The sequence below is a fragment of the Ammospiza nelsoni genome, chromosome 1 (assembly GCF_027579445.1).
Source record: "Ammospiza nelsoni isolate bAmmNel1 chromosome 1, bAmmNel1.pri, whole genome shotgun sequence".
In the NCBI taxonomy this organism is placed as follows: Eukaryota; Metazoa; Chordata; class Aves; order Passeriformes; family Passerellidae; genus Ammospiza; species Ammospiza nelsoni.
In genome coordinates, this window is record NC_080633.1 from 32,316,728 (window position 1) to 32,600,694 (window position 283,967).

General features: G+C 41.3%; 2 protein-coding genes across 2 annotated transcripts; one reads left to right on the forward strand and one right to left on the reverse strand.

Annotated features, from left to right (window-relative positions):
- Positions 1-33,279: 33,279 nt before the first annotated feature.
- RAPGEF5 (Rap guanine nucleotide exchange factor 5) lies at positions 33,280-189,535 on the reverse strand. Its single transcript, XM_059468781.1, has 26 exons — positions 188,995-189,535; positions 160,987-161,037; positions 159,755-159,861; positions 158,636-158,757; positions 157,140-157,308; positions 151,885-151,951; positions 145,082-145,130; positions 128,847-128,923; positions 123,550-123,675; positions 97,007-97,110; positions 96,583-96,671; positions 69,234-69,312; positions 67,972-68,116; positions 66,029-66,126; positions 65,264-65,294; positions 64,253-64,331; positions 61,148-61,297; positions 58,912-59,009; positions 57,095-57,217; positions 55,721-55,899; positions 52,399-52,489; positions 49,722-49,772; positions 48,562-48,649; positions 45,364-45,428; positions 40,395-40,449; positions 33,280-37,005 (listed from the first exon to the last, which is right to left on the reverse strand). The coding sequence occupies exons 1-26, from the start codon at positions 189,181-189,183 to the stop codon at positions 36,887-36,889; spliced, it is 2,601 nt and encodes an 866-aa protein (XP_059324764.1). The 5' UTR covers positions 189,184-189,535; the 3' UTR covers positions 33,280-36,886.
- Positions 189,536-278,760: 89,225 nt separating this feature from the next.
- Positions 278,761-282,275, forward strand: IL6 (interleukin 6). The gene is made up of 4 exons (XM_059487837.1): positions 278,761-279,015; positions 279,123-279,236; positions 279,457-279,603; positions 281,846-282,275. The coding sequence occupies exons 1-4, from the start codon at positions 278,761-278,763 to the stop codon at positions 282,035-282,037; spliced, it is 708 nt and encodes a 235-aa protein (XP_059343820.1). The 3' UTR covers positions 282,038-282,275.
- Positions 282,276-283,967: the final 1,692 nt, after the last annotated feature.

The following is a 283,967-nucleotide window of genomic DNA, read 5'->3' on the forward strand; positions in this document are numbered from 1 at the left end:
AGCAGTACAGGATGAGGAGGGTCACATCGCAAACATGGCCATGAACAATTCAGAGATGCTTAACACATTCTTGGCCTCTGTCTTCAACATTCTTGGTTTCTTAACTTTATGAGAAGGATGCACCTGGGTGGCTAAACTGTGGAGGACCGTAGGGGCTAAGGACAGCAAGGACCAGGTTGCAGCAGGCAGAAAAGGACAAGAGGTGAAAGCAGCAACTCTATCTTTCTAATGTATTGAAAGGACCTGCATGCTGAAGGTCAGGCCTCAAAAATGTAGGAAAGGCTACGAAGATGAACATTGTTGGAAGGCCTCTTTGGCACAAACATTTGTCTACCACCTATAAACTGCGAGAAGAAAGCTAAATTGCAGCTGAGATCAGTTACAATTACTGATTATAATACAGAGCAAACTATTTCTAGCAACAAAAACCCTAGGCATATTAATTCATTCAGCTCATTGCATTGTGTGTAATTCTTGCTTACACTTGCTGTCATGAAATAGAGTTAAAATTTACAATCTTATTCATGTGAGAAGATATTTTTATATATGCTATTTTGTTAGCCATTTTACTTCCTAATAATTAATCAACTCCCCAAAGAAGTATGATATTGGGGAGTGTGGATTTATTTGTGTTATTAAGCTATTGTAGCCGAGTATTTCTGTGTGGTAGCAGCTCTGTTATAATATGGCCCACTTGTTTTATAACAAGTTACAATTTTCTTGTAATGTTAGCTGCAATTCATCTCAATAATTATGCCAAATTAAGTACTCATGCACATATAGAAATAAACAGTAAATACATTCAGATAAAGTGAGGAACATAATTTAATCTCTCTCAAGCTAGAGTGGGGATTGCTTAGCAATCCTTAACTCAGCCATTTAAACTTGGCTGAAGAATCCCAGGGCTTTCAGCATTCTGGGATGGGGTGGGAGTACATGCTGTGGGTCACTAATTTGTGGTCATTGATTTCTGCCACCTTCTGGCAAACCTGCAGCCCTTCTGGCTTTCAGTGTGTTCAAGCTCTGCCCTTTTCCAGGCCTGCTAGGCCTGGGCCTGCCCTGCAGCATCACTGCTCACATGGCTGAAGGTCTCCTTGATCTTCAAATCCAGAAGCCAGGAGGTGTTATGATCATGCTTCTGCCTGGGGAGGCTGCCTCTCCATTGCTGATGAGGCAGGTCTGGGGAGAGCCTTGTGCTGAAGCCCAGGATTTGCTGCAATTCCTGTCCTGCTCAGCTGAGCACTTGAACTAGAACTTGTGAAAAATAATCAGAAAAATAATGGCATTGCTAGGGACTGACCTCTGCTTGTTGGTAGACCCCACTTTCTCAGCCACAAGTCCATCCTTATCTATTGTTTCCACTTGGTAGTAAGAGCTCCTGAGGAAGGCTGTTGGTACCATGTGGACAGGAGGAGATGTTACAGGGGCTGTATATTTATTTGCCCCACATACAGGCTACATCACTGCTACAAAGAATTGATTGCAGATGGAAGAAAGTGCTCTGCTTACTTTTAGCCAGCAGAGTTTTGGCAGAGTCCCGTTGCCTTCCCTTGGTGACACAGTGATACACAGTGAAAGCTATTTGACTGGGGAAAAGGGTGGTGAGTAACCTGAGAAGGAAGCAGGAGGGAAAAATGTTGTCCTATTGCTTTGCAAAGATGCTTACCCTTCCAAATAGGAACTAATAAAAAAAGTCTGGAGTTAGTTATTGAACCCACTGTAAAATTTTTTGTAAATGGGGTACAGGTGCTATCTGTTTTTCTCTCTATTTCATAATTGTTGAAAAGACTTGTATTGAGGATTATGTTCATGATGGCACCTCTTTAAACATCCATCATGAAGCATGACTCTGTGGGGGTTAGACTCTCAAACCATGCACAGCCTTTGGAAAGGCTTCCTCTTACCCCCAGGTGGAGGAAGTTGGTAAGGGAAATGCACCTCACCTTCTGCAGGTATGCTGTGAACCTTTCTAATGAGCTGCATGTTATTTTTCTCTCCTCTGAACAGATGTTTCCCTAGAAACCATTTTTCTAGTCATTAAAGTCACTGATCATAGGTAGATTTACCTAGTACTGCTGAAAATGCTTTAATGGCCTCAAAACAATGACAGGTTATGTGCCACTGTTAATGGGGAAAAAAAAACAGTGACAGAAAGGAAATAAGATAAAGACCACTGGAAAAGCAAAGTACTTGGAGATAGAGATTTTCAAAGATGTCTTGCTTTATGTAAGAATTAGCTGGCTGGCCAGTGCTGCCCCTGTCCCCAGCACCAGCTGGAGTCACAAAGCCATGTGTACACATGCCCACCAGTCACAGCAAAGATGCTCTGTCCCATAGATACAACTGGGACTACACTATTGTCCCAAGAATTGCAGAACAGAGTGCAGGGCACAATGCTCTTTCCATAATACAACACTTTCTTCTACCTGGAACTACAGACCAAATAAAGTAGAGATTTCAGGATAAAAAAGATTTTATATTCACTTACTTTTCCAGAAAAAAAAAAATCTAGCCAAGTGTCTTTCCACAGTGTCTTTTTGTCATTGCCCACCAAGTTAAACAAGTGTTGGCTTCCTCTATTTCCTTGCATGGAAACAAAACCACTGCTCAGATGCAGAGTAGCCTATGCTGCACCACCAATGATATAAAAATATTTGCTTGATCATGTACTAGGTGTTTTTTTCCCTAATGTGGAAGAGGTGGGGCTATAAAATACATATCCTATTTTACTTTCTAAGCAATCATATAATTTGGATATATTTTGTCATTTAAGAACCAAAACTCTATCCAAGATAAAGCCTTGGTTGACTTCAGTGCCATGAATGAATAGGACATTTGAGATTGCTCCATCTTGTTAGTCCAAATCTGGGCTGCCTCACTTGATTTATTCATTGTCACCTACCAGGAAGAGATTAGCAGGTATGTTTAATGTCTGAATTCTTCTTCACTGCCTGATTTTTTTCTGTAAATCCATTTTCTGTATGATCTGAAAGATTAGTAGTAACATCCTTAAGATGTAAGAAATAGCCAATTGTTTGGAGTGAAACTTGGTCATAAGACACCGAGAGGTCCATGCACTCACACCTTTGCCCACCCTGTTGTCACAAGCTTTACTTAATTAAGCTGAGAGTCAGACTGATTCAACACTATAGCCAGAGCAAACTCCTACTGTTGTTATCTTATTGTATTTTATATTTCTAGAGTCCCATACTGTTGTTATTATATTCCTAAAGTCCATACCTTCTAGCTGGTTTTCTACCATGTCGCTGTTCTCTGTAGTGCAGTTCCTCATGGTTTCACAGGGGCTCCACCAGGGCTCTTGACCCACCCCTTTTTTATCCCAGTTATCTTCACAAGCTACAGCTGCTGCCCAGCTAAGGACTTCACAGCTGTAGCTCATTTAGAATACTAGGACCCACTTATCCAATACATAGATTTTACAGGGCACTCACTACATTTCCCCCTTTTTCTATTACTAACAGATATATTCAAATACAATAGAGATATTCAAGTACAATATATACATTTCCTTTACAATACATGTTTTATCCCAAGACTCAAAGGCCTCATACAACACACACACAGCTTCTTGCTCAAAGGCCATATTTCTCACAGCTCCTGGCTGCCAGAGCTCCTTGATTCAATAGCTATGTTCTTCTGCAGCTCTTGGCTGCCTTTCCCACAGTCCTGGCTCAATAGCCATCCACAGCTCTTGGCTATCTTAACTTCCACAGCTCTCAGGCTGCATACCTCCATCACATTGGGGTCACCACTTGTTGTATTTCATATTTCTAGAGTCCCATACTGTTGTTATTATATGCCTAAAGTCCATACCTTCTAGCTGGTTTTCTACCACGTCACTGTTCTCTGTAGTGCAATTCCTCATTGTTTCACAGGGGCTCCACCAGGACTCTCTACCCACCCCCTTTTTATCCCAGTTATCTTCACGAGCCACAGCTGCTGCCCAATTAAGGACTTCGCAGCTGTAGCTCATTTAGAATAACTAGGACCCACTTATCCAATACATAGATTTTACAGGGCACTCACTACATCCTACTAAATTCAATTTTCTCTCACTGCCATTCAAAAGTTTTAGATGCACAAGGGAGTTTGATACTAGTTGAGGCAATGGCTTAATGTACTCTGTTACGTATTTATTCCACCCACCCTTCTCAACTTTTTTGGCTGTTTACCCAGATAAAGGCATAATTTTAATTAAGACTGAATTAGGGGCGGAATGAATTCCTGCAGGCTATTACACAGTGTGTGATATAAAGCAGCAAATAAACAAGCATGCTGCACACCATGTCTGTAATTACTGTGCTCAGCTGTATAGTGTAGGTGAATTGGCACTGACTTCCCCATGTCTGCTCTGTGCAGCATCCTGGCTTCCTCTGCTGCACTGTGGGATCTGGAAATCCTTCCTGAGATGGAAGTCCCTTCAGGGGACTTTGGTGAACTTCAGTTGAAAGGTCTTTCTCCCTCATGACTGCTGGGTGAGAGCTGGGCAATGGGCTGGAGCCAGCCACCAACCAGCTGGGAGGAGAGCCTGGCCTGGCCAACAGGGGCAGCAGCTGGCAGGAGAACATAAGGCACTGGTACATTTCTGAACCCCACATCAGGGCTCAGCGTGTCTCTTAGGAGCGCAGGTTCACCTACAGATGCTACTGGTGTAACTGGTTTTGTTCCTGACAGATGGCAACTGCTTCACTTTTGCAGTTTGTGCGCTCATGCAGAGATGCTGTGAAACCAATAATACCCCCAGGAGAGAATATTTTTACATTTCACATCACTGTAAGAAGCAATGCAATTGTTCATTTGGTCTTGACTTGTTTTCAGTGCAGCATGTGGAGCACACATTTCAATTGCAGAAGTTTCTGGTATCAAATTTCATATACTGCATAGGTGAAAAGAACTCATGGATATGTTACTATACAAATACTGGAATATGTAGTTATAGCACCTTGTTGTCTTTAAGCAAGTAGTCAAGTGGTTTTGGGCCCTGAATTCTATTTGCAAGATTGACCCCATTAACTGCTGTATCTTCAAATTTAAGAATTCCTAACCAAGTTCACAGATCCCTCATTTTTATTTACTGAATTTGACAATTTTGTTTGCCAAACTGAATTTGACTTAAAATTGAAGATATCTATATCTTGTAGGTGTTCAGTAGAAAGGAGCTCGGAAATTTTTTTAATCAATTATGTTTAGATTTGCAATAAAATAGAGTATTTGCTTTCAAAAATAATTAAATAAATTGCAAAAGCTGAGTTAAAGAATCTACTATATTTTGATTTAATTTTCTTTAATGATAACACTGTCCTGAAAAACTCTGTGATTCTTAAATGAAGTTGGGTATAGAAAAGTACCCAGAAATTCATATTTCCTCAAGAAATTCAGAATCTTTCAAATGCAAACCAAAGTAAACAAAACCATTAGGTCACAAGCCTTTGCCATGAGTCAGTTGTGAATTATTCTGGTCTTTGGAGGTCAAGTGCAAACTCTCCTTCTCCAAAAACTAGATGACAAATTAAGCTGCCCACCAGTAGCTAAATAGCTATGTATTGTTATGCTTCACCAATCAGAATAAATTGATTATTTCCAACATATTTGGAAATTTTGATTGCTCAGTGCACACGAGATATTGAAGTTTACTGGTTTTGTTGCAATTTTCGCATTTCTTCAAGCTTTGGTCAATTATTTTTTATTTTATTTGGTCAATTTTTTTAGCTTTGGTCAATTATACACTGGCTATGTATTGTTATGCTTCACCAATCAGAATAAATTGATTATTTCCAACATATTTGGAAATTTTGATTGCTCAGTGCACATGAGATATTGAAGTTTACTGGTTTTGTTGCAATTTTCGCATTTCTTCAAGCTTTGGTCAATTATTTTCATCCTTGGTGTTTGCTGATGCCCATCATATTGAAATACCAAAAATGGGTGTCCAAATGCTTTTTCGAATACTGTAATTAACCCTACATTCACATCACAAATATAGTTGGCAAGCCATCTGTTACAAGACATATTGTGTTTGATGTAACAATATCAATTTCAAATTGTCACTTGCACTATTACTTCACAGGCATTTTCTCCCTTTGCTGTCCTCAGAAGTTTTAGCATCTTTACTAATTCTTCTTTCAGTCCAGTGCAATTTTCAGGTGTTTCCATCTAGTCAAATGGAGGAAAACTCACTTTCCAGTGATTTAATTCATCAGTCATGTCTCATTCTTTATATTTCTGCTGTATATGTTTTTGTAACCAAAGTCTCTGCATAAGGAGAGAGTTGTTGCACATTGTTTCTTTCCTGTAATTACTGTCAGATTTGTTTTTCCATAGTAAGCCACCCAGGCTGCCTGTTGACAGCAAGCTGAAACAGCACTGATTTTTGCAGAGCTCCACCAGTGAGGTGGTGTAGTGGTAGGTATATAAGTACATGACAGATAGATAGACAGACAGACTCACCAATAGATAAACAATATGGTTATAAGGGATAGATATGTAATTATAGCTATAACTGTATGTAACAAGGAGGTAAGGTAAATCAATTTCATGTAAGAGATTAGTTAATTTGCTTTTCTTCTTCCACTTTGGCATCTGACATGAAAGTTAAAAACAGAGAAAGCCAAAATTTACACTGAGTTTTTCACTAACAAAATTTACATAATCCACGTAATTTCAAATATTTTAGCAACACTGCATAATGTGCTTTCTGAGTCAATATCAGTATTGACACTGCACAAGCCAGCCATATGACAGCAGAATAAAGGCTTTTTTCTCTGATATTTTGTTACGTTAAAATGATCTTAGTGAGGAGGAGGAGGAGGGAGGAACATTTTTTTTCAATAAACTCTTAAAGGTGAGAATTTAGACAGCTACAGAAGCAAGTCTTGTTAAATCAGAATAGTTCTGAATTATGAGTGAGAGTTAAGGAGTTTAATGACTGCTTACCTCCTTGCAAGGCTTGCTTTCCTGCTAGGCTGACTCACAACAGCAATCCACCAGGAAGACTGCTGCCTTGGGGCCAATTACAATGAAACCTTGGGACTCCCACAAACAATTTACTCTGTTGGAAAATCCCCTCTTGGAACTACTATTCTTTCCTGGAGCCTTGCTTGACTTTTCATTGTCACAGCAAAAGCAACTTTTTCCTCTCAATTCCTTCCCTGAAACTGTGCCTGTGAAAATGGAGAGACTGGCTGCAGAGGAGGCTGTGGATGCTCTCACTCTGTAGCACAGAGGGGATTGCCTTCCTTACTTTTCTGCCACTATGCCAATTTAGTTTTCCCCATGGTGGATGTGTAGGGGAAGTCCTGGAGACATTGTAGAGAGAAGAAAGGGAAACTAATTCAGCTGAAAAAATGCAGGATTTGGACTGTTAAAATAGATTACCTTTGCTTGGATCAAACTTTTTATTTTCTTCTCACTTAAACCGAAAATTCACCTGACTGTAAACATTCCTTTCGGCTCTTCACAAAAATTCCTTCTGTGATCCTAAAAGAAAAGAAAGACTGGATTCACAAAATAAATGAGTGAGTGGCTGTGACATCTACACTGATGTGGTCAAAGGAGGAACATCAATGATAAGTGTTTTATCAGATTCAGAGAACTTCCTTCAGGTATCTGAAAGAGTATTCCAGCGTCCCAGACAAATTTGGTATTTCTTCCTGTTTTGGTTCCAGCCATATGGATAGACAACCACACTCTGCTAGACAACCCTTTGTCATCTCCCAGCTTTTTCTTGTTCTTTCTTTAGCTTCCTGAGCTCATAAGAGACACAATTAATGGCCACTATGGCCTTGTCAACAACCTGGGTCCTCTGGATGGTACTGGATGGACATCTGGGCTCCAAGAGCACTCAGTTGCCTCCTAATACCTTGATCACAAACAGCTTGTGCCATGCAAGTTCTCTAGTGAACTGCTTACTGACCAGACTGCACAATTCTTGAGGACTTTCCTATGTTATCACAGAATCATAGAACGGTTTGGGTTGGGAGAGACCTTAAGGATCATTTGTTCCACGCCCCTGACATGGGCAAGGACACCTTCCACCAGACCAGGTTACTCAGAGCCCCATCCAGTCTGGCCTTGAACTCTGACAGGAATGGAGCCTCCACAATTTCTCTGGGCAATCTGATGGAGTTGTGGAGGGAATAGCTTCGGTGATGCTGACATTCATCCAGTGCCTGGTGGACTCCCTGAGTTACCTACAGTAGGATATATCCATGTAGCTATAAAATTTTGCTAGATATAGAAATAATGTCTGTAATGATTTCATATTGTATAGTACTTTCAATGGTCAAGAGGTTTATTAAAATACCTCATTTTTTAAAAAATATTTGAATTGCAAGAGTACAGAATATAGAATAGCTGCAAAATACTCGAATGCTTTTAGCTGAAGGCAAAAGTGGCTTATAAAAAATCAAAATATGGCAGGAAGCACTGACAGCCTTGCAATTTGAGCATTGTACAGGAATGCCAGCAGCAGCAGCATAATTGCTTTTTTCTAGTTTTTGTTTGGTCCCCATGCTGGCTCATAGTGTTAATCTCCATATGACTTTTTTGTTTCTGAAATCGAATAAATAAAAGAAAAACAAGGTTCTGAAGGTACACAGTGGTTTTACTTGTGTATGTGCAAGAGGGGGATGGAATATGGAGTGAAATGTAATATACTTAAAGTTGGTCTGAAGCTATTTTGCTTCTACTTGGTGTTAGGGGAAAATAATGTCATTCGTTGTTCCTTGGTTAGAAAACTAAAAAGAAGTTAAACAGAAATATTTTGAAATTTGTTGAGCATTTAGTACCATTAGACTTGGAAGATGGGGATGGTGTACTGACTTACTCTGAATTAAATTCAGATTTATGTGCAAATAAATTTTGAAACAAAAATATAAAAATAGTTTTCTTTGAACTTTCTTTTTCTCCATGACTTCTTTACACCCCCCCTCCTTTTTTTTTTTTTTTTTTTTTCCCTAGGGGGAGGTTTGAGGTAGCTTTGCTTGATTCTTGCATGAATTTTGGTGACCAGAATAAGTGATGGAGCAAGCCAGACAGTTCTGTCATGAGGATTTTAATGATGCTCTGTAAATTCTCCAATGTTTCTTTTGCTTTACTTTTTTAAATAAACTGTTTAAAAAAAAAAAATAAAGCAAAAGATAGTCTCATTTCAATGAGTAAATAAATCAACTATGAACACATTTCTTAAATATGAGTCATTATCCATAGGCAGCTGTCAATGTGAGGCTGTTGCCATCAATTAGGATGCAGAGACTGCACTTCACCATCTGAATGCATGGAACTCACAAACTCAGTATGAGCCAACATCTATTAAATATTTTATAACTTCCACAATTTTAACATTTGGGTTAAACAACTGTTCAGTTACCCAGACTTCACAGAGTTCACCTTGCAGTACTTATGAATGCTTGTCTCAAAGACAGATTTTCAACACTATTGTAAATTCTTCATTAAATTTGAATAGCTGAACTTTTCTTGTCTCAATCATCGCTGTTCTGGTGAGATGCTGCTCCACTGCCATTTGGAGATCAAACCAATCATAAGCACATGGGCAGAGAGACCTCAACAAATGAGAGGCCTGGGCAATCCCCAACCACATGAAGTTCAACAAGGGAAATGCTGGATTTTGCACCTGGGATGGGGCAACCCTGCATGTGTGTATAGACTGGGGAATGACAAGCTGGAGAGCAGTGCCGTGGAAAGGGACCTGGGGGTCCTGGGCAATGGCAAGCTGAATCTGACTCAGCAGTGCCCTGGCAGCCAGAGGGCCAATGCTGTCCTGGGGTGCATGAGACACAGAATCCCCAGCTGGGCAAGGGAGGGGATTGTCCATTCTGCTCTGAGCTGGGGCAGCCTCACCTCGAGTGCTGGGGGCAGTTTTGGGCCCACAATGTAAGAAAATTCTTAGAGAGTACCCAAGGAGGGCAGTGAGGATGGTGAAAGGCCTTGAGGGGAAGCTGTGTGAGGAGCAGCTGAGGGCACTTGGGCTGATCAGCCTGGAGAAGAGGAGACTGAGGGGAGACCTCACTGCAGTTACAACTTCCTTGTGAGGGGAGAGGGGGGCAGATGCTGATCTCTTCTCTGTGGTGACCAGCAACAAGGAATGGCCCAAAGCTGTGTCAGGGGAGGTTTAGGTTGGATATCAGGAAAAGGTTTTTCACCCAGAAGGAGGTTGGGCAATAGAACGCACTTCCCAGGGAAGTGGTCACAGCACCAACCTGACAGAGTTCGAGAAGTGTTTGGACAACGCTCTCAAGCACACAGTGTGACTCCTGGGGATGGTGCTGTGCAGGGCCAGGAGCTGGTCTTAATGATCCTTGTGGGTCCTTTCCAACTCAGCTAATGCCATGATTCTGTGTTTCTATGAACTAGTGACTGTAGCCATGTTTCACATGAAGTCACTTGGCTTAAGGCTGCAGCACCTTCCCATTGGAGAACACACTGGTGGATTGCCAGAAAACAGAGCAATTCAGAGCATGTAGTGAATTTGAACCAAATAAAACAGAGAAATACTTTAAGTCTTCAAACAAGGGCAATACAATACCCAGCAAAAATTTTTCACTCAAAGTTGATAATGCCATTATCAATTGCTGATGAAATTAACTTCCTCAGATATAAAGGTTTTCACTTTAGGGTGAATAGAGTCCTGCTAGAACAGTTCAGCCTCATCTCCTGCCATGTAGGTGTAACATGGCAAATCCTGCAGCTCTGGTACTCTGGGGTTTGTGAACTCAGAACACTTCTATCCCAGCATCATAAAGAATCCTTCATTTCTGAAAAAACAGAGGATATGCTTAATGAAGTAGAGGATGCAAACCGACAAGAGTGTTGGAAATGGGTGGAGAGGAACCAGAGGATCGCAAGCAGAGTTGGCAGGCAAGGTAGTTGGCCATTAGCCAGAGGGAAATAGAGTGGAGCTGAGTGTTGGCTGTGGCCAGCTGGTGAAAACAAAAATGGAGCACAAGGAAGTACTAAAATCACAATCTCAGGCAAGACAGAATTTGATGTAACTCAAGTTACTCTTGAAGCAATAAACCTTAAAAAAATAATCAACCCTCCAGCACCATACATTATGGTAAGTGGGTGAGACATAGAAAATCCCTTGGCTTCCAAGGCCTGTAAGAAACTCCAGAGAAGTGAAAGCTTTTCCAGGAACAAAGACAAGACATAAAACAGGAGAGAAAAAACAAAATGCTTTTATAGAAGGAGTCAGGGCCTAAATTTTCCCGGTTTGCCTTTCATCATCAATTAGAAAAAGTAAAATTTAAGTTCTTCTGAACAAATAGCAATGTGCATTGGTATAAACAGCCATGCATTTAAGAAATTATTGCATTTTCCTTTTGAATTCCAAGTTACAGTCCCTCCCACCCTTCAATGTTCTCTCTCAGTAGCCTGCTACCAAAATCACTAAAAATGGTGTACATTAAAATTTCAGATTTTCTAGTGTTTTTGTGCAATGTGAAGTTCTGCTAATCCTGGCAGAAGCCTTCCCTAGCTAAGAATGAGGATATTTCACATCCATTAATACTTCCGTACTTCTCCTTTGGGGATCATATTCTCCTGACTTGTAGAAATCCATTATTTAACTTTATAAAAACTTGCCTCTTGTTGATTCCTGATATTTCGCTGAAGGAATCCACATGCTCTAATCATGGCTTTTTACTGGTTTGCAGAGAGGGGATGGCAGGGGATGTGTGTGTGTGCGTGTGTGCGTGTGTGTATGCATGAAACAAAATGGATTATGAATTTTAAAATTGCCAATTATGTTGCATCACACAGCTCAGAGCACTGGCACAATGATGAACCCCAACCCAGATTTTTCAGCTTAAATGGCTTTACATTCAAGCAAGCAAATTAACCATAAAATAAAGGGGGGTTTTACAAAATATCCCAAGAAAGAATAAACTGCAGATAATAAGCACCAATCTGGTGTTGAATGCTGCCCAAGATACCAATTGTTTTAAGTCACGACAAAGACAGCTGAATGCTCATCTTGTGGGTATAGAGCATGGATGATTGCTTGCCATGAGTATCTTCTCTCACAAATAACAGTTTTTTCGCTCTTAATTTTCTGCTAAATTGGAAGCTAACTGCTTCCCACATTGTCGTCGGAGCACCTGCAGCTGTGCTGGATTTCTGCGCACCATTTCTTTTAGGTAAAACAGCACTCCACTTCCTTGAGCTCATCATTATGTTTATGTCTTCCTTTCATTGCGCTGCCGCACTAATGATTCAGGCAGGCTGGTCAGTCATTAAGTGACAAGCAAATGATACCATATGCAACGTGTGACTAATCGGTCTGAACAAATGAAATCACAGACTTGCTTTTCCCATCATTCATTTCACAAACAGTAGCAATGTGGTGCACAGCAGGTAGTTCAGTTAAAACCAGCCTTGTAAAACAAATTTCCCGCAGCCGTTTAAGTGCACTGTGATGGATTCAATGCTTTAGCAACCAGATGATGCCCAGGGGAACGAGGGATGGTTTGGGCGAAGGGAAGTAGGGAGGAGGAGAAATGCTCTGTACATACATTACAGTAATTGAAGGTTTAGTTACCTTATTGGTTTGGGTACTTTGTTTGTATGGATCACAGGAATGACTACTGGATTACCAAACCCAAAACATACATAATATACCCAGTGCTTGTCAAGACAGAATACACAGCTCTTTAACTAAAAGTTCCCCAAAGATGCATATTTGATGCGGATCTAAGCAAAATTATCTCTGATAGCTATAGTGGGAAGACATACATATGCAAAAGTAGAACTTACATATTTTTTTTCTCTGTGCCCAAAATGCTTTTCATTGATTTTAATGAGATACTTTTTTCAGCAACGCCACCATTAAAATATTTAATATTGAATGTATTTAACACTTACATTAAAAAAAAAGATATAAAAATTAACCCCAGTAAGGCCGAATGTACACAAATAATGCCATCTGCTATCACTAAAATTTTTCTAATAATAAATTAAGGCCCTAAGTAGCTAAAACCATTTCCTAAGTGTCGAGATGAGCTGGGTTTCTTTGGTGTGGTTATATGCTAGTTCAGAGTTACAATACCGTCCATATCTCACCAAGAAGGTAACAAAAAAATAATTTTGAGCTTTATATATTAACTTCTTCAGCATGAACATGAAGACCTGTCTGTCCTAAGTATGGTCCTCCCATCCTTTACTCAAAACTACTTTTCAGAGCTGAAGAAACCCCAAGAATAAAAATAACTCAAACCAATCTATTTTTTTAAAGGCAAATAAACCATGAAAACACAAGAGCATGGTAAAAGGTAGAATATAGATACATTTACTTAACCCAAATCAAGTCTTGGAGGGGTAACAATCATAGCTAATGAGAAGACACAAGATGAATTTCTTTAGTTGTTCATGTACCATTGACAGGAGCCTAGATAAGAAAGAACAGGACTCATTCATCTTCCAGCATATATGTCACTCCACAGGTATTTCTGAAACATTGTGGAAATATTTGCATAATTAGAATGCAAAGCAAATTCTTAATGAGGATCGAACAGTCAGAGGGTACCCCCTTTTGACCTTCTTTGTCAAAGCAGCTTTGTGGGTTTCTGAGTCACTGGCAGTTCAGACGCTGAGGAGGAGGAGTGCTCACAGATCCATCCTCCAACAGTGAAAACACACGGGGGGGAGCAGGTGGCAGTTTTTGCACTTCACAGTGGATGACCACCTTCCACAGCATCCTTCTGAGACAAACTAGAGTGCAAAGTTGAGCTCATGGAGACAGAGCACTTGGGTGGTTTGTGGAACAGGGACAAGCAAGGAATATACACATTTGTATTTATAAATCTGGAAATTAAACCTGCAGCATGTCTTTATGAATAGGGATATGGCCCAGCAAAACACTAACTTACAGTAAAACCTTGGAGTCCTGGTGGACAGTGGAAATGTAGATATCTTCACAGCATACTACCATTGGCAAAAGACTAATGTGACCTGTCTAAATTCCAAGAAAAAATTGTCACAGAACTGTAGAGAAGTTAGATTTTCTATTCTTACTGACACCTACAACTCTTTTACAATTTAAGATCCATGTTGATTAAATGATCAAACAAGTGCCCTGCAGTCAAACCTGCCATAGAGCACAATCTAGATATTCACAGAGCAGATAAAAACCTAAGGCGTTACTTAATAAGCTGTGTAAATCTCTATAGGAGAGCTGTAAGAACAGCCAGAACAGATCAAAACAAACATCAGTTCAGACAAATATCACCTCTCCAAAAGTACCAGACATGGACATCTGGAAAAGAGGTTATGAGGACAGAGCAAATTTATACTTCTCTCTATAGTGTCCTGCCCCAAAGCCATTTTCAGTTCAGGGATTTTTTTAGTGCCTCATGTTTTTATGCATTTAACAATCAGACATGGATTTCTCTCTCATGAATATGTTCAATATCCTGTAGCAACAAAGTAGCAAAGAAATAATAAGATCTAAAAGCTGGAAATGCAAGCTCAGCCTATTTAGGGTATGGATTTTGCCATTGGAAAAACTAAAAATTGCAATGCTGTAATGAGATTTGGACCACTAATGAATCTTAAATCAATTTGACAAATATCTGCAAAAACTTACTCTGCTTTAAAGGGCTGTTCAGGCAACCACCCTCTATGACCTCAGAAGACCCCATGTGAGCTAAAGACGGGGGTTCTGCCTTGATTCTATGTATTGATGTCACTCTAGTTGTACAGTTTCCACATGGTATCTAGCTAGTGCTACAGTTTATAAAGATGCCTTTCAGGAGTCAAACATTTCTCTAATGGTTGCTTATGGTTTTTGTTTGTTTGTTTTCCCAGAGTTGCTGTTCATTGTTGAAGTCATTGCAAGAGGGAGGAATAATACCCCTTGCCTGTTTCTAACACATTTTTTCTTTATCAGGCCCAGAAGCTTTTGACACAGGATGTCTCATTCAGATCCTTTTTCTTCAGAGAAAAGTAAGGCATGAATATCCCAATTGCAACAAATATGGGATTTCATGGATGGCCACATACCATTCAATATAATTTAGTGCTTATCTGCATATATGTTTATCTACTTCTTTATTGCTGTCTAGTACAGATTGCAAGTTGTAGGACACAAGGATGTACCTTTTACACATCTCTGAAGAACCTTTTGAATCTTTTATAGAACAGAAAGTGATAAAATAGGACAACACGAAGTAAAAATAACTTTTAAAACCTTTAAAACCAGCATTTCAAACTAAAAATTAATACTCAGATATTTCCTAGTTGACTTTTGTTTCTTTCTCTATTTTCTTTTAAATACCACCATTAAAAAGAAGAATTACAATGGAAGATGCCCCCCATGGCTTTCTGTCAGATGCTATCTTATTTGTAAATACTTTTTGTGGTTTAATTATTCCCTTTGTAGTTATTATTTCCCTTGGTTAAAGAACAAGCCTCAAAATTGTTCTGTGATCTCTGTATCTATGCAGATGAGATTTGAAAATTAAGGAAACTTGCATTAGCTACATAATTAAGTGCATAAAGAGGTCTGCTACACTCTTTTGCATGTTTTTATTACTTCCAAACACATATAATATGAAACATTTGGGGGTTTTAGGATTTAAAGCAATATTTTTGACAAAAGCCCTACTTACATCAAGTTGTGTAAGCAAGTGATAAATTGCTGCTTTAGTAGAAAAACTTTTAGCTTTTCAGTCCCACTGCTCCTGTCCATTTGGCATTACACCTTCAGCCCTTTCATCTACTTTAATGAAACATACAGCTGTCTTCACTTATGGCTGGTTTTGTACAAGCATCCCTGGAGTGTGCTGTACAAAACTGAGGTCATGAGCAAGAAGATTGTAAAAGGAACAAATCAGAGTACACCTGGGACTGGGAATGTCATATTGCTTGTTTCTAACTCTTATGAAACCTTTCAGTCCCCACAGAGGTTTTTAGGAGTCTTTGAATGCAGAGCTGCTATGGTACAGTTTGTCAAAGAGTTATTACAGCACTAATCCGGTAAACAGATAAGAGAAGAAGTAACAGGTTATTTGATTCTCCTCTCAGTGTGTGCTGTCTATATGTGTCTGAAGGTTCAAGGATGAAAATTAGCCCATTAACACAGAGGACATCCTCCTCAGAGTGTGTTCACAGGGAATGTTGAACAGGGCATGTGCTTCCTCCAGACAGCCAAAAAATTGCTGGATGAAAAGGTGTCTTCCCCAAAATCTTTAGAGATGGGACTTGTAAGCACAGCTAAGAAGGATTTTACAAAAATGCCCTCAAATTGTCAGTGGAAACAAAGATGAAAACATAATTTATTTTTACCTGGTTGCCCAATTTGATCAGAGGCTGCATAGGAAACAGCCTGGGTTCCTGCAAAGGAAACTGGTTTCAAGGAAAGTGGCACTTCATGTGTCTGTCAATATCCAACACAGCCCCATCTTCATTTATTTACTTGTCCCACCGTGAATTCTGCTCTGCTCATACCTTGGGGCTCTATCACCAAAAAGATACAGAAATGCTGCACATTTTTATTCCCAGAGCTCAAAAAGCCCAGATTTTTGTTTGAACGCACCTCAGCCAGCCATCATGACCCAAATTCCCAACCAAGGAAGGTCCCCTGAGCTCAAGTACTTCACAGGGGAGAAAACAAAAGAGGAAAGCAGAAATATTTTAGCACAGACATAAATGCCAGGAAGACCCTGTCCCTGTTTGATGTGCAGCTCACATAATCTTTCCACTCTCTTGCTGTGCCAGGTGTCTCACTGTCGAATTTTCAAACTCCAACAAAATGTTCAATGCCATACCCCAGCGAAATGCTTTCATCAGGGCTGCCATTTGAGGAGAAAAATACAGCTCCCCAAATACACATACAGAATCATAGAATTCTAGAATTGTTTGGGCTGGAAGCGACCTTATAACGATTGCCTAGTTCCAAACCCCCAGGCTGCTCAAAGCTCCATCCAGCCTGGCTTTGAACACTGCCAGGGATGGGCCACACACAACTTCTCTGAGCAATCTGTGTCAGTTCTCCACCCTCACAGTGGAGAACTTCTTCCTAATACCTTATCCAAACCTTCCCTGTTTCAGTTTGAAGCCATTACCCCTTGTATGATCACTCCATGCCCTTGTAAAAAATCCCTCTCCACTTTTCATTACCTATGGGTAATGAAAAGCTTCTATAAAGTCTCCCCAGAGCCTTCCCTTCTTCAGACTTACTACCCCGACTTCCCTGAAGGTTATGTGGAGTTTTATCAATTCAGTTTCCTTGCACAGGACTACATGAAATTTAAAAAGCTCCAAAAGATCTAAGAAATGTATAAAAATTAATTTGCAAATACATGTGTATTTATTATCTTGCTTAGAAACTGCCCCCTGGTTTGTACTACTATTGGGAAAGTACTAAAATTTAAAGTGTGTGTGGGGTCATTTCAATCTTAAACACAACTCCAAATGCATGTAAAAAAGATGTGCATTTCTGGACAGATGAATGTAGACTGAGTTCCTCTCCCATTCCTTATGATGCTACTTTACACTCCCATCAGGCTTTTTTCAGGAAACCTGTTTCCCTTAAGTTTTCCTTGTTACCAATGTCTTATATTGGCAACCCCTCCCAGCTTACTCATCTATTTTATTGAGTCATTATGACACCAGCAGATCTCAAAATTCTCTTCTTGTGCCCAGGTATCTGCGGGGCTCAGGTTTCCCAAGCCATTTTAGCCTAGTTTTCTGAAAAAGGAAGACTGATGCAATTGAAACTTTCAGCTACTGCTCAATTCCCCAATTTTATCTCTGGAGTTCTACAGCCAACTGCAATTAAATTTGAAATCTATACATATATATATTTATGAAATAGATTTATCATACATTTTCTGAAAAGTTGCAGCTGGAGAGAAGGAACTGTCCCAGGTTATCATCTTCCCTCTTTCCCTGAAAATCTGTTGAGTGAAATCTGCCCATTTTCCATTGGGCTTTTCCTAGCCAGAGTCAAACCAGACAACCTGTGCCCACCTAGGGATGAGCCATGAAGGGCATAACCTGATGATCTGAGGGTGCTGAGCCCTGGGGAAAGCTGGCATGGGGAGAATCAGGGCCAAGGAAGGAGGAGAGGGAGGTTGAGAGTAAAATGGGATGTGGGGGAAAGATACAGTCTCTGTTGTAGTGGACATGAAAGGATTGAAGATAGAGAAATTAACATGGAAATTGCCAATTTAATTAACTGAAAACCAGCTTTCATTAATTTCACTGTTCACAGAACAGCGTTTAACAAAGAAATTAGTATTCAGCAACTCAGTGGTTCTATAATGGTGGTCTGAGGAGAAATGGAAAGAAGTGAAATTTACTTAAAAAATTGAATTTTGCTAATGTAAAATAACTTTAGCCTTATTGGCATCACTGGCATTTGCAGCCATGTTTATTAAGAAAACTGTGTCCTCGTGCAGAAACTGCAGGCAAAAGGTAGCTCTGCTGCCCAGCTGTAACCCCAGCAGTCAGCACTGCAGGCATTTTGTTAAAATGAAAGTCTTGGAAGCAGGAACAAGAAACTAATCTGAAAAGTTTTTTAAAAAATGCAGAACTGGTTGTGATCCTGCTGCACTCCCACAGAACATCTTGAAATCACTTTGCAAAAACCTGCTACTTCAGGGAGGTGTGAGAGGCATCACCACAAGGATGGGGAAGGAAAAGAATTACCTGTAAGAGGAAAACAAACTTTCACTGCTGCCCTCCTTCCCCAAAGGCAGGGGAAGGGCATCCAGAAGGGCATCCATCTATTTTTCTCCCATTGCTTGGATGAGATAAGCACAGCCCCAATTAAGTAATTTTGTGCAGCAAGCACTTGTATTTGCCACTGTTCAGAGGTGTCATTAATCCCAGTAGTTTTGACTTTCTGATTTACTAGTAGATAATCTAATTTATAGAATTGACAGTAGTCTTTAGCAAACTTGCTGTGCTGTGCAGTTCCTGGCCTTTCACAAAAAGAAAGCACTTGTTTAGTTTGATTATTTTTTTTCTCCTAAAGATGTATATACACACATATATATATATATAGCACATCTATACAGGTTTGGCATTATATTTGGCATTCATCACTTCTACTGAAAACAGACATAATTTTACCTAAATACTGCAGAATTTCCCTACTGCTGGTGTGTGACATTTTTAGAGAGCAGCAGGTTGGATCTGAAAGCACATAGCAGGGTTTGTGCTGTATCAAGTACAGAAAATAAACCAAAAGAAGCAGTTCAAATTCCAGTGCTGTCTGCAAACATCGTCCTGCCAAATTGCATGGAAATGGGCAGAAGGTTTGATATGCAACACCAGAAGGGAAATTCTCTGCAAAATTTAGAGATGACAGCAATATTTCTCCTTATTTTCTGCTCTTTAAAGAAAATATGTTGTCATTGCTTTCCTCCTCCCCACAAAAATACCCTTTCCTTTTCTCCTCTCCTGACACCCTTTAATTAATGCTCTTTTTTGGGTGACACAGTGCTCTGTGGTTGTGTGGCTGAGTGGATGCCCACCCCTGCTGAGGGATGAGGCACCCTGTGGAGCACCAACAAAGGCCCCAGCACCCTCCCAGCTGGGCTGCTCTGAACAGCTCCCCCTCCCTCTGTGAGAGATGTGCGAGTGCCTGTGTGTGTGCCAGACCAGGAGAGGGACATATTCATGCCTAGATGTAAATACAGATGTAAATACAACACATCCCAGCAAAATTCAGAATGTTATAAGTATTGCTAACCCCAAATGGGATGTTATCCTTGCCAGCAAGCTGGCATGCAAACATTGTCAATGCTTCTCAACCAAGGCCACCACTGCACCAAAACAAAATGAACAGAAGGTGCCAAACAGACGTGGGACCTGCTGCCCAGGACCCTGCCTGTCCTTAGGGCTGGCTGGGCATCCACAACCCCCTGTGGGAGACCAGTAACTGTGCATGCAACAGCCAGGTCAGAAAGCAAGAAAACGGGCTTCCTTTTCTCACAGTGGACTTGTGAGACTTTTTAGGGAGTTGTAAAAAAACTGTGGTACTTGTTAGTACAAACACCCTGCAGGTGGTGTTTCCCTACTCTGTTTTTCTATTCTTCTCAAGGACTGTTTGTGAGAAAGATGTTTTTGTTAGTTAGCCAATCAAGTAGAATATGTCAAATCTGTCTGTAAAAGAGAGGATTTTTCATATTAAACACTCTTCTCCTGCAAACCAGCCTTCAAGTGAATTTGTGTCATTTCTGGCTCAAGGGTGGCAAGTAACCTTGGAGGAGTGGATGGACCAACAAGGTGTGGGCTGCTGGGAAGAGTCTTGAGCTTCAAAAACTAAATTTCAGCAGTGAAAGCACGAAATCCAAAAGGCACTGAAACACAAATGTGTCACTGATGCCAACAGAGACTTGATCAACAAACACCTAACCCACCTACACAAATTTATACAGGTTGGTGCTCAAAGCTAACACCATATAAAATTTCAGGCAGTAGCCACAGAAGTAACTTGCTCCTGATACTCCTGACACTGCATCTAATACATTAACATGAAAAATACCATTCAAACAATGCTTTCTTCTCAATTTTCTTTCAGCTGAATTATTATCATACCAGATACACTCAAGGGGGTGCAGATCACTGAAACAGAGGTAAAACCCAGCTAATGTGCAAGGGGACACCTGTTTACCTGGGGCACAATGGTGCAAAGCCTTCAGAATTCCAATACATATGAATAAAATTGTGAAGTAATCTACATTTTAATTGTGCAGTCTGTCATTTGCAGGAGTATTATCTGAAAAAAATTATCTGAACTAGCACTGCTGTAGTCAGTAAAATTACACAGGGAAAAAAATAATTCCTGAGGATATATTATATGGAGCAGAGCCCAGGTTCTTAGTTTTGCTCTCTTAAAAATAAGGAAGCACTTACTGACTTGCAAGAAGTATTAAGGGTTCTAATCTAAATCTTTTGACAAGTTTCACATAGAAGAAATGGTGTTACAGCAGAGCTGTCCCTGACACTCTGATGCCTGTGTGCTGGAAGAGCTGCATGGTACAGGTTGTGTTCACTGAGTTGTACAGGCTATATTCCCATTGCACCCTGTGCTGTATCCTGGTGTGTGTTCAGTCTGTAACATCCTGCGGGTATCTGTTCCAACATTGAAACCTTGGGTTAACAACATGATATCTGATAATTACTGCACCAAATGGGAAGGAATCTGGATGATTTTCCAAGCTTAAACAGAGATTAAACAGAGCTCCATGCCATTTTCAGTAACCCAGCAAAATGGTGGATAAAGATTTTGCATGATGCCTCTAGAGGAAGTAGAAGCACAGAGAATTTAGGATATATGTGGCAACTGGAGGGCTGATCTCTAGTGAAGACCCTGATCTGGGGTTCAGGGGGCAGAAATTCAGCTCCCAACTCTGTCATACCCTAAAAGAGTGATTTCCAGCTAAAATCAGAGCCAGTAAAAGTGCCAGATGCTTTGAAGTTAGAGCTTGTTTCCAAAGTCAGTGCTGGCTGTCAGCTGCAGACACTGGGGAGGGATCTCCCCAGCAGTGTGGGTACTGACCACACGTGCTGACAGGAGGCTGAGGGTCGGGTTCCTGACCCCCGTGTCCCACATTCAAGCTCCCTGCTGGAGAGCAAGTGCCACTGCCCCTCACAGCCCCCAGAGCAGCTGTGCCCCTGTCAGAGAGTGAATAAACCTGCTCCAGCAGTGCCAGGGCTCCTCACCAGCACCTGCAGCATGAGAATGCTGTGGCTGGAGAGATGAAACAGGAGGTTTGTGCTGTGTTTCCTCCTCACTGGAAAGGAGAGGAAAACCATATCTTACACCTCTTCACATCCTCCCTGGCCTGAATGGGATGCTCTTCCACTTCCTTTGATGTCAGAGGGAAAGATTGTCGCAGACATTTCTCCACAGAAATCCTTTTCTTTCATATTTCTGTGTCTTCGGGAGCCAGAGGCCCCGAAGAGAAGGTAAACAATTATTATCAGCTGCTGTGGAATGCAATAGGATTCACCTTGATTGGCTCATTTTCTATGTTTATAATTAAGGGCCAATCATCAGTGCAAGCCAGGGGACTGAGTCCCTGGACACAACTTTGTTGTGGATTCTTTTCTATCTATTCTTAGCTTAGCTAGCAGCTCTGCAAACCTCTCTCTATATTCTATTAGTATAGTAATAATGTATTATATATCATATATTAATAAATAAGCCTTCTGATCAAGATACAAGATTCACCGTCTCTCTCTCACCAACTGCGACCCACACAGGCCACTGTAATAAAAGATATGAGATTTGACTTTGTGGTCCAAGTCCTTGGGCATCTCCTGGGGCTGGGGAGTCCTGGAAGTCTGACCTGGTGTCCACAGGACCTAGTAGGAGAGCCACTGAACAAATATGGACAGAGCTTGGAGCACAGGACCAATTCCCAGGTTCCCCTTACTGCTTCCCACCACACAGCCAAGAGCCTTTAGCAGGATGCAGAGTCTGGCTCCCTCTTGTGCTCTCTCCTTTTAACAAATTCATTTAGGAAATACAATGCAGTGGAATATTTTTAATATGTGGCTTAGAGGTACTAATAACCTTGGGCCGAGCCCCTCATTCATGCTGCCATGATCTTGACGACTTATTCAGGTAAGGAATTCAATTTCTCACTCATTTGGGCAAGCATGCTTTTGGACAGGAAAAAAACCCTAAACAAACAAGGAACAGGATTGCCAAAATGGTTTTCATGGCTTGAGACATGACAGCCTGGGATGCATGTGCACAGCTGGCTAGGGAAAGGACTCCTCTCTAGAGATGCCTATTTCAGCCCTCTGCCAGGTATAGGTTAGGAATTTCCGAGGGAAGAAGCACAAGCAGTAAGACATGACATTTCTAGAGTTTTACAGAAGGTGTCATTGTTGTGCTGTTCCATTTAACAAATTTCTCTCTAGTGTCCAGGACGCTGCAAGTCACTGCAGAACATTAATTCTTTCTCATTTTCTTTCAGCTACAGTCTATCCCATATTAAGCTAAAGGTTAAATATTTCCTGAAAGAGAATTTAACTATACATATAGGCAAATATCACAGGCTAGTCCTCCACTTCATTTCCTTTCAAGGAGGATTAATCAAGTATGTGTATGTGTAATCTCACAGAATGTAACCTTAAATCACTGATAATAAAGGAAAATCTCTGTTTTAACCAAGTGTCAATAAAAAGCAGGTTTGAGAGGGTGTGACAGTGGTTATAGAATGTTACCTGCACTCTTTTGCCATGTCCAACATTCCTGTGCTTGGTAATGTTTGACACAACACTGGGAATACAGAAACTCCCAGGACCAAACATGGTCCCAGCCATGAGGAACCTGCTGGTTGCACCTATTCAGCAGTGTCACACAGGTTATCACAAATGTCCCAAGGATTGTGCCTTTCTGAAGGCTGCCTGACATCTTACCCACAGAATTAAAGCAGAGGAAGTCACTGATGGATAAAAATAAAGAAAGCCTAAAATAGCTTCTGCTGTGGGTGCTGCGGAATGACCCTGGATGCCAAATGCCCGTGCCTTACTGTGATGTTACACTCTTGCAGCTTAACCACCATAACCTGCATCATCCCTGCTGCGAGCACTGCTGTGGCTGTGTCTGGTACTTTTGCTCCAGCACTTTTGCTTCAATTGAGCTGCTATGATGATGCCATTTTCCCAAATCAAATCCTGCCATAGACAGTTACCTCAACCACAAAGGATTTTTCACTCCAAACAGGCTTTCAGCAAAACAAATGTGAAGCCATGCCACAGAAGCAAGAGCAGAGCAAGGTCAAAACCATCTTTGCTGAAGAGAAATGGGTCACTCAAGACTCTGCTACTGAGTGAAGAAAAGTCTCATTCAGTTCCCTGCCAGAACTAAAATTAGTCTTTCCTTGTCTGCAGCCAGATTTTTGAAATAGTGAATACTGATCCATGTGGTTTTCAAATGCAGGATTTACCTGACATCTCCCACAGATTTGGCGTAAGTACCAAAAACTTATGACAGAGTATCTTTATAATACTGTAAGGCTCTCTCCCATGTGAGAGGGGCTGAACAGATATCATCAATGTTTGGAACAGATATCATCAACGTTTGGAACAGACATCATCAATGTCTGGAACTGCTCTTGCCCAGGTCAGAGCAGTTAAAATGCATTGCCAGCTCCCAGCTAGTGTGATTTAAACATAGGTAGTCCTCTCACAAGCAAAGGAGCCCCTAGATGGCATTGTGAAACTCCTCTTTCACTCACCAGCACTGAGCCGAGATGGGATTTCCCTGCCTTTTTGTTCCTTTTTATTAAAAAAAAAATCCCCTAACCACCCCAAAATAAAAACACCCAACCAAACAGAATAAAATAATAAACAACAACAAACAAATTAAAAACCCTAAAACAACCACTACAGAAGCTTCAGTTTATATTACTTAAGATCACTTGCATGTTATATATTTGAAATCAAGAGAGGAAACTTGATCTTTGCTCCATAGAAACACCTCTTTGTAGATTAAAAGACAAACCAATATGTCTTTGTTATAAAGTACACTTGTACTATTATCAGCTTTCTGCCTCAGGTTGGTGCCATTATGACATATTCAAATTGTCTTGCTTGGCCAAACAACATTTAGGATCACCACAGCTCCTTTTTCCTAAAGCACTTTGCTTACACTCCTTAAGTGAGCTTCAGAAAAGATGCTGTAAGATAGTCAAACATAGTCTTTCAACCATAAAATATTTAAGATAGAAATAAGACAGATATTCAGTTTATGTTGCCCTGAACTGCTCTCTTCTCCTTATTGTGGCTGAGGATTTAAAAAACAGAGGAAAGGAAGCAAAAATTACTCCTGCTTCCCATTAAATATATTTTTAAAATATTGCTGTTTTACTGGTAGTGATAGTTGGGAATGGGGTAGCAGGAATATTTGGATATTATTGTCATGTACAGAGCTCACAAATGGTCGCTCTCCTGCCTGAGACACTTCACCCTCTTTGCAGGGGGTACAAAAGGGCAAGAATGAGGAAAAAAGCTGGAGGAAAGGACAATGATGGGAACCAAAAGAACATCAGAAGACTTGCCCAGAGTGGTAAAAGCAGGAACTAGATTATGGCCCTGGATCAGTGCCTTGCTAGACACTAAACCTCCAGGGCTGAAAAGCAAGGTTCACCAATGGTGCCTTGCTCAAATGTGCCCACACATTGATTCCTATGACCAGCAAAATTCCCACTGGGCAAGAACTGACAGGAATCAGGGAAGAGTTGGCTTCCTGCTGGCCACAGAGCACCACAGGGATGAGGAGCTGTGCTGCAACCTCCTGTTTAACTTCCCCTCATCTCTTCCAGCTGCCTTTGGAGTTCCCTCACAGACGTATATTTATTTCTGAACCTTTTCTAACTCTTCAGGTTTGGTCAAATATGTCTCAAGTACCTAGAAATCTATAAGGGATAAGAAAGGGCAAAAAAAAAGGACAAAATTGTCATTTTTCTTTGGAAACTAGGTTAAAACCAGTTTTTTCCCCTCAATTGTATCACTTGTAAGTTCCTTCTCTCACAAGTACTTTCTATGACTCCAGAAGTGACTGCTGGTATGAAAGGAGAACACAGCTCAAAAGAAAAATTTAGTGGCATAGTTCCCTAATCTGTCAATCAACTGATGGTGCTGCCCTGTGCACAAGACAGGACACAATTTTCTAGGTCAAGTTACCTGGTTTTTTGGCCATAGTACTGATTTGTTGGCATTCAGCCTGAGATTCTACAAACTAAGAAAAAAAAGTAGCCCCCCTTCTTTCAATTAAGTGATTAATAGAAGAAACTAAACCAAATAAACGAAATGCTACTAGAGCCCAAATTATTAAGAGCTGGTTGGTATTTTGGCAAAATAAGAAAACCCAGGGAATAAACCACTGTCAGTGGCAAGCCATTGAGGAAGATGCAAAGGATCAGACTGGAAATGTGCCTACCTGTGGCCAGTGAGGAGGCCCCACAATGGGAACAGCCCCAGGAAGAGGAGGGTCTGTGTCTGCTGAAGCAGGTGGCTCCAAGGAGTCTAAGAAAGGTGCAGCACCTTTCCTCAGCTTCCAAAATGCCTCCTCCATGCTTGCAGCTGTGGAGTGCATCCTCTACCTCCATGCAAGTCGCCTTGCCTACCCATAAAACCACCTCATTTCCCGAGAGCAGGGTCATCTAGCCAGTCAGCCAGCACAGCGGGCAGACAAGGCAGAGGAGAAGCAGCTGTAGAAAGTTCACCATCTGGGATGGGCTCCCTGCTAAAGAAGAGGGGGGTTTTCCAAGTCACACTGATTTCCTCAAAACAAAGTAGTAAATGCCTCAAAGTCCACAGAATAGAGAGCGTAAACAACACCAAGCAGAAAACTGAGCATTTCTCTGGAGACAGAGAGGCTGGGGCAGCCACCCAGGAGGAGGCTGTGCCCTGCCACCCTTCATCTTCCAGTTGTCTCCATCAGGCCCTTGCCTCTTTCACCTTCACTGGCTCTGGTTTAGGGAGCAGCTGCAGGGGAAGCACCAATGGTTTGGAAGTGCCCAAGGATGGGTGAGGCTCAATCTGGGTGGTGCTCTAGTGCCATTTGACCTTGGCCACGGCTCTCTGCCTCTCTGAAGTTTCTTCTCCTTAAAACAGCAGCTCCTCTCTGTCTCCTGGTGCCTTAAACTGCTGAGCATTTTCTGTTTGCCTTCAAAGCCCTCTGAGAGGCCCTAAATGAATAAGTCCTATTGACAGTACTGCTTGCTGCTGTCCAGGAGCACTCTTCTTCCCCAGTCCACAAAAGAGCAAGTGTCAGCAGTCCTGTGATGGACCCCAGGCTGTCACTGTGACCACAGCTGCAGTATCACAGCAAGTCTGGGGAAACCCCCAGTGACCTGCATCAATGGTAGGGTAAAGCACAAATACCCATGCTGTGTGTGTAGCTGAAATATGAGGTTTACTATGCAGAGGAGGCTTGCCTTGTGTATGACAACAAAATGCTCCTGTGTTATCTGTTTGCAGCTTCCCTGTGGCACCAAATGGCAGCTGCAGCTGTGCTTCTTGGGGGTAGCACTGAGACAGAGAACAGAGCCACTCTCTAGCCCCAGCCTGCCAGGAGCACTTGTACGACAGCACCTTCAGAAAAAAAAAAACCCTCCTTGAGCTTGCAAAATCCATCCTTTGGCTAAACAGTGGATTCAGCCTCACGCCATTAACCCAGCAGGATTTGCTTGCTTTTGTCAAACACACTCAGACAACTTTGCAGCATGTTTGGAGAAGCTGCCCCAGACCAAATGCTCTTGTGGTAGATGAGTAATGTGATGATTGACTCTCACAATTAACAGACAAATATCATGTATATAGGTTAAGTTTTATAGATTTATAGTTATGTTTTACCCCCTCACGTGGTTATCTAGGGACAGCTGGGGTTGGGATATCTGGGAGAGTCAGCTTGTCACTATGGTGACATCTGACCTCCAATCAGGATTTGAGGAAGAGATCTCCACCACTGGACAGTGAAGAAGGGGTTGATGGACAGAGCTTTGTAAGGGGTTAAAGGGTTAAAAAGGGAAAACCTCCGTTGTGAGGGGGCTGAGCACATGGCAGGGAAAATCTTTTGCTCCCTGCACCCGTAACCTGTTTTTTTTATTCAGTCTTCTGTTGTATTTTTGATAAGGTTTAGTAAACACTCCTAAACTATGAAAAGTGAGTAGCTACTTCTCACATTCTCACTACAGCCAACAGCTTTGGATGAGATGCTGACTCCAGGGACTACTGACAGATGAGAAGGCAGCAGTCCTTACTGCCATTAGCATCTCTCCTAAGTGAATGTGCACTCTCATCATAAAGCCTGAAAGTTAAACCCAGGACAGAACATGAACAAAAAAAGCTGAACAGATAATCCCATCAGTCCACTTAAATGGGAATCTGAGTCAACAAATCTAATAAAATGGGGTCAGTGGACCACGGAGATGACAGAGGAGCCTCTCACTTTGCATTGTCCTGCAGTCCCTCAAGGTCATGCCAGCAGTTTTGATGCAATAAACTGACTCTCTGGGCACAGGATTTCACCACTAGATGTCAATGGTATTCTGAGTTTTTGAAAAGGAAGATACTGTTCAAAGCAGGTTAACTGCAGGAAAAGTTTGTTCTGGCTGACACCAGCCAACCACAAGTCAACCAAATTCTTTGCTTGGTCAGGATGCTGGTGTACTCCTTTCAGAGATGCCCCCAATAAGAACCTTGTCTGCCTTACAGTAACATGTGGCTCCAGTAGTTTCTTGTCTGCTTATTTCTGGGAAATTGTACCAACCTTCATTGTACTACTATTTCTCTATGTCCTCTGAAAACCTTAACATTTAGCTGAAGTTTTTCCTCGTTTGCATGTGTACAAAGCTGGACCAGGTTCCCTGGAGTCATATAAATTGCTCTGAGCAATCAATCAAGTTTGCAAAATGCACAGAATTAAATTTGATTGACTAAACTACTTTACACTCTTCAGCAGAAACTCCAATTTAAAAGGAAAGTGAATTACATCACTTAAAATTAGGTAAACTTCATCAACTAAGCAGCAAACAAGCAGCAAATGAATTTCAGACATGTGCGAGTTTTCTTCAGATTTGCATGTTATTTTCCCTTAACAGTACGCCCCTGTTCTACCTCTGCCGTGCTGGACTTGTTCACCCTGTCTTATGCCCCTCTTCTAGCTCCTACTATCACATCATCACTTATTTGGGTTAAAAAGTGACCTCCAACCAACAATGTGCCCTGAAGCTGGAGCATGTAGCTGTAGCCTTGAGCCAAATTCAGTGCTGGCAGCTGGGGTCAGCCACAACAATTTTCATCCCTGTGAGTGTGATAGGGCACCCAACACCCAGCAGCTCTGCCTGGTCCTCTTCTGGCACTGCACTGTGATAAGAGGGATTGGCCTTGTATGAAGCCCAGCATCAGTAGCAGATAAAGCAGCTCAGGGTTATTTGCTGCTTTAAAGTATTTCTGATTGCATTGAGAGACCATATTCTGTTTTGTAGTGTAGCCAGAGACTCAGTCTGACAGCGGACATTGGGGTATCCTGGGTTTTTAAAACCCAGTGGAAATCAATAGAAGTTCAACTTGATTTCACACAGTCTTTCTGAAAGACAAGGACACAGACTTATGACAGCAGCTGTTTTGATTAAAGTTTTTCCAAGCTGCTTCACATAACTTGAAGACTTCAAACTTTTGAAGGCTTTATGGCCTAAGAATTGTCACCTGGAGCTGCTGAGCTGGCTTTCTCAGCAGACACTGGAGTGTTCCACAGTCACCCCCACCAACAGCCACACTTGATGGGGGCAAGCTCAGTGACCTCAGTAACAACTTCATTGCTCATGAAGCAGCAAAACCTCTGACTAGCATTCCAGAGAGCTCTCACAAATATTTGTCAGGAGCTTCCATAACTTACCAAGGAGGTGCTTGATCTGGGGCTTGATGCTCACATTCCTTTTTCATTTCTAGGTCTGAACACCCCTGTTTATATTTGCTAGTAAATTCCCTTCCAGCAATCCCCAGCTCTTTGCTTTCAAGCCATCTGTCAGGGCTGGCAGTACTTCTCTCAAGGGACACTTCACCACTTAGGTTAAACAGACAAGTTCTGCCAGTGCCATTTTTCCCTGCTAAGTAGCACTCTCATCTCACTCATTTCCTACAAAGGCAGCCCCACACTCAGCTGGGACAGTGGCAAGACTTTCCCTTTCCTTTTTTTTTCTTTATAACCTTATCTCAAGCACTAGCACATTTCTAGTGTTTCGCTGCTGCAGACAGAAAAGGACTTCAACTGGTGTTAGCAACAGCAGGAGAGCAGAACAAAATGCTGCAAGTTTTAGAAGCCCTGACAACTTTCTGCAAGAAAACATATTTGAAAGGCCAAGAAATTTATAGCCCATCTCCTTGCAAAAACCATTTTTAAGACCTATCTACTCAAGGCAGGCTGCCCAGCCCAGTTTCTGTCCTTAAGTGTGGTTTAGCTGATTCTGCTTAAAGGCATCTTCATGTCTTGCTCATGCATTTCTATAAACTTATACAAATGAATCACATTTTCAGTTTGGTTTTCCAATCAAATTTTATTCTCAACTATGTTGATTCACTATTCCTTAGCACCCCCAGGTCTACTCTGACTCCTTACCACGGAGATGAAAGGTGAAACCTTAGCCATAGGAGCTACTGGTACTAGGACAGTAAAAAGCACTAAAGGCAGCCCACAAAACACCTTTTATTAGGAATCAGCTCTGCTTACAAGCAAACCCAGCACTATCCACCTCTCCCTGCAAAGTAACAACTTCACCAGCCAAAAATCCCAGAGCAATCAATCAGACTCATGCAGAGAATAAAAAACGAAGAGCTTCCTTCTCATCTGCTGCATTTGGGTGACCTCCCAAATGGCTCTTCTCTTTCCTAACCCTAAAATGAGTTTTTCCCTTGGTTTTGGCTGCCTGGTTTCTCTAGAATGGTTGTGTTTCTCTTAATGGGGAGGATTGCCTCTATCCTGAGATTTCCCCTGGAGAAATCGAACCTGGAAAAGGTCAGCAGCACTGTTCAGAGCTTTCCAGATCATGCTGATAGGAAAGGTAATGTCTTTACAAACAATTTGAGGGGTGAAGGTGTGGATGTTAATGTCTTTGAAAAGGGTCTTACTAACTAAGTAACTAAGTCGCTACTAACTTTGGGCAGCAGGTTTGTTGCAGAGCCCAGACAGCTTGGTTCCTGAAACAATCAAGGGTCTGCACAAGGCTGAGTTTCTGAGCTTAGGGGTAAAATAATAGATTCAAGGGAGGATACATGGTAGGAGGTTCAAGAAGGCTGTACCTTCCTGGTACCTCAGCCAGTGGGGAAAGGAGCAGGGCAACGTGCAGTGGGGAGTTCGGGATAAAAGGAGACTGTACCCTCCAAAACCCCGAGAGAGAAAACCTCATGGGCGTGTGCCTCACTGGACTCTCTCCCTTTATTTGAATAAAGTTGCAGGACTCCTCTGTCTCCTTTTTGGACATAAATCTCTGGCGTTTGTGGATTTTCCTGCCAATGCCACTTTCTCTCCCTGGCATGAGAAACAGATGAAAAAGCCATGCTGAAGTCCAGACAGTTTCCTGAATGCATGGATTTGCATCTCTGCAAGTAAGTGGTAGTACAAACCTCCTGGGGAGACCACCAGCTGCAACTGCTTACCACACTGCTTACCTACAACTGCTTATCAAAATTAAAATTATGCAGACTGTAGCACTGTCATACTTTTAAAGGTTCTGTGGCAGATGCTGCTCAAGGGTGTTAACAGGGGTCTTATGAAATCACAGAATATTCTGAGTTAGAAGGGACCCAGAAGGATGATCAAAATTTAACTCTTAGATGATTGGCCCCTACTGGGCTCAAACCCGCAGCCTGAGAATTGTTAGCACCATGCTCTAACCAACTGAGTCAATCTCAGGGCCAACAGCAGGCCTCCCTCCAGACAAGAGGGAATGCAGGCGAACACATCCCTTTCAACAACTGTTTGTTTGGCCCATCCTTGCAGGCCTCCTCAGTCCTCCAGACTTTAATGACACTGCTCAATTCTTTGAACTCTGATACAACTGCAAGTACTTCACGGTATTACTGTACCCATGAGTGTAAGGTGCCCTCCCACAAGTCTCCAGTGTGAAATGGTGGCCATTGTAGGGGTGGAAGACTTACCTTCACTGGGTTTTGCTGTTACATCTCAGTTGCCATCCCATAGCAGCAGACAGCAGGACTCCAGGGCAGAGGCTCTGGGTGGCATGAAAATCTGCTGGGATGTGAAACGCTGCAAATATTTGGGGGGTTTGGTTTTGGGAGCATTGTTTTTCTTCCTGAGAAGAGGAAATCATCCCTACCTGGGGTAGAGCAACAGTCCCCATGCAGGTCAGTGCTGCTCTGCACGAAGGGCTGTGCTGGCCCCCAGCAAACTGCCCCCACCTGCTGCCTCTGGGCTCACACAGCTCCTTTAGGAATGGCTCTTCACAGACCCCTCTGATTACTTCAGTTAAAATTCACAGAGTCCCTTGAGCAGCTTAAATTGCAAGCCTTCACCAGTCAAGCTCTTTTTGTTGGAGAGAGATAGAAGAGCCCTTATTTGAACAATTTAGCAAGATGGTCTCAAGAGACATATCTGCAGCCCAGCAGCCTCTTCTCATGGCTCTTCTAGCACAACTGGAGCTGTGAGGCAGCTGCCCTCAGCTCTACACCCTGCCATTTGCAAATCATCTAAAAGATATCACTCTTCTTGTGAAAGTCTCCCAGCAAGGGCAGTGGAGGGAAGGAGAGCCCTTCCTGCAAAGTTAGCTGCTGGCATGCAGCCACGTGTGGCCTAATTACTGCAACAGGTCTGCAGGTTCTCTCCCAGTCTTCTGGGCTACACCACAGAGAGCAGTGATACCAATGGAGGGACAGTGATAAACCACTGAGACCATAAATTCTTCAGATTGTGCAATTGGATCTGGAAAAGTATGTCTGTCTGTAATGTATCTTTAAACCTTTAATCATTATGGATTAGTATCAAAAATTCAGGCTTATTTTAAATATTAAGGTTAGAATTCAACATATCTGTATATTAACAGTGGCACAAACTCTTTCAAGGTCAGGCTTAAGACTGCTTAAGATGCAGACACTCAGAGTCTTAAGTAGTAAGTATTAATTAATTAAGTACTGCCTATTTGTAAAGCACTCTGAACAGCCATCATGTTGTAAGTACCAAGTATTATTTCTGTCTGAAATACCCAGGTTTGGCTTGCTGGTTCCTGGGGTTTGCAAGTGGAAAGGAAAGAAGGACAGGGCAAGCCTCAGTTGCTTTACAATGCCCTTGCAGCCCTTGCTGAGCTCTGCCTTCCTGCTGCAGAGCAGCCCAGAGGAAGGAGAGGGAACAGCAGCATCAGGGATGACTGATGACAGGGGAAAGCATTCGCTGTCCTCAGTAAGAGGATCAAGTGCCAATAAGCAGACTCCAGAGGATATGAAGATGGATTTACTCCTCCCCTCTCCCACAGGGACTTCTCATGGTGGCTCGAGGCCCCTCTTTGGCTGAGCTGTGATGACAGGGCACAGCTGAGGCCCCATTAACATCATTCCTGCTTTTGAAACATTGGTACCAGCAAGTCCCACTGACCAGAGACAGATGAGCAGCTCTGAAAGAGGTCAGGCTCCTGAGCCTCTGTGTGAGCCTGCATCCATCTCACAAATGCAGTGAGGGTCTGTGGAACTGGAGGACTGGAAGTAAAATATTCCACATTGGAACAATAAGCATGTGTGGTAGGCATAAAGGCACAGAGCTCAGACTTCATTAAGGTAGTTTTTATATTTTGAAAAGCAATATTAAAAAACACTGGAAAATGCAAGATAAACATAACAGTTGCTTCTACAAGTTTTAACCTTGTATTGCTTGGCCATTTTAACATATAAATTATTGCTTACTAGCGCTCATAAATACACGACACAATAATATGTACAGAGGCAAACAAGCATGAAATATGCAAAGGAAAACATTGGCAACATTGATTCTGGTAAATCAGATTATTTCATACATACCAGGTCTCATGATGGTGGATAACTACTAGCTGTAGTCCCTGAGAAGTTAGGTAAATACCTTGATTTGGGGGTTTCTGTTTTATTACTTTTAATGCAAGCTGACACCGTTATGGCACTCAAGAGGGAACAGGCAGGTGTTCTTACTCAGCTCATTGACTTCATCCCAGTCTTTAACAGTGTATAAGATGACAATAAATAGGCTATGCAAATAAATATTACTCTGCTTAAATGTTTAGTATTTACATCTTCCTTTGAAATTTTTACAGCAGAACAGGTCTTATTTCTGATAACACCCTTTCTTTTGCCACTGCTATGCAAATGAAATTTATTGCTATTCAAGATGATGTTGGAACCAAAAAGCTGTGTTAGAGAAACATCTAAATTTGTTGCAACAAAATCCCACTGCAAAGAGGTACAAAGTGACACAGCTCTTTCCTTTGTTCTATCTAATTACTCCTCTTAGGTACGAAAGAAAAAAAAAGTGTGCAGAGTATTTAACCCCAGATGTGATTGTGATAAATGGAATTTACAAGATTTATAGATTTTATACCACATAACCTAATTGCACTATTGAAGGATGTTAAAAAATCACACAATATCACCAGTGCTGGACCCTGGGAGAGGCTGTATAGTGCTGCCCTTCCCTAATACAGGGTTTACTTCTAGTTCTCCTCCTAACTTCCACTGCTAATCTTCAAACTGCTTGCCAGTCTGCAGCAAAGCTCTGCAATACTTCACCAGTGGAATGAAGACATAGAAGGGCCTTTTTTTAATTAGACATATTAGCCACAGGTTTGGGCTATTTACTTTTCCTTTATAGTAACAGTCCTAAGGCCCAATTCTCAACACTTAATTGATGCAGCCATGTTGGATCCTCACACCTGAAACTTGAATCTGAGTTATACAGGGCATTACAAAAACTAGTTTGCAAAGCTGTGACAAGTTGTCTAATTAGTCACTGCAGAGATAACAAGGTAAATGCTGGCTGTGTGCCTTCAGACTGATTTTATGCCAGCTGCAAGTGATAGACAACACCTGATTAGTGTGAAATTACAGATGTGCAGAAAGCCAACACCTCAGCTGGCTCAAAGCCTATTGGGATGAGTTAACCCATCCCTTTACTTCATTTTGAGTTGGCAGAGTGAGGAGAGTTCCAGGTAAGTCTATCAGGCTTTCCAATCAAACCCTCAGCACAGAGTCATCTTTTCTTTTTTTTTTTCTTGTCTTTTATTCTTCTCCAACTCAGCTGCTGCTTCACCCACAGTAGCCACCAAAAGTATCACAGAGCCAAATGCAGTGAACTGAGAAACAGCCCCACCTTCTCACCCTGAATACCTCTGAATGCTCCCTCTCCCACAGATTTCCAGAACAACTTTGTGGACTAGTGTTACACCTCACAAGCTGAAGCATGCAGGTTGGTCTACATACAGGTTCCTAAAAATAATGCCACAGTAAAAAAAAATTCACAAGAGGGAGCTCAAAACCCAGGAAAGCATCCAGGTAATGCAGCTATGTTGGGAATTCTAAGTGCTGTAGCCCTAGGAAGAACTGCAGAAACACAAGCAGCAAATTGTATCTGGTTTTTGTTCTTACACTGCAAAAAGGAGCCCACCACAGCTAGTATCTTCATTTGAACAGTTTTGGTCTGTTTGCACAAAAAAGTTATTTACAATATGTGCAGTCACATCTACAGAAGAACATAGGAAATTTTTACTCCATGGCCAGCAAGAGTTTATTTTTTTTTCTTTTTACTGGGTAAAAAGAAATTTCTTTTTTCTTAAAAAAAAATCATATAGTATTTGATAATAACAAAGTACAAGCAAATACATTTCTGAAACATCTGTTTCCTTTACAATAGATCTATACAATATTTCACAGATGGGAAAACTGAATGCATTCTACAGATTCCCCCACAGACTACTTGTTAAAGCTGCTTTTTTTTTTAAATCACTTTAAACCAGAGATAACACAATTAGGAAGAGCATGCTACTTCAGTATTCCCACATTTTAGTAAAGGAGCATTTTCTTGGAAGTCTTCCTCATGTGGAAGACATACAACAGAGATGGGCAAGCAATGCAATGTGTCCTCCCTGCTCTGTAAAGAGACCTTCACTGGCACTGTGAGTCAGTGCACAAAGACATGCCAAGGAGCACCCTCTGCACGTTCCTGTGGGATTCACTGGATCATCTCAGGGCTGCTCCTTAGCACTGGAAACCAGGTGATGGTGGTGCTTGAGATGTAGGTCAGCTGTAGACATTACTTTAGAAATGCTGCCTCAGCAAAGGCCCAGATGCAGTACTTTTACCTACATGAGAATTGTCATGGGGAGGGCTGTGAAAGGGACAAAAGCAGTTAAGGCACTCTGATGCTGAGAGCCTGGTGTGTCTGCAGGTAATTACACTGGTACCCTGTAAGGGGCACCTTTCTGATCTTTACAAACTAAAAGCATGTGCAAGTTAGGTGAAATTTTACTTCCTGAAATGGTATTTCCAATGGGGGGATTTAGAAATGTAGATGGATCTAGGCATTTGCCTGTGAATAGATACAAAAAAAGCTGTAATCCAAGCAGAAAACAAAGTTCCTGCTATAATAATTTATAACACATTAACTGCAGGAGCCAGTGCTAAATCTGAGATAACTGAAAAGGAAGAAAATAATATGTTTTCAGTATACAAACAATTGTGTCCATAAATTGCAACAGAAGTGGATTGGCTCCTACAGTGTGTTTTAGAAAGCATATTTTTACAGGAGCCATAACAGAGTGCACTGTTTACTGCTGACCTCCACATCACAACACATTCTTGAGTTTCATCTGGTTGCACTGCCTTGTTAGATTCCTGCTCCAGGTTGCTCACACATCTCAAATACTATGCTCCAGTGGACTCATGGGAGCTGCACAGATTGCACATTATTTTTGGCAACAATACTTTGGCAGCCTTGAATTAGTGAGGTACATACTGTGGTGAACTGGGAATCAACCCCCTTGCGGCATGTTGCTCGCTGAAATGTTTTGCTGCTGTGACACGATGATTCCTTTCCTTCTAATACTGGCAGAATCTGCATTGAAAGCTACACAGGACCAAACAATATTTTCACAGAAATCAAGCTGCTGAGCTCAAAGGACACTGCTCTGCTGCCTCAGGTCCCAGGGAGCAGCGGGAATGGCACCAAGCTTGCCCTGCAATCCTGCGAGCAGCTCCTTTGCTGGCTCTTGCCTGATTTTCCTGCGCATGTTGTGTGAGCTACTGATAAAACTCAGTAAACCGTTCTCCTATAGGGAAGCAACATGCTTGGCATAAACATTCACTTAATTCAAAGTGCTGCAGTTACAAGGTTACATGAAGCTGTGCACGCTCACGCTCGCGGCTCTATCCTGTGAGACAGCTCAAACAGAGCTTGCTGGTTGTCGATGACATGCAGGTGGTGGACGTATGGCTTCAGCTCGTGATGCTCTTTCGAAGGAACTTCATTGCCTGCAAGACAGGAGAAAGGGGATGGATCAGAAAGCTGCGCCTTGCCTGCTGCTCCTTTGTCCTCTGTCACAAAGTCACTGCTGTGCCACTTGCCGGGTGCTAGACAGCCAAAGGAAAGACAGCCAGTAACCCAAAGGACTTGCTGCTCAAGTGCAATGAATGAGGTAACAGCTAGATAGAGAACAGGAGAGAAGGAAAAAAAAAAAAAAAAAAAAGGCAATTCTGGGCAGCCAGCATGCATAAAGGAGGGGGACATGAGGATAACAAGAAGCTGACTCTTCCCAAGAGGAAGATTTAATTCTACTGGCAGTACAGGCAGTCCATCCCCTGTAAGGGTGCTTCAAGGTTTCCTTTGTGCTGCTCTGGCAGCACAATGGGACCTTGAGCAGGGGTGGGTATCCCAGCCTGCAACTCTTTAAAATTTTTAACCCAGTCCACAAGATAGCAGGCCCTGGATGATTTTGTTCAGAGCCAGTGAAAGGTGACAGCACAGCAGATGGATATGAAACCTCTTCAAAGCTGCTCTGACAGGCCCCTGTGTTTTGATCTGTTAGGCTTTTGATTTCTGATCTTGTAACAGAGACAAAAGTCATGCTGCCATTTCATGGGAATTCATGCAGCAAGAGGAATTAGCTGTGTAACAGACAGTCTGAAGGGTGGCCTGAATAGCAGTTGTTCTCTGGTACAAGCTTTATCCTCAAAATGGGCTTGTGGGACCTCCCTGCCTGTGAAACCATCCAGCATGGCTGGTACCAGCAGAGACAGATAAAATAAAGCCAAGCCCAAGATCCTTCAAGACAGGCAGAGAAAGCAACATTGCTGACTTCTGGCAGATGAGCAAAGCGGGAAAGCTCCATTCATGTCCATGTCCTCAATATTACCATAAAATGAAAAAAAACCACCAACTTCAAAATTCCCTGAACCAATCAGCTTAACTCATACACTTCTTCCCTCTCCTTTGTTTCATTATCATCCTTTTCTCCACACTCTCCAGCTGTATGAGCAAGTTTCCAGGAATCACCAACCCCTTGTTTCCGAAGTCCTCTCTGTGGTGCTGTGTGTGTAACACGGGATGTGAATGCAGCCAGCTCTGCCTGTGGCTGCTGATGGGGCTCCTGGGCAGCTGCCCTGAAGAGCTCTTGCAGAGCAGCCATCTCACTTGAGTAGTGTTGGAGAGAACAGGATAATGTGATAAATTTCTGTCAGGCTACAGAGCTGACCCTTCTGTTCTGAGGGAACAGGATCCCAGCAGCTGTGCTGCTCATAGTGAAAAACATTTGTATTTCTCATTAACACCTCGAATAACAAAAGCTTGAATTATGTTGTTTTTTCAAGCTGTTCTTCCTCACTTTGGAAATGCTATTATTTGTTTTCAGGATTTAGGATATAAATGTTAATTGCTTTAAACAGGCATTTCTGTTTTACTTGGAATCTAACCAGTTTCTAATCCAGAAACACTTTGGCCTGCAAGCTTAATATACATGATACAGTTCATAAACAATAATAATATTCCTTGCTTAGTTTTGTTTGAATTTCTTCCTAGAGTGAGATGCCTGCTGCTCTTAGGCCAATCTGGGAATTGATGCAGTAGAAAGATTCACATTCCTGAGAGCAAAATAAGCCCACTAGAAAAGGAAACTGTCCATAAAGTCTCAGTAAATACTCAGTGAATTCATTTCATGCCTAAACGAATTTTAGGGGAAAAAAAAGTGCCTACAGGGATGTCTGTATAAGCTGCTTTTTAAATGCCAGCTTCACAATAAATCAAGTCTGTGCTAAAATAAAATAACAATTGCCTACTTCAAACTACCAGATCATATGATAAATCTCGGGTATTAACCTTGGATTTATGCTGCAAGACTTACAAAATCACTTGGAAAAATAAAAAAGGCAAAAACAAGATGAAAGATGGGCAGGGAAAATGCAAAAAGCCCTCACATCACTGGAAGGAAACAATGTTACTTTTCATAATGCCAAATAGGAGACCTTTTAATTTACAGAGGCATGGTTTGGATTAATCAATATTTCCTTCTATATCTGAATTAAAAGAAGGCACATCTTGCTCCTTCTCCCCTGCTTTGTCTCTTACATACATTTACATACATTTATATCTATATATTTTATATATCTCTTTTTAGAAAAATTACTGAAGAACCATAATACTGAGCAGTCATTGTATAAAGGTAATACTGTATAGACATGTAGTAATTCTATAGAGCAAATGTTTAACAGAACTCTAAAAAGTACCTATTATTCTCCAAGGTATCTGTATTTATAATTAAAATTATGATTATTGTTCTTTTTGTTGGAGTCAATGCTGACAGCTGCTGAAAAGTCAGTGGAAAAAAGTTATTATTCAACTCTATTTTCCCCAAGGCTGCAGCACAGTTCTGAACTTCTCTTTGAAAAAGAGGTTTTAGTGGCCTCAATAAATGACATATTTAGTGGGTTTGGCTTAAAAACTAACTGCTTCCTAAAGTAGTTCTTCTGTCCCCTTCCTGTATTTAACATCTCTGCAGAGAATAAGAACACTGAGAAGGAGAAAAGCAAGGTTTCTCCTCTAAGCAGCAGAACAAAGAGAGCTGAAGTTTTCTGGCATGGTCCCTCAGGGTTGGATTCTCTAGTGGCTAATAAGGCAGAAAAAACAACAAAAAAAATATTTTTAAAAAAGCAACAAAAAAGTCCTCTGTGCAGCTGAGGCACTCACAGTCCTTGCCTCCAGCATTGATCCTCCAGTGTCTAAAGCAGGCACAGCTATATTTGCAGCTTCCCCTAGAAGAGGAAACAAGCCCCTCATTTCTTCCTACTCAGCCACTTTCACAAAACCCACTGGATCCTCATACCTTCCAGACTTGTAGAGTTTTGTGAAACGTCCTTGAGAAGCCCAGACAAACACACAATTGCTCTTGGTGAAGAGCTGAGTGAGAAGCTGTGGGGATGAGTACCATCCTTTAGCTGCTGGAAGCCAAGGCAGCTGCGAATTCCTTACCAAAACACTCGGACTGGCAGGAGACTGAGCTAACTCCTTGATAGCTGGGAAAGGCAGAAACAGCAGCATACACCAGGGGCCTTCATTGCTGAGTGCAGCTGGCACAGATCTTACACAGGCTTTGGAAGAGATGGCAATGTTTGCAGGAAAGTAATTTACTAAAATTTGGAAGCCATTCCTAGAAACATTTTGTAAACTAAAGCTAAAACTGTGGGTTTTGCTGTGTTGATCTTCCAAAAATGATGCCTTCTCTTGACCATTGGTTAAATAGGTTTTGACCACATTCTGTAGTAAACCTGAGCAACTGGAAAGAAAACGGGGAAAAAACACCAAACCAAAAACTCAACAAACCCTCAAGGATGTACAAAGGTAAAAGAAATAGGAAATTTTGTCTACTCACCAAATTGGTTATTTCTGCAATGTCTCAATGACCGAACAGTATCTGCAATCATGTGCTGCAAAGACAAAACAATAAACATCAGTGCAAAGACCTAGGAGAGATTCTGTCATCAGAAAAGCCTGAAAAATCTCCTTGCCCTACACTGAACAGAAAAAAGCAACTGTGGTAAGGTAGAAAATGAAGACAGCAGGAGAATCTTTGCTCTTTGTATCTTAGTGATACCATTTGATGAAACAGGGTTAATCAGAATGTCTTATTGATATCACACATTAAATGAGAACAACTCCCTAGGAACCTATGGAAAGTGGTAATGAAAAATAACCAAACAATTGCTCATTTTTGTTACAGCAACTTTTATTAAACTGAAAACCTACAGCAAGGAAGGCCTGTGGACTGGGTGAGTGCTTTGGTGTTCAAACACAGCTTTAGTGCATTATCTAAGGTATTGTGAAGTCTGCAGCCTCTCCTCCTGCCTCCACATCTGTATAACTGGACTGTAAGCCTCTCTGCGGCACAGACTGCACCCCTTAGTGTTCACTTGTGTAATGCCACCACACTCAGGCATCACTTTCAGCCAGGCTGTTCTCTCAGCCTAACCAGCACAAAATAAAAGAGCCCACAGCCCAAATGCTGCAGAGCAAACACCCTGACAGCTCCACAGGTATGTACCAAGTAAAACTGTCCTGTAGGTATGCTGTTTTAACAAAAGATAGTGCTTACAGGGATATTGGATGTTCACTTACATTAAGCAGAGGAAACAAAAGGTTTAAATTTGGTTTCTCATTCAGGCTCTGGTCATCAATTTATACAAAAATTGGGATTATTCACTACAAATTGGTAGAGGGATCTTATTTTTACAAGATACTACCCACAAAGTTCTTAAGCCATTACTTTTTAAAAATTTTACTGTTTCTGAGGCAATTCCTCACCAAATCTAGTAAATAAAAGAAGCAAATTGCAGTTAGCAGGAATGATCTGAAAGCTCATGCAAACAGCTGATGCTCATTTTACATGTCCCTCAAAAATTATTAGAGGTGGAAAGCATTAATTGTCTTGAGCAGAGTACGTTTAAGACCAGACTGATGCAGAAAAGCTCATCTCTCAACATCCTGGGAGTGGCTTACAAGGCTCCTCCACAGAAAAGCTTATCATGAGAGCACATTTAATGGAAACTTCATATTTCTTTCATCAGTAAATCAAAATAATTTTTCTTGTTACCCGCTGTGCTTCATTTGCCATGAAATTACACAATCTCTTGTGCTGATGTCCTTGCACTGATTATAATGAAGTTCTAATGAGACGATCTAGATTTCACGATCAATAATGTGAGTACTGGCAGTACTGAAACTTCCACCAGTGCTGCTGCTGTGATGTTTGGATTTTACAAGTCAGAAAAACCCACCCATCACATACACTGTAACTCTTTACTGTCTCTCCTTTGAAGTCAGTCACTGTGAGGGTTCATCCCAGGACTGGCTTCTGTAGGTGATGCTCTGGTGAGGGAAGAACCTCTTAGTGCAACATTTAAAGCAGAATTGCAGATCCTCTGCCCTTAGTATTCTAATTATGAATTTCTCTCTGGTTTCAGTTCTCTGGGACCCAAAAGTAATGCAGAAGCATTACAGCAAATGTATCTGCAAAGCAAATACTATCTCCTGTCTGCTTAAACAGGTGCTTGAATACTTGTTAGTGTGATAAGTAACACACATTTCTGTGGCTTTTCAGCTGCCCGGGATCATTAGCACTTTTTCCACTGAGGACAGCAGAGCCTCGGGCTTGGGGTTGCACAGATATTTGGGGGTGTGGGTTAACCCACAGCTGCACATACACAGTCCTTACAGCTGAAAGCTCTGGGTAAGCAGGTGTTATCGAAAAGGGTAATGGCCATTGACCTGTAATAGAGTTTGCTGGAGTGTGGCTAAGACATGTCATTGCTAAGACAGCTGAAGGCTGGAGAGAAAAACCTGAAGAAGCCACATTTTAGTGAAACAGCTAAGAAAATACCACGGAAATTCCTTGAGATGTGACCATGTAAGGCTATATTTTCATTTATTCCTTCAGATTTAGTTGAAGAAGTAAGTATAATACTAAATATTGATCTAACATTATAATAGACTAGATTTGACACAAAATGCAACTAAATAAACCACTGCAACCCCTTCACCTTTGCTAAAGCTAGGTAACATTCCTGAAACAACAGATCACTTCTTTTCCTTCTCTTGGCAAATTTCCTTCTTTACATTTTGAGTTAACTTTGTATCCACTGCTATAATTTCATGTCAAATAAAATCCAGTCATGGTAGGATTGCTGAGATCTAAGAATATAAAAGAAGCAGGGATTGTAGGGAGAAGGATCTTTAATAAAAGAAACTAATACAGTTGGAAAAAATAATGGTTCAGACTGACAAGTCCTCCTTCAGGTGGGATGTTTAATGTAGAAATGAAATATTTCAAAATAGTAATCCAAACGGAGACACAAGAAACCATCTTTGCTTTGAAATTCATAAGTGGAAATTCTAGTCATTTATGACAGTAAGTTCCTTCCCCAAAGCAGTAATCTGCTATGGTAGAATAATTCCTTTCTTCTTTTTCTGCAACAGCAAATTTGCAGGTGAGGTTCAGTGGCTTGATCCAAATCGAGCAGGAGTCAATGTCAATCCTAATTTTTCTCAGCTAAGGCCAGAAAGTGCTCAGCACTTCAGTACAGAACACCGAGGAGGACATTGTTCTTCAGGACAAAGCCCTTACAATTAGAAAAGAAACACGACTGATGAATAGGTGATCACGCGTACTGCATCCTGTGAGTTCATGGCCACTGACTAAATCCAGCTGAGCCAGGGCAATACCAGTGTGCAGCCCGAGTTTCCACTACACTGAAATTTAAATCTCTCCTAAGCCCCCACTTCCTAAGCTTGCACTATTGCCTGCATTCATATGCACAGGGCTGCATGAGACAGCATGTTTCTGAGAGCATGATCTGAATGATAATTTGGAGGAAGTGTCAATCAGAAAAACTCTCACCCCACAGCCATCACCTCAGCCTCTCCCCCCTTGCCATTTAAAATGCCCATTATCCATTTGAATGGAAAAGGTGAGATCCTGGCTCACTGAAGTCAATTTGCACAGCTCCCACTGCCTCTGGAAACACAATGGAGACAGAAAGGAAAGGGATTCTTACCCCAGGAAGCCCAGCATGTACTAAACATACACAATTACACAACAAACAAACAACAAACACAGCCTGCTAAGACTGGAAAAGAATTAGATTCTACATATTCACTAAATAAATATATGGGCCAGTGGAATGATTTTAATAACAATTATGGTGCATCAAGGGCTAGTTTAATTTACATGTTAATTGGATGTACTTCCAAGAGGCAATGAAGAAGAACATGTTAATGAGTTTTATGAAAACACCTAAAGGTCAAACAGTTAATGGACTTGGAACAAGAAAACCTTTCATTAAATGCAAATTAGTATTCTTGTAAACTCTGCAACAAGAAAAGGTATAGAAATCAAATAGAAACATGAAAAAAAGGAGCTCAGGTTCAAAAGTCAGAGCCTACATCTGCTTACAAGTTGAAAGACAACCTATATTATGATAGAATGTGAAAATATGTTCAACATCTGGTTCATTAATAACTCCATGGTTGTGTGTTCATTCCCAACCAAGTGTAAACACATGGAGAAAATAGTTGGGCACAATTCACCAACCAGAGCCATCTGCAATAAGAGTTCCATGGCACACCTGGACAATTGCAAAGAACATTTTGGTTTCTTGGTCAGATACTATAGGCCAAGAAAAAAAAATTCCAAGCTTCTCTACTCCACCACTGTTCAGATATATAGACTTAGGCTTTTAGTGCCATAGAATCACAGACTAAGCTGAGCTGGAAGGAATCCACAAGGATCATTGAGTCCAGTTCCTGGCCCTGCACAGCACCATGCCCATGAATCCCATCATGTGCCTGAGAGCATTGTCCAAACATTTCTTGAACTCTGTCAGGCTTGTGCCATGACCGCTTCCATGTGGGAGCCTGTTCCAGTGCCCAAACACTCTCTGGGTGAAGAACCTTTTCCTGAAATCCAGCCTAAACCTCCCCTGACACAACTTCAGGACATTCCCTCAAGTTCTGTCCTGGTCACCACAGAGAAGGGATCAGTGCCTGCCCCTCCTCTTCCCCTCAGGAGGAAGCTCTAGACTGTAATGAGCTCTTCTCTAGGTTGAACAGACCAAGTTCATGAAAATGTTAACAGAGAAAACCCCCAAACTGAACAAAACCAACCAACCACAAAGCAACAACAAAAACCAAACAAACCACCAAAAACCAACACAAATTAGGCAACTCAAACCTCTCTCAGTAATTCCATGCCAGAGTAGATGCCATATGATGCGTAGAGTGAATGTGGCCAAAAAGACATCATCAAGTGCCCTTATGCATAAAAAATACACTACTGATATTTACAGTTAGTTTAATTTGTACTTCAAACATTATTTTCTTCCTCATTTAACATAGATCAAAAAGTTTAACTTTCATTTAAGATCCCTAAAATTACAATACCACTTGCAGATGATAAACTAGAGAAAACTGAGGGGAAAAACAAAAAGGAAACATAATTCAGAGAAAGCTGAAGCAGGAGAATTTAACTAATATGAAGCAGCCCACGAGGTGATGCAAAGGAATTGATCTCACTGGGTATAAATGAAGAGTGGACTGTGTAGCAGTGATGATGGCCATTATTGGTTCAGCCATTTTACACAGAAGTAGAGGAGAAAAGAAGGAGAAGAGAGAGAAGCAGAGGAAAAGAGCAGGGGAAAGAGACTTGTCTGTTTCATCCTGCTTGCTCTTTTCTACCCCTGATTATTTCCTCGTGGTTCGGCCAGAAGAAAACCTTACAAGATAAGGAAAGCAAAGGGAAGAAGAGAACATAAATGTTTTGAAAAACAGGAAGGATAAAATTAGCTTACCAGCTTTTCAAAATTAACAAGGTTATCCAAAAACGTTTTATTTCCTTCATGGATGAATGTTACATCTGGGGGAAAAAAAGGAAAAACAATTACTATTCACAACCTCTTTTTTAATGCAAATAAATAAAATTACTAAACAGCAACAAAAAGAAAGAAAAAAAAAAGGTAAGTATCCCATTAAGGATTGAGACAATATCTTGTAACAGTGAAAAAAAAGCCTAATGATGACATGCAGAGATTATTAGATAACAACGATATTTACACATTGTTAAGAAGAAGAGTTTTTTGAAGTGGGGGCAAGGATTTCTTATTAAACCTGATCTGTGCTACTTCTGGGATGTATAATATACAGAAGATGGCTGGGAGCAGGGGAGGGCACCCAGAGGGATGGCCTTGCATGGCCCAGGCTGGGACAGGTCTGTCCCTGAGCCCAGAGCCCCACGGGGGCAGAACCACCAGGTTCTAGAGATGGCTCTGACACCCCTTCATCTCCCTCTGTGGGACAAATGACTGTAAAGTCCTCCCCAAAGACAAGTCCCCAGCAGCGGACAGCCAGAGAGGTTAATCACAAGACACCAAAGTACAAAGCCTTGAAATAAGCATCATGCCTGGGGAAAAACGCTTTTATGTAGTGTTGTTGGAGGGAATTTGCAAAGGCAACAAAAAGGTCAGAGGAAAAGGTCTGTATTTGGCCCCAGGAAGAGAACTGAACACAGTGTAATGAACTGGGGGGAGGGAATATCAAGCAAAATAAACGTTGCCAAGTTAGGATACAATTAAAACAGTAGCTCAAGGCCATTTTTTCTGTTTTTCTAATGCGTATTAGGTCAGAAGTGAGACCTATCTTGGACATAAAGTACCAAGAATATGAATAGATTCCCTAAGGAAGTGGAGGCTCTGACTTCAATAGTGCACCCTCCAGGTTACTGACAGCACAGGCAGGAGCACCATAGCCCTGACCAGCTCTCCTGCATGGGAGGGTACCCAGGAGATCCATGAGCAGAAAACGCTGGAGGAACGAGATGGCACTCCAATAGCATTACTCCTGAACAGTCCCAGCCGTGGATGCCAGCGGGAGAACAGCACACAGTGAATGGGACAAGAGTCCCTCCCAGCAGAGGTGTCAGCCTCCAGCCCAGCGGCCAAACTGTGCCCTCAGCATGTCCTCACCTCTAGGACTCCCTGTGATACCCACACGGACCCCACGGTTATGGGGGACTTCAGGAGAGGAAACCTGCAGAGAAGCTTTGTCACACACGGCCCCCCATCCACCTCTACCTTCACCCTCTCTCAAAGCAGCCAATCTGATTTATTTCCTTGGATTTCAAAGGCTCACTCTGTGCCTGAGGGGCATTTTGTAATTGCTTGGAATTGAAATGCTAAACGGCTTCAAATGCTGCTGGAAACCCGGGGCTGGGACTCTCCTGGGGGGCGATGGAGAGCCCCTGTGCCCCTAGGGTTGAGTTGGGACAGACAGGATGCCAGCCCGGACATGCAGAAAGCACAGCACATGCTGCCAAAACCTCCAGCAGCACCTCCCCTAGCCCCGGGCTGCATCCCAAAAAGCAGAGGGAAAGGAGGGACCCTCTGCACCTCCTCTGCTGGGCTGCTTGGGGCACCCAGGGAAAGGGACACGGAAAGGACACGACTTCAGGACACTGGCAGTGCTTGTGTCTGTACCAGTGCAGTTAAAAACTGTCCATCACTTCTAATGAAAAACCTATACTGGAAGCAGAAATTTTCACACAGCTTTTTAAGTCATTGACAGCAATGTGTGTATCTCTGAGGGCAGAAGGAACAGAAATTTGCTTTGCAGCCAACAACTAAGAGTCTAGATAAATTCAGTGGAGCAGAAAATTGCATCTGAACTAGGTTATAAGGGTATATCACAGTATTTTATTACACATTTGAAAAATCTGCCTGATTCTCAAAAGCTGTGTCTGTGTGCTGTGAGAGCTCTGCATTTAAATTTAATTAACTTTTAAAAGGACACTCTGAAGTTATTTTTCATAATTTAAGATTTTTCTTTTTTTTTTAATTGAAACTACTTTTGTTCCTATTGTGATGAAATACACCAATTTGCCACGTTATTAATGATTTCTATGTTACCCATTCCTATTCTACTGGTCTTGGAAATGACCTTAATACAAATACGCTTGATATGGAATAAATTCCATTGCATTGTGCAATATTCTGGGAATTAACAACCTTGGCAGCATCTCCTTATGGACCACTGTACTGAAGGACATTACTGCATTAATTTCAAAGTCTGCTTGCTATCTCCAATTCAAGTTAAAGATACAAATGCTGTCTAGGTGCACGTTCTTACACACCAAATTGTAATGCTGCGCAAACATCATTGCTACAAGTGACTTGTGTCTGCTGCTTTTGTTTGCAGGCAAGAAGTACTCCAGAACACTTTGAAAATTTTGATTTTGAAGCCTTGATAATTGTATCCATCTGAATTATTGCAAGATCCTTTGATGTGTGCACAGAGGGGAAGTGTCTGGTGGCCCCCAAACTGTCACCAACTGATCTGGAGAACTGCCTTCAAACATTTCACAGCAGCAGGTTGGAATAAACAGCCTAAAGAGAACACTTTCAGAACACAGGAATAAACAAGTGAATTTGCCATGTTCAAAGACTAGGCAATTAATAATTAATGACTCCAAGACAATGGAATATTTTAAATACATGCCACTTAATTAGTTGTCCAGCTCATTGCATTAGCAAGTAGTTGTACTTTATTTTAAGACTTAAAAAAAAAATTATTTTAGATAGTAAGATTTTATTTATCTCTTTCAGACCTATAAGAGACTTGGAAATCCCCTCCTCCAGGAGGGAGGCATCTCCCAGCAGGCACCTCAGAGCAGCAGAATGACCATGGCCACTGGCTCAGGGGCCTGCAGGGTCACACTTCCCAAGGGAAGGGGATGTGGCCAAAGCAAAAGCACGCAGCTCTATCCACACTTGACAGGACACCATGAAGTTTTAAGACCCATGTGAAAATTGGGATCTTCCCACTGTCTTGAAAGGGAGTTTTTTATTATCCAGACCAAGTGCTGCCTTGTCAATACAACTATATCTGTCACATACTCATCTTAAGAGCATCCAAAGAAAAAAATCACCTTACAGAAGGTGGTTAAAATCACTTGTTTTAATTAACAACAGTGAAGAGCAGCCAAGCTTTTACATTACCTTTCAGAAGTAAGGGCATGAAGGGGATTTTCGGAGATTTCATTTTCTTGAATGCATCTCTGTAAGCTTTGTGATTCAGAGAAGGATCCTACAAAACCATTTGAGTAATAGACAGAAAAATCAATAGGCTATAAAAAGAGCAATTCTAAATCCATTACAGGCTTATGATCTGAACATGATTTAGATATAAAAGGTTTCTTTGGGATGCAAGGTAGCTAAAGGTTTTCTAAGCCAGCTGACATGCTAAACTGAACAGGAACGTAAACAGTGAAAGGAACAAAAGCAATTATGTTCCTCTAGATGAAGCAGTGCTAAATTGAGAGGAAACTGCAGAATAGATTCACTTGGACTGCTCTTTAATTTCCCCACAAATTTCTATTAGCAAAATCCCTTACTATATAGCAGAAAATGTATCCCCGAATGTATTGCTGATTAACTTCTTTAAAAAACCAAAACAAACATCACCAAACAGCAACAAAAAATACCAACAAAAACTGCTTTAAGATCCATGGAGCATGCTGGAGACTTTCAAAGAAAATAAGGTAGCATGTTTCTGTGGCATTGTGTAGGCAGTTCAAAAAGTCATCTCAATTTCCAATGTAAACACCAGCTCACACAGAATCTTTAAAACACATTCATTTATAATGAACTCCAAGTACAGAAGCATGACAGCTGGTAAAGGCTGCATCTCCTGTTCCCCGTGCCAGGCAGTGATCTTACCATGCACCCACTTCCGTGACAGCCAGAGGAAACATTTGCTTATTCTGCTTTGATAATGCTGACAAAGACCCTTCAGCCTCAGATTTCGACATTTGTTTTTTTAAAACTTGAGCTGGTCTCTTTTTCTCCTGATCTGCAGCATATTGCTTCAGATAAAGGTTGATTAGGTACCAGGGAAAAGGAACAGCTCCCAAATTGATGCTGGTGAAACTGCATTTGCCTCTCTCTGCCCTTCCTCCCTCTGTCAGGCACAGAGCCTCTCTCCTTTTCATGTTTGCAGACCACCCTGGAGCTATGGAGAGCCACGTGGCCTTCAGCAAATCACAGATCTGACATGACAAGTCCAACTCCAGACAATAACAGGCAGACTCAAAACAAATTAGGAAGAAGGAAGGCAGGTAAATCTAGCAATGTTCTTCTGCTGCCAACATCATACTTACCGTCAAGCTTTCAAGTTCAGTGAAAAGTTTCTTGAACTTCCCAGGAATTTTCTGAAGTGTTGGAAAACAGAGAGGGAAAGAAAAAAAAAAAAGAGAATTTGATTTAGGCAGAAAAATGCTGAGGCATTTTCTTTTCCATGAGACTGCTCTGGGTGAAATGCCTGCTGCTGAAAGCACCAACAGGCACTTAACCCCAGCTCCTCAGCTCCCAGGGCCCTCATTACAGACCATGTTCAGTGCAAGGCCAGCAAGGAACTGGGCCCTGCAGCCTCATCTTGGGGACCTGCATCCTTCTAGCATGGAAACTGCTTGTTAGCAGCTAGTTTTACTTTCTTCTCCAGCTTCCATGACTAAACATCCATATCAAGCTAGATGCAGTAACTGAGAATTCAGAAACTGATCACATTCATGTTAAATAATTTCTTGTAATCAATCTTGCCCCAGAACATGGGTTCTAGAAATTGACAGGTCTCACACTCAGTGCTGCTTTGTACATCATGCCAGTGCTGATCAGGGTTAACACTGGCACATACTGGTGCCAAAGTGAGACATTTCCTTAATGAAACGATTACTCTGTCTCTGGTATCTGCTCCTAATCCCACAGAGAGGTGCATAAAAGACTTTCTAAGGGAGCCCAGGCGCAAACTACTGTCTTGCCCCTCATGTCAATACCTGCTCTACTCCACAAACATCCACTTTCTTTGTCTCTAAAATGCTTTAATGGATTCACATCACTACACTCAAAGCAATTGTTTGCAATTTAAATTTTCATGCTGGCATTTCAAACTTGAAGGCTGGTGTGTGGACCTTAAAGCCTGTCTATTTTTTCCAGCCATAATAGTTAGTCTAGTAAAACAGATCCCCTCTTAGTACAAATCCTGCCTTGTCTTTGTCCTTAGATCCTGACAGCCACAGTGACATTACCAAGAGAAAAGAGATTTAGAACAATTAGATTAAATGGATGTGTACAATTAAAGTGCTAAAATGATTGAACATGGAACTGCAATTGCATTTTTTTTTCTATCTTAAATCGAGGAAAGCGAGGCTCATTAAAACAGTGGATACTGTAGGAAAAAAAGTAGAATATACTTGGGAGCATACTACTTGTTCAAGAAATCAAGTGCAGAGCCAATATGATTTAGTCTAAATGGCTGCTTAAATTTAGGTTGTTTCATTTACATGTGTAAGTAATTATAATTAATTTAAAAACATTGCTCTACTTTCTAGAAGTCACATTACTAATGCAAATAACCTTCTGCTTTTGAAACTTCCAGTGCAATGAAGATTTACAAATAAAAAAAAAGAAAGGATGTGACTTGATAAATATTTTACACACAGAAACGTGACATATTTACAGTGGTACATATGCAGAGGCGCTCTTTGTTCTGACAAGCAACACATTCTGCTCTTCCTGAGAGAAGTCCAGGGGCAGTGCATGATTTCCAGAGGCCTCAGCACAGAGCAGAGTTCTGCATGGCTCTGTACAGGAGAGATCTGTATCACTGCCTTTCAGACCATACTTGGTCTCTTCCACTCTCCTACCAGAGCCCAGAGAAATGGAATGAAGGCAACTTAGCAGGAGGCCAAGGCAAGTGCTCCCCAGAGAGGTGTTTCAGAGATATCAGAGGCAAGGGTCCTGTATCATTGTCCTCATGTATGTAGTTTTTCTAAAACTTTTATTTTATCTCTTATTTAAGTCAGCTCTTCCTTGCATATCTGAGTCCCTGTGAACAGTCACTGTCCTTGTTTCTGTGTGTGTCAAAGCCTCAGACAAACAAGTGATGTTTCCATATGTGTGGTTCTAGCTGGGGGGGCAGACTTTGCTCTGGACAGTGTCAGACAGGTTTGTAAGTCTCTAGTGGCCCTCTGGTCCCAGCTGTTGGTGCTCAAACGTATCTCCAAGGCAGGAGATCACAGTCCTTCTCTGTATTACAGATTGGTATTTTTGGAGTCCTGCCCACCTGTGGTGTTAAGGGCATGAAGGAGGGATAAGGCTTCAACCCACCCGGCTCAATTTCTCCTTCCCCAGTATTTGGGTCATCAGCAGACACAGTAAACTTGCAGATACTGTAACTCAACATGGATGCCATTTGGATGGAATCGAAAAAATCACAACAGAAATACAGATCCCAGGTGGACCCTCCTTTAAACACACTCATACTCTGTAGCAACCAGTAGCTTTTCAAGCAAATAATCTCTGTTCCCCAATATGCTCCTTATTCATGGCTCATTTCCTCACTTTGTTGTTCAATATGAGCAGCTGCAAAAAAAACCTGATGAAAGACAACTAAAGAAGGTTTATTTCTACTTTGTTGTTTTGGCTTTTTAATTAAATTATTCCAGAATAAGGTATGGCTTGTTTGGAGCCACCTTTGTAAGACTTTCTGTTCTGACATCTACTTAAAATCCCAGAATAATTTATTTTGTTTTAAGGGGATAAGATCTCCATGCTTTGTTCTTATTTAAAACTCTGGAAAGACACATTTAAGTGTTTGTTTTTTTAATACCAGCGTATCTAAGGTTTCAGGTCACAAAGAATTTTCTCCACCAACATTTCCTCCATGTTTGATTTCAGCATGAAAAAATATTAATCAGAAAGAAAAGGTAATTCACCAGTATACAGCATTTGTGCAAAATGGTTTTGACAGTGTCTGAAAGATATAAAGATGTGTCTTACCTCCCAGGTCTGAGACAGCCGGCTGACAGATGCAGTGTTGAGACCCATAACAATTGCAAAGAATGAATTCAGATTTCTTTGGGCTTTACAGCTGAGGAATGAAAATATGATTTTTTTGTACTCAGAATCAGCAAGAAATGGAATGCACACGTATCCTAGGTTACTGAGTCTCATTTCAACCCTCAGCACTAACATACAATCATCTTCCACATAATGAACTCATTAAATGTCCTCTCATAACCACCTGCAGTCTAGGTGATGGGGTCTCTGAGAAGTTTTTTAGAAAATGTTCTACTGTCTCATCAACCCTGTTGTTGGCAGGTTAATTTTTTTTCCCTTTGCTGTCAAAAGTAATTTTCCCTTTTCAATGTTCAAGTTACTCCCAGCTGTCCTTTACCATACAGAATAACTCCTTGACCTCTATTCTGTTGTATAATAAATATTTTCATCTTCTTTTTCATCTTTTCTGTAAATTGTACAACATAGGTTCCTCCAATTTCTCTTTGTAGTTGTGGCCTGCAATTTGCTTTTCCATATTGAAATCATCGTTCGTTGAATTCTTTGTAATTTATTTTAACTCATATTTAACTCTTATTTCCTTCACTACTTTCTCATGTAGTGAGACAGTGGGGAGGGAAGAAGAAATATAATTACTGTTCTACGTTCTTATGCAAGCATAAAACAAACAGCAAATTATTTATTTGGAACAGCATCACATTTTGTCCTTTCTTTTAATTTGTCATCTTTTATCACCCAAGGACCTCTGTCACAGTGCTGTTCTTTACAATCATGCATTTATTTCTTCAGCTCAGTATTAGCATTCTGTAGCTGAATTATTTGGCATCTATCTAAATTAAATCTTATCCTACTGTTGTTTGCACATGCCACTAGACTCCTTAGATAATTCTTTTTTTTTCCTATCTATCCTCCAGTGCATTTGCAATCCCTCATCATTTTTATTGTCTGAAAATCTGGTTAGTGTTCAATTTACATATGCCTATAAAGCAGTTGTAGCTAGTACTGGTTCCAGTACAGGTCCCAGTTTGCTCAATTCCTCTATTTTTTGACATTTTACTGTATACAATCAGACCATGCTTATTTCTAGTTCATTAGGAAACTTGAAATCCTGAAATACTGAGTCCTTTTAAAACAAAAATATTGCCCTGTGTCTTGCAGATTTTTGGAGACCATACAAATATATGGGTGCATTTGTGTGTGAGAGTGCAAATACTCTTTTAAGACAATTTAAAGTTCCACTGGCTTCACTGGGATTTATCATCCGTACATGCCAAGGCCTTAGCCTGGAAAATGGCCAGAAGTTGTTAAAAGTTTTATAAAGCCTGCCCTTATCACTGTGTACTATCTTGAGACAGTGTATTTCTCACTTCACTTCAGCTGTCTTCGAGTTAATCCTAACTTTGTTGCTTAGATTCTCTTTATCATGAAAGCCAGGCAGCTCCCAAAGGCAACTCATTTCAAACCAAGGAAGGTGTCCAATGCAGCCTGTATGAACTGTCTGCTGGGTGCACCAACTCCTGACAGCCAGCTGTGCAGAGAAGGGATGTCTCTCACAGCCAGCCGCTGCTTGCTTGGGGAGCAACAAGGCTGCTCTTGTAATCTTTTTGTTCTAACCTTACATTGACTTGTTTCTTTAACTCCCCAGGATATTTTTTTTTCTAAAAACATGCTAATTAATTTTGTTTATTGAACCACTTGTCTTCTCTTTTAGACTACTCATCAAAAGAAGCAAATGGATCTGTTTTCCAAACACTCTGTCTCCCTTTTATGTATTGACACACTTGCGTAAAATGCGTTCCTCAACAGCAAAGCACACAGATGATGAACATGAAATCTTAGCCCTGGTGGTCTCCTGACCAGACAAAGATTCCTGGCTGGACCAGTGAGCAGAGAAGAGGGAGCGGCCAGAGCTGTCCATAGTTCCCTCCCTCTCTGCCTTAGTCATAAACAGAACCTCCAGCAGGAGGGCTGCTTGGCTTGTCTCATGATGTGTTTAGCACACCATCCTTCCACCCTAATTGTTCCTCTCTCATCAACTCTTCCAGAACTGATGAGATACAGTGGGGTGTTCATTTAGAAAGCAGTTTTTATGACAAAAAAATCCTGTGAAAACTACACATTCTCTTATTTTATCACCTACATTCTCCAGTGGTGGGTGCTTCTGCAATACACGGGGAGAGCCTGTCTACTGTTTACTGACAATTGTATTTGGTCTCCATAACTTTGGCTTTTCACTTAACAGAATAGGATCCATAAAAATAGAGCAACACTTTAGTCTGGTAACAAATATATTCTTATTCATGTAGGACTGACACAAAACTTTTCCTGGGATGCAAATTAATGCTACAATGGTGCAAGCAAGCCACATGGAACCAACCATTTTTTGATCATTGGTAGGGCGAGAAATGAACATATTACTGGATACCACACAACTTGCAAACTAAATCGGATCACATTTATGAGTTACGCTAGATTAGATTAGAAGAATTAATTTCTCTAAAGGCACTGCTTCAGCAGAGAACAGTCCTCTGTAAGTGCCTTGCAAATTAAATCAGCCCAGTTGATGAAGGGAACAATTTATACATTTTCCACAACCATGCATATTCAAATATTGCAGAAGACCAACAAGTGGAGAGAGAGGTGAGAAGGATGATTGCATATATTTAAATTTCTCCATTTCTTTTCCTTGGTTACTAAGACAAAGAGTGATTACAGAGAAAAGAAGGCTCTGTGTATAGTATATATTTGTATGCTACTGCAAGACATAGAATAAATGCCAGTACTACCCAGTAACAGTGAAAGAGCAGACTGTCAAATCTAACATATGAAAAAGCCTACCACTCCAATAAATAAAAGAGTACTCCAGAGAGAATTACAGGGGGCAACAGCTTATTGCAGTTAGATTCCTCTCTAGAGGTAGGACTTTCAAGTTTATAACAGAATGTTTTGGTTTCTCTATCTAGTCGTGAGTGACTGTTTTTCTGCCAAAATAGTTCTGTTGTACAGTCCTCAGGTTATCTCAGCTCAGAAGGAGCTATCTCTGCACCAGCAGGGATGTTGCAGCTGGCACTGCAGACACAGCAGCTAAGCTGCCCAAGGGAGATTTGAGCAGCACACACTCCACCATGCCTAGTTTCGAGCAGGCTCTGCTGTTGTTATCTATGGACTGTTTTATTTAGGAATGCTAACTACACTATCAAAACACAGGATGATGAATTAGTTTTCCTTCCTTGCCTCTCTACCTACTTCTTGCCAAACAAACCATGTGAACTCAAGGATTTCTGTTGCAACACCAGCAACTTACTGGGCAGCAATCTTGATGAACTTTTTCACAAGCTGCACACGTTTGCAGAGCTGGCTACAGAGGAGTATCTCGGTGGCGACCCAAAGCTGGACCTCGTTGCATCTTTGAAGCAGAAGACTGAGATTCTCAGTGTTTTCAGCACTGCCCTGTCTGCTGAACGTGAAGTATATCAGCTCTTGCTGGAAGACATTGACAACATCAGTAGGGATATAGAAACAATTTAAATATAAATGAAATTATTTAAAACTATGTTTTTGAAACAAGGTTTGGTCACAAATGGTTATTTTTTCATTATCCATGAGCAAACACAAATGGTTCAGGTTTGGCTTAGCAAAATCTAGAGACTTATTACAGAAGGCAGGTGGACTGGAAATCCTGCAATATATGCTCTTCTTGTTAGAATTCCCAAGGTTCCATTTCTGGCTATAGCCAGGTACAAGACATAAACAACCTATTTCTGTATTTCATCACTTCTGTTCCAGTATGAAAAATCAACCATATCAAACCACTGCAGAATTTGAAAAATTTCTATTCAAACTTGTTTCTGTATTAGCCAATTTTTAATCAATAAAGGTGTGGGTTTGATTTCTGTAAAAAAAAAACAAAAACAAAATCCAGACGTGGCCAGTTTCAAATTTAAAGTGCCTAAACTGAATAAAAAACCCAAAATGAAAGAAAAGGAAAGCATCTGGTGAACAGCAAGGCAATTTCACATTCATTTTCTCAGAAAGCCAACATGCTTGTCAGTAAATGATATTTTCAAGAGAGCTTTTCTACTGTTAACTGTGTGTTTTACTCAGCAACCCAAACCAGAACCCATCAAAGTCATTGAAACAACCCAATGGGCCCTGAAGTGCACCATTATCTCATTTAATAAAGCTTGCCCAGTATTCTTCATCTTACTGCAGCCTAACAAGAACAGGGACAGTGATGTGTCCATCAGAATTGCTGAAGCTGTGAATTCTTTTGCCGCTAAAGTGATATGAAAAACACCTATTTGTGGAGTCCCATATTTACTGAAACATTATCAAGTGCATAGGACATTTTGCATATGTAACACATTCACAGAGAAAGTTTTTAGAACATAATCATGGTCTTCTACTCTTCTGAGGCAAATCTCAATAGAACACATCAGGTATACAGGGAACATCTGAGATGCCCAAACACAGAAAAGTTACAAACCTCTGACCATTCTTTTCAGTCTCAAGGACTGAAAAGTAGCTCTTGGACCTGTGACCACGACTGAGAGCTGCCAAATCATGTTGTCATGACAGTGAAGCAAGCAGCCAGGAGTACCAATGCTCCAAAATCCACCACAGCGATGCAGTGCTGCATGACAGTAACATACCTGGAAGTGGATGTGGTGCTTCTTACCTCATGAATTGCATTAAAGAGGCTCCAATCAAAGTTTGTTAGTTCTAAGGCAAGATCCCAGGTGTTAATTCCCAAAATCCTCACAGATCTTTGCTGCAATTCCTCATTTTCAGAAAATGGGCTCTAAATGAACAGACAAGAGCAAAACAAATTCCTCAAGAAATGCCAAAGGTTCTGCAATGAAACAGTTACTGGACTAAGGTACCAAACAGAGCTGAGCAGGTAATCTTCTCTAAGTGCACTCTGAGGGCTTTTTTCCCCACTAATCAAAATGAAGGAGCTATAACCTCTTTAATAAATAGCTTGAAATGGGAAATGGTCAATAGCATCAATGATTTGCTTTGGAGAGTCAGGCTTTCTCCCTCTCTTCTTCTCTCTCTCAACCTTGAATATAAAACACTGGCCAAGCAGAGAGCATAATGAAAATAAAATCTAAATTAAGACACCAGTAAATTTTCTGATATAAAAGAATAATTCTAAAACCACATTGGATTAAGAATAAATGCACATAACTTCCCCTCTAGTCCACTTTTACAAATAACAAAAGTCCATATATTTTATGATTAATCTACCCCAAATGTAATTAACAAAGAGTAAAATGCTGTGAGTTCTGATTCATAAAAGTTACTTAGTATATTACTGTGGAGTGCTGTGGTATTGCTGGCATTCAGGGTAATTTGACATTTCAATTACTAGCTGGGATTTTCAAGTTTTGCATTTCTCTTGGCTTTTTTAACCTCATCAGTCTGAAACTTGGCACATGAACCATCTGCCAAAATGGAAGATTATTCTTACCAGTTAAGCCATTACTTTGGTGCTATATTTCAGACAGCAACAGCAAGTTTTGCAATCCTTATTATGTAACTAATGAAACTAGATTGGCTATCACCTGTCTACACTGGAAACCTTCCCTTAATATTCACATTTTTAGAGATGACTCAAAAGCCAGAAATAATGGGAATGACAGATTACAATGATAGTGGCATGTCAGCTCTTCAGGGCACATTGATCCCACAAAATGTAAATAGGCATTTCTCATCCCGAGGATGAATGCACAGATCCTAGAGGTACTGACAACATGCACAAGTCAGCTGTGATACAGCCCCTACTCCTTCTGGAAACATCTGCATAATTAGCAGAAAACTACTGGAACACCAAAGTGCCTGACTGTGCCTGCCTCACTGAGGTTTTGGGAAAGCATGGAGGGAGGGAGGTTGCAATCCTGAAGACAGAGGGAAGGAAGGATGAGAGAGATCTGCTGCCACTCCATCTGCTGACCTTCCCAGCGACAGCAAGAGGATGGAGAGACAGACTGACAGAAAGAAAGGAGGACACACCCCCAGTGCTACACACCAGCTGCCACAACACAGGGGTGACACTGATGGGTCTTGTGGAACTCACAAAACATCTATTTCCACATGTAGTAATTCCAGGGAATTTGTTCACCACTTTTTCACCACAGAGGCACAAGGCAGGGTGAGGAGGAAAGAGTCACAAGAGTCCTGAATAATCCTCATCCCATCCATTCTGGTACAAACACAGGTCAGCTTCCCCAGGCTGATGTAGATTGCAAGATTTAAGCTGCACAGAAGCTTTGGTTTATTTAAAATTGATGAACAAATTCCATTACTGTTCAGTCAAATAACTGCTGTTAATGAAAGATTTTTTTTTTTTCAAGAAATAGAGCAGCTCAGTAAGCTTTACTAGGGAAGCAAAAAATAAATTCTGCATTGCAAAAGCCCTCTGAGAGAAATACTAAGGTTTTGATTTAGAGTCAGACAAACAAAAAATGGGAAATATACAATACCAATCCTTACCAAAGAATCAGTCAGATCTTTTCGGTACACAAACATACGACTGGATGATTCCAAAGATTTTGAGATGGCCAAATCATTTGGTTGTAGCGCGTGTTTTTCTGTAAAAACAGCAAAAAAACAGAGGGTTCAGAACAGGAGTAAAAGCTGTATATGAGAAATAAAGGTACAATTGTATTTGTGAAGCCACATCAACCTCTTAGAAGGCAACTAAGCATCAAATTCAGTCTCTGTAGGGACCAATCATCTCCACCCTGCTCAGGCATGATAAAGGCAAGATAGCTCTGATGGACTAGAGCACAGAAGCTTCCTGCTTCTGCTTTCAAACTGCATTTCACATAGAACAGAAAGAAACCCTGAAATCATCTGGTCTAGCCTCCAATGCCTTAAAGAGCATTTAATTTCAGCCCAGTGTATCTAGCATAAATGTAGTGAATTTTGTAAGAGCAGAGTGTCTCAGCCTCCAGAGACTGAGCTGTTCTGTGTCACTGGAGACAAAACCAGGGGTGGAGATTAAATCAGTAGCCACAGCCAGTGAGCAGGAAAAGAAGTTTAAAGGATCCCATCACCATGAAATTCACCCCATGGAGCAGAGCTGCATAGTCCTTTGTAACACAGTATTTATAGTAATTCTTCTAGACTTAGAGCAAATAATTTGGGAAATAGCTGAGTAAAAGAGCAGGACACTGGTAGCAAACAGAAGGGACTTTTTTTTTCTCCAGTCCAGAGTTGAGCTGGTTCAGCTCTGTGGAATCTTAAATGAACTAGAGAAAGGTGGGGGGGAAAATTAAGCAAAACTTCAAATACAGCTTAAAAACTGCCTTGCAAAAACTGTCACTTCCTGAGGGCTCCAAGTAATCCTCTGGAGAGCAGATACATGGTAGACCCAAAACTACACCAAGAACACTGACAGCTACCCTGGACTCTGCATTGCCCATGAGGAGTAGAACCAGGAGAAATCTGAGAGCCAAATATAATTTCAGACAGTTTTCCCTTTTATCCATGCTCACTTATCCACTGATGCACAGATACATTAGCTGAACTATAATTATGTTTTTTCAAGGTAATTTTGAATGAAGAGCTTGCTTATCCATTATTGGACTACAATAAAAACAGGTTCTTCAATGCTCATACTGCTGCCCCTTAAGTCTTTCATCCACTTGAAAGTGATATAGCCTGGATGGCCATGACACTCATGTGTGATGCTCCCAATGGCTGCTCTGTGCCCAGGGTCTCAGCAATGAGAGCAGGGCACCATCTCCCTGACACACACATCAGTGCACTCAAAAATAGGTTTATTTAATTGAGCTTCGCATGGGGGGGGGGGGGGGAAGTGACCTTCCAGTTCTGAATCAAAAATACAAACAGAACAAGCCAGCACTTGCGTGTATTTCATTTAAGTAGACTGACAAAGTAGTAGCAATGAGTGCTGTAACTTAAAAGACCCATACTTTCTCTTAGGGGGTTAACACCAACTAATGTTATCTGAGAATACTGCCAAGATATTCTACACTCTTAGTCCTTTTGTAGATCTAGCTTCACGGTTCTACGCACTTAGTTAAATTGCTTCCAAAAAACACTACAATGATCAAAACAATCTGACCAAGGAGCTTGAGACCTGCCAAAGATCAAAGAAGATCTTGGGACTTTGGCTGGTCTCTAGTAACACTCCACAATCACTATAGTCTTTCTTAAAAAAGACAATAAGACCTTCTATTTAATGACTAACACTAAAACAATAGGCAAAAGATGTCAGTTGCTGCTTACAAAATATTGCTGAGATTGCTTCCAGTGTCTTAATTGTGCAAATACATGTCTTCCTCCTTTCAGCTCAAGAATATTTGTTACCTATGCCATAAATGAGGAAACAGCCATGCATATAGTATTTGCTATTCCCGTCTCCATTTTCAAGGCAAACCATGCCTCATTGCCTTCAAAATTAATTTAAATTCCAAAATAGGAGATTCATATGTGAAAAAGAAATATAACCTTGCAATTCTGCTGAAGACTGATAGTTCTTTACACTCCCTTCCCAGCCAGGAGATGCTACATCCCACAGTACCCAAGAAAGAGCTGTTGCCATGGAAACAAGTCTCTGGGAAGCAGCTCCTCATTGTTCCCCTGGTCACCCAGCTGTGGGCCCACAGAGGAACAGTTGTATCCTTGCATCAGAAAATGCCAGCCCTCCCTTACCTGATGCCATAAAAGGTGAGTAATCAGATGAAGGGAAGTTACTCACCACCAGAGAACGAGACTGTCACCAGCGCCAACTCCTCCTCCGGGTACTGGATCTTTTCTGCCACGATCTTCAGAATCTCCTGAGCTGAAGTTGACACTTGAGCTTTCACACTGACATAGGAGTGCTCTGTTATATACACACGGCAGAAAACTGCACAAAGGAACAAAGACATGCTCAGCTGTAGGCAGAGATACCTGAACAGAGCAAAGAACAAACTTGCAGACTGCACCACAGCAATGCCTCAGCTGGCTGGCTGCTGCTGGAAGGGCAGTCACTGCACCCTGACACAAAGGACATGAAACTAAGCAGAAACATCACCATTTTTCCCCTCCCCACTTCCTCTCCCTGAAAAATGAGAGAGGCAGGCAAATGGAAACATAGACTCCCACAGCAATATCTATTTAAGATCTCCTACCCTGAGGATTTGTCACAGACAACTTCCTTCACTGCCTATCTTCTGTAAAACTCAGCGGTTGCCATTTTTTCTCCCTTCATTTTAGGTTCAGATAAATCAGTATACTTCATGTCTGCTGCAGAAATTATTTTGGACCTCCATTTCTACCTGGAACAGGAAGCTTTGCAAGAACATTGCTCCCAGGTTTTCAACCACTCCTGATAGTTTATCTGTCTAGACATCTAAACAACTTGCCAGAGTATTGCAGCACCAGCAGAGACTGCCCAAACTGCCATACAATCAGTTCTGACAACTCATTTCCTGAATCACAAGCAGCACATATAAATGGGACTGGTTTGGAGAAACTCACTGGGCTCACTACTTCCACGGAGGACCATGAGTTGGTTCAGCTCTGGGAATGCTGTGGTCAGCTCAGCGATTACTTTTTTCTGCTACAAAAAGGGATGTACACTCTTTCTGCCTGCCAGAATTTTAGGTTTACATCTTTTGCAGAGTTTGCCCTAGCTAGTTCTTTGAAATATGGCTGCCACACTTAAGTGGAAGAAACTGAGCTGCAGACTTGCATAAATATTTTGAAAATTACATATGCTAATCAGAATCGTCACAGCTCTTAGTTTCACACTCACTTCAGTGCTCAATTAAACTTTCAATTTCCTTCTCCTCTAGCACTTCTTATTCTAGACAGGCTGCTACCATGCCAACACAGGACAACTTTTCTTCTCAGGAACTGTTATATTTTTTTTTATTATCTTTATTGACAGATGTATGTAGCAATAGCTCTTTGCTTGTCCTACAGATCTTCATGGCTTCAGGGCACTTTCATTAGTGAAGACTATGCCAGAAGCAGTTAAGAACTCTATCCTTGAGAAAAGGGTTTTTTCCTGTTGTAGTAAAGAAAAAATGAATATGAGAATGAAGGAGGAACTTAGCATTGAGTATTGGGGAAAAAAAGCCATTTGATTTTATAATTCCTTTTTAACCTTTCTCTGTTGACAGAGAGTAAATGAGATGCTCATTCTATGGCAGAATATTTTATCAGAATAGATACACATCATGAAGATGGAGACATCCAACTGCACTTGAAATTACAAGGTAGAAAAACAAATTTTAAAAAATCCGATAGGAATATTTGGACTCCATATGCAAACTGACACACCTTGCTTACACTGACTTTGTTTGAAATGTCCTCTTGGTCATTTGCAAAGGGACAATGACATGATGTCATGTTATAAATGGGCTATTGATTCATCCTTCTTTTAACACTGAACTAAATCAACCCACAGGTCAGATGCTCATGCACAACCACCATAGTGATTCTCCCCCTCACACCCTTCCAACATTCTATCTATGGTATCTCTTGGGATGGACCACATCATCTCTTCCAGGAGCCTGTGCTGCTCCTCTGTCAGAAGGAGGGAATGCCAGAGGGAGGAAGTAGCCATGGGCTGCAAGCTGCCCTGGTAATGATTGCAACCGAGGATAAAACACCTCTGGTCAAGCGGCACAGTGCAGCTGGACAGACCCATCCTCCACAAGCACCATCAGCCAGACAGCAATCCACCACACATGTTAGATGTCCATCCTCTGCATCTGTCTCTCCCTTCCCCAACTTCACTCTGGCTATTTCATTCCTTCAATCCCATCATAATCCGTGGGTTCTGCTCTCAAGCAGTGAGACAAAAGCAATTTAACTCAGTCAGGACTGGCCTTGCTGGGTCCTGTCCTGGCGGCTGTCCTACCACAGTCACACAGTCTGTCCCCTCCCTTGCACCAGGACCCTTTCCTTTCCAGTCACCCACAAGCTGGGTCCAGCTTCAAAAACATAATGAGTGTGGGGGTTCACATCCACAAATAACATTTTTAGAAGAAGGCTTGGTATCATAAACCTCAAAACCCCCTACATTTGAAGCACAAAAAGAGGATTATGTATCAGCAGCACACATTGTGCAAGTCTTTTGACTTGGCATAGAACAAGCTCAGTTTTTATTCTGTCACAAATGAGCACTAAAAATACACTGACTTCAAGTGAACTTCTGGAGTTTTGTTCCCAGTGAGAAATGAAGATCTACTGTCAAAGAGCCAGGTAGGAGGTCCTTCTGCCGTTCCCTGCTTGTGTACACAGTGTTCTCCTCTCTGCCTCCTTCCTGGCTCAGGCATTGCAGGAGGGTGGCAGCCTCACTGCCTTACAGTACCAATGGTGAGGGAGGGAATTGCCTTTGGAAATGGCTGGCATTAAAGTGAAGTGGCACCTCACACTCCACACAGAGATGTTTTTGAGCAGAGAAGGAGCTAAGGCATGTTCACAGAGCTGGCAGATCCTGGCCCATTTCATGTGACAGGCTTGTTCATTCACATTTCACAGCCAAGATATAGGTCAAGAGACCAAGAGCATGAACTGGAGCAGAACTAATGGCTGGTGGATGGGCTGCCAGCACACCTGGGACATACACAGGACTGTGACAGGGGTGCTGGAGGAACCGGACAGGGAAAAAACCCCCTTGAAATATCATGGCACTGCTGAGCCCTACCAACCAGGAGGAAGAAGAAAAACTTGTCAAATATTTCTTCTTTTGTGTCCCTAAGGTCTTGTTCAAAAGCTATATGTCAGCTAAAGAATATTTGCATTGAAGTCCTTTTGAAACAATTGTACAGCTTTTGAGCTTTCCCTCCATTCTTTCATTTATACTCACTTTCTTCTGTTTCATTCACAGTTCCTCTGTGCTGCAGCCAGTTCTCCTTTACACTGAACTGGGGGAAAAAAGTCTTATTCTGTGAAGGAGTGGAAAAGAAACAAAGGGGAAAAAAAATCAGTGATTTTTTGCATCCCTGCTGTTTACAAAGCAGTAATTCATGGAATCCAGCATTTAACCCATATGTCTGGCCAAAAGGTTTCTGCATAGGAAGTACACTCAGCCTTTCTTGGAGCAGTAAACTGGGAGTTGCCTTAGTAAATAATGGCCAAGGTGGGGATTTTGGAGGAAGCAGGACATGCCAAGGCTAAGCAGCCTGCACAATTCAAGGTTTTCTGTATTAACGTTCAGAGCCCATTTCTTACACACTTCTTATATACATTTCCCATGTAGCAATCAGCCTATTTAGCAATTTCACTACAATCTCATGTTCTGCCTTCCACATTTTTGCAGGAACATTTTAAGCTTATTACACACTTCACCTTCAGCCCAGTAAAACTGACAAACACAGCAATTCACCTCCGAGCAGTTTGTACACCAACTTTTCTCTGGCTGCAACTTCTCCCTCCAGTCAGACAGACAGATTCATGTTCCTCTCTTTTTGTCTGTCCCTGTCACAACAAATGCACCCTTTGCTCTGTTTACGTGACATCCACGTCAATGTCTGTGTTCAGCCTGGTTTGCCCAGCTTACATCCCTCTAGCTCTGTGGGGACACCCTCCCAGGCCTCTCCTGAATTTTGACATCTCAAAGCATCTTGTTAACATGCTAATACTGTCACAACCACTGCAGCTTAGCTCACACTGCTGATATCCAGGATGCACTCAAAGGAAAAAAAAAATGTTCCTTAAGCAGCTTTGCAGGTCTAACCTCACTGATGTGTCCTGTCATGTTTTTGGTCACCAGCCACATTCAGTTAAGAAGCCAAGAAAAGAGAGAGAAGTGGGCAGAGGGGGAAAAAAGTGAGATGGTAAGTTAACTAGCCATCAACAACAATCAAGTTGGCATTACCTTTCGATGAGGTGAATACTCATCTACAGTGCTGAAACAAAAAGGAAAATCACAATTATTCTTTCCAGCCAAAGCTTAGGAAAAGGAAGTTTTAGCTATAACAAACTTTACAACATCAGCAAGTTTTTAACAGTAAATGATCACTGCAGAAAGGCCTCAGAAGTTCTTCAGGAAAAACTAAAGGCAGTGGGCTCAGCCAGAGAACTTTCCTTTGACTTGCATAATTGATGTAGTGAAAAGCAACGTTGCAAGCTCATGAGCTGCTGGAGTAGTCACAGCAGCCAGAGTCATCCTCAAGTGCACAGCTCCTCCCACTTCTCCAATAGCCAAACCACGGAAACAACCTCCATTTGTTGGAAAAACATGCCACTTAAATATTCTTATAGATGTCATATTTAATAGTAAAATAATAAGTCAGAGATGACTATTCCAAGTGATTTGCTTCTCAGTACTGCAGAGAAAATGAAGGCACCATCTGAAGTCACTGACTGCAATTTCTGAGGGAATTTTTGCTAGCTTCTTCACAAACTCTGCTCTGTCTATAAGTAATCCCAAGTGAAATTGATGGGAGTGAGTGTTGAGTCACAAACACTGCCTAACAAACATCAGAAAAAATTGAATAATCTAGCCTTAGTTTTAAGAAGAGATGATTTGTAAAACTGAATATGCCTCTCACCACTTCACTGAATTACAGAAAGACAGCAACAAAAATAAATTACACTCAGAATAAAAGAAGACTTGATCACTGACACAATCAATACTTACTGACGGCGATGCATCCCAAGTATCTTCTGGAATTCTTTCAGGTCCTTCTCAAGAATGGGATACTCATACACATCATCTAACACATTTCTGTATATTGTCTACAAAACAAAGCAGTGCCTTAACACACCTGACAACTCAAACATTAATCTAAGGCATCACATCAATGGTCTAAGTCAATTCAGGCACTAACCTACTAAAACAAGTTTTACCATTATGTTTATGCAAAACATGTAAGGAGAGAATGTTCCTGTTTAAATTTACAGACTGGTCAATATTCAACATTCTTTGCAAAAACACTCTTACTTAGTACTGTGTACCAAGCAAGAGGGCAAAATTCTTGTACTATTTTGTCTATAAACAGGAAAATTTAAAACACCACTTGTGGCTATTACATAAAACCTGGTTAGGTCAGCATAACACATTCTGAAGCATGACAGCACACTACACCATCATCACTTATTCAAAATAATAACAAATAGGTTCATCAGATTAAGACTTTTAAAATGGCAGATATTCTACTTTACCTTTCCTCACATTTGCATGCATTTTAAACTGAGTTGATGTCTCCCACTAATTCCAACAACTCTTCCTAGCTGTAAACTAACACATAAATAAACCTTAATTTTAATTTTGGGGGAAGACATTGTCATGACTGAAATTCTAGGAAATATTTTCTCTACAGTTTTTCTGCATCTGCACGTAGATCCTTCCCTTTCCCTTCTAAGAAACAAGGACCACATGCATGAGCTGAGTCACCAGGTTTGCTTTGGCCTCCACATTCAAAGATCTCTGCATGAATGATTTTAGCCTGTGACCCTGTATGTTGGTTTTGCACATGTAACTACAACCATCATTAACATTATTGCTGTTTATACTACACACAAGCTTCCAGAAGAGGAATTGTGAGACAGTGCACAGTCACACACCTCCATGGCCAGAAAGCCCTGCATCCAGGTGCAACTCAGTGTGACATAACTGATGCCTGAAATGATGTCCCCTTTCCAGTACAGCAATACACACCTAGTACCAAAAAGCAAAAATCCTAAGGTCTCTCCTTCCATATGCAGTGTGTCCTACTTAAAAAACAAAACAAAAAACAAAAAAAAAAAAAGAAATCTCAACATTTTATCCACATTGCCCTAGTCTTGAGCAAGTGACTGAAGAGACAAAAGACCTTTAAGAAGATCTCCAGTCACAGACAAAGAACCTCATCAGTAAAAGTGTAAGATACTGAAAAGTCTCCTAAAATACCCTCACCTTTCAACCAGCAGGGAAAAAAATACATACTGAAAAAAAAAAAAAAGTAACCAGATTGATTTCAGGTTCTCAACAACAGTGCTATTTTCAACTTAACAAGGGCTTAATTAATTAATTAGTAAGACCTGTTGGAACTCATACAGAGATATGAGAAGAACTTAGCTAACAAGTAAGGAACAAAATTTTATTTCTCAAAAATACATAAAGCTATGCTGCTCTCCATGTCTACCCAGCAAACACCATGGAATAGGATTTCACTCCTCAGTCCAAGCAGCATCTCTTACATCACCTCAAAACTCCCAGTGTCCATGATCCTCTGGATACTGACTGCAGACCCTATTCTGACAGACATGACTGGTGTGTCCAAGGAATGTCCACATCTTTGTAGTTTTATTTCTTACCTTCCCAACTTTTCACATTTTCTAGTGACCACAGGAGTTCCAGAAGTTTCATAAGTTAAAGTAATGCTTTTAATGTTGACTGTATTGACTATACAGGATTTCTGTTCAAACTGGCTATATTTAAGGCATTTAAAGAAGACATATGTAAATCATTTTATATTACAGATTTAATGGAAAAGATCTAAGTATGAAAAAATATGTTTTATAGATTTTCCTGTTGGGGCTTTTTAGACACAGTATGTAATTAAGCAGTAATGAAATGCATCACAGAAATGGTTTCAATACCTTTAAAAATTGTTTTAAATGCTCATCTTCATGTAACCAGTCTTTGTAGAGAGAAGTCCATTGAGACACCAAATGCAAGACTTTTCTTTTCCTACAGGACACATCAGAGTCATCTTCTTTCCCTTGGTGGTTCTTAGCACAATAGGTGCAGTAGGTTAAGGAACATATAATAAGAACTCAAAGAAACTTTAAAATTAACTGCTGGCAAAGAGTTTGCAATTATCTCATTTGCTAAAGAAAGGGTTTTTTTGATTGCATTGCTCAGTTTTAAATATTTTATCCTGTCTGGAGCTTTAGGAGTTTCATAACTTTTGGGAATGAATTCTCAGTAATAGGAATTTCAATTCATCCTCTGAGCCAAGAGGATTTTTTTCCCCTTACAGATTAGAGAGGTGAGTCTATAAAAGTAAAATCAATTCAAAAGGAATTATACAATGTTCAGTCATATATTTTCTGCAGAACTGAGAATGAACTTTTGCCCTGTACACTGATGCCAATGTGAATGTCTGTGGGAAGAAGGGCGAAGCATAACAAGAACACAAAAATCAGGCAAAGGAAGTCAGTTTCTTTTTGTCTGTACAAATTATACTACCTGCAGAAGTGACTCTATCAAAATTTAAAAAAAAGCAAAATATTATTTCTACCATTTCTCTCTATTCATAAGGTAGAAGCATCAAATGTCCAATGATAACCACAGTATACACTGTTCCTGTCTCTTCACGGTTCTTTGTCTTGTAAGGGAAAAATCTGATGGTTTCAGCCCAAAATTTAAAGATGGGGAAAAGATTTTAAAAAAACAATAAACAAACAAATGAACAAAAGGTTCATTTTATAGTCACAAGTTTATTCAAACATTGATCAATAGCTTAGTAGCTTATGCAAGTCATTAGAAATACAGGAAAACAATTCTTCTGTCTCAAAATGAGCTAAGATTTATATCCTGTATTAGACGATAAAAGGAGCAGAGACTGTAAAATTCTTTACTTTTTCTCTTTGCATATTCTGTAATGTATTATGCACATGTAGGTATTCTATGAATTAACATAACCTGGGGAGGTTTTAACCCCTATTTAAATTCTACCGTGTCACCATTATAAAAGTTTATTTATCTTCAAAAAAAGCTGACATAAAATTGCATTGTTGCTCTGAGTTAGGCATTTGTCTCAAAACCAAGCATGTAGCTTTGATATAAGGCTCAACATTAGATACAACTATGAGTAAATGTGTGACCCCCTTGAATACAACCTTCAGTAAAAGGATATTGCCTCAGAAGGGCCTGGCACAAGTCATCAGTCGTCATGAAAACCGTGTATGTGAGAAGGAAATCATCCAGGAGAGTTTCTGCAGAGGAAGACAAAAAAAGCCCAAGGTACAATACATTAGCAAGAGCAGGAAGAAAGCATCTACTCCTGTTACTGTGCATGGCAGGAACAGGACCCCCGCCCTTAAAAAACACTCCAAAAGAATACAGAATACATAAAGATTTAAGTTTCAAAAAGTTAACAATGTGTTGCCACTACAGAGATCAGTTCCTTTACTTAACAAATACATCCTCAGCTCCCAAAGCACCAACAGAAACAATTATGCACAAAATAATTCATCATAGTTCAGGAACCGGTAAGAAAGAGTCCTTATAACAAACACTGCCATCCTGGTTACCTCAGCTGCACACAAAGCAGCCTTCCACACATTAGCTTGTTCTGTAAATTCAGAAGAATAGCTTTTGGTAATAAGAGAAAAAAACTAGGATTGCCATGAACTGTGATTAACATCTATGCACAGTAGTTGAGAACCACAAAATAAATATACTCAAATGTTTAGATGGATGTTTGGTTTGTCTTGTGGGCATCACTGTAAGTGCTGAGAAGTTTTCTCTAAGGTTTGTTCAATTGTATCAATGAAGGTTTTTTCTCCTCCTGGTTTCTATCAGTGTTACAAGACCAGGCTGAAGGTACTTGCTAACAGACCAACGCTACACACTGAAGCTGTTAGCACCTCAGGTTGTCCAGAGAACCAGACAGTTTAGGATTTCAGTGTAACTTTTTCATTCCTTATTCCCATGTCACACTATTTTTAGGATTTTTCCAAACCTTTACAGCACACATCACTGAGGTGAAAGCACTAGGTTTGATCTTGGGTGACAGGGCTCAAGGTAATCTCATAGTGTCTTCAAAACCCCAGCGGCAGAATGGAGATAAGACCTAGCCAGACTTTTCCTGGAGATTTGCTACAAAATTATATGGGACAACCATCAGAGATGGCAACAAAAGAAAACTTGTCTAGATTAAGATACTTATTTTTCCCTCCTGTGGAGAGGCCAGACATGACAGGTTACCTGCAGTGTCCAACACCACTACATTCAGGGCTTGCCTGAGCAAAGCTCTGAGCATCCTGGTTTAACCGAATCTGCTTCCAGCACAGGTTGGATCCAACAGTTTCACAGCTCCCTTCCAAATGAAATTATTACAAAATTTGTAAACAAATTTGATTCTAATTTTAGTAAACTACTCATGCACGATGCATGATCTAGACTATTTGGTTCACACAACGAAATCTTTACTGCAAATAGACAATGTAATTGGTCTTGGTAACCACAAAAAAAAAGTTTCTGTTTCTTCCTCTGGTGTTTTTTTGGTGGTTTTTTGTTTGTTTGTTTGCTTTTTGTTTTTGTTTTTGTTTGTGTTTTTTGTTGGGTTTTTTTCCAAATTGTAAGATTTCCCTCAACTTTTGAGGGATTCCTTTTGACTGTATTTTTTTAAATTTCAGCAAACACATTGTGTTTCCTTTAACAAGAGAACAGCTGTAGTTTTTTCAGATAAGAACAGTAACATGGACAGGCTGAATAAAAAGTGATTTCAGTTATACTGTAGAGCAAAAATATTTTACCAGTATAACCAGCTGGTATTAGTCAGCATTATACTAAGTTGTGATTTAAGTGGTGGATTTACAACTGCAAACACTAAGGACCAACCACCCCTCATATGAGAAAGACAAGGCTGAGCCTTGATTTCCATATCCTGATTTTCTCCCCATTTGTGATCTGTTCCAGTCCAAGCTAGTGCTTTTGTACAAGTGTGCAACTGAGAGCTTCCCAGCAGCTTTCCACAGCAAGACTGCAACTTCAAAATTATTTAGACCAATTTCCTTTACAGCTGCTTTGGACCTTATCAGTAAATTATTGATCCCATAGCTGCGGTGCACAATGGCAATAAGAATTCATCCATGTATCATTCAAAGTCACGTGGATAAACATGGATGGATAGCTAATGACATCCTACCCTGCAAGTCTAGGACCCAAAATACCTCCAGTCTCTTTTAAAAAGAATTAAAATAAGTCTATCTCACTTAATGCACTTAACAGTACTGGTTTAGAAAGAGTCCTGATCTAAGGAGGCACAGGTTAAACCCCTTGCACTCAGAAGCAAAACAATTAAACTCGTTATTCTACCCAACATTGTTAAAAATGGTGGAAAGTATTATCTCTGCAGAAAAAGAGTATTTTGTCCCAGTAAATGAAAAGACATGGTGAGCAGCTTGTTCTCTATCTGAAAGGTCATCTATTCATTCTCTTGCACGTCTTTTGGATGGTACAATGAGGCTATTAAAGTTGGGGGTTTCACAAACATTTATTTGGAAACAGCTGAACTTGGAGTCAACAAACACATTTAAGTTCTTTCTTGAACTATGTGACTGTGCAGTGATCCTCACAAAGTCAAAGAGATGTTTACACCAGATTATTTCCCTAATTTCCAACCCTGTGTAGGTGATATCCGAGTTTCAGCAAAACACAGCCACATGTTTGGAAAATAAATTAACTCCTTGTTGAAGCAAAGCCTCAATATTATCAAAGAACTTCTCCAATTGTTCGAAAGAGTGTGACTTTATCATAATAACTGGTGTTTAGCAAAGACTTTTATGTTTATTGTTATAACCTGATAATCTGCTTTCCAGATGTCAATTCTTCCAGCATCCCAAAGTGTTGGGGTGGAAAGAAAGACTGTTTTTACTATAATGTAAGTTTCTTGCTGTTTTGTCGTCTTTTCTTGCAAGAACTATGTTATAGACATTATTAATGCAATTCTCTCAAAAAAAACCCCAAAACAACACAACAAACCAAAAAGTGATGGAAAATCTGGAACTGTATGTTTGCTCAGATAACTTACAATTAGTTTTAAACCCTCTGTTCATCTCCACGTCCTTCCATTCACAGTCTGGTTTCTAACAACCCCATCAAAAGAAGGTATATCACTCAGCCCATTTAAAGTTGCACATATGTATACATAGTGATTTCTTTTATCCTCTAAAAGCAGAAGAACAGTTAATAAATTATGTTTTCTACAGCTTGTGTATAGGCTAAATTTCTTCAAATTGCCTCTAAATATGTTTAGAAATTTAAACCCTAGAGGAATGTTTCGAACAAAAAAAGTCTGGATTATACATGTGGTCCATTAATAGCACCACTCATCCGTTAAATTACTTTAACAAGTAAGCAATGAAAGTGCTTTTGCAAGATTAAATATCTATTACCAGACATCACCTAAAGACTTAACAATAATATTCATATTTTAAAATACCTGAACTAGCATGTAGGTCTTTCCCTGAAGTCTACTGTTCACTGTAACTATCTTCTCTATATTCTTTCTAAATGCCCTGTAATTTAAACTCATTCCAGAATATTTTTTCATGTCATAGCAGGAACACAAAACCTGAGGGTGTACTGACACTTCAAAAATAATTTGCTCAAAACAAACAACTGCGCATTTGTCAGACACTTTTGGACACTAATATGTGTCCACAAATAATGATTTGTTGGTCTTAATCTACAAATGGAGAGAAAGGGTAACCATGAGAGGATTTATTCACAGCATATTATTCATTCTGTTACTAAAGGCCACTAGAGCAGTAAATTTGAATGAGGAAGAGCTGTGGCTGTACAAGTCGGGCTGACAATTGTGAACAAAAGTCTTTCTGAGATTTTTCTGTTTAGTCACATTTGATTTAAGAGTTACAAAAGGCAATTCCTCAATTCATTAATAATTTAGAGTTCACCATACCCGCACTCAGAATGGCAGTGAAATGCATACCCCTTTTAAAATTTTACTCAGTGTTCCAGGTTCTGCCTAAATTTGTGACAATTTTTCTTATCATTCCTACAGAAAAAGCTTTTCTAATGTTTGTAGCAAATAGGGAGAGTAAAATTCACAGTAATAGTTGGAAGAGAAAAGACTTTGGAAGGGAAATCTTAGTGCAAAAGCCTATGATGCTATATTTTTTTCTCTCCATGAATTTTTTATTTAAACTTTTTCTTCTAGTCATCAACCTTTGTTCCCCACAATTTTCTTTTATTTGGCTAAGCAACTATTAAAAAATCTGGAGTTAAATTGCAGCTATGGAATATTTCATTTCAAAGACAATTTCAAGCATTTTAAAGCTTCATTAAGACATGCAACAGAAACAGCATGAGTCCCAAGGCCTCCTGTTCTTGCAGCTCTTTGGGGGCAGCTTTAGGCAGTAATCTCACCACACCACTTCTGTGTGAGTTCCATAGGCATAAAAATAATAAAAAAGCAGGCACTGTGCTTGTTTGTTATTAAATAATCAATTTGCACCAGCTTCTGCTGAGACAGTTTCTCCCAGGCTATGAGCTCCCTCCTCCTCCCAAGTGAAATAAAGCGTGGACACAGTTCTACCAGGAACAGTTAGCACTGCTCCTCCCATTCCTCTGTGATGGACAAGTTCCTCTGCAAGACACATTCAGGGTGGCTGAGGTTAGAAAAAGCAGTATAGAGACACTCTCACCTGTGTGAAACACCCAGGGAACATCTGCTTTCTCTGGTTCCTGAAGGAGCCAGCAACACATCTACATGAGACTGTATTGTTTGTACAGGGTGATGACAGCCAACAGCAACAATGGCTGTCATGCAGGGGAAAGGGGACCTAGGGTCCCAGAGACAGGAAACAATAAAATATTTAGATGAACACATCACGTATTCCCACCTACTGAAAAACCAGTCAGGATTCTCTGCTGCTTTCTGTGTGCCCACCTACCTCTCTAACAGGAGAAACCCTTTCTCTCTGAGAAGACAGCTCTACAAATACCAGCTCAAGGTGATGGTACAATTACCAATGACAGGAGGAAAGAATGGGTTTGCACACCAAATATGATTTTCCAATCGTTCCTTTTCTCCTTTCTCCACACTGTTCTCTATGCAGGCTATCAGTTACTAAGGCTTAGGACAGAAATTAATACACATCTGTAAAGAAAAATCATCTGTGACACATATTTAACAAATCAGGCAGTACACATCTTGCTGTTGCCACATCCAGCATCTGTACCCTCTTCTCAAACTGGAACATTTTCTTAAACTACTGCAGTTGGTGTGAGGCATCAGTGGAGCAGCCTCATTTTAAATACTTGCAACATAAATATTCAAAGAGACTTAATCTAAAGGAAATGCCTTTTTACACTGAGTAAAAGTTAAATTCATTTGATTAAACTAGATATATTTGGGGACAACTCTAAAAAGCAAATATTAAAAAAGCTGTCTCATAGAATGAGCAAAGAAGGAAAAGTATGAAAACATTCAGGGGTTACAGATAGCTACACATCTCTAACTACACACCTAGCAATCTATATGTTCACATATTATTTACTAGCCTGCACATGCATTAACCAGCATCTTTGGAACACCACAGCTAAACCAACAGTGCATATACATCTACATTACAGACATGTCCAATAGCTCAGACTGCATTTAGAATACACCTATTGCCCTACTGCTAATGTTAGACAAACTGTCCAGCTAAGCCAGATACAATTATTCCTAATGCCTGAGTCATTAATCCCTTTATACCCACAAGAAGAGATAACTTGAAGACAAATTCCAGTTTGTCCTGGTTTTCGGATCACACTACTACATCCTGAATAGATTTTGGTTTCTTACTTCTCAATGGCTACCATAAAAAAAAAGAAAAAACAAACAAAACCAGAAAAATATGCCAAACAAGTCCCCCCACTTTCAGTGACATACAGACTGCTGAGATGACAAGAACCATTCTCTTTTTCATATTAGACTTTACAGAACAACTTTTCAGACTCTGTTCTTTCCACTCTCTGTAACATTCCTTTTCCATGTTCTATCCTTTCCATTATATGCTTATTTAAATACTATGAAAAAAATAGAGCTATGAAAAACAAGGCAATAACAGGATTTAAAACATCCAATGCATTGAGGTTTTTCTTCTTTATAATTGCATGGTTTACAAGAGGCAAATTCCTCTACACAGAGGAGTATAAGCATATAGACTCTGTGCATATAGACTCTATATTGCTTTCTCTGTAGATTGTATATGTCATGTACTGTTAGTTGGGGAGAGGGTACTGACAGTGAAATCTGTTAAACTGCAAAGAAAAACAAGTAATCTGGGGTTTTTTTGGGGGGGGGTTGATTTTTTTTTTAAACTTATCACTATTCTGAACCCAAATCTCTTAGACTGCACTGTACAAATCTATTGTGAATGGTTGTGCAAGAATTACAGAAAGATTTAAGGGCTTTTCAGGCTTGTATTCCACACTAAATCGGATTATAAGAAAATATAGATAAATCACTGGAATGCAAGTCCTTTTCCACTTTATGCAAAGCAGTCATTCAGCTTTCTCCAAGGATTTGCTGGTGGAGGCGAAACCTGTATGGAGATTGAAGGAGAAACCAAACACCAACAACAAAAAAAAAAGGAAAAAAAAAAACCTGAATGAACAAGCCGCTGTAACTCAGTAACTCATAGGTGAAAACTACTCCTGCCACTGTAGTGGCAAGCCTTAGTCATGCTACAGAGCAGCTGTGGTTGTCACTATGCGTATGAGAGAATTAAACTCAGAGAATGAAAACCATGCACTGAATTAAAAATATAACACCCTGAACCTTCTGCTTTCCAAGCAGAGGAAATTGCTAAGTGTCTTCCTTCCTGCTCAACTTATCTTTCAGAAATGTAACAAAAAAAAAGAAGTTATAATATCTTCCTCATCCTCATCATGTAAGAACTTTAGTATAATATATTGGTTGTCAGCATGTAGGAACTCCAGCAGCATGAAATAGAAGTAGGGCTACGCACACATTTTTCAAACATCAATGCAAAATCTGAGGGACTTTTGTGTGATAATGAAACCTCTTTGGTGTTTGAGGAGGGAGATATTTTTGAGAAATACAAAGAAGATGAGGAAAAAAAAGTATTTTAGACACCACAGAACAAATTCTAAAACCCTTTAGCCATGCCATATCTGATTTGTGACTATGGCAAAGATGATAAGATGACCATATGGTCAGCTTCTGACATCCCCTTATGTTAATACACTTACCAGTATTAGCCAGAATTACAAATGAAATAATCATCAACAACTCTGCTCTCATTTACATTCAGTGCATCATCTCTACCTCGCAGGACCAGACACTTTTCTCTAACATTTTGTGAGGCTCATTCCCCAGAATATATTTGGGAATAAAGAGACAACTGCTAGACCAGCTGAATCCTTTGGAATTTTTATCCTGCTATGACTGAAAAGCTGTGATCAATAACACTAATGCACCTTTTGACCTCATAGCTCATATTGGAAATATTTTTTTAGAAAGAAAATATTCACTGATGGAGTTAGCAACACCATACTGATCAGAAACAGTTACAACATGCATCTCTCACAGCCACCAAGAAAAGCAGCCCTATGAGATGAGGTTACAGCTGGGCAAACAGACAGATGAGCCCTGTGCCTGAGTAAAATGGATGCTGATTACTTACTATTCTATAGGGAATAAACAGTTTTTTCTATCTTAAATAATCAGTCACTTAGTTCAAATTAAACAAAATGAGGGCTACAGCAAAGCATTTCCAAGTTTTTCAGCCTCTCAGTGCTGAAAGCTCAACACCTTGATAAACTCCCGTCACACCTCTTCCTCCCTTCTGCAAAACGAGAAAAAATATAACACACCTCAAGGAAGGCAAGGCTACACGTAGATTTTCTGTGCGGTTTAATTCATATAATACTATGCAATGCTCTGAAACCTTTCAGCAATGCAAACACAGGTCCTGCATTTGAGAGCCGAGCTGTAATCACAAAATTGCTTGTTCTGCAGAAACGGAAAAACGATTTGGTGGCAGCAACTCTTTTCAAAGGTAGAAGTTCCTCAGTAATCTGTAATTCCACAGCAATTTACTAAAAATGTCGGGATGTCTCTGAGCACAAACAGTAAATGCAAATTGCTATCTGATCTAGCAAGATACTGCTCAGTCTGAGAGGTCCCAGACCTCCCTTGCATTCAGCAGATGGCAACAGTGCTCAGGACCTTGCAGGATTAGCCCTTAATTCAAAATCGAATCCTCTAATAGTGCTATGCCACCATGGACACAGCATGAGGCAAAAAAAAAAGAAAATGATGTTGAGAAAGAAAGGTCAAGGAAAAAAAAGAACATTGATATATAATTTGCTGCTAATGTATTAAAACAATTATAGTAGTTATGTCACCTAACCACCAAGGCACTGGGAAATCAATGCACAAAGGAATAAAGAGCAAGACATTTATTTCTGACATTAGGTTAGAAAACTAAAATACATAAGGGCAAGATATTTAACTTGTACAACCACATTTTTTTATTAGAGGACAAAAGTCAGAACTAGGAATCATTTCTAAGGTCGTCTCCCAGAAATTTCTGGCAGTATTTTAACATCTGCAGAATGAATCAAACACATTGTGTCTGGTAAGGTCAAAGATGCTCCTAAAGTTGCATTCCAGTTGCTGCTATCACATGTATTAGAGGAGCTTCTTATTTTGTTGGAGAGACAAAAAGCCCTGAAACCACAGGCAGAGAGCAAATGTCAAACTTGTCCAGCTTTAATGAGACACTAATTTTTCCACATAGAAATCTGAAGCTCTCTTTTTTCCCCAGGTGGGAGGGAGCCCTGGTGATTCATGTGCAGCTATAATGGTCAGGGTTACTTGAAATTATTGGACAAATCCTCTATGCCTTACAGATTTTGAAGCATTAGAAATGTTGCCTATAGCAGCCACTCTAAGCTACTGATACTTTTTGTTAAAAAAGTGCCTTTGACTGCTGCAACTAAAACACTGAAGCTTTCCATGCAGTGAAACTTGACAGTAAAGGGAGGTATTCTAATGCACATGTGAAATGTGAAATCCTCACACAAGCAGAAGGCAGACACTCCTTGTTCACATCAGGCATCTCCCAAAGTACTTGAGGAGAAAAACTCATCCTCTCTTTCCATCGATTGATTATAATAAGCCACCCAGGCCAGGATTGCCTGGAGCAGCAGGACAGAGGATGAAAGATTTAATAGTTCCCTTTCATATTTCTGCCTGCAGACCAGCTGCTGAGCACAGCCTGCTGTGATGAGCCCTCCTGGGTGTGCACCTCCAGCTTGCACATTGCCAGGCACCCCAGGCACTGGTGTGGCTCACTGAAAATTGTATGAGCAAGTACAAGGCAGGGTTCTACTTTTCTGCTTCTGTCTTGCACAGGAACTTCTTTGCACCAGTGCCATCACCATCCTCCTCAGGCAGCCAAGGAGTTGCAATGTCTCCAGCTCAGACCCCTCAATGACACAAGTTCCAGGTGCCACTGAGAGCTGTCACTGCCTCAGTGGTGCCAGCAGGACAGGACTTTTTGTTGCCTGGGTGCACAGTGCACCCTCTCTCCCATCTGCCCCTGGAAGCCTGGCCCTACCAACTGGATGCTCTAAGGTACCTAAAGGCTGCTTGAGCCTTTTGTCTGGTCCATGAGTCCAGCACACATTCCAGTCTAAAGGGAACTTGAAAATCAGACATTCAGCTTTCAGAAAGAAAATACAAAGGAAGATGCACCTAATCTTTATTCTTTTTATCTTTGCTGTCCAGCACTTATATGATATTGAAGAATAACAAAGTTTCAAGTTCAGCATGTCTTTGTCATTGCTGAATTGGAAAATCTACTCCTAAGAAATGGTAATCTTCAAATCTATTATTGTATATAAGCATTAAAATCTTCACATCTTAAAAAAATGCTTCCAAGTTCCTAATTTCTAGATCATTGAGATGCTTTAAAACAGCCTGCTTCTCAGTGACATTTCTGAGAACATGAGCCCAAATTCTCTGTTTACAACCCAAAATTACATATATATTTGGATACATATATTAAAAAACACTTAATTGGCATTATTTTCAAGTTGTGACTATTAGCCCCAAAAGGCTTTACTTCCAAATCCACTTGACCAACATCCAGTCCAGCAGATTATGACAACTCCAGTATAGTGGCCAGAATACATTCCATGCTGGTCATGGCATGGATAAAGGACAGGTCACATTACTCACAGCAGTGCCCCACTAAAGCTCTGCAGGTCAGGTACAATGCCTAGACTTCAGCATGCAGCATTTTCCCATCACCTGCTGCTAGCTGCCTTCCCTGGGTCCCTTGGGGGAACAGAAATGTACAGATCCACACTGTGTATTTTTAAAAGTGTTTAGCAAGAAGCTTTGATCTGTTATTTCCCCCCCTACAAAGCAGCAAGGGGAAATTTCTTTGTGCTTCAGCCCAAGGAAGGAGGTATAAGGAGTATCTTGTTCGCCCCTGGGAGCCAAATTATCATAAATATGCTAAGCAGTGCAAACTCCCCAACATGTGGCACTGGAGCATGTGCAGCAAACATCACAGCATCTCTTCAGGGAAGCCTAGCACCACAAAGCCTCCACTGGCAAATCGCTCCTGGCTCCTGCAGATTTGACAGAATTGCCTACAAAGGGAACTATGGCATTTTCATCTGTTTAATTTAGTCCAAATCACTATACAAGATGAGTAGAGCATGCAGTAGACTAATGAGCAGACCACACATTTCTTCCAGCACAGGAAAGGTCAAGTGGTGGGATATTTTTGGTGTATCAGGTCATGCACACTATGCTGGGGTCTTGCATACACAGCTGTGGCCCACTGTCACGTATCCTCAAAAGCAGAGACTCACTTAACATCTTCTGACATATGGAGGCAAAAGGCCCAGCAAAGGTGCCTGACAGAGACGTGTTACAGGCTCTGCTGGGGAGAGGGCAGAGAGAAGGGAGGAAAACATCTTGCAAACCCCCCAGGAGACCCAGACAGACACTGGCATACTGCAGCGTCACTGCTGTGGTGAAGGATGCCACCTCCAGCATTTTGCCCAGGGTGTACAATGCTTCAGGCTGATGGGTAAACAATTCTCAGATAGCTGAGAAATAGCTTATTCAATATTTAACAACACACCTATGATGCACAGTGGACAGGGGTGGCACAAGGGACGTGACATCCAAGAGAACCCAAAAAACCAAACAGGACCATCCTTGCATCTTGCATTTCCACACCTGTCTTCCTCTCCATTCCCCAGGGCAGTGAAGCACAGCTTCACAGTAGAAAACCAGAACAATGGGCACCAGAACACTCATAAGGCAGCTGCACTTTGCTTCCCCAGGTGGTGAATGGGTGCCAAGAAAATCTGATGGGTTTCACGATGGTGGTGTTAAAATACATTGCTAAACTAAGTGTAGACTTATTTATAAGATATAGGTCCTTAAATTATGCCCTGAAATTGTGCTTGCTACACTGAGACACCCAAATCATTCCAGTGACAGGTTAACATGTAATTAAAGACAGCTTTTATGCTCATTATTATTACAACTTAATGGAAGACAGCAATAAAAAAGTGCCTTGCACATAGTCTGCATATGTATTAAGAACATCTGAAAACTTCAAACAATTGTGTTTGTCAGTACAAACCCGTGCTGACAGCTGAATGAAAGCAACCACAAAGGTGATTTCAGAGCTGCTTGCACTGCTTAAAGATCATACAAGGGTAAGACACGAGGAACAGATATTATCCAGAGTTCAGCTGCTTGTAAGTATTAAAACACTTGCATGGGTGTATTTTCCTGTGGCAGCTGAACTGTGTTTGTGTGCAATCTGGCTGCTTGCAACACAGAGCATCTCAGTGCTACATTTTTAAGATACAAGACCCTTATTTTGAGAATTTCTAAAGTATTTACATTCATTGAGGAGTTCAGCATTAGATCCTTGGTTCAATTGTACCATAATTACTCAGGGTATTTTATTTGATGTCCTTGCTTATTTCAGTTAAATACAGGGAAAATACAAAGCAATTATAGATGAAAGCACAGTGGGGTAATTTTCTAAAGGTTTCTACTTGCTTTTGCCATTATTTCAGATTTTTAGTGCTATTTATTGATTCAGTCACACACACAAAAAAAAGAAACAGATGCAAAACACAGTTCTCAGATAGGCATAACTTTGGACTGGTATAGTCTAGCTTTCTTCCTTTGTCCCTTTCTTTTCCAAGTCTTATGACATACTGTGTTTTTCATGCACACACTGGAAAGCATCTAATGCAGGAGATGCATTCTGTATTTTACTGAAAATGTTCCATTTTTGGCCCTTCATCAAGACACCCAGCTATCTCCTGGACTTCACAGTGCACAGAGAATCTCCTTGGCTGCCAGGTAAACCCCATCTTTCTGCACAAGCATACACAAATCTGATGCAATGTTAAGGACAAAGGTGAAAATCACAAACTGCAATAACAGATAAGCCACTGTATTAAACGGTGCCTCTTGGATCATCTGCTCTGTGACCATGTTTCACCACTACAGCACCTGGCTGTGACTAATGCTTGCTGCCATCTTTCATTTCTATGGCTCTCTTAGGCTGTAAGTGCCAGCACAGGCTTCATAAAACGTGCTTTATTGTGCCAGTGTGTAGAGAAAAGGAGGCAGATATGGGCTCAGGAGAGGGGGCAGGTACTGGCCAAGGCTGAGTACACAAACCCACTGTCCCATGCAGACACCACCAATGCTGCTGGCCAACACCATCAAATGTGAGTCAGATGGTGATCCCACTGCAAAATGCCTTTGCCTATCAGTTTTTCAGACCCTCTTCAAATTAAATAAGCTAATAGCATAATTTCTTGCGTTTTTTTTTATTAAACTGATTTGCTTATTCAATTAGTCATTCAAGGCAATTATAAAAAATTAGTTTTTCTTACCAAGAAGCAGTATGCTTTCTACATCACCACTGCTTAGCCCATGGGAAATCATCAGTTATATGATGACAGCCTGAGACTGCAATCGCTTTGCCATGGCTGCAGCCTGGTAAACACTTCTGCTAGGTGTAACACTTCCTACAGACTCTTTCAGGTTACAAAATAGTGAGCATTTATTTATTGTTCCTAAAGAGCCTGTCAGAGAAGGTAGCAAAGCATCTTAAAGGAAGACTCTGAGGATTACATACCACCCTTCAGCTAGACGAATACTTCATATATAAGAACATATATTTAAAAGTGATTTTCCATATCAGTTTTTAGAAACACATCACCGATTACAGTAAACAGACAGGAGCTGGAATTAATTCCATTAGGAGCTGCTGTTCTGAAGAAACAGTAGCCCACATCCCAGAAGGACAATGAACTATAATATGCAAGCTCGTTTAATGACTGTATCCAATTACAAGGAGGAATAAATCAGCACACACATGCCTATGTCTGAATTTTAAAAGGTAAATAGATCATGAATAGTCAAGCCAAATGCTGTGAACCTCTGGATGCACAGATTAGCAGAGGAAGTGGTGCATTCGCTTCCCATTTGAATTTTTTTTGTTCCATTAGGAGCTTGATTGTACAGAGCTGACATTCCCTGCAGTAAGGGGACACAAAACTCTGACATTCACCTCAGTGGAGTTTGTGTATGGCCAATGACAGACTTTCCTGGTCTCTCTGCTGATGCATACCCAGGACTCTCCTAAGTCACAGAGGAGCAGAAGAGGAGCTTTCTTCCAAACACTACAAATAGCAGCACTTTGGGCACCTGCTCCTACCCTTTGCTGTAAACTTCTCCATCCCAGACACACATAACCATAAGATCCAGGAACATCTGAATCCTCTCCATTTGTCAAGAAAACCCAGTACAGCAGTGTCTTGTAAAGCTGATGGTATTTTCTTGTTTTCCAAATGCTTTTAGAAAACTGTTATCAAATATTTATTGTTCTTTGTAATCAAGAACATGGCTGTAACTTCCCAAATTACATCTTACTATCCTTAGCTCCCTGAACAAATTTCCTATCCATTAAACTATGATGTAACAACAAATGTCCTGTGGCCCATTTGCATGTCAAAACCCTCACCACAGAAGGGAGGTTAGAGCCTCATTAATAATAACATGATCTGTACTCACACATCAAAGAAAAAAACCTGTTCAAAGTATTTACATAAGCTGCACAAGCAGGCCATGATATATTTGCCTGGAGAGATGGGCCATCATGCTGGAGACTGTAACAAAATTTCCCTCAAGCCACTGATATAACACACACCTCAGGAAAATGTCTTCTTGGCAATGGGAGAAGCCCAGTTTCAGCTGGCAGAGACCTCCCCCTGCCTTACAGCTTTAGACTTCACTTGTCCAACACACCCAGCTTTCCCAGCTGATCACATCCCAAAATGTCCTTGTGTGCTTTGCCCGCAGCAAACCTCAGAGGTCCCACGATGGCAGTGGCTCTCCAGGGTGCCACACTGCCCTGGGGAAGGGCTCTGTGCCATCAGCAGTCCCAGCACTGATGGAGCCTCCAAGGCATTCACAAGCTGCTGTGGCCTAGGAGCCCTACAGTGCACAAGGAGAGCCAGGAGGGAATAGACAGTGTCCCTTTGCTTCCCTGCCCTGCTCCAGGGACATCCAGGGGAGAGGACAGCAAGGAGCCTGCAGCATGTCCAGGGCTGCCTCCTCACAGCAGGCCACAGGTCTGCACCTGTCTGTCCATCCTGAGAACCACCTGGCTGCCCCCATGCAGCCTCTTTGTTCAGTGCCTGCCTAGCTGAAGTGGAGGTGAGGAGGCATTGTGGCTGCCAGAAGGTGGGATGCATGTGTGTGCTGAATTGCTAAATCATCCTGCTGTAGCCTCCCTGCCACTGCTTGATGGCAGGTACCAGGATGGAAATTTTCCACCTGCCTGTTACAGGGTTAAACTCTACAGACACAGAGACAGTTAACATCTACAGACAATAAGAGGAGATGTAGCTTATAAGCAAAATGTTTGCATTTGCCTATTCATGGTGGTTTTCACACTTTGGGGCAATGGTACATGGCCACTGCTGCTTTAAGACTTTGAATGAAAACCCTTTGACAACAGGGATCTGACAAATGCTATTTGTTTGTGGTTGTTTTTCACTGTCGTTTGTTTGCTTCCAGCTTGAGGCTGTGCATCCCCCATGATGTTACCAACAGTATCAACAAACAAAATCTCATGGATAAGGCTCCTATGGGGCAGGGAATGAAATCCAACAAGGGTTTCTTTATTGCACTGATGCTGGGCTCTGAATTCACGGCTGGGAAAGAACAAAACCGAGACTGGCCTTCTGGTTTTAACTGCAGTGGTTCCTAGAGAGGGGTCAACTAGCCCTAAATTCCAAGAAATGGATGTGAAGAGGGTTAAAGAAAGGCTGCTTGTGGAATTGGCAGAGCATTGTGGGCAGTGAGAGGAGGAGGGATAATGGCAGGAGGAGGATGTAGAGTGTAGAAAAAGGAAAGAAAAGGAACGAAACTGAAAAGCAATAAAATGTGAGGTATAAAAGCTTCCAGCCGTCCCAAGTCAGACAGCATGATTTCTCCATGATTACATCTCTCATTCTGGCAATTTGTATCTCCATCAAAACTCAAGTTCAAGCAAAGGAATAAAATCACAATTCATGCCAACTGCCATCACAAGAAAACCAAAGTATTTTATGATTAGCTTCCATCAAAATTAGACTCATCAATGCAGCCACTTTTTTTACATTCATCTATTTTCCCCAAACTCTCACCCCAAAATGTTTTGCACTCAGTGTCCTTGTAGCCATCACATTTTCACATCAGAGAGGGAGTATGATCTTGGTTTTAGAAGGATTTCACAAGCTTTTCTGAACTAAGACAAGGTCATCTCATGATCTCAGCCTGGCTTGGGAGATAGTGGTGTAAGCTGCTGCCACAGCTACAGCTCACATCAATATTTTTCACCTTGTCTAGAAGATGGGACAAGTAATGTATTTTATTGCAGTAACTGATGCTATTCTGAAAAGCTCTTTCTGTCAGTGCCAGCTATACTCCATGAGGGTAACTGACATCTCATGAAAAACCTTTGGCTGTCAAAGTGCTGTAATTCTACTCCTATTTCAATCTTTGAAAGCATCAAAATTCAGTCTAAAAAAACAAGCAGAACTGTCTCCAGTGCCTACATAGACTCTCATGAAAGATGTTATACACCCCAAGTAATACCAAACTGGATCAAACCTTTCCCTCTAAAAATAGCAACAGCAATTTAAAGCCTGCATTATGAGCTTACCAACTGCAGTTAAAGCACAGATCTTCTGAATTTATGCTCAATGCATTCTGCTCCATTATCTCCTTTTTAGACATGCCCCTCCTCTCTCACAAAAGTATTCCTACTACAACCATCTATTTCTACATCCAACAGCCAATATTCTCCCTTGCCCACTAAAATCAAACCCTAGCAAAACATCACAAACCACCACAGAACACCCTGCCAACCTCTCCCAGCACACAGCAAATTTGGGCTTCAGCAGCTGCTGTCTCATCTGCTCTTTTTCCTGCCTTCCCCTTGAACATTCTAGAGAGGGCAGCAGCCCCTGTCAGGGCAGGGCAGAGCCTGGCTCTGCTGCACCTGCTAATACAGAGTGTGCTGGCACCAGCTTGCCAAGGCCCCACACTCTCTCAAGCAATTGTGTTTATTCAGCTACACAGCAAGCAGAGGCACTCCATGCAGTAATGCAGCCCAGGGTTCCCAGCTATTAAGGGAGTTCTTAAGAGCCCACAAAAAGCCCATTGGGAAATAGGCAGAAATCTATACCAATTAATGGTTCACAAATAGGTCTTGGGTTGTGCCTTTTTGTTCTTAATCTCCCTGGGTGACCTCTGAGCCCAGGGATTTACAGAAAGCAGTAAAGTGGGAAAGAAAAGGACTGCATCAGTACACTGCACAACCAAGCATCACCTAACAGCAGTAACAGGGAGCGTGACAGGGAGCCTAGTAAAGTAACAATCATTGCAGTTTGGCTATAGGCAAAACCAGTCCCACTCTTGCTCACAAAAAGACCAAGGCTTCTACTTCCATAGTACTGTGAAACTGTTTGAACTCAGGGCATGTTAAGAAGGATTGCGGGTGAAGGAGGAATTAACAGCATGAGAGTAAATTTAGTTCACAAGAGGGAAAAAAGCCGCTTTGAAGAACAGATTTCTTTCAGATTCTTAATACACAACCTCAAAGCACAGGTCTGCAGTGAATCCATCCTTCCACCCTGTGGGCGGGGAATGAAGGAGCTCTTTATATTCCTCAGAAAACATTCATCTCACAAGAAAATCATTGTATTATAGCAACTTGGAGCACTGGAAACTCAAACTCCAAAGCACTGGAATTCAAACTCCAAAGACAGCATGGGAACTGTATTCTTGGACTCAGAGATACAGCAAGCACATCAATATACAGTTTTATCTTTTCAGCATTCTTACATAAAAATTCCCCCATTCCATAAAAGCCTTTTTCAATAAAAGAAAAATAAATTTAAAAATCTGAATTTCAGAGCACCATCTCTGAGCTTTATGTTGTTACAGATCTTGTTTTCAGGAAAGGATGCTTTGCTGTATCCTGAGAACAAGGTTCCAGCTCCACAACCATCACAGTAGGTGCTAATAGCAACACGGGAGTCATTAGTGTAGGTCAGCAGCTGGGGGATCTTGGTGTGACCAAAGAGGAGTACCTGGATGACAGTGCCCAGTTTTTCAACAGCTTGCAGATCAGGGTTTGATAGTAAAAAGCCTTAAGAAGGAACAAAAGGAGTACTACACTAAGCAGTGAGAACAATAAATGGGGGACCTGTGGTGAATGGCCCCATGTTTGGGGTTCCAGAAGGACAAGGTGCTCTGTGGCTCCCGCTGAAGGAACAGGATGTGTAGAAACTTTACAAGAAACAGCAACATTGATATTTCAGTTTTACAGCTCCAGTTCCTGCTCTCACAGCTAACTGACCTGCCAGCCCACACACCATCTGTTGCTATTCCTCTTACGCTACTCTCTTAAGAATCAGGTCCCACTTTTCATCTACTAGAAACAGCACTTTTTAGATAGTTGTATATGTTTTATAGTCAGCTTCAGTGAGCCATGTTCTGGGAAACTATGAAGCAGGGCTGTATCTGGGGGCTGAGAAGACCTAGAAAGCTGTGTCACCTCTGCAGCAGAGGTTATCCTCTCCCTTCACATTCTTGGTGGTTTGATGAAACTTCTGCAGAGGAATGGATCTCCAGTAGACAGAGGTGAGCAAGAGCTACCACAGTTTAGGTTCATTTCAGAATTTGGCTATGATTTTTCGCTCAGCGGCTGTTGACTTGTTTTGGTGTTCATATGGCTCACTAGAGGCAGTATGATATTATTTGCTACAGAAAGTACCTGGTCTGCTTCATCTCCAGACCTGCAGCTGTGGAACTGACCTAACCTCCTGTGGAGCATTTGAGCCAGACAGGGAATCAACCTAAGTGCTTGGCATATATCTAAGATGAAAGGTCTCTTGATGAGAGACATTTCTTTGGCATGAACCCTGTGCAGAGACTCAGTTTGCCCCTTCAACTTCGTGGCCCTCAGTCCAAACTTTCTGACCTGGGAACACAAGTTATTTCTGCTACATTTGACACTGACCAGCCACACTCAAGTGATTAGAAAAGGATTCAGACTAAGACAGAACCTAAGAAGCAACATCTGCTATTCTTTTTACCACTAAAATACAAGAATTTTTATAAAATTCTCCAATAATTTTTTATGCCTTCCATGCACTTCTTGGCTTAGCACCACCAGACAATTAGGAATTATCAAAAGCATCATTCTAGAAAAAATTCTACAGAAATGCTTTTGAAATATACAAACATGTATCTTTATGATCTCAGCTACTTAATGCATCTGGTTATTCATACATATATATATGACAATATATAATTTCATGTGTCTGGAATACTTTCTCCATTGATTTGATAGTTACAGTACTTAGACTTCCAATGTTATGAGAGCAAAAGGGATGTTACAAATAACTGATTAAATGTCTTCAGGGTTACATTTCCAACAACCTTACCAAATTCCCAGTGTCATAACATCTTATCTTCCAGGTACCTCATCAAAATGCTTCTATCCCCCAAGCTTATTTTGCAGTACAACAAATGAACATTTTCTGCCTTTTCTGACTTAGAAGCCTTTCCCACGGTCAAAAGAAAATTACTTTTACCCCTAAAAAATATTCTCCTGATAGACCTACACTTCCCAATTCCTTTCTGCTTAAACAACTAAGTTCATCAAAAACCCTGATATTGTCTACAATGCACATCTTCATAATAAATGGTTTCACACTAGGCTTTCATGACAGCTCCTTATCACTTTCTCACATAGCAAAAGGCAACAACTGGCAATAATGAATCACTGAATTACAGGGAAAAAACTGAGAAACTGACAATACTATGGTCCAATTGGCTGTCATATAGAATGGTAGGTTTTTCTTCTGCAAATTTGACTCAAACACAGAACATTAAACACTTGGGGCTCTACCAGGTATTCTTGCATTGAGTACAAAAATAATGTATTTAGGTGCCTGCAGTGCACAAAGTGCTTTGGTGCTCCTGGGCAGACCGAAATTCCTACACACATGAAAAATGTGGATTTTTGATGGCTACCTCAGTTACTTTCTCTCCCTCAAAGGGTCCAACTTGCTAAATGTACTCACAGCATAAATGTATTTGCAATGATGAACTGAAAAAATACCATTTGTATCTACAAAGAGAGTCCTGATCATGCATAAGAGTGTTTATCATTCCCCATGCTGATTCTAGTTTCCCAATCATTGGATACAACGGTGGGACAATTCAGGAGCAGCGTTCCCAGACTTGGCCTTTCCAAAGTTTGCCCAAACAAGTTTTAGTGCCCAAGTGCAAATAAACCCTTTTCAGGCTCTGTTTTTTCTCAGAAAAAACTGTCTGAGCTCCTGACACTAGAGAGCATCTTAGACATATTCCCCTCATTGGCATTTCCGATTATCTCCGGCACTGCAGCATGTGACACAGTCTGTCTGTGGTGAATCCCAGACATGGTGCTCCCTCTGCAAGCTGATTCAGCTCACTACTGTGACAGAAAATAATCCTATCAAAGGGGGAAAAAAATATTTCCTATTAAGTTACCTAAATCTACTTGGCACAAGGTCAAGCCAAGTGTAGAAGCAAGGTGGGCTAGCATGGCAAAGTACAGTTAGAGAATGTCAGACCTTCCCTTTGAGAAGCCAGTGTCACTGCTGGCAGCCTTGGTCCCAATTTCATGCTACCTGGAGCTCCAGCTTCTCTTGTCCCAGCTTCAGGTTCCACCATGCCATTTAGCAGAAAATGCTGCTGCCACTGTGCTGCCATCTGAAACAACAACTCACTCAGTTGTCCCACCTATCTTACTATAATCTTAGATTCTGATTAATTCTTTCCAAACTGCAACATGCTGCAAGCAGTACTCTGGGTCAGAGCAAGGATCCCCATAAAAAGAACCAGGTCTTTGACAGAGAATGCCCAACAGAACAAAAAAGAACTCAAAAAAAGATTAATACAGAGTTATTTTCCTCAGACACAACCTCCCATCTTCCAGCAACAGGCAGTGTAGACTTTCCAAATGGGAAGTCGTATTGGTATCACTGCAGTGATAGAGTTTTTGCCAGGGTTTTGCCTAGTTTGTGTTTAAACCTTCCCAAATTTTGGCTTCCACAGAATACTCACAACAACAAATTCCACCGTTTAGCTGTGCATTATACCAGAAAAACACTTCTCTTTATTAGTTATAAACCAAATTCACTGTGTTACAAAACACTTGCCTCATTATGAGAAACAATGAACGATCTTTACATCTCACCTTCCCCACACAACAGCCAGTCTTGTAGATCACCATAAATCTCTTTTACCAAAAGTTGCCTTCCTACAATGTCGTGACCTAGACTATTTTTTCTTAGATGTATGTAATCTGTAATTCTAATCACCCTTGCTGCCCTTTACTTCATTTTCAACTTGAGCTGGGGGAGAAGGAATCATATTATACATTCCATATTTCACAGTTACACAGTGGTATAACTACAGCTCTTGCTTGGCTTTTTTTCCTAATTAGCCTAAATACTACTTGCCTTTTTGACCAGAGCTGATCAAAAATTGCCAAGAACTATCCACACTACCTCCACAGACCTATTTTCTACATGATAATAGTCAAGTCAGCACCCTGCTGAATATGTATAATGAGAATTTCCTCTTCTTCATGGTAGAAAAACACATTACTTTGCATTTTTCAAACTTGGATTCCATCTGCAATTTTATCCTGCAGTCACAGATTTTATTCCTTTCATCTTTCAGCAGCCATAGGGCTGGTTCAAGGGGCCTGCTCCCGACTTATTTTCCCAGTTCTACACTGCCCCATTCTTACTACTTTCATGAGACTAATTTTGAGTTGGATTAGCTTCCTGATATAGCACAAGAACTCAAACAGGCAGCCAGATGAGAGGATAAAAGGGTGTACAAGAACATCTTGCATGGCCACCAAAGGTAAAACGATGGCTTTATTTATCAACCATTTAATAATAGGAGCACATACTGTTACCTCAGATTTTATCCCACACTCAGCACACCCAGTCTTCAATGGAGAATTCACTCCATTTTAAACACAGACAATTTACTCCTACCTTTCATCTTCTCTCTCAAGTAATTATCAGTCCTGAAAAGCATCTCCTTCCTGATCAAAATGATCTTTAAATTTCTTTCAGGATTTTTGGCAAGGGACTTTATCAAAAACATTTTGAAAATATGAACACGATACAGGCACACCAGTTCATATATATCCTGATGCTCTTTCAAACATTTAACAGCCCTACAGGATACACAAGATCTGAGAGGTCTGCAAAAAATAATCGCCACATTTCCTGCTTCTCAGTAACTTTCTGTATGCATTTCTTTCTTCTGCATCTACTGTACTGACACCCCATTTCCCAACACAAATTCATAACTTCATGCTGAAATTTTGCATCTAATCACACTCCTGCAATCAAGTCCAGCTGCTAAAGACACCAGTCCTTCTCTCCTGCTGTCCTCATCTGCACACCTCTCACTCCCTGCCACCCTCTCCCTGTGTCAGGGGAGCAAATTTTGTGTCACTGACAGATCAAGTGGATCTTAAAACTTATTAATAATTTAGTATTTCCTACGTTAGGATCAATTAGGACCAGCTTTGGGTCTGCTACAGAATCACATTGCACACTGCAGAAGCACAGAGGAACCAGTGGCAAGACTGGCTGGAAAAGGCTGAACTGCTTCCTTCAACTCCAGCACCAGTTTATGCTAGAATAATGTATTGATAAAATGACAACCTTATTACTTAGATGTTCCCCAAATAGAACCATTTCTTTTAATTGGTATCACATTTTCCACCTTCCTCTGCCACTCAAGCTGCTTTATATGATAGATTACACACCACTGTTAGGAGTTCAGCAATTTCATATCAGAGATCCTTTAGAAGTCTGCAGGGAGTAACATCTGATCCTGGTGATTTGTTACTATTCATTTTATTGATTTATTCTAAACCTACTTCTACTGACAGTCTAATTTAGAGATAGCTTAGACTCACACAGCATAAAGCAATGGTCCTCGGCAAGAGCCTCCCCAGGTTCTCTCATATTGAACACTGACATATATTAGTATTTTTTATCTTTTCTGTTATTCTTACATTGATTTGCTCAGCTAAAATCTTATTCCCCTCCTATGAGCATGGCAGTAATATGCATTGAGCCCACTTATTTTACCAAATCTTCCTAAAACTTCAGGGAAGAGTTTACAGAATCCCTTAAAATTATGAGTGACAACATTTCATTATGAAGGACTGTTAAGAGGAAGGGTTAGCAGGCATTTACTCTCTCCATCCTAAAACCTGGAAGGTAAGATCACAAAGTGTCAGGCAACTGTTTATTCTTGTTGACATCAGTCCACATGCATCAGATACACTTGCACTGACTGAGTGGCAGTCACAGGAGTACATTTTTCAACACCTTTTAATCATCAGTGAAAAGCACACTGAGCAAAAAAACCCTAATAAATCCTTCATAACTAAGAAAAAATTATCAAAAAGCAACCAGACCTTTTTTTCTTGGAATACTAAGCAAAAGACAATGTAGAAAAGGCAGAGCTGTGTCCCTTTTTCACAACTTCATTTAGCAGCTGACTACAGTCAGTTCATGCAAGACAGATTCTCCTCCAAGGTCACATACACCACAGAGGGTGCCACTGCCCAACAGCACAGCAGTGCCATTGGCGCAGTGCAGAAACAGAATGTGTTAAACAAAAGTAACTCTTACTACACAGGACTTCTAGGACAAATAGACATAATCTGAAGGCCCCTCCAAGGTGGTATGTTAAAATCCTAAAGGTAAAATTGCTTCTGTATGACAGGGGAGAGTTCCCACTAATCCAAGGATCCTGCACAGTCCCAGATAAGGTGATATAGCAAGATACAAAGGTCATTACTCCTTTCTTTTCCTACTCCAAAGAAATCCAGACCATACTTACACTTTTCTGCCTCTCCTTTAGCTATATCATGAGGATTTGTCCTCTTTTTCTGTCCTTTTAATCTTTCTCCAGGCCCTGCATAATTTGCCATCCCAACATCTGCAAGAGCCTAACAAAACTGTCAAGCCTCCCCCTTGTCACAATCCCCCTCAGCCAGTCCACTACAAATACACATCAGTTAATACCAACACCACCATGTTGTGCCAGTCATACCATCCCACGTTTATTTCCTTTCTCCAGATCACACTTTTCCTCTGCCTCTTGCTCTCAAAGACCTCCACAAACTAATTTCTTCTCTGTTCATTCCCTGAAACGAATCCTGTAGTAGGGAGGTAAAAGACATGGTGGTGTCAGCAGATGCAGTGGGCGAGATTATGTTCTACTTCAGCAATGTTATGCTTAAGCTGCCCGAGAGACGTGACCCAATGGACTGAAGGAAATGGTCTGAGAGATCCAGGCAGGCCTGGAGCAGCAGCACTGGATGTGATGATCATTACATCATTCCAGAGGCTGCCAGATGTTGAACATAACCACCACAAAGCAAGACAGTATGTTTGAAGAGAGACCAGCTACAGGAAACTCCACAAATGACATCAGGATAATATCTAGAGAAGGAAATACTGCTAACATCCAAGAAATAAAGATTTTACATAAAAGAACAATGATTCTAAATAAATGGTGTAGTCAATGGGGAGGGATTAGGGATTCTGAGATGGTAAGATTTGGCCTCTTGAAGATTACTTGTTCTAATCCCCACCCTTGATGAGGATTAGCCCAGGAGTTTTGCATCTTCTACCTAGATACTGACATATTTGGAGTGTATCTCTCTATGCAGTTCTTAAAACCTCAAATTGCACTCTAAAATGCACACTCAGCAGACATTCTCCAGTGATTCCAACCACCTTAGAGATGACTCAGAAAATTTGTTTTTTACAGAAATTTAAAATTTCCATCCATCCCATGGCAGGAAAGAACAGTCATCTTGGGGGTTGGTACTTTACAGGTTTTAGTACCTCAGCAAGATGAAAACTTCCTCTCTTTGAGAAGGAAGGCTGGCAAGCACAAATTAAAGATATTCCAAGAACTTGCATACACTCCTGGACACAGTCACCTCAAAAATCCCTCAGTCATGAAACAATTACTAAGTAAGCTAAGCCTAAAGAGTCTTGCAAAGCCCAGGCTTTCCAGACATCCTGCCTATGGAAGTCACCAGAGCAATAGACTAGTCTAGCTTTGCAGACCGCAGTGTCCTCTTCAGGTGTCCTCAGCTGCTATAACAGTGCTCTGTTATGGCACAGACACTGGGATAACTCTTCAGGTTGGGTCCCCACCTGTTTATTAAGCTGAGTGCTTAAGGTGTCTTGCTGCAGGTTGAGCAGCAGCTGAAGGAAGCCCTGGAGAGTGGGCTGGACACCAGTAATATTTTTTCCAGACGAGCCCCAAAACTTGCTTTAGGCTCTCAGGTGCAAGCAGTGTCTGCCGACTTGTGCTAGGAAATGGAGGCTGGCTGGGAGCAATCCATGGCACACCGTTCAGCCATGTCAGTCTTTGGAAAAGGCAGTGTTTGGAAAAGGCAGTGTTCCATGACCACACCAGCCCCAGGACAGTGGATCTTTCTGTTAACAACCACAGAGGGCTGCAGTTATGATTTGGTATCCGAAGGGTGGGAATGAAAACATGCAGAGCATCCCTCCTTGGGAAGCAGTGCAAGAGGTCGAACAGAACAACAGCCCCCTGTGCACCTTCGGATGTAAGAACAGCCCTTTCTCTTGTTCTTTACAGACACAAATAAGGAAACTGCATTGGGGGCTGCAGGGAAAGCAAAAGGCCACAGAAGTCATCCTGGAGCTGGCAGACAGACAGCAGGAGTAGCAGCTGGGTACAACATTGTCCTTTTATGTTCTGTGAAGCTATGCCTGCTAAAACACAAGCCTGCAGGGCTCTGAGATGGGCCAGATTGGCACTAGAAAAAAATACAAAACCCAGCAAATCCAAGTACCCAAAGGGCAGAAGGATGCCTTCAGGTACACACACAAAGCTGTACATATGCACAAACAACACCCCATACTTCCTCATGCCAAAGGCAACTGAGTCTGCAAAAAAAGCTGCTGAAACCATTACGGGGCATCCCCCTCATAAACCACTGGGAAACAAAACTCCTAAAGTCTTACATTTTGATGAAGTTCTGTATTATCACATTGATAAAGTCAGAAGAAAATGGTATCTGAGGAACTATCCTCGAGAGAGTGTAGGGCTGCTGGGCAAGTTTAGCACACATCTTTGTGATGGCAAAAAACCAAAGGCACAGCTACTTTGTTCTGCCCCTGGGATCCAGTTAACCCCAGCTACAGGGCAGAGCTTAATTGTTTCTTTCCAAAGGAGCTAGGATAAGGCAGAGGTGAGGGGAAGCTAATCAACCTTTAAATACTTTACCATCTGCTAACAACCAAGCAAGTAATGGTTTAACATTTGCTTTGAGGACAGTTTACCAGCCTCTCTGTACAACAAAAAGACCAGGCTTAGGAACAGCCTCTCAGGGATGTGAGGGAGAGTAAAGAGATAAAAAAAAGGTAGTACATGGGAGGATGTATACAGCATCTAATGCTTTACATAAGGAGTGTTTTGCTTTTACAAACACCAAAATATAATGCATATCACTACTGAAAATATAATTGTTTTCCAGCAAGATTTTGAGCTTATAAAATAAGGTGAAGCAGACTATAAAGACTGGCAGCTGTTTGTGTGATAAACATTAATGAGAAAACTTATTCTATTCCAATATTTGACCTTAAAAGGCCAAGGAAGGATCCTCACTACACTGCCAATGAGCTGGTTCAAGTAAATTATACCCATAACTAGCCTGTGCATCTGTGGAAGGAAAACAATCACAGCCTCTCTCTGCACTAAATATTAATGTCTAGGCAGACAAAAGCAGCACTCGAAACATTGTAATAATATCACTGGCAGACACTATGTGTTTCTTTGGGGCACTGACACATCAGCACTAGGAATATGCCTATTGTCCCACATTAATGTTCTGAAACATTCCTTTGGGAATCACGGATGTTATTTATATTTTCAGACATTTAAAAGGATTAACGTGTGTTTATTCTCAGTAATCTCATTTGTAGAGAAAGATATATACAGGCATCAGGAGTATGCATTTTAACCCTTTTGGGGATGACTAAATACATAGTGCCATTGGCAGCCTCCTACCCTCTTCTTCAGTATTCAGGACCTCCAAAAGTCTCACCGCCCTGGCTGCTTCCATTAAAAGCATCTATGAATGGCAGGTTACAGTCACTTCTGATAAACTACTCCATGAGCTCTTGGTGACAGCAAGCTGTGCATATATCCAAGAGATCCAGCTGGAAATTAAACTGCATGCATGTCAAGTAGCCCGACTCAGATAAAATTGCTCTAGGCTGGAATGAAATATCTCTGGTTGAAGACAAACAAGCAAAGCACTGGGCGATACGGTGTGCCCCGGGCTATGAGGAAATTTATAAGCCGTTATAATGAAACAGACGTGCCAAAGTACCGGGGTGGTGGCAAAACAGATAGCTGGCAGGGAGGTGAGGTGCACTGCAAGCATCCGGATGGATACAGGAGCAGCTGCGGGCTACGAGGGATGGCAGCCCTGCCGGCAGGGACACGGTGCTGTACAAAGCCCGCCGCAGCCTGCGCTGCCCCGGCGGCAGCCGCAGCCGAAGGTAAACCGGTCCAAGTTGCTGCCGAGCGGCTCCGCTGCCGCCGGCGCTCCTGCCCCGGGGCCGGCGCCGCTCCGCCACCGCCCGGGGATTCCTCCCGCATCGCCCGGCTGCACGCCCGGCTGCCAGCGGCTTTCGGCCAGGGGTGCCCGGGAGCGATCCCCGCGCCGCTCTGCCGGCCCCGGCACCTCTCCCCCATCCCCGGCCGCCGCCGCCCCTCCGCCAGGCTCCCTCCTTACCCGTCTCTTTGTCCTGTGCGGCTTCCAGGTGCAGGTCGCTGAGGAGATGCTCCAAAATCTTCTCCGGCGTCCCCGACACCACCACGTATCTGTCGGAAAGCAGAGAGTCCCCGGAGTCATCCTCGGTGGAGGACTGCGAGCGGCTGCTCCACTCATCCTCCTCGTCCTCCTCGTCGATGTACTTGAAGTAAGGCACGTCGAAGGTGGGCAGCGGCCGCTCCCCGCCGCGGCCCGCCAGCGCCTCGGGCACCCGCACCTTGCCGCTGCCCATGGCGCCCCGCTCCCTGCGCGCCGCCGCCGGGCCCTAAGCTCCCCCCGCGGGGGCCATCGCCCTGCCGGGGCCGCGGGCCGCCGCCCCGCCCGCCGCCGCCGAGCCCGGCCCGGCCGGCCCAGCCCCGCACGCCCGGAGCCGCGGAAGCCTTACCTCCCGCGCCGCTCGGGGGCCGGGCTGCGTGACCACACCTTCCGCAGCACTAGCGCCGCGCCGGCCGCCTCCCGCGCCCGCTCGCCGCCGCCTCCATCGTCCACCTTCAGAGGCAGGGAGAGAGAGAGGGACAGAGAGAGCGCGGTCAGTGCCCGCCGGGGTCGGGGCTGGGGCTGCCATCCCGCCGCCCGGGGGCTTAGACTGGGGAGGGGGCTCTTTGCACCCCGGGGTCCCTTTGTGAGAGGCACTGGGCTCCGTGTGATGGATTTTAATTCGCAGAAGCCGGTGGGAGTGCGCTTTGAATATGCGGGTTTCCGTGTCCCCAAGGTGATGGTTTGTTTAATTCCCAGACAGTCGAACAAAGCAGGGGACAGGTAACAATAGTCTGAAAGCGGCAGGTGCTCCCGAGCGTGCCAGTAATAGAGAGGCAGAATACACCTTCTGTAAACCTTCTCTGCTGTACTTCAGTAAAGGCAATACAAACAGTGGGGCAGGCATGTCATGCGTACCTCTGAGCAGCTCCTAAAATACTCGGCGTACGGCTCTCCCTTCTTTTCAACAACTTTTTAACTTGGGAAACAAACACCCCCACAGAAGTTCAGCCCAGTGACGGCCGTGTGCGTGAATTTTGGCTAAGCTGCGGTTTGTACAGCGGCTTTCCCCCTGAAACGGACAGGAGGTGAGCCATGATCCATTAGCGCGCACGCAGCCCTCATGCCCGGCGCAGCCCAAGGCAGCTGACGGAGCAGAGCGGGAGCTGAGCGCTGGCTGCTGACTGAGCAGGGCGCTTTGAAACGCGGCGGCTGCCGGAGAGCGGCGCGCAGCCCCCTGCCACATCCTCCTGGCACGCTCAGTCACCGCAGAGTGAGCGACACAAAAGAGGCAGCTGTTTCAATGCAAGTACATCCCAGTAGGTGCTGTTCCGCTAATTCTGACCTGGTTTAGTTATATTGTTCAGTATGTCAAACACACGTATGAAGGCTATACATGTTGGTAATCAAAGAAGAGAAAACAGCATTTGTGCATGAAGTGTACAGTATCCAGCAGTTAACAGACTTCAAATGGGTTAAAAAATGTTAAGGAACAGAGCTACCCTGGCAAAACAAGGGAGAGAAACCACTTTATGATTCCTCTTTCTATTATTTAATTTTTTATTCTGAGACCCAGTGAATTGGACTGATATTTCTTGTTGTCATTGTGGTACAGGCGTGCCCAAAGATGCAGCCCCTGCCCTGAAGAAGTTTTCTTTATCAGTAAAGAACATGTAGAATTGATCTATTAAATTTCTGCAAGGTCTGACATACAGGTACTGAGCCAATTAATGTCAGATATTCATTGTAACACTCCCAGGAGACATTATTGAGCAGCCACGTTACAGGAATACTGATGCATAATAGTAATCTTCCATTTCACTGGCCGTGGTTTTTTGTTGCCTACATATTTGAAAAACTGCAATGAAAGAAGCAGCAAAAGAGAAGGAGAGGAAGATCAGGCACAGCATTAAAGCAATTCAGCAAAAGGGAGATTTATCCAAACAAACAAATCGCTCCATTTCTCTGTCCCTTCTCTGGCATTTCCATCCTCTAAAATAGCCTGGATCCTCATTTCCCTGTGCTCACTGACATTCCAAACTGCAGCACATATGGAGAATGTATGTGATGTATGGTGCTGTATTTGTACAAGCCATCTATTTCCTCATAGATGGGAATGGATTTTAAGCACACCCATATACATTACATACATGAGCAGCTGGCAGCAAATCAACAGGGAGCACTGGGAGGGTGAAAGCTCTTTCATAATGAAAGGACATTAACAATGGTTGGTGTGGAAGACACCACATCTGACTAGGCAGAGATATTTTCAAAAACCTGTGGTGTAGGTGTTTCCAAATTTACAGCATAAAGTGCCCCAATGGTAAGATTTTCATAAGGCTCTTCCTCTTGTTCTTGACAATTTCAGCAATTTCTAGGAAGAGAAAAATCAATCTATTTTATCAAAAACTGGGCAAAACTAAGGCCAATTGGGTTCAAGTTGAATTTTCATTACCTATAATAAATATTTCCCCCCAAAAAAGAGAAGAATAGAGAATTTCTTTATTTTGCTATCTCATATCAAACACAATCTCACTTTAGGGAAGAATTACTATTTCATTAAACCTCCACTTATACATGACATATTTTTGTGTCCAGTCAGGCCCTTTAATCATACAGCAAGCCACAACAATTAACCTGAACAAAGCAAAGCACATAGGCAAGTCCTACGTATTTTCACAAGTTCCAATTTCAATACAGATATTACTCTGAAATGACATCAAGGCACGCTTCATTTACCAGAACCTGGAATGGTCCGTGAAATAATTCTTGCTGGAAGAAAACCGAGCTGCTCTCAGCATGCTCCGTCTACAGCCAGTGACAGATGAGGAGGATGCAAGGGGCCCCCAAGTGACAGCAGCGTGTACTGAAGGGCAAGGCAGCGCCCTGGCCGAGTCCCTGAGAGCCAGCAGACTGACTCAAGAGACGTTCTCATCACGCCTCCAATTAACAAGGAAGCCTTCCAGCAGTTTGCCAGACCTTCACACAGCCCTTGCAGCCTGTGCCGGCCATGCAGGGCAACAGAGGCACAGCATCACCAGCTCTCGTTTTATGGATCAGGGCAGAGAGGCCACCACAGCATCCAAGTTCACTTGGGTGATGCTGCACTGGCAGCTGGATTTGAGCCCCCCACACTGCCTATCTGATATTTACTTTGCTCCAGGGCAGTGGGTAGGAAATTACTCCCAGCAGCCTCGATCAGAATGCATTTGGATTTGAGGTGGGACAGAAAGGGGTAGAGCACCCAAATGCCACAGAGGTACACTCCCATCTCACTTTACATGTGGCCTTATGTGCACTCTCCCTGTCTCATCTGTACCTTCAAAAGCACCATTCACATCCTGTTAGCATGTTATAATCAATCCATGGTGCACATTACCCATCACAAGGAAATTTAGCTGGCTCTGCATCTGTCAGCCACTATATTTCACATTTATTACAGCTTTTAATTAATCATCTCCTGATAGCTAAACACAGCACAATCAACCTCGATGTCAGTTCCCAGCAGGAGTTTCAAGTAAACAGCAAGGTTCTCTGGACTCAGTGGATCTTCCAACCAATATTATAGCCAATTTTCCACTCCTCTCATCCATCTTCCTAATACTGAGGTAAGCCATTTATCTCCTGGGTAATATATTTTAACAGCAGACAAGTGCTACCTTTATTTTCAGCATGAAAGGAACCCTGGGGTGGTATAAATATTTATATGCTTACAGGAATGAAACAGCTGGAAGTCATTGCTTAGCGGGCCTCAACTTGTGAGTTTCACTTTGCATGAGCAGGAATATGACCCCCTGAATTAGCACAGAGGAAGAAGGGAGCAGAAGGAACCTATGGATGACATTGTTGAAAACAGCCACAGTGGGCTGGCTTCCTTATGGAAGCCATTAGGTTTCTGGATTGTTTGCAATTGGCAGGGAAAAACTCAATCTCTGGCCAAAGCAACTGGTAACTTTGGTATCAGGGATATTTCTGTGTTCTTTGCATTCCTGAGTTTGGCCTTTTAATTAATTAAAAAAGAATCCAACACCCAGAATGCACTGACTCCTCTCTTCCTGTGAGAAACCTCCACTGCTAGAAATAGCATTTAAAAACTGCTCTGCTTTCCACCAGCTTTCTAAGAGAAAAAAAAAAAAACCATTATGCTCTGCAACAGTATATTCAGAAGCCTGCTTCACTGAAAAGAAAATCCATGTTCACATAATTTCTCCAGGACAGGACAACTGTGCAAAGATTAATTTCTGTATCTATGTTACCCATTACTGAAGTGCCTGTTATGCTGGCACATCCCTAACCAGCAATGCAAACTATGCATTTCCCAATGACAAAACTTTTGCCCAACATCTCTTCACCTGCTTTTGTTAAAAAGGAGTCAGACCCAGAGCTACCCCAGCCAATACCAGAGCCAGACAGATCCACACACTGCCGGTTTCAGTGGGTAAAAAAGTCATGAAGGAACTAAGAGATAACCTATAAGGCATCTATAAACTTAATGGAGCATGGAAAATCCACTGCACAGGCAGATTTTCCTGCTGCCAAACAACTAAGCAAAGGCAAGGAGAATCTTCCTTGCAACACAGCAAACTTTACACAGATTATCTGCACAAGAATCACATTAAATGACAAAGAAATTGCCTCTTCTAGAAGTTATGGAGGGCAGGAACATTTTGTTTTCCTAGCATAATTTGGTAAAACTGACTCAACACAATCAGATAATGCCAATCACATCTGCCTCTATGTCTTTTGATGCTGGTGCCAGGTCATGCCCTTGAGAGGTACGGGAAAAGGCGAACGCAGAGGATTCCCAGGGCTGTTTGTGTTCTGAAGAGGAGACTGCTGCCCTCAATGAAATTAAGGAACTTCCCTGTGCACACAGGAACATATCCAAGCAGTGTGAAACACAAAAGCAGAGCCAGGAAGTGGGGTCAGAAGAACAAGTGCAGAGAAGCTTTGACTGCCCATGCAGGGAAAGTTCTCAAACTGGTGACAGAGCCTGACAAAAGCCACAAAGTAACAAGATCCTCATTTCCAAAGACTGATTGTTTTGCTGGGAAGATGTCTTTTTGCTTGGGTGTTATAATATCTCTGGTATATACTATCCATGCAAAAGAAGAATTACAAGAACATGAAAAATACAGAAAAGTCAAATCAAAAAACTGAGAAACATTGACAGGTAATCTTTGCATTATCTAATGTAGTTCCTTTGAATAAAATACTGGGTTTTTTCACTCTGTCCTGCTCCATCCCTACAACTCTTCCTTGTTCAGCATATGTTGAGACTTGGAGACTGGGTCCAAGCTAAGACAAAAGGCCTTTGCAGAGTGGCACTGAGGTCCCCAAACCTGCCCCCTGAGGTTGGACACACCAAAAGTGACAGAGCTAAATCTCCATCCTGGCTCATTACATCCTACAGGCACATTCTGGTTGTAACAGCCAGGAGCTGCAGCTGTACAGAAAACCCTTCACAGTTCAGGCTGAAGCATGCTTGGAGCTTTCAGAGCCTTCAAATATTAACCTCCAGAGCTCTAGAAACTCTTCACAGAGCTTGTACAAACTGCATTTTTTGGCCTCTAACTCAGGTCATATTTGGGCAAATATTTATGAAGATGGCAAAAAAACCACAAAGGAATTTCAGATCCCACCTCAGAATAATAAGGGCATAAGAGCTTTTCAGAGAACTGCTGCCAAATTTTTTTTAATATAGCAAAACAGGATTTACCCCTAACTTCACTCTTAGCTGCTTCTGAACAATGTTGACTGCATTTTTCGTATAGAATTACATAGGCTGAGGCAGACACCTTTCAGAATAAACAGAAAATATGCAAAAACTCCTAGAAGCAATGGAAAATGAAGTCTTACAGCGTGAGACATTTGCTAGTGCTAATAATAGACAATGAGGTGAGTCCTGGCTATACAATATAGGCACATTTATATTGCAAGCATAAAAGAATGGGAAAGGGGAAAAAAAAGAAAGACAACAAAACATAGTCTATTTACAGATCTAAGATACACTGTCATACAACTTCTATCAAGACTAAGGATGATCACCTTCTTACACTTCCCTGTGTTTCTCCCTGGGACCTGTTATTGTGGCAACTGAAAAATTAGGTCTAAAGTCACGAAAGTACAAACATGTACAAAAATTACTCTATTCTTCACAGGCTATTCCCCTTCATTTGAGAAAAAAATGGAAGTGGACAGATCACAATTAATGTGAGGGCAGATGACAATATCTCTGATCTCTGTGGATAATCCATCTCAGAATATGTTACTGCATTTCACAGAGTTTCAAGAGAGATCAAAATCTGCATTGAGATGTTTGATTCACTTTCAACTACCACGGGAGAAAAGCTTTCAAAGTCACCAGTACAGCTCAACCCCTATGTAAGGAGGAGACCAGTATTTTTTCTGCAGTGGTTACCCTCTCTTTATTTCAGAAAGATGAAAATAAAAAAATAGTTACTACTCTACCTCAACTTAAAATACCAAAACGTGAAACGTTTTCAATGGGACTGCTTGTTTTGAAGTTGCAAGATCCCTGCTTTTTCCAAATATCAAGGGAAAAATTACCTTAAAGGGCTGCAGGACCATCAACAGAAGTTTGTCATATGGCAATTCTTAAGCATAAAAAAAAAGTTACCTAAGGCTGTGCTATTTCATTTCACTACAAAATACAGCTTATAGGATATACATATTGCATTTTATTATTTTTGTGATGCTATGATCTTTTCCTCAGTTCTCTGTACTCTAATATTTTTGTTTTCCCCTGCAGTTGTTAAATCCTTTAATAAATGTGGGCTAATCACAGTATACTGGTAGAAATTGACTAATGACATTAAAATGCCTCACACAGGGATTTTGTTTTGGCTCTCAGTGACTTCTGACCAATCTGTAAAACACTCTGAATTTTCAATCACAACCTTCCTTCAGTAAAAAACACCCAGGCATTGTACCAAAACTTCCTAGTGGTCTGACACTGAGCTATGAGCCTGACAGATGCACAACAACAACATTCGACTTAGCACAACCTCCTCTGAATTTATCAGCTACACAAATGGTGATAAAATGGGCACAAGCCACAACACAGGGGAAAAAAAATAATAAAAATCCTTTGTTGCTGAAGCCAGTTGTGAATACTGTGTGTGATAATGCACAGAACAAGCCCTTTTAGAAAAACTGTTGTGCTGTCATCTGCATACTGAGCATCGGCAGCAAAGGCAACGTTAATAACAAGTTATCCTTGTAGAGGGGTCAAAAGGACAGTGCTGGTAAGACAAGAGATGACAGACAACAGGCATCAGGGAAAAGATTAATATCCCTACACAGTCATACATCAAGGAACACAATTTTTGCCTGTAATCCCAAAACTGCTGAGAGTAGGATTATTTCTGCTTTCTCTATTACTAAGAAGAAAGCAACCGCTCAGGGGAATAGGGCAGTGCTAAATACAAGTCCTTATGTGAGCTGAAGGGCTGCAGCCAGGTCCTAGGGGAAAAAAAACCCCAAAAACTCGCTTGTATGGTGTTCTCAAGCAGTGGTCCAACTACAAGGAGGGTGAGGGGGTTCCTTGTGCAGGCCACTTGAAAATATGAAATAAGTTTGTGTAGTTAAAGAAAAGCAAAAGAAGTGAAAAAAGAGGAACCTCATTAAGCTTTTCATAGAATCATAGAAATGTTTTTGTTGGAAAAGAGCTTTAAGATGAAGTTCAACTGCAAGAGGGTACACAGTTAAAAAGAAAAAAACCCTTAATATTCTTTGGAAAATAACAGAAGCATAAAATCCATGACTGAAAACAGGAATCCTGGTGTACATTTCTCTGGGGCACACTTCAGTGGTGCTTAGCTGCAGTACAGTTGCAGATACACTGTTTGGATATGCAAGAAGTGTCCTAAACAGAGACCAAATGGTTTGTACTCCTGACTAGACCCCAATTTCCTCTAAATATATTTAAGGTGAGAACACTTTAAGTATTGGGCTTTAATGAAAGGAAGGAACCTCTAACACAGGAAAAAGGGCACACTTTCTAACATAATATGAAGAAAATCATTACTGGTGTCACAACTACCGAAGTAATGCTATCATAACCTCAACACTCCACAACTCTTTGTTGGTTAATGAGAAATGTCTTCTCACAGCAACTGAAGGCTATGCATTTCAGTTTTCCTTTCCTTGGAGCAGACTCTTCATAGCTATTAGTGGGTAAATCTGACAGCCTGACAGAGAGCTACCACCTTGGCAAGGACAACTGAGAAGACCTTTTCTCTGCAACTGTACAAAAACAGAGGGGAAAAAAGAAAGGGGAAGGGAATGTAGCAAGACAGAAGATGGGATGATGGTATTAATATTATCTCATTCTCTCACAGCTGGCAGGACAGCATGTACTTGAAAAAATGTCAGTATACAGAAGAACTGGAGGCTTAGAGCTTCTGTATCTGTAGAAGAACCTGCACCACACCAGGGCAAATTAACATGACTAGAACAAAAAGGGCAGATGCCAACAATACCCTCCAGTGGCCTTGCAATTAATGTGGTGGGGTATGCAGCTGGTTGCAAATTTCCCAATGAAACTTTTTCTTTTCACTGAAAAAATATGAATTCAGTACAACTGAAACTGTGCCAGAGCATGTCAGTTTGAAGAGAAAGTAGCCAGCCAGGCTTCCCCCACTGCCTGCACATACTGCCCACCCCAGGCTGGCAGGGCTTCTGCATCCCCTGCCACACAGGAGCTCAACAGGCCTGGAGGTCCAGGTCCCAAGGCAAGTGTCAGGAAAATTCAATTTGTATTTCTGCCTCAAGAGAGTTTTGCAGCTCTCTTATTTTCACTCGCATCATAACTGTTTACTTCCCCAAAATGTAAAGTTTCCTTCAGGACAAAAACTCAAGGACCAGATGCAAGTACCTCCTTTTGAGAATAGAATAGAATAGAATAGAATAGAATAGAATAGAATAGAATAGAATAGAATAGAATAGAATAGAATAGAATAGAATAGAATAGAATAGAAGTATGTAGATGAAACAGTTCAATCCCCCAGCTCTCTGGAAGACACTGGAACAGTATCTTCAGTGATGTTAGTGGCAGTGGTTCAAGCCTTAGCTGCAGTGAAGAGCATGAAGGAAATGATATAAAAACTGCAGGACTTATGTTTCAGCCAGGAAGGGAGGAGGAGTGCCAAGGCTTCAAGGAGGACTGCAGATTTAACCTGGATACCTTAGGACTGATGACACATACTATTATTACCATATGGTTTAAGGAAAGAAAAATGTGGATATATGTATATAAATGTGTAGATGTACAGAAATTATACTTGACAGAATAATCCTAACATCAGATGGGTGAAGTTCTAGAAATTACTGGCATATGAGAGGAAATACATAACAATTTCATTAACACTAACAGGGCTGGAATTTGACTTCCCTGGCAGCCCCCATTCAGCTTTCACTCAAGAATGAGAACCACAGAACACAGCTGACTAATGTTAGTAGATTTAATTTATTAATGTAGAATAATATTCACCTTGGTAAGGACATGTGTACAAAGGCCTTACAACCCTTATAATGGAAGCAGTGATAAATAAGGTCTTCTGAAGGAATGGAAGAGAGATGGCAGCAAATATATGACACTGTCGGCCTTATATTGTTTTAATTACCAGTTCTGAACACATACAACTTCTAAGTCAAGCAGACAAGACTGATGATGCCTTTCTTTGTCTTTCACTCTAATTCATACTAGGTATGTAGCAAAATATTATTTTTAAAAATTCGCTTACCCCCTTACTGTCTCTGAGAGGAAACTTTGTCTCTTGACTTATATCTATGATACTTCTCAAGGCTGCCAATGCCATCATTCCAATAAAAATAAAATAAAATAAAATTTGTATACTATTCCCATTATAAGCCACAATTGCAAACTAGGAAGGTTAAAACTTGCCTATTGCTGCTTATTACATTTATCACTGTAAGGCATATATCTCCTTGTTGAAGTGTTGTTCTCAAGGAAGGATGCAGATAATTTTTCTAAAAGAGTACTCAGCAAAGGTCAGGAGCTGGATCTGACCTCATAAAAGGCTTAAGAAAAAGGTTCTCTAAAACTGACAATACTATATAAAGCTGAAACTCATTCTCAACTCCCGAATCAAACTCTCTCAAATGCACTGACATTTAAATGCAAGTGTGAAAAAGCACTGAGTAAAGGAGTAGGGGAAAAAAAACCCAATCCAAAGCTAATGTTTAAAATCAAAATTTATTTAACTGCTAGACCAATAACAGTCATCATAAAATAGAATTTATATCCTGTGGTTTGGTGGTTGTTTTCAACTAAGTTAGACATAATACAGTGATTTCTTTTGAGGAAAGCATGAATCACAATGGCTACAATTTCCTTGGGTTTGGATGACAGTTCTAATTCTCTCCAAAATAGCCTGAAATCACCAGCCTTTTCACTAATGCTTTCTAATGGTTCTTTTCTTGTTAATTAATTCATGAATCTAAATCATTCAAACATAGATAAGCCACTAGTCGCTCACAGACTTGATAACATCCTAAGTAGACAGAAATCTGAAGAGCATGCAATAAAGCTGCCAAAAAAAAAAAAAAAGGAAAAGGAGTTAGAATGAAAAATAAAACTCACTCCTTCCACCTAATAGCAGGAGATGTGATTCTGCATTTATTATGCAGGATAAAATATTCACTGATGCCAATAGTAACTATAGAAATGAGAAAAATCAGGCTGCTTCTATCTAGAATGCTTTTTTCTAATGTTACATGTATGGGAGCAAATTAAAGGACCCATTTGTTTTGGTATAATATCTGTTGTCCACAATTAACAAAAGGAAAACATGAAAGAATAAGGGAGGTGGGAAAGAGCAGGTTAACAATCAACTCTTGACAGCAATAATTAATTCAGAACTGGAGGTTATAGCACCCAAGAAATAAAGGAATTTTATTGCAGGATTACAACAAAGAAAAAGAAGAAAAGTGATTTTTTGCATACCTATATAAAGAAATAGCCATAAAATTATTAAATAAGTTTTCATGTATCGAAGAAAACCAAAGTGTCACAAACAATACAAATTACAGAAAAATGTATGACACCACATTATGAAGCAACGTTTTATATTTCTTTATATTTTATAATTTTAGATAATCATATATTAATTTATTCCTTATTTTGTGCCTGATGGAATCATGTACCTGCTTGTTGCATGCCTACATGCTCTAAATTTATTTCAGTAGGGAGTCTCCTCTCTGCTTTCCTTAGATAATACAATCGTGCCCAGATTTAGAAGGGAGCTAAGTTAGTTATACCAAGGGCAACCTCAACATTTATTCAAGTTATGGAATGAAAAAAGCACTGTTACCATGGCAACTAGTAAATCACATTGTATCTGCAATGAGATGCAAGGCATCTCGAGTAAACACTCATCTGCCTCCTTGTGTGACCTCCTCCGCAGGGAATGGTTCCTCTGAGGAGGAACACATGCAGAACTGTGGCACAGTCCAGATTTCACTGTCTCTTCTGCAAAAAGTTGGCAGAAGTAATCCAATGTTATTTTTGTGTGGGGGGATTTAACCAGCTCTGTCATTAGAATAGGAAGAAATACTGGAAAAAGAGGATCAAATATTGAATGTTTTGCTGGGATTTACCTCAGTCAAGACCACGAAACCTTACAATGACAGGGTATGTCAAATGGTGTTGTAGCCCCTGCACCAGAAGACCATTCACAGCAGCCCTGGAAGGAAAAGCCTTGCTGCCAGCATGGAGGCTGCCAGACGTGCAGGAGCACATCAAGCTGGAGCTGGAGCTGTTGCTGCCTCCAGCCATCTGCTCCACCCTTCTGAGGGATGTTGCTGCCTCCAAAACAAGGACATCTGATCTACCCTTAGCCAGGCTGCTGCATGTTTTGCTGGGCTCTGATATTATCAGCAGCTAACATACCAGCTCTGTCTGACATAGCCTTCCTTTCTCCACGTGGTAAGGGACAGCTCTCTTCAGAACAACCCCTCAAACCATGCTGCTCTACTGACAGACCATCCATAAAGTCTCAGTCCATCCATCAGCCACTGGGCTTTCACTGTACTTCCCTGCTGCCCTTCTCTAGCTCTTCTTCAGCCACTATCATGCCTACATAAGGCTCCTTCTCTCTTCAGCTAAATTCACCATGAGGAGCAGCATTGACACCAGGTTCCCAAACAATCTCCCTTGGGTCACTCCCTTCTCCTTCTTTGAAGTATCTCCTCCTGAGCAAGCTGGTGTTACCATTAGGGAGAGAAGGACACTCCATGATGCCATTTATCAGCTTCTGATATCATACAGTGATTTCTTCAGCCAACAAAGGCTTCACCACAGGCTGCAATTTTCTGCTGACAATGGGATCTTCTGATCTTCTCCCATTCTTCTTCTCTCATCACATCCCATTACTCTCAGACTGCATACTACAGACTACTTAGACACTGCCAACACCTTTTATGCCACACAAGGAATACTGAAACTCTCACATATCTCTGATCCTGTCTTCCCTTCCCCCATTTCCAGCTTTGATTCCTTCCTGACCATCATAGCTTCAAACAGTTTATATAGCTTTCTACAGCTACATCCTTTTCATGTATAACGTGAGATCTCATTTCACCAACTTCTTTATGCCTGCTCAGGAAATTATTTTTATGTCATAAATCTCATAAATCCACCTTCTCTCCTAAGTCCTTCCAGAAACTACTTCTTAAACCTGTTTACTTTGTCATTGTTGGGTTCTTCCTTCCCACGTGGTTGGTCATTTACTATTTGACCTGAACTTTGATAGATAAGGAGATGCTGAGGGTGAAGAAGACACAGAGTCTGGAATTCACCATCTATCACAGAGCATTTGAGTAACAGAAACATAAAATGAGATGTATGGACAGATGACCGGGTCTTAACTCCCTAATGGAACCCTGTGGAGAGGGTTACAATATCCAAGTACTCCAGGGAAATAACTAATGATCCTTTCTTCAGTGCAGTCATGTTTCAAGGAGCAATTGCATGAGTTACTAAGTGCTTGAGACTGCCTCCATAATTGCAATGATTTATTTTATGCATCATCATAACTACAGCACTAGGTCAGGAGGACATGTGCCTTATAGATGCCTTGAATTTTAACACATGCATTGGAGGAAATCAGAAACATGGAGACCACAGTGAGGGGCAGGGCAGGGTAGGGGAAAGACAAAGTCTAAAATCCCAACTAAAACACTAGGTTTCTGTTAAATTTTTAATAAAATTAATTATATTTTCAGATGACCCTAAGCAGAAGTTGCTTACACTTTCTTCTGCTCCCTTAAAATGCAAGTGATCACTATCTAATGCTCCTGAAATATGTCAGAATTTTTTTCCAGTGCAAGTAATGAATGTGCAGTTTACAGTGTAACTATTCATTCAGTAAAGAAAAAAATGAAAACACAAGCCTGTTGTTTCTGTCTTATGCCTCTGTTTATTCCAGACAAAACCCTCCCTATGCAAAACATCTTTCTTCACCTACCCTTCATCTGTACTGGTGCATTGGCTGCCTGCTAACAACCAGCAAAGAGGGGGATGAGACTTGGGCTCATGAGCATTTACTTGACATGGCAAGTATGATCTCTACCCATAGCTATTCACCTGACCTACAAAACAAGGCTGCACCAAGGATATTTTGTGAGGTCTCACATCCCCAGTGCAGGAGGCTATATTTCTGCAGCTTCAGAAAAGATTTGTCAGCAGCTTCCTGGGCATACTTAAACCCCTTTCTGCAGTTACTTTTTCTTTTAGGTATGTAAGGCTTCACTAGCTCAGAAGGACACTTTTAGGATAACGATAAGTTAAAGTGCTGTCATCACCAAAACTTTAAGGCTATTTGAAGGTCTTGAAGAAAATTTCTCTCCACCCCCATAAACTTCAAACCATTCCCCTATGATAACTCAAGTAAAAGCACTGCTAACCTTCAGCACTGTTTTTCCAATTACTGTGTTTCAAGGTTAGCAGTGTAAAAACACTAAACCAACTCAGTTCTCAAGGTCAAAGTAAAAAATGTAGCAATGATATTCCACAGCAACTTTCACTCATTTGGTATTCAGGACACATTCTTTCTGAATATCAAATCACAAAATCATTGCCAATTCATCAGATTTTAAGCTTTAGCTTATTAAATATTATACTGTGCTAAAAATGAAATGCAGGTTTTCATTTATCTTATTAGAGTGCTTCAGTACAGAATGATCTAAGTTTCTAATTATCTATATCTCCAAATTATATCAACTGTTATTTCAATATAAGAAAATTCATAACAACACATTTTAATGGAAAATATTCATATGCTAAAAAGTGGTAAAGCATAAGAAGTCAAAAAGTTGAATGTCAAGATGCTAAAAATGAAAATGTTTCTCTACATTGTGTCTGCCAGGAGAGCAAGAGCTCACACGACATTTGGCAGTGATTTCCCATGATGAAGCAACTCTTTGGTGCTTTCATTTCCATAAAAGCTCTAGTCTATTTAGAGGTAGTTCCTAGCTCCTTGCCCTTAACAGGGCAATGCAGATAAAGTTCATTAAATATATTGTCTAAGGTAGGAAAGTGAAGAAGTTTTGCTGTAACAAGCACTTAAACTGTGCATGGAAAAAAAAAAAGTAAAAAATTGGAACAAATTATTTCTTACAAAAGCAAAGGTGGTGAAGGACATATTGGTATTGCATGTTCTGCTGCATTCACAAAATTGCCCAAATGAAGAATCTCTGGATGGGATGTATTATTAGACCTTAATCAATAGGATTTTTTTCAAGCAGGCTAGGCATCCAACTATTTGACGCAGATCCTTTCCACACACGAGAGCACTGGAACACCGGAAACTGCAGCATTAATGAATTACAAGGAAGATTGCAAATGCCTATGATTTTAGAGCTAATTTTGACAAGAAAATGGTCAAGCAATTTTTACAGTTTTTTGATACTTCTGCTGGAATACTGAATTTTTGTTTCTTCTTACAGCAGGTAAGACATGAATTTCTACCATACTTAAATGAGTAAATTGCTATTTGTTTTACTTCTTTTATTCTTAGGGCATGCTTAATACATATTGAACATCACACAGATTAAAAACTAATAGCATTTTAAAACAACAGTTATTGCATGATTTACTGTATAGCTTTTGCCTAATGCAAATATTTACTATTTACATGTCACTGCAATGAAAACAGTATGTGTCAATTGATTAACCAATAAAAATATTAGACAGAACTGGAGAGCATTGCTACAGCAGCTGCAAAGGACAGTGGTGTGGTAAAACTGTAGCCATTTTGCCTACTGAGTACAAAACTAAGTTTTGCTCCAGGGAAGAGACAGTCATAGCTGCACATACACATATGTGTGTGTCTGTGTGACAGCTGGGGGTGGGAGAGTGAGAACAGACGAGTTACAGGGAGCATACGGGCACCCAGTGCAAGAGCAGAGCAGCTCTGCAGATCCCACACAAACCAGCACACGTACCCACAGCTCTGCTGGAAAATTGGAACATGCTCCCCCAGTTCCTGCATACATTCCTACAAGGAAGAGTCTAAAACGAAGTAAGAGAGGCACATTTTTAGGCACATCCTTAGAAATTGAAACTATAGCTCATGCACTGAAAAGAAAAGAATTTATAGGGACCATTTTTAAGAAAGTACCTGATTTGATGTCCCACATTAAAAATCTGCCACCACAAGCAAGTCTCAGGTGGTTTAGGGGATCTGCTTCAACCTATCTATAGTATCACTCAGCCACCTAGTGTGCCCTAACTACTCAAACACCCCTACTGATGACCAAGACTAGGTTTTAATCTAAAGAACTGAAAAAGAGGTTGAAACTTTTCAGAATCTGCTAGACAAAAACCCGATGTAATCTGAAAAAAGGAAGAGAAGGAAAGGACTGTCAGAACAAATGGGTCACCAGGAGAAAGCATCTTCTTTATGTTAACAACTGAAACTGTGTGTTTAAATGACTGGTTCATTCTACAGTGTGAAAAGGGGTTCCATAAATAGTCTTTGTTAGAGATTGTCTTTGCTTTTAGCAAGGTATGTAATTTGCTTAATGAATAAATATATACAGCACATGCACACATAGGCAGGTGTCTCTACAGGAGGAGAATTGGGGGACCATAAACACTGCAAATTTCATGGTGGAGAAGAATTCTGCCACGTCCTTGGTGAAATCCTGAGAAAGACTCCATGCTTCATGCTTGTTTTTCATAAGTTCATCAAAATCCAAGAATCCAAAAAGAAATCAATATGGTCCAATGATTAGCTCAATACAGGTACTGTGTAGAGACTGAGAGATTATTTACACAGACTGAATTACTGTGTGGATTACACTGAAAAGATTCAGGTTTCTCACCTGAGGAGACAAAGCCAGAGTGTCAGTACATTCCCAGCTATTTGCCATTCACACAAGGAAGCCCAGGCCTGAATGTATGTGGTTTTTAGCTGAAGACTGAACAACCAGGCTTTATGCATAAGAACTGAAATTGTGGCCGCTTCAGTCAGCTCTGATTAGTGTCTTCTCTGACCCTGACCACATCCAGTCTCTATTAATTTGCTAAATATGGCCAAACAGCATATATTACGAAGAGTAAATCGATTTAACAGTTCTATTTGTACCCACAGATGTGTTTTAAACATTCCTGTGGTGGTGATGAATCCCCCATTTGCAATATGAAAGTATTTTGTAAAAGAGCTTCAACTGATGCTGTATTCATTGAACAAATATTATCATCTCCCAAAACAGGAGAAACACTGTGATATTGCAACCAAGCCAAAAAGGTGATGCACATTTTCATTCTGTGCTCGTCTTCTATTCTGCCAAAAAGAGCAAAGCTTGTCTTTGTTCCTCCCAGCACCAGACTAAGCAGGAATGCTGCTCCTGATACAACACACAGGTGTACTCCCCTCACCTTCCAGGGAAAATGAGATGAAATGAGGGATGGTGCTCTCAGTCCAGCAGAGTCAGCCAGGCTGGCAGGGGACAGAGCTGATGCACAGCAGCCAACAAAGGCATGTGAGCTGCAGGCCCTTCCCTTGATCAAACAGGGCTGTGTAGCTCAGCGTCACCCCCTGTTCAGGGCTTACCCTTGTTCCGAGCCTGGAAATCCATCTCAGATTTGATCTTCAGCAAGCTGTTAAAGGAATTACCAGCCACTATTCAAGCTCTTCCTGAGTTAGGTCATCCTATTATTTTCCCAGTCATCAAAAGAGGCTAAAGTACTTTTTCCTGCAACCAGCAAGTGCTGCTGCTCCCACACGTCAGAGCCTTCGCTGCTCGGATGCTCGCGTTGCAGGCAGTGACAAAAAGAGCTGGGAACTGCCTGCCACACGGGATCCGAAAATGTATTCGAGGAAGGCTGCAAGGTCACTGCTAATTTCAAACCCTGTTTCATGTTTCCACATGAAACACCTAATTAAAACTTTTCACTGGGTAGTTAAAATGAAATCCGTGCATATGCACTTGAGACCTCGTTTTCATGAGCTGTGAATTAGAATAGAGGAGGTGCTGCACACAGCGGTAGGAACACTAATCGAGGAAGGAGAGGGGAATATCTGCTTTGATTTAGAGGAAGATAGTCAGCAAAAATACTACTAATCACCCGGGTTTTCATTCCTTTGCTCTTTGAGCTGCCACACAGAACCAAGAAAAATGGATGCAAGTAGTGTATTAACTGCTACCAAATCAGTGTTCTCTACAGGTGGCCGTGTGTCAAGCACATCTTGCAAAATGCCACCACCTTCCATGGCTACGGTGTGACAAAAGCTTTAGACTCTACAGGCTATATACTGCTCTCACAAAAAAATATCTATTAACATCAGCAGGGGCTGAATTAAACTTTAAAATGGAGGCACAGTGAGTGATGGAATGGCCAGAGCAAAAGGACAGGTTTGAGGGGAGATTTTAGGAAGGTTTCATGATTAAAATAAATAAATATTGGGGGGAAGAAAAGAGGAGCCTGCAAAAAATACAAGGTCAAAGTGTCCTTACATTCCTGCTGTGTATGTGGTTTCAACAAAGAAGGCAGAGACAGCCATTTTATAGCTGCCATTTTTTTTCCAAAAAGTCAGAGCAGATAGCCTGACTGTGGCACAGGAGAGGCAGCTGAACAGAGGGAAAAGGCTGTTTCCACACTGCCATTGTCCAGGTGGTCTCCAGAGCACGCCTGCAGGAACAGATGCCTACAAATGCTGTCAGCATTTATTCCAGTGAAGTCCTGACACAGGTCTCATTGACTCCAGAGCATCCTGCCACTGGAATCACACTGACCTTAGCACAGACTCCAGATCTCAGTACAGAATTTGCTCCAATGTTGTTTCTATTTGAAGCAAAGCAAAGTTTGACATGCAGAAATGTGTTCACTTGTTTAATGACACTGGACAGGTATCTTACTGGCCCAAATCTTCACTACAATGAAATGGAATGTTCTTCCTGAACTTATTCAGGAGGATAGGAGGAAAAAGAAAGAGAAAAAAATGGATACCTAAAGCACTGAATCCTTTTTACATGACTCTGATCTCTGGGCAGACTACTGAATCTCATACAGAGATTCCAAAGAGGAAGCTGTGGTAGACAGCCATTGGTTTCTAGCTTATCAAAAAGTTTTCCAGTTATCTTGGGTAGCTCTTTTCAGCCAGGTCTAGACTATGAGCCAAAACGAGATGGCCTTGATTGGTTTAAATTCCAACAGAAAAGTCTGGTAAAACCATAAATTACTTAAAAGTTCTGCACCACTGAAATGTGAAAGACAAAACTACTATTCCTGAAATTCGGAAACTGCTTAAAATATCTGACATAAATTTGCATGGTACATATTCAAAGCATTATCAACTTTTCTTTTTTATCTTCTTGAATTTAGGTAACAAATTCCCTAACTTAACAGAGACAACCAGACATCTTTGTTATTCAGAGTTCCCAGAAAAAGGGTAGTAGTAACTGTACAGAAGTAGATGGCAGGATGTATCATCAGCATAACTGGGAATTTTTGATGTCATAAATCAGGAAAATGGAGAAAAGAACATTCAGAATGTCATCAAATGTATTTATCACATGAAGAGAGGGACAATTTAATGTCAGAAAAAAAAAGAGCAGATGCTTTGAACTAATAAACTGGTAATTTCTACTTCTCCAGAGGAAGAATATGATAAGATTAATTCTGTGTAAGCCTTTGGACAGTCTAGAAGCAGGTTAGTGATTCAAAATCCAGAGAGAAACACAGAAGCAGGGGACAGTGACAACCTGCAGATTGGAGGTCTCACAGACTTTCTCTACTTCTTCATGTGATTAATGGAGAAAAGGCAGGACCAAGGAGCCATGCTTTCAGTCTTGATACCACCAGAACTGTGCAGTCCTGCTGCCCATGAGAAACAAGTGTGTCCTCTCCCTGCTCCTGGATGTTGACCCCCATTCATCACTCACCCCCTTCTGTGTGCGTGTGTGCCTTCATGAAGCCACTTGGTGAAGCACGGGATCTAGATTGAAATACTGCCAAGCAAAAAAATGCAAGGACATTTCATTTGACCCAGTCCGGTTTCTGGATTGGGTAAGTCACAAGGCTTTGGGGAATTAAGGAGGATGGCTGTGTTTCACCAGGAGCAGCAGAGTGGCTCTCACCAGCACAGGTCATCCCTGACACCATCTTATTCTCACCTCCTATCCGTGTCCCCATAACGTGAGGGGAACCAATCTGGCTGGAAAACAACCCCATAAGGAAGGTATATTAATTGTATTTTTCTGCTTCATCATTCCCTGTGTCACTTCAAAAAGCAGCACTACCTGGGCCAGCCCAGGGCTGGGGACAAGCCTCTGGGGCAGCACAGCCCCTGAAGCGATGCCCGAGGACCCCGAGGCTGTGTAGGGACTGCAAATGTTTGGCCTCACCTCAGCTATGCTCAGGAGTTTTAAAAAAGTTCCCTCTGGCCATCAACATTTCAACCCACTTCCAGCTTCCTTGGGATTTCTGAACCAAGTCTCAAGGATCCCAAAGCAATTCCTCAACATTCATTAACCACTGCAAGTTTTATGGTGTCCTTCAAGGTCCCACATGTTTAACACTTCATTTTATACCTGGGTAAACAAAGGTGCAGAAAAGTGATGAGATTTGAAGAAGGTTATTAAATAACCAACAGAGTCAAAAATAAAAATTTAAAGTTCTGTCTCCCAGGTTTTAGTCTGCTAAGTACCATGTGGCCCTTTTACCCCTTTCAGCTCAGGACCTAAGTCATTGTCCCACACAAGAATGAGTCACCATTCCACTCTAAAGAAAGCCCAGCGTGCAAAATGTGTATGTGGAATTTCCTCCTATACAAAGTAGTATAATGTTACAGAATAAATCAAAGAAGAGAAAATTAGGCTTTCTTTTCTTTTAAACACTAGGATGAGCATCTGGAGGAAAGAAAGTATTGTGGGAATATGTGACTTGACTTAAAGGAAAATATTGAGGTTTCTACTCAATGTGTTCCCATACTATGCTCACAATATATCATGGGAGCACAAGCATGACTCAAGTGCTTTATTTTTATAAGGGGAAGGATCACATAATGGCACCACTCTTTTGCGCTCCTGGCATGAGGATGTTCTCCTCCAGAACTTTGGAGGAGATTAAATAGACTCTAGGGATTAAATAGACACTAAAAAGGAATGGGAAGTCCTCTTAAAAGTATGTAGTAAATAAAAATAATTCTATCATTTTTTTTTAAAGTGCTGCAAAAGACTGAAACAAGCATGTAGATGATCCCAGTCCTACATCTGAACAGGAGGATCCTTATCTCTGGCAAACTTTCTCCATTTCAAAAAGATACCTTTTCAAAGAGGTGCCCATTCCATAATGGAAAAAAAAAAAAAAAAAGAAAGAAAGAAAGAAAAAAAAAATAGGGAAAAAAAGGGAAAAAAAAGGAAAAAAAAAGAATAAAAAAAAGCATAGGACCTGTAGAAACCTTTTCTTCTCAGAAGATAAAGAGGTTGGCTTATGAAAAACAGGTGATCACCTGGAGCTATGCATTCATTCCAGCAGATGAAAAATTGAGCATCTGGAATAGGACATTCTCTCCAGAACATGATAGAACTAGATTCCACTCCCTGTTTCCCCTGATTCAGACCAGAGACTTGAACTTCAAGTTACCTCCACAGCAAACATGTACCTAACTCTTAATTACTTATTCTTGCTCAACAAGGAAGTATATACTGACAATCTTATTGATAGATTCATTTTTCTTGGCTTGTAATTGAAGACGAAATCAAAATTGCAAACTATCATCTTACCCTGGTACAGCTCTCTCTGCTAGTGCTGGCAGGTCCAAGAGATATAAAGAGAAACAGCAAACTCCTGTGCTGACATGCCAAGTCCATTCTGTTTACATGACTTTAGATATCTATACCACCTCATAGCTATTCAAGTCATGAAAGTTTTTGCAAAGCTGCGTTGTAGTTGTTATGACCACTTGACCCACAGATCTGCAAAAAGATGCAGAGCAGCTGCCAAGAGTCAAAAACAGTAAACCTACAAGCTACCCCATAGATTTGTCCCAAACAGAGCAGACATAACAAAATGATGTTTTTAGAAAGTAATGCACAGATTTCGGTCACTGGCTGTATTCAGACATGACTTGATGTCAATGTTTTAAAGAATATTTTTCCATCCCCGATTACTGACTGTCAGTCCAGCAGTACAGCAGCCCAATGCCACAGCTTTGTCAAGATAACCAAAAGTGCAGCTCTGGACAAGCCCTGGCATTCTTTTTGTCTCCTTGCAGGTGTCCAGCTGGGCACCCTAAAAATACCCCTGGTGTGTCACGGCTGGAATTTCCTTATGAAATTCCTCAGTCATGAGTAATCTATACAACCCAAGGCTCTAAATCATTAATCTTCTGTTGTGAGCCTTTTAACAGCTTCAGCTCAACCACTAACCTGCTTCAATGAGCAAATAATCTGTCTTCCAAATGAGACCACTGATTACAAAAGTTAGTACCCAGCAAATTAACAGAACTGCTCCTCAGTATCTGCTGTCCTTCTGAAAACATACCTGCCTCAAATAATATATCCCTTTCATCTTGAATTAAGTCACAGAATCAATACCCCCAAGCTGTAGTACTTATATTCTTTTAAACAGCAGGTAATTCTAACTAATATATAGATTAATCTGTAAAGGGATTATAGGGTGGATTTAGGAAATGTTCCCCTTCCTCCTGACACAGCAAAGTACCGTAAGAACCTCCTTGGAACATTACAGTCGGTTTGTGAACATCTTATTCAGTTGATCTGACTATGAAATTGATACTACAATCTAAAGAATATTCTCTCCATTTGCTGAGGTGAAAAGGCCTTTTACAATTTTACTTAAAAAATGACACTATAAACAGACATGATTTTCTTAATGAGTGCAACACTTCATTGAAATAATAACTGGAAATACTGTACAACACATTTTCACATCTATTACAAAGGCATTATCCGAGTTATAGTTGACTAAAAGGAATTTCAAAAACTATGGTTTAGTGCAAATATGTCTTGAATGCATCCCAAATATATGCTGGAGGGGAAAAAAAGCCATGATAAATGACTTCAAATGGCTTTACACACACAGCTTGCTTTCTATATTATAATTAATGGTAATAATAAGCAAACCTCTCCAAAAAGCAGGCTTGCTCTATAGCTGAATATTTCACTACAGAATTTTCATCTATTTTCTGTCAAAGCAATTTTTTAAGGAAATTAAATATTTAAATTACATAAAAATACAAATATCCAGTTTCACATTTCCCTAGTCTTATAGGTATGATTTGCATGTAATGATAAAATTAGAACTGCAAGCTTGCATAGCTTTTTTATGCTACCCCACATTTGATATTAAAATAATTTCTGTGTGTTTTAGACAATAATTTAATTTTATTTATTTATCAATACATTGTAGGAATGCAAAAGCACAGAGAAGAAGCTTATCTGCCTATTTAGAAGCTTTTTTAGTTCTATTTACTTTCTACTCATTAACAAAGCTGAAGTTATAGGGAGCCTAACACATACGGTATGATCAGTGCCTTCATTAAGCACCTTATTCTAACACATTAGGAAGAGGGAGTGGGGAAAAAAAAATCACTGTTAGTTTTTGTTTTTCCCTACAAGTCTGTGAGCACTGTTATGGTTAGAGCACTTTTCAAACACTGTATTTACCAGAGAAGAAGTTGGCACTGTGCGCTACCATGGAACACCACTTCCAATATACCAATCTAGCCCAGTCACTGTCAGCTTCCAATGTCAAAATCAATTCAGCAGCTCACATATAACAGAAACTGAAAACAGAACTTTTTAAATTATGAGTTATTCAAAGCTCTTTTTTCATTCAGACCATAAATGCGAAATGATAGCATAGCAGAAAGCTAAAAAAAAAAAAAAACCAGTGTGGACTTTCTGATTTTGTGCAAATCATCTTACAGATATAGATATATATACACGCCAATTTTACACTCTCCAGAACTCAGCCAGACTAAAGGAATCCCTTCTCCCACCCACTAGTTCCAAACCAAGCTTTCTTCCAGTGAGCCAGCCAGCTGTCACTTACATTCCTTTTTCCCAACCATCTGCTTTTTCTGAGAAAAAATAATTATATTTCATCTCCTGAACTAGCACCCCAAACTAGTCCATGCTTCACCTGTTCCTTCTGGACCACAAACTCCCAACACCACACCTCAAAGAACACATTTAGGTACTTTATCTGCCAAAAACCTCTAGTGCATCCAAGTGTCATCTATCTTCTTTAAGTGAGTCATTAACTTCTGTACTCAAACTCAGATGAAGAAGGTGACTATTTATTTGGGTGACAGGAGAGCTTAGGGATATCTCCTAGCCAACCAGTCTCACTCCCCATCACGCTCCACACCCCAGTCACTGTACAGGAAAGAGCTATCGGGCTACCACATAAGTACCAAATTCTTCAATTAGGCTGAGAACCCTTTCTTCTTTACAGGAAAGCACAGGAATCATCAGAGCTCCATTATATCACATTTATATTTGCTGCTAATGCAAAATGTGCATGTGAGGCTGTACTAATCTGAAGAGACCTGCTTTAGAAACACCGTGGGTATAGCACCGGAGGAGCCATAACTTCGTTTCCATCATGTGCTTGGGACACAATACATGTAGAGAGGAATTATGCATATGCACAATTCTAACTCCATCTTCAAGTTGGGATTTTGGGTTTTTTTTCATATTCCTAAAGGAGAACAAACTAGAGAACTCTCCTTCAGGCAAAATTTTCCATTGGCCATTTTGGAAAGAGCAGCTTAACTTCCAGGCAGGTTATGAAGCCCCTAGCTTTTAACAGTGACACTGGCCCAAGCTGATAAACACATAGCCCTGCAAGCCAGCAGCATTTCTGCTTTGAGCTGGACTGCCAGGAGGCCAGCCTGCATAGCAGGCTCTCCAAGGGCAGGGAGAACAGCCTGGCAGGGTGTTCAGGCCTCTCATTTACAGACTGCATGCCATTCTTTTGAAGAAGGCAGATCATCCAAGAAAGCCCAGTTTGGGCTCCCCAGGAGGGAAAGATGGTGAAAGCTTTATTGCAGGAATACTTGCTGAGAAATGAGGGTCCTGTGTAAAATGCACAGAGCATCTCCATTTTATCCTGCACTGAGTGCCCATCATCCTGTGTTACAAAGAAAGCAGTGCAAAATAAGCTATGCTTTTAAATATTAAAAAAATGGGCATGTTACACATCATAAGGATACCACGCCCTGAACATGCTGTTCCTCTAACATTTGCAGTGAGCCCAAGGGACTGGAGAGCAAGCCAATGCCAATGAATCTGCCATCACTTTTGTAGCAGCAGGATGAGATGGGAAGGGCTGAAATCCTGGATCCAAGCAGTATTCACTACACTTTACTCACTACAATTCAGCCTGCTGCTTTTCTCCTTGGAGAAGAGGGGGGATATCTGCCTGGAGCAGTGAGCCCTGCCCAGCCAGTCAAATCCTGCCACCTGCACGTGCACCGGATCAGCTCTCAGAGCACACGGGAGGAAGGGAGGGAGAGGAAGGGATGGAAGCTCACGGCTTCCTGAACATATGCAGCCCACTGCCCTGCCATGGCAATGTGTGCTTTTTTCCCAGTGAAAGTTACCTGAGTCAGCTAAACTGAGAAGCTACGACAAACCTTGCCCATGTTCAGGGTGTCCTCTTGGTGACTGTTCCTGATGAAGTCAGTAGTCTAGCTGACTTCTGGGGCTTACCAGACACACCCACAAGAAGGACTTTAGGTCTCTCTTATATCTGGGCATGGGCTGCCTGGACCCACCCTACAACAACCAGCAGAGTGCACAACAGAGGGAAGAAGCACACCATGATTTATTGTTGCCAGCACTAGCTGTAGGACATTCCCCACCCAAAAAAAAAAGGGCACATGAGTAATGACCTGGGCTTCTGCAGTGTTTCAGGCGACCTTCCTTTCTCCTTGCTGTCACCTCCAAAATCATGTCCTAAAGATCTAAAGGCATATCCTTGTCTGAGAGTAATCGCTATGTTATGCTGCTCAGGACGGGTATGAGCAAATTGCTTGAGCTCCTGCTAAACTGAAGTCACTCATCTCCTAAATAGCAGCAACTATTAAGTACCATACTTTTCAAAAGGAGAAGAGAAGCTGAGTGCAGCTTTCCTTTCCATTTTTGGAACTGTACTGTAATCTGCAGCTACAGAGCTGCAGCTGACTCCACAGCGCCCTTTGCAATGACCAGAGTAGCAGCAAAAATATCCACTAAATTTTTTGAGTAACAGTCCCAACATCCCCCTCTCATCTATGCTCACATATCTGTAATCTTGTTTCCAAATCCTGAAACACGGTAGAAATCTATCCTGTTTAAAATCTTCTTTGCTTGAGCACCTCAACTTTTAATTGTGCTTTGTGGATACAGTTTGAAGATATATAGAAATTCTCCTAGACATCCATTGCTAGAGGGTCAGCTGAGAAACCATTTAATCTTGGGTAATTAGCCTTTGCTAGTTGCCCTCCTCCCTTCTGCACATTTACTGATACAATTACACATCTAACTACACCAGACCAGACCCTCGATGCAGCCAAACAGAACAGCATGAAGCTCTGAACAAACACTTCATCCTTCTCTTTTCCTTATTTCAGTAGGAATGAACTTGCAGATGAGCTGAAAAGTATTTCTTTTCTAAAGCACAAGTCTTTTTTCTACTGTCCAGTGAGCAGAAAATGGAATAAATTGCATATACATGATGGCAAGAGACATGAAGACAAGGTGGGTTTTTTGTTGTTTCTTGTAGTTATTATCCTCTGCACCTTTAGATGAATATGCAATCATAATAGAAGTCTTTACTAGGAGAACAAAATTAGGAGACACTGTGCTATAAGCAAAGCAGTCAAGTTTCTGTGAATTTTCAGTCCAGTTATTAACATCTGAATAAGTGCTTTCAGAAGCATTAAACAGAATGCTGCTTTCTTCAGTGTAACTTTTGATTGAAAACACAATTTAAAAGAAAAAAACACACATCGCTGAACTCCCTATCCAGATCATTCTTTTTAATTTGTGCTGAAAAGTTTCAGCCAATACTTGCATCCAAATATGCCCGCAGTAATTTTAAGATAATTTAGAGTAGTTGAAGCATTCATATGCCTTATACATTATTTAAATACACCGTAAAACCCAACAATTTGGTAAAAAGCATCTTGAAATCATCTGCTATATCCTAATATAAGATATTAACAACAGCATCTGACAGTTAATGACAACATAATAATTTAAGTGTGTTGACAATTATTGACCTGAACGCACTTTAGAGAAATGTAAATGCCAGAGGAGAGCAGCTACAGCTCCATGACTAATGTGTGCCCTGGATTCTGACCATCAGCTTTGCTATTTCAGTTTTGTGACCTACATCTCCCTCCCCTACCCGAAAGAAACAAAAAACCCAAATAAGAAATGTCTTACTTGTTCTGCCTTCTCCAGTGCTTTTCTATCCGCCTGCAAAAACTGGCAGTTCTCTCTCGCCAGCTTTTGGACCAGCTCAATCCGTCCGATGTCATCTCTTCCCTGAAGCTTGCATAAAACTCCTGCCTTAAGGGTGGGAGAAAGAGCAAACAGATACTTAAATCCACAGTCCCAGGACATGACACCACCATAAATTTCAACCTTAAAAGAAATGCATTTGTTTTCTCATATTTGTGGTGCTTCGGTGCCACTTGCTGAGCACAAACAAGTCACTGCTTCCCGGGGAACAACTGGAGAGGAACAGAAGCACATCTGAATCTCCAAATGCATCTGCTCTGGAGGAAAGAAGGCAGGGCTAACTAAATCAACCTCTCCTCTGAGTGCAACTATCAGATATGCTGTGTTTTATTTGTTCCTGTCAGCCTGTTTCCTGTTACATAAGAGAACAGAGCAAGAGGTTAAAAACTCATGGGAAAGTTAGCCAGGAACAGCCCTGGAAAAAGAATGAAGTGCAACACAAGGCACTCCTAAAAATAACAGTCTACAACTCCCTCTGCTCCCACTCCAAACATTTTTCACATATGCAAGACTTGGGAGTTAAAAGACAGTTGTGCCACAGTTATTTATTTGGTAAATATCAAATCTGTATCTCTAGATTTTGTTTAGGGAAGGGAATTATATTTGCTTTAAAAGCTATGTTAGAACTGGGTTTTTTGCTAATACTGTTATTCAAGCTATGCTGATAGTGTTTTGTCAAAGTGGTTGTTTTCTAAAAATGCCAGATAGATACATATAAAAAGATGGATTCATGCTTGCACACAGGCACAGTAGAGACTCATTGCAAAGTTAGCTGAAACGGGCTAAACTGCTCCTTGCAAAGTCAGTGGCTGATATCACTGTCTATGATTTGGTTATGGATATAGCCTCTGCATAACTGAGACCTGGGGCTATGATACCCCACAGCTTTTATTAGCCCAGATGTTTCCTGATGGGAGCAGCAGATGCCTTGGAAGGGCCCATCATGTGGCATACCTATGATATGGCTCTATGACTTCAAAGGCAATCTGCAAATAAACATTTTTCTGCTGAACTTCCTTCACAGTTTTCTTTCTACTGTTCATCTTGAGTTTAAATAAATCACTACCTACTCCAGAAATCACGACACATCTTGTAAGTCAGGCCCAAAAACTAGGGATGCCCTGACTTGCTAACCCTGCAGGGTCCAATCCCTTGGCCTTGAGCAATTCCTGTCCATGACAGATGAAGGTGTGAGAGTGCCCACCCAAAGCATCCTACAGCCTGCCAGTTTCTCCAACAAACAAGTGGGGTTTAAGATTTCTTAAGCTGAAGAAAACAAATCCACTTTATGAATAAGTTCTTGAAGGCTTATGGAAAAAATGGGCTCCACGAGCAAATCCAGAGTCAACCTTACCCAACTCATCTAAAGAAATTTGTACATGCCTACATTCTTTCAGTCGGGATGAAGACATCTCCTCCCAAGTCTGCATCAGACACTTCTGCTCTGATGAATAAAGGATTTCAGATACAGCCTGTCCCTTGAATGTCCTGTGCTCCTCCTGAGCCCAGCTTCCTGAGGAACCAGCTTCCCTACATAAAGAGCCTACTCCCTGGTTTGAAGGTCAGAAATCCACTGAGAATTTAAGGAATTACATTGCCCAATCTCAAATTCCTTACATAGTCCATGAGTTCAGTGTCCGTTATCTTCTAAATCGAAGACATTGGTTTATAAACACACTCTTATCCCCTGCAGATCAGCAGCAAGACTGATTTTATCAAATGTAGAAGAATATAGTGAACTAGTTGTCCAGACTTGTTTAATCAATAGAGAAAAGGCACATTTAGGAAGAGATTATTTTTTCACTCTACAATAGACATTTAAAAATGGTCAGATCAATTGTTTCCTAATATTCTCCTTTTTCTCCAGTAATTTGCACGGGGATCCTAAGACTTGAGAGGCCTGATGTCTGCACTTCCAACATTTTGAGTGCTTGGGGACATCAACTAAATCAAGCCTGCTTATTTCATGGCCGCAGGATGCTTCTAGCAGAGTATTACATCAGTGTAATGTAGGCTAACGACAACTCCAAAGTGGTATCACCTGCTAGGACTTCAGGATGATAAAGATTTTGACTCTCTCTGGATCTGGGCTCTTAGTGCTGTGGAGGCACTTTTTGTACCTTCCTGTTATGCTGCTCTGGTTCAGGAATGGCACTCCCCTGTTTAGTGCTCCCACTGTGACTAAATGAGGCACCTTTGCTCCCTCACCCTTCTCCTTTGGGTAGCTGAAGAGAATTGGAGGCACAAAAGGCAAAGATCACAGGTTGAGACAAGAACAATTTACTGAAAAGAGCAATGAGATAAGAAAACAAACAGTAACAGCAACAATAATAATGATATATAGAGTACAAATAAGGAATGATTCACATGGAAACCCCTCAACAACAGACAGTACCCAACCAATCCCTCCTCCACAATATCCCAGCCTGGAAGAGAATCCTTTCCCCTGCCCCCACCAATGATAGGAGGTGGTATAGAGTAACCTCTGAGTCCTGGCTATTGCAAAGACTAACCTTGTCCTGGCTGGAACTAGGACATGTGTTCAGAGAAGGGAGTCCATGACCTACAACAACCACCTAGTAGAAATATACAGTTTAAAATGTCCCCTCCTCCTGTCACAGCTCTTTCATTTAAAGAGTTGCAGACAACATGAAAAATAATTCTTACTTAACTGAGTCTCCAGAGGATAAAAAATTTCTGGGAGGGTTAAGGTATTATTAAATTAATTGCATATGTTTAGCTCTGGGAGTAAAGAATGCACTTGAAACACAAAAGGCTAAACCTGTTTTTTCATAATTAAGAAAAAAATATTAATCCTTTACTTTTAGTTCTGATTTCCTCACTTATACTGACTTTTCAGTACAAATACCTGTAAGAAAACATCCAGGTCAATTAAATAATTAATTGATGAGATCTTCTAAAACCTGGTTAGGAAAATGTTTACAGTCTCCAATTACTGGTCATTTTCACTTCTCAATACGAATTTAATTTTCAAGCAATACTTTGGAAGCTGTTAGACAAAAGGGTAAAGGCAAGTCACCCTACTCGCAAAGCACAATTTTGATTTTCATTTTGTGCAGGCACACATTCTCCAAAACCCTTGTTGGTGCTTAGACCTCTAATTTGTGTAGACCAAAACAGATACAATTACTAACATATGTGAAGGTGAAAATCAAAAATGTTCATCGTTTAACTGGCTTTACCTTAATGAATGATAAAAGAATGTAACTTATAGTAAAGCTTTACTCCCATTCATGGCTCAGAATTACTATAATTGTGTTTATGTAACATTTGAAATGAAATTTTAAGAAGTTTCACAGAAATGAAAGCAAATTTGTCTCTACTGAGGGTGGAAAGAGGAAGATGCTGATACTTTCTGTTTCAGCATATCCATTGGAAAATACTCCTTTTGCATAGGTCATAAATGAACATCTAGCAACGACACAAAGGTGAATTAACACATCCCTAGGAAGACAAGATGGGATCTTTTATTTACATAATTTATATAGTTTACAGCATGTTTGCTTTTGAAAATCCCCTTGCTAGTTTTTTTTCACACTTCTACCAGTTTTGTCAACTAACTCAAGAGTAAATCAGGCCTCTCTCCCACAGAGCAGTGTTTAGAGCAGGCACCACATCCTTCAATTCTATTAATAGAAGGTTTGTGGTGGTTTGGTTTTCTTTCACCATACCTCTCTCTCTTTCTGTAGCTGGTGAAAAAATATAATTATTACTGGCTTTACCTTTAATCAACCTGAAAATTTAAAACCATGTGCCACTGCCTCCAAAGACAAGATGTCTTGCTTTGCTCCAGTCATGTGCGCAGTTCCACTAAAATGAAAAATGTCATTCACTCCTTTAAAAGAAACTCAAACAAATTTGGCCTTCACTGGATGTCATTTTTATGGTACTAACGAACTGGAGCAAACACTGATTTGATAACACTCCTGGCTCTCCTCCTAGCAGAGCCCATGAATGCTTTTGTTAACTGCTCATTTAATAATTGTACAATTTTAAATGTGCTTCATATTCTTTCAAATTTTAGAAGCTGGTTTCCAGTCAATTAAAATCTGGGTGAATCAATACCCCAATAATACATTTTTATGGGCTTTTATAATTATTCCAGGGTAATCTTATTAGCTGGCTACACAGGAGCTTTGCATATGCATTGTCTATGTCATAAATGGGAACAAACATTTTCAAAAAACTATAACTACAGCAACTAAGTAGAACTAAGAATACATTAAATCCTTCCCCTCCCCAAAAAAAAAATCCAATGAAGAAACAGAAATCCAAATTTTTGTGCAGTGAGGTCAGTGTTTCCCTCTGGGTCCTTCCTATATCTCTGTAATGCACTCTTGACTCCATGGCTTGTACCCTTTCAGCTAGGCTTGCTCACAGACATCAGCATAAATCCTGTCTTTCTTGCACACAACTTGTTAGTTTGGCAAGATGTTAGGGAGATAAATCAGAGGCAGGAACTGCAAGCTGCATACAGGGGAAGGAGAAAAGGTGGCAACTGGTGGGGAACACAACATTTGGAAGAGAAACAGAAGGAGAAAAAAACAGTTAAGACTGGGAAAAATCAATTTTAAATTAAAAGCAATAATCAGTACCAGTACAATACAGTTGCACTTGCACAGCTTGAACGCATGAATGGAATGATTGAATGAATTGCAGATTATTCTAAAAAGATTCACAGAATTAAAAAGGGTAAGCAATCCCACAATAAAATACTCTAAAAGGCAGTTTAGTTTCTTCCGAGCAATATCCAGAAGTGTGCTTTGGTTGCAAATGAGGGCAGTTAGGGAAAAAAAGAAGGTTGCTGCTTGCACTTGAGTGACTAATAAGTATCCCTATTTCATTGCATGTCTACTTACAGTGATTAAAATTCAATCAAAATGTCATATGCCCTTGCCTCCTAAACCACATCTCATTTTACTTTCACATCTGGTATATGCTATGTGTATTATCTATAAAGAGCAGAAAGATAGCTGAAGAATGCTGTCCAATTGCAACATCATGGGATTAATTCCCAGAATAATCATCAATCTTATTCTAAATAGTCACATAAGATAAGATCTAGCAGACTTGCTCCCTCCTACATGCTCCCTGCACAGAACATCGAGGAAAATCCATTTCCCAGAGCTATTGAAAGCAGTTCTTCAACTTGTAGATCTGGAAACATTCCCAAGACTCCATCAATCTTACATATGTACCTGTGCATCAGAGGTATCCTTGAGATCTTCTAGTCCTCTTATTTCTTGACTGCTGCTTTCTTCATTTTGATGAATTGCTAAAAATAAGAAAGAGCAATATATTGGAAACAGGCAGGTTTAAATGACAAAAAGCAGCAAAGTGGCATGGCCCAGTTTAGATCAAATAGGATGACCATTCAAGGAATATTTAAACTTTAGCATTCTAGTAAACTCCTGGAATGGTTTTGGACAGATCCTATAAGGTACACCTTATTGGGTTTGGAAAAATGCTAAACACAGCATACTTAATTTTTCCCCATGCAGTAAAATCCAGTACTAAATAGTTATAGTCATGCTACTGTTAGTCCTGACAAAACAATGACATTTAAAGGAACTTCACTTTTCCATACATTGTAACAAGACATCATGACTCCTAAGCAATAAAAAAATAAGGTCTCCCTCTTCTTCCATTATATTGCAGAAGGTCAGGTCAGACTAAACAAAATAAGCAGATTTATCCCTCACCTCAGACTTGGAAAATTCTTTGTAAGCAAAGTGATGTCAATTTTAACAGACATCACCACTAGCCATGAAAATCACCTCCAGAAATAAATGGTAGCAGGACATGTTTTATCAAAAGTTCTTTGCTGCTGGCACAATAGAAGAAATGAGCAACCCCATGCAATTAACATGACTTAAATCACTTAAAACAAGCAAGTTTTGCTAGACTTTAAAGTTTTGTATCAAACTTATAATCCCCTGAATGGTCAAAACCAGAGCTAGGAGTATCCAGCTAAATAAACAAGGAACCTCTTGTGAAAGAACACCACAGATTTCTGTATTGCAAACAGCTTCATCTATAGGCAGTTTTACTCTCTATACCCCAAGGTACCCTTTCAGTCAGCACAGCCACCTGCTGCATTTTGGTGGGACATTGATCCCTCAGATGTTCTGAAATGTGACAAGTTGGGAGAGTCAGACCCAACAAAACACATGCAAAGTGACTTTACCTTATACTGTACACATCGCCTTAGAAGAACCACACTCAAGTATCTTTGATCTTGAGTACATATTGAGTGATTTCCAGGTTTAAGCACAGCATTTGTGACACCAGAAGTGTCCTTGAAGCAGCAGAGCTGTCGCATCTATTTCCTGAAAAACACCTCATGGCTCATGGCTTCGGTGGATGGGTGGGAGGGCTGAGCTGATGCACTTCCTCCTGCCCACCTCCTCTCTCCCTTGCCCCTGTGTTCCTGAGCTGCTCATCAGGCTGCATCTGAGCAGCCACAGCCCAGAGCACAGTGTGTTCAGACACGGATCACCTGTCCTGTGCTGCCTTAAAACTATGTCTGCAAGCTGAGGCAGCCCAGGACTTGATTGATGAGCAGAAGGAGCAGAAGGGCTGGCAGGCAGGAGAATCACCTTCCCCAGGCATCCTCACCTATGCAATCTTCAGCCTGAATCTCCAGACATAACCAGGTTACCATGGCCATGCTCATACACCTAATGTGAGCCATGAGGTCCAGCTGGGTGTGTCTGCATGGGTGCTCTGGGTCTGCTGCAGACAAAAAGCAGCCTAGCATTTAGGCAGCATCTAGCAACTGAAACGAAAAGTAACTTTGGACTGTTCTTGACCTCTAAAAAAAATTGTACAGATTTATTTTTTCTTATGGCAGGATTGCTGCTGATATTGCTATGCCATATAGGATATAATTTTGTTTCTTCCCCCACAGTTATTCTATCAAAAAAAAAAAGGTAATAAAAATGTAACTGTAACTATAAAAGGGGAAATAAGTCATTCTGTCAATACAGTTTATTCCATTACAGGATCTTTTTAAATCCATTATCAAATTTCTGACATAAATCTTCACCATTGGGTTTGCAGGCATCACTTTACCAGCAAACCTCTGAAAATGCAAGGTGAATACTGAGAACACGGGGTCAGACTGTAGCTGCAACAGACAGCATGTATAATGGGCACTAGATTCCAGCATATTTAAAGCTAGGCAAAACCAAAACTCTCTTGGGATTTTGTGGCATATCTCTGCCCCAGTCTGGAAAAGGAACAACATAATGACCCAGTAATGAGAGGGATGGCCTGAGCAGCCGTGTGTGACCCCTGCTTTTCTGGTGCAGGGTTTCTAAAGGCAACCTGCTTTATCCAGCCAGGCTGGGGGGTCTGTGCAGTTCCTTCCTGTGTAACCCATCTCCCAGCCTTCCTCCCCAAGAGCTACCCCATCCTCTTGCACAGTCCCACATGTGCATGACCCTGTTCTACCCCCTGCCACTGAGGGAGACATGGAGCACTCAGGACATTGATTTGTTGACCCCTATAGAACAACCTGCCTGAGAGAGGAATGCTGCAATGCCACAAGGCATTAACAGATGCTAAAAATCGGTTATTTGAGCAATTTCTCAAATTGTTAAGTCTGCGTTAGCAGAACATTCCCTCAATTCTCCTTTCAATTTTCTGATTTCTTCTGTAATCAGTTTGCTGTAGGGACTCATGGGCAAAATATCCCCCCAGACTCTGGCTATTAATCATGGCATTTAGAGGAGTGGCACCTTGCTGGTAACAGGGCCATGAGTCGAGGTTTAAGTGATTTACATTGATCCGGCCAGCTTTTCCACAGTCCTGAGCAGATGGGAGCTGCACAAACAGCTGTGCCAGGGGAAAAGGTTAGTGCCTGCCAACTGCAGGCTTCTTGTCACAGGCCTCAATTACAAGTGTCCCCTTCCCTTCCCAGTGCCAGGGCAAACACCCCAGAGCATCTTCAACCAAAATGAACAGGCAGACATTCAGGGAGCAGCACCTCTGGCTGACCTGGCATGGTGGGCAGGTGAGAGGATGGTGTCTGGCCAGGGAGACAGTGACAAGCAGCAAACACCCAGAACTGAGGGCAGCAAGATCTCTTACCTGGCACACAGGGGAAGAGAAAGAGTGTGCATGTCCACAGCCCCCAATGAATATAGCTATCCTTGAGTGTTGAATGATTTTAACATGAGCAGTTTTAAAGATGATGAGAAAATTGCCTCAGTTTAAGTGCACTCTAAGTGAATGGCTTAAAAAAATTAAAATGAAGAAAAAGTTTTTATATCAGCAATTTCACAACTCAACTCCAAAAAGCCTGAATAAGTTTATCATCCAGACCCAGCTCTCCTTGGCTTCAATGTTGTTTAGACTGTGTAAGGAATGTAGAAAAGAAGCAGTAAATATTTTCTTAAAGGAAAAAGAAAAACAACAGACCTCACACTGACGTTCTTGCAGCTCTCTTGGGAGAGAAGGAGCATTTGACCTCTTTTTCACGAAATTTCCATCACAAACTTGATTTTTTTGTCCTCCTTGCCTCTTATCCAAATCCATAAGGACCAGCCACAAGTAAACCATTTAACTTCACCCAGGGAACAACACTCAAGGAATCACACCATCTCATACCTTTTCCCCATCACAAGAACACAGTCCCTTGAAGGCTGAAGTGGCCATATAGACAAGCAACAACCCCTAATTATATTTTCTTGGTTTCTGTAGGAAAACGTTATTATGTGTTTTGTCTATAAAACAGAGAAAACCCACATATTTCTTAAAATATTCTTGTATCTTTAGAAATTTATGGTACTGGGAGCCATCACATACATGTAAGAAGTTGATTGCAGTATTTTTGGACACAGTGTGCCTCCTAACCCTATAACAACTCATAGACATTCCTTAATTGGCCCAGGCACTGCTCTCATGGGTTACTGTGCAAGCTACATAAGTTCTGTCACAAAATACAAGAATTCAAGGATAATTTCCTACTTACTGTTAGCTAGCCATTTACTTTTTGATAAAAAAAAAATTGACATTGCAAATTCAACCATAGGAAAAGCAAGCGGAAGCTTAGGGTGGGATGGGAAAGTATTTCCCAGGCAAAAGCTGATTCTGGAATTGTACATACAAAAAAAAGTTGTGAACTTTGGAGCTGAGCCAAATATTTCTTTCTCCACCACCATAAATCCAGCTTTGCTCCCTGATACAAATATCCCAGCATGTTTTACAAAGCAGCAATAAAAGGGAAAGGCAAAGGTAGTTTACCCTGCTCTATATGTATGCATTTAATGTTGTGTTTGGGTTCTGGCTTGAGACCTGAGACAGGGAAAAAAATACAAACAAATGTAGAGTGATCAGTTCCCTTTTCTACCTGCAGCATTTTTCCTTTGGAGGAAAGGTCACCGTGAGTGGAAAAAAAATAGTCAAATGAGCATTAGATTGCTAATGTGCAGTTCAAATATATCCATTTGCAAATTAGTCTGGGGAATTCAGGATTTTGATGTTTTATGGTCACTCAAGGCCACACAAAGGCCATCATCTGATCTGAGTTCCTTGTGGCCCCACAGAGCAGAGCTGAGATTTTGCTAGTAGATTCTTCTGTAAACTTATGTTAGGTCAGAAAACTCTTGTGAGGGAGAGGTTTGTCCTTTAGTAATTCCATTTCAGATCATTAAATCAGCAGGGAAAAATAATCAAGAAATAAGAAACCAAAAGAAATCATTTTGTTCCTGCTACTACAGCAGAATCAGCCATCAAACCGGGGTGTGAAAGGAAAGGGACCATAACCATTGCTCACACTGGAACTGACCAACCCAGCTCCCCCTGCTTTCACAGCCGTGCTACCAAGTTTAGTGTAGATTCAAAGCATTGGAAGGGATTTGTCTTTCCAGCAGCAAGGAACACAACACACAGGCTAAAGAGGTCACCTTAGCTGCACAGGCTGGCACCCACTGGGGTAACAACAGACACCAGCAGCACTACAGACCTTCCCCTGCCCAAGGAGGAATCTGCCAAGGGTACCCACAGAGCAGTGCCTCCATTACACACTCTGCTTTATGCCACAAACTTGAAGGTAATTAATTACATTAATTACATTTGATGAGTAAAATTTTTTAAAGTCACATAATATTACAAGCACATTATTTCATTTTAATGCTTTGTCTTGTTCAATATAGCAGAATCATTTGCCCAACTGCAAGTGGGAAGGACAGTTAAAAAAAATCCACACATAAAGCAACTCCTGGAACCCACAGCGTTGTAATCTTCCCAAAGGCTTTGCTTTATTGTGCTTTCTTCCTTTTCTATAAATGAAATTACTTCTTTCTACCCCTTCTGGCTGCAAAGATAACCTTCTCAACACAAACCAAGGCACCAGCGTCATTCCGCTGCTGCAGCCAGCCAGACTGGAACAATAACACCAGGAGAGGTGTGAACTTCCTCCTTTGGCTTAATAGGGTGTTAACTGTGAAAGCTAATTATTTAAATGCTTAGGAAAGGACTGCCATCACAGTTTATCATTTTGCTGCTGAACAACAGGCAAGGACATCTGCCCATCTGCAAGCAGCTGGCTCTGGGTGGCACCCACATGGCCATTCCAGTTTAGCTTCCCATCACTGCCGGCTGTCCCACACCCCTGTACTGACTGCTCCCACTCTGTGCTGCCATAAGGCATTCGGGATTTGTGGATTGGCAAAGGATTACTACCAACCCGGCTGAGAACAGAGCACCCAGGCAGCAGGCAGGGGGACAGGACACTCGTGAAGGCAACGCTGCTGCCAGACCCCTTATGCCGCACAACTCCAGCTGCAGCCTTGAGCTAGCTGTGAAATCCATCTATGGAGCTTGTGAAATCTATCAATCTAATCCATTTATCCACCTGATTTTGGGGGACAAGAGCCCACAAACCACGTTCAGCAGACATGCTTCTGCACTGCCCTAGGCTGCTGCTAAGACCAAACTCGCTTAGCCCGCTGCAAACCCTCTGGCACAGCCTCAGTAGCAGCTGAGCATGGGGGATTCCAGCTGCACAAACACTGCCCGGCTCACCTGGGACTGCTCTGGCTGCATGGGGACTTCACTGCCCCCACAGCCACTCCAAAGGTAGCTCTGCTTGTCATACAGAGCTCGGTCACCCCTAAGGCTATATTGCTAATGAACTCAGAGATGCTCCTGCATTTCAAATGCAGACATTAATTTATTATTTAGTATTGTTCTTTACCCTGCTAACATCCTAGAACATCAAACTAGTCTGCCCTTTGTATGATTTCAGCCTTTTCAGTACTCTGTGATCACAATTCATGTATGAATCTCTTTCATCTAGCCAGTAAGTAAAAGGCACCTACGTGCTGTCTACACATAGGAGACATATTCCCGCCTCGGCGGAGTTAAAGAGACTTCTGAACACAGGGACTTAGTTTATTTGACAAGCCAGCAGACTTTCACTGCCTCATCCCTGCTGGATGGTTACAGCCTGTTGTGGGAGTTGTTTTGTCCCTGTCAAACCAACAAGACCTCAGGAATCTGCAAGAATATTCCCCAGGGAGAAGGCTCCAGAGCTGCCAGCAGCCTGCACCAGTTGATTTATTGTCAGCTTCTGAGAAGTTCACAACTTCTAGATTCTTTTTATATTCCAAATTTTTAAGAGAAATGTTTATCTTCTGAAATTTTTGGGGTTTTTTTGTTTTATTTTGTTTTGGTTTTTTTGTTTGTTTGTTTGTTTGTTTTGTTTTGGGTTTTTTTACAAATGGAAGTTGCTGGCGTGAAGCTTTTAAGAAAAAACACAACCCCCCATTTTGTTTTTTTTTAATCACACAACTAAGCTAATTTCATTATTTTTGAAAACTTACTGTTATTTTGAACAATGGAACTTGTGATATCCCTTGTTGTTCTTTGTGGAGGGTGTACAGCGAGCTCTAGGGAGGTTGGTTACTATGGCAGCTCTGATCTGTTTGACAGTGTTATAATGTTTGCTGATGCTTATTAATTTATCAGAGTGGAAAAAAATGAATAGCTCATACTGACACCACTGGGGAAACTAAAAGCCTCTAGGCTATGTAGAGCACTAGTGCTGAGCAATGGAAAAGCAGATGAGCAGCTTTGCAAACCTCAGATTTTAGACCAGACCACATCCTCATGCATGTTCCTGCATTTTCCAAGTTCTGTTTCCAAACCAAAGGGGAAAACTTACAAGCACTGAGTATCTCTGAAATCCCCAAAAGCTGCTTGTAAGAGAGCAATAATCCCAGGAACAAAACCTTCCAACTGAGAATTGGTTCCTTATTTACCATGAAAGAGTAATCTTTTCTCAGAAATTACTGAAAAGAGAAAGCTTTTTAAGCTCATCCTTAACATGTTTCCTTTTATTAGCCATACAAAAATTGCCTTTGAGCTTTCTTATTCCTTCCTGCTACTTCTGCATATATACATGCAAATTACCATACAGATTTCCCTTCACTGAGTACATTACATATCTCTGAAACAGTTGGCAGACCCCTGGGGGGGTGTTGCCCAGACAGCTGTGCAATCAGCTGAGTAAATCAGCTAATTAAAGAAACAAAGAAAATGCAAAAATTATTAGAGACAGGCTCCCACTTACAGTATTGTTCAGCACCTCTGTATGCAAAAAGCTCAGCAAGCACAAGATGGAAAAACGGTACTTGGAAATCAGTGAATGAGCTATTGCACAAGTGACAAAGATGCCATTTTCTCTCAAACCCTAATCTGGGATGCTATGATATTTATGCTTTGTAGTTTAAATCAATTTAACATAAATTACTCCAGCATTTTATTTTACAATTACAAAAGTGTGAAATGTAATGTTGGTCTCATAACTGACTTCTGTACTTAAAAAATTGTCATTAACTTCTGCTTGACCTTAGGGTAGAACTAATATTGAATTTGCACAGAGGGTACTCATTATTCTGATTAGTTTCCATGCAGAAAAAGAAGTTCCCAAAGGTCCTAGTGCTACAAGCCGTTTCTCAAATCTCAAATAGGAAACAGGACTCCAGAAAATGATGTAAGAGCATTTCCTCTCATTTCAGAGTTTATCAAAAGGAACAGATAACAGCAAGGGTAGGTATCTCCAATCTAAACAGAGCAAAGCCACTGTGGTAAAAAAGGAGGCTGGCAGATGTGGATTTGGTCTTGCTGATCACCATTAAGGCGCCATTCCTTCCCACTGCTTCTAAACGACCCCAGGAAGGACAAACTTTACTTTATATGAGGCTCAGGTCTGCCTACATTATATAGCCATTATAAATTAAAAAATGAGTGTACCAAGAAAACCACCAATATTTCCCAGCTCAGTCAGATAATGGTCATTTCACATTATTGTACAACTGGTTTTGTTAGGAATTTCTGTTTATTTTATTTATAAGAACTAAAGCCTCAGGCTCTTATATCTGGCTTTGAAGGTCCACATTTCATGCAAGGTAATGGTGCATTTGAGCAACAAAATTTGTAAAATACCTCTGGCTAAACGAGACAGGCATTTTTTAATAGATAAACAACTACTGTTGATTCATGTGGCCAGAGGAGATCTGGTTTTCAATGCCTGGCCCTTTGTGATGCGTGCAAAGATAAAGCCATATTTCATACTCACCTTGTGAACATATGAGGTCATATTTTTTATCAAGAAGAAAAAAAAGTGAAAATTATATGAAAGTGCTGTAGGATTTATACAGGAACAGATAAAATCAAGGGGTTTTGTACCAACTGCAGCTCAAGGGGAACCATTTGATGCTTGAATGCAGAAAGTTTTAAATTTTATCTAGTAATTGTAGATATTTGTTCTCATGTGCATGATATTTAATTTTTTTTTTAAATCACGTGGTAGTAAATGTACCTATAAGAGTTTTGTCTGAAATTAGATGATAGAAGGATGGAGAAGAAAGACCCCATCAGAGAATGGTTGCTGGGAACAGATCAAACAAGGAGGTATGGGCTGTTGCTGAGCAGGCTGGTGCAAAGAGAAACAGGGCTCTATTCCATGGAAACATCCCCCAGGCATGGCCAGGAAAGGAGCAGGAAACAAAGAAGACTCTGAATAAATAAATTCTGTGAATTCATTGTAAATGCCTCTCCCAAAGCCCCAGTAAACAAAACATTCACCTGGGGGTTGTTTTTTTGCTCAACTGCTGTCTTTGTGACCTTACTGTGCTGCCTCTGTTTGCATATGTGCAAAATATCTTTCCCCTACACAGCTACTCTGCATTGCTGATTTCTTCTATGTGAGTACCTTAGATCACTCAGAAAGAACTATGCCCAAGGTTCTACAACAATTGCAAAAACAAACCCACAAACTGCCAAAATCCTTCTCACCACAATTCCCAGCAGAGAGCTCTTTTCCTTCTTTTTCCAGGTCTGAGTCCATTCTGCCTTATATCAGCTGTTGAATACACAGCAGCTGGTAAGTGTTACTCTGTAGTCCTTTCACTGATGTTGTCCAGAGCATTTCCCACCCCCAGCATCACTCAGGCTGGGCACAAATGAGCATCATTCCCCAGGTCTAGAAGGGGTCTGATCCTGCCCTTTTCATTTCTGTGCTTTATCTTAGCAATAATGGAAGGATCCCCTGTGATGCAATACATCATTGTAACCTCCACTGGCCCCTAGGGGTAGGGATTCCCTACAGTAGGGCACAAAATGTTTTAAAATCATTGCTTAAAGAAGCTAACACGATTAAAATCATAGAGTCACATATAAATTATGCTGAGTTGGAAGGACCCATCAGGATCATCCCTGACAGGACACCCCAAGAATCACACCATGTGCCTGAGAGTGTTGCCCCAAAGATTCTTTAACTCAGAAACAGCTCGTGCTGTGACCATCTTCCTGGGGAGCCTGTTCTGGTGCCCAAGCACCCTCTGAGTGAAGAACCTTTTCCTGATATCCAAACTAAACCTCCTCTGACTCAGCTTAGTTTGAGGGGCCATTTCCTTGAGTCCTGTCACCAGTCACGAGAGTGAAGAGATCAGTGCTGCACCTCTGCTCCCCCTCATGATGGACCACCATGAACTCTCCCTCAGCCTCCTCTTTTCTAGGCTGAACAAACCAAGATCATCTCCCTTACTTCAAGACCTGAAATCACAGACCTTAAAGAAAGACCCTAAAGTAGAGTGTAACTTTTAAAATATTGCTAGCTATGTTTTCAGGGGAAGTTTTACTTTGGATAACATTTCAGTAGGCAGGGGAAAATAAAGATACAGTCCACCATGGCCTAACAGAAGCACAACAGAAGTTGAGTTCTTCTGCAACTTCACTATAAGTGGCCATTTCATCAGGGTGAATCCTCTAAGAATTATTTGCAGAAGAATTTGCAGAAGAACTCTCATTCCACACAGTTTACTAATTTCAGCCCTTGTTTTAAACAACTGGGTGCTTGGAGGAACTGGAGGTTGTAATGGAATGAGGCACTACTTAAGTAAGCAAGCCTATTGAAAAGGGACATGAAAAGAACAGAAAAGCAGTAAAATCCTGCTGATTCATCCTTTCCCCACCCTTCAAATTTTCTCATTTTTTTCACAAGGGAAAATGCACACCTCTCTTGCACATGACTGTCACTTTATTCTGTAAATAGGACCTAGTATTTTCATACTTCATTATACCCTTTTTAGTAGCATAAGTGGTAACAAACAGTGCATGTTTACTCCAAAGATATTGAATACCTGGTTGTTTATGAAACATGTAAATTCAATAGTCCTTAATATGTTTGAAACTTACACAAAATGCTGAACTGGTCCATTCTTGGATGACCTTTGATCATGTATTTGTTATGTAATTTTTCAAGTGTGTATACAAACCTAAGTAAAATTTGTAATGATTTTCATTTTCTATATAAAAACACTTCTACAAGTGAATAAAAAGAATAACATAGCATAGGACATTCAGATAGCACCATATGACAAAACTTCTGCTAATTATAGTAGAATAAATTTACTGAGAAGTCTCAGAAGGATCTGTACTACTTGAGGAAATGGGCTGAAAGATAAAGATGCAGTTTTCTGAATTAACTAAGCTGATAAAACAGCTTAATGGTGCCAAGAGTGTCTTACTGGGCTCCTTCCCACATACCTCCACCTCTCCACCCTGATAAGAAGCTGCCACTCTCACTTTGCGTCAACTCCAGCACATGTTGCTGCTATACTGTATGCTGTTATGCCTGCCCCATCTCAAAATATATATAATAGATGTAGCAAAGATAATCAGATTTAATGGAAGACATTTGGTATGAGGAGTGACTGGTGAAACAGCCAGGAAAGGAGACAACTCACAGGGGTATGACAGATGTGCACAAAATCCTGAATAGTATAAAGACAAATAGGGAATAGATTATTCACCACTCTCTGTCAGGAAAGAGCTATATCACAACAGAGTGAGGGTCCTAGAAATGTGTTTTAAAAAAAACCCAAGAAAAAATATGTTTTAAAACACTACATGTGAATTGTGAGACTTGCTACCATAAGAGATGATGAAGGTCAGGGGTATAAGCAGGCTTAAAAAGCAGTTTGATAAATTAATGGAGAAAAGGTCCAGCAAGGGTTACCTACCACAGCACTGTGGGTACAGCAAAATCCCTCTATCACAGGCTGGTAGATGCTGAGTATGTACACAGAAGAACTGTACTCGCTCTGTTCCTCTACTCCAAGCATCCCCTACTCATCACTCACGGTAGGAGTGAGGCTGAATGGACTTTTAACCTGACCCAGCCTGACTGTTCTCATGTGTTTAACCGGGCTGACATTGCCTGCAGTGTGTTGGAGTCCAGTCACGCAATCAGCCCTGACAGCAGTGCTGTGGAGGTGCTGCAGTGCCTGGGAAAAGGAATAGCTCTTCACAGCTTGCTTTTCATTCATGCTGGCAGAGCTCAAGCCCCAGTGACTGCTTCATATTGAATCGCCTGCACTAAAATAAAAACACGAAGCAAATCACATAGGCAGTTAGGTTCTGACAGAAGCAATACAAAAGAAAAGGGGAAGGCTGGCTATGCATACATATATGTAAGAATAGGGTGGAGGCAATCCAGAAGATCTCAAATATGGAGTTAATACATTGTTATACATTATTATAAATAAAATGTAAAGGACATATTAAAAAATCAATAGAGCTTGCCAATTCAAGAATGGCATGACTTAAATGTATCTAATTATATAGTGGAAACCTGAATATCATTCATAAGGGGGAGAAAAACCACACACAAGTTCTAGGGTATTTGTGGCTGCCCTGCCTTTCTCAGTGGGAGGGAGAAGCACCCACAGACCTGCTGCTGCTCCTGCAGTGCCTGGGGAGAAGCTGAGTCACCACCTTCCTACCTCACCCATACCCTGTCAGCTATTATCTTAATTAGCCCCTGTATTCATAAACACAAAGACAAGCTCCATGCTCTTATCAATTGATCCTTTGCACAAATAAAGTTATAGAAATTCCTTTTTCTATGAAGGGATTTGCTGGGTGATGCCATGGGTTTGTGCACAGAAATGCAAGGCATCTTGTTTGTGGATGGGATTAACAGCAGTACAAAGCATCTACGTGACAGGTTTTGATCAGTTCACATGCACCCGTGTAGCTTTGCCACCAGCTAAAGCCTCCCGCCTTAGGCTATTTGCTGCTTTTTATCCTTGTTTTAGCTACCATCTCTAACACATAAGAAACATGTCATGAGCCATGACAAGCAATTGAGATAAATGCCAACCCTTGTAAACCTTCAGAGGGGAGGCTGCATTTGTGTTAGGTTTCAGCACATTTGCAGAAGCTATCAGAAGCCAGCAAGGTATAAATAAACAAAACAATTTAATGCTGAGTGCCTGCAATTAAAGGAAAAGTTCCTTTCTGCTCCCGTTATTTGCTTCCCCAAGACCTTTCACCAAACTACAGAAGACAGCATTTAATCTATTTATTTCTAAGGTTAGGAAAAAATTATTTCAATGCATTTTTATAAGCCACAGAGAAGTACACAAGCTCATTTCCCCCTCCTAGGTCACCTTTATCATGAGAGCTTTATTCTAGTGAAATACAAATGTGATTTCAAGTCAACAGTGTTACCGAGGTCCATCAACACTTCAGAATTACAGACACTTATTTTACCCTGGTTTAGTTTTATTTGCAAAGAAACTAAAAGTGCTGAGCTTCCTCTGCATGAAGGCTCTCAAGCATGTCTCTGTCAGCATATGCCTTGTTATCAGAGTGGTATACTTGCAGTACACATCTGGAATATGAAAACAGAGCTTTTTTCCCACAGCACAGAAGTCTTTAATTTTTCAGGTTCTTCATTTTTCTTTCAGCATCTGCCAGTTTTACGAATTTTTCCTATTCTTCTACACCACAGCAAAAACAGAAGAACAGCTCTTGGGGAAAGGCATTTTACCCCACACCCTGCTGGTGTTTTATTTTCTGGTAGCAGACATTCTCCATCAAGTCAGATCCTGTACTAGCAAGAATTTGATACTGTGCCCTAACCCGCAGCAGGCTCAGGTCTCTACCTCGGTATTTGTCAGCAGATACAGTGTGGAAATCTCTGCCACAACCAGAACTGCAATAGTTGCAATTACTACCTGCCACATACATATACTAGGTAGCAAACCCTAGCTTCATTTAAACAAAACCAAACTGTTTCATTCAGGTAACCAAAGGCAATACTTGCCCCCTGCCCTCCAAACCTTCCTACTTGGAACCTCTTCACCTCTTGCACAGGGAGCTGTGTGTTATATGCTTGTGTAGTGCTTTCCATGCAACTTAACATAGTGATTACTACAGCAGTTCTAGACAAATAATGCAAAAACTTAAATCAGCCAGTTTTTCTAGTACAATTAAATCACTGTGAAGGGTCTCTCTAAGAGCAGAGGTACATTCAGAAATTAAACAATTCAGGAACACATTATATAGTCCTTGCATTAGGCAAAAATGCCTTTTTTTTTTTTTTTTTTAAGGGGGAGGAGGGCTACTGATCTCTAGGAAAGCTTTTAATTAATAAACCAATTACCCTCTGCAGCCAGGTTCCAGACAGCAGGTTTTGGACCATGCCCATTGCCTGCCCTCCCCGCTCACGAGTCCCAGGGTGGATGAGCCAGGCTCCCACGCCATTCACACCAGCCTGGAAGCTACCCAGGGCAGCTGGCCCAAAAAGCCATGTTCCACTCTTTTCAAGCCAAAATAAACTCTTTGTCTGACTTTTGGTGGCTTATTTCCTGGAATTATATGGAATCTTGGAGAGGATTAGAGGAACAATATCTTTGAAAGATACTGTGGCTTACAGCTCCAGAAGTACTTTCTCTGAAACGTGCTTCACTTCACCAGGCACAGCAGACCAGAGCTTGATCACTCACAGTAACTGCTACACTGTGAATTTAACCACCAGCAATAAAATAAAGGAGCATAACCAACCACCCTAATTTACTCTGCACCTACTTTACTGAAGGCATTAACTTAAATTAGACCTTACAGTTATGCCTGATCATACTCCCATTTTTTACAGGCATCCAAGATGGGGCATAAAGAAATGCAAATTTCAACAACAATCACACACTAGTTAAACTGACTAAAGAGTTATCTTTTGTTCAGATCTGAACAGATATTTAAGTGTTTACATTAATGTATTAGGAAAGGCTGGACAGCACTGCAAAGCTGTATAAGGAGCTTTATTTTTTTAAGGCTGTAATTTTTAAGTGAAATATTTCTACCTGTTCATTAAGGATTGCAATTACAGTAAAAAGGAGACTCCAAGAGATATTCTCCTTTTGGATTTTCATCTCTTGCATCTCATTCCTAATGTAATGCCCACCCCATATTCTACTCTAACAACCATCCACCAAAAGGAAATAAGAGACTACTTCCAGCTAAAAATAACTCTTTTAGGGGAAAGACTTCTATTTATAGCTCATAGCCATAGAAATATTTGCTGACAAAACTGCTTAAAAACAGAGAGATTTATTATACCTCCATGAACAGGGAGTAAACATACATGGCACCATACTTAGCCCATTTAGCAGCAAAATAAGAGATTACCTTGAGCACTTCTTTAAAATAGCCTGTTTTCCTCTGCACTGAGCCAGAGCAGAAGCATTTCCATGTTCAGCCATTACAAGTCAGGTGGGACTGGGGTGACACCAGGTAAGGGCAAGCAGCTGAGGGGTGTTGACATCATAAACTACTACAGCACTTCCAGAAGTAAAGCTTGCCCATAGAAGAAATTCAGGTCTGAATTCACACTCACATTTGTGCTCGCTTTCCACAGATTTACATTTATAGATGGGTGTGGGTATAACTTATGGGTACTTCTATTTCCAGAAAAAAACAGCATCAAACTATGTCTAGAATGGTTTTTTATAATACTTACATTTTCACAAGAAAATATTTGCAGCTACACCAGCCACATCATCTTGGTGCCTCCAGTTTACAATAACATGATGCGTGTTGTGCGTGTGTGTAGTAAATTTTGTGCTGTACTTGTAAGTCACAGACAGACCAATAGAGGTGCAGTACAATGAACAAGCCAGAAAATAGTTCAAGCACAAGATTTGTGACTTTGATTTCTAGAAAAATCACTGATAATCACAAGAGATGCTCCGTGAAAATGCACTCAAATTGCACTCAATGGCTTTGGGAACACGCTAATAATTAAAGGTCACTCCACCTCTGTTTTGCTTTAGAAATACATTCAGCCTGGTGCAGAAGACACTGCACAAAGACACCAGAGAGTTAACCTGTAAAGAGTCAGGTCTGGCCAAGTAGGTTCTGTTGGTTGCTGTGCAGTGCCTAGAAAACACAACTTGGCTTCTTTGCCTCCTTCCTTGCCTCAGCAGTGCAGACTCTACCTGCTGAAGTGCCTGTGCTACCACACCCTGACAGAGCTGAGATGGCCACATATTTCAGTGCCTTTGCACTGTGGCACCGGCATTTCTTGGGAGTGCTTTTACTGGCAGAGACTTCCAGTTATCCAATTGCCTTTTCCCTTCTCCTGCCCTGATCAGAGACTTGCCTCTCCAGCCACACAGATGAAAAGGCAGGAAAGAACACCTTCATGCATGAAGCTGTCCTTTTGCTTTAGCAGTAAGAAAAACACCTGTCTGGGCTGGTAAAAAGCAGAAAAGATGATGGCATGAAATACTGGATGATAAAAAAAAGGAAAATGACCAACGTATTTGTCCTAAATTTAAGTCAAATAAAGACATCAGCTTTTTTTATAAAGAGCAAGCCTAGAGGAAATAGTGATTTTGGCCAGAAAGAGACCCAAGTTGAACCATAACACTGATTTTATTTGCTAGGTTGTTAGACATAATGAGCTAGATGGAGAGAAGCTTAGCTGTAATTGCATTGTGCTGTATACACAGATTCTCCATCAGTATCTTTTCTTCCCCATATTAAAAAGACAGCAGTGACAATTCAGATACTTCAAGAAATGACAAAAGGGAACAGCATTACAAAAAGCCCTCTGAAGTTCAGCCTGACTCACCTGACTTCCTTGCTTTCAAGGCAATGACAGCAGCCAGTTCTCTCTGTACCTAAAATATCAGGAAAAGAAAAGGATGGTTATAGTTCCTGGCACAGTCAAATAGAACAAAATGCAATACTGGTAAGATAAGAGCTATCAATGCTTTGCAGCAATCAACTGCATGTGGAATTATGCCTGGTTTTGTAACTACAGTCAGTTTTCCTAGCAAATCTATCTCCTTTTCAGCTGGGAATTCTGTGACTTTAATTTCATGTAAATACCCCACATTCCTTAGGGAGTGGGCAATTCGGTAGCCTGACCTGTAATTTATTTGCACAGCATATCTCTTTCACAAGTACACACTTAAATCTTCTCCCTTCCCTTGTTACATATTTGTTTTGCCTCTGATGAGCACACTGTAATGCTGGATTTATTGTGTGACTCTGGAATAAGAGAGTTCTTCATGCTGAGCTTTGACAGAGGTTTCTCCTGCATATAATTGACCTTCACTTTTTGGATCTCCCAGGAGGAAACAACCTCTCCTAGTAGCATGGCTGAGAATTGCTGGACAAAAATTTCACTTGAGAAGAAAATGCAGAAGTCAGGGCTATTTTCAGTTTTACAGGGTCCCTCACTAGCCTGTGGTAAAACAGCCCTGCCATTCTTCATATTTTCTGTATAGACCAGCTATTTTCTCTTTAGCCAGCTCAACTCAACAACCACTTCTCTCCATAGGTCTATTTCTTTTTATATAATTTCTTTTTCTATAATTTCTCTATATATTATTCTTATGCTTTCTACTTCTTCACTGCCATCATCTGTCCCACTGCAGCTGCTTGCTCTTGGCCTAGAGCACCAAATGCTCTCTCATGCACCTTACAATTTCCCCAATTTTCCCAAGATAGGCTGTCTTCAGTATTCAAAAATATATATGGCACATTACAACTTTTTCTAGGGATTGCCCCACCTCTCTGTACAAAGTCTCCAGCAGTGCATGCTAGCCATCTTGTCTGACAGACCTAGGCAAGGCTCAAGGCTGTTCTACAGTGGGAGGTTTGACATGCAGTTTCTGAGAGACATGAAATTTCAGACATCATTCTCAAGATATGTAGCTCAGTCATAAGGCACAAAGCCCATAAAGGATTCCCAAAGTAATACAATTGCTAACAACTCTCTCATGACTCTGAAGAGAAGTTTGAAAATGTGAAAGAAGAATAGTTAGCATTATATTGGTCTGAGCAGAAAGACAAAATCACTCAGGGCATCTCAGTACAATGGTAACTGCAGATCCTCAGGAGCCACGCAGCAGTACACTCTGCATGTGGAAGAAGCCGGTCACACCAGAGGCCACGTCCTTCCTCTGCTTGCATCCTTCTTTCCTTTGTGGCAAAGGACCAAAAAGATTTTTTTGCTGTCCTTGCAAGGGAAAAGGATCTTTTCTATTCCTTGATGCTGCCCTGCTGAGAGGGACAGAGTTCTCTGCCACTCCAAGCAGGAAAATATGAAGGCAGTGCCATGGTTTTCTTAAATGTCATCCTGTTTCCAGCATAATTGTGCAAGCTGGCAGTATTACCTTCCCTTCCTTCCTTCCTGTACACTGATTCCCATGTCTGGAGAAATATTAATCATAGGTAATGTAAGCATAAACTTCAAGTAAAATGGGAAAGAACAGAAAAACAACTCATGTGCTTCCTTGCAGCAATTGCTATACACAAGTATTATAATAATACATACAAGCTATCTAATAAAGAACAGGATTTTCAATAAAAGTCCAATTTGTTTGAACAACACCATGACTTTTCATGGCTACACTTCTCAGACCCTCTCCCTTCATTAAACTCAGAAGGTACCCATGTCAATGGCTCAATTCTGGTCTATTGGCAGAGGTTACTGACAGTAAGAAGCACTTCACTGATGTCTCATCTGTATCTCCTAGCATTTAATAAATGCACTATCCTAAGCTTATGCTTAAGAGACACTACAACCTGAAACAACTGCAAATGTATCTCTTAACCCAATCAAATATTCCAGAAAGGCAAACCTCTCCATGGTGCAAAGAAAAACCCATTTTGTCAGAACAAAAAGGCAGCATTGTGGCATCCTGCAGTTGTATTTCCAATATTACTTTTGTTTATAAGGTGGCACCTTTTAGGTTTGAAAGATAGTGCTAAAATCACACATAATTAAAAGGCTGGGCTTCTATATTTTGTCTACATCAAGCTAAATATCTCATCGTTTGCTGCTGGCCAGGAATGCAGCTGCTCTTTTACTTAACCTGAGCAAAACCCTTTAGATAAAGCAGGAGGAAAATATGTTTCTCTGGTGTTAACAGTAGGAAAAATTTCCTTCATCAAAGGGTTCCATCAGGACAATCTGAGCTCCCTCTCATAGGATTCATTCCAGTCACAAGGAACTGGTACTGCTGAGCAGTACTGGATCTGAGTGGTGCCCCTAGATTTCATAATCTATATGCTTTTGTCTATTTTAGCATAAATACACTTGACATCCCTGCTGGACATGCAATTCCTCTGCATCATTACCCCAATGGAAATCCATGTATAACACTCACTCCTCACTGCACACATGCCACCCATTATCATGCTTCTTCCTAACAGGATTTCAGTCACTGCCTGTTTGACAAAATCGATAGTCGCACATCACATTGAAGATAATAATGTAGACACAAAATAAAATATATAAACAAGGACTATGCCTACCATATTGACATATTAAATTTTAAAATATGTTTTATACATACAGCTTGTTGCTACAAAGCTAACACTATCTAAACAGTATCCCATTTGAGTAACATTGCAGATGTCAAAACTGATTCAGTTTAAAGGCCAGTTCACCACACAATATTTACAGAATTATTATGAAAGTCTTAAAGAGAACATTTTGAGTGAGGAGTTGGCATGTTACCACATCTCAATCAAGTTTTCTTTCTGCAATATAGAAGAGTATGCATAGAAAGTGATACTTGGGTATACTTCTGCTTGATTAAGTAAAAATGGCTCATTTATATGGTGAATCTTGTCTTGAAATAATAGAGAATTTTAATAAGTAAATGACAACTACTGCTCTTATTGCAAATCTTGTCATTTTGTCATAGTGGACATGACTGTGCATCTAGCAGACAGTGCATACCATCTTTTTTCCTTTCCCTTTTTTCTGCCCATAGTAGTTTTGTGTGAGACAGTAGTCTAGATACTATTGTGCCAAGCAGGACTTCAAATCTAGAGGCAAGGCGCCAATCCTTACAGAAACTCAAAATTAAAATCCTGCAACAGAAGGCTCTAAACAGCAGGGTTTTGAAAAACAGTAAACTGGTTCACATTTTTGCATCTCAAGTTATGATAGTTTGATGGGCTCTAAATAAAAGTAATATTGGCTGATGCCATAAAGTACCAGAAAACTATTTTCCAGACACACTTCATTAACATCCTGATATAATCTGTTCCATTACAAGGTAAAATAAAAGGCTTTGCAGTGGAAACACTCATAGCTATCTCACCATGTTCTGCTTGTAGCACGCAAAACACTGAATATGAGGCTGCTCTTTGGGACATGACATGGGATGCATGACAGCTCTGGAATGCCTTTTTTAAACCCATGAGTAATCATTGCATTCTTTTAAAAATTCATGACCAAAAAAGATTATATGATGCAAATGTATTTCTAGCAGCATTTTGCACTGCTTGCAAATTTTGCACTGCTTGCCTTTAGAATTGAAGTTTGACGGTTTTGTTGGTGCCTCATGTAATGGAGCATATGATATAAGCACATAATTTGATAGATTAAAAGAGGGATTTATATTTTAGGCACACAGATTCCTCCAATTTTGCTTGGGTTGCATCATCACAATCGGTGTACGTTTGAAAATTTGGAATGGAATCCCCTGAAAAAAAGCTGACTCAGAAATTTTATTCTGACCTCATAAAAATGTTTTGTTCCATGAAAAGCAAAAACAAAAGTAGAAGAGACAGCAGTGGGATTTTCATCTCCAATTAAAAAGTCAACTCTAATCTTTGACTGCTTGACTGCTGGGCTAGTAGTAGGGATGATTTTGTGGGTTTTTCCACACTTCTGAAATTCTGGTGTGAAGAGTATCATGAGCAGGATTTTCAATTATGAATTCTTCAAAGAAGAATGGTTTAATTTTGTACAAAATACATAAACATTCAGTGAGCCGAAAAGCCAAAAGTGTGAACATATTTCCAGTAATAGTTAATAACTTCACTTACAGTTTCCAGCTCCTGCTTACAAAAAAAAAGAACCAAGACACTGGACAGTCTGTTGAATAGTGTGAGCTGAGGTTTCACATTCTTCTGGGACTTAAAAAGACTTCCCAGACAGTTGCAGAGAGTCTTTTATGTCCCAATCTACTGTATGGAGGAAAAGCAATATTCTGGAGGGATAAACAGGAAAAGTTCATTTACAGATGCCAAAATTTGGAGGATGCTGCTCTGGTCTTGTGCCTTTTTCCCAGGGGAAGACTAGAAAATCATTACAGAGGGACTAAAATGTTCTGCAGAAAATCAGAAAATGCAGGAGAAAAGATCAGATTCTTGACATCACCATGGCAATAGATGGGTCTCAGGCCATCTGGAGATGGAACTGCCTAATTTTTCTTTAGCTAGTTAGCTACAGTAATAAAATGGTTCATTTAAGAAAACCCTGTCCAGGTGCCCTACTGCTGGAGTGACTCAGGATGTAGTTCACAGGTTTGACCTCACAGATGTGAAACACTCTGAGCTCACTGTCAATGAGGTGTTTAAGGACATGCATGTTACCCAAGTGCAGCCAGCTAGATCCAGTTCTCAAACTCAAAAGCACTTTGTTTTGTTGAGCGTGTCCCTTTTTTTTTAACTGACAAAACTCCCATTATTCTATTTTTGATAGGCAAAGCTTTTGAAGAATACTGACAATGTTTTATAGAGTTGGTGTTTTACAAGTGTTTTAAAAAAATATAACTTTGCAGAAAGTCTTTCACAATTTCCTATTTTTGCTCTGCATGGTAAGAAAAATGGAGGACATTGAGGTTCTGAGTTCACCTTTCATTTTCAGTTAAGAAAATAGTAGAGAAAACAAGGAATTTGAATATTGAGACCATAAAAAAAGATATTTAAAACAGAGCATTTGCTTATGTCATACATTTTAAAATATTCTTGAATAAAGTTGAACATACAGAATCACTAGCTTTCCAAACACATTATTAAATATCTTTTGTAAAGACATTTGTCTTTACAAAAGACAGCAAAAATTCTCCTTTCCTTCCATTTTCCAACAACTTCACAATAGCACTTTCCTTATTTTTCTTAAAATACCTCTTATCCTTGTGCTTTTTTCATAAAAGGTTTATCTTGCTTGCTTCATTTTTGTCTCTTTACTTTCTCACATGCCAAAAACAGAACTAACACCAATTCCATGTTTTGATGATACCATGACTTAGGTGCAGTGTTCACAGAATTGCACAATCCTAGAGTGGTGGAGGTAGGAAAGCACCTCTGGAGATCATCTGATCCAAACCTCTGCTGAAAATCATGGCCAGCTAGAGCCTGTCCATCAGGTATTTGTACACATAAATAAGGTCCTCCCATAGCCTTCTGTTCTCCAAGCCCCACTCCCACTTCTGTCAGACTCTCCTTGTAAGTCAAGTTCTCTATTCCCCAACCATCTCCATGGTCTTTCACATACACTCCAGGACATCCATATCTCTTGTAGTGAGAGCTCAGAACTGGACCCAAGACTCCACACCTTGTCACCTGCCTTAGCCTAAGGACAATGCTCTTTCTAATGCAGCTCAGGAAGCACTTGTTTTCTCTACCACAAGGGCATGTTTCTGGTTCAACCTGATGTCTACCAGAACCCCCAGGTCCTTTCCTGCAAAGCTGCTTTTCAGTCAACCCCCAGTCCACATAGAATCATGAGGTTATTTCTCCCAGATAGAGGATATTGCATGGCCCTTTGCTGACTTTGCTGAGATTCTGTTGGCCCATCTCTCCAGACTGTCAAAGTCCCTCTAAGTAGCTGCACAACCATAGAATCATAGAATTATTTTGGTTGTAAAAGACCTGTAAGATCATCAAGTACATCAAGTTAACCCAGCACTGCCAAGTCCACACTAAACCATGTCCCCAAGTGCCACACCCACTCATCTTTGAAATACCTCCAGGGATGGTGACCAACCATTCCTCACAGTGTTGCATTGTTAATTTTCTGAGGGTGCACTCTGTGCTATCACACAGATTACATTAAATTGAGTCAGTCTAGCTTAACTTTCTGAAGTCCTGTCTATCTTCTTCTACTTAGAACAGTGATCTCACAATATAAACAAGATACACCACACTCTAGCAGAGACAGAACAAGCTATGGTTTATTATGATGAAGTTTACTGAGGCTAAACATAGCTGGGAAGCTCAGGTTTCTCAGGTGAGTCTCCTCAGAAGTTTATGATAATCTACACAAGGGCTGCTGAAAACTTTTACCTCCCTTTGTCTCCCATTGATGTAGACTTGTCCAAGAGGGTCTGAGAGTAAAGCACATCACACAAAAGTCACCTTGGTCCTTCAAGTTGGTATCTTCTGGGCCACAAATAGCATATATTACAAGAGCAGGCTGCTGCAATCCTTGCTTGGGTTGATTTTAATAGCTTTGGAATTGCACACTAAGACCTCAGTAAAGCTCTCCCCTTCCAGAGACTAAAAAAACAGTCTTCATGTACAAACATCTGTTCACTTAGACTAAGTCTTTAATTTGAAAGGATCCAAAACATGACAATATTTCAAACATGATCAGTTCAAACTTTGATGCAATGACCTTACCGCAGAAGTGAGACGAGCAAGAATTTCAGCATTGGTTTCTGCTGTATCTTCTATTTTTTGATCAGGCCTTAAAAAATAAAAATAAGATTTTATTATTTCTTTCTTTCATTCTGTTTCAACATCTTTTGATTCCTGGAAAGTAAGGAACTGTGTAGCCACAGGCAGTAATGTAAAAGGGCCTTTGAGATTCCACATCAAAATGAGGACTGCAGCATGACAATAATTAATCATGTCAGTAATGACAGAGTACACCCTTTGTCCCTTGCTGTCAAGAACTCTTTTGATCCGACCAACGTGAAGCAGTGAGAGAATTCCTCAGCTATAAAAATATGATGAAGAATGCAGAATGCAGGACCCTTTAGAACAGAGTTGCTTTATTTGATGGCATCTTTTGCTTGGCTAAAAACTTACTCTATGAATGGAGCAATGAGTTTTATATCTGCCCACCACCCAGCTTTGCTAAGGTGTGGAGCAGCACCTATGGAATACAACTTCATGTAGATGAAAACAGACAACATCAAAATAATTTTGTGACAAGTGAAATTCAATATTCAGAAAAAATAAGTGAAAGTGAAAATAATACATTTAAGAAGCCATTAATAACCAAACCAAAGCGACAGCTGAGAACAATATTAGGTTGTCTTGACAGTGACTTGCAAGAAAGAGACTTAATGTGTCTTTTCAAAAGTGAGGCAGTAAAGGTACAACCCTCCTAGAAACCATCTGACCCACGTGGAAATAGCCACACAAAAGTGGGCAGTACAGGATAAGACTGTGTTTTTCTTTAAAACAGTCTAATTCCCATCACTAAAGCATCTGTAAGCCTTTCAGAAGATTTTGGAGAGTCAGAAGCATTACACCAATTTTATAGGGATATAACTACAGGAAGAAATAAAAGAAAATGCCTTGAGATCTTTAGTTTTCATGGTATTCAAGAAGCATGACAGCAAGCAGAACAGATACACAAAACTGCAGCTGCTGAAATAAACATAAATCCCAGGTATTAGCAGAAGCTTCTGTCTTTGACTAAATTATTTAATTGCTTATATGCCTTGATGTCCTCGGGGAGAGAGCTGGCAAGACAGCTGGAATATGCAGCTGGTATATTGAAGTTTTTACATCCCATGTCCAAAAATTTCATTCCCTGATTAAAAAATTAAGGTCAGAAAGCACAGAATGACACATGCATTCATTTTGGGGCAAGCAAATTCAAATCAAAATGGTAATTCAGATTAAAATCACAGTTATTTTCACAACTGCCTTTTCTATTCAAAGGAAATGTGATTTAACATTTTAAGTGTTATAAAGAGCCCAAAAGAAATAAATGAATGCATTTTCATTTACCAAGACTGATTTATTCAGATTTTCTCTTTATACTTTGGAATGAGATTAAAATAACTGAACTTTTTAGATATTTCTCTACGCATCTGTTCTCTTCTGATCTCTCAGAACCAGGCCAGGACCTGCTTCTTCTAAATTGGAGGCAGAAGAGTGCTCAGCAGACACAGGCACAGATGCAATCTATAAACCTAGAACAGCACATAACATAGCTAGTTCCTTCTTGGGCCTTATCACTTCATTTTCTATTTGAAAATACTCCCAGTATTTATCTGCATATGATCATCAAATACTTCTGAAACAATGAATACACTAAAATTAGAGTCAGCTCTTCAGAATCAGAGAGGAAGGGTATATTATGACACCCAGGCCGATGGACAACAGCAACAGTTACAGCCTAATTTTTTCAAAAGTGGACAGCTGGGACCTAGAGATTCGGTACCAAACAGGAGCTACAAAGCCCAGGCAAATTAGTGCTTATATAGTTGAGAGATCTGTGGGCTCAGTCTGCTAAGCAGAGTGAGATGCAGGGATGCTTGTTCTAGATCTGCAAGCAGGCAAGTCAGTTTCCATGTAATACCTGAGAGCTGTTTGTGTTCAGCAAAAGCTTTCCAGGAACTCCATAAGGCACTAACTAAATCAATATGCCATCCTGGCTGTTTGCATGAAAACCAAATTATTTCTAAGAACGGTTACTTTTCTGATATCAATAGAAACAAATTGTTTCAGGACAGGAGACAGAGAACATAGTCCAACACTCCTGAAAATAAAAAGCAATGTAAAGACTAAGAAAACAAACTCTGCTAACATACCTTCCAATAATTTTTAAAAGTATTGTGTGATAAATTTCAACAGTCTCAGCTACCAAGTGCATTCTTGAAACGTTCCCTTAGTCTACCAGTGGTTCTGGAAATTATTATTAACACTCCCTTTTACAAAGAAGGAAATAGAAGCACCCAAGGATTAAACACCTGATGCAACACCATTGCAGTAACTGGAAAATAATTCAGGAGGCATTAAATAAGAGCCTAAGTGATTACTCAGGGTTGTAAGGGAGCCCATGGCACAGCTTTCAACTCAGATTTTTTGTTCTCAGGGTACTGCAATGTTCACTTGTTTTCTGCTCAAGTAGAATGACTGTGATTAACACTGGGTGTTTAACGACCCCAAGAAGCCTCTTCATTTGTCCCATCTAATTTGACAGCATTTACAGGGTCTGAATCCCGTGGAATACACACAACATTAGCCTTCAGATTAGCATGAGCTGCTGAAAATCTGTTGTGCCCTGACTTGTTTTCCATGGTGAATCCCACCAATTTTATGTTGAATGTAAGGAATTTCCACCAAGGCCAACACGGAGCTTTTTTTCAGGAATCATAAGCACATCTCAGACTTCAAAACAGTATTTCCATTGTTCCACAGTTTTCTACTGTATTTGGTAACACTGCTAAAACTGCCCAGAAACAAACACGCATCTATCAAAAATGTGTACAGCAAGTCAAATCTGAGCTGTGTTTATTTAACAGGGTTTCCAGAATAGCTGCTGAAGGAAGTCCCCAGAGCTGCCACTGCCTACTCAGGTCTACAGGCTCCTTCTGTTCTGAGAGCAGAACCATGGTACTCCAGAGACCCACTGATGCAGCCCACAGCTGCAGAGGAGGCAGAGGTCATCTGGCCTCTGGGACCACCAGGAGACATCCAATGTTGCCTTCTGGTGCACAAGCAGGCAGCTGCTTCTGATCTCATCAAAAGCAGGGAACTTCATTAATGAAGTAAGAATTTCTCTATCCCTATGTACATATAGAGTTAATGCAATCAATATAGATTGTGGGAAAAGCTAAGACAGAAAAATGAGTACAAAAATATTAAACTATTAAAAAATCCTGTGCTTCTAATGGTAGGCAAAACAGCTTATATATTCAAGAAAAGGGAAACACTGCAGGGAAAGGTTTTTAGAATTGCTCTCTTTCCTCATGAAAAGGAGAATATGGCTTTATTTAACCAGGTCAGACAACTTTAACAAACATCTCATCACACCTATTCCCTTTCTGACTGTGGTTTAGTAGTTTATTATTTGCATCAAGCATGAAGAATTTTGAACCTGGAAAAGTCTCCTTCTGCTTTAATATCACATTCCCTTGAGGGTGTACCATTATTTAAAATTCAATTCCTACAATATATACTTTTTCAAAAAGCACCCTCACAATCTGACAGGTAAAAGCTCCAGAAAACAATTTTTCAGTGACAATATTCCCAAAAGGAATCCAGCTTCAACTCAAATTTGAATAATGTGAGCAGGAAGGAGCTGGAAATGTACATTAATGAATAATTGTTCAATTCATGTGACAGGGATCATCTTGCACTGGAAATGACAGTTGTAGTGAAACGATAAAACTGCAAAGCAGACTGTAAACTTTAACCTAAAAAGCCTTCAATCCATTTTCCTACCCAGCATCCTTCACGTAACACATCAATATGACCTATCTGTTCTGTCCTTTTGATTCAAATCCTTTGAACGAGGAGACACAAACCATGAAAAGTGGTTTGCGTTACAGTGATGAGAAAAATCCCAATTCCCACTAAAATCAAGATCAAAATGCCCTGATATTTAAGGGACAGACAAGCTGTTTAGCACCAGAGTTGGCTGGAAGACAAGAATTTGTATTTGCAAAAACAGTCAAAGGTTTTGTCCCATGTGAGTCATCTGCTTAGAAGATCATATTCAGTCCTGCTGCTCTAGCCAGCCTGGGGTTCTTGTCACTTGCCTACACTCACTGCAGCTGATCAAATAAATGCATTTTGAAGGGAAGCTCCACTCCAGAACTGCCAATATTTGATTGGTGAGGGCAGTCAGCAGTAGGGAAGGGAATCAAGTTTCTGCCCTGAACTATGTAGAGGAATTACTGAATTTTTTCCCTACCAGCTCAACATGTCTGAATTTAAGAATCTGAGCTTGAGACAGCTTACAGGGTCTTTGGACTTTATGCTTCTTTGAAATATTTCTACTGGATATTCATCTTCGAAAATGAGCATTTTTAAAAGCTAATATGTAGAGAAGGAAAGTATTCATCGAAGAAAGTTTTGTCTTTGGTGTCAAAGAGAATAAATTCTAGTACTGCCAGAGTAATAGTTCCCCAAAGTATTGGGTTTGGGAACCATCATGGTAGGAACAATGAAAGGATTTAACTCAACTTGTCTGTTCAGGCCTACTCCTGCATATTTACTAAATTACACAAATGGCCATGAGCCTCCAGAGATTTCACTAGCACCTTTTTCTTTTATTTTGTCCTCTCACTGCAGAACAAATAACTATGTTTTCCTTCTAGCCACTCTAAACAGGCAACCTTAGAGTGCGGACACATGAGCACAGAGAGTATGATAACATTCAATAGTCAGGTGAAGACATATAGGAAGCAAAACTCTTTAGAGGCATATTCTGCAAAAAGGGATAATAAACACAGAGCTCTGGCAAATATACAGTAGAAAATTAAAATCAAATGACTGAAGATACCACGCTTCCATCTTGTCAATCCATCTGAAAGCTGATCCTGACACATCACAAGGACATCTGATCTGCTAGTCAATCACCACTAGAGCATCCCTGCTGCCAAATTCATGCCAAACCTCCAAATGTAAGAGCAGACAAAAAAAAATCACATGCCCAGGTAATATAGCAAGCTAGAGACAGCAAGCTAGTCCCTCAAAACGTAATATGCCCAAACCCCCTAGTCAGGTGCCTCCATTTTCCTACCCATAGTGACCTTCTCAGATGAAAAGCACATCTCTACAAGATTTTTCCATCCCCAAGAGAAAGCTGTCTCATTTGCAAGGTGATCTGGGGGCAAACTGACATTATAAGGCCAGACACCTCTAAAACAGTCAGTAGAAGTTGCAAACAGCTGTATATGCACACTTACAGATTGCACATGTCAATCCTGGGAGGAGACAGTGGCAGTAGTTGAAGTAGGAGCTTGACTCCATTCTTCCATGCTTCCTCTTTCTCAAATTCACAGAAAAGGTAGGTGCATTCATCTGCTGAGAACTGGTAGAAAGCATGACTGTCTTGAAAATAGAGTTGTCTGTCCACTGTAAGAAAAAATAAATTAGATACTCTTTAAACTTTCAACATGTAAAGATTCCCACCACATTCTGTATTACTTGATCTTAATGCTGAGTTGTACCATCACACAGGACAAAAGGACTGAATACTCAGCACAGAAACAATCCTGCCCTCTCAGTTTAATTCAGTGCATCCAAACAGGAAAACCTCAAAACCTCAATTTAAAGATCTCCAGGATCTTGAAATTCAAGCATTAAGACTGCTGAGTGTTTAATCAATTTTGGAATCAGTTCAGGTTTATGGAATAAAAACTTTCTTCTTTTTTGTTAGATTTCTGAGTCTCAGTTTCCGTTGGTTTCTAAGCTGTTTTCACTAATGGTCAGGCACTAGTAAACAAAGTTCAGTAATGGGGATGCAGCCCATCATTATTCCATCTTCTCCTCAAATTCAGGGCTACATTTGTAGACTAGACCTAGATAAAAATATGCATCAGTTGTCTTTCCTGAAAAAAATGGGATTTAATGAGGAAAAAAGAAGAGTCCAAAGCCAAAATCACAACCTTCTGCAACAAGTAATTTGGCCCTGATGCTGCATGACCAGACATGCTGTCAGTTTAGCTGAAGAAAACCTTAAAGTACACTTTCAGTGTACATACGCAGAAATCTTCCATAAGTTCTCACCTTTTCATAAGAAAGAGGTTAAGTGTCTAGTACAGACCCCAGGAATATGATCTGAGATGAGCTACCTAAATTCCAGCCTCCAAGTAAAATCCATCAGCTATCCAGAGGCTAGGTATCAGTGTAATTATCAGCAATCACATTAGCTGGACCAAATCCCTCAGTTTGGTGGGGGAGTTGGAGACAGCAGGGTAGCACCTGGCCTCACCACTGTCTCAAGGAACTGGATCCTCTCTCATCCCGTTGTAATTAAAAATTATGGAAAACAGAGAGGAAAAGAAAATCATTAATAGCTTAATAGCAACAGAAGTCATCTAGTAAAGCCATGATCTGCAGCAACTAAATAGCTGCTGTCTTGTGAGAAACCAAAAATAGCTTGAGGGGAAAATAAAAACCTGGAAAAGACACGCACTCTGTCTGCAGCTTGATAATGGGCAATTACAGGAATGAAAAAGGAATGAAATTGCCAAAAACAAGGGATTGATCTTTGGTATTTATGAAATGAAAGGTCACAGAAGTGAGCCTCCCAAAAAGATAGTAGAAAAAAGAGCTGGTAAGAAAATTGGATCAATCTGTGCTTTATTTTCTTCCCCTCCTCTGATCAAAACCACGGCTCTTGTCCTGTGCAGGAGAAAGGGATAGCCTTCCTCACATTGCAAGTACTGGCAGGACTGACCTGACAAGATAATGCCCATATCCAGGAGGAGCTGCCACACTCCAACTGCTGTAGATCTGCACTTGACAAAAGGGCACTGCTCCAAAAGCCAGTCCACGAGTTCTGATCCAACACAACTTCTCCTGCAAATAAGCAAAACATCACTTCTTAAACTAGAGTAATGTTAAAACATCCTTTTATAATAAAGAGGTCCTTTTAAAGCTATCAAAAGTCAGCCTTTTTGTTCAGCAGAGAAAATTCTTTGTCTCAATTCCTAATTTTTGTAAACCTATTCATTTCAAGGGAAGAAATATTGTTGGCAAGCCTCAGGGGGTACCTCCAGCTACAATGAGGGAACTTATGTTAGATGAGCAAGTTTCCTTACATACCTGATTCATGTAGCGTACTTCGCAATAGAATTTTTATCAATTTGTGTTGCATACACGTCATCCCAAGATGCATAAGAGATAATTAAAATCCAGCTTCTAGCCTCAGCCTTTTATCTCCGTTCCAAGCATGCCATAATCAGTACAGCTAAACAATATGTGTAAAACCTTTAAGTGCTAATCTAGCATGGACTTAATCTTTCAGATTATTGGTAGATGTATATATTTAAACAATATTAATAAAGTCATGGATTTTTCTTAAACAGGTGTGAAGTAATGGTTTTATAATAGAGAGCTGCACATTTTGGTGTAATTGAAAACAGGAGGAAGCATTCATGCTACAATGCAACACAAATGGAAAACCACTTCATTAGAGAAATATTCCATAAATTACATACAGAAATCATTGTGTCACTAAATCTTGGAATCCAATTAAGCTCTTTTATAACTCCAAACCACGGCTGAAATTAATACACTTTCTTTTCAACAAAATAACTGACAAACACTATTGTATATGAAAACCATAAGCAATTGAATTAATGTACATACAATCAGGCCACTGCTGCTTTCCGACAACTGACATTGTAATGTAAGAAAAACTATTAAGGCACATGAGACTTTAAAGAATTTTTTAAAGAAAATATTTTAATTCTTAGTGACATACACAGAATCACTCAGAATTTACTCTCTTGTCAAACCAGAGCATAATAAATAAAACTCTTAAAGTTAATTAAAACAAATTATTTTGATTTACCTGCAAATGCCAGTCAGGTACACCCTGTCTTTAATCAGGTCAGAAGCTTGTAGAGTAAAAATATTCCTGAGAGCTCTCCCAGCACAGGAAGAACTTTCTCCATAAATCTGAATGAAAAGAGAAATTGAAAACTGTGACAAACAGGGATTTATTCCTGCTGTAGTAAATTGCCTTGCCACTGTCCACTCCCTCCCTTTGAGCAATGCCTTCTTCACAGGTAAATGACAAGCAAGCACCCAGTCTCAAAGGAAATGCACCCCAGCTTCTGCCAGTTGTATCATGGGTTGCAGGTGCCCCACGAGCTGGGCTGATTTTAGATTTGCTGCCCTAGAAAAGGAGAGGTTTAACCATCCATCAGCTTTACCTTTGAACAACAGACAAATTATGAAAACACTTGTTATTCTAGCAAAGCAGAGGCATAGGAACCATTCCAAAATCAGACAGATACAGTTTAAAATGAATATATTTTCCTATATTTTTCAGTTAAATAATTTATTTCAAACCTAATACACACTGAAAGACTATTTCATAGTGTTTTATTTTTGTTCAGAACCTTTAGAGGTTTCCTATGATAGCTGTAGATCAGTTCATCTGTGCATTGGCAGGAAGATATGGTCTTTCAGAATAGACACACCTCTGATCTCCCCACACCTGATTTCTGCCCTGCACCTCAAGGCTGAAGATGTGTCTGTCAAAACAGAACCCAACTCAGTCTTCCATAAAACCATGTTCCACCCAGTCTCTGTGTACCACTCCTTACTGAAGAATTTACCTTGGGCTTCTTTTTTGGTGTTTCCTCATTGTCTCAGCAGAACACACCAAGTGACACAAAGAAATAACTTGATGCTATTTGGTTTCATCTTTTTGTTTGTTTGCTTCCTATGTATAGGAGCTTTTTAAGACACATAGAAGAGACCTGAGAGAGTAAAATCTTGTGACATACAAACCGGAGTTCTCAAAATACTGTAAAAGTAAGCTAAACAGTGGCTATCACTTAAGTGACTGGGAAGCAAGTGCACATTGGAATTAACAACAATTCAGTTTGCAAACTCACTAATAGTAAGATGTGATTTGTAACACACACACAAAAAATGATAACTTCTTAACTGGATTTAACTTCAGGTCACATTCACAAGTATCTTCAAAGCTGTGAATAAGAAGTTGAACTGAAGCAGAAGCATTCCTTGCCTGTTGTTTGATGAAACAGAATTATAAAGAAGGTTCACAAGTACCTTATTTGAAGGAGTTTCCAAATAGGGATTTGAAATTCTTCTGGACAGGGTCTGTAAGGTAATTTGGTAGATTGTTAGTTTTGTTATGGTTTTTGTATGGAAAAAAATAAAGTAAATGCAATCTAGTCTTTTATCTATTGAAATCTAAATAAAAAGAAATTATCAAGTCATCTGAATAGTGCAACATATGTCTTCAAATAATAATTCTTTCACATCAGGAGAAAGGTTTGGTAAACTCAGTTCTGTGTTTTCTATTACATTTATTCTTGATCAAGAAAAGAATATGAACAATGAGATGGCAAAGCCTATAGATAACACAAAATTATTGGGTCAGGAAACATCAAAAATGACAGTGAAGAATCTCAAGATAAACCTAAAAAATACTGGGTGAAAAGACAATTTAATGATGAGCTCAACATTGAAATCAACATATACTAGGGGGAGAAAATGTAATTACACATACTTTTAAAGCAAACTTTATCAATTCAGGAAAGACACCTCAGGGTCACAGAACCCTTGTCAAAGAAGACCACTCTTCTAAATGAAATTCTTAACTGTAGTTAAAGGAAATTAGGATAAATGGTGAATAAAATTGTGACCAGCAGGGAGGTAACTAATGTAGATCAGTGTTATCTCTGCAGTGCCACATGTTGCAGTGGTACCAGCATCTCAAGAAATTAATGCTCCAATGTTAGAGGGGATTCAGACAGCAACAGTAGTAGGAGTAACAAAGATTTTGATAAATTTTAATATGAGAAAGGACAAAAAAGACTGCGACTCTTTACCTTACAAAGGAGAGATTACAAGTGACATAATGCAATTATGCAGTATGGCACAAAGAAAATATTAATTTTCTGTGCTCTACTTTATGTTACATGAAAATAACTGATCACTCAATGAAATTAGAGAGGATTTATATTTGAGGAGACAGAAAGGAAAATCAACAAATAAGTCTTCACAGCAGGGAAATGCAAATGCCAAAATCTTACCACTGATCAATAAAGACTGGGATTTAAAATTATAAAATTCACAGTGAACAAGAACTCTGAAAGGCAGAGACAGGATAAACATCTCCACAAGAACCAGGTTAACCCACTCTTACTCACCCTGATCCTTTCATATCTTGTCACTATTAGAAGACAAGATATTGTCTATACTGATGCTTACTTGCAACTTCTATCTTACTACAAGCCATACAAGACACAAATAAACACTGCCTAAAATAAGCCTGGAAGTGGAAAAGAAGACATTGTAGAGGTGCACTGGCACTACAACAGGAAGATCATGTGGTGCTCCCTCACATTATTCCAACTTCTAAGCAGCATAATTAATTCCTTGCTTTGAGAAGGATCCAATTCTCACCTGGTATATTTCAATCATAAAAAATCCCCATCATTCACACCCTGTAAGAATTACAGAATCCATATTTCAGTAACACCACCTGCTTTTTCCTCCCTTGTTCCTGTATTTTTAGAAAGGGAAGGGACAAGGAACCACAGAAGCATCTATTACTGTTTACCCTTCCACGGTCATCACAAACCTTTGTGTAGTTCCATGCATTACAGCAGCTCCATATGGAAATACTGCAACATATAAGCCTAATTTCCCTCTCCTGTGCCCAACAGAGATGTTGGAAGAGCGCAACACTGCCTCGGATCCCACTCACTCTTCCTAGCTGGCATGTCATTTACACCTCGTCTCTGCAGCAGCCCTACATACCACCACTTCTCTTGGTTCCTGTCCAAGTCTTTCATTCCACAAGCCTCTCTCACTGCAGCACAGTCAAAGTTTATACACTGATTTCCCTGCTCCTTTCCCAGGCTGGCGCTGACAGAGGACAGGGAGGGTCACCCAGGGAGAGCACTGGTACTGCAGTGTGAACTTACATGACAGCATAAGATGAAGCTCAGCAAAAAGTACAAATTTGGTTGCCTTCTACAACAGGGTGATGGATAAGAAGAGAGAGACTGACATTTTCTACATGCACTTGTGCAAAACATTTCATACTATCCCATGCATATCCTTGTCACTAAAATGGAGAGACATGGATTTGACAGATGGACTACTCAGTGGATAAGGAAATGGATGCAGTCAAAGAGTTGTGGTCAATGGTTTAATGGCTGTGCCTGATCACCAGTGATAAGTGGCATCCCTCAGGGACCATATTATTTAACATTCTCATTTTAACATAGGAACCTGGACAGTGGGATTGAGTGCACCTTCAGCAAGTCTGGGGATGACAAGTTCAGTGGCATGACTGATACTCTAGAGGGAAGGGATTCCATCCAGAGAGACCTGGACAGGCTTGAGAGCTGGGCCTGTGCAGTCCTCATGTATTTCAAAAAGGCCAAGTGTAAGTCTTGTGTCTGGGTTGGGGTAATCCCAAACATGGACACAGGCTGGGTGATGAGTGGATTGAAACCAGCCCTGTAGAGAAGAACTTGGGGGTGTTGGTGGATGAAAAACTGGACATGACCCAACTGTATCCTGGGCTGCATCAAAAGGAGGAGGAGCAGCAGGATGAGTTCAGTGATTCTGCACCTCTACTGCATTTTTGTGAGACCCTCACCTGGAGTATTGCATCCATTTGTCAGCTTCCCAGCATAATAAAGATGGGGATCTGTTGGACAAAGTCTAAAGGAGGGCCACTAAGTTGATAATGAGAATGGAGCATCTCTCCCATGGACACAAGCTGAGAGAGTTGGGGTTGCTCAGCCTGGAGAAAAGAAGGTTCCAGAGAGATCTTGTAGTATCTTCCAGTATCTAAAGGGGGCCAACAGGAAGGACATAGATGGACTTTTTGTCAGGGAGTGTAGTGAAAGGACAGCTAATCATTTACAGGACAGGTAATAATTTTAAACTGAAATAGGGTAAATTTAGATTAAATATTAGGAAAAAATTCTGAGGAGTCTGCAAAAGGTGTCTGATGCTGAAAGCAAGTAGAGAAAAAAATCCTCAAACTTCTAGTTTATCCTTCAGACCAGGAGGAATTCACAGCCCTGAAAAGGGACAAGGGAGGACAGGACAATGGCTTTTCAGTGGCAGCCTGGGCCTATATCAATGTGGAGCAAAGATGAAACATTGGAGAGACCATGACAGTACATTTAGCCTGCCATGCAGGAGCCCAACAACCCAAAATTTCTAAAAGCATAAGAAAATAGAAACTGAAAAGGAGAAAGTAGAACAAAACAGGAAGTGACTTTCTGGAACAGAAAAATGATCTTACTTGTGGATGCTAGTGCAGCCTGCATAATGTTGAAACACTCACAGCAGTTAGGCTGAAATTAACACAGAAATTTAGGATTTTTATGTCCTAGCTACCATGATAGATCCCATTTTCTTTTATTTATTTTTTTTTAAACTTGCCTCAATGAATATTAGGTACTGAGCACACCTCTATTCAGCAGACTGCTTTGGCTGTTGGAGACAAACTGGGCAGTTGCCTACAGGAGAGGAAGAGGAAGGATAAGTGGTCCAGCCCATCTTCAAAGACCCCAACTTTTGGGTGGTTCTGTTGGAGAAGCACCACTCCTCCCTGAAGATACCTGATAAATATAGCCTGCTCTCCCAAAATTATTCTGACACACACACCGATTGAAAACACATTTGCAAATCACTCTAAGAATGAGCCAAAATGTGCTTTTAAAGCAAATTAATTAGTCATCAGGCAAACAGCTCATCTCTCACAAAAACTACCTTGGAACAGTTAATGGTGCCCACGCCAAGTTCTGCTTTCTAGCTGCTGCCACCCTGGCATCCCCACGTGCCTCCTCACCAGCTTGAGGAGAAGCTTTGCCAAGCCCCATGTCAGGGACAGGACAGGGCTATGGCAGCACGTGTGGTCCTGGGACAGAAAACCATATGTGCAGGAGATCCAGAGCACTGTGTGTCCTCCAGAAGGGCTGTCCCATCACACACGAGTAGGTGTGCACAGGCAGTTTCATCTTCCCTGCTGGGGATGCAGGAAGAAAGAGGCAGGGACAGGTCCTGTGGGCTGGATGATCCAGAGTCTGAACTATCAACATGGCACAGCGATGGCATCGTCCTAGCTTGGGAACACAACCTGCATGTGACAGAGGAGGACAGCTGGGACAGGAAGCCAGAGAAAGTTTTGGAATAGGACTGCTAGTATCAAATCTGAATACGCCACAGAAAATTTAGTCTGAAATTGGGAAACATTATAAAGGAGTTTACTGTGGTATTTAAAATCACTAAAATTGCCAGGAGTAGAGTAATGACATGAGAAGAATGGGAGGATTAAAATAAAGTGAACAGCAAGTAATTGAAACAATCAGAAGGAAATATTTACCTATAATCTATATAATCAGCTTATAGAACTATAAGCCAAAGAATTAAATATGCCAGGTTGAGTTTTAGAAGCAGAGGCTAATTTAATGACTAATCCTACTATGCAAAGTCTATACCTAAGTTTAAATTGGTATTGCTTCAACTGTACAGTTATTTTTAAAACAAGCTAAGAACTTCTGACATTATTTAAAGTTAAGCGTGTGAAGATATTGATGATACTACTTTAATATATCGGCACAAACTGATTTTTTATAGGTTTGGAAAGAAATTACCCCCACAACATACTACACAACAAAGTATACTAATGGCTCCATTGGAAAAAACAAGCTGTATCTTACTGTAAAATGCTGACTTAGTTCCTTCATTGGGAGAGCACTGAACGGGGTCCACTACAGCAACTCCCTGTGCATTTACTACAACCTGGTTAATGTTTTGCTCAAGGGCTAATGGTACTGTAGAGCATGGATTTAGTCATATCTTTTGGAGATAGATTTTAATTTTCTCCTTATTTTTAGAGCTGAGATTTTGCTTTGGCCACATCTCAGCTTGGGAGAACGACTTGCCTACAAGTTGCTTGTGCTTCGCCTCCTGCCCAAGCTGTTCCAACAACTGCTGGTATTTCTGCCATTGCCAGCACTACAGTCACAGTAGCATCAGCAATGCTCTGTACATCTGCTAGCAATTTAATCACCAGCATGCTCAGAAAGAAACAGAGTAAAAGTGCTTTGAGCTCCAGTTCAAGTGCTTTCCTCAGCTGGGATTTAGTGCAGTGGTAGCAGCCAGCAATCTGTCTACACTAGAACTCATAGTGCAACACCTCAAAAGAGGCTATGGAAATTGTAGGGAAATAATAATTTCAAATATGGAACAGAAATGTTTTGCCTTTCTTCTAAGAGCATCTGATACTCATGAGCAGTTAGCGAGAAAAAAAGACGAAAATGGGAAGGAAGAATTTCTATTTTCGTCAGGATTATTCCTTTTGCTAAATCTTCTAAAGTGGGATTTATTTTGAAACTAACAGAAATGAGGAAAGGCAGAATCATGGCTTTTCTTCCGCAGTAAATTGTTCAAGCTTCCACTCCAGATTTTTCAAATATCTAGGTTTTTGACTGTGTTTCCAAAATATAAGCATAATATTCTGTGCTTTGGAATTTGCAATGCGCAATCAAACCTTACCTGCTTTCAGTTTACAACACACTCATCAATATTTGTCTGTTTGATCAGAGCTTAATTTGCAAACATGCCCATCATCAACTCCATGGTGCAGGGCAGTTCTAGAAACATTTTTGTTATGCACAAAGACAACAAAACAATTGTTCATAGTTTCAGGGCACTGTCACTATGTCCCTAAAGAATTTAGTATAACACTCGTGCATATCAAACTGGGTTACTCAATATACTTAAAATTAAGCAAATGTATCAGTATTGTTATTTCCTAAATATAAATAGCCTGAACAAAAAATCACCTCATTTTGAAATGCACATGGCGTAGCACAGACTACCTGGTAATGAGATCATTTCTATTCCCTGACAGGGGGATTTCTGCAACGACTCAACACCTGAATCCTAAATTGGGTAATGTGATCACAAAGGAAATTATCTATTCAGACATACATCCAAAAAGAATTTAAGCATCCAAACCTAAAATACACTTTCACAAGTACTCATGCTGGAAACTTCCCACATTCCAACCATGAGAGCGTATGGAAGAGGATCACAAATAAAGCTGAATACAAATTCACTCTCAAAAACAATCATCTGCTTGTACTTTTCTCTCCAAATCATTCAGGTCTAAGAATACAGTGGCTGAGGAAAAATTTTAAAAATCCACCAGAGGTATTTACTTAATTTCCCTCAGGCTTCTCTCCCGCTCCACGCACAAATCAAAAAGTAATTATTTGTGTCCCAACCAGATTTTGTTCTCTTGTTATGAACCATGACAATGATGATGCCATAAGAGCGACAGAAACCACTTCAACTGTTACAACTGATAAAAACCTATGGGGGTTTTTTATCAAAAAGATTTGCTGGAGTTGCTAAAAGCAAGCAGCTACAATAATGAGAGAGTTTTCCCTCTAGCCCTGATCCAAACACAAATCCTGAAACAAAGCTGGGCTGTACCTGTCTGGCACACCCTCCTCAACCTGCAACACAAGAAGGCAGTCGTTTCTGCAGGAGTAAATGCCCATTTATTCCCAGTGTTTCTCGTGCCAGGCAGGGAGTGGGGGAAGGGAGCAAAAAATCACTGAACAATATGATTTAACAGTTTGCCACCTTTGAATATTTTGCACGTGATATCACCTGCTACTGTCTAAATGATAGTTGTTTTAAGCAGAAGTAAGGCATGGGTGTTGTGTTCAGTAGAGGAAACGCTACCGTTGTTTGAAGGTGGCTGGATATAGGGAGTGTCGTCATGAATCCCAATCCGTTTCCATGTGGCAACAGATTTTTTCTTGTTGCTAAGGCACAGCAAGCAGAGTTGGTTGGGAAGCTAGCTGACTTTCAGTGGATATCATTCATATGAAATCATAGAATATGCCTGACTTTCTGCCAATAATATTTGTAACAAACAACCTTCCCCCACTGCTCCACTTGAAGCCCACTGTCAGAATTCATGGGTAATGAAGAATAACCAACGTGACAGTTCTCTGCATCAATATTTATTTAAGATTAAATAGAAAATCCTTTTTAAAGGATCTTTTTTATAAAGGAAAGATCTTCTCCTGGTCATTTTAAACTTCATACACTTAGGTGTAACAAAAAAAGGTCAAAAAGCTGTAAAAAGAAAAATCTGTATTCAGCAGAGCTTGCAATTTAGGGTTCCCAGAGGAGCCTGAAGAGCTCTCTGGAGAAACCCAAATGAGTCACTAATGAAAGAAAACCAAGGAGGTATTGTCATCTGTTTTCTGTATAAAAAGAACTTACAAAATAAGTTATATCATGAAGGGGAAACCCACAACCCATAGTTCGTTCTCACTTCCTCCAAAACAGAAAGAGATGTGAGAAGAAAATGGATGCTCTTTATAAAGACAAGCCATGCTCTTTATGATTAAAGACTTATTTCTGAGTCAGTAACAGCTAGGAAAGCTATGCATTTAGAAGTATTTCTTTATTTTCCAGTACCTAGCAAACTAAATATGACTGAATGAGTTTGTGCTTCAAACAAAACTAATTTTTACTTTATCTGGCATAAACCATCCACTTTCAAAGCCTCTGGAGCCTAGCAAGGAGTGTAATTTAGTGTCCAAGAGCAAAATTTATTTTCAGTGTCCTTTTCTATGCCTAAAAGAAGTTAATTAAAGAAAAGAATATCATAGAAGACAATATGGCAGGGCAGGCTGGTTTCTCTCCTCCCTTTTCCTCAGTGCTACCACAGCGAAAAGCCCAGGACAAATCCAGCCACAGGAAGGCACCAGCACAGGCTCCTCCATCTGTATCCTGTGCCTCAAACAAAGCTGCAGCATCCTGACACCCATCTGGATTGAGGGAAAGGGAGGAGTGTTGAGCCAGCAGAAGAGGATACCTTGGTTAGGAACTTTATGTGACTAAAGAAAGGAGACAGCCACCCTCCTGCTAATGATGAGCTCCACGATCCGATTCAGTGCCCTGAAATGAGGCTGCTGACAAGCAGGTCATGTCCTCTCTACACCTCCTGCTTCAGCCTCCCATTCCTGCCGCTCTTCTCCTTTGTGCTTCCACACCTGTCCATGAAGCCACGTCCTGAACCAAGCCAAAGGCCAGTGGCTTTGAATGGGCTCATTAAACCGAGATTCGCTTCAACAGAGATGGTTTCCCTTGCGGGGGTCACTGGGGAGCCACACAAACACGATCCCCAGCAAGGCAGCAGCAGGGGCACGGGCCAGGCTGTGGGACAAGGAGGGAGGCAGGCAGGGACAGCTGTGCTCAGAGGAAGCATTTGTTTATGCTACATTAAAACTATCCAAGGAATGATGGCATAAAGCACATCTAATAAATCCTTTTTATGTTGACAGAGCAGAGACATTGCTCTGTCAACATAAAAAGGAAGTTAACTATGCTTGCAAAAAATGACAATACAAAATTCAAGGGTGTCAGCAATGGGGAACTTCACTTCCAACTCCATGTTCACATAAATGCATCAGCTGAAGAAAACACAATACCCATGTCATCTACAACTGTAGACTGCATGGACATAGTTTGTAATACAGAAACAGAGTTTAAACAAGATTTCTCTTTCTTATAAAGAGAAAATGGACATTTTCAACTCATATGCTAATACAATGTTTGCAGTGAGATTTCATTAAATATTAAAAGAAAGAATTAGAATTTTGCTGCTTTTCATTGCGCTTTATATAACATTAAAATATGCAGAGTACACTTAATTGTCTATTCATCTTCCTTCCTTAACTAAACTTTATTGCAGCATTTGTGCTCTCATTTGCCAGTTAGGCCATACATTTCCTAATGCTACCTTACAAAATTCCCAGTGCATTTCACTCTTCCTGGCTGTCAGCAACATTTCACAGGAAAGCAGTATCCTCCCTTTCTTGCAGTAAAAAATAGGCACTTTACAGACTGCCACCATAAACATTTAACAATATTGCTGTACTTCATATTTTTTAAAACTTAGCACCTAATAAATACAGTAGATGGTCTTTGTCATCTACCCTTGTGTCCCTGGCCACCAGCATCTGGTCTGGTTTTGATCTGGAGGGCAACACATAAGAGTAGGTGGGTTGGGGGGTTCAGAGATTGCTAAAAATTTTTGTAGCAGCTAATATTTCTAATGATGTAAGTTATAATTTGATAGCACACTATTTGGAGCATTCAAAAGAATGTGCGCTGGATATTTCACACTACAATTAAAACAATGTTTCCAGTGGCAGGTCACTGTTTATTTTCAGATAAATCTAAATGAAGACACCAACAAAACAGTTAAAAAAGAGATCAGGAGCATGAAAATGCAGATTGTCTGCATACTTAAAAGCTTTTCAAAGTACCTCTGCTGACATGTTTCTTGTGTTGCCAGCAAAATACCTTCTCATGACACATTTCCAAATGAAAAAAAAAAGAAAGCAGCACAGTACGTCTACTTAGCAAAGGCATTCTGAAAGCCAAGAAGCCTGACTTACAAGCATGCATTAGTAAAAAGAAATTTATGAGGAAACTGTGTGTCAAACACAAGAATAAATGCTCAGATTATAAAATCTTCTTCCTAGAGTTTTTGTAACTTTACCAGACAGCGTCCTGCACAATTTCTCTGGCTTTGAATTTTGTCCTGCACAGAGCACGTGTTGGATCAAACAATCTCCTGGAGTTCCCTTAGCACCCAAATAATTCTGTAATTGTCTCCAGCTCCATCACTCCCAGACAATTCAATTCTGCTAGTCGAACTGGCTGTACCAGGCAAGGGAGAAAAAGTCTGTGGAGCTTCAGGGCAACCAGAAGTACATTTCTAGGTACATTCTGCGTTTAAAAAGAGGCTCCTAAAATCACACATTTTCGTGTTAGCCCTCCACCAAAACTTTTCCCTGTGATATCACTCACTGTGCCAGGTCTCAATTGCTGAGGTACCCCAGCTGTCAACATTACAGCAGATAATAGTGGTGCCAGAACCTGACCTTCAGCAAGCCACATTTCTCAGAAATTAAATATAATAAAAATTTTAAAGCAGACTATCAGTTAAGTGATTCATCTTGCCTGTCACTACCAACCACCCACCACGTAGGTGTAAGTTCAAACGTTCCCTCTCTGGTGTCAGGCAAAACCAGCATGGTTAGGTACTTGATTTTTGCCAGCATAGGGTCAGGAGCCTTCAGATTAACTGCCCCCATAACCCAGCTGCAAGAATGCTCACCTCTGCCACAAGAACTCTAGCAAACAGCAGAAGGGCAAAAATACCCAAGATCGCTGCAGCTATTTCAGTGAACACAGATGCAGGAACAAAACCTCAAATATTAGCAAATAGTCAGCAAATCAGCTGTGAATGATGATGACAAATGGCTAAAAATGTCAATATAGAGTGCATATATTATTGAATAAGAAAATCCATTAAAATCTTAATTCATTCAGAAGCAATTTGTAATTAAAGACACACTTTTATAGTTTTCAATAACTAAAGGATCTTTAATGTTTCAAGTACAAAAAGACAAAATTAAAATTCTGTGCTCTGATTATGATGTATGAAAATACCTCCCAGTAAATTGCATTAGCTTACTGTTTGAAAAATGCCTGTCTTTCTGACAACTTTTTAAAATTTTCTTTTAATAGGTTGCACACAGATTGTCCATGATTGGGTGTACAAGTGCACAAAGGTATGTTTTTAATGTCCCTATAATTTTATGTCCCTGCTCCCAGAGAGCCCTGCTTTTCCCACTTCCTGCACAAGAAGGGAGGTCATCCAGTAATTTCCCAACCCTTTTTCCTTCTAGGAGAGCAGTTACTCCTTTCTGGTACAAGACATTCAAACTATTTCCTCTTTTTTTCTTGAAACTGATTTTCTGATTTCACAAGTGGCCCACTGGGAAAAGCACCAGACTGTTCAGTGTACCTCGGTTTTATTCCTGAACACGGTGTGGTCACCACCTTCAGTGAGGCATTTCCCTTTCCCATGCAATGGGAATGACCATGAGCAGGCTCTGGAAGCACTTTGGTACCCACAGGTAAAAATCTGCTACCAGCTAAGGGCTAGAAGCTCACAAGCTCTCCTCCACGTACCCAGGCCAGCCCCACTCCAAGTTCAAATACCTACAGGACGTTTAAAACACAACAAATCTAGAGTAAAACTGCCAACTTCTGCTTTTCTTGCTTCTGAGGTTTTCTGAGAGCAGGAGCAGCCTTGAGGGTGGGTGAACAAGCTCTGCTTAAAGAATTTTGCATTACAGCCTTAACAGTTTGAGGATCTGCAGCGCTGTGGTTTGTGTTGGCAGCGCTCCGTTACGTGACCTCTTGGGAACAATAACAATTTCACTGACAGTAGCTCTTGGCACAAACCAGTGCCAACCTACTATGAACCAGAGAGTGGGAGTTCTTAACCACTTCCAGAAGAACAGCTGTAATTTACTTTTTTGTAGGTGAAAACTATTAAAGCATAACTACTTTAGTTTCATGAGGCAGCCAAGGCCTCGCTGTACAGAGAGCCGAAAAGCACTCAATACACAAAGAAAGAATAAAGCTTTCCCTTAGATCACACAAGCAATTTTTTGGCAAAATAGATCAGGAACTCCTCAACTGCTCTTGGCAAAGCCTCAGAAATACTTGGAACTCGACTACTAGCACCTTAAAACAGTCTGCAGAGTGAGATCTTCTAACTCTGATCACCTTGCAAATCTTTATTCTGGCCATTGAAGCAGGAAAAAATGAAAACTCAAGTGCAAACCACTCCAAAGGGAGGTTTGTCACATCTGAGATGGGAAGGGACCTGAGAAACACAGCAGTTCAAAAATATCTGAATTTTTCAATGTAGCAGAAACCACTGCCTGCCTATCATTCAATCCCAACTGCTTGGCACATAAAGCAATGTGGAAAGCAGTGTGCAATAACCACTAGATATGGAACATGATTCGAACATGAAGAGTCTAGAATATACGAGCAACCACTAAAAGCTGCTAAGGTAAATGTAGCTTTCTCCAGACTGAGAGGTTACAGAATCAGAAAATATATATGCAAGACAGATGAGTTTTGCGTATTTCTTTTTGCCTCAGTAAAATTGCTCAAGTGTCAAGTAGCTAAGAGATGTAAAATTTTCTTAATATTATAAAATCAAAACCAAATAATACAAATTACATATGTCGTAAAAATTAATCTCATAAGAAAGTAAAAGATGTGCTCAGCACCCCAACAAGGTCACAGATACAGTTCGGACATCTTTAGACAAGAACCTCCTTTGTGAAAATAGGTTCAAGAAAGGAACACAGCCTTTCAAGTGAGGCAAGACTTTCACCCTAATGAGGCATATTTCCTTAATTATATTCTTTATCCTTAAATTTAATTATCTTTCTTCTGATATATATCTTTATTTTCATTCTTTATTCATACAAACAATTGTTTGCACACATTTGATATTATTAGCACATGGATATGTCAAATCAGGTTTATGCTGCATTATTTTAAATTTTCTTGCTGCAGATTTAGTCACTCTAAATATAATTTAGTCTACAAGTCCTTCTTCCTACTGCTGTAGGAAGTTTGATCCCTATGGGGAAGGGTTTTCTTTATCTCTTAAGATTTTCCAGCTGGTACCAGGGAATTTTCTCTTTTTGACCTCCAGTTTTGAAAGGTAGGGCCTTGGTCCAACAAAAGACATCTGAAAATATCACAAATGAAATATGTCCTATTAGGGCTCTCTGCATTTGTTACTTATTTCCAGGACAGCATGGGCCTTCAGAAGTGATCCCTGCACCTCTCCTCAGGCTTAGACTACATTCAGATGTACAGCCAAAGTCAGTTTAAACAAAAAGCCACAAAATTTGAGAAGATACTACGGCAAGATTAACACCCTCTGAAATGACAACCCCACTCAAATTCACAGAAAAAGAATGTATCGAACTGTGTTGCACTAAATCTTTTGTGGAGAAAGTACCTGTGAAAAAACTATTCTAGGCAGCCTAACTAAACAAACAAACAAAAAAATCTTGCTTCAATCTGTCCCACATCAGTCTGTTGTTCCCCATGATGTCAATAATTTCCCTCCAGCAAAACTAGACCTGGCATTTAAAGCAGAAAGTTCCTATCCTTTCTTCCATTTTTAAAAACGCATTATAAAGCCTTTAAATGACTTTTAAGGCACATTTTCCCCTACAAAAGAAAGATGCTACTCCATAAATAGAAAAAAATCCTCACAATTTGAGAGTCAAAGGATTAGAAGATTTTTCTGCATCTGATTAAATTATCTGAATTCATTAACCTTTAATTACATTTGCAACTATTATCTAGTTTTCCATCCCAACAGAAGTCCCACCATATGATATCTATATCCTAGTCAATCTTATACTCAAAAGTATATGCAAAAGAAGAAAACTGCTTGAGTCTAATTAGCATGAAAAACATGTGTGCTGTGGAAAAAAGTCCACAGTATTACAGCAGAGCAGGGATCTGAGGTGAATTGCATGTTATGAAACTGAACACACATGTCTGTGTAAGATGTGTCTCTTGCCAAAGAGGCTGAACTCTCTAAGGTTTCAAAAGACCCCTGTATATCAGGTGCTGAAAGGAAAATTACTCCTCCAGAGAACTGTTGTTTTAAACCAGTAGTTTTTTGGCTTGAAAGTTGTGGATGACTTTTTCAAGGCTGCTTCAAAATATACAGGAGGCAGCCTGCACCTGCAGAATCTGAGATAACCACCCAGGAGAGCACCTCATCCCTCACTGGAGACAGCAGCAGTAGCACTGTAACTATTTTTAAAGAAATGCTCATTAGAACACGTAACAGTGAAGCAGAGGGACACAATGTGAACAGGAGCTTGCTTATCAGTTGTGTGACCAGGGCATACAAAAGAAAAGCAGAATAGCCTCTGCATTACTCACAGCCAAAGTGCAGCTGTGTGTATCCTGAACAGAGCAACCTCCAAGAGCCAGCAGAACTGTCTGCTGGTGCCATAGTACAATCAGAGGAAAGGACTCACACATCACTGCCTTTCTACAGGGTCACATTTCCACCACCTGAGGACAGCCAGGCCTGGCAGCCAGCGATAGGAACAGCACACTTGGAGGAGCTTCTGGTTACCAGACTAAGGGGCAGCTCGTGCATTTTGTGTGCTGCTTGAAGCTGCACCCTTCTTGTCCTTGGACCAGTGTCCAGGGCTCTTCAGGGTCCTCCTTTATCTACCCATGGAAAGCAACAACATAGAACTGAGCAACCTTCTTCTGCCTCACCATGTTAAATCTCTATCCTAAGATCCTTGAGGGCATGCATTGTCCCATGAGAATAAAAGCAAGTAAAGACTGACCACATTTTTTCAGACCTAGGGGCAAAGAGACTTCACTCTCTTATTCTTCAATATTCTGCATCACAGCCAATGCTTGTAACGATGATCACTTCAAAATGCTGCTACCCTCCTTTCACTTACCCACTGTATCCTAGTTACCAGCCTACTCAGTTCTCAAAGTCACTAATAAACATAATTTTAAGTCAGCAAATGTTTCGTGACCTACGCAAAGCAGGAGGTGGGAGAGATGGGGAACTGCTGTCTTGAAAACTTGGTTCAAGCAATATGCACATGGAAAATTATAATTTAGATTGAAATCAGGAAAGAAAAATTATCCAAAGTGTATGGCATTGCTCCCTCCAGAGTGACTGATCTGTCAGAGAGCAACAGAGATGTTCTATCTGTGTTCTCAGAAACACTAACAAAAAGCAAGATGTCAGTGACATCATAACAGACTGCTAGGACATTCAGTTTACTCTCATGAATTCAGCAAAGCAGCCTGGGCAAAGTAGGCAATTTCTGTTCAAACTCTTCACCATGACAATCTCCAAAGCCCATCCAGCTCCATCACATATTCTGCAGCAAGGACAAACAACCCAGGGGTTAAAATCTGGCTCTAGAGCAGACTGATGGCAAATCACCGCTTAGTGCAAGAGACCTTCATTTTGAGATACTCTGTCTTCAAAAAACAGTTGATGCTCACTCCCATCACCTTGCTCACTGCTCCATCTTTTCCCACACTGTTTTTTAGAGGTGACTTCAAACCATCCTTATCTCAGTGGAACAACCATCACAAACCACCAGGGCTTCGTCCATTTTATCCAAACCAGCCTAAGCCTGTGGGTTAACTACCTATTTGGTAGCTTGTCCAGCACCAGAAATAACTGCACCAAAATTAAAAGGAGCTTACAAAACTGTTTGGTACATAGATATACACCCACAGGGACTTCTTCAAAATGCAAAGCTTTCAAAAAAAATCAACATAAATTTTTCAGCTCTATCTAATCTATTTTCTGCTTTTTCTTTATGCAATGCCATAATGTCCTTTTTGGAAACTGGACACACCAGCAGAAGTTAACTGAAGAGGGCCTCTAGGACATTATTCCTGGTCAGTAAACCTTGGAATTCACCTCCCTGCTCCCTCCATCAGGATATGATCAAAAGATCAGATGGGTTCATGAACAACAAAGTAATGGGAATGGAAACACTCTGGGGTTTGAAAGATTACTTGGGAGGTTTGTTTGCATGTTTTTAGCATGCCTCATGCTTGTTGATGTTTTTAACCTCTTCACTTGTGCCAAGAGATAACAATGACTAACTTAGGAGGGAAAAAGTCATGGTATAAAGAAACAAGCATACACATACTGAAGCTGGAGTTGGCTCAGGCTGAAAAGAAGATGAGTCACAGACCCTCAGCATTTAGCTTTGTTTCTAAAAGTCAGATAACACCAAGAACTGCTAAAGCAAGGGATAAAGACGCAGTCTGTTTTCTTGCTTAACTCAAATTAAAAAATGTGAAATCAGGTTTCCAGTTTCAGAACTTTCACAAAATTTACCATTAGCTTTTCAGTGACCAGGGACAGTTTTTAACAAGAAGTTGTCTCTGGATAGTTTCTTGGAATTATTTTTATTTACATAAGGGGCAAATGTGATGTTTCCTTATCAACTCCCACCATCCTGCCATAAATTTTCCTGTAGCATGTTTTGCTATTAATAAACAACTGAAGTAGGTACTTTTCTACAGCCAAAATAAATGTATTCTCAAAGATCCTAAGTTCGTATTGTTTTTAATCAGACCACAACTCGGATTTAATAGCAGTGTTGCTCTGTTAGCTACACTTTTCTGCTTAAATGCTAAAGACTACTCACTACAAGGACATTTTGTATCTTTGTTTTTAATGAAGTGCTTTACAAGAATAGAGAACAAATGTCTGTAATGTGACATCCTTCAAAATTCTTTGTTGGTTTACCTGTTAGATAGGTTTGTTCCTAGTAGCAATTCTGCCATAAAATTGCCTAAGCAGAAAAACAAAAAGAAATTATTTTTAAAAGAACAAAAAACTACGCCTTTCCTTACTGGTCTTTCTTCTTTGATGCATTGGAGCAGTAGCTACTTCTTAACAACTTGTTTTCCACTCCATCACTAGAGTTTTTAAAGAAAATAGTGATAGGAACAGAGTCAAGAAATACCCTTGCAGAGAGCTCTGCTCAGAGATTACTTGACAATGTTGATGGTTGCCAGTCTGTGGAAAGCCTCCCAAACACTTGTCCACCCACCAAACAGGAGCTTCACTGGTCATGAATATTCTTACATTCCTCAGAAGAACAGCAAAGCCTTTGACAGAGCATGCTGCAACTAACTCAAGACTGGCATGCTATCAGCTGCTTTTCTCTGCTTTTCTCCTATGTTCAGAGAAACACAGAAACACTCCATAGCTGTACCTCCAGCTTCAACAAGGACTCTATGGACTCACCCTAACACAGAAAGCTCCTCAAAGGGAGCTAAAGCAACCTTCCAGGTGTAGACAAAACAGTGTGGTTGATCAAAAACACAGAAATAATCAAGGACAAGAACAGGATTAAATGGACTGTTTTCATTGTGAAAAAGAAAACATAAAGATGCCCCAATATTGTATCCTAGGCTGGATGCTGTTTCATGAAACATATTTATGATGTCAGCATCAAGATAAGCAAATTTTGTTCACACAAATTTGGTTAGTCACAATCAGAAGCTTATAAACAACTTCAAACAGACCTAGTCAAGGTAGGCAAGTAAACAGTGCTAAATTATGTTTATCCACATCAAAAGCAAGGAAAAGTATGCTGACAATTTATGCTGCTTTATATTATTTATATCAGCTAAAAGAAAGCAATCTGAATGGCTGGAAAGACATTTTGTGTGAAGAACTAATCAGTGGCCCCAGGAGCTCTGCAGAGATAGCAGATTGTCAGGATGAAAATCCTACATGATGGGGAGAGGGAGGAAATTGCATGATTTATATAAAACAGTGGTGCAGCCTCATCTAGGATATTACGTTCAGCACAAGCCATCACTAGTTCAAAGGGACACTGCAGAAGCAGACAGAGTTCAAAACAAGGTAACAAAAATGATTACAGCATGGAAGGAGTCATCTAGAGAGATTGGAATTGCTTGCTTGAAAAACAGCTGTAAAAAAGAATAAAAAAGTTACATGTACAGAAGTTGGAAGTTCCCTGCCTCATAGGAACAGAGGAAGAGTCCCTGAAATTAAAGGCAGAATATTCAAAACTGATCAAAACTAAATGTTTTCAGCAACAACAGAATAGAACAAAACTAAGTTTTCCTTCTCTTGTAAAGTTATTGTCACCAGACCCCACAGAGAAGCTTTGTGAATTTATGTTCCAAGCTGAGTCTGAAAACAAAACACTATCCAGATTCATTAAAAGACTGGCTTTGCAGATGCACAACATGAAAAGCTGTAACTAAAATGGTTAATGTTAACAAGCCCCCAGCACCAGAGTATAAACCATCTGACTATTTGAAACTAGGGGGAAAACAAACAAACAACAAAAAACCAAAAAGAAAATACAAAACAAAACAAAACCAAAAAAAGTGTGGGAGACAGGCAATACAACATTTGTCCACATACTCTTTTGAAATCACAAGAAACATTATGTTTATGGCTAAAACTGTTACTTGTTAGATTAACCTTATAACTTATGGGTACAGGACTAGATGAACCATCATCTTGACCCACTACAGTATGTTTTTATCTACTCTAGGTTCCTCTGAAAAATTGCTTTGGGTTTTCTCAAATAAAACCTTCACCAGTATAGTGTAAATATTTTTTGCCACACTGAATTGCAAATGATCAGTTTATAAATGGAACTCTTTAAGCAGGCCTTCAGGTGAACTCTCAGTTTATGCATCCACTGTATTAACTGAGGACAGATATCTGAAAGGAAAAATAACAAAGAGACATCACTCCTGCTATTCAGCTTGGAGACTCACCAATATGAATGCATGTCCTGGCAACCTAAGGGACCTATTGATTTGCAACCATTCGTTCAAGTGCAGTGAAAGCCATAATTAGATAAATAGCTTTGGTAAAACTAATCTGAAACTCATTTGTTTTGTTTAATAGGATAAAACAAGAAATTAAATATCTGCTCAATGTTCCTTAGTATTATTCAGTACAATAGTAAAAATATAAATAAAGACATTAATTTGACTGCCATTATTATTTTTTGCATTTTATGTATTTTGTTGCAGCAATTGCCATCAAAAGCCATAAACACAGACACTATTTATGAATTACTGTGCTCCAACAGGCTGAGTGTTTTTATCAATCTCTTTTATACCTGTGGAAGAAAGAGAACAGGTCTTTTAATTATTTGCAGACACTCTTTGAGCTGACAGAGTATAATTTTAAGATGATCTGCATGGTATAAGTTTTTCAAGTATAAAAATTACAACTTTTACATAATTATGCCATTCTTGGCCAATGGGAATTTAACTCTGTTTAAGTTTTTGAAAGTGTTTATAACAGTTAAATCTCACAGGACTATTAATTTTTGTTTCTTAAATAACTTTTTCCCAACAAAATGCAAGGAAGGCTACTTTAGAATATTCCCACACACAAATCAGTGCTAGCACTGACAGATGTTACAATTTATCCTGCTTAAGTCAAAACACACTTAAGCTTGGGATAGGTTGTGTCCTCTTTCTTCTTTGGCAGCTAACTACTCAATTCTGCCTCTGTTCCTTTTAGGGCTTGGGTCTCCCACAGCCCTCCTTAGCAAACACCACACAACACAGTTTGTCCTGCAACACAGACCCAGCATCAGACTCACAGCCCACACCCCCAGATTTATTTTTACTGTCAGGAGGCTTCAGGCACTGCAGAAACGACAGACCACAACAAAGCACTGGATTGTACATGGGCTGGGATCAAGAGCAGGTCTAAGTGATACTTTTGTCACATTCCTTCAGCCACCCAATAAACAACAGCTTTTCAACTTTCAGAGCTGTGTGTGTGGGCATTGGTTCCCTGCCCCCCCCCCCTTCTTTCCATATTTTAAAAATCAATTGATGTATCACCAAACTGGATTCACCTATGGGATGAAGTGGAGTATCTGCTCAGCAGTGTGCTGTAGCAGTCTATTGCAGCAAATGATTACCACATCCATCTGAAATTACAAAGTGTTTTAGGTCCAGTGGGTCCAGCTCTCTTGGTGAGAACTTGGCCAGAAAACTACAATTAAATGCCTATCATCTTTAAAAATGTATAAACAAGGCCCAAACACCTGCTCTCTCTCTCTCTCCCCCAAGCCACATCATAAATCCTTGATATTCACAAGTGGCCTGGACCTCAATTTTCTGTTGGGGTTTTTCTGTGGGAATTGAGGTTTGGGGTACTTATTTGTTTGTTTGTTTCAGTTTTTAACCCAAAATACTCCTTTCTCCTCCTCAATATTGACCTACAAACTGCACACCATGTACCTCATGATGGAGGGCATGGTTTGACACACATTTCTTCCACCAGTGGTATCAATTCAAGCAGACACTGCTCCTTGCTTGGTGCCACTCATTCCACAGTCAGAGTGATGATACTGACACAAGCACGACCTGCAGAGAGGCTCAGAAGGGGCAGCTGCTGGAGAAGCTGCCACAATAAAACACACACACACACATACAGATAAAGCACACCCCATAATTAAACTAAAGACTCTCAACTATTCCTTTATTGCTCTAACTCGTGTATCCTATGTCTGTCTCAGTTACATAAAGGCTTGAGTATGAGGTTTAGGAAGCAGGGAAAGAAAGGCAGTCTCCTCAACAACAAGGAAAAAAAAAAGTTGCATTCCTCACAATCAGTATTTCAAAAAAGGAAATAATCTGGCATTTTAAGATTTAATGGGTTAATTCAGTTCTATAACTGAAGGCAGAAGATCCTTACTGATGCTATGAATACACATCTACTACTATTTATAGAGACTGAAGGACATTTTTCTCTTCCAATCAGCAGAATATTTTCTTTTAGCACTAAAAGTAAAAAAATATTGACTTTTAATCAGTTAGACCACTGAGTCTCTCTGTAAGAAGATATCTTTCAAAAAATGAATTAATCAGAAAAAAATTGTATACCACAGGATTTAAATTATTAAATTAATAATTCACCCTAGCTTAATACAATGTCTAGAAAAGGATCATTTTACAAGGTCAGAGTAACCCAAACCAAACAATAAGTTAACTGAGTTAAAAGACAATTATGAATAGCTACTGCATTTTATGCCTAGAATTTGCAAATACTCACATCCTGCTTCCATGGCTTTTAACTTTAGAGCCCAAATGACTTCTTTTTTATCCTTAAACTCATGCCAAAAACACAGGTGTAACAAAAAATGTTTAAATAAAAAGGTGTCATGGATAAAGTTTATACCCCAGAAACTCAACATATTCTGCTTTTTTTTTTCCTCTTCTTTCCCCCTTTTGAAAAGCTATCACTGTCTTTTCAGCATTTTCATCAGTATAAAAATGCACAGCTTATTTTGCAATTTCCTCACGGCGCAAATGGAATTCAAGCCACTGGGGACATACAAGTAACAACAGCTGAATACAAATCTTAACAGAGTTTGTCATAATTGTACAGTATGGTGCTGTTCATTCATCCTGGCAGCTGGGAAATCTACTGTGAATTAACCAATAGTACAGGTTTGTAACCAAGCAAATCAAAGTATAAAATTCCACTAAGTTAATTTTGTTTGTTTTCCTGTAAGTATGCAATCAGCTCACTTTAAATCAAGAATTTCAACAGGATGTAACACTAGCAGAAATTTTGCAAAGACACTAATTTTACTTCCAGTGGAGTTGATCTAATTTCCTTCATAGACTTCCTTGATAGGTTTCCAAGCCATACACAGCAGTACCACGTCTGAGGATTTGCAAACTACATCCCTTAGGAAGGGAAGCAAAACCAAAAGCGAAACCACTGAGATCCAACCAGAAAAAACCTTCAAGGATGATCAAACTTGCTTCTGCAGTCCTTAACTGAAGGCTTTATTTTCAACACAAGACAATAGGCACTTAAAGTCTGAGCACAAGCAAAATGAGCTCAAGGTATTTTCAGCTGGAGCCCAATTTGCAGCCTGGGAAAGGGGTTACAGTCAAGTCTGGTTTATGGTAGGCAGGTCAAAAAGAGGCTTATCAGGATGTGCTCTGGACCAAAGCAGAGAAAGGAAACAGAGCCTCTCCCATAGTTTAAAGCATTTTTGGTGTGTCAAGGAATCTGTGTCAATTTTATGCAGCTCCCATGAACACAAACCACATGATGGCACCTATTCCCCATACGTTGGTAGCAACACCAGCTAGTGCTGCATCTGGACTTTCCCAGGGATGTTTAAAAGCAGCTGACTGTCTGTTAGTTTAGGAATTGCGAGCCTCACTCCGAGCACCAGTGTAAGACCACAGGCAGTGGGCACCATCCTGTCAATCAGGCTAATCCCCAACCTCAGGGAGAAAAATAGCTTTGCATTCTGCAAAACTTACTAGGTTATTTCCTAGGGCAGAAGTATGGGTTTACTTTCCATTTCATTCAGCTGTAGTTAATCAAATCCAGGCATAATTTCTCAGATGTCATAACACGTGGGTTAATTAAGAAGTATTCTCAATTTAATAATTTACTGAAGACTGACTATGAAACAAATTATTATGCAAATAAACACATGAGGCACTGAAATTTCCCACTAGCTACCATGGTCACTGTTGCTAAAGCTATTTTATCCATTGCTCAATGTGTCACCAATCACAGAGCTGACAAGTTTAAGGATACTATATGTGATATGTGAAGGATAATTATCTTAATCGAATACATCTAACAGGAATACATAATAATCCTGGTTACAATAGGAAAAATTCAAGACTACTTACCACAACTATTTTTAGTCACTTAATAGCTGCAAAAGTGATGGGGGTATTAAGTTACTGAGTAGAACCTCTGTGGCAGACTTGAAAGTAAAATGTCACCAATATCAATCAATCAACTTCAATAATACTTCTGACAATAAAACTTCCAACCCACAGAGTCAATCCAGCACTTTTGTGTGCTGCTTTCAGCCAGTACAGCATCTACACAAAACATTGCTGCATCTTTTTAATGCAGAAGAAATGTCAAAATTAAAGTCTCTATAGTATATAAAAACATAGATACCAGGGAAATAATTATGATTTTTTTTTCTTCTCATTAGCAAGACTGGTAAAAAGAGCATAAAGTTGCTAATGAAATGTGTTGATGGCACAAAATTGGAGGTATTGTCAAAACCCATGTAAACAGAATGGTACTGGAAGATTAGGAGCCTTCATGAAGTGCAATACTAGGAAAAGAGTGTAATTCAGCAGCATGAAGTACAAGGTCACTCAGGCACCACGAAGATGAGAAGCTGCCTACAAGGATATGGACTGCCATAAATGACTACAAGTCATTTGCAGGAGGATTATCTGAGTACAGAGCAGATCTATATGCTCAGCTCAATCAAAACACGAATATCAACCACCACCATGATGTAGCCATGGAGGGAAGGACAGTAAATTCTGAGTGTTTCCAGCTGCCAGTTTCTAATGTCCTGGCAAAACCTCATCAACAACACTATAGTCTCCCCAGCTGCCAAAAGAATTGATTAGAGAATAGCTACTCGAATGACATAAGCAACTGAAAGCCCCTAACAGGAGATGAAGAAAAGTTTAGCAGAATGTAGGTTGAGAGGATCTGATGCTTCATTTAATTAAAACAGATTGCATACAGTTTGATTTTTCTTCTCTGCCAAAGAGGAGTTGTCTCCAACAGCATGACAACTGCTAGTGCCAGAATACATGATAGATATCCCTAATGCGCTCCAACCCTCCAGCTATTTTCAGCTTGGGAACCTTCTGTGTCTGATGAGGTTTATGTATCCTCAGTACATTTCTCTTCCATGAACTTCTCCAGATTCACCCTGAACTCATGTAGACTTTTAGCAGCTGTACCACAGCTTCTGTAGTTTATGTTCAACCTGTAACCCTACAGCTAGCTACATCCTGACAAACATACAGCAAAGTAGCTGCTCAAAAGAAAGCTAAGGTGAAGACAGTCTGAGAACATCTGCCTGGCCAAAGTCCTCTAGGAACCTCACAAAAGTAACTTTAAGGTCTCAAAAGAGAAAATAGTCTCTTCAATATCTCTTCAACTTTGATCAAGACAAAAGGGACATCCCATGATGAAGGCTTCTACAGACCAGCAGGATCTTTCACAAAATCAGGGTAATGGGGTTTGACACCATGACATACAAAAGGTTTTCCAGATCCACTATTGTGACAAAGAGCAACATTGCTGCTCATGTATAACAGTATTTATCTGTGTGTAAATGTGAACCTAGAAAGCAAAAGAGGTGATTAAAAGGTGTGTGCCTCTGTGTGTGCAAGATGATTCCTCCTCCTTCTGAGCACATCCAGGTCCATAAAGAATAAAACTGAGTGTGGTGAAAATAAGTTTTACCATGATGGAGTAGCCTGCAAGAGCTCCCTGCTGGTGCTTCCAGAGGCACGAGAACTGTATTTCATCACTAGTCACAAGAGAAAAGGAGAGAGAAGAAGATATCTTTAGCAGGCAGCAGGAGGAGCAGCAATGACAGTTCATAAGCAAAGTACTCATGCCTCCTACACATAACACATAACTCTAGGAGGCAAACTGGGAAACAGAAGGATCTTTCCAGAGAATTTGGGAAAGGACATGGTGGAGGGGAACAGTTCCACAGGGCACAATGAGCCACTGCAACAGATCCCTCCTCTGCCTCTGCACAAGCTCTGGCACACACCCTGCTACCACAGCAAAGGTTGCATTTTCTGCTATTTTATCCAGCAGAGGATGATGAGTAAAACCTTCACCTCACAGCTCACTGTGCAAATGCAATGTAATCATCCATGCCATCTTGGATTACTGTGCTACACCTGTCCTAAGACTGAATTTAAGAAAAAAAGCACCATCAAGGACAAAGTCAATGCAGAGTTCAAAGTTCAAAAGCTTTAAAAGAAACATTGGGCTCCCCTAGACAAGGAACTGGATGTTTGTTTTATCTAAATGACTGAAGCAGTGGAGTGTATTCATGTTTACTGTTCACAGCACAGAATCATCCAAGCAGGATGGTTACTGCAGCTTTTTCTACAAGGTGCTTTTCCATCTCCAGGTTCTTTATATGTATTCGTACTGGACGTATCCCAAAACAGAAAGCAAAAAATACCTATTTGCTCTCCAGGTTTGGAGGTCGCTGAACTGAGAGGGAAATCTAATTTTGTTACACTGTATTTTCAATTATCTCCATCTCTGGTCACAACTTTCAGGTAGTTTAGTGTGAAGGGCTAAGGACTGAGATGTCCAAACAGATTGAAAAAATTTATTTCACCCCATACTGATTTTCAAAATGTAATCAATTCTTTCTATGTATATTACCCTCTACTACACAATGTTTTCCTTTCCCCTGAAGCCCAGGAAGTATTTGAACAGCATGAAGTGAAGTACATACTTAAAACAATTATAATACCCTTAACACTTCCATTATATTTTATTATCCATAGTCCCCAGGCATGCACACATGTAGGTTATCTGTGCTTTGTAGATGTGGAGGCGAACTGCACTGCAGGCAGCCCCTGAGCAAGTCAGCATCAGAAGCAGAACCCCTGTTCAGGGGTCACAATATTTTTCTAGGAAATTAAACAAGCCAGAATTTCAGCTGGTCAGCATTTACTTGAAAACAGCTCACCTAAGTGAGCAACACTCCTGATGGAACCAGCTGGACAAATAAGGCTCTCAGCTTGGTGTTTGAACAAGGAAAAAAGGCACAAAGAAAAGTCACTGGAGAGGAAGAACAGACTAAGTTTTTTTCATAAGCAAACAAAACCTTCTGAAAATTAACTTTGGATTAACTTGAAATATTTTGTTGAGGTGGGGGGGAAAAGGAATCTTTATTTCATATGTTATTGTTACTGCTTTGTCCAACCTTATTTTAAGACTTAAAACTTTAGGGTCATGTTTAAAAGGGAAAGTATAAAAATGCTGCATTTTATTGTTCTACCATGTTTTTCTCTCCCAAATACACTCCTTCTCCAGGTTTAAATTATTAATCAGATTAAATAGAAGTACATGAAGTGTCATGCCTTTACAAGTCCATTTCTGGGGGGAAAAGACACATGCACAGAGAAGACAGGAATCAACACAGGATACTACCAACAAAAACAAACTGCTCCCTGGGTGATCACACATACAGGGAGACACTCCATGCACTTCAGGTGCCCAGTTTGTCTCCAAAGGGAGCAAGTGAATTAACAACCCTACTGGAATTTGTATAACCTGCTCCTTGGAACGCCCCACTAGGCACTTATGCTGCTGAGTAATTCCATCTGCAGGATAGTCCCTGCAAATCCAGAGATGCCGGAGCACAGCATTCCCACTCTCCACATGGGACCAAGACACTGCTGCAGCTACACAGCATCTCCACACAGCATCTCCCACTGATCCAAGGTCACAGAATCACAGAATGGGTTAGGTTGGAAGGGACCTTAGAGACAATCTAATTCCAACCCCTCTGCCATGGGCAGGGACACCTTCTGCTAGACCAGGTTGCTCAAAGCCCTATCCAACCTGCCCTTGAACATTTCCAGGGATGGGGCGTCCACAGCTTTTTCTGGGCAATCTGTTGCAGTGTCTCACCACCCTCACAGTAAAGAATTTCTTCCTAGCAGAGGATCACTGGGTTGACTCCAGACTGCCTTACAGATTCACCATCCTCCCTCTAGTCTTCTTACCAAGACAGATGGTACAGGAAAATTTTACAAGATGACCCACAGGGCACTGGGAGGTGAAGACATAGGTGACACCACCACTAAATCTGTCACACTGTGTTTGCTGGTCCATGACACAGAACATCAGCAAAGGCAGGCAGAGTCTCGCTGGAACTCTGTGAAACAAGAGAGGACCAAGGGTTCATCAAGCACAAGTGAGGAGCTGCATGACCCAGGAGCTACCCAGGCTTCTCACCAGGATGTTAACTCACCCACAGCAAATATTTACAGAGTAACTGTTGTACCGCTCACTTGTCAAATGCTTTCAGTAGTGGTGAGGAATAACCACCAGAGTAAACCTGAGGCTGCTCTGCATGGTGTCTCCCTGAGGTGCCATGAATTTGTTTTGTTAAAACAGTGTTTCAGACCTGCCTGCAAACTAAAGCTGCCACCAGCAGCAGTTCTGCACTGCTTCTCTCCTCCTCACTGCACACTTACTCCATTTCTTTGGCAGTATGCTTCTAATGAGTAACAAACCACACAATTCAGAAAAGGACGTTCTTCATTGGAAGAAGGGTATCTGTCACAAATATCCTCCTAGGGCAAAGCAAGACTTGGCTGTTTAACTTAGCTCTGTGTTCATATGGACAACTTGCATTGTAATCAGGTGGATTACTAATTCACCAGAACAATAAAAATAATTAGGCATCTCCTAATTATACATACAGGCCAGTCTTTATTTTGTGTGTTGAATGTACTGGAGGAAAAAAATTACTGTAAAACTGGAATCTGAATCCACATTACTTAAAAATAGTTATTCTACTGTGAATTTATATCCTACCTTAATCCTAATTATCTTCCTTGCCTATATATCCTCTTATAACAAAGAATTCACCCAGGAAGTTTGGTTTGAAATTCACACCCTGGTATATTTCACAACTTCCCCATGCAGATCAATCATTTTTTTTTCATGGGCAAAGTACTGCAAAGTTGATGAGGTACAAACACACACCATGCTGACTTCCCCCCAGCTCTCTGCGCAGGTGTTTATCAGTGCACTGAAACAAAACAGCAGCTCGCCTGATTCCCAACACGGACAGACCCAACCCCATGTGGATTAACCCACTCCTTCATTTCGACTGCTCAGGAGATGGGTTACAATCCAGTGCTGGCCTGCAAGTGAGGTCTGACCAGACTGAGTGCCACTGATCTGATGGCAATGCCACCCCCCGATAAGGCTCCAGTCACAACTGGAGAGAGCTCGGAGCCACGGGCAGCCGCCTGCCACTGCAGTTCCCAGACACGGCAGTGTCACGCTGGACTTCACCAGAGCACTGACTGCCCTGCGGAGACACACCCCCAGCTTTTTAAAAAATGGGTGAAAATGAGAGAAATTTGGACGGGGATCTCGGTCATGCCCACCTGACCCCACGGCCTCACTGTCAGGAGGAGACATGCGAGGTTGAGGGCCAGGCGTGTGCATCCCAACTTCACTCCATCCCAGCTCCACACGCTGCAGGGCACGCTAGAGTTCGCCGCTGGAACACGCGTGTGCACCGCTGTCGGAGCACAGGCGCGCTGTGCCTGCTGTCCGCGGAGAGCATCAGCCCGCACGAGGGGAAAGGGACAGAGGGGGACAGCCACTCGAGGAACCCGGAGATGGGGCAGGGACGCTTTCTCACCCCGGTATCTCGTGTTACACCAGAGCTGGCAGCAGTGGCCGGAGCCCGGGGCTCCCACGGGCACCTCTCCCGGTGGGTGCCGAGGTGCTCCCGGGCATCCTTCCTCGCTCCCTCCCTCATTCCTCCCGTGCCGCCGCCCGGCCCCGCGCCGAGATCCCGCGGCCTCCCGCGCACAGCGGCCCGGCCGAGGGCGCTGCGGGCGGGCCCCGCCTGCCCCGGGCACCGCAGCCCGGCGGGCAGGGCACGGCAGGGCAGGGCGGGGGCGCTGCCCCGGGCCGCCGGCGGCTTCCTCGCTCTCTCCTCACTCCCTCCCTCCCTCACTCACCCGGCCGGCGGCGGCCGCGCTTTTCCTCCGCAGCGTCAGCCCGCTCCGCAGCAGCGCCGGCAGCTCCCGCAGCTTCTGCCGCAGCTGCACCGGCGGCGGCGGCTCCTGGGCTCCGCCGCCGGGGCTCCAGCTTCGGGCCAGCTCCGCGCCCTCACACGGCGACGGCATCTTCACGGAGCCCACGGCCATGCCGCATCCCTGCCGGGCTGCGGCGCGCAGACAGCCCCGCTCTCTCTCTCGCCCGGCCGCAGCCCCAGCCCCAGCCCCAGCCGCGCTCCCACCCACAGGCAGCACTCGGCGGGCGGGCGGGCAGGCGGGCGCTCCCCCGCACGCAGCGCGCAGCACTCGCGCACCTTCCCCCGCACGGCGCGGCCCCAGCGGCGCAGGAAGCCCCGCCGGCCCTGCACCGCTCCCGCCCCGCGGCTCCGGCGGTGATAAAGTGCAGGTAATGAGCAGGGTGGAGGAGGCGCGGGCGGGAAAGGCAGAAAGTCCTGTTAACTCCTTTGCGCTCGGGGATCCGCCGCCCGGGCTGTCCCCACCGGCCCTGGCGCCCCGCACCGACCCGCACCCGCGGCGAGAACACGTGGGAGAGCGGCCAGCACGCTCAGAGACGGCGGCTCCGAACAGAGGAGAGAGGGGTTCGGGCTCCTCCAGGGGGTGGCTGGCCTCGGCTTCATCCTGGAGGCTGTCAGGACGGGGCTGGAGGAAGCCCCAAGCAGCCTGGTGTGACCCCCAAGCACCGAGCCTGTCTGGGCTGGAGGCCTCTGCACGTTCCCACTTGCCCGAGTTACCCTCTGGTCCAGTGATTATTTATGGCTGCAAGGGCTGAAGACCTTCTCTGTTCCCTTCCCAGTGTTTTTTTTTTTGACTCAAAGAGGCGTTTCATCTTCCAATGCCAGCCAGCATTGGTACGGGAGAAACCAAGCAGCTCATCCCAGGTGAATGACTTGCTTCCAGTCATCAGGTAATCCCTGCAAAAGAACTCTCAATGAGAGGAACCAATTCCCTTACTATTTGTAAAAGACTAGTCTAGAATTCAGTTCCATGAGTTATGGGGACTTTATTTAGTCTCTGGAGCCTGCCTTTTCTAACTCATGGTACAGAAATTGCTTCCTCTCTGCCAGGCTCTATTTGCTCTTATTTAGATCACAGAATTGATGGGTCTCCCTTGCATATATCTTCTGCCTCAAAGCTACAAATATGGCTGACCTGCTCATCCAGGAGGAGTTTACCAGTGCCTAAATATCTGAGTAAATGACATTAATAGTCAAGCCAATTTCACAGCCTTGTTAGAGAGAGCTGTTGCCTTGTCCCAGCCAAGAGGTCCCACTGGTTTTAGGACTCACCCTAGTACTAGTACTCCTCCAGCCCCACAGGAGGAACTGGGGGCTTCAGCCACAGGGAACTGGCTTAACCAAGACACTAACCTTGGGGGGAAAAAGTAAAAAAGGAATAGGTTGTTTTCCTCACTGATGCACTCCCTAAACCAGCTCCTCTGGGATCACAGGCTCATCCACAGTAGAAAGATGGCAGATGTGCCCAACCTGTGTCAGGGTGCTGAGACAGAGAACAGCCTCTTCCAGCACCAGTGTGACATTGAATTATCTGTCATCTGAGTGCAGCAGCAGCCTGGCTTTCCAGCAGCACTGGCCTGACTGCAGGTTCCTGTGAAACAGTGATCCTGCCTGCAACCCATGGACATGTTCCTCCCTTTGCCACCCTTCCGTGGGATCTGGTAACCATCAGACTCTATTCAGCTGATTGATCTGGTGGAAAAATAACACTTAGAAAATAATGGATTTTCCACTGGCCAGACAGCTGAATTGATACACCCTGTGACCCCACAGCTGCAGGATCATGGAAGGCAGAAACCTGGAAGTGAGGTAAAGCAGAACTGCTCCTTTCAGAAGCAGTTAAATCAACTGCATCCTTTGTGCATGATTTGATGAGCTGTGTGAATCAGGCCAGCTTGGGTACTCTTGAAAGGGACAGGGTTTGCTCCAGCCACATTCTGGCATCACCTCCTTTTTGCTGCTATTGCCCTTTACAGTAGCCAGATCTGAAAGGTTAAGTGTAAAAAAATAATCACCTATTTTAGCAGAGTGATACAGCCCATTGCAATGATGCCTATTGCTGACACAAAAGAGAGAAAAGAGACAGCATAGTGGCAGCCTTTAGACAAAAAGTGTGCTGCAGTCCTCAAAATGCCAGAAAGATCTGGGAGTCCCAACTGGCTACATCAGCACCAACACTTGCAAGGACAAGGGTGATTATGACAATCCCAAACATTGTCATGTCCCAAATATTCCTATTATTGTACTTGATTTGAGCTTTGCAACTGCCCTGCAATGTAGTTTTGACAGCTGTGTTGCCTGGCAGCCACTTTGTCACAGCTCAGGATGTAATTATGAAGAGAAGTGTATCTACACCCAAAAGAATAATGGATCTTTAGTCTGTGGGCTTCACAAAAGGACCATGTTCTTTGTCTGAGTCTTTAGGCACTGCTGCAATACCAGCCACAGTAAGACAACTCAATAAAGTGGGACTTAGTGTGACAGACTGGAGTATAACCAGAAGTAATTTGATTATGTTAAGAAAGGGTAAAATGATGCCAGTGCTCAAAATTTTTGTATTTTAACTAAGCAAGATAACCAAGCAAGTATAACATGTAAACAGTGTCAAAAGAGAAATTAATATGCCCTATGGTGTGTTTAAAGATTATCAGCTGCCAGACAGCATAATATGGACTATCAGTTGTCAAAAAAATTTAGATAGGCCTCTCTAGTTTTTGTTTGGATCATTCCAGGTTTTGGGAGGATTGTGGTAGGAACTGTATAAAATAAAATTTTGTGTTGCTTTTTTTTATTAAGCCACTGAAAGTTTAGCATGGTGAATGAGTCTGGGTTTTTTCTGCAGAGGAAAGGGATGGGGATCAGAGAGCAAAACTAGATCTTGTGAGAAGGTGTTTGGCAAAACAGTTTCATTTAGAAAACCCAGAGCAGTGTGTTGCAGCCAAAACATTGTGCTCAGGGCACCTTCTTTTCAGTGAACTGTCACTGAAGGCACAGCAGGGATCTGAGAGACTGGGGTCCCTGTTCTCAGCAGGTTTGGCCTGCAGGTGACTGGATTTTCTGTCCCTCATAGACACCATCAATAACACTAAAGGAATATCAGGTCCACTGACCATGTGGCAGACGTTGGAGATTTCCAATTCTCCAGATTCAACAATTATCATTTGGTCCAATATAAAACAGAACTAAGGACACATGTGATGCTTTCTAGCAAAAAATCCAAACTTGAATGTACCTTCCAGAGTGGAGTCTGGACTAGGCTTTGTTTCCTTACTTGCAAGAGCCTTCATATAAATATAGAAACATCTATGTTTAAATAGATACAGGATGGAGTCTGGAGACCTAAACAACTCTACTGCACTTTGCAGATGTGGAGCCTGGGAGTGTCTGCTTTTTGAATGTGTTTGTTTTTCTTTCATGGTGTAGCACAATCAAAAGAAATGCAGTAAAAACAATGCAAGCTGTTTCGTGCCTTATGTGTTTCACATCAGTTTTTAAGTAGATCATTGCAAAAAAAAAAAAAAAAAAAGCATTGCTTGGTATCAGACATTTCCTGACAAAGCATAATAAACTCTTATTTTGGACTTAAAGTATTAGGAGTTCTTGACTCAGTTGGAATAATTGATAGATGCCACTTCAGTTTTCCCTGCATGAAGGCAGTGCAGAAATAGAATTGCAGAGTACTGGTGTGCAGGAGCCATATATCACTGACAGGCAGCAGTCCTTTTTGAATATTTCCTCTCCCTGACCTGGCAGGAGGCATTTAGAAGAAAGCAATTATTTTTCCAAAACAACACCACCCGCTACACAACCAGCCAAACACTACTTCCCCTTCCCCAGGCAGTCCTGCTGGAGTGGGGATGGGGGTGGATGCTTTCCTACCCTTTCAGAAACTGAGTTGATTTCCTTCTCCCCATCTCTTCAAAAAGCAGGCAAGCACATGTTCCTTCATAATGCCTCTTTTCCCATTCAGGAGGAGGTGAGCTGTGTACTGCCCACCTCCTGCACAACATCCAGATGAAAATCAGAGGAGGTCCCTGTCTGTGGGATGCACTCCTGACAATTGTATCCTACAATTTTTAGTTTGCCAAGGGTTACTCCAGGCCCAATGCACATGAACTGCAGACTGCCCTGTCATGCTCTGAGATCCTGGCAGCTCTCAGGCTCCTGACATGGAGAAGGCTGGCCTGGCACATTTTTGTTTCTAGCTTTAAACACAACATGTGCAATGGCCCTGGAAAAGAGAAGGGCCGGGGAAGACTTTGCTCCATTTTGCCACTTCAGTGCCTCACAGCAGGCTCAGGACACATTTCCCAGTCCCAAGAAGGGGTGTGTGCCCCTTATCACTTCACCCACAGCACAAGGGCAGCAGGTGACCATTCAGCCACTGTGCTGTAAGCTGGAGATAACACTGCAGAAGTCTGGGCACCTCCCACCTTTTTCTGCTTTGTCAATTCTCCATTGGTTCAATCAGGTTCAGAACAAAACCAACTTAGCCACATCTCAGAGCTCCTAGGGATCTGCTTTCTGACCAAATAACTTGCTTGAGACTTCTGAGTTCTTTATCTCCCTTCCACCTGATCAAAGAGTGGGACCTCAGTTGCATTCTAAATGTTGAATATCACCAATTTACTATGGATATAAATAGCACAAATTCGTTATCAGATTGAGGGCATGTATGTGGGTAGTGCATACTTAAAAATAAATCATTTATTCAGTTTCTCAAGTAATTTTTTTGAAAAAGAGTTTAGTACTGTGTCATCATATAGACCAAATATTCAGTGACCAAAGCTCAGAAGTACTGCTTGTAGTTTTTCCAAAATGTGAGAGATCTGCAAAATGTAATGAATGTTCAGCAGCAGAAAGATACCAAAATAGGAGCAGGGGATGAGGAATCAGGAAAACAGTGGGGGGTGTGACTTGAAAGAAAGCAGAACAGGAGAATAACTACAAAAGAGAGAGAAGAGGTTAAAGATAAAGGAGATGTATGAGTAGGTGAAATACTTCAAGTAGTTTCATGATTAGTGTGACTCATAGCTGGAAGATCTGAAGCTGCCTCTCCTAATTCAACCCCCAGTTTTCACTTGACAGCCTGTGAACCTCTTCAAGTTCAGCATCTGACCATTTCTCCCTGCTCCTCACTAAGAGCCGCCTGCCCCTCTGCCCCCAGCACCTCTTCCAGCCTTCAAAACACTCAGAGCATCTTCAAATGGCTGCTCAGCCTGTGTCCTGCCTGTGAATCATCCATGGAACTGGGACATGATCCCTGCTACTGACTCTTAGGCACTCAGAGGGAAGAGAGCCCAGGAGCATCCTGAGCCACCGGGTTTGTTGCTGCTGTGCTTTGAACCCAAATTGTGAGAGGACAGGTGTGCAGGAGGGTGTCTGGAACCTTAAATGGATCTCTTTGCATTTCCTTTAGCAATTAAGAATCACTGAGCCATGATGACAAGGGCAAAACTAATGTAAATACAGCATTGTATTTACATTGTTTGGTGTGTAACAAACTTGTGCTTTCACACAAACCCAAGGAAGAATGCACTTGCTGTGGTAACTGTGATTTGCCAGAGCTAATGAACCTGATTCAACTCTTCAGTTTGATTTGTCTTTTTAACATTCTTGGTATCAGGGGACCTTATGACCCCTCAGGGAAATTAAAACTCTTAAAGCTCATCTATCTGGCCTTTTCTGTCAAAACAGTGTTGTCATTGAGCTATTGCTCCTTCTCTTACAGGCCAAAATTCGACTTCAAAGCCAATAAGATCCTCATTGGAGTTTGTTCAGTTTATTTGGTTGGTTTGTTTTTTAAATAAACATAGAAATCTCAAAATGGCAAATCAATGTCTTTTAATTAAAAATTTTAAAAGAAAACACAGAAATGAACTCATGGAATAGGGGAGTTTTTCCGACACCTACAACTGAAATTCAAGTTCCTTTACCCCCCAGACACATAGGCATGTACATGATTTTTTTTAAATGTGCAATGTAAGAAGCTTTACATATATTTACAGAAGAGATTGTGTAGGAAATTTTAAAAGAGACAAATTGCAATTAGGTGCTAAATTCTCACAGGCAATGGAAGATTTCCCCTGTGTGATAAATGGTTAATCTGCAAATATATCTTTTCTTCCTTAGCTGTTAAATTCTCTGTTTATGTTTAAATTCATGTTTTCTGTTTTAATTTGTATGCTTCTTCTCCATATGTGGGTGAGGACACTTTAGCTTCATTTTGCAGGAGCTGTATTTAGGATACTGTGCTGCCTCTTTGAGCATCTAGATCTCTCTGTGAGTCTTCAAATGCTTAAGCTCATCAAGCACATTTGAGAGGCATTGAAATCCAAAAACTATTAAGTCCTTAAAGGTATTCTGAAACTAGGCAGCCAGTTAAGACCTGTGGTTAATGCTTCACTGAGGTAAAAAGTGCAGCACTTCATATGAGACCTCAAAGTCCAGATAAGGTCTCAACCTCAAGACACAAATCCATACAAAATCTGGCTTCATTGATCCCCCTGCTCAGAGAGCCACTGCAAAAATGAGAGAGAGAGAGAGAGAGAGGGGTTTCTGTAGAATACACATGCCCAGAGTGTCTACTCAGCTTTCGTATGAGAGAGCTACTGTAATGTAATGACTTTCTCATATGATTATATTATCATTTGCAAAAAGAGATATTTGCATATATGTGCACACAGATAGGAAATGTCACCTTTTGTTTTAATTACAGTGTCAGTATCTCTTCCTGCCTCCGTGTGAACAGGCTTTAGCCCCACATAATGTCTTTGATGAAGGAAAAATACAAAACCACATGCTAAACATTTTGAGTTTTCAGCATAAACCTAGATCTATGTTGACAAGCTTTTCCCAGGGATAGTAACATCAGTAAAATATTTTCATTCCAAGTTCCTGAGAGGTTGGAAAAATCAATAAAAGAATAGCATGAGATAGATTGCCAGAAATAATATTACCATTTTAGACATGAAACCATCTCACAACATCATGTGAGTATTGAAATGCTCTAAAACATTTTCTTTAATTTGATTTGTTTGTATTTGTTCTGGGTTTTGTTTTGTTTTACATATGGCTGGCTTTTCCCCCGAATAAGAGGACTGCAGCTGTTGACCAGAAACAGGGAGACAGATGACTGGAAAAGACAGTCAGAAGACAGAAGACAGTCTACACTGTACAAGGGATGGTGTAGAACCAGAGAGGTTCCTCTGGTATTGTTAAGAATAACATTAAAGGCAGTGAAGTACAGCTGTACCAGCACTAGTAATGAGGCCGTGGATAAATCCAGGCGGCAGTAAAGGAGGACAGGCTCACTCCAGCAGGTCGGCTAACATGAGCAAAGGTCCAGGGAGAGATACTGCTTTCCACATCTGCCAGTGCAGGAAGGCAGTGCCCATGTGCCTAGGGTATAGTAAATGGATTTGAATAGATCCACACAAGGGCATTTTCAGCTCTGTGTCCAGAGCTGTGGATTGATGAGCCCTCTAATCTCACTCCAACAGCACTCCTGGGATCCCTGACTATTCACTTCTCCTGTGGGATATCTGTTCAAAGGGACTGTGGGAAAACATAATGAAAAGAATCTTGTCATTCAAGGAAGTAGCAGACAGCAAGGGCAGGGTTGGGAAGGAGAGGTGGCTGGCAAAACAGCTCTCCCCATGCTGAGATATCCAGCACACCTGGAGAAAAGGAAAAATTGTCTTTGTCCTGCCCATCATAATCTCCTCCCCTTTCAGTCTCCTCTAAGTGTTTACAAACACCTCTGGAGACTTCTGAAAGGCAACAGGCGTGAGGGAATTAAAGAAATTAGTGTAGCAAACCAGTTTGTCCTAAGTTTGTCAACATAGATCCAGTTGAGACTATGCATGCAAGATAATGGATGTTGGCTTGTGGAGAGGTGGGTTTTACTGGAACCTCAGGTACAGAGGTGGATTTCTGCATGCAAGCAGTACTAGCTCTGGGGTCTGCATGCATTTATCTGTCTGTTTAGATTACCTGGAGCTGCCAGAATGGTAAAACAAAACTCTTACAGTCCAGTCTCCCAACAGGCTGCATCAGCAGCCATGTAAAACCTGCTGGAACAGAGTCACAGCAAGTACATGGCACTGTGCATGCAAAAGACATGAGATGGATCTTTCTTTCCCACAAGAAAAAACTATTCCCTCTCACTGAAGCCTTAGAAAAATGCTTTTTTTGTACTTGGCCTGCAAGACATTTGCAGTATTTTCTGAAAATTGGATACACTTCCATTAGTAAACAGTGTTATATCTGTAACTGTAATGAAATAAAATTATACATTTATATAAAGATAAACTATTTCTAGCAAAATACCAAACCAAATTAATCCAATTAATAAGCTGCTACTGAACATAGTAATTTACAGACAAGCAATTCGTAAACTATCTAACGATGTATTAAGCAAACAACAGCATTTATCAAAGGAAATTTGAGACATTTTGCCAACTAGAGGACTTGGCTAAACAAATACATTTGTAGCTGGATCTAATTATTGAATTAGAGCTTTTAAAATGCTGTTATGGCAGCCTGCCTGGACTGTTGTGGTTAGACAATAACAATTCTTCCCTTTTCTTCCAGTGTTTTCATTCATTTATGGCACAGTTTTTGAAGAATAGAGCTTGGAAGGCAGTCCAGTATCCCACATCACAATTAACAGTCAAACCTATAGGATAGTAATTAGGACATACATAATTGTCCCAACCTTATATATTACTACCTCAATAAAGTCAGGTGTTTACAGCCAGATACTTATTTCTAAACATTGTCCTCAGCAACAATTATAAAACAAAATCCTAACAGACACTACAGAGAAAAATATTGAATTACATATTTGAGTTTATCTTTCCCAATTCTTGCCAAACTGTATTTATCTCAGGGAAACAAATCCGCAGTTTTATTAAGACCTAGGTAGCTTTCTGGTAATAATAAACTAATGGAGTGGTAAACCACTTTTTCTGGTGTGTGGTGACTCAATCTCTAATACTGTTTGGTTCTTCGGACTTGTTAGAAGAGGAAAGGGTAAGTAACTGTTGTGTATCTTTCAAAGGTTAAATTGTTTCACTTCCCACAGATTTTCAACAAGCTAATAAAAGGCACCTGGGAAAAGAGAAATATAGGTGGCTGGAGAAGGCTGATAAAAATAGGATGAAACTTTGTGACCCCCACTGAAGCTTGTATGAGGCTTGTATTACAAGCCAAGAACATCTTCCTATCAGCTTTTGCTAAGTTAAAAGTGAGTAAGAACTGATTATTTATTTAGTAATTCATGAAAAATTCTATTTTGGCAAGTAAGAATGTGGTCTGAATGGGAAGTTATTAAAACTAATTGGGTCGTGTATCACCAGACAGTTTGTCTGTGAGCCCCACTAACAAAGCTGAGCCAGCTTGGGGAATGGCTGAGAACTTACTCTGTTTTAGAACTTTGAAGCGCATTGGATCTCATTAATAACCAAGTAAATGCATTTCAAAATGGAGAATAATGTAAAGGAATCAGTTCCTCACTCTGATTCTTCACTTTTTGGTTTTGGCCATCTGTAGTCTGTCTACATAAGAACCACTAATTTGGGTCCCATTTCATGTCAATGGAGAGAAAGAAGCCTTTGTATTCAAGGGTTTGGATTCAGCCACTGTATTTTGAAAAAGGCAAGTCTTAAAAATGATGGTTTTACCTTCACTGACTATAAAGTGAATTAAGGCAAGCAGCTCAAACCTAGGCAGCTGCACTGCAGACACCAAATTTTGCACTGGGTTTTCATTCACATTTCTGTAAAATGGGAAAAAAGTATAACTAAGCAATGGGAGAACATTTACATTATCCTTCATCCAAAGGTAAGGAAGATCTCAGGTAAATGTCTACATTCATGCCCTACATATTCATTGTCTTGGATATCAGCTACATGCCTAATTAAATAAACAGGGTTTATCTTTGGTTACATCACAAGAAAACTATAAATTTATTTAAAACTCTTTGTTAGGATCTCCAAGACAGACTCCATGTCTGAAACCTTTGTCCTACCTGAGGTATAGAGAAAACAGTACCTGTAAGGTAAGGCATATACAAACAGACCATTTGTTGTTTAACCTGTTCTCTGGAGGCTGTGTTGCTATGGATGAATACACAGCACTTAGTCTGAGGACACCATTCAGCCTCACTGTGTTTTCCAGTTAGTAGGCACAACAGAAGAGAGAGGAGCAGTAAAGGAATGGGGAGCAAAATCACATTTGCATTCTGCCAAGACTCCATCATTCACAGAAAAACTCACTGGTATATTGAAGGTAGTGAAATAAATCAGTGTTCACCTAGTTTCAACAACACTGTGGTGAGACTGCCAGACTAAAACTGCCAAATTCTTCCCTTTTTCTGCTTTAGAACTGTCACAGTTAATCTCTGGTCAAGTAGCTAGCCAGGTGCTTCTTGCCAGCCCTGCTATCAAGATTATGAACAGCACAATCATTGTTTCATTAGGACACCAGCCATAAGTCCAGAGCCTCTGGCTTGGCCACAAAGATGGCAACAACTACCAAGGTCTGCTAAAATGCAAATGTCTTCTTCCCCAGAGGAAAACATGAGGGGTTTATGGGGCATTAGCACTGACAGCCCTGACAATCAGCACACTGACTACCATATGGCTCTGTCTTCCTGCCATTTGCATTTACCTCCCTGGCTTTCTGCCCCTGCTGAAGTTCCCCTGCCAGAGGCATGAAACCAAAGTACCAAGTGGCAGAAAAATAAAAGCTGAGGTTGTCCCTGTACTCCTATAAAACCTTCCTGCCCACATCCCTTCACTGATACTGCCAAATCTCGCCCCAAGCCTTCCCATGATTCACAGATTATTTAATCAGTTCTGAACAGATAGATCTTGTGATCAAAAGAGTGTCAGAAATGCAAAGTAGTACAAAAGGACACCACTATATCCAGCATTCCACCAAGGCTTCCAGTGCCCATTACCTTCAACCTGCACAAAGTTTCACATACTGAGGAGAGGGCATGAACCAAGAACTTGACTACAACAGTTACTTTTCCTCCATCAGGGTAAGCTGGTGCCACTGGACAGAAATAGCTGATATGAAACCCACGAAAAAGGCTCTTTTCAAAGACAATTTGGCATGCAAAGTGTCCTGGGTGCACGGGTAACAATCTGCTATTGACTGTGGTTTACTCTTCTCCATTCTTCCTAAAAAATAACCCAGGATTAAGTGTAGCCTTATATAAATAAAGCTGAATGGGTATTTTCAGATCCAGGACTTGGATGAGAAACAATCTCACTGGAAGCAAAATCTCCTCTAGTCAGTGGCTACACAGTAAACATCCTTTCTCACACTCCTGGAACTACATAAAGCATTTGATGCCATCTCAGAGGCACAGTTCCTTTTCCTGAGATAAAAAAGCACAGGTCCAGGGCAACAATCTGAAATGGTCTGAGCTTTTTCTCCAGCAAGGCACTCAAAAAATAATGAGAGAAAACTGCAGCTTTATCAGAAACTATCACACAGCTCTTTTTTAGTGTCTACAAGAAATCACTACGCATAGCAGATGGAAAACCAAGACTTATGTTCCAAGTTGTTACTTGGAAAGCCATTTGTATCACCTTTCCAGACATTGCATAGCATCATCTAGCAGTCATCCCTGGCTGGCTAGGAAACTTGTCTCTGGTAGATTATAATCTGTTTTTAGTAAATCATGCTTTGATCATCCATCAACTGACTATAGCATGCAGTGTATGTTCACAGGAAACTGCAATTACTGTAAAACACTGCCAGGCACCTTCTTGGAAAAGCAGGCTCTCACACGCATGCCACGTTTTGCTACCAAAGGAAACCATCCTGGTGTACACAGTTCTTCCCTCAGGAGGACTACACAGTAAAGCACACCATGGACCTGAGTCAATTTATGCAGCACAGTGCCAGGATGTGCCCTATAAGAATCCCACGTAAGTGGGGGAAATGTATGTTTATGTACACTCATGCTCTGCTGAAAGACTGCAAGTGATGGCAAATTGAAATTACTTTTGAAATTGATTTCAACAGTTGATTATGCTCATGGTTAAAACTTTGCTTTTTAGAAAGATATTTATAACGGGCATTTTAGTCATCTAATTAAAATATGATTCAGAACTCTTGAGCCTGAAAGCCCCACTATATGTCCAAATGCAAAGACATGGATACTAGTACATGTCTCAGGGCGCATAAATAGTTGTGTAGAATCAGACAGTGTAAATATCTACCTTTGCATTCATTAGTTTAAGATAACCTAAAGACATGTTCCAGTTCAGGCTGGTCACCTTAACATAATTACTTTTGATATAGCAAGGAAGTTGGAGCAGAGCAAAGCCTTTGTGGACATAATGAGAATCACTGCCACAGGCAATCAGTAGCACAACTGGAGCTTCAGCCCACACTTCTACTCCTTGCTGCCTTGGGATAGGCTTAAGTATGTACTTATGCCCTGCTCAATGGGGCCTGAAGAAACAGATTTCAGCTTTTACAACAATGCTTTTGTCTCTGGCACACATCCATGCAAGGGACTCCAGCTTCCCCAACTTCCTGAGCAGTGCTAGTTTCCTGGAAAATCTGGAAGCATCAAAACATCCTTCCCCATTTCTCTGCCAACCTGTGCTGCAGGGCAAAGGGTTCAAGTGGTTTCATTCACTTTTATTGGAGTTTCTCTTTTATTTCTGAAAAAGTGTAAAGAAATATCTAGGAATTCTAGATAACAACATTTCATTTCTTGTCTGCTGTCCCATGGCAAAACTCAGCATTGCAAAAGATTTGCCTCACATTCACACTGACTTCAGGGGCTATTTCTTCAGTCATTAAACTCATTTTGTGTTCTTCTTAATAGCTGTTTTACAGCTTGTCCAGTGGAGTATGACTTTGGGGCAATTCTAGGGGCTGCTCTTCAGAACACAATGCTGCCCTCATAGCAGTGCAACACTGGCTTGTGCTGGTGTAGCCAGGGGGCCTGGAGGTGTTCAAAAGACACTGAGATTTCCACACTGCTGGCAGTGGCTGTGTCCTCTTATTTCCCAGCCTCATCTTCTCCTGTTTTATCCCAGCATAAGGCTCAGGAGAGGAAACAACTGACTAAACAGAATTATCTCAGCCTTCAAGGTCAGCGCAGGTAGACAACTTGCTTTTTCTCTGATTCAAGCACACAACTGTTTCAGTTTCACATCTCACTGGCAAAAGTTCCTTTTCCTGTTCAGGAGCAGAACAGCTTGAGGCTGCTTCAGCTTTCTGAATGCGTGAGCATGTGTTCTCCCTCTGCTCCCAGGTGGCTTAAAAGCACAATCACTGTCTTTTGTGGACGATGTTTTGCTTTCTGAAAGATTGAATTCTACATCCTGGCTTTCAAAAACCCAGTTCACAGTGTTCTGTCTTTGCCTGCTCTAGTGCATATAGAGGCAGCAGCAAAATGCCAGCTGGGAGTCAGAGTGGTGTGACTGCTGCAGTTTTGACACTCAGCCATGCAGAAGGCTTTGGTCCATATAGGAAATAGTTTTCTAACTCCTCCACATACACTTTTCTGTTGGAAATTCTTTGCAGGTTTTTTCCCCTCACCTGAAGCTTTACAAATGAATCACCAACACAAATTGAACTCTCCTTATGAATCTTTTAAAACAGCCCAGCTAAATACCATTTCATATTCAAGAGAAGATGAGGGGAGAAGAGTTAAAACCTAAACTCCCATTGATAGGCTTTTAGAAAAGTATGTCATGCTACAATGTCACCTTACCTTTGCTCTTGAGGCTGACACTTCTGAGAAAAATGTGTAACGAACACAATGATAATGCACAGATATATTCACACAACGTATGCACCCTGAGGGTGTGCAAAATTTTTACTGACCCTTACTTCCTTTTTTTTTTTTTTTTTTTGCATGCCCCTCTAACTCCTTATGCTTAAAATCTGCACCACATCTTAGGACAAACTGACCTTGGTGTAGTTTGGGAGCTCCCACTATTACCTGCTAGGCAAGAAAGAGCCAGAACAACTGTTCATTACTATCAGATATTAGTACTGTTCACTACTGTCAGATTACAGTAGAGAAAAAAAACAGGGACCAAGAAGTGCCCACCAAATGCTGCTTTGAGCAATGAGGCATAAGGTGTTTCCACCACCTTGGGCTGGTCAAAAAAGTGAAATCTAACCACATAATGAATTGTGCATCTTGGAAGTATATGGTCCACCGCAACTCTCAGCAGTTTCAGAAAATAATGAAGTTACCCTAAGCAGAGAAGTGACATCTCAAAAGATCCCATGAGACACTTTTGTAAATTTGGGGATCAGTATGAAATTATTCCATTTTGACTACACAACCTGATTATCAAGCAGATATGTAACATAAAATGATATAATAAGGCTGCTACTGTTCCTCATATCCTTTAATAAAATCAAAAACAAAGAGTGCTTTCTAATATTGTGAAGCAGGTTATTTGATACTGCTGAAAAATCTATAAACCAAGCACAGTCAGGTATTTCTTTTCAACCTGCTAAGGTTCTATCAAAATTCAAAGGCTGCTGTGAAAATTTTGTATTTGACAAAAGGATGCTCTGCTGCAGGGGAAATATCACCTTCCTTAGTCAAACAGTGAAACTACACAGAGTAGCAGAAGTGCTTAGAGTCTCTGCTAGCTACAAATATTCTTGTGTATATACAGGTCTTATTCCTGTACAAATCCATAACTTGATGGTCTTGGCTTCAGTCCCTTCACTTTCAACCTTAGTCTTTCCTACACTCTCCTTTCTCAAAGATTCCTGGAAACCCAAAGGAGATTTAAACAAGAAAAATAAACTCCTATTAATCTTTGAGAACAGCTACTTTCTCAAAAAAAATCTCAAAATGAAAAGCAGGCTGAATAATCAGATTCAGATTTTATTTTTTATTTCAGCTTGTTACATTCTGCCAGTCCTGAATATTCTGCTCCTTCACAGGAGAGAGAAGCAGTAGCAGAATTTAAGCATGGTTCAAAAATGACCAATACTAGATGGAGGAAAAGCTGGACCATTGGGTTCCAAAGACAACATAGCAGTCAGTACAATTAGCAGCCGCTCTGAATGATAATGCCAGTGCTGCCACTGTTAAACACCTTCCTCAGCCACCTGGACAGAGGGATGGAGTGAAACCTCAGTAAACACACAGGTCTAACCAATAGAGCCAGCATGGGAAAGGCCAGAGCTTTCCTCTGTGGTGCTAGTGACACCATTGTGTCCAGTTTCACATCTTCCAGAAGAGAAGTGAGGTCCAAGAAATGGTGTGAGCTCAGCAGAGGGCTGCAAAGATGAGTGGGGCTGGAGCCCCTGCCAGCTAAGTGAGGCTGTGAGAACTGAGCCTGGAAGAGAGGTGGCTTCACAGTGAACCTCACAGCAACCTCGCAGGGCCTTTGGAGAACTACAGCAGAGATGGGCCCTTCCAGAGGTGTACAGTAAAGGGATGACAGGCAACAGACACAAGTTTCAGCAAGGGAATTTCTGCTTGGCTGGATGGATGGAAAACAATTCCACTGTGGACACAGTTAAGCAATGAAAAAAATCTAGTTTCTATAGAGATGCTCAAGTTTAACTAAAGGCCCTGAGCAACTTGTTGACTTTGAATCTGGCCATGTTTGGAGCAGAGGCTAGGACCAGAAGTCCTTTTCAACCTAATTTGATTTGTGATTATGTGGCTGTCCTGGCCTGTAAAATAAAATTAATTTGTACTTTTGAATGCTTTATATGAACTTGTAAAGAAAAGAAAAGTAATGCCTTAAAAGGTAACCTTTTAATTAATACACTTAGGTAAAATGAAATTATTTATGATTTAATGTAGAAGTACTACACAAGACTTTAATCATGCAAATGACAACTATTGCTTCCCTTCTCTACAGGTTCATAAGCTGCACTCATCAACATAATAGCTGATCAACTTCTCCTAGTGCTCTAAGCAGCGTGACTAACATCTGGCATGTAGTTTGTCTCATGGTTACTGGCATTCTCTTCTATCTGTTTAGATCTTGGCTTCTTTTGTTAGGGACATTCACATAAACAGGATGTTTCTCTCTCTGCCTGTGCTGATATCACATTGATGGGAGTTCTCCTGCAATAGCCATTTTTGGCAAGGTAACATTAAAGGCTGTGATTACCAGCAAACAAAATCAAACCTGCATTCAAAATGACAAAATAAAATGGAAACTTGTCCAGATCCTGTTAGAAAAACTGCTCTGTCTCCACTTTATCTGATAGCAGCAAATGTAATTTGCACAGCTGTTCTTCAGGGAGTTACACAAAGGCTTCAGGCTCTGGGAAGACCTAACCTTTGTTTCTTTCTGGGCTGATTCTATCTTATTTTTATAAGGTCATAAATCAAGGGAAGAGAAAGAGAAAATATATTTGGTCTTTTGAATGCAAAATGAATAGGAAAAAAAAAAGAAGCTGTAATTTAAAGCAAAGTCCTCCCCCTCCCCTTTTTCTTCCCAAGTACAAGCTCCCTGCTGTACAAATCAAAAGTATACACCGAGACAGAGCCTAAATCTTTTATGAAATGGGCCCTTCACTTGCACTTCAATGGAGCTTGCTGTGCATTAAAATTTCTTTTAATCGCAGAAGGAAATAATTCTGCAACTAAGGCACAGTGCTTCCTGCTGCACCTGGCATTTGGGCTGGATATGGGTTGGAGGAGCTACAAAAAGTAAAGAGCATTGATTTTGGTGCCTTTTTGCTGTCTTGTCATGGACCACTAGACCTGAGGGTCACTGCAGCCCTGTAAGGGTAGGAAACATGTTGGTTTTGAGGCCCATAATGCTCCTACACATAATCCCTACCTGCCCCCACGCTGCTGCCTCACCTGCAATGTCCCCTATCCTGCAGCAGGCATGTGGTGGCATGGGGATAGTTAAGCAATGCAAACCTCAAGCCAAGGTGGGAGGTAAGCCAGCAAGGGTGGCCAAGATCAACATCTCTGGGTTGCCCAGGGACAGAGCTGCTTGCCAGTATTCTCCCACAGTCAGCATATGAAATTCCCCATGGGAAGGTATGATTTTCTCAGATCAATGCCTCCTGGTGGTCCCTTAGCTATCCTGTGTACTCATCTCATGGATTAAGGACACACAGGGATTTTGACATGGGATGGGCATGCACTAATGTGCCCGGCTGTGGAGAATTGGATTCTCTGATGCCAGGCATATTCTTGTCTTACTCAGCTCTCTTGCTCCTCTTCAGTCACTTTGCTGTCTGCACAAAAGCTCCCCCCACTAATCACAAGGGGATGTATGAATCGTACCTGGTTTTCTCCAAACCCTCCCTATTGCACAATATCCTCTATAGCCTGGGAGGCATCTCTGCAGTTCCTTCACTCTTGTGAAGGCATCTGAGGGTTGAAATAATTTCTTCATTCTTATATTTTTTGACATTCATAGAGCCCAGGCAAGACTGACTCAGATCAATGCAGCCTACAAGGATGTGCAGTCACAGATGTATTAGCACCAGCCTTCAAAGAAACCCCCTCAAGCCCAAAAACAACAAAAAAAAGGGGTCTTCAAAGGATGACACTAGGTCCCACGCTTGCTGCAAAAAATAGTAACAGAAAAATCTGCCCAAACAAGATTCAAGGAAGACGCTGAAGTAGACTCAGCCGAATTCCCCAGGAAGAACAGATTCCTCCAACATGGATATTTTTTTCTAAATGGTAGGTATGTTCAATAATACAAAAGCTGCACTATCACCATCCAAATACTTGTTTTTATCTCTGTACAGGCAAGTCTGGCTCTGTTCAGTCACATCCTACTTTACTATACACTTCCAGTGTGGAATCCTTCCCTACATGTTTTTGAGTTACCCATGTTACCTCTAATGCACCCTTCCTTGTATTGTTTAGGTATAAACTTCATTTATAGACCAATAGGTAGGGCAGGGAAAAGCCCTAATTTCCTTATACTTTAACCAAGGAGTATGTTTTAGTGTCTGTTGTAGTTCTATTTTTACCTGGCATCAGATAACTTGTGCTTAGGATAATTTTTCATCATTGAAGCTGCCAGTGAGTTTATTAAAACTGAAAAGGTAGTACCCTGTATTCTTTTATGTATGCTGTTTTCACCGGTTCCTTTGTCTGAACCAGAAATAGTTGAATCTAAACAGCTTTTTAAAGACAAATTTAAGGAAAATATGCACTTAAAGTTGGGGGTGGTGGAGTTTTTTGTTGTTGGGCGTTTTTTGTTGTTGTTTTTTTGATTTTTTTGTTTGCGAACTTGATGCTCACTATGATAAAAACATGTCCAACATAATGTTGCACTATGTGGGCACATTTCCTTCTGGGCTGTTTTTGTAATTCTGCATCATATTTTATTGCAGCTTGTTTCCCTGTGTTCACAAGCAATGGGTAGCATGTATCCACACTGAATTTTTTGTGAAGACTTGTACTGAAGCACAGAGTTAGGATCAAGGTTCATTCACACTTCTGAGGTGCCACTGATAGTTTTAGGAGAAGTTTGTAATGTGAGAAAAGTTGTTTTATCTCTTTTTCTCAGCCCATATTTATATGGAATATTAGAATAAGACATAAGAAAGCTTCAAGAAATGGCACTGAACATCTTGAATAGCAATTTGATACTGTCTACACAGTTTGTGCCCAGCCACTGGACTCTGAGAATTAACAACAAATATCTGCCACACAAGGCTAAGATGTTACATGCCATAGCTGCTCCCTCTAGTCATTCCTCCATTCTCATCTTCTAATGCTAATTAACCCCAAACTCTGACTGCACAGCTGATTAATGACCACCATATATACAGGCAGATAGAATGGGTAACCTCCCAGTATGTCTTTTGATTTCCATATCTACCAGAGTAAGGACTCACTATCTGGAATGGCCTTTCCTATAGTCTTTTTCAATAAAACATCTTTAATTCTGTTCCAGCTTCAAAAGACAGCAAAAAGATATATTTTCATTCAATGACTAGCAGACAGCCATTACCTAGAATTTTTTTTAGAGTAGTTTATCAATTCTGCACCAATAACACTGTCTCTTTAACACTAGCAGACTTCAGTTTGCACAGTGGGCTATTTTTTTTCTTTTTTCAAAAATCATATTCCATTGTCTCTGCAATCATCATCTGTTTTCATTTTCACACAATTGCTGCTTTATTAAGCAAAGTATTTAGAAAGTTCCTCCCAAAACCTTTACACTGAGTGCTTTTCAAGAATTAAATGGTAACAGAACAATCTCTCACATCACTAGAATGTTAATTAGCAGGCAGTTTTTCTCTCTTTTTTTTTTCCAATCTTCTCTCCTGAAATCTGTATGTGTTAGTTAAGACACCATACTGATGTGGGCGGCAGAAGAACCAGAATAGAATAAAGAAATATGAAACCAGCACATTGCCTGTCCTAGCGAAGGGACGCACGAGAAAATGTTACGGTGGGAAAGTCCTGTGAAAGAGGAAGCCAAGAAATGAAAGACAATTTTTATAGTTTACTTTGGACTGTCTTACAAATATCTGCTCCTGTGTTTATACTCTGCAGACCCAACTGCATAATTTCACATAGCACAGCATCACATTAGAAGGCAACAACAGCAGAATGAAGCCAATACTGATGCTGTGTCAAGTCAACCATGGGACAAGGTTCACACATTCAAAATTATTGCTTCATTACCCATAGGCAGATAAATACTGCAGCATTGGCATTCACAGATTATGCTGATGCTCTGATTGGTTGCTCAGCTTTAATTATAAGCAGATGTGGCAGGAACATGCATGAAAATGAAGTCTTTGTTGCAGAGGTGCTTGGAGAGTGAATGTTCCAGCAGCAATCACCAGCAAGTGGCAGCCACTACCAGAAAGACCCCAGCTTTCCAAAGACACTGAAGCCAAGAAGCCAGTAGGATACCTGGCAGTGAGAAAATGGGCACAGAGAAACACTGGCTTCTCCTCCACACAACTCCTTCCTAGTGAACAGCCAAGCATCACTCTGGCAGGAAGGTGTTGGAGAGGGAGATGAGGTAGCTTTAACCTGAAGCTCCAGAGCGAAACCACAGCCTTGGTGTCACCCCTCGGTACGTGCTGCCATGCACTGTCTTGCACAGCAGCCTCCTCACTTTGCATGCATGCTTCTACCATCTCTCTCCTCAGACTAAAGAGCCACATGGCATTTGGTTTTTACTACAGCTTTTGAAAAACTGAATCCTGGCAAAACTGAGAACAAGTCCTCTGAAAAAGCAGACTTTACCCAGTATGAAAATTTTCTGGCCACCTCTGTGGCATCCTGCAGACTCTGTTAGAGGGATAGGGAGATCCACAGCATCACAGCTGGTCACAGCAGTGTGAGTTCAGGTAATGCCTAAAGGAATTTTATTAAGAGTATAATCAGGGAATATATTTTGTAGAGGTATACTGCAATTGTATGTGTATTTGTATGCAATTGTATGTATAATTGTAGGTGTATTACATGCAATTTTATGTTCACCACGCACAGTAAACCATGTGATGGGATTTCTTGGACAGATGTACAGCACTTGCATAAAAACCAGCTCCTTCCACCACAGGGTGAAGGTTTCAGATAAAAATCCTATCTCACCTCAGGCATGTGACTTACTGTCAATCTTGAGCAGGGATTGTTATCCCCAGTGCTGTGTTTCTAGAACAATTTTTGAAGAACACACAGTCATCACACTGCCAAGGCCCACATTCATACAATCACAGAACCACTGAGGCTGGAAGGGCTCTTGGGAGCCACCCAAGCAGCCTCCTCTAAGGTTACTTATTGCCTCTTCAAGTTATATAGTTTTCAGTTTTTCTTTTCTTTTAACTACTTAAACAGACTTTCATTCTAGGCAAGAGGAAATACTTTTTTACCCCCTGATTTGTTGAGATGGTTTTAACAGATCTGACAGGTGTCAACCAGTCGGGAGGAAATTCCAGCAGCAGTTTCATAAATCCCTGAAAACAGGCATGTTTAGAGAGGGATTTCTGATGCTGAGCCATGGCTGTGTCAGTACAGGTATTGGTAGACTTTTTAAAAGAGACAGCACTACATTAGCAACCCTCATCTTAATGACCCTAGGTCAGTTCTAGTTGGATGAGGTGTGCATTTAAATATCTTCACATCAAAGAAAAGGGAGAAATTATTACACCTACATCCTCCACTTTAATTTTTAAGCCAATTCATCCATTGGGGTTGTCTCTAATCAAAATGCTGCTTCCAAAAAAGTCTGCACTAGATATATTATGGCAGGCAGAGCAATCCCTTCCTCCTGTTGTGCAGTAACAGATCATTCAAGACAGGAGCCTGGGCTGTGCTGAAAGCAGATAAAATTACAGTCAGTTCCCAAAATAAATGTCAAGAGTAGGCTCCTCTTCTCTCCACATCATGAGAACCAATCCATGATTGTTGCACTTTTTAGACAGGTCTTTCCCCACCTGCCCAGACCCAAGAAGGAGACCTTCAGAACCCTTTCTTAGTCCTATCCACACATTTCCTGGTCCCCCCAAACAAGTTGCTTTTGTCTCAAGAATTTAGCCCTTGGAGGGGTCTGCAACATGGTATCATTAGTTTACATAGAAGTATAGGACAAAATTGGTGTACGATTGCTTCTTTTCTTCCAGACACACGTGCTGAGGAGAAACTCAGCTCTACATGAGCAAGCAGATTTTACACCATCAGCATGTGAGCACAGAGCTGTTGCAATAGAGATTCCCACCTTCAGCAGATGGCAGAAAAGCCCCATGCACTGACCCACAGTGGCAATAAACAGAAAAGCTCTGATCCTTCATCGCTCACAGCTTGTGTTGCGCTGTCCTCCGACCCCACAAGACCATCCCCTCTGCCACCAGAGCACTGCAGCAGGGCTCCAGCCATGCCTCCCACACAGCCTGAAGCCTTTGCCTGGGAAATGGGCACACTGAGGCTTCCAGAGGGGTTTGGCAGCACCCAGAGGCTCAGCATGCTGAGCACCTGCAGGGTGAAGCACCACGGGGGCGATTGAAACCTGGACCTTCCACTGCGGTCTCCTGAGTTAGAATGCCATGCCCACAGTCATCCAGATGGCAAAAAGGTATGGATATGGTTGGCCTGGGAGCAGAACTTGTGAGGGATATTTCTGCTTTGCATGACCCCTAAGCCTTTCTCTAGCACCATTTGGTCTGAGGACAGAGCTGAGAGCACGTTTTGGACTCCTGGTTTCAAGGACACAGACCCTTCAGATAATGCAAACTCGACTTCAGCTGCAGTTTGTTGCCAGGGGAACTGCCCATTTCCTAATGTGCTGCAAAAAAAAAGTCTCTCCCCCTCTTTTTCAGTGTGTTTAGAGAGTGTTAATCCTGAGGCTAGCAGTCCCCGGGCTTCCTCTCCCAGCTCTCTCCAAAGTGCCAGTAACGAAGCAATCAGGACAGTTCAGCAATCAGTGCCTTGATATAATCCTTCCTCTTTGTCAGTCAGTAGGAAATAAATTACTCACTGGAGCCTGTTACAAAGATACCACCCAGACACAAATAACATCCCTAAAAAGGGATGTGAAAGACAAAGACTAATCAAGGATTCTGCAGCTGTTGGAGGAAGGTATTTTCTATGGGGAAGAAAATACCTCATTTTCTTGAGTATTTCCCATGTGATTTTACCTTCATGCAAATTGTAAGCATAGAGACTGGAGCCCAAGAGATCTCTAGAGGTTCTGTGAATTTTCAACATCATTAAGTCTAAGATTAAATGAAATTGGAAGCAAAATACAAGCTTTCTGATGTCCAATATATCTATTCTTACCTAACAGTTACATGAGGTGAAAAAGAGGTATAAGTGGTGAGGAGAAAGGCCATGAAAGATTTCATCTTTTGATACAATCTAAATGGCAAAGCTGCAACGAAAATCAAAAGACTGAAACAGCAGTCACAGAAGCCCTTCTTAATAGGTAAAGCTTGGAAAAGGATTCTTATGCTTCAAATATTTTTATGAGTACTTGGCTGAAGAAGGAACACATTGCAATACTACTTTTAACTTCACCAACTCTTAGGAGAGGATGAAGCCCCAGCAGATGCTGGACCTAACCACTCAGAGTCCAGATCAGTGTTTGGGAAAATACCGATTTTTTTTGTTGCGATGTTTGAGGACAAACTTGTCCAATTTCGTTCTTTAGAGATACCTATTTGACATGTGCATAATTCTCAAATTAATTCAGGTTTGGTAGTTTAAGAAATCTATCAGCAAACAGCTCTGTTCAAAGCAAGTTGCCTATTGCTGAGCATTTCAGTAATATGCATTGATTTCCAAAAGTAATAAATGTATTTTTACTCCAACATTTAGCTGCTTAACTCTGCAATTTATCTCATCACTCCTAAAAATGTTGATGAGACTGACAGCTCATTTTTTCATCTTCTTCATGATAGAATTAGAATTCATCACCTTAAGAAGACATGGGGATATTCAAGTTGTGGGAACTGTATGTTTAAGGTTATAATTTTCCTTTGAAGCACCATGTCCAAAGACTTCAAAAAGAATTTTCCTCTGCAGTAAGGAAGGGATGAAGGAAGACTGGGAAAAAAAAATAGCTGTAACCTTGCAAGACATATTGGTTGATCTCACAGTATAAAGAATACCTTGGAAGTTGTACTTGAATTTATTTTAGTGTTTACCAGAGCCAAACTCTGTTGCAACCAAAGATTTAGTAACTGCACTTGCAAATGACTGCTGAGTCTTGCCATACAGACCATATTTCTTCATCATACTTTTGTTGTCACATCTTTTTTCATGCTGTGTGTTAAAGGAAAACCAATTGAGATAATACAAACATAGTTGATAAATCTTTATGCTCCCTGGGGCTCTGCTCTTATTCCCATCACAGGACTAATGCACAAGCAGGACAGACCAAAACAAGTCTCTAATTAGCTAAGCTAATTAGCTCAAACATAGGACCCAAACCTTTTTCACTATTGTAGGAGAGAAAACAAGGTAGTTTCAGTTCCTACGCTTGGTTTCCCCAGTTAAACTGAACTCTTCTCCAGGTATTTACACACCTGAGAGCCTGCCATGCCCTGGGAGGTTAACACAATCAAGGAACCAGGGATTTCCATGGGTATGAAAGAGTCAGCAAACATCCAAAGGTATGTACTCCTTCACAACTAAAGCACATACGCTTCTCTGTAGCTCACCTATTAGTTAATTCATTTAGAAGTAGAAAACATAATTCTGATACCTTTTTTGTCCAAAAAAAGCTCTATTTTTACTCTACATCTAAGGAAATTGGAATTTCTTAAAAGCTGAAATTTATAAAGCTATCTTTCATTCATTACTTAGTTAAAAAAAAAAAAAGGCACAGAGCATCTGGATACTTTGGGAGTTGTCTTATCTCCAGTAATGTCGGTGTGATACAAACTTTTTTATACCAGCCCTTCGCCAAGGCAGTGTTCACCTTCCAGTGAAATACAGCAGGACAGACTTGACAAAACTCAGTCACCTGAACACACACCAAAGGGACTCCCAGGAAGGGCAAAAGCTTGGAGGATGATTCACCAGTGAAAGAAAATTAGGATCTGCTTGCCCAGAACATATATGGAGGCAGCCTGGAAAAAGAGGCAGGACCCATGGCAATTTAATTTTTTTGTTGTTTTAATGCATGGCTATGATAGAGAGGTGATGGATTTCATGATCAACAAAGGCCACAAAAATTGGGAAGGGTCTAAAGCACAGATCTCATGAGGAACAGCTGATGGAGCGGATTGTTTAGCTTGGAGCAAAGGTGGCTCAGGAAGACCTCAGGGAGGTTCTCTACCGTAAAGGAGGTTATGCTGGGGTGGGGGTTGGACTCTTCTCCCAGGCAACAAGTAACAGGACAAGAGGAAATCGCCTCAAGTTTTCAAACCATGGGAAAACCAATACCAGGAAAACCTTTCGTGGAAATGGTTGTCAAGCATCGGAACAGCCTGCCCAGGGGAAGTGGTGGAGGTCCCACTCCTGGGAGGTATTTAAGAGATGTGTAGATGTGGAACTTCGTGACATGAGTTAATGGTTGGAGCCAATGATCTTAGAGTTTTTTCCAACCTAAACTATTATTTTATTCTATATCCAAAATTGCTACCAAAGGAGAGACTCTGAGCTGTACTGGGGCAGAACACCAGCAGGTGCAAATTCTGTCACATTCAGGAACAGGCAGCAAAGGTGGCCAGTGTCAGCTATGAAAGAGTGGGGCCAGAGCCTGGGAGGGATATTGCACAGGTCCAGGTGTCCCACTGCCAAGGGAAGGCTGCACTGAGAGACTGGGGACTGGGCCAGATGGCGGGGGGTGAACATGGACAGGAAGCATCAGACAGAAGATTGCTTGGTTGGTTGGAAATACTGATGATGCCTTCAGAAAGGCCGGAGAAGGGAATTTCCTAGAACAGCTGGGCTGTCCCCAATGGTTTCACCCCTTTGTGCTCTCTGCTGTAGTTGAGTGAGGTCATTCCTCCTTCCTCTTTGCTTTTGTGGTGAAGTGACATCTTTGGCTCCAAACCGGACAAGGCAGAGCAGGCTGGGATTATTTCCTTCCCAGGGCAGGTCAGGTCTCCATCACTGAGTGTAACATCAGGGTCTGATTAAGGCTTTTCAACACTGAGCTGATGAAGGACCCACAGCCTCCTGTGGATGAGGGGCTGCTGTGTTTCTGCACAGGCCAGTACATACAAGAAGCTAGCTTAGTGTTTCTTCCTGTTCCTGGGGTTTCTTTTTAAATATTCATTTGGAAATCCCATATTCCTTAACAGATGAACTCCACACTCAATAAATATGCCTTCACAAGAAGGTCAGTGGCAGCCTGGCTAGCTGGGAGATGTGACTGTCAGTCCAACAGAAAAGGGGTTGGTGATTCCAGGCCAGGTTTGTCCTCAGCCTGACAAAACCTGCTCCTTGTATCTAGCATAAACCCAGTATTATTTTGGCTCCCTTGGCAGGATCTGCGCATCTTTTCTTCAAGCTGTGCTCATACTACAGAGCAGCTACACAGCCCCATGCTCATCTTTGCATTTTGGTGGTGCTTGCAAGGCAATTTAGTGGTCATGGACTAGGTTGTTTTCCGAGGAAAACAGGTGCTGTGATTCAGGTGTTCAAAGAGAAAAATCCACTCTAAACTTTGCTGAGAAAGCAAAAGCCCAAATGAATGACTGGGGGCATTCACCTGAAGAATCAAACTAACCCTGCTTTGGAGTAAAGGGGCAAATTGCTTACAGTGGAGGTGCAGGGGCTCCAGCACGGGCATCTTTAGTCCCTGGATTCACTCCTGTCACACACAACCCTTCTGGATATTCAGACAAGAGGGAGATGGACAGAAATTCCTTTTTCTACTTGTTTCTGCTTTGAGTTATAGCCTTGAGAACATAGAAAGGACTGGAGAACCTGATAGTGGTGGAAGAATTAAGGAACAGTACATATGATGCAGATAAGCAGAAATTTCTGATATACGTGACTGTTAACCAGCCACTTTTATTCAGTACAAATTCAGCATAAAGGAAGAAAAAGGAAGTGAGATTAGGGAGAGAAAGCAGAAAAAAAGTAGTGTTAAGGCACTTGTAACAAACACTAAAAACCACCACGTAAAAATATAACAGTTGAAGCTAAAACAAAATTGTGTGCCTAACAGTACATCTGATATACCAGGAAGATATCTGCTAGAGAATTCATGAGAGTTTAGGAGAAATAAGGACAAACTATTATTAGAAAATATGCAGAGTATGCAACGCCATTTATACCCAGAAATGTATTTTAATCAATCTTCCCCATATTGCACATTTATAAAGCTTTTAAAAAGCTTAGCAGCTCAGTGGTCTTTAGTAACTGTGAATCAGGAGATGTGTCAGTGGCATTGCAGCCACATAAACCAAACCTCAGCTGCTCAATGAACAGAATCCTGACTGACCTGATGCACAATTTCACTCGTCTGGTGGAAGCCTCTAATCTGTCTTGTTCCCAGGTTATTTGGAGGCAACAGCTGATAATCACAGCCCTGCATGCACAGATAAAAACGTGGCTCTGAGCAATCTGCAGGAACGGATGAACCGCTCTTCCTGCTGTGCGCGGCGCGACTGACCCTCGACCGGCTGTGAAACCAGCGCCTGGAGCAGGATGTGAAGCTGGCCCAGAGGTCAGACAGATGCCAGCAGGCACCCAACATGGGCTGCAGCCTTCCCCCACACCCACCCAGCTGCATTGTGCTAGCCAGGGCCAAGGGTTGTTCAGACACTGGCAATCAGCAGGACAATAAGGTTGCTGAGCCCCAAAACACAGCAGGCAGCCTCGGGGAGCTGTTGTCAGTGACAGACAAGGGCTCTTTGGTGGAGAGAGGAACGAGCCTCACAGGCCTAGGCAGGGTCCAGGAAGGACAAATGATTAACAGGGAGCCAAAGCTCATTTAAATCCAGCTGTATTTCAAATCTCCAAACCACTATGCTAAAATGCACAACACACTGCAGCAAAGTGAGCCTAAGACATGAGACATGACATCTTTGCCTAAGACTGATGGTTTTCTTGGTTACTTCTTTCTCCCATTTTTGTGAGAATTGATGGACTTTTAAACACCATTTAAAGGAAATTTCAAGCACTAGGAAACTGCATCATGGCACCTAACACAATGCAAGGTTCTCCAGCCCATTGCTACACAAAATCCCTATGGCAATGTAGGAGAAAAACAGAGTAATCAATAAAATACTATTGTGTGTGGCACTTAAACCAAGAGGTGTGCTCTTCAGAGAGCAGTGCTCAGAGAATAGACTTCTGCGAGCATGTGGTACTCAGACCTCATTAAATAAAAGCACTATCAGGTTAATTAGTTAATATCTTGTAAGCACTTTGAAGAAATATTATATTGGGTATACCAGTGTGAGCTGTCATTTATTTCAGGGGTAGTGGGGTATGTTCTGTACTTGACTGTGCCAGTACAACCCCCTTCAGCTTCAGTTGTGGGGTCTGAATAAAGACAGGATATCAGATCAGTACAGGCTCTGGCCTTTAAAAATGTTGCTTTTAGCATCAGCCATCTCCTCCTGACTTTAAATTCTACCTTAAAACGGAAAAAAACTTACTCTTATACAAAAAAGAGGTATATTACACCTGCAGAAAGCAGCTCTCCCTTGCCTGCAATTCCACTCAAGCCACAGAGCAGTACCATCTACTCAGAGGTAAGCAAGCTCAGGCAACTCTGGGACACACAAAACATGGGAAGTACTACAGAACAGTGGTATGGACAGCAGGGGAGTTATTACACTGTGACAGATGCATACCCAGACTACACTGGCTCCCAGGAGCTATGCAGAAAAAACCAGAGCGAGACACATCTGTGCCAATATCAAAAGGTAAGATAGATAAACACCCTAAAATGTAACTCATGCAGTCCTGTAAGTGTGCTTGAGAGGATTGTGTTGAGGCAGGAAAATACTGGCTAGAAAGCTATCAATAAAACAACCCTCCTAGGAAAATATCACCTCTAGTCCTCCTTAGTATTTATACCCTCCTTTAAGTTGGCCTTCACATGTCCCTTAGACTAAAAGCTGAGTGCAAAGTCCTCCAGTACACCTATAAAGCAAGATGTCTAGAGCCCAGAACAAGTGAGGTATCCCTAAAAGGAGGATGGGGTTTGGGTTTGCCCTGCAGAGAGATGATGTGAGGGAGGGAACAGACACACACCACCTGCCAGAAAAACACTGTATCACCAGCAGTGGCCCCCGGCCACACCAGCAATTCAGCCACAAAGGACACCACCTAGGCCATCCATTTAACACAGACAGCATGTGGAAAGCCCAGCTCCCTAATGTTCAGACAATGCATGGCAAGTGTCTTTCTGTGCATGAAGCCAGTAGAGACCTCAGTTCTCTGGAGACAACACAAACAATTATATATACCTATCATTATATATGTATTATCATAATTATAGAAAATACCTTCATATGCTGCAGTCAACTGTTTACTGCTTAGAGCTTAACTGTATTTACATTTCATAATTAATATTAAATTAATGTATGTTGCTAATTTTTAATTTTATTCTTCAATAAGTCTAAGAAAAGGCAATATGTTATTAAAGAAAGAACAACTTATTTCAAGGTAGACCAGTATTATTACTACAGAATAAAAGATGGTCTATATATAGAACTAAATAGGAATATCCCACAATTAATAATCTTGAAGGATATGCCTGCATGTAAATACACCTTTCTGCCCATTCAACTGCACAATCACTCTGCAAAACCTCAGAGAAAGCAATTTAAAATTTTTTAACAAATGCAAAGAGTGAAACAAATCAGGTAGCTCCAAAAGGCCAAACTATGAAAAATAGATTTCATTACTGAAGCAAAAGGCAAGACCATTTGGGAAATTGGAAGCATGGATTATTACCCCCAAAGACTCAAAGTCTCTTTTAGTACTTTTGCCATCCATTATTCATCAGAGATGCCAAATTAGACAATCTTCATATCAAATCACTCCTCAGCAATCTACAGCTGTGCCAGTCAGGGGCTGCACCAGCCCCACTTCCACCCTTCTTGGACAGGAGCAGTTATCCCATGTGAGCCGCTCTGGGACACATTAGGTCTCCTTCCTGCAGGAGCAGGGAAAAGTTTTGCTTCTCCCTGAAACATGAGCTGCACAGTTTCAGGCCCCAATATTTCCCTACCATCACTCCTTGTAGGATTTCATCCTGGCCTTCTTTATATTCTCGCACCACTAAGAATTTTGCATAAAGTCAAGGGGGATAGGAGCAAACAAAGGTAAAAGACAGATTAGATGGCACCAAGAATACTCTTCTGTCAGATAAAAGTACATCCTCTCCCAGCACCTTCTACGTGTCCCTTTATCTTTACTCTGCCACTATGGCATTTGGTGTTGCTTGCCCCATATTTCTGTTGGTTCCTGCTCCCCTCTCTCCCATCTATCACTCTTTTCCCTCCCTGCAAAGGACTTGCAATTTCACCTCTTTGTTATCAGTCTCTCCTTTTCTTCCAGAGTAATTTTTAACCACTATCCTGGGAGGCTGGGAAGAATTAAGAGTACTTCTGTGTGTGCAACACTTCTTCACCCTCAGGACAAGAAAGAGCATATTGACTTTCTCTGCAGCCAGAGGGTAAAGAGTGGAAGGGAGCACAGCCTTGGGACCATGCAAGGTCTCAGTTCTGAGGGAAATAGGATCGGGACTGAAGCCCCTGGTGAATCCACCCCAGCACCCCAACAAATCTCATGTTCTGCAGCATCACTTCACATCCAAGTGCCCTGGATGGTGCCAGCCTGGGAAATGAATATGAGCAGGATGCACATAAACCAGCCCATTTCTTTGCCAGTGCTATTTCAGAACCAGCCTTTCCCAGATAATTTTAGCTTGCTTTACCGGTTGATCCCTAGAGCAAGGGGAAATTCTGTTTTTGCTCTTAATGTTGTTATACAATGTTGTGATGAGCTGAATACATACAGCCAGAGGGAAAATGAGGCTTAGCAAGTACTACTTCTTGGCAACCAGTTTTTAAACAGATGTTCAGCTGTCGTAAGAGGCATTGTGGTGGTGGGCTGGGCCCTAGTACAATGTGCAGCCAAGGATGTAGTGACAATTGTACAGGATTAATTAAACTTCCTGAATGACCTCACTTCAAGGCTCTGCAGAGCCCAGATAAGAATCACACAGCTTTTCCAGGAGCCTTAAAAGGGAAAGGAAAGGGAGGGAAAAGGACTTCCCATAAACGTGGGCTTCTTCTCCGGGTTGTGGAGCAGCACCTGTGGGTCTGGCAGGGAGGGGGTGGCAGGGCTGCTCTCACTCAGTTTGAGCCTGGAGAGATGAATGGGTCAGGTGTGCAAAGCAGACAGCCACAGGCAGCCCTGGAGCCTCTCAGCAGTGTGCAGAGCAAGTTCCTGTTCAGATTCCTCGCAGTCCTGCTGCCCTCATCCCTTTTACTTGTTCCATTTACACACCACTTCCATTCCAAGATCCCAGGGCATGGAAAGACCCACCAACACAAAGCTGGGGGCACCTATGTTGCAAATAATTTAATTTTCTGACTTACTCCCTTGATCACCCACACCTCAAATGCACCAAAAGCTGGCGCAGTCCAGTTGATTTCCTGCAGAAAAAGCATGAAAGGAGCCATCACAAATTTGGCTCCTCCTTCCTATGTCAATCTTCCAACACTACTCCAGCAGGTTTTGGAACATGAAAATACCCTGTGTACATCTGCTTGCCACTTTCCTGGATGTACAGCCAGTACTTTGTGCTGTAGTATTGCTACAGCACCTGTCAGGCTGTGGTCAGCACTCACACTGAACTGCAAAGGTTCATTTGGAGAATGAACCACTGGCAAATAATGACATCCTTGGTCATGAATGAAACAGACACTACAGAACTCAACAGGGCCAGGACACGAACTTGGGCACAGCCCCTACTGTCAAACTTCCAACAGGGTTCCTGGCCCAATTGTGTCTTGCAAGACAATATCCAGGCTTATTTCAGGGACCACCACCATGTAGTAATTAAGATGACCAAGGCTACCTTTCTCTAGAAAAGAGCTCACCCACCAGCAGTGCAGCATCCCCTTGGAATGCCTAGGACATGGCCCATTCTCCTTGCTCACCAGGGTGATCATGCAAAGCCCAGATGTTCCCTCTTGCTGGTGTCTGGTCAAGGGCCAGTTTACACACCTTCACCTGGGAATGAGGGATTTTTCATCAGGGCTGCATGGATATAGTCAAACGCATTCAAGTGTTTATCTTCCTTTGATTTCAGGTTTAGAATGCAGAGTCCGTTTCACCACAATGCTTCGAACAGGATTTCATGTCACAATAAACATCATGCTCCCCTGGGATAATCTTGCTCTCCACCAGCCATCTCCACATCAGTTTTGGCTTTCTTTTCCACATCAGCAGTCAATTTACCAAGCAAAGGCACTGGGTACCTGACCACAGAAGCAGTGTGGCCTGCAGCCAAAGCTAGTGTGAAGGAGGAGGGATGCTCCTTTCCACAGCAAGCAAATGGATTGTCTTAGACACAAGAAGTGCAACTAGAGAAATGAGATTTGCAGTTCTTAGGGAATAATACGGCTGTGATTCTCTGTACAAGTGATGCTTGCTGTGTCCTACAATAACTGCAAAACACATGGTGCTATGGAGCTTAGCTTGCACACCTGCCCCATCAGCATCCTGGGACTTGCCTGGGACATCCAGGCACCAGACTATGTTCTTAAGTTCTAGTCACTCAGCCCTGCTGCTGACCTAAAAAGAGGGTTGGCTCACAGAACATGTGGAATTCTGTCCAGAAAGTTACCTACAGAATGAAAAATGCGCTCATACAAAAATTGTATTTCTCAAAGTAGGAAATTTCTTTGGTGTTTCCTACCCACAATCCTGAACAGGAAATCATTGTAAAAAGAAAACATCAGAGGAGTTGATCATCTCAAGGTTTTTAACATTACACTTATATCTGATGTATTTATATGTTGATCTTACAGTGTTACACGCAATACACAGGGTTTTGAAAACTGCTGGAAAAGGTAAAAGAGCAGACAAGTTAAAAAACTTGCTCAAGTCCCACAGCAAATCACTGATAAGAATCAAGAAGAGAACTCATGTGAAACAGCAAAACAGAGCAGAATCCACAGTGATTGGCAAGATGCCTATCAATTTCAAAGGGACCACAACTTAATCCCTGGAGTCTTGACTTCTAACCTGACCTCCTTGTGGCACAGCAGATTATCAGCTGAGAAACTGCTCTTTTTCAGGCTGATCAGCATGATGGTGTATGTGACATGCATCTTAATAAGCAACTTATAATAAATGTGTTTTTAAGTACTGTTTAACAAAATGGGTCTAGTAGATATTAAAACCATCAAAAATGTGATTTTTTTCCCCCCTAAATTTATCTGATTTATGTGATCCAGGCTCCAAGTCCCTGCTATTCATACACATCCCAAAAGTCTAGACAATTTATCATTTGCTTCAGCCAAACACAGTAAGTTTCCTTCCCAAATACAGAATCTAGCCCATGAAATTCAGAATAGCACAGTCAAATAGGGTTAAACACGTTCATTTAATCTTTGACATGGTTTTAATTACCGCACAGCTTGATCTCCTGGTGCCTTCTCTTCACAATTAGGCTCCAAAAGGAGAAAATCAAGGACAAGAAGAAAGGAAGAGCTGTAGATGTCACCATGTTCATTATAGTGACATCTATGAAAGAAAGAAAATAGCCAAAACATTGTGCTGCTTCTGTGGCAAAATGAGACAAAGACAAGGGGCATCTGTATCTGATAACACACATTCTGTAGGGAAGGCAGTGGGCAGCCTGACTAACCAAACACCCCAAACCTTGAGCACCCCAAAACATGGGAATAAAACCCAGATGTTCTCTCCCAGACTGAGCCTGCCAGGAGCAAGAGGCAAACACAGAATTGTCCCTGGCAGTAGCCAAGAGCAACTTGCTTCTCTGTGCCCTGGGCTAGCTCTGCCCTGCATCAGAAACACATGACCTGAGCTCCCAGCAGGAGACAAGCATGGCTGGGGGTGCCAGCAAACACTGAGCCTGTACCAGAGGGTCTGATGAGCAGCACTCATTGTTTTCTCTGCACAGAGATCAAACAGCATTATTACATCTTCTGCACACTCTCAGAGTAACCACATCTGTGCCTTTGGCTGTTTAAAAGACACTGTTATTGGAAAAGTACACTGCAGAGCACACATTTTTACATTGTCTTCTGTACTTGGGGCTCAATTTCATTTTAATCCCTTTAAAAGCACACTCTCAAACACACTTAGTGACCTTGTGCAGATTCCCAGCTGAATTCTTTCTGCACAACACACAGACTTTACCTGTTATAGCGTTGCAACTGGAAAAGTAACATTATGAAACAGAAATTATTAATATATAAACTATAAATCAGTTGTAAAAATTAGTATGATAGCCTGCTTACAGTGGAAGAATGGAGCATGATCTTTCCTGAAAGCTCAGTCCACCTCCTGATCAGACATGTCAGCAGCAGAGCCAATGCCACTATAAATTAATTGCCTGCAGACCCAAGGTTAAAAGGCTGATTTATGTCTAGCAGCAGAGCAATGGTCACAAAAGCCCTTCTCAGCCTGGAGATTCAAATGGAAACAGCCCCCAGGTTCAGAAATTGTTAATTCCAGCTCAGGCCTGTGATTAAAAATAAAAGGCATCCACAGTTTAAACAAATGTTGTTTGACCCAGAGGACTACAAGGGTACAAACATGATCCTTGAGTATTTATTCCCACAAGCTCAACAAATGTTATTACTCAGTGATTAAGCAATTGTTCAGTATGGTTTAAAAATTATTTTGATAACAAAACAACAATAAAATTTATCTAAATCCTTCCTAAGGTTTTGATGTAAGTCAACATCATTTGCACTCAAATTGTTTTAGATGAGATGAAAATCAGAAACCCAAAAATGGCCCAGAATTCAGCACTCTCAGATTTAGGAGAAAAACCGAAAGATCAACAAGTTTCTTCCCTGCTTTTTAATCTCACAAGCTTTATTTGCATCAAAAAAAAGGAAGATTAATTTGATTTGCACAGCAAAAAAAAAAAACCCAAAAAACCAAAACCAGTTTTACTAAGAGGATTGCATCCTCAATTTGACAAAATAATTTTGATGCTATTTCAGAAAAGCGCTTATGTAAAATGAGTGCTTTTCTGACTTCCACCTTTAGGGGTTTCCATCCACTTTCTGTTACTGATGTTGCTGCCACTTCACCTGGCTCCAGCCTTCCCTGTGCTGCAGAGCCCCAGTGCCAGCGCCATGAACAGGGGATTCCCAGGCACCACCAGCAATCCCTGGCAGCTGCCTATCTGCCGACTCAATGCTCCTCTAGGCTGATGCTCCCCCAAGCATTCCCAAAGACCTATGTGCTCACTCAGGACAGCAGCTGCATGCCCTTATCATCAACACTGGCACCTGCTGAGCAGCAGCTTTTCCATGGTGCCCTGTGGATTTAAGCTTTCATTAAATAATATTGGGCCCATTCCAGTTAAGAAGTAACACATTCACAGCATCAGCAGGAGCCAAATGAATTATTTCCAAGTTTTCTCGTGACTGAAGTAACTAGCTTTGCGTTATGCCAATGCTACAGTTGTAACCCAGAAAGCAATTATTTTAGTATCAAAGCCCAACATCATATATATAATCTTTAATGGAGAAAGCAAGTCACTACAAATCGGTAGGATGCTGATGGAAGACAGACTCTGCAGGCAGGAGGGAATGTTGCTCCAAGCAGATATATCCTGCCTCCTCCCAGTAAGTATTAACTGCTCCAACACCTCTTCATGACAGATAATAACCACGCTAACAAGCACCTGACTCAGCCTGAGTACCTGCTAAAAGTGTCACTGTCACTCGAGTGGGAGCTCTGCTTAATGCTCCTCTCCGATGAGGTGAAGTAGCTCAGCACAAACTGACAGCTCTCTCCTCTGCTGCAGCCTTCTTACCTCCTACTATTCCATGCCCCACAGCAGGCTTGGGGTTTCTGCCACTCTCCCTAGAGGTGCTGGAAGGATACAGTCCCATTCCTGGGGGGACTGGAAAGCCCTTTCTTATTTGCCAATGGAAAAGGGCATCAAAGCTTTTAAACTGACTAAAACTGGACTAAAATTCTCAAATGCATTCAATATGTCAGTCAAAGACAGGAGAGGAATAGCAAGATATTTCAGATACACCTCTCAAGAAGAGGCAGAGAGAACATTCAGCTGCACCTTTCCCATGGTCATCTTTCCCTGGAAGAGCAGATGCTGCCCTGAGGGCTTTGGTTAGCAGCAGTGCCCAGCTCAGGAACCGTGAGTGCAGTGGACCTGGGAAAGGCTGTGATAAACAGTACTGGGTGGGCAAAAGAAGGTAGGAACCCAACTGGATTTTTGATCTATAGATGTTAGTTCTGGCAGCTAACATAAATTTAAAGAAGAAATAAAACAGCAGGCAAAGGGAAACACCTGCAGCTCTTCAAGAGCCCCTCAGCTTTGAACTTTTAACTTCTTTGTTTCACCAGTTTAAATTAAGCAATTAGTAATGTGCTGCCTTTTTTTTTTTTTTTTATGTGCTTCCCAAGAGTTACCCATGAGCCTGTGATAAGACAACAGCACAGAAAGGGCACTTACAGGATGACTCTGAAATTTGTTGGTGTCACACTTAAGAGATAAAAAGCCTTTTCCCTGCCACAGGGATGGGGAAAAGCAAAGTATTTGAATCAAGTTAGCCCGCTGGGTACCTAAGAAAGATAAGTGCATGCAGAGTGTATCGATCACAAACTGTTCTTGCAGGGGGTTGATAGGAAACATAAGAGAAGACTTGATGGTGCTGGAAGGATCTGAAGACCCTGCCAGCAAGGTTTCTTTTGGCTACACAGTTTGAACCTGGTTCAGTCCCTCTGCTCCTGTGATCTCCACCATTACACGTCTGCAACCAGTGCTAGGTTTCCCTCATGAAAGCAAAAGTTATGCATAATCTGCCTCCTGGAAATGTTCCTCTCAGCAGTCCTTCCTTCCCTTGGGTCTTCCCTGAACCCTGCTGCTCCTTCTTCATGTTGGTTAATCCCCCAGATAATTCTGCATGTGCTTAAGAGATGCCTGGGAATAGGAAACTTTCTCTGGCAGGAAAAGGAAGAGAAAAACAGAAGTTATAGCTCGCTTTAAAATGTTGAGTTGGCTATTTTTTGTGTCTGGGTGGTAAGTCCATTGAGACAACATCAAACTGCATATTTCTTAAGCAGTAGCTAGCACCAAAGCCTCAGCTCTATTCCCCTTAGGCCTGGGAGCTTTGTGGAACAGAAGACTTCTCCCATGAGACTCCACTTCCCAGGGAGGTTTATTTCCCCATAGCTGAGATCTGAGACCCCATGCCTGGAAGCAGAGAAGGGATCCTTCCCCTTCATCTTAACCCTTCGTACCACACAAGCCACTAACCTACCAACATCCCTGACCTGCTGTGTTTGCTCCAGCTGCACATTGCACTTTCCAGGACAGTAGCAAGGCCCTGGGAACATTTCATGAACATGTCTAGGGCAATGTGCTGTGCTGAGTGTTTACAGATTTGAACATCCTCACTATCTCACACAAAGCAAAAGCTAAAACAGGTCCCAGTTGCAGCAAGTGCTGTATCTTGTCATATCACAAACTTCACAGGGGCCAGGCAGCCAAGATCAGACCCATCCACTGACACCTCCCCACCTTGGATACCTATGCATGAACAAAAGTCACTCAACCTTCTGCCTGCATTGAATCTACTGGTTTATTTTAAATTCTCTTTGAATTAACATGACATATGAGCTAATGCAAAACCTCAAGCTACTCTGTTGAAGATTTAAAGAGGGCAAATAGGGCACAGCTATAATGGGAATGACAATTCCTAGCAGAAAGGACTTTTTAAATCCACAGATTGATGTCCTTTTTATAGCTTCTATTTTTGAAAAGCATGCGAGCATTGACGACAAAGCCAGCACCACATGCAATCACAAACTAAAACTGGTCCAAAGCCACAAAAAAACATGGATGCAGAGAAATGCAGTTACATTACTGCATGGTTGTTTTTCCTCCCCAGCTTGAAGGAGCCATCATTGCCTCTGCCACCTCTACCCATCAGTGAGAGACAATGAGTGAATGGCTTGCACCTTCTCTGGACCTTCAGATCTAGGAAAGCTCTGTGTGGCCTTGAGCAACAGTGGCAGACACTTCTCTGCCCATGCCTCCACCATTTCCTAGACACTGCATTTCATGTTCCTGCCTTTGGGTTTATGCCTTCCCACCTTATGGTTATGCCTTAAAAATGCCCTGGAAAGTTTGTGTTGAATCATGCCTGCAGGCCCTGGGCCAGGGAAAATTTCATGGGGGGAAGCAGAAGATTTTCCAGAGGAAAATCCCTACAAGCAGCTTTTTGGGAAGAAAGCCAGGCTCAGATTTACATTTGTGGTCCTAAGTCAAAAATCAAGGGAAACTCCAATTGCTGTAAGAGCAGCGTTTGCAGGATGAGCATGCTATACCTCATCCTGTAAGTGGGAAAAGACTTCACTGCATGAAAACTTGTCTTCCTTTTTTCCCCTGGCAAAACTCTATTACCTACAGTCAGAAAACTGTCTTCTCCTACAGGTCTAGACCATATGGCTGTGTTGGTATGCCTGGGATCAAGGACTTCCAGCCATGGAATCCAGTACTGCAGGCAGCTCTGAGAGGAGAGTTTTCCCCAGGAGAGGAGAGATTTCTCTACTCAGCCTCAGAGCTGTGAACAAGATGGGCTGGCAACGCCACAGATTATTGATTCAGAGTGAGCCAAGGTTCTTGGGAAGTTGAGAAAACTCCTCTTTCTGTATACAAGAGGAGCCTGACACCAGAAATGCAAAAAGAATTTGGCCTGCTTAGAGAAGATGGCATTTGTCTCTCACTCCTTTGATGCCAGCATCCCAAGTTTTAGGCTAATCACAAAAAAACTGCACTTTTTTGCAAAGCCTCTTTTCCTGTATTGGAATGAATTCTCACGAACACACCTTGAAATCCCCCAGAAATATAAACTTCTGGCAAGCAGAAAAATCAAGCCACACAGCCAGAATACAGTCCAGTCAGCATTAAGGAAAAGAATTGCTAATTAGGTGAAACAGAAGTACCTCAGTCTGGCAGTGCAGAGAGCCACAACTAATGAAGCACCAATGCTGCATCTCGGGTGATCAATCTCTGTGACTTTTCAAACTCTTTGTTCTACATTTAAATATTTTAGTATTAATTTATTCTAATGCCATCTCAAGTGAATAATGAGTTATATCAGAATTGTGGTTTATAAAAAAAAAACCTCCAATAATAAAAAAACTAGATTCTTGTAGATCAGTCTGTCCTGGTTATTAAAACCCAGAACACCTATTTTAAGCAGGAAATCTGCCTATAATGGACTCCCAAGAGGGTATTCAGCCAGCTAAAAGAATTTTATGTTTACCTTGAAAGCAGCCATCAGTATAGGCTTAATGAAGTCTAAAAACATCCCTAAAAATCTGGTTATAGGCTCAATAACTTCTATAGTCTAAAATAAATTCAGTCACAAATGCTCTACTAAGAGCAAGAGTGCAATAAATAACAATTAACATGCAGGCAAAGTGCAGCTAAGGTATAAATGGAGTAGGATATTCCTGAAGGTCCCTGTACCATTTTTTCTTACTGCAGCAGTTCTTCCAAATTCTGTCCTTGCAAAATAAAGTAATAAGTCTTTCCCAGAGTTTCCATAGCAGTCAGTTCCAAAAGTGAAAAAAAAATAAAGTAAACAAATCCTGAATTGCTTCTTTGCATTTTCTGAGGCAGTCAGAAAACACCAACCAGGTCACATTTGACCCCCAAATGTTCGAAATGATGAATTTTAATTAGTTCATCAAAGCATAAGGAAAAAAAATAGTACTTTCCTTTTCCAGCCCTTATCTTTTAAACCTGTAAAAAACCAATCCCATATTTAAGCAATTTCCCCTTCTACATAAGAGAGGGGAAATAAAACCTATTTGTGTGCCTGCTTGAAATCATCTCTCAACTCCACCCACCAGTTTAAGAAAATTATTAACTCTCCTTTTAAAGTCTTCATCTTTGCCAATGTCAGCAATGTCTCCAGTCTTCACATTTACTTACTCTTTATTCAGCATTTTGTATGTTACAATTATTTTTCTATTTGTATTCCCAACAGCAAATAATGAGAAGCAATTTTAAGAAGGAGGGAGTGAGAGGAGGTAAGATGTTCAGAAAAGGGGAAATCCACCTGAATTTGCTTGTCCTATGAGGTAGCAAGCTCTGTGGGCTGGCTCCTTGTACAAGAGCTTAAGGAACATGCGTTTAGGGATGTTTCTTAAAATGTCAATTCAGTGCATGAAGTTCCCATTAACTCTTTTTTTTTAAGTTTATGAGTTCCAATCATCCTGGCATAAGTATTTCCAGCCCTGTGGCCAGACTGTTTATGCTGAGTCTACTAATCTCATCCATTAATCCGTCACAGCTCCTTCCAACAAGTGTGGCATTTGGCAGAAAGAAGGAAATGCAGTCCAGGAAATCATCTTCATTTATGAACTGCTGCCTCCTTAAGGGAAGAGTTGTTTCTGTTTTCTCCTTCCATCGTGGCTGGGATGGAAGCCTGCACGTAGTCCTGCTATACCAGCCTGCTTGCATGTCTGCAGTATTACACAAATCCCAAATTTTGGATGAGGCCACAGGAAATGCTGAATTGCCTTGTGGCTGTTGCTGCTGACTGTAGTGTGAGGCTGGCAGGTTTCAACACAGCAACTGCTCAGCTTCTCTAACACCAAAACAATAGAGGCAGGTTTCAAACATGAGTAATTCAGTCAAAGCACCATCCACGCATTACTGTTCTGGAAAGTGAGGTGAGGGAATCCAGGAAATTGAACCAAGGTGCAAAGGGTTGAAGTCAGTCCCTCTTTTCCTGGATGCAGCTGAAGCAGCAACACCCCTAAGAAATCAGTATTCAGTAGTGCAACCAGAACAAGTGAACAGAACAGAATATCACAAAATACAAGTACATAGATGGCTGGGGTCTTACTAGTGCAACTCTGCTTCTGCAAGGATCAAAGCATTGTGAAATGGACCAAATGAATAATTAATAACCATTGCCTGTACCTCACCAGCATGAAATTGCTCATTTAATTCTAATCAAAGTTAAACCTGGGTTTTCTAAAACCAGATTTTTTATTAACTTTACTGCAAAGTACTAATGTTCCAAAGATCCAATGCTATTTACAGTTTGGTTTTCATGCCATCCTGAAAAGGTTGGTTCTCTTCATTCCTTGCCTCACAGAGGTACATTACAGCAGTAGCAACCTGCAGGATGCCCAGCCATGCATGTGGCAGTCAGAAATCCAACAGCTGCTGAGCAGCTTGGCCCAGCAGTACATCCATCTAGGGCTGCAGGGATGGTGTGTCAGCAGAAGCTATAGGGGACATACATGAGACCAGAAAGCAAGATGGGGATGTAGAGCTCAGACATGGATTCCCTTTCACAAACCATGATAGTTTCCACCTGTTCAGACACTGTCTTTCCTTTTCCTTTATGTCCCCTCCTTCTGTAGAGGCAGAATTGACAACTATCACTCACAGCTGGACCCTTCTCACCTCCCTGGCTCTCCCCCAGGGTCCCTGGCTGTAACACTCTCCACCACCAGCCAAACAAGATCAGGTGCAACTCTCCAGAACCCACCAAAGAAATAAAAAGTCAGCCAGAAGAAAGCAAAACAAGCCACAAACCAGGAGGCTATTCCAGAAGAAGTCTCTATGGACATGCCTGGATTATTTTAATAGCTTTGTTGGCTTAAACAGAGTTCACAGTTTGGCAGTTCTGAGTTCTGCCTTCCCAGAAGAAGCCCATAGAGACCTTGTTCTCATGTTTTCATTGTTTTTTTTCCTTTGATCCAAGGACAGAGGCATCTAGCTGATAAGAAAACTTAAATTCTAATAAATCTGTAAACTTAGTATTTCCTAGCATGGTCCTTGAAGTCTCCATCCTGGGAATATGGCAACTTCTATTATATCACAGTGACCATCAGTAACACAGCTGACCTAAAAATTAATCTACTCTTAATATTATCTCAACATAAAAATGAGTTCTAGCACTAATCACACATCCTCAGAGCTTGTGACCTTTAAGAATTAAATTATCTGAAAGAATATAGAAAAAATGGAGGAAGCAGAAATATCTGCTTTCCCAGTTGAAACAATCTCCAAGTAATTTGTTATGTGGGGGTAATTCACAACTGAAATAAGAAAAAAATTTAGAAGAATTGAGCACTTTGTTGAAATAGCCCAACATCTAACCTTAAGGGTCTGTTACAGTAAGGAAATTATGACAGTGGCAAACACAGGGAGTGAACACGTTCCCAGGATCTCACCAAGGGCCTCATCCCTGCCACAAAGCACTGAGGCAGCCTTTCTGAGGGCTGCAACATTCCACCTGCATTACCTCCAGCAATCTGACCTCCCAGCAGAGGACTGCAGGTGGGAAACTGCACTGACTAAGAACTTAAGGCAACAGTAGTGAAGTTCTAATGACTTGACCAACACTGCTGAAGAGAAGGAGGACTGTCTCTATGTGTTTGCATTCCACCAAAGGCACACAGTACATTATGTGGCACATTAGACTTAAAAGCTCCCAGTGTATACAATGAATTATGCAGTAGTGTTTATTGTAGAATTTTACTAATAAGCCATCCTAGATTTAAATAATAATAATTTTGCATACAAGGCATACAGTAAAAATGAATCATGCATTCCAAGAGCCTGGAGCAAAGCATACCTTCCCTGAGAGGAAGCTCACTAGGAACAGCTGGCTGAAGGCTTCCAGCTATGCAGAAGAATGGGGATGGGGAAACAACATGCCCCTAGTTCCTCCTGCCATTTCAGCCATCCCAGAGCCAGCTTTGTGCTGGGAGCTCAGGACTGTAAATATTACAGGAGAGTTATTATGTGAGTAACTAGGGGCTGTAGCTGGCAGCTGCTGATCATTCTTTCTTGTACATCTACTGCTAAATGTAGCCAGAGATGAGCAGAAGCTGACAAAACAAGTGAGCACTGTGAGACTGTGAAGTGACAATATATTGATTTTGATTCCATTAATTGGGGGATCACTCAAATATTCCATCAAACCCATCAGGAAGGAAAACCAGAATTTTGCAGCACTACTCCATGTGCTTTAGGGTCTTAATGACTTCTGTATTAGTATAATGTAACATTATAATTTGCTACAATTATGTAATTACACCAATATTACAAAATATTATAATGCATAAAATTAGTATAATAATGTTGCATAATTATAATTTGCAATCTAATACATGAACTGATTTGTATACTATTCAAAACTAGATTATAATGTTACATTCTGGCTTTTCCCATGCTCCAATTGCAAATTGCCACTTAAAGCATTTACTTAAGTCCTTATCCACAGCTCCCTTGTGCTTTCCAGCCTACCTTCATTTCTTTTCTATCTTCATCACATAGTTTCTGCCTAATCTGGCTTGCTCCCTGGCTTGTGTTCCACCACAATGTTTTTGCCTTGGCACATGCAGTATTCAAATCTGGTCCTGGTGGATTATAACCCATTTTGAATGAATGCAGAATTGTTCAAGAACATAATCACAAAGCTCCATTAAAATAAAGCTTCTCCAACACTCAGGGCCAGGCTTTGTCTTTTTCACTAACTAGAAAATAATTATCTTTTGGAACTATTAGTGGAGCATAGAAACATCCTTTAGTTTGAGTGATACACTGTAAATTAGCATATCTGCATACTGATTGTTGAGCATATCTGGAACCAATGGATCTGCCACAGTCTGTAGCAGTTGCCTTATAGCTCTATTAATCATGATAGCAATGGAGCCCTGCCCTGGATCACCCAGGGACCTGCAGCCTCCTTTCCAGCAGCCAATCTTTCAGAGGGAAAAAGCTTTTCTTTTTTTAATATTAATTTAGCAGTAATAATTAAGCACATTGTTGATTTGTGCTTTGAAAATTTAAGTCCAAATACATCATCTGTATTACTAATGAACATATATTTTATTCCATTTTTAGTTACCTTTTAAAATATGGTTATTTCATGTTCTCCTCTGAATTTGCATAGGATTATCTATGTAAATAAGGAAGCAAATCCCAGAGGTACCCAGAAGTTTTGTAAGAACTTTTTTCATTAATAGTTGAAGGACTTTACTTTTTCATAAGATATTTCACTATTTCTGCAAAATTATAATAAACCTCAAAGCTTTAGAATAAAAAAATCAGAAATTGGAATTTCCTGCCACATGAGACTGGTTTTGTGGCTTGGGTCACTCAATCTTCTCTTGATTAGAAGCTGTCACCAGAATACATCTGTCATCAAGCATGACCAAGGGCACCTCTGGTGCTTAAGCCAAAGAACTGGACAGAAGTTTTACCATCCAGCCACAAAAAGAAAAAGCCAGGTACATTTCCAATAACATTCTCAATGTTTTGGAAGTTTTCCATTTTAATTTTAACACAGAAATATTATTTTACACAGAATTTTTAATTCTGCATATCTCAAATATCTTTCTTTCCCCTACCTGCTCCAGTGGTGAAGATAAAGCTTCTCCAAGCTGAAGATAAAGCAGGGAGCTCAGCAGCTCAGAGAACCAAATAAAGCACCAACTCTGATCATAAATGATTCAGCATTTGACAAACAGGCATAGTTGAAAATACTAACTTTCAACTTATCTCTGTTTAATTATTTTATTTTCAATGGCTTTCTATTGGTCTCAGTTAATACAGTCCACTTGGCATTTTTGTGAAGTAAATGTTTCCAGGTTTTCCCCCTCCTCTATCCATTATAGTCTACTCACTGGAAGAGAAAAGGACCAAAAAAACCCTTTTTAATTAATCCAGAAGGTATCTTTCATCGCCCATTAACTCCTCTTCCCTCTATTTATTCACCTAATGTTCTATACATCTCAGTCTAGTTTTTTGTGACTGGATCACATCTTTCAAGGGAAGCCTTTCCAAAAGCTGTCTGTGTTTCAGTAGAGGAGTTGAGCTGCCTTGCCCGCTGTTCCCTCGGGGAAGGACCGTGCTTGGCTCATCACTTTGGACAGCCAGCGCTGATAAGATGCACCATTCTGCTTTCTGACCTTACATACTTTAAAGAAGCCGAATTATTAAACACCACCGAGCATCCCCCCTGTGACGAATGAACATCCCTGAGGATACCACTGGCCGAGTAACTTAATTAACCAAACACTTGGGGGAAAATTTGGTATGAGTATGGTAACACTGTGGTAGGGTGTTAGTAGTGATCAGTAGGTAAATGACGCTGGTATTATACCAGCGTCATTTAGATATATGTATATAAAAATATATATATGTAATATATATATAAATATATAAAAATATAAATATATATATAATACCAATATTATAAATATTGGTATTATTTATAAATATTTGCTATTTCGATTCCTATCTCTCTACCATAGCCTCACTACATGTGCTCTCCGGTGATTGCCGGTTTCCTCGGGGAGCGGGCGGAGCGGCCGGGCAGGCGCGGCCCGCGGGCTCCCCCTGCTGCCCGGTACCGGCACCGGCCCGGTGCCGCCCACGGAGCCCTAAAAAGCCCTTTTTGACCCGGCTTCAGCTCGCCCGCGCACCGGCGTGAACCACACAGAGGAGCACAAAGGTACGGCTTCACAAACGCGGAGACACGCTCCATAACTAGAGAAACAAGTTCGCAAACTTGGAGCGAGAACTAAACTGACTTCAAGGTATTTCAAATGAAATAAAACAAAACCAAAACCCAAACCCTTTCTAGATTAGAAGTCCTCAAACTGCGAACTGAAGAACAGGCCTTCTGTCAAATGCTGGGGGGCTTTGGCTACAGCAACACAGAGCAAAAATGCCCAAGTCAGGCAACCTTCAAAGCACAATTAAACAAACATTCAGAAATCCACAAAACAAACAAGTCTTTTAATAAACCCCACAGTTTTGACTACAGAAAATGAGAAAATGGGATTTTCTCCATACCACGTTGGCTGGTGTCTGAACCTCCCCTCTGAATCGAGAGCTTCCAGAATACACCTGTCACCAAGGGCTTTTCTGGGGTTTGAGTCAAACAACCAGACATGGGTGATGCCTTCCAGCCATAAAAGTGTTCTAGATTGAGGCATGAGAAATGTGCTTCAGGAAACAGCTTCCCAAACAAATTATTGAAAGACTTCTCTTCTGACAGCTGCTGGGGTTTTTGGCTATGGCATACTGCATCAGGGCTGGGAAAAGGCAGAAAAATGCTTGAATTCCAGGTACGGTGGGACTGGGAAGCAGCTGCCACAGAAAACCAATGCTGGCATGGCTGCATTCGCCTCCTGCAGGGGGCTGATGGATGACATCTCTTACCTGCATGGCCAGGGTTAAAGGAGAGCCCAGGGCCCCATGAGGAGTGGGGCTGGAAGGGCCCTGTCAGAAGATACATGAAGAATTTAATGTAAAACTTGCTCTTCTCCATCTCCCTAAGGGTGCCTTACTGACTACCATTTTAGGGAAGCTGCAAATCAGCTTTGGGAATATTTTTCCTGCCATAATTACATGCAGCTGCATTTTTAGCCCCTCCATTAAGTACATATTACCTCCTTAAATCCCCTGAGAGCCTTTAAAAGAGATTCTTATAAGAGCTTTTTTCCATCCTTTATTTTTTCTTTAATTAGCTGTTATTCACACAAATTGGGCTAATACCAAATGAAAAAATATTTTCATGGAATTCACCACAGGCAATCTAAAGCTTCTTTTCAACATTATTTCTGTGCAGCTGGGGCTGTGTTGTCCTTATTCCCAATTGTTTTGTGGGCACAAATTCAGCCTGATGAAGCTATGCAGTATTACCACCTCTACTTTACTGACACCTGAGACACTGCCCAGCTGTCCTTGATAACAGCACTGTGTGGCCATGAGAGTCTGCACCATGCCCATAAACTGCTGCAAAGCAAAGGTGTGGAATCAGCCATTTTCCCAGTCCCCTTCCCTAAACACAGTGAAGTATGCTTTTGTGTGCTGCTGTCACTCTCAAACCATGAAAGATTTGGGTTTTCTGGAGCCAGTAGTTTTCTTTGATGCCAAAATCCTTCTTGTTGAAAAGATGCAGTGGTGTATATATATGTATATGCTCCAGTACAATATGGGTTGTCTGTGGGCAGTTTTCCATAAAACAAGGACCAGGTCATGCTCAGTGTGTTCAGAACTGAGAGATCTCCACTGCAACAGGAGATAGGCAGGAGATCAGTGTAATTTCATACCATTCTAACAATTAAGGACACTCCCATAAAGGCTCATATTAAATCTTGACTATGGATTAGGATTTGTATAAAGCTGCCCTAAGGATCAGCAAGCCAGTTGCCTCAAAAGTGAGCAAATTTTAACAAACTTTTGACCAAGCTCTTCCTAAGAGCACCCTGTCAGGCACAGTTCAAAGGCAGGGCCAGCAGCTGGGGCTGTAACACCAAAGGGGAGCCAGAGCAGCTGCAGAAGCTCTGGACCTGGGAGAATTCCCTTGTACACTCCCAGCAGGGACTCAGCATGCACTGGAGCCACTGCACAGCTGCATCCTGATCATCCTGACTGGCCACCGCTGCATGCAGCAGGGACCTGTGCAACATTGCTAAAGCTCCTGCCACACTCAGCTGTATTCCAGAGAGCTATCCCAGCCCACAGTGTGTGATGGGAACTGGATCCATGGTTAGCAGATATTTGGCTTTGTGTTAGACAATGAGAGGGGACTGAAACTACTGAAAACTTGCGATAATCCCAGTGCATAACAATATACTTTGCAGCTCTGATTGCAGACCAAAAGAGACAGAATTGGACAAGGCTAGCATTTGTAATTATGCAACAATACATTCTATGGTTTTGCTCTCATATTTCTGTCTACCTCTAGTTCCTTTACCACCACAGAATATCTTTTTTGGTTATCTCAATTGTTCCAATTTCTGCTCAGAAAAGATCATTAACTTTACAGGAAAGCCTAGAAATAAACTTGATTTACACTGAAGTGACTCAAAATCTCCCAATTAACCTTAAAGGGAGTTGAGGAGAGTTCTGAAGTAAAGCCTATTCTGATTATCTGGGAACCAAACATGGGAGAAGTGGGCTGTGAAAGAGTCAGACAGCTCCTGACTAAGCTCAAATAAAAAAGGAAAGCACATAGAAAGTAGAAGCAGACACAGGCTGCCCAGGGCAAATATAGAAACTTGGCTTGCATTCACAAGAGCGAAGCTATGAAGGCCAAAGCTCAAGGAGGTTAGAATATGTAACAGGTTACATTGGTCAGCAAGAGGGGTTTCTGTAAGCACACTGGCAGCAGCAAGGAACTTAAAGGAAGATGCAGCCCTGCTCTGTAGGGGCCAGGGAACCTAGTGACAAATACAGAGTAGGCTAGAGTACCCAATACTTTTCTTTCTGGCCTTAGATTGCACCAGAGAAGGCTGCCAGCTGGTCTCCCCTTTCCTTGATCCCACCAAGCTACTCTGTGAGAACATGTCAGCAGGGAGCAAGGGAAGGACTCCCCACTGGGGAGGGTGAGACATAGGTAAAAACAGCACACACAGTGAACTTACCATTAGGGCATGGCCCCACAGCCCCTGAGCAGGAAGAGCAACAGGTCCCATCCCATGAATCAGGCAAAGGCAAGGTAACAACCCAGATCCAAGATCAAGCCAGGAAATCCAAGAAACAACTCATAACAAAACAGGACTGGAAAAAATGTCCTACAGTTGCACCATAGCTCAGGAAAGGGCTCCTGCCCTTGAGCCTGCACTTAAGAAACATCTTGGTCCCATGGTCATTGGTGTGTGGGTAAAGGCCCCATGTGAGAGTGGTCAAAGCAATTGAAGCCCATTAGTGCACTCAGGGCCCTGTTAGGAAGTTGTTTTCACAGGTGAGGACTGGAGCATTGGAGCCAATTGAATAGACACAAGTTCACAGGATCAGATAGGATGCATCTGAAAGTCATGAGGTTTTGACTGTGTGACCCCTCTCTATCATCTTTGAAAGGTCAGTGATACTGAGGGAGATGCCTGATGTTCAGAAAAACACACATCACAGCTATCTCCATCCCAGGGAAATGCAGGCCAAACAGTTTTGTCTTGGGCGCAGAGAAAGTTATGGAGAAGATCCTCCTGGAAATCATTCCAGCCACAGCCAGCATAGATTGTTCAAAGGCAAACCGTGTCAAAAACCTTTATAAGGCACAATGTTTCCTTTACACAACATAAACTATTTGAAAGACGTCATCTATGTTTTATCTACTCTGGTTTCCATAGACCATCCCAGACAATTTTGGTAGCTATAAACACTAATAATCTGGATTAGATTATAACATCCAGTAGCTGCATCAGTGTGTCCCTTTTAAAGTCTTTTGATGTTTTATTCCTTGTATAATATAGTAAATTACTCCTGCCAGTTTCCTTTTTATTGACTTTACCTGAGCAGCAGAGTCAGGAGGGAGGCGTTGTTGGCTGGGGTCAAGTGGAAAGTTTGTGAGAAAAGTCACTGTTGAGATCTTGGGTTGCACACAGTGTATGTGGCATCAGGATGATCTTTCATTCTAATACAGCCAGGCTCAAGGAGACTCTCTTTCAATGAAACATACAAATCAACCTTTTTTGTTAACTGAAAAGATAGATTGTCACAGGAGTGCATTCAGTGGGACTGCCTTTGGTGTTACAGAGGGGATAGTTCCTTCAGGATCCACTGCCAAGCAAAGGGAATGAGCTCAGCTGGAACACTCTGCAATGCAGAATGCCTCTTTGTAGTGCACAGCTTTGCATGAGGTCCTGATACTTTTCCCTAAACTTCACTAATACACTCCAGACCATAACTGAGGGAGATAAACAAAGCATTGAGTCAGTTAACTTGTTCTTCTAGAGCAAATGCAGTTTCACATTAGACTTGCAGCAGCTTTAGTGGAGCCACTTGTTAAAGGAGGAGGAAAGAAATATCTTTGTATAGTGCATATATGGGCATTGAAATTGGATGCCCTCTTTGATAAGGGAATATTTCATTCATTAAATGAAATATGATAAATTATGTGAATGTCTATACACTATTTTTCTTATTCATGTACTAGTATTTAATCACTTAAGTGCAATTATATAAATCCCCTCACAAGTCACATTGTTTTTCAAAATGTAAAGACTATCACTTCTTATGTAAACCTCTAATGTCCTCTAACCCACAGCAGTCAGGTTCCTCCGTGTTAATCTTTTATGTTCAGGTGATACTTTTGTTCTATTCAGGTCATAAATGTGAAAGACAAACTATACTAAAGTGACAAATTATTTAAATATCAAAAGGATCAAATACAATGGATTGATTACATAGGTTTTAAAATTAGGATCTTATCAAAGATAAGTGTTTCCCATATCTAGTACTCTGCAGAACAAAACTAATCAGGCTATATCTAAAACTGAATACACACACACGCCATTTTATGCAAAGTTCAAACGTGACTCAAGTGTGACTTGAGTGTTCAAATGTGACTCAAGTGTTCAAGTGTGACTGGAGGCTCAGTGCTGTGACTGGACACCTGATTCCTAGATAGACTCTTGTGACTACTCACGTGAGCAGTTTTAGCACCAAAATATTCTCCCTCAGAAGCTTATGGCCTCACACCCTTCTGAAAACTATGCATGTCCCTAACATCATGGAATCACAGCTAAGGGACATTCCCTTTGGTTTCTGCTGTGATGTGGGGACAGCCTCTGTGCTGGCACCAGCACCAATAAAATCTGCAGGTCTCCTTGTTGGCTCTGGCTGGACGTCACTACTCCTGGGGACAGTGACAGTAAGGAGGCATGATCCACCTGTGCCTCCCACAAGGGCCAGAACACACCTTACACTTAAGCCTTTCTCTTGCCACCCTCTGGAGCAACCATCTGCTTCAGCTTCATGAAAGTTTAAGGCTAGTGTGGTTTAAAAGAGGCCCTCAGGGATTTTTTAATGAGTCGTGGAAAAAATTAAATTGTGATGATGGATGTGCCACTGGAGTCATCCTTATTGCACTGTACCGTTCTTTCCTCTACAACTGTATACTAATTCTTCAGTGGGTTTTACTGGGATCTGATGTAGGCTGTTGTTCTCTGACGTTTAGGGAAATTCCCAAATTAAAATTATTCCAGTACCAGTTTCATAATTCCATGAAAAGTTTCATAAAATGCTGTCCCTGAAATCATCCTCATAATTGCAGAATATGTGGTTACAGTAGAAAGAGGAAATGGTTTGTTAAAATACATACTTTTAAAATATATATTAATTATTGTTACAGCTAATTTGCAATAGTGCAAATATTGTAAATATTCTTGTTACATTGCATGTTTTATGTATTGGCATACATGTAATTAATAAATATGGTATATGTATAATGTATTGGGTACTCATCTCTTGGCCTGACCAGCTTTTGAGGGAAGTGTATTGCCTTCTGGGAGTCTGGGTCAAGAATGCTACTGAGAAGTTGCCAAGCCTGATGAAGCCCACAGGTTGTTACCCACTATTAATGCTTCATGTGGAAGCTGATACAGCTGGCAGTGCCTCCCCTTCCAAGACAGGCTGGGAGAGTTGGGGCTGTTCAGCCTGGAGAAAAGAAGTTTGCATGGAGAACCCATAGCAGCTTTCCAGCATCTGAAGGGGGATTAGAGGGAAGCTGGAGAGGGGACTCTTGATCGGGAGCTGTAGTGATAGAACAAGGAATAACAGGTGTAAATTAAGAGGGGACAAATTCAGGTTAAATATTAGGATGAATTTTTCTCATGTGAGGCACTGGAACACGTTGTCCAGAGAAGCTGTGGCTGCCCCAACTCTGGCATTGTTCAAAGTCAGGCTGGATAAAGCCTTGAAAAACCTGGTCTGGTGAGAGGTGTCCCTGCCCATGGAGGTGGGGGTTAGGACTAGATGATCTTTAAGGTCATTTTAACCAATTAACATTCTTTGACTTTATGATATAATAAGATCTCTGATTAGAAAATACCTGGAGTGTTTGAAGTGGTAGTGGCCATTCTGCTTCTCTGCTGGTGTTGTGGTGTTATAGCAGCAGAACTCAGCCAGGATTAGGGCACCAGAAAAAGGTCCTGCAATAAGCTCTGTGCAGACAGTGCAGACAAAGCACACACACAATGCAGGTCAGGCACTGGAAACAGCAGAGGAACAGGGTCACAACATCATGACTTTGGCGCCCAGGGAAATGTCCTTAGTACTAGCACACACCAAACCCAGTATGTGCACACACTTCATATCCACACCGTGGGCGCCATTTTTGCACTGATGCAGGCAGACACTCTTCCTCTAACAAAGGCTGATCTGTCCTTTTTTCTATATTCTAAAAGTCCTATATTCACCAGACTAGAAAACATCTTAGTGTATTATGCCACTGTTCAAAATAGAGCATAAAGCCCTTGAACAAATTTTTTTGAACAAATGTACTCAGACAATTAAAAAGGCATAAAATTTAGGACAGAAAAAGTTCTTAGAAAGAAATCCAATTATGAGTAGGAGAGTCTTAGAGATGGAGTAGTCTGTGAAGTCAGTGTGTAACTGCAGCAATTAGATATGTAACAAGATATTGAGCATTTTTTAAAGTCCTTATAGAATAAGAGATTTTAACAAAAACAAAACACCAGGCAGTAATTGGGGGTTCTTTTCCTCAGGTTAACTTGTGGTTTTATTTCACTATTGCTTTCTTCGACCAACTGCAGAATTCATCACCACATAACTTGCTTTCATTTTCTTTTATGAGCATGTTTTTTCCTTGTCCCAAGTGAAACAGGATATCCATCTTTCAGAATTTCTGCCCTACCTTTTGCAATACCATCATTTGTGTGTGGTAAGAGCAAAAGCATTTAGCAAATCCCATTGTGGTTAAAGGAAATGTGCACTTTACTATTATTGCAATAGAATAAAGCTTTGTTGAGATACAAGATTGACTAATGTGGGACAGTTCCTACTTCCCCCTACTTTGATGTCATCTGTTTAAAAGATGAGCAGCAAAAATAATAACTGTATTTTGTAGTTTATTTTTCTACCTTGCCATGACACTGACTTGTAATGGGAAGAGATTTAAAGAGCACAGAAACCTGCTGAAGGTGCCCCTTTGAATCCCCTGCCATCAGGCAAACTACCCCAGTGCCCATAATGAAAAGGATTTGTCTTCACCCTCTTATGGTGAATAGTGATCTTCCTTTTAAAACAAATTTATGACAATTAAGTGTCTATGCTGCATTGTCATTGGTAACACAAAACAGCTAAAAATCATGATGAGAAATTGAAAAATAAACTGATTTTGTTAATATTTTTAATTACATGTAACATGCTACGACAAGAAGAGTATACATGATAATTTCTTAATAATTTGCTCTCCAAAACTTTAGTTTTACTTTGAAATGAAAGGAGTCACCAAAAGAGAACTATAGGGCCTATTTCTTCTAGGAAAATACATGATGGTGAGATGGTAATTGAGGAAGTAAAGACTGACCCTGCAAAGCGAAATTTGAATAACAATGACTTTTTGAGCTAGATTGTTCTTGTTTTTGCAGTTTTCTGTTTCCCAGCTTTTCAGCTTCACTAGCTGGTAAACTTTTGGGCTCAAAGAAAAGATGAAAGATCTTGGCCAATGAATCAACATCTCTGTCCCTTCAGCATGAGACCTTGCAAAGCCTGGTCTCAGAGTCACCCAAGAGATCTTACACTAAAGGGGGAAAATCTTGGCTAACCTGTTCTATAGGGTTAAAGTAGGAAATGAAAAATAGAGGATGAATTTGAATGGAAATACCAGTTTTTTCATATACATTAAAAAGGAAAGAAAAACCAGTATTACTGCTGTTATATCATCAGTATTACTGCTGTTTTTAAAAAAGAGCTACCAACTGTTTTGAAAGAATTGTCTTTACTTGCAAAGGCATTTTGATTCAAGTGAAATCATGTGTATGTGCTCTTTAAAAAGTATTTCAAAGAGATGCTACCAAGGTTCATCCACACCAGGACCATATCTACCCTCAGTGGTGAGTATTACATACCCCTTCAAGAAAGGTGGGTTAGAAGTGTGTCAGCAGGCCTGTGTGATGCTGGCTCCTCCTGGGTTTATACATCATGAGGTTGCCATTATTTGCAGGATATGAGCTGTTTTCTCTAGTGGATTCTCACCTCCTTCACAGTCCAGGATGACTGCTGCTTAGGGAAGGGAATATCTCCTCAGCCCTCTCCCTCTTTGTCCAACAGCTGGTCCCTCTCTCACCTACTGCCATCTGTGTCTTTCCTGAAATTTTCTACACCTGAAATGGTGGAGAGATGCCACAACAGGATTTCTACTACAGCCTTCTAAAACCTCAGAATTGTTAACTTAAATGAAGGAAATTAGGGCATTAATATAATTCCCATGAAAAATCGCAGACGAGGAGGTTTTCCTGGGGCTTTACATAGACTGAACCAAAAAATATGAACATTTTTCATAAAATGTTTCATTCTTTTAATTCAGCAAAGTTGCCTTATTTGTGAAGTCAAATGTTTTATAGACACCTTCAGCTATACAAATAAATTAATGGTAGAGAAATCAGGTCTTTCTCCCTTCTGATACTGCCTCCATTCCTTCAGATATCACAGTTTCTTCATAAAGATACTGAATACTGCGATGACTTCAGCTCTATTTGCAGGTATTCAGCTCTATATTTGCAGGTATCTGCAAATAAAAACCACCACTGCTGTTTAAGCTTCTAAAGCCTGGCTATTATCAGTGGCCAACAGGGGCTCCACAGGTAAGACACTGCCAGTGGTTCACCTTCTTTATTACAGAAGGTAACAAAAGGACCGTGCCTAACTCCTTTCTTACTAACTTTGAGGAGAATCTTCCAAGGGAAAAACGTCTTTGAGAAAAAATGGGAAATAATGTCTCTGCAAGTTCAATAAACAAATGTCTTTAATTTATTTTTGATTTTGAATTAAACATGTCTCTCAGTATTAGGTTTAGGGTTCAGTAAAGAGGAGGGTCATTTTGAATATCCTCCTTTAAGCCTTAAATCTTGAATTGCAGCTGCTGTACCCTTAATATGCAGTGTATAAATGATTATAAAATACTTCAGGGAAAATGATGTTTTGAAATGTTCAAAGGACTAAACCTAAACAAGAAAGAAAAAAGTTTTTTTAAAAAAATTAAAAGAGATTTTTTGAAGAGTGCTTCATTGTTTTTAAAAGGGCCAAGACCATTTCACAGAAGCAAATCAACCTTTGGGGATATCTCTTCCTGTAAAGGTGGTTACAGCACCACAAAACTTTCCAAAAAAGTCCCCCCGGAGTTAATTCCAAAACTGCTTCTTTCTTTTGCATGTAATTTCCAGCAGTGAACAAAGCCCTGAGGATATATAAACTTAATTGTTTTCACATCCCCCCCTCATAGCCCCTGACTTGTGTAAAGTGAGAGTCACCCTGCTGACGCACCTCTCACCAGCCAGCTCTACAGTACAGTGGTGGCTCCCCTGCCCTCATTCTGCTTTCCCTTTCCACTTGGCAGAGGTACGCGTGTGGGATTTCACAGGCTTGTCTGCCAACTTTGTAATGAGAGATGTGTCCAACTGCTATTGGTTACTTCCAATTTTGAAGGACTAAAATAATATTATTTGAAGCTTCAGACAAATAACAGGAAGGAAAAAACCCCTCCGCTGTTGATTTACTGGAACACACTATCATCAAGACTTGAAGGGAGGGAATTTGAAAGGAACAAATTGCATGGATTGCACAAGCTATTAATTTTACACTTTGGTGAACAAGCCAAATAACGTATGCCCTAATGTGAGAACGTAGGTAGTAAGCACCACAATTCACAGCCGTCACGTCTGTCTTGGACTGATCTTTGCATAACTTCCCAGACTAACTAGCTACTACATTTTCTCAAAAAGCAGCTGAATCCACTCCTTCTTCTCTGTCTGTTGCTTCCTAAGTCATTTCCTTAACAGAGTCAGCACACAGCTAGTCTAGTAAGAATTTTAGAGATTGAGCTGAAGATCATTGCAGTATATCTTGACTGTTATATTAATATAACACAAACTCTAAGAAACACAGAAAACTTATTTTCAATATGTGAACTGCAAGTTGTGTTTCTTATATACAGTATCATACTTCCTTAACGTAGTATATCAGCCAGGGTGTCTTATTCAAGACTCCTCATAGGATTTTTGTGATTGTTGGAGCAGTAAGAAGAATAACAGGTTTATTAAACAGTGAATCTAATGTTAAACTACAAAGCAAGACTTTGCACAAAGACTAAGTGTCAGATGTGTACTTCTTGCTCATCAAAATCAGCAGCCAGAGAATTCCCAAGATGTTAAAGCAAATTTATAGAATAAAGACTCTTTCTAAAATCATGCATGGCAGGTTTTGTAGCAATATTGTGGAAGATACAAAGTAGAAATAACTCATAAATATGTTAACATAAGGAAAGTGTTTCAAATATTTTGGTCAACCATGACTTCTTCTATTTAAATAGGACTCTGAAAAATTTCTCTATTCTTAGTATTTCCTAGGCAGTTATCAATCAGCAGTCAGAGAGGATCCCATGTAAGTTTGATAAAAAGAATTCTTCCTGGCATGAGACTACTGATTAAGTGTTAGAAAAGTAATAGGAGTTCATGTTGCTATTTTTAAAAGCTTCCTCTGTTGATCCAAAACCCCCACGCCATTCCTAAGAAATGCAAAGTGTTCTGAAAAACTGAAAAAAAAAAAATTAAGGTTTTCTCCAAGCAGTTTTCCTCTGCCAAAAAAATGAGTAATTTTTTAAATGGAGTAACTAATTTGTTATATAGTTTGTTTTTGCATTGTATCAGAGACCATTGTTCCTTGTACTCCAGATGGTCCTAAAAGGCTACCCAGTATAACCATGGTACAGCTAAAACACTCAGCACCTTGCAGGTGCTTTAGTGTTTCCCCAGACCGGGGCTGTAACCCCAAGTATTTCATCCACTGCTGCCTTTTACAGCCTCCCCTCCCGCCCCAGCCCTGCTCCCCCACCTCCCCCAGCTTCTCGTGCCCTTCTCTCAGGCCCGAAGCGTTGCAGAGCCCAGTCATGGGAGTATCTCGTGGCTGTCCTCCAGAAAACTCGCCTGCCTTCCCAGGAGATGGAGCACCAGCAAGACATTCTGGAGAAAATACACATTTGGTGGGGAAAGGAAACTGAGCTGCTAAAAAAAGAACCATTTGCCCAGCTCTGCAGGAGAGGAGTAAGTAAAATCTGTAGGATGAAGACATGAAGATGGCTGCTCGTCTGGACAGCCTCTCTGCATCGCAGTCTTCCACAGACAGTTTAGTCTTCAGGGCATTTCCTACCCCTTTATTTTGTTCATGAAAGTCAATACAAAACACTGCTGGTACCAAAGAGTGACTGCAAATCCCAGTAAAAGGGGAAGTTGTCATGTGCTCCTCCATTCCCTGCCTGATGGAAAGACCACGTACAGTGCTGACGTTCTGTTTTAGCAGCACTTTTTTAAACATAAGATGTAGGGCAAGAATCAGACCTTAACTGCAACAAGTTTGATATTTTAGATATCTGTATCCTGCTATACCTAAGCTTTTGAACTAATCATTGCAAAACTGAGTTTAGGATAGGTGCTCAATTAACTCCACAGATCTCTAAGGAAGTTTTGCACTTTCTATTGAATCTGATTCTATCATGAACATATTGCCAGAAGATGCTCAAGAGAGCTACTTCATGCAATCACCTCACTCATTACATTTACTGCCAAAATTCTGGTGAAACCCTTTTGCTACCACCTTCAATTTCCAGTAATTTCCATTCCCAGAGCCTCCAAGACAAAGACTGGCAGGTTTTTACCCTTACTAAGCAGAGGTCAAAGAGAGTCAGTCTGCTCCTTTCCAGGCCAGCCCACAGATTAAGGATGTGAACATGTAGGTTCTCAACCCCCTCATTTCCCTGTAAAAAGTGCTGAACTCCCCTTTCAGAACAGGCACCATGCTCAAAGCTGACTAATATTGTATTCCATATTGAAAATGTCCTTAATTATAATGTCATTCTTTTTTCCACAGTCAGCCTAAGAGTGATCCTTGTACTATTTTATCTCATAGTAATGGAATAGTTTGGGAACAATATAATTCACCAGCTATCAATGGGGTTTGGTTTTCTCCTTCTAAAGAGAGGAGACATTTTTCAACTGTCCATTTTCTAAAAGCTGTGGAGTTTGTTGGGTTTTTGCCAAAGAAATGGATGAGTCATGGTTCCAACAGATAGTACATGCAGATCTGCTAGAAGGGAATGAAACTGTTCCTGGGAAATTGCTGTGATTTCAGAGCCTGACATAGGCAGTGTGGCCTGAGCAGAACAGGCGTTAGCACATGAATCATGGTGGAACAACAGGTAGCTCCACACACAACAGGATATCACTGTTACATCAGTGTTTGGGACAGTATAAGAAAAAATAAAGGTAAAGTCAGAGTTCAACTGGATTATTCAGCCCAGTTACAAATTAAATCCAGAGTTCAGAGAGCAGCAACAAAGCTGGTGAAGGGTCTGGATGACAAATCTTATGAGAACTAACTGAGGGAGCTGGGGTTGTTTAGCCTGGAGAAAAGGAAGTTCAGGGGAGATCTTATTGCTCTCTACAAGTGCCTTAAAGGAGGCTATAGCCTGGTGAGGTCAGTCTTTTCTCCCAGGTAACCAGTGACAGAAGGAGACGATACAGTCTTAAACTGCACTAGGGGAAGTTTGGGTTGGAAATTAGGAAGAATTCTTCCCAGAAAGAGTGATTGAGCATTGGAATTGGCTGCTCAGGGAGGTGGAGTCACCATCCCTGGAAGTATTTAAGGAAAGACTGGAGGTGTCACTCCATGCCACAGTCTAGCTGGCACAGTAGTGTTTGGTCATCATCAAGGCTGAACTTCATGACCTCAGAAGTCTTTTCCAATCTAAGTTATTCTGTGATTCATGCACACATATTGCCCTGCTGTCTGTATTGCCCTTTAGGGCACAACCCAGAGAAATGCAGGAAGTCAGAGACAAAGCTCAGAGCATCCATTGCCCCTGTAAACCTTTGCAAACAAAGAGACACTATTTGCTGCCATTTGATTCTGGCATACAAGAAAAAGAAGGCTGGAAAAGAGACAGTGCACAAAGAAAGTGAATAAGGTAGTCTCTGAACATTATTATGGAGCATTTTCTTGTCTCTGTAGCTGGGATGAGGACACCAGGAAGGCTTGGCAGCCTTTCCAGGCCCTGTGCTACCTTGGTCCATGACTTGTTCCACTAAAACTCTGATGGAGAAACTTATTCACTTCCTAACTGCTCACTAGCCATCTGTCTCCTGTGTGCCAAACTAGCCACCTACCCTCAATGTCTGCTGCAGTAAGTAGAAATAACTGATTTTAATCTATTCCAGAGAAACACCATAACACATTCAGAAGTAGAAAAACTTGCTTGTTCAGGGATCTAGTGACCCAGTAATATAATGCTTCTGCTCCACCATCATTTCCAGAAAAGCATTCAAAGGCACCTTTTCTAGAGGAAAATGTCTTTTCTACAAGGGTAACTCCACAATAATTCAGGAGGTTATTGAAAATATGGTTTCTGAGGAGTAGGATTCACTGAATGAGGTGCCAAAATTTTCAAAACTGAAATCCAGATTGTCAGCATTGGTTCTTTGACATAATTAATCTAATATGAAAGCTTGATTCATTAAGGTTGGTTACCATTTAGTTAGCATCTTAAGGGCACTGAGGCACAGCCTCCATCACACCAAGAAAAAAAAGTGGTCAAAGAGGGAGCTATGGCAAGGGCACACAGATTTCGGACCAGTGCAGCAAAAGTGCATCCTAATTCAGAAGGGGTGTTGGTGCATGCAATTTGTTTTTCTGTTTAACTGATATTAAGTTAAATATTTATAAAAGATTTAGTGACTGGGTCACTTTATTCCAGATGGGAAGATGCAGTGGTTAGAGGCTGTGATCTCACTGATTCCAAGGAAATACAGTAACAAGCATTAACTGCCAAAGAGAAGGCAGTGAGCCAGGCCAGTTTCACTCAGAAATTTCTCCTGCTGATGTATGCAGAGCTGTCAAAACCCTTGGTGTGTTTCATTGAGAACTGCAGAAGTTTTACACCACTTTCCAGTGACAGGGGACAAGCATCTTCCCTTATCTCCTTAGAATATGCTTCAGTAAATTAATTTTTCAACTAACCCTTGAAGAAGGTTTTGTCAGTAAGAATTATCCATTAAGGACAGAAATGTTTATGTTTCAGCAGCAAAGACCAGCAGTGTGACAAAAAGCCAGTTTTAGCTGGGTTTTCTTCTTGTGAAGATGGTATGGGGCTGTGTTTTGGATGTGTGCAGAACACAGGGTTGTTGATAATATAGAGAAGTTTTGTTATTGCTGGTCAGGGCTCACACAGTCAAGGCCTTTTCTGCCTTTTGTACTGCCGTGCTGGTGAGGCTGGGGCTGCATGGGAGGTTGGGTGGAGACACTGCCAGGACAGGTGATCCCAGGTGACCAAAGGGATATCCCAGACCATGGGATATGCTCTGTAATAAAGTGGGGGGAAGAAGGAGGAAGGGGAGACATTTGGGGTGATGGTGTTTGTCTTCCCAAGTAACTGTTAGATGTGATGGGGCCCTGCTCTCCTGGGGATGGCTGAACTCCTGCCTGCCCACGGGCAACAATGAATTAATTCTGTGTTTTGCTTTGCTTTGCTTTGCTTTGCTTTGCTTTGCTTTGCTTTGCTTTGCTTTGCTTTGTGTGCACAGCTTTTGCTTTCCCTATTAAATTTTCTTTATCTCAACCCATGAGTTCTCTGGGCTCTGATTCTCTCCTTGAGCCAAATGGTAGGGGAATGAAAGAGCAGCTGTGTGGGGCTTGGCTGCTGGCTGGGGTAAAACCACAACAGTCAGCCAGTGCTAAAACTCGGCACTCCTGCATGTATCAGGAAATTAGGAAAGATGAGAGCTTTGGGTAAAATATGAAGAAATAAAACTTTCCTAGCTGAAAGGCCCAAAGCCCCAAAACCAATCTAAAAAGCTGTGGTTACATTGTGTGGTACATGGTATTTAGATAAGAGGGAAGCTGGAAGTGATTCTGGGATGAAGCAATCACCAACACTCATGGGAAACAGACATGTTCTGTGTTCTTCTAGACAAACCCAAAGCACTTGTAGGGTCTTGTCCAGTTTTGCATGGTGTCTGTAACCCTGTTACATCGCAGCAAAAATCACCATTATTAAAAACAAAGTAGAAGAAAGATTAGACTTGCCATGATAGACTTCTGAACTCACAATTATAGAGAGGAATGGGATGGTGCTTGTGAACTGCAATATAGGCTAAATATCTTCCAATTGTAATTCATATAACTTCTTTCAGAGAGTGCCATTTACACTTCTGTTCTAGCCTGCAATACCTGGAAGCTTATTACAATCCCACAAGTTTGAGATACAGCCTATGTTACCAGAGAAAATTCACAAAGCTCAGGACCTTTTAAAAACTGTAGGGAACAATTGTGGCTTGTAGCAAAGCTGGGGGAATGGAGCACAGCATTTAGTGCTATGACAAAATATCTATCATGTGTTTAAACTCCAAACACCTGATGGTCAATTATAACAGAGTCAATATTAAGTGTTTTTGTAAAGAGTCCAATTTTAATGAGTCCTGCTCTGGGTGATGCTGAGAAAAGCCTGCTATGTAATTGCTCTGCTGCTTTTCTGGTTAGAGCTGCCTGGGCTCTTTTTTAGTCTATGCTACCACAGCAAAATCTGCATATCTGCATTCAGCAGATTCATCAAGATTATTTCTTTAAGAAACTCTGGTCATTGTAATGCCATCTCTAGAAAATAGGCAGTGAATTGCCCTTGGGTTCAGGGCCATTGGTCATTGCCCTAATTTTATGATTAGGCATAAGGTTTTCTCTACCTTCAATTCTAACATCCTACATAGGAATTTAAATTGTCACATGGTTTGAATTATCAGTAAAGACATGTGCCTACAAAACATCAGTAAAATTTGATGATGCATCTAACTGATAATGTGGGTATTTGAAATTTGCATTTGGCCTCAAGAATTTTCATGTGGGCTTTGATACTAATTCATTTTGTGTCTTTGGACAAAAGAGATTGCATTTTCAATTCCCTGCCTGTACAATGAAGGGACCAGCTGTAGATAACCCACTGGAGACTGCCAGTTTGATTAATGATTGTAATATCCCTACAGCTAGCAGCCATACAGTCAGCCAGTCACTGTTTCTTCACATAGGGGAAGTTCATCATGGTCTCCATGGAAGTTCATAATCTTTTCTTCACAGAAAAAGGAAGTGGGAGAGGACCCTGCACAATCCTGGAAAGCTGTGAGCAATGGCTCTTGCCCTTGGTCTGTGAACAGTCACTGTTGTATTCTCTTGGCATTTTCCCTTTAGAGGCCCAATGTTACATTGTCTAGCCACAGCTCTCAAGAGGCACCAAGCACCTTTGGGTGAGTTATTTGGTGAGTCATCCTCAGCCTGTGGAAAATCAGATCATAGAGTTTAGGAAATTATAGATTTAAGGAGATAACATTCCCTTTTTTCTCTTCACTGGCTTCCCAGGAAATGCAGTGAGAGCCTCCAGCATTTTAGCCAGCTGCAAGGTTTTTTATCTTTACAGTTTCACTCTCAGCAGGTACTTCTGGTTTCTGGTCAAGGCACAGACATTCCTATTGCCTTTTTCCTCTGAAACAGAACAAAGTATCGGCAAAGTAATGAGACTGAAACCACGTCAATCACTTTCAGGGAGATTGAGCAAAGTTTCCTGAAATCTAACAGGATGTGAAAGCAGCAGCAGCACTTCCAGCAGAACTGTGCAAGCCTCTGCAGCAGCTGCAGCACTTCTTGCTGAAATACCAGGCTGCCTGGGGAACTTCTGTTCATGTAACACACCTCTTTCTGGTGATACCTTACACTAACTTGTTCATTGCTTTGAAGTTGTGGCTTCTTAAGGTTTATTGGATGGCCTATCACAAGTGGTTCCCCAGGGAACAGTGTTGGGACAAGCCTTGTTCCAGATCTTTATCAGTGATCTAGATGAGGGAATTGAGTGCCTCCTCAGCAAGCTCACAGACACCAAGCTGGGCAGGAGTTTTGACCTGGAGGAGGCTAGGAAGGCTCTGCAGCGGTATCAGAATAAGCTGGATCAATGGGCCAAGGCCAAGGCTGCACTTGGGTCACAGCAGCCCCAGACAGTGCTGCAGGCTGGGGGCAGAGTGGCTGGAAAGCTGCCTGGCAGAAGAGGACCTGGTAGTGCTGGTTGACAGTGGCTGAACATGCGCTGTCAGTGTGCCCATGTGGCCAGGACCAGTGGCATCCTGGCCTGGATCAGCAAAGGTGTGGCCAGCAGGACCAGGGCAGTGATTTTATTTCCCCCCTGTACCCAGCACTGCTGAGATCACACCTCAAATCCTCTGCTCAGTTTTGGACTCCTTTCTACAAGAGAGACGTTGAGGTGCTGGAGAGTGTCCAGAGAAGGGCAGCTGAGCTGGGGAAGGGTCTGGAGCAGAAGTCTTACAAGGAGTGATTGAAGGAGCTGGGACTGTTTAGCCTGAACACTCAGAGACTCAAGGAGACCTTATTGCTCTCTACTGCCTGAAAGGAGGCTGAAGTGAGGTAGGTGTTGGTCTCTTCCCCCAAGTAACAAGTGACAAGAAAAAAGGAAATAGCATAAAGCTGCACCAGGGGAAGTTTAGATTGGACATTAGGAAATATTTCTTCACCAAAAAGGCTGTGAGGCATTGGAACAGGTTGTGCAGGGAAGTGATTGAATCACCACACCTGAAGGTATTTAAAAGACATGTAGATGTGGCACTTGAGGACATGGTTTAGTGGTGGACTTGGCAGCTGGGTTAACCCTTAGACTTGATATCTTACAGGTCTTTTCCAACCTAAATGATTCTACATTTCTCTGATACTCTGACATCCAATGTTTGGCAAGGTAGTCTAAAGTGGCAAAAAAAATCCCTTTTTGTTTCTTCTTCTTTTCATATTTAGGATAATTGGAAATTTCATGACAATTGCCAAATTTCATTCACATTTCCCCCACCTTCCTGTCCTGCTAACCTTACTGCAGACCTCAGATACAGTAAATTCAGCTCACATCCAGATATCCATCCATCTTAACTTTCTGTTGGTAGCAGTGTTGTGACAGCTGTTCCTTTGTCAGGACTGACCATCTGGAGAGAGCATGGGAATATGACAGAAGGGCCATTGTGACACCAGGTTTGTACAAAAGAAATTAAGGAATATGTTTCAAAGACAGTTAAATTTTGACAGCTCTCCAACTTGCATACAAACATTTTTCCTTATTATTTCCTACTTGTACTGCTCTGCATTTTTAAAATTTTTAATCAAGCCCTGGCTACAAGACTCTAACTGAAAACAACTTTGCCTTATCTCCCCAGGGACAGAAATTTCACCTTCCACGAACACGGAAATGTTTGAGCCTCTCATCTGAAATGTTTAGCCAAGCTGTGGTGCCTTTTTGTGCCTCATAAATACTGATTTTCTATGGCTTTAGCTATCTTATTTTATTACAGGAGAGTTCACAGATTTATCTTATTACAGGAGAGCTCACAGATTCACTGGATGAGCTTTCCACAGAGTCTTATCCAAAAAAGATAAAACCCCGATATTTTGCTTTCTGAAACACATGATAAATAGAACAATAAATCACTGACCCATATCAGCATCTGCTTTACTAAAAGCAGGATTTGAACCTCACAGTTTACTTTTGGACCCAACCTGCTTCAGCACACACTGTTTGCTAGTGCTGAAAACAGGTGCCTCCCGCTCCCTGACTTGGGAGGTCGGTGTGCTCCTCAGTGGCCCAAGTGAGGTCAGCCCAGAGATGTCAAATCCAAATGTTTCAGAACACTTGAGTGAGAAAACACAGCCCAGGACCCAGATTCCTGCCCTGGCTTAGTCAGGACTGGGTTGCAGGTTCTGGAAAGCTTATCCACTGCTGCCAGGAATGATTTAGCCAGTGACAGAGTGTGGAAAGCAGCTATGCAAGCTGTTGCAACATACAGTAAGAACTGCAAAGGAGTATTACAAGTCCTGTGCTACCACAGCAGTTTGTGCCAAAGAAAATCCCCATAAAGAGCATTTACAGACATTCTCTGGCAGAGGTTGGTTAATAAGATGGATAGTAAGTGGGATAAGTGGCAATTCCCTAAGAGAGCTGTGGTTATTCCCATACTCCAGAAATTAAGCAAGGTGTGAGCAATAGCCAGGAAAAAGGGAGAAGTGACATAAAAAGGAGAAAGATCTGCTTTTGCCATGCCCCGGCACTTTCTTCAGGGCAGAAGACAGCACAAATAAGAAGCAGATTTGCTCTTAGAGAAGGGATTAATCACGAGGGGAAAATGCCTTGTCATGCTGTGACTCAGCAGAAAATGTTACTTGTGTGGAAGCAGCTAGAGGACACAGCTGGGACATGGCAGTGAGTCAGGAAAATCTGGGCTTTGGGCTGCTGCCTTTACCCTTCCTTCCTGCCTTCATTTAGCAATCTGAGCATCTAGGTATGCAGTGATTGCTTATAAAGAGATACCTCATATTTCCTTGTGTAGTTGGGCTGGATTTAGATTGCACAGGAGAAATGGAAGCACAGATGACATTGTTGCCCTTTTTGGGAAGTGCTTTTTGGCACTGATCTTTTTACAGCAGCTCTTATTTTATGGTGCTAAGTGAAACAGGATTGTGAAACATAGATGAGCCCTCTAACATGTACCATAGTTTGAATTCATGGTAACACAGACCTGGATCACCAGCTTTTCCACAGGAAGAAAAGAAACTACCACCACAGCCTTATATTATGTGGTGGTTTTAGGGGAAGATGCCTCCAAAAAGAGGATATATCCTTTAATAATCATATATTATCTTTTCAGAGAAATAGAGCAAGGGCACCAGAACAATGGAGTGTGTTTCCAAGGTGGCTAATTTGACTTTCCATCTCATGGAGTTAAAAAAAAGATAGGAATAAGATTCATCCCCAAGAAAGACATTGTGAGGATAGGATGCGATCCAAATGCTCTTTCCCATGCGATTCCCTTAAGTGGTGCTGCAAAGCAATGAATGGTACCTGAGTACAAACTCATAACATGAGTTAAAGGAGTTTTTCAGAATTTTAGCCTGTCCTGCTCACATTTTAGGAAATGTTAATTTTGCCAAACCCTTCAGATGAACGTGCAGTGGTTTTGTTTTCACTGTTTGATGTTACACAACAGTTCTGAAGACCCCAAGCAGAAGCAAATCTCTACCTCACTGTGAAGTTACATAACTCACCAGAACTTCCATCCCCACTACTTCCTATCCTGATTTTATAACCCAAGATGCAGACAATAGGCAGTAGGTAAATAGGAAAGGGAACGTAAGTAAAATAAAGAGCCTAAATAAAACCTAAATATAATCAAATAGCAGAAAAGGGAAAGTTGGCACACAGTGACATTGAGGCAGCTGACTAGGTGATTACATGACCTAAGTCACAGCAGAGACCTGGCTAATTGCAAGTTGTTTCTAGATCCTTTGTGTGACAGACAACATGAAAAGGTAGGATTTGGTGAAGACAAAATGATGTTGTCATGAATTTGAAATAGTGTAATATGCAAAAGCTATGAGGTCTCTTGTTTACTGGATGCATTCATGGATTTACTGCAAGTCCATGAAACTCAAGCTGAGATCTGCAATGTCATTTTCATCAGTCATTGTGAAAAATCACTTTCCTTTGTTGCTGTATTTCCCTTTCAAGCCTCATTGCTCAGCACTCTGGTATTTTCTGAAATTCAAATGGGCAATGCAGGTGGGTTTTTCTCCTGAAAATTCTGCTGACAAACCCTGGTGACATCTTAGAACACCTTAGTGGTGTTGGGCCACTGATAAACCATGAGCCGAGAAACCGTCTGTGGGAAGTGTCAGCATTCCCTACAGATGAAATTAGAGGCATGAGTTAAACTCAGCTTCACAAGCACTGGGCATGCACACTCACAGATGCAGCTAAGTCAGGCGCCTGACTCAGGCCCTGGTTTCTAATCCGCCTGAGCAACACAGCTTCCAACTGAGGCTGCCAGAGGTCATCCCAGGACCACCATGACTTCACTGCTGCCTCTCCTGGGGACGGCTGTGCACGCAAGCTCAAAGCTGCACGTAGCTTCTCCTATGAGTCCTCTCTGAAAAGCAGCCCCCTCTTCTGTGTGGTTACAACACAGATCATAGCTTACCACGTGTTAAGGGAAGATCTTTGCCAAAACAGAAAAGTATGGCAGGAATCCTTCCTGTACCGCATTGCTTTTTCCCTATTCATCTTCCCCCGCTCTTTTGCCTCCTCTGCAGCAGCAGCACAGGCATGAACCAGATCTGGAAACTGTTTTATGTGAAATCCATACCTCACTATGTGTTTCTTTTTATTGGGGGGTTACTGTTGGTTGAACACACATCAAAATTCAGTCTAACAAAAATTTAATAGGCTATTCACCAGTCTACTGACTTACTTGCACTGCTGTTCCTTTGCTTTGATCCAAAGGTACAACATTGCTCCCCAAAACTTCAAAACAAATGGCAAGAAAATAACAAATAACAAACAAAAAAAAAAATCCCTGAAAAACTCTTTACAGAATTTTGTCTGATAGGTAGCTTGAAATCCATATCCCTGTGAGGTTCCTCTCTGTCAGATAAGGCTGCTGTATGTCATATATCCCACAGGCTTGCTGATGGAAGTGGCTATTCATAAACTCAGAAAAACATGCCAGACGGGAAGAGAAGACTGACAAGCCAACTCAGAGGCTTCTGGAGGGCGACATGGAGGTGGGTGTATATGAGTTGTCCTGAGTAGCTCTAGTCTTTTATTTCACAATTTGATGTGAGGGTCAGATCTGTGGGGTCTTTCCTAAGCATGACAGCAATACCTGTAGAATGAGTTTGTGGTCCAGTTGGGGAAGGACACTGGCAAAAGGGCACAACAGCAAAGCAGCAGGTCATAAGGCTCAGATGTAAAAAGGGCAGTGGTGAGTTCAGGCTCACAGTCAGCTCCTGGTCTTGCTCTGAGGGCAGATCACCCACACTCCTGGGCAAGAGTGTCACCTTCTCATCTGAGGTTTGTGAGACAGTGCCAAGGAGAGTGCTCTAAGGAGACCATGGTTCTTACTACCAGAGCCACCACATCACCCTGAGCATCAGCATGGAGAAGAGCAAAGGAAGCACCTTGTCTTCAGAAATACAGTCCAGATGAGCTGTAAAAACCATGGCAGATGGTCACATGGCTGTAATTTGTGCTTTTGAAAATCTCTCCCTACTAGTTTATTAATTCTCAAACACACCAGGAACATTAGGGAATGGAGAATCCCAGACTTCCTCAGACAACCAAAGCCTCTGAGTGCAGCTAAGAAGAATTATATTTTCTTGAGGTATTTTCAGTTCTTGAATGTTATGTAACTTTCATTCATCTTTACCATGTATTAGTACTGTGAATGGCAAAAAGAGAAGAGAAACATTTGACATTTTACAGAGCAAAACCCAGCTATACTAGACTAATGACAGTAAAGATGTTTCCTCAGTTGAAATGAGACCTGAGGTCCTTACACAAGCTTGACAGGATGTTTAACTTTGCTTTGACAGTAATGGTCCCTGTAATTTTATTCTGAAATAAACCAGCAGTGTTAACTGCCTTATGTTTTCCTCTTTAGGCAATTTATCTTCAGGGAAAATGACTAAAACACACTGAGGGCAAGCATTTATTTTCAGTCTCACTCATTTTAGAGCCTCATGACATCCCACAACTTTATTGAGGGTTCCAACACGTGTTATTAAAGCTGTCTTGGAGCTATCTTTAAGGACTCCAACATCTTTGGAGTCCTTAAAGCGGACTGGACTTTCACTAATAGTAATACTACTGATAATTGTAATAAATAAGCAATTGTAAGCCTTGTGTTCATAAAAGCAAATATAGGAAATGAAAACCATATTATACATTTAGTGTCCTTGCTCCTAGGGATGTTTGTTTAATGCATGGTGTGAAAGTGGCAATAGTGCTATTGCATCCTCCTGATAAGGCTCATGCTGTGAAACTACCTGCAAGACACAACAGAAGTAGGCAAATGGGATGAGCTGATTGAGTTCCCTTCTTCCAGAGGCTGGGAAATAAAGCAGAAAGGTGGTGAGTTTGCCATTAGGAGGCTCCAGTGGAAAGGGAAGAACAGAGGTGAGGATCCTCTAGCTTTTCCCACCTCTAGCAGACTCACCCCCAACAGCCCCTCTGGTAGCTCCGCACAGCCCGGCACCCAGGCTGGTGCCGCAGCCGGCACTTCCACTGCCCTTCTCTCCTAAGGCAGGGCTGGGAATTTTCTTCCCATCTTGGAGCAGTAGTAAAAAGAACATTTCATTATCTAACTGGCAAGGTAGCTCCTGAATGTTATTTGCATCTTCAAGTCCAAAGGAGAAGGCAATGAAATTCTTTTTCAAGGTAAGACCAATTCAGTGCAGGGCCTGAAGTGGGTTCTTTGTGCAGAGTGAGGGTCAGAGGGATGTGTTTTCGCAACTCAAAGAAATCCCAGGAAATGGTTCCAATAAACTTGCCTGAAATGACTGAAAATGGATGAAAGATAAAGCAGGGAAAGCTTTTTTTTCCCCATTTTAAAATGGGAAGGCTTTAGCTTCTCCACATGCCAAGATCTTTTCTAAAATTATGTAAACAGCCGGGACAAAATGAGAATAGAGTTTGACTGAATTGTTCAACAGAGTTTTATCTTTTCTTTAAATTTCATTTAAAAAAATATGTACTAACTTATATTTAATGTTTATATATGTGTATATATCTATCTATATATATATAGATATATATAAAATAAGCAAAACTTGTTCTCTAAAACCATTCATTAAAAAAAATAATAAATCTGTTTCAGTTTTCTGCTTTTTAGCATTTAGGTCTGGAAACTGTTTTCTTTTGTCAGAAGACTTAGAAAGCAATTCACATTGCAAAAGTAGTTACAACTTACAGCTTGTCCTGTTTTGTTTTTCTTTAAACAAAATATGAAGAATACATTTTTAAATGGTAAAAATAAGCCACCCGCACAAATCATTAATTGCCAGACAAGAGCCATAGGCTGGTAACATTATTGTGGAGTCTGTATAAAGGACACCATTAAAAATGCAGTATTATGTGGCTCATTTAGTTTACAGCTGTTTTGCATTCTTATCAAGCAGTATCCTGTGTCAAAGAATGGCAGTTTTAATTTCCTTTGCTCTGTTTAGATCACTTTGACGCAGATTATCACTTTTACAAGAATATAGTCCAGCTGGAGGGCAAACATATCTCCTCATAATTTTTCTTTCTTTTTTATTTCCTCCTGCTCCTTCACTGTGTGCAGCAGCAGTGCAAAGCCGAGAAGTTTAACTTGGGTTTATAATAGCTAATTTGATATTTTTAGACATTCAGGTGTGAAGTTTGGACCTTAAATTACAGGGCTGTGATTCCAGCTCAATCCAGAGAAAAGGATTTCATGAGGTAATAAATGAAATTGCGACTGGATTAAGCAGTATCAAAGAATCATTTAAAGCATAAATACAATTTCAATGCATTTTAGGCATATATTTCACCTACTGTGTGTATTTAATTGCTGTCTTGAAGTGGAAGTTTCCCTGACCTTAGGCCTATGCTTCCAACACAGGTAACTACATTGAAGTGACTGCTGCTACTACTATAACACCTGTCAAGCAGAAATCAAGGCAGCAAAGCTGACCAAGCAGCTTGAACACTCATTTAAACTTCCTCATCTGGCAATGGCATGCTCAACTGGCCTCATTTTACAAGGGCATTTTGGTAAAGAACTCCATTGCTCTGTGCCATCTCAGATCTGACAGTCCTGAAAAGGCCCCGTGCAGCCAAGCTCCAAGATCTACACTGTCCCCTGCCTTCCTGTGCAGGAAGAGTGTCCTGCATCCTTCCTGGATGACAGTGCTTCCCCTGAGATGTGTTTCTCTTTCCAAGGCAAAAGAAAGGACCAACATGCCAGACACCACTGGTGTTTTTCCAACAGTGCTAATAAAGACTTTAATTTCTCCAATGTAAGCATGAGGCAAAACATCAGAAGCACGAAGTGACACAATGGAGGATTCATCTGGCACTTGGGGTGATGTAACCGTGTCTCTGCTGGGGTGCATAAGAAGGGCAGGTCACAGCACTGTGCTCCAAACACAGGCTGTGTATTCCAGTGGTGTGCCTGGGCTACTGTGACCTTGGAAAGCTGTGAGTACCAGCTGTATTTGGCACAACTGGTCAGAAAAACATAGGCAGGCTGTGGCAGTGCATGGCAAAGGAGGTAAACAGAGATCTGGCTCTGGGTAATTACAGGGTAGGATCCAGAGAAGTCATCACTCAGTGGAGTAAATTGGCTCAATAGAATTAGAGAATTATGGAATTAATTAAGTTGGAAAAGACCTTGACATCATCAAGTTCAGCCTACGACCAAACACTACTGTGTCAACTAGACCATGACACTAAATGCCACATCCAGTCTTTCCTTAAACACCTCCAGGGATGGTAACTCCACCACTTCCCTGAGCAACCCACTCCAATGCCCAATCACTCTTTCTGGGAAGAAATTCTTCCTAATTTCCAAACCTCCCCTAGAGCAGTTTAAGACTGTATCCTCTCCTCCTGTCACTGGTTGCCTGGGAGAAGAGGCCAATCCCTATCTGGCTACAATCACCTTTCAGGCACTTGTAGAGAGTGATGAGATCTCCCCTGAGTTTCCTTTTCTCCATGCTAAACAATCCCAGCTCCCTCAGTTGCTCCTCACAGAACTTTTGTTCCAGACCCCTCACCAGCTTCGTTGCCTTTTTCTGTACAAGCTGGAGCCCCACAATGTCCTTCTTGAGTTGAAGGGCTCAGAACTGAACACAGGACTCGAGGTGTGGCCTCACCAATGCTGAGTACAGAGTGACAATCACTGTCCTGGTCCTGCTGGCTACTCTGTTGCTGACACATGCCAGGATGCCATTGGCCTTCCTGGCCACCTGTTCAGCTTCTATCAACCAGCACCCCAAGGTCCTTTTCTGCTGGGACACTTTCCAACCACTCTGTCCCCAGCCTGTAAGAACTTCATGCCCAGGATTTCCTATTTCTGAGGCAGTTTGGCCAGGATTTTCTTGCTCTGATTTATGTGTCAGAAACTTTACTAAATGACTAATGCCTCAGCATTGCTAGTGAATTGTGACTAAAATCATTCTCAGGCACTGAAGCTCATATTCACATTATTAAAGCCTCTCCCCTTCCAAACTAGATTGGGTGCTCACAAACTACCTCTTAGGAGTGGCCATGGATTGATCTTGACCCCCAAACCATGCCCAAAAACTGTTTTGGAAAGTGATATTTGTCTTCACCTGAAGTGGGGACACGTATATTCTGGTAACACAGAGTTCTGAGTGTCCTTGTCCAGGGACACCCCAGCACCTTCACCAGTAGAGATACAGCCCACCATTGATTCATTCCATTCATTTTCTTTCCCTCAGTATTTAAATCTCTCCTTCTCCTGAGCAATATTGGCCTCTCGCTATAGTGAGTGAACATCAGAAATACAACTGCCATCTGTGGAAATTATCCTTTCTTGTCAGATGTGCCTGAGGTTCCTGAGATCCATCCACCATGCAGTCCACAATAGGCTGGTGGTGCTGCCAGTGACTGATTCTTCATATAGTTCTTGAACAAAATCTCTCCCTGTTCCTGTGACCTCTCTTTCAAACAGCTCCACAGTCACTTCCCATCCTTTGCTGCCTCCATACACACTAAGTTCAAACACCTCCCTCTCTCTTCCTCTCCATAGTGCACCAGACATGACCCTTACCTCCTGAGGTGGCACTGGCCTTTGCAGGCACTGGGTGTCAGGTCCAGCACTGGATTCAAGTTCCTGCAGAGGAGTCCTTGATGTCCTGGAAATAGCACAGCTTTCTTTTCACTGTTTTTTGGATGTGCTGCAGTAGCACTGCCTTCAAGTGACATGGCATCCTCCACCAAGACAGACAAGCCACAGCAAGATTGTCCACCAAAAAAGGTGGATCAGATAAGGGAAAGTCTTTGGGATCCAAAGCAGGAGATAGGCACAGAAACCACACTGCAGAAGATAGAGCCAAACAACTGAGTGACTGAGTGCTCCTAAAGCTGAAAGGTGATATTAGAAGGCATAGTAGCAAGAATGTATTCAAGAGGTGATTTTCACAGACCAGAAAGTTTAGAAGAGGCTGCAAATCAAATTTTCAGCCATTCAGAGTATCAATCCTACTCACTATAGCTGTGGTGAGAAAGACAGTGAGTCCTGACAGGAAACATGCAATATAAAGACATTGTCAGAGGCACAAATCTGCAGCTGATTGAGGTAATTGCTTTTGAGACAGTTACTCCTCTATGACTATAATGGAAAAGGGAAACCTGAGCATAAGAGAAGTGAAAGAAAATATCTGAGAATCCCTCTTTCATACAAGCACAGACACATTTCAGTTTTCACTTGGGCCTCTCTTGCCAAGCCACCACATTTCTCTGTCGTCACATCCTTGGGTGCCAGGCAATACATTCAAAAGTGGGTAATGTTTTTGCCAGAATGAAGTGATGCTTTCCCCAGCATGACACATCTTCCTTCTGCAAATGAGCCACGAAATCCTTGAGTCACTGGGGAAAAACCTGTCCATCCACTCTTGTCTGCCTCTGGGCAATGAATACAGAGCACTTCCAAACAATCCGAAACGTTCTTTTTTTCCCTGGGGAGGTTTCTGTTTCAGTTCTCAGAACTGTGTCCCTGCCCATGCTGTGCTGGGAAAGCAGGGCATCTGCCACCTCAGCAAGCAGCCCCTGTACATGCTCACACAGAGCAGGAGATGTGAGCAGAGCTCCCAGGGGAGGCTGAGAGCAGCAGTACTGGTGTGTGTGCTGCCAGCAACCTGCTGAGCCACCGGGCCCCCAGGATGGGCACTGAGAGGCAGCACACTGCAGGGCACCCCCAGATAGAGAGCTGTGCCCTGGCTCTCGGTGCAAGGCTGAAACAATGCAAAATCAGAGAAAAGCTGGGGAGAGGATGTAGAACCATATATATCTTGCATGTACAGCTGTCCTGCACCTCATAGAGGCCAAGACTTGCTTGCCCGTACAAGGAGAATTGCATCATGAATTAATGAAGGTTTATACTTATATTTTGGGTCCAGAGTTTAGATTAAGCTGAGCCTTAGTACCTCTTTACAGTAGCTCAATCCAATTACCAAAAGCATATTAAATTTTTCCTTTCAGATTCAAAAAAATGCAGTGAATAAGATAGCCTTTCACATTAAAATATATTTTAAATTACTCATGTTTCTCCTTGTATGTTTATTTTTTCCTGATACTTCAATGTTAAAAAAAGGAAAGTCATTAAAAAAATTTTCCTGGGCCTCAAATTATAACATTTTCATTTAGTTCAGAAAAGTATCAGCCCAGTCCCTGCACATGTGTTTCTGTGGTAGTGGCATGTCTAATGGACTAAAAGCCAAATTGCCTGCATTTATTTCAGTGGAATGACATTGGTAGAAAACTGAGTTACAAACAAGAAATAGATTTTTCCTGCTGGTCTCAGGGATGGATGGGCCTGAAGAAACAATTGCCTCTTTCTTCTACAGATGGTCCTACCAGCTCATACAGCCTTACTGGGGAAGATGAGGAGTCAGGGAGAGAGGGCTGAGTAAAAATGTTGTTGCTATCTCTGTCTAGGCTACAGCCCCATCTTTTACAAGCTCTGTAATTCCACGACACAAAATAAAGACCAGGCCAATCTCCTTCCCCACTTCATTTCACTTTCTAAATTATTTAGGAGAGGCTAAACTATTGAACTTGCCAAGAAAATTCAATTGTGCAGACCTTTTCAGCTCTCATCACCTCTTTTTTTTTCATTACTTGGCCATTCTCTGCTCTCTGGTAAAATATTATGAATTTTGTGGAACCTATATTGGGGCCTTTTGCTTCTTCCTCATGTGCTGTGGAAGGTATCTGGGAACTTTTTTGTTCTAATGGAGCATGGGATCATTCAGGCAAGAGGCACCCCTGGAGGCCAGCTAGGCCATTCCATTACTGAAATATCTGTTTTGAAGTAGGATCAAGATGCTAAATGCCTTATCCAGTCAAGTTTCACACACCAAGGATGGAGGTTCAGCAGCCTCTGGGCACCTTTGCCAGTGCTTGAGCAGTCCCACTGTATAACATTTTCTGGTTAGAAAATTTGTTCCATGGCTAGGAAGCACTTTCCTACTTGAAAAAGACACATTTCTGTTCAAGGCAAGATTAGTCCCCTCAGTTTGTTGGCATCCCCTCTGGTACTTACACTGCTAATAAGAAGCAGTCTTGGTCCTCTCTGAGGCCTTCTTTTACTAGACTAAACACAGTATCCATTTCCCACTTCCTTTCCAGCACAAAGCCCTCCATCCCTCTGACCACTATTGGCATCCTTCAGTTACAGTTCATGTTTCAAAGTTCATTGCTCTATGTTTGACATAGAGCAATCAGAAGCATATGCAAAATTGAAGTGAATTCTCACAAATGTCTTTGAATTAGAGCAGTAAGATTCTCCCTTTTCTGCAGGGTATACCTCAGCAGACTACTCTAAGATCACCTTAGCAGCACACCTGCCATAGACACCACCATCCTTCCCTTCCACAGTTATTTCCATAAAGCATACTTGCTGCCATCAGAACACCCAGCTCATTATTCCTTCCTCACTATCTGCTTATTAACACTCAGCGCTGTCTCCCTTTCAGCCAGCTCCATCCTCCATGTTTCCTTTGTGTAGGAAATAGTTTCTCAGTGAGTGTATTGGGTTGACACAATCCAACATTGCAAAGCCATGTTTAATCTTATCTACCTCCCAACCTCTATTTGCCTTTCATTCAAAATTTTCCTGAGAGCTTTGCATACTATTGCAGCCAACCACTTAAGGCTGCCTCGGTCACCTCCTCTCCCCACATTTTTGACTAAAGGGCCCAGATTTCCTTTTCTTCATATGTGTGTTACTGCCCTTATATAAGAGGTCTGAAACTAGGAATACTTGCCACCAGAGCTGTGCTTTCATGTCAAGGTCCCTGCCAAATTCAGATCACACTTTGTCTCACAATAATCCAGGAGTTTTCTGGGGAAAAAATTATACATTTGCTGCATCTTGAACAGTAGTGCCAGAAAGATAACCATAGAATCTCAGAATCAGCTGAGTTGGAAGGGACCCACAGACCTCAGTGAGTTTAAATCCTGGCCCTGCACAGCACCATCCTCAAGAATCACACCAGGTGCCCATGAGTATTGTTCAAATACTTCTTGAACTCTGTCACGTTGTTGCTGTGAACACTTCCCTGGAGAGCCCATTCCAGTGGCCAAACACTCTCTGGGTAAAGAACCTTTTCCTAATATTCCTCCTAAACCTCCCCTGAGTCAGCTTCAGGCCATTTCTTGTTGCTGGTCACTACAGAGAAGAGATCAGCATCTGCCCCCCTCTCCCCTCACAAGGAAGTTGTGACTGCAGTGAGGTCTCCCCTCAGTCTCCTCTTCTCCAGGCTGATCAGCCCAAGTGTCCTCAGCTGCTCCTCACACAGCTTCCCCTCAAGGCCCTTCACAACTTTGCTGCCCTCCTTTGCCTCCCTAACAGTTCAATGTCTTTCTTACATTGTGGGCCCAAAACTGCCCCCAGCACTCGAGGTGAGGCTGCCCCAGCTCAGAGCAGAATGGACAATCCCCTCCCTTGCCCAGCTGGGGATTCTGTGTCTCATGCACCCCAGGACAGGGTTGGCCCTCTGGCTGCCAGGGCACTGCTGAGTCTCGTTTAACTTGCCATCTACCAGGAGCCCCAGGTCCCTTTCCATGACACTGCTCTCCAGCTTCTCATTCCCCAGCCCGTACTTACATCCAGGACTGCCCCATCCCAGGGGCAGAATCCAGCAATCCAGCACTTCCCTTGCTGCACTTAATGTGCTTGGTGACTGCCCAGGCCTCTCATTTGTTGAGGTCTCTCTGCAGGGCCTCCCTGCCTTTGAAGCTCCTCCCAGTTTTGTATCAACTGTGAACTTCCAGTCCTGCATCCAGGTGATGAATGAAGATGTTGAAGAGCACAGGGCTGAGGATGGGGCCCAGTGAAACACCACTAGTGACAGGTCCCTGGTCTGATGTCACCCCATTCCCCACAACCCTCTGTGCCCAACCCATGAGCCAGTTGCTCACCCATCGCATGACATATTTATCCAGCTGTGTGCTGGACATTCTGTCCAGAAGGATCCTGTGAGAAACAGTTTGGAAAGATTTACTGAATTCCGAAAGAATTGCATCAACTGGCTCCCTTTGATCAACCAGGTGGGTTACCTTGTCATAAAGGAAATTAGGTTTGATAAGAAGGACTTTCCTCCCGTGAAGCTGTGCTGGCTTCAACTGATAATGAAATGATTGAGATCCAAATTTACTTATGATTAATCCAAAAACATGCTACAAGACACAAATTGTGCAATAGCTGGCACTATGTCCATAGCTGTGAAGGCAGGAATTTCTTCAACTTAGAGCTTATCTGTTAGGTTATGGAGATGCAAAATGTTGAGATAACTCTGCAGTTTCATTTTGAGTTACTAGCTGGAAAAATAATGAGAAGAGGCAAAAAATAATGGGAAGAGGCAAAATCATGAATGAGGAGTTAAGCACCTCAGTAGGAGAGATTTCAATTTCCTTCTAATCCCTTTCTTTGCTGGAACATGATTATCCCTGTTGTATTATCCTTTTCAGTCATAATTCCCAGCAATATAATTACCAGCACTGCTTTTACAATACCCGTAACTAAAATAGTTTTGCAATATGGAGAATGTCAACAATATGCATTTTGTTGGCATCCCTTCAGTTTTATTGAGCACTTCTTGAAGTGGCAAAACTCTATCCTGTAATATTTAAAGAATCTCCATGTAGAAATACATTTTTAAAGAAGATATAATGTGATATTCTACATATAAATAGTTTCACTTACTAAGTTCAAATTGAGTTGTGAATTAAATCCCTGATCCTCTGCTCAAAACACACTAAGAGCATCCTAATTCTGAAATTTCATCCTAGTAATTTAAACCAGACCCAACTCTTTCATCTGTTTAGTCCTTTACAAAACCTTTATTAAAAATGCCTAAAACATCACATGAGAAAAAACTGCCAACAACAACAACCTCAACTTCTGTTGCAGCTCAATGGTAACAACACTTAGCTTAAAAGCTAAATTTTGTGCGTACTGCTATTTGTTTAGGAAAAAAACTGTATCTATATCGCATGAATTGTCAAAAATTAAATCTATCAGTACTGTAAACTAACAGTAATAAATAAAATGCAAAATCTGGAAAGTCTTACGTCAGCAGAGAGAAATTACACAAACCATTCATATGTGAGTGGTTCTTTGAAATGGGAATTAATTACATCATTTATGTAAAACAGATTATTTGCTATGCCTAAACGTTGTTATGCGCCAAAATATTGCATGGTTTTTTCTACTGGTGCTCTATTGCTTAGTCTTCTGAAGTTTTCATTTGTTTTCAGGAAACATTTAACATATTCCTGCCATGTTGCACGAAATTGGTAAGGAAGGCAATTAGATCCGCCAGCTCCTTGTGTGCTGAAGTTAAAGGCCCCAAACACCATTCTTTAAAAAAGCTTTGTTGGAGGACAGAGGCCCAGCAGCCATCCTCACCTCTCCCACTGCTGTGCGAATTCATAGCCACCAGTGCACAGGCTGGCTCAGAGACATGGCCTAAACACCTCTTTGGGCTGGCTCAGAGACATGGCCTAAGCACCTCTTTGGGCTGGCTCAGAGACATGGGCCTAAACACCTCTGACTGGCTCAGAGACCTGGCCTAAGCACCTCTTTGGGCTGGCTCAGAGACACAGGCCTAAGAACCTCTTTGGGCTGGCTCAGAGACATGGGCCTAAGCACCTCTTTAGGCTGGCTCAGAGACACAGGCGTAAGCACCTCTTTAGGCTGGCTCAGAGACACAGGCCTAAGAACCTCTTTAGGCTGGCTCAGAGACATGGGCCTGAGCACGTCTTTGGGCTGGCTCAGAGACATGGGCCTAAGCACCTCTTTAGGCTGGCTCAGAGACATGGCCTAAGCACCTCTTTAGGCTGGCTCAGAGACATGGGCCTAAGCACTTGTTTGCAGTTGTTCCTCCACACCTAGGATTACCCTGTGAAAGGAGCTGGGGAAATCGATCTGCAAACAGGGACACTTCAACCGTCAGGAACAATTCCAGGCCACGTAAGGAGCATGTGGCTGCTCTGGCTCCTTTCAGAACCAACACTAAAACTCACCTTGGATACTCCATCCCTCTGCCAGAGCTTCCCCACTGCAGAGAGGAGTGTGATCGCTGTGCTCTCAGTCCCATAGCAGGGAGAGGAGCGGCTTCCTCTCGGTTTGAGTCTGTAAAACACCACATGGTGTTTATAGCAACTTCACTGTAAATCAGTGAAGGAAGCTGGAACCCAAGGAGTGGGAAGGCTCTCCCCTCCCAGAGGGGGAAACACCTATGTTACTCATTATAGCTGACATACAGTACATCTCACTATACCACAGTGCAGCACAACGCTGCCCACAGAGGGGGGACCGGACAGAGCTGAAGAAATCATGTTCCTTTTTCACATCAGGAAGAGGACAGCTCTGTCACTGAGGACGACATTGCACACGTCAGGAGCTGTGTTTCAGAAAGTCTGTTCCTGTGGCTTCTGAATCATCTGCTTTGTGGCAGCACTTGGTGCCAACCAGGCCCTGTGGTAATGCTGGCAGTCCCTTCCACAGACATTTGTGTTTGAGGTGTAACATCATCACTGAGCTCCAGAGCAAGGGACATCATGAGCCATGACCATTTCAGTGGTCCCCTGTAGTGATCACTTACACGTCACTGAATATCCATTCAATTTGTAATTAGCCACCTCATTAAATATTTCCCATTTTAGCACTAAAAAACCCCATTCTAGATTCTCATTCCTAATTCACTTTGTGGTCAAGATAAAAAATCTGAACAGCTATCACAGCTTTCCCACAATTTGGACATGCCAGGAGCCATTCCTGATTTTTTAGGTCATCCACAGATAAAAAGAAATATTTTCTGTTTCATGTAAATAACACATGATTTATTAGAAGTGTTCCAGATTACTGAGAGGAAAAAGATGAAGGCGATGAAAACTCTTGCTGATATTTCCTTTGCAAGGCTGTAGAGTAGCCTTGGCTTGCAGTAGTGTAAAGATGCTTTTCATGTGACCTTGTTCTTCAGGATAAATTCTTAGTGAGAATGACAGGCTGCAAATGCTGAAGCAAGAAGCAAAAGTGAAAAACACAACAGGAAAGAGCAGAAAGTAGACTAAATATGTGCACGAGTTGCTCCAAAGGACTTCACTGGTGTTTTATCAGGAAAATGAATATTGTCTGAGGTATCTGAGGAAATTATATTCCATGGCTTTTTCAGTCCAGGTCAAAGCCTAAAATTGTCTATACTTTGTAGTGTGATGCTGTTTTAAGACTGAAAGGAAGTCTATCATATGCAATACCACAAAAAGGAACATCCTAGGCAAATGGAGATTTTGGGGAAAACACATTTGGTGAAGCTTAACCTAGGTGCAGGAAAGGGGGTTGAGGATACAAAAAATGTACATATCAGTAGGGAACTAAGAGCAAACTTCAGAAGTATCAAAGGACTGTGGGATTACAGATTCCTACAGATGTCAGGGGGAGCTATTCAGGGAAAGGCCTTTGCTGAACAAATTAGAAGTGTTACAACCTCTTTTTCAAATTAAAAAAAAAAGTAATCTATTTCAAAATTTTTAACAATAAGTATCACTTCTGGCAAGTGGTCACAGAAAATCTATTTCAAAATAAAGCTTGTTACTACAGAAAACCCGTGACTTCATTTTGGAATTATGATATGTCATGATCCCATCATGTATTTTGAAACATTTAATCTTCACACTCTAAGAAGGAGTTACTCCAGGCTACATCAAGATTACTAGTGCTTAAGGGACCAACTTGAAGGGACAAGTGGTAGAACAGGCAGAGTGACTTTGTCATCTGGCAAAGAAGTGTCCTGCGTCAATGACAAGCAAGGGATTTCAAACAGATGTTATCTAATATTTGCAACTAGTAATTCCTCCTTTTCTGATATCATCTGACTTATTTTCCTCCTTGTGGTATCTCAAAAAAATTAGTATATTTTTTACTATGCTAGCCTTGGGTTTGATGGTGCTGCTTTTAGAAGACTTTCCTCAATACTTGCTGAGAAGGAGCTCAGGCTCAGAAGAGAGTGAACAAATTATATAGATTTTAGGAGGGAAGGTAGGAGCAATTTCCCACTTTGTTTTTCCTTTTACATATAAGAGTGCCAGTTTCATGATGAATTCAATAGAAATGTTGCCATTGAGTTCACCCTCTTGCAGTAATTTTACATTGTCTTTGAGAAAGTTTTAAAACAACTTTTCCTCTCTGTGACACTGATCTTACTCTTCTGAGAAACAGATATTTTCATTACCCCCGTGACCAACTCCCTGAAATTATTTACAAAAAATTTCTCAATAGGGACGCAATAGGGAAGATACAAAATGTGGAACAAAAAGTAATGGAATTCTAGAAATGCTAAAGAAGCCTTCCAACCATTTTTTTCATCTTCATCATAAGCCAGGAAAGTCGGCTTTGTTTTCCTGACTGTTTGCAGGCTTTTTACTCTGCAGATGTTCTCTGTAGACCCAACAGCATGGAGAGCTCTGGTTAAACCATATGTCCACACATCAATGCTCCTTTCAAAAGCTGCGTTTCCAGGGGTTATCAGCTCTCGAAATTTGCTGTCTGAAGGGTCTTGCAACCACATCACATTGCTTAGCAGCAAAAGTTGACAGCTGTGGACTTACACATCCAGATGGCAAAGCATGCACTGACAATGGTCATGTGGCTACATGACTCTCTTTGCTCTTTCATCAGGCAATTGAGGTTCTATCAAAATCAATGTTGTTATAACAGCTTAAAACATGTGCAATAGCTTTCTGTGGACAAGAGCATAGAGCTGACCAAAAAGACCAGTTAGGGACTAATAATAATAATAATAATAATAATAATAATAATCACAACAACAATTTGTCCTAAGTATTGTCTGGAGTTGAAAGCAAGTGAGGAGACAAAAGTCCTCATAAATTTAAATTGACTTTAGCTACTAGCTTTGTTTATTAATAAAAAATGATGCTCACATCAATATCTGAAAACTTGTCTCCTTTTTTAATCTGTTGCACTGAGCATGCACTGCTTTGGAGGTATGAGAGGTGACATTTATTTTGCGATAAGGCATAACATTTTTCAGGCTCAAAAAAGAACACAGTGATTTTAATTAATTTGTTGTTGATACTCTCCCAGGAGTCAGGCATTGCAGCTTGCTCCATCATACTGACACAAGTGTTCCAGCAGACAGGCAGAGTCACAGATCACAGACTGAAACCTAATGAAAACTAATAAAATTCCTTTGGTGTCTTATTTTCCAGCTAGATCCTCCCTCCCAGTCTGACATAATGGCTCAAACACCAGTGCTGACACGCATGGGAAGTGGTGAGAAAAGGTGACTCGTGGCAGAAGTCAGACTACAGACTGGCAGCAGTACTCCTTTTTGGTAGCATCCTCCCCTCATGTGTACCCATTTCATAGCATGTCCCCACTTCCCAGAAGTTAGCAGAGCTCATTGAAAGAGCGTTAAACTAAATAATAATAAAAAATAAGCCCGGGGGCAGCACATTAATGTATTATTCTATGTTTCTATATTAGCTTATAACAGTTGTGGAACTACATGCTAAATGTTATGCAGAAAGCAACAGATTTCATTTCATTTCATAGTTGTGTGCTGCCCAGGCTAAATGGAAGATTTAACATGCAGTTGGTAACAGCATAGGAGTCTCCATGGAGTCTTCTATATCTTCTAAATAACTAAAAAAAAAAAAAAAAAAAAAAAAAAAGAGAATATCACATTTTAGAATGTAGTTATTTTGCAAAATGTATAAAGTATGCAATTTCCCACAAGAAAAATTGCATAGACTATTGCAAATGGATAATGAAAATAGTATGAAATGAAATACAAAAGTTTAATTTAACCTTCCTTAAAAATGCCTGTAATTCTGACCAAGGCCTTTGCTCTCTGTTCATGTTTGCCAATTGTTCCTGTATTCGTAGGGAATAAAGACAATACTCCTTGATGCCTTCACATCAGCATCTTTTGAAAGTCTAGGCACCTTCAAAATACTGACAAGTCCAGACAAGGAGTATGAGAAAAAAGTACATGATAGAAATTTCAATATTTGAGCATTTGTGAGTAACAATGAAAATCTAAGTAAGAGCAGCAGGGAGTGATGGTTGATGATGCTGAGCTAAAGTACAAAGGGAGATTTTTAACAAGTTCCCTCTCCACACCAAAACTGCCATTGTCACAGTAGCTGCAGCTGTAGGGAAGGGCTGGGGGGAAGGGGATGGTTTCCTATCAGAGCAGTTCAGCTTGACTGCTTCTGGTTTTTATTTTTAACTTCTGGTCTACATGTCATTTTAACATCAGCAGGGGAAACTGAATACTTTCTGCATTTTTGACAGGCAATACCAGGGGACTTCACAGCAAGGAGCACCTGACCCAAGAGAGCAGGCAGAGCTGTGGTGTTCCCCTGCCAGGCATGTACAGAGCCCCTGCCAAGGAAGGGGTATGTGAGAGCTGGTGTGTTGCTCTTGAGAAGCTCTTGCACCAGTACAAAAGAAACTCCAGGGAGAAGAGCTTTTTCCCCTCAGGAAGCAAGTGTGAGTCCCAGATAGCCAGGACCCTTTACCAGGGAGGACCTGCCACCCAATCCTCCTCAATTTCACCACAGGAACCAGCTCTTCCTTCCAAAAAGCAGCCCATGGAGGAAGTGAGGCCTTCACTTCTGCCCAGGCTTACTCAACAGCTCTGGGGTCAGAGTGTCCCTGGAAATCACTTTCTATTTCTGCCCAAGGTCTGAATTTTTTGTCCTACATATTTGAGCAAACTTCCCTTGGAATCCACTAAGGTGGCACACAGGCTCCTGATCTTCTCTTTCTGACAAAAATAAAAAAGTTCACTTTAAGAGGAGCAATAGAAAAACACCTTGGCCAATATTCTTCTTGGGAGTTGGGAGACTTTCCTGTAAAGGAGTAAAACTGGGTTCATAATCCATTTAAATAAGGAAGGGATATGATTCAACATCTCCCACATCCTGGTTGAGTAATCTAAACAAAAAAGCACCAGACCATCTAACTGGCCATCTGAAGGAAAAAATTAGTTGGATCTAGACCACTCAGATCCTCTGGTGATGGGACCAAAGTCTTTATAGCTAACCTGGCCCCCAGGACACTTTTGCTTCAGGAACAGCAGTGTGGGAAGAGTGACTATTACAGATTCAGCACAATCTATTAACCCTCTTATAGTGTGCTAGCATGCAACTAGAAAGGGCTCCTGCTGAGGTAAGTAGGCTCCCTTTCACAAATTCAGTTTAGAAAAATTAAGAAGTTTGCTAGAAGTCACCCAGAAAGGAAGAAAGACTCAAGTACCCCAACGTGCAAGGCACCACTTTCTGAGTAGGGACACTTAGTTTTCTCAACAAAATGGTATGACCAAAGTGGAAAACTCCACAGCAACTTCACTGTGTCACTACAAGATCCTTGAGCTAGAAAACCTTTATGAAAGCACATAACACTACTTGAAGGTGCACTCTGCATTTTGGTTTTCCAGTAATCCATCTGCTAAGAGAAATTTCCAACACATGTAAAGTGCTATTGAAAAGTTATCTCCCAAAAGGAATGTACTGAAGCCTTGCATCTCATTCTGACAATGAAGTTACAATACTTTTACCACTGATACTATCCGGTTTCTGTTCTCACTACAGGGAGAAACCACTGCTTTCCAGGAAAAAAACATAAAATTTTCATTAAGTGACTTGGCTTCTGTGTAGATAATTTACAAACTCACAAATGCAATCACCAGGAAAGGCAGAATGAGAACACAAGAGAATGCACAACTAAATGTCAACCCACGTGAGACAATAATCTGATAATGAGATTATGGGCACAAAATCATTGAGCATGGACAAGGGTAAACACAGTTAGATTTACAGATGTCTCATGGAACAATGCATAAGAGTGAAATAGATACTCTTTACTGAGGTGAGCTAGAGTTGGTATGCATTCTTGAGTGGGATTATAAACATTGACACCCTTGAGTTTCCCTTGGCATTGAGCAAGTTCCTTGGAGGGAAAACCCCACTTTTGAATGCTTTGTAAAACACAATCTACATCTAATGTGCCATGTTAAAAATGGTAAACAATAAAGATAAATACTTACACCATTCAGTACCTCCCATACACAGGCTCCTCAGTGTTCTCTTTTCAGCTCTGTCATCTTCTCTGATGACTGAAATATCTCGCTCTTCTTCATCATATAACTTCCTTGAATTTTCATCTTTCATGCTTAGAAAGCAAGCTCAATGGGAACTAAGAAGTTCCTTAAACACAAGTGGAACTTACAGTCAATTAATTTTTAAAAACAGAGAGAGATTTCTTTCAGAAGTACAACCCTACAATACACAGTGCTGACAAAATGGGATCCCTGTCAAAACAGTGTGTTGTCCTCGTGAGTGATGCTCACAAAACAAGCCAGATAACAACATGCTGCTTGTGAAAGACCCAAGGCCATCAGTATTTCTAACTTGACCAGCTCTCTGCTCTGGTGTCTCAAGCAGCCCTAAAAGGGACACCATCCACCCCACCAGGCACACTGTGCTATGACAGAGAGAAAGCAACAGCTGCCTTCCTTCCATGAGAAAAGTTTATCAAATTGCTTCCTGATGCCATTTAACAGTGCAGTCACAGAAGCAAAGTGCTCCTAGTGAAAATCAAGTTTCACGGTCAGGTGCCACAACATTCCCATTCCAGCATTAAAATCCCTGCAATCATTTTGACTTGAAGGACTTGTACCATTAGATATGTCTTGCAGCATTCAGATATTCCCCAAGAACCATTCTATCTAGGACCTCTTTCATCTAGGACTGCATGGCTGGACGCTGTTGTCTGCTGGAAGTTGGCTAGAGAAGACCATAGCATTATTTATCTTCTTGAAATTAAGCAGATAAGCTGAAAACCAGAACATAATTTAAAGGTAAGTTAAAATTTTCCCTCTAAACCTCCGATCTAGCTTGAGGCAAGGAAATTCATGGTACTTGTATATGATGCACTCAAAAAAAAAATTCAAGTCTTACCACACATCTTAGCCTTTTTAAAGAATGATGCAAGTCTTCCTTTAAGAAAGAAAAACGAGTAATCCCCAAAGCTTTTCACCAAAAAATCCCCAAAAAACTTTGAAGTTACTTGGCAAAAAACCAACAGAGAAGGAAAGAACTTGCCAAGCCACAAAAGCCAACAGGCCGTTAGGCAAGTGCACCAGCGCTCTTTGGTGACATGCAGCTTGTCAAAGCAATGTTTGCTTATGAGAAACAAGAACACGGTATTACTGACCTGTTCAACCTGTTCACTTCAAATACAGCACAGGGCAGCTTGGTTTGACATTACAAAGAACTCTGACACTCTTTACAAGATCTGTAAGACTTCAAGTTCTCTTGTTAACAAGCTTTGAGGAATTCAACCAAAAATATGTCAGGGGAATCAGACATCAGCTTTCCTCCTCATTCAAAATATTTGGAAGTTATTTGCTTAGTGATTGTTATGATTGCAGTTCTGACAATTGGCGTTTTTTTCCACACACAATCTAATACTTCTATAGAAGAACACCACATTTTCAGTTGTATTTCTTCTCTTACTACCAACAGTACTATTTTAAGTCATAATCCCCAAATAGACATTACTGGTTTTCTTACTACTGTAAAATAGTGGAGACTATTAGAAAGAAAAAGACAGTCAAATCAAACACACAGATTGGAGTGGAACTTACTGCACCCTAGTAATTCTAATTCATTGAAAGACCTTATTTTTCCATGTAGGAATGCCATTTATGTTTGACTCAACACTCAGCAAGCAAGGTCTCCTGCTGCTGCCAATGGCACTGGGTTTTGCTGCTGCACATGGTAGGGCTCCTTGTAGACATGTGCCCGATGGCTGACAAGAGGGAAGACAAGCTTTGACCATGACAGCTCTGGCAGTTTGTTGAATTCTTCAGTGGTAATAGCGTTTCCATGTTGGTGTCATCCACCTCTCCTGAAAACAGGCTCCTTTCTCCAAATTTCCCAATTTATCAAGAACAAAAGTGGCACAGGCTTGCTCCCAGGCAGACCAATTCTAGATGAAAAAGAACCTTTTCCAGAATGGGTCAGTGAGTTGCACACTGATCCTAACACATGGGATGATCCTGGATTGGCAATAACTTGACTGGAACCTGGAACAATTTTCATGTGCGACAATCAGAGAGGGAGATTTTTTTACAACGTTCAGAAATGGTCTCTCCGCTCCTACAGAAATGTGCAGTAGTAGTGCTCATTTGTCAGACAGAAGAAAAAGTTGGGTAAACACTGAGAATTTCTGAAATCCCACCTTAGGAAGTTTTTAGATACCAGGATGCAGCCATCTTGTTGACAGTATAAATGAAAAGAAAAAGAAAAAATTTGTACAGTGAAATATAGTGCAATAGAAATAAAAGGATGCAAGAACAGTAATCTACAGTATTACAAAGATGCTATGCAGGAAAGAAATTCCTTGGCATCTAGAAACTATGCCTCAGTGTCTCAGCTATAATACTCCTACATTTTAAGTACCAGGATCTCCTGATCTGTAGGTAACTCATGAGCATGTGCTGTTTGTTCAGGGCTTATTAAATTTGGAACAACGTGACTACTGATGAATCAGTGTAATTCAGTGCAGTACAGTGCCAACTAATTAATAATACAGTGCAGATCTCCTGTAAACCCTTCCCAAAATTTAACCATTATTACAGATAGATCAGTGCAAAAGTATTTCTTCTATGTACAGAACCAATTAAATAAGTGATTTTCCATAAGAAACTGTCCAAAGCAATAAAAGTATTCTAATGCTATTGTGTAAATTCCAGTTCCTTCCTCCTTTGAATGCTATGCTTTGTCCTAGATTATCAAATGGAGTTCCTAAGCCATTAATGAGTACCTTTCACTGGAGCATGTAAGTATACTTTGTACTTCTGAAAAGTCACATGGACATTCATATTAAAAAAAAGTAAACAAAACCCCAAAATGAGAAAACAGTAACTGAAGGCTTAGAGACTTTTAGATGAGGAACAGTGGAAACTTGCTTTTATTTGACTCTGCAGATGCAACTACATACATCAGCAAGACTGTATCACAGTGATCAGCACAAAAATGTTCTCTGAAAATTTCTAAGGAATAGAGACTTTCACAATACAATGAGGTATGCATAAAATAAGTTTACAAAATTAAGAATTACAGAGCTACAGAGAGGACTAAATTACAGAATGCTTGCTGAAAAGATATTAAGGAAACACAGCCTTCTACCAAGTTTTCCTCATTTTAAGAATAGTACTTTCACTTAGGTTAGGTAAAGGAAATGTTTGACAGTCTGCAGGGAACAGCCTATGAGTCGTCTTGCAGCGGAAGGAAATCCCTGAGACGTACATCCATGTGCTATTGCAAGTGGAAAAAGAGGTAGGCAGGAGTTCCCTCCCTGATGTATCTGCCTCTGATGGTTATGCAAAAGCAAATACCAAGCTTTGAGCTCATCTGGCCTGGCTGTTTTAATCCTTTAGCACATTTCAGTTGGATCTTTTCATTGATAATAGTCAAACGTACTGCTAGTGGCATGCTTTCTTCTATGCCTAATGCCACAGATCTGACATTACAGCAAATACTGTTCTGGCAACATCCCCCTGCTGCACTCAGGGACCTGGGCAGAGATGGATTGCTGCTCTTGAAAACTGCTCTCTCGCACTTGTGTTCCAGTTCTAATATCTCTCCACTGGGCAAAATCACCACAGCTGCTTTTCTGCTACTGACAGAAAGAGACATTAAATAAAAACCAGTAGTACTCTGCCTCTTTCCCAAGGCTCTCTTTTCAGGCTGTGCTTAGAAAATTAAGTATCTGGGATATTTTTCAGTTTCTGTGTTGTCTCTAACACCTCTCTTATGCCCCATGTTCTGTTCTCCCAACTCTGTACTCTCCTGTTAGGAATTCCCAATGCAGCCTCTGATCTTTTTTAAGTGAGAAAACATAACCAACTTCATACTAAAGAAAGAAAAAGAAAAAAGAAAAAAAGGGAGTTTGGCCAAAATCAGTTCAAGACATTCCACAAGTTCAATGTCAGCATGCCTTAAACAGTTTGACTCAGCCTGCATGCTACAAGATTGATCCCAACAGGAACTCTTGCCCTGGGTGAAGAGTCCCCCTGAAAGATTAAAATTCCTGCAACAGCTACAGGTAGGCAGAAAGAGATAAGGCAGCAGATAACAGGGAACTTCGTGGCATTTCCTGCAGCCAGCCTCCCGCAGGAGCTGGCTTTGGTCCATTCAAAGCATTTGATGTATTTAATCCTACCCACATGTAGTTCACTCAGAGAGGCAACTTGCAACTTGTACTACCCAGCGCCTAAACAGGGGCGTTTAGTTTCACATATACAAATAATAAAAATAGCTAAAATATAGGGATGTTTTAGCTATTTTTTTTCGTATGATGTATATAGATATAAATAATACGAAATCCGTAAAACATTAAACCACGTTAAAATATTAAACCATACGGAAGTGTATCGCATATATAAAGTATGTGTGTATATAGGCAGGTATGCATGTATAATTTCCAGGAGGTTTTGTGCGGCTGGAGCTGGCAGGGTCCGAGGAAAGCCGGACCGGGGGGCTCCAGCCCCGGCCGGGACCCTGCGGGGCAGGTGAGCCGGCGGCGGATGCGGGGAGCAGCCCGGGCCTCAAGGAGTTACAGGGACGATTACTTCATGTTCCCACCGGCTGCTTTCGGCCGCCCCCCCGGCCCGTTTCACAATCCCGGCTCTCGAGCAGCCCTGTCAAGCCCGGCGCGCTGCGAGAGCACACACCCCTCGTGTATCTGCTTCATTGCCGGATTTTCCCAAGGCCATGAATAATCTCGAAGCCCCCTCAATAAATACACGTTCAGAGATGCCCGGAGCTCATTCAACCCGCCAGCCTCGCCGACGACAAGGGGCCAGGGCCGGAGCCGAGAAGAAGCCGCACCATGAAGTTTCCCCGGGACTGTGGCTGCGACCGTGCCCGCGCCGGCCGCCGCCGGCTGCCCACCCTCCGCGCCGCGCTGCTGCTGCCGCCGCTGCTGCTGCTGCTGGTGCCGCGGGCCGCCGCCGCCCCGATGCCCAACGCCGACTCCTCGGGGGAGGCAGAGCTGGAGGAGGCGGCGGATCGGCGGGCGGCGCTGCCCAACAGCCTGAAGCTGGCGCGGCTGCTGCACGACCGGGCGACACAGCTGCAGAACGAGGTGGGTACGGCCGCACCGCGGGCAAGCGCTCGCTCGCTCATACGGCCGGCCCGGCCGCGGCTGCCTCCTGACAAGGTGCGACCAAACCTCTCCGTGTCTCTCCCCAGATGTGCGAGAAGTTTACCGTCTGCCAGAACAGCATGGAAATGCTCCTCCACAACAACCTCAACCTCCCCAAGGTGACGGAGGAAGATGGGTGTCTGCTCGCCGGCTTTAATGAGGCAAGGAACAGCTCTCCTTTCCCATCTAACCCTGTATATCTGGGGCAGGTTTTACCTGCTCAAAAGAACAGTGGAAGTTGACCTAAAGATTTGTGCCGGCTCTAGCTGGCTTTGGCCAGACCTCCACACTACAGAAGCATCATCTGCTAACCTGCACACAGCATTGCGATCAAGGCACTTTGAACTCTAAACTGACTTTCTCACCTTTCTCTCATTTCAGGATAAATGCTTGAGAAAAATCTCCAGTGGGCTTTATACATTTCAGACATACTTCAAATACATACAAGAAACTTTTATTAGTGAAAACCAAAAGGTTGAATCGCTATCCTACAATACAGAGCACCTGGCACAAATCATAAAACAGATGGTGAGTTGGTTTTAAATTCCCTCATGATTTTTGTGGCTTAATACTGATGTGAAGTCAGAAACAGAAGATGCTATGTGAAACAGAGGATGCTATGTTTCAGTTCCTTGAAAAAACAGGTGACAGTTCCTTATGGTCAGATCTTACCCTTATGATTTAGAGGTTTTACCAAGTTTTGCTTTCTTTTCTTAAAGAAACAACTCTTCTTCCTACTTTTTATTGGTAGTTGTAATTTCCAAACCACCTAAACGCATCATTGTTTTAAGAACAAATACACTAAACCAGCTGATAGAAATAGGATTTCTCAGAGAGCTTGTCTATAATTGCAGAACTGCAATTCAGCCTGTACTGATGTTGGAACTCACTGAGAAGCAGAAGTCAGCAACTTTTTTTTAAAGCCCACATTAAAAAAAAAAAAAAAAAAGAAAGAAAAGAAAAAGCCAAGTGTATTTTTACAATGTTATTTCTCTTTAAAACTCTCCAAACCAAACTTCCCAAACTTCTAAGCCAAGCTGTATGGTATATTGAGATATTGCTGTCAGTATATCAGACAGCTCCCTACCGAAAAACACATATTTTGCTTACAAATGATCTTTCACAAAAATACCAATTTCTCTCTTGATCTGGTAAACTAAAATGCTATTAATTTCTGACAGACATTTTTCATGTTTTGGAAAGCTTTGAAAGATCACATTTCAAAACTTTACTTAATTCATGTAGTTCTTGCTCATTTTAATAATCCTTAATATGAACACATCCCTTTGTCTTTGGTGAAAGCATTTGCCTGATTAAAAATCACCCAGGTAAGGACTGCAGAAGTCTTGGGGCATTATTTCCTTCTAGGCAATTTTCAGCATGTGAAAAACCTATTGTGCATTGTGTGTTTGCCATACCTTTCCTAACATATTTACTTATGCCCATCATTCTTTATGTGAAAGGAAGCTGAACTGCTTTTTTCACACTGTGCTAGCTGAGAATAATAGTCCTGTCATAAGACAGCAACTGATTACTGGCTTCCAGCTTGATACACGAGTTTGCAGAAAGTTTGTTTCATAACTGAGAGAGACTAGGTTTGTTGGGTTTAGGCCTTTTTTTTTTGTTGTTGTTTTTACCAAGGTAATCAAAACAGGCAGAATTAAACACAGTGACCAAAACCAAAACTTGCACTTGCAGAAACTGTGGAGTTTTTGAGAAAAGGCCTTGAACTTCAGGTTGGAAATTTTTCTTTGTGAGAGAAAAATCTGCTATTTAAGGACAGCAAAGCCAGAATCCATCACTTGTGGTTAAACAGATCCATCAGCATGATACGTGTCTGGATATCCAGATACAAACTTTAACAGAGCACAAGCAGCTGGGCATACCAGGAAAAGTGGATGTGATCAGAACACACTCTCAAGTAGTCTGGATAGGAAGAATATTTCTCTCTTATATTTCACAAAAAAGATGTTCCAGAAGGAGGTTGCATCTTTTTGCCACTTGTTAAAAGGTAGGAGAGATCCTAAACACAGGATTAAGCAGACACTTGCTAGAACTTTGGACTCCAAATCACCTAAAACAGCTCCATTATTTGGGTATGTAACTCTTGTTTTCACAAGTCCCACTTCTTGGGACAAGTTCTTCAAAGGCCTTTATGTACTGGGTGCACAATGCTGTGAGTCAGCATTAGATAAATAACCCATTAGATAAATAACTTTTACTCATCTTGTAGTTATGGTCCCACATATCAGTGAAAGTTGGTGGCACTTAGTCTCATATGTGACTAAATGCCTGGAAAGTAAGAATTAAGCAGCTAAACAAGTCTGACATCTTTGGAAACTTGTTAATCTGCTACAAAATGTGCGAGTACTCCAATGTCAGCCGATTAACTTGTGACTCAGGATGGAGCAGTGCAGGTTACAACAAACCATGATCAGCATCTCCCTACCTAACCAGCCATATGACTGCCAAAAAGCAGGAGGAGTGTATTGATCTGCTCAGAGCCTGTTGGACCACGATGCCACAGGCTGCATTCAAACCAAAACTCTACAGCCCAGATCCCCACACAGCAGTCATAGCAGGCACCAGCATTCCTCACACCTCTGCACAGAAACAGGGCTGGGGGAAAGCACAGTCCCAGGAAGTGCTGTTGACTGCAGTACAGAAAAAGTGGAAAAATGCAGCAGGCTGGGAAAACACAAATGGATGCTCTATAACAGGCTCAGTGACAGTGCTTTAACCAAGGCCCCCAATATTGTCTTTCTCACAGGTGATCAATCCCGAAGAAGTGATCATCCCAGATGCAGCTACCCAGGAATCCCTCCACACAAAGCTGAAGTCCACTAAGGACTGGACAGAGAAAATCACCATCCATCTCATCCTCCGAGACTTTACTTCATTTATGGAGAAGACAGTGAGGGCCGTGCGCTATTTGAAAAACACCAGGAGTTTCAGTGCTTGAATGTTTTAGTTCAGGCACAATCCTTTGGTTACAAATCTGTCAGGTGGCAGATAACAGTGTTGTTCTGTTTTAAGAACTAGAAATAGTAACAATGGTTGGATCTATATACATTCCCATTTCCTTTTAGGAACTTATTTATTGTATTTAAGATATTTATTAGGTTTTAATATTTTTATTTATATTTTCAATATTTAGAAATAATTTAAACAAATTATGTATTTTATTTCCTGTCTAATGGTACTATTCAGATATAAACTTATTTAATATGTATTCAAAAAAAAATTTCAGAACCCAGAAAAAGTTTTGTATAACTTATGTTTTTTATACATTTGAGAGATGATATTTATGACTTTTTTACCTTTTTAAGACAAATAAAAGCCAATTTTTAAGAAAAAGCTTGTATAATCCCTGTGAACTTTAAATAAGACTAAAGCACTCTAATATATCCAGCTTCTAATACCTGCAATTATCAGAATAACCACTTTCAAGAACATCCCTGTGTGATTAGGCCAGTTCTCTACATAGCACATATGTACACACATAGACAATTTGATTACCATACAATTCTTAAAATAGGATATAAAGGAACCAGATGCACTGAAAAGTACACTTAAGAATGAACAAGATAAACCATCAATGCTCCAGAGAAACAAATGGACAAGTGCCTTATATTTATTAAGAACACCCAATAAAATTGTTTGTAAGGATCTTCTTACAAGTCAAATAGTCTCTTTTAAATAAAGTGGTGAGACAACCACATTAACCACTTTGACACAAATACTATCCTCTGATTAGTTTTATTGCTGTCATCCAGGGGAATTTTCCAAGTTTGGTTAAACATTTCTGGCCCCTACTGCAAGAAGTAGAAAAAAAGAAATTTAAGTTATTTCCTTAAGCAATATAAATCAACATATTGCCGCTGAGCAATGCAGCAACATGCATTTGTCTTTTATATTTCACTAGTATGGACAAGCCACATACCATGAATGCATATTCTTATGTGGAAAAAAACCCCTCACAAAACAGAACAAGACTTAAGCCTGAGTACCAAACCACTGAAACTTTCCTTGGCTGCATCATCTGCAGCACTGTAGCTGTGCAGGCACCTCATATACCCCAACTCAGAGGAATTCACAGACCACACAGGGGATGCAGGCAGCAGAAGTCCCTCAAGCTTTGCCCCTACAAATGGTAGATTATGAATTACCCTCACTTTTCCTTCTGGCACAGTGGTGAAGATGCACAGATGAAAGGCATGCCTTGGAATGTGGATAAGGATGTCAGCAAACTCTCCTCTTCCTCTGAGTGATCGGATTGTCCACATATGCATTCCACCACCGGGGATGCCAAAACAGTGACCAGTCCACCCACTGCTCACATCTCAGATGCTCAAAACAAAACAAACCACTGCTTTGCCCAATATGGTAAAACTGTCATCTCAAGTTGAGCAACATCTGGAGAAGGAATGAGGAGATCTCAAGGAGATCTTGAAAGATGTCTGTGGTGAATGGGTTTTCTAACAACATGTAAGATCCTACTTTAACTGTCCTGGCACATGCTCAGGAAACATAGGAAAGCCTGGCTTGGCCTTTTCACTGCTTATACTCACAGGAATTTGCTTTTAGTGACCACTTGTTCAGAGACCTTTCTGGCCTTTACTATGCCAATAATAGCTAAAAGACCCAAAGTAGATCCCACACTGGACCTAACATGTGAGAACAGAGGGGGTAAAAAAAAAAAGGGAAACCATCTCCTGTTTTCACTTCTCCCAGCAGAGAGTGGCTTCCTGAGATCACCATTAGTTACTATATACACTCCATATAAACACACTCACACTGATCTCCTGAAACACCAAAACTCGTGTAAGAATTGGAGCTGAAACCCCTTGCAACTGACAGACAAGCACCGACACTTCCACCCGCACCCTGCA

What these genes read in the sequence shown, in the direction of transcription:
- RAPGEF5 (XM_059468781.1), bottom strand. Translation starts at nt 189,183, where the DNA reads ATGGCCGTGGGCTCCGTGAAGATGCCGTCGCCGTGTGAGGGCGCGGAG. An exon ending in GACAGTCTCGTTCTCTGGTG is followed by an intron (nt 59,010 to 61,147) that starts GTGAGTAACTTC and finishes CTGTTTTTACAG; the next exon opens with AAAAACACGCGCTACAACCA. An exon ending in CTGAACTTGAAAGCTTGACG is followed by an intron (nt 48,650 to 49,721) that starts GTAAGTATGATG and finishes ATGGTTTTGTAG; the next exon opens with GATCCTTCTCTGAATCACAA.
- IL6 (XM_059487837.1), top strand. Translation starts at nt 278,761, where the DNA reads ATGAAGTTTCCCCGGGACTGTGGCTGCGACCGTGCCCGCGCCGGCCGC. An exon ending in CGACACAGCTGCAGAACGAG is followed by an intron (nt 279,016 to 279,122) that starts GTGGGTACGGCC and finishes GTCTCTCCCCAG; the next exon opens with ATGTGCGAGAAGTTTACCGT. An exon ending in CACAAATCATAAAACAGATG is followed by an intron (nt 279,604 to 281,845) that starts GTGAGTTGGTTT and finishes TCTTTCTCACAG; the next exon opens with GTGATCAATCCCGAAGAAGT.